Here is a 214,586-nt window from a genome sequence, read left to right on the forward strand (position 1 = left end):
ACCATTTTGACAATGCCCAAGCTGGTTCCAGTTTTACTGTTCATGCCAAAGCGTTTGTTTGTGATCTGAATTCCTGGTTTTTGACTCCCGTCTGACTTTTTGACTCTGATTATTGCTGCCCGCCTTGAACCTCTTGCCTGATTCTCGACTAGGTCTCCTCTTTATCCTTGCCGGTACCTCGTTTACGGACTTGTTGTCACGCACTCTTCCTTGTGTTTTCCGCAGCAGAAAGCCTGGGGCCCCTAAAGGGCATCGGTAAACACCAGAATCCGCAGGGTTACCCTGTGCATTGAGAGTGTACCCACCGCCAAGCAAGGTTCACGATAACAAGATCATTATAGAAGGGCAAAGAAATAAAAACCAAAGGAAAGGAGATTGATTAGATAATATGATTGTATTAGGCACTTGCCAGCTGTGATGATCTCAGACCACCTAGAACCTAAGAGGGGAACAACGTCTTTGTCCAAGGGAAAAACAATAAATATTTTTATGTGATTAAATATTTTTATGTGATTGATGTGAGCGATAGGGATACACCGAACCCAGGATTCGGTTTGGGATTCGGCCTTTTTAAGCAGGATTCTGATTCGGACGAATCCTTCTTACAGGCCGAACCAAATCTGAATCCTAATTTGCATATGCAAATTAGAGGGGAAGGGAAATTGTGTGACTTTTTGTCACAAAACAAGAAAGTAAAAAATGTTACCCCCTCCAATTTGCATATGCAAATTAGGGCTCGGATTCGGTTCGGTATTCGGCCGAATCTTTCAAGTAGGATTCGAGGATTCGGCCGAATCCAAAATAGTGGATTCGGTGCATCCCTAGTGAGTGATGACCAAAACAATTTAATGCCTACAAAATTAGGACTTTTTCATTTAGTCAATATGCCACCACGATATAATCTACAAAAATAATCTACGAAAACAGACCTCTAACTAGACTACTAGCTAGACTAATACTAAACTAATAAAAAGTAGTCCTGTAAGGAAAGTGTGTCATTTCGTTATTTCACTCTTTTAAAAGGGGACACTTGTTGAATACACATTTCTGTAGGCTAAATGCACAGATCACGGAGCTGTGTGCAGTCCTGCATTCAAATTGCAGCATGTATCTGCAATAAGTGTCCTCTTTTAAAGGGGTGATATGGTGACCCTATTCAAGATTATACCTTTAATGCAAGATGACCAGTATATAAAATGAAGTAGTTATGGTTAAATATGAATCAGGGTTAGAATGGGCTGGCGGGACACTGGGAAAAAACCCGGTGGGCCCTGACAGCCCAGAACTGCTCCCCACAGCTGGCAGCTGCTGCTCTATTGCCTGGCCTCCCTGCCCAATCGCAAAAAGAAATGCTTCCCAAGAAGCTATGTGCTGAGGGGGCTGCCATATTTGTGTAGCACTAGTCCATTAGCATTAGAGATGCACCGAATCCTAATTTGCATTTTTGTCACAAAAGAAGGAACTAAAAAATGTTTCCCTTCCTGCCCCTAATTTACATATGCAAATTAGGATTCAGTATTCTGTTCGGTATGCGACCGAATCTTTTGTGAAGGATTCGGGGGTTCAGCCGAATCCAGAATAGTGGATTTGGTGCATCCCTAGTTAGCATTAGAAACTCTAACTGACAGACTGAGATGGAACAGTCAAATTGGCAAAAGTTTAGGAACTTCAACTAACAATAACTTAGATAAACAAACCTTAATGTACATTCATATTTTAAAATGAACTTTTTTTAGTGTCAGTATCACTTTAAGGGGGACTGAGGGGGATTTGCTGGGGCAGGAGGCTGGTGAGGATTTTCAGCTGGGGGGAACATGGGGGGTGGTGAGGACCCAGTTGTCCCAGACCCCCCCAATCTGAAGTTGTGCCTACCTCATCCTTATGAGCACCGCTGCATATCAAACCCATAAACCCAAGACTGATTAATGATCAGTTGGAATGTGTGCTACATACATGTTTTGGTCATTATGAAATGCATGAAGCCAAATACATTGCAAGATACTCATGCCCAAAGCGTAGCAAAGAACATATCAATGGGTGCTGCATGGCTACACAGATATTATCCCGGTCTGCAGCAGGCTTCTAAATGAAATTGGCTCAGATCGGTCACGGATAGGAAAACAACTCATTATGGCTGACAGGGGTTCTTTGAGAGCAGATACAGAGGATTGTGTGGCCTTTTGTCTCTTTGCCTTGTACCCAATGAAAAACAGGAAAGACTTTACTAAAACAAACCTAGAAAAATGGAGCAGAAATTAAATGTCAGATTATCTCATGCAGGTGTCCCATAAGTAGCTATAGACAAATACAAGAGTCCTCTGCGCTCAACCATTATCAATATAATTAAGACATTTTGTGCATACTGCTACTAACTGCCTTACCCTTTAAACAAAACAGGGATTGTTTGTCCATATATATTGCAATATATTTAAGCTGGCCAACTACGTCAAAGTCATCCCATATCTGGCCAGTCCTATGCTCAATTTTCATCTGATTCATTAAGAATTCTATTGTTTCATTATACATTTTACAAAGGGACTAAGTTTTACCTGCAACTTACTTGCTGCTTTCAAAGTAAAACTCCCAAACTTGGCTGCCCTTTTATTAGACACCAGTGGGATCACCTGACTATAGCTGGGAGGGGTGGGAGCTACAACATGGAGCTGGTCACTACTCCTGTATAACTATAACAAACAAGGGAAAGTTGTGCTCACCACTAATTTTTAAAACCATTAGATGGGGTGAAATGAGGCTGTGACCACAAAATACATCCCAGCTATAGTGTGGTACAGAATGAAAGCATAATGTTACACTCTCATGTAAAAGCAAATCAAATCAAACACAAAAATGCAAACAAATATAGAAAACGGGCAGCTGGAATGTTTGAAATCCTCTTGTAAACGTTTTTCTTTGCATTATTTAAAAGGGACACTAGATGGTGACAAAGTCATTCAAATACATTTTTATAAAACAATTCAGTTGCAAAACAAAGTAACACATCATAACATTTGCTCTCCAAATAATTGTGAACTATAACAGACAACAACTTAATGAAAACCAATATCTGATTTTCAGATACTTGGAGTTGTGAATACATAGTTTATCTCACAATGTTAATCTTATGTCTTTTTTTTTTTTAAACATACACATACTCTTAGAATCTTTGGTGTGGACACAGAAGTGCTAACATGCTTTCACTGTAGATCCTAGTTTTAGGGTTTCACATAACCTTAAAAAAACACATAGTTTAGTTATGCATTGTGCTAATCTTACCCTACTCCTACTATACCTGCTATCCCACAGTCACACTCCCTTCCCATAAACTATTATTCCACTGTTACTATAGGCACCATCTTTCCCTACTATACCTGCTATCCCACAGTCACACTCCCTTCCCAGAGACTATTATCCACTGTTACTATAGGCACCATCTCTCCCTACTATACCTGCTATCCCACAGTCACACTCCCTTCCCAGAGACTATTACCCCACTGTTACTATAGGCACCATCTCTCCCTACTATACCTGCTATCCCACAGTCACTCTCCCTTCCCAGAGACTATTATCCCACTGTTACTATAGGCACCATCTCTCCCTACTATACCTGCTATCCCACAGTCACACTCCCTTCCCAGAGACTATTATCCCACTGTTACTATAGGCACCATCTCTCCCTACTTTACCTGCTATCCCACAGTCACACTCCCTTCCCAGAGACTATTATCCACTGTTACTATAGGCACCACCTGTCCTTACTATACCTGCTATCCCACAGTCACACTCCCTTCCCAGAGACTATTATCCACTGTTACTATAGGCACCATCTCTCCCTACTATACCTGCTATCCCAAAGTCACACTCCCTTCCCAGAGACTATTATCCCACTGTTACTATAGGCACCATCTCTCCCTACTATACCTGCTATCCCACAGTCACTCTCCCTTCCCAGAGACTATTATCCCACTGTTACTATAGGCACCATCTCTCCCTACTATACCTGCTATCCCACAGTCACAGTCCCTTCCCAGAGACTATTATCCCACTGTTACTATAGACACCATCTCTCCCTACTATACCTGCTATCCCACAGTCACTCTCCCTTCCCAGAGACTATTATTCCACTGTTACTATAGGCACCATCTCTCCCTACTATACCTGCTATCCCACAGTCACACTCCCTTCCCAGAGACTATTATCCCACTGTTACTATAGGCACCATCTCTCCCTACTATACCTGCTATCCCACAGTCACACTCCCTTCCCAGAGACTATTATCCCACTGTTACTATAGGCACCATCTCTCCCTACTTTACCTGCTATCCCACAGTCACACTCCCTTCCCAGAGACTATTATCCACTGTTACTATAGGCACCACCTGTCCTTACTATACCTGCTATCCCACAGTCACACTCCCTTCCCAGAGACTATTATCCACTGTTACTATAGGCACCATCTCTCCCTACTATACCTGCTATCCCAAAGTCACACTCCCTTCCCAGAGACTATTATCCCACTGTTACTATAGGCACCATCTCTCCCTACTATACCTGCTATCCCACAGTCACACTCCCTTCCCAGAGACTATTATCCACTGTTACTATAGACACCATCTCTCCCTACTATACCTGCTATCCCACAGTCACACTCCCTTCCCAGAGACTATTATCCACTGTTAATATAGGCACCACCTGTCCTTACTATACCTGCTATCCCACAGTCACACTCCCTTCCCAGAGACTATTATCCCACTGTTACTATAGGCACCATCTTTCCCTACTATACCTGCTATCCCACAGTCACACTCCCTTCCCAGAGACTATTATCCCACTGTTACTATAGGCACCATCTTTCCCTACTATACCTGCTATCCCACAGTCACTCTCCCTTCCCAGAGACTATTATCCCACTGTTACTATAGGCACCATCTCTCCCTACTATACCTGCTATCCCACAGTCACACTCCCTTCCCAGAGACTATTATCCACTGTTACTATAGGCACCATCTCTCCCTACTATACCTGCTATCCCACAGTCACACTCCCTTCCCAGAGACTATTATCCACTGTTACTATAGGCACCATCTCTCCCTACTATACCTGCTATCCCACAGTCACACTCCCTTCCCAGAGACTATTATCCCACTGTTACTATAGGCACCATCTCTCCCTACTATACCTGCTATCCCACAGTCACACTCCCTTCCCAGAGACTATTATCCACTGTTACTATAGGCACCATCTCTCCCTACTATACCTGCTATCCCACAGTCACACTCCCTTCCCAGAGACTATTATCCACTGTTACTATAGGCACCATCTCTCCCTACTATACCTATGCATCATAAATAATGTTACTGTGCATAATACATTTAATATCTTACCATATTATGCTCACTAGAGAGTTATGTATAATATATTAATAGTAAGATGCTCAATAATAAGTTTATTGATGAATGTTTTGCATTATTGAGGACAATGAGTCTGGAATGCTAGATAGAAATCACTGAAAATCCTTTGCTATGAATCCGCACAATATCTCAGTGTAATACTCGTGTACCCTATCCGACAGGAACACAGCACATAAATTAGTCAATTGCCAGAAGTCTCTTTCAATGTACAGCAGATACAAGCCAGCTTATCCACTTCTATATCTTTTTAGTGCCACAGACAGATCTACTGTAGCTGCAGCGGAACCTCTTGCCTCTTCTTTCTTCTATGTGACCTGTAACCTTTTAGCAGAAACCAATCAATCAAGCTGCTATCTGCCAATAGATGTCACATGGGGAATTCTTTCATATCTTCCATGGAGACATAAAGTATGGAAAAGAAGTTTGGATTATTCCTTTTACCAAATTTGCAGCTAGAAAGGAACACTTATATCATGGTTATTAACATTTAACTTTCTATTTTATGTGTTGCATCATTTACAGAATATTATAGTTCTAGAGAAACTCTGTAGCTGCAAAAGTCTCTCCACATGAATGAAATCAGCCTCTCCCCTTTTTTTTTTTCTACAAGGGTTCTGCCTAAAAGGCGTTTAAGGGTTTGGTTATCCCAAGGATTTAGTTAGAGGTAATGATTCAAATACGTAGAACAGTACTCAAATGACAAAGTGCAAATAAGTCTGAAAGTCTGAAACAGTCAGAAGAAGAAGGCAAATAAATAAAAAACTATAAAAAATTGAAGGCCAATTGAAATTTGCTTAGAATTAGCCATTTTATAACATCCTAAAAGTTAACTGTTCTGCCTTCATACACGTTCTCACAGTGTGCAATCCAACATTCAGCTTAACCATCCCTGTCTTCCAAATAAGCAGACTGTCTTGTAATCTAACTTGTTTATTGATAACAGGTTGTTTGACTGTAAGTGGTCAGTTGCAATTAGTAAACAGGAGCATCGACGTAGGTGTGCCGATGTATGTTCATGTGGTAAAACTATAAAGATACAAATGGTTTGTATAAGTATATAGCAAAAACATATGAATAACATATACAGCAGCATTCATTCTAAATCAGCATGTCTGAACATATTACATAGCACAAGCACATGTTGAAGATGGCTGACAACCTATAAGGCCGCATGACTGGCTATCTACTAGAGTAACAACTACTAAGTGCAGATTAGAACTATAAAAACATCACTAAAGAACAGACTATCCTGAGACTTGTATAATTCTTACCAGATATGCTGGCTGTGGGGTAGTGGAGATTTAAGAAGCAGGAATGCTAGGAGAGCTATGCAAATGTGCTGTAAACAGTATGGTGGCTCCCTTCTCCTTCCCAGAATGCACTAGCCACCCACAATGCACTGTAGTTGCATAATTAAGAACTTTATTTATACAAATGTAAGAAACATAGGTTGCAGTGGATTTCTACTGCCGCTAGATGGCGCTGTTACGTAACTAGCTATACAGATTCTAGCTTGTTGAAGTAGTAATGATTCTTCAACCCTTGATGTGGGGCAGAACACTCCCCGTCTGGCGTCAACGGACGTCACTACTTGTCTTCTCAGGTGAAAACAACAACACGAGTGGCTGTTGGTCTGAGGAATAGTTTGCACTCGCCAAGCTTCCAGATTTTGACCTCGGCCTTACGTACATTCCCATCCTTGCTTGGAAACGTGTTGGTGATGAGGCCCAGTGGCCACTCGTTCCGATGTGATTGGTGGTTTTTCATGAGCACGACATCCCCAGGTCTGATGTTCGGCTTGTTAGTTTGCCACTTAATTCTTGACTGCAAGGTAGAGACATACTCTTTTCTCCATTTGTCCCAGAAGACATTAGAAAGACTTTGTACCTGCCTCCATTGACGTCTATACAGGTCTTTTTCAGTAAATTCTCCAGATGGAGCACTCAGGGTGCTGGTCCTCTGTGTGAGTAACATGGCGTTCTTGCAGTGATGCCAACCTTTACAAGGTTTCTGACTCACAGGTAATGTAGATGTGTAGGACTTAGCTATATGAATCAAGATGGCTATCGCACGGACCAGAGACATCCAGGTGGAGAACCTGCTGAAACGATGGGATTCGAGTTGACGATCAGAAGTCACTGTGTTAAGAACAGACACTTCGGGTCGGATCTCCTCATCTGCGTCTGGGTCTATCAATTCAAATGTGTCACATCCGATGTTGCAAGCCGTTGAACGGTACAGGAACGCAGGACCTGTGAACCATGTTGTGGCTTTCAGGTGGCAGGCTGCGACGGATCTGGTTGCGTAGTCTGCGGGATTATGTTGTGTAGGCACATAGTGCCACTGTTGAGGACTAGTGGATCTCCTGATCCTCAGCACTCGATTGGAGACATAGACATAAAAGCGTCTAATTTCGTTGCAGATATATCCTAGGACTACCTTGCTGTCCGTGTGGAATTCGACTTCTTCGATTTCTAGGCCCATTCCTGAAGTTATAAGTTCAGCCAACTCTACCGCAAGCACAGCAGCGCAGAGCTCCAGTCTGGGTATCGTGTGTTCACGGAGAGGTGTCAGTTTGGCCCGACTCATGACGAACCCTACATGGCATTGTTCTTTGGCATCAATGGTCTTCAGGTATGCTACAGCAGCAATTGCCTTGATTGAAGCATCGCAGAAGATATGTAGCTTTTGCATCTTGACTTCTGTAGATGGTATGGAAGCATAGGGTCGTGTCACATGAAGGCTGGTCAAAGCTTCAAGAGACTTTTTCCAACTTGTCCACAGGTCCTTTTTCTCTGTGGGAAGCGGATCATCCCAATCGGACATCTCTGTGGTGAGGTCTCTTAACATAATTTTGCCTTGGATGGTGACAGGTGTTACAAATCCCAGAGGATCGTACAAGCTGTTTATTGTAGATAGAACTCCTCTGCGTGTGAAGGGCTTTTCTTCTTTGTTGATCTGGAAGGTAAAGGTGTCTGCCTTCAAATCCCAGAGCAAACCGAGACTCCGTTGCATGGGAAGGGAATCGGTGTCAAGATCCAAGTCCTTAAGGTCGCTTGCATGGTCTTGGTTTGAGAAGGCTTCCATTAACTCACGGCTGTTGGAGGCAATTTTGTGTAACCTCAGATTAGACAAAGCTAGCATCTCTTGAGTCCTTTTTAAGAGACTGATTGCCGACTCATTCGTGGGTGTGGATTTCAAGCAGTCGTCCACATAGAAATCTTTCTCTACAAAGGATCTGGCATCTGACCCATACTTCGCTTCACCCTCTTGAGCTGAAAGTCTGAGACCATAGATAGCGACTGCAGGTGAAGGGCTGTTTCCGAAGATGTGCACCCTCATTCGGTACTCTACGATGTCTTCGTTAGGGTCATTGTTGCGGTACCAGAAGAACCTCAAGTAATTTCTGTGTTCCTCCTTGACAAGGAAGCAGTGGAACATCTGTTGTATGTCGGCCATGAATGCTATGGAATCTTTACGGAAACGCAGAAGTACCTCTAGAAGTCGGTTGTTGAGGTCTGGACCAGACAGTAAGACATCGTTTAGTGATAAGCCTTTGCACCTGGCACTTGAGTCGAACACTACTCGTATCTGGCCTGGCTTTTTAGGATGATATACGCCGAATGTGGGTAAGTACCAACGCTCCTCTGAGTCTCGGAGCGCGGGTGCCATTTCTGCGTGGTTGTTCTGGAATATTCTTTCCATGAAGGTAAAGAAATGTTCTTTCATCTCTGGTGTCTTCTGAAGTTTGTGCTTGAGGGAGATAAATCTGTTATAGACAAGTTCTTTGTTGTCAGGTAAGCGTTGTCTCTGGGGTCTAAATGGTAAAGGCGCGACCCAGCTTTTTGAATTGTCCTTTGTCATTCCTTGATCCATGATCTCCAAGAACAGTCTGTCTTCTATGGACATTGCGACCTTGTTGTCTTCTCTTGACCTATGGAAAACTGTACACCCTAAGTGATCTCGTTCACCATCGCAGGCGTGGTCTTCGCTGGACGGATCCATGAAGGGACAAGGGACAGGATCTCTATGTGGCATTTCTTTTATCAGGAAACTGTTCTGACATGGTTGGAATAAGGAAGGACGTCTAGTTTCAAGTGTGTTGGTGAGCATGCTGTTGACAGAGATCGGCTTGTGTGCTCCTCCTAGACAGACGTCTCCTACGATGACCCACCCTAGGTCAAGTCTCTGGGCGTATGGAGCGTTTTGGGAACCGTTAATCTGTCCTCTAGCCTTGTGAACACGTAGTATGTCTCTTCCTAGGAGTAAGGCTATTGGTGCTTCTGGATCCAGTTCTGGTATCTGGTGAGCTATACGCTTCAGGTGGGGGTGGTATGCTGCTACTTCTGGTGTAGGTATCTCAGAACGGTTGTCAGGAATTTGGTTGCACTCCAGTATGGTTGGCAGTGACAAGCAGGTCTGCCCATCTATGGACTCTACCTTGTATCCCGTTGCCTTCCTCCCCGCCGTCTCCACTGTACCTGCACATGTCCTTAAGGAGTAGGGAGAACCGGGTCCTGTGATGTTGAAGGTGTCAAAAAAGGTGGATTTTGCTAAAGACCGGTTGCTTTGATCGTCTAAGATTGCGTATGCCTTGATCGCCTTATCTCTGTGACTGGCCGGGTAAACTCTGACAAGGCAGATTTTCGAGCAGGACTTTCCTCCTACCACTCCTTTACAGATCTCGGTACACTGAGAAGTGACTACTGTGTTGGTTTTGTCAGTGTCTATCTGCTTCTTTTCATGATCCTCTGTTTGGTGTACTGCCTGAGAGGGTGGCCCAGGGTGTAAAGCCATATTGTGTTCTGTACTACCACATTCTGAGCATGACACACTGACCTCACAGTTCCTGGCAAAGTGCGATGTTGTAGTGCAGCACCTGAAGCAGATGTTGTTGTCTTTGAGGAACTGTTTGCGGTCTTCTAAAGTCTTTTCTCTGAAGGCTCTGCATTTTAGTAAAGAATGTGGTTTCTTGTGCAGGGGGCATTCTTTGTTAAGATCTCTGTGTCCGTTCCCTTCTTGAGAAGACTTAGACGGCTTGTATGGAGAACCTGTGGAGGCAATGTTAGTTTTATGGACTGCCACTGGTGTTTTATGAGGTCTGACATCAGGGGTAGTGGGGCATGACATTGTGAGATCAAAACTGGGATCATTTCTGATTCTTGCCTGTTCACTGACAAAGTTTACAAACACCTTGAAGGGGGGAAATGGTACATTATGAACCCGTTTATAAGTAGAACCATGTGTGACCCACTTCTCTTGTAGGTTATAAGGGAGTTTTTGAACAATAGGATTGACCCCTCTGGCAGTGTCTAGGAAAGCTAGCCCTGGTAGATCTCCTTCTTCTTGAGCAACCTGTACCTCTCTTAACAAGTCACTGAGCTCTCTGAGCTTCTGGTAACCCCTACCCACTATTCTGGGAAAGTTATCAATCCTTTTGAACAAAGCATTTTCAATGGCTTCTATGGACCCGTAACACTCATCAAGTCTTTCCCACACCATCTTTAGGCCTCTGTCAGGATAGTTTATGTTAATGTCTCTGATTCTTTTGGCGTGTTCAACGGACTCGCTTCCAAGCCACTTTACCAGGAGGTCTAACTCTTCCTGATGGGAAAGGTCTAAGTCTCTTATGGCGTTTTGGAAGGAGGCTCGCCATGACCTGTAGTTCTCGGCCTGATCGGTGAACTTTGCAAGTCCCTTGGTAACCAGCTCCCGTTTAGCAAAGAACTTAGCAAAGTCCATGATGGCCCAGTTAGCATTAGTACAATCCGGTGTGCTGTTATGCTGCACGTGTGGTGTATTACCATGCCTTTTAAGAGCTTCTGGCTTAGAGCAGTCAGTATAATGCCGTTCTGATGCAAAAGGTGTCCCTTTAATTTTGGGCAAAGGTTGTAGTCTCTGCTCCATAGGGCGGTAGTTGTCAGCATCGTTTGGTCGCATATCGTCCTGCCTAAGGTACTGTGGTTCAAGGTAAGATCTTTGGCACTCTTTATAAGCTGGCTGATGTCCTGGCTCATAGTTGCCCTCTGTCTTGGGGTGTTGGTGGACGTATTCTGAGACACGCTGGGCTGGTTCTTGTTCGTCTAGGTCTGGCCCAAGTACTCGGCTGTGTTTCTCAGATCCGGAAAACTCCAGGGCTTCCAGGTATTCTGCTTTGGCTATTGCGGCTGCCGCTTCCTTCTCTGCGGCTAGTCTTTCTAGCGACGCTTGCAGATCTACTTGTTCCTTTTCTAATGATGCCCTCTCTTTCTTTAGTTGCATCTCTTGTGCAGCGAAGGAAGACTTTACTTTTGCAGCTTCAGCTTCTGCACGTGCGAGAGCAGCCATTTCTTTTATGGAGGATTTGCTAGAGCAGCTTGCTCGTGATCTGGTTTTGTATGATGATGCTCGGCTAACAGACATTGTGCCTGTTCTGCCGGCCGCTTAATGTCTCTTTGTGGACTCGATCTATATAGGACCGGGCTTCGGCGTGGTCTGGATCGTGTGGAGCTGCACTCTCACTTCTTATCACTGACCGTGTGGTAGATGCTGCAATCGTATACGCAGAACCGCGTGTGTGATGGCAGCTCCGTTTGGTCACATCCACTATCGTTGCTGACCAGCATCTGTTTTACTGTTCTGCCTTCATACACGTTCTCACAGTGTGCAATCCAACATTCAGCTTAACCATCCCTGTCTTCCAAATAAGCAGACTGTCTTGTAATCTAACTTGTTTATTGATAACAGGTTGTTTGACTGTAAGTGGTCAGTTGCAATTAGTAAACAGGAGCATCGACGTAGGTGTGCCGATGTATGTTCATGTGGTAAAACTATAAAGATACAAATGGTTTGTATAAGTATATAGCAAAAACATATGAATAACATATACAGCAGCATTCATTCTAAATCAGCATGTCTGAACATATTACATAGCACAAGCACATGTTGAAGATGGCTGACAACCTATAAGGCCGCATGACTGGCTATCTACTAGAGTAACAACTACTAAGTGCAGATTAGAACTATAAAAACATCACTAAAGAACAGACTATCCTGAGACTTGTATAATTCTTACCAGATATGCTGGCTGTGGGGTAGTGGAGATTTAAGAAGCAGGAATGCTAGGAGAGCTATGCAAATGTGCTGTAAACAGTATGGTGGCTCCCTTCTCCTTCCCAGAATGCACTAGCCACCCACAATGCACTGTAGTTGCATAATTAAGAACTTTATTTATACAAATGTAAGAAACATAGGTTGCAGTGGATTTCTACTGCCGCTAGATGGCGCTGTTACGTAACTAGCTATACAGATTCTAGCTTGTTGAAGTAGTAATGATTCTTCAACCCTTGATGTGGGGCAGAACATTAACTCAAACGGGTTGTTCACTAAGGGGCCCATCCACTAAGTTCAAGTGAAGGAATAGAGGAAAAATAGTTCAATTTTCGAATGTTTTTTTTGGCTACTTCGACCATCGAATTGGCTACTTCGACCTTCGACTACGACCTTCAACTTCGAATCGGACGATTCTAACTAAAAATCGTTCGACTATTCGACCATTCGATAGTCGAAGTACTGTCTCTTTAAGGAAAAAGGTTGACCCCCTAGTTCGCCACCTAAAAGCTACCGAAGTCAATGTTAGCCTATGGGGAAGGTTCCCATAGGCTTTCCAAGTTTTTTCTGATCGAAGGATAATCCTTCGATCGATGGATTAATAATCGAACGATTATTCCTTCGATCGTTTGATCGAACGCATATCGCTAAATCCATTCGATATTCGAAGTCGAAGGATTTTAATTTGCCAGTCGAGTATCGAGGGTTAATTAACCCTCCATATTCGACCCATCTGCCCCTAAGCGTTTACATATGAAGTAGAGAGTGATATTGTGCAACAACTTGCAATTCTATAACCCATTAAAAGTTAACGTAAAGGTGAAGCACCCTTGTAACAAAACTCTGAATGAGAAGATGGAAAAGACAGACAATAAGTTGTGTTATTGCATAATTGAAGAGAAATGTACAGTTATGCTGAATATACATTTACACTGAGCACAAACACAGCTAAAGGGTTATCATTTCTGCACAGGGCAACAACTCAACAACTGTTTGTGTGCACTCATGTCTTGACTTTTGTATAGACACAAATCACTGTTTAAAATGAACATTGGGGCAAATTCACTAAAGGGTGAATGTTCACCTGAGAAGACTTCACCACACTTCGTGCAATTTTGTCAGATGCAAATTCGCTACCACTACTATAATTCACTAAAATTCAACGTTGCGTCTCGGCACCTGAATACCGGCAAGGTTTGGCTAGCGTAAATTCGTCAGCATTTCATAGCAAACTTTCACTTACGTTCATTTCTGCCTATTGAAACTTCGTTAGTACTCTTAAGCTTAGGTCAATTTGAATAGGCGGGTACATATAGGTCATATATACTGTACGTCTTTATTAGTGTTTGTGCAAATGCTTGAAGTGGCCACTTATTATTACAAATGTCCAAGGAAGCAAAATAAAGACAAAAGAGATCCTCTAATGTCCTAGACATGAGCCCAGCCTAAAACAAATGTGGCATGCCAATAGTTAAAAAAATGTTAAAAAAATTTTTGTAACAGTTACCGTACAACTTTTAAACACAATCCCTCTTTAAAATATGAAAGAATGCCAGCATTTTTTTTTTTTACTTTTATGACTTTTTTATGACTTTTAGGCATACAGGATATGATGTCACTGGCATAAGATTGAGGAGGATGTAGCTTCATTTTATCAGTTCGTCAAGGTCTAAGGTGGTGAAGGAAACGCTGGCTAAAGGGGTAATGTAATGGAAATTTCACACTTTTTTGTGGGATTTAAAGGGATTTAATGTTACAGTCTGATGATAACAGTGGCAGAAAATCCTGGTTATTTTTTTCTAATTCAACATTTTTTATTAAGTTTTCCAAGGCACAAAAGATTTTCAATCTAACAGATCATGTTAAATATCGGAATTTAGTGAATTTGCTTAATGATCATTTGCCTTTGCAAAAATTCACCTGCCAGAAGGGCGCATAACTTAAGTAGCGAATTGTCCTCTACGCCTGTTCGTAAATTGGCGATGTGCCTGCGGATGGGATTTCTGGTGAATTTTCGCTAGCGACGGCCACTTCGCCCTTTAGTAAATCTGCCCCATAGTTTCTGCCTGGCACTGAAAACAGCTCTGTCACCAGTGAAATTATTATTCCAAAAGTATGAGGTGGTTATAACTGTGGTGTGCACTAGAATAAGGCCCTGAATATCTGATGCACGACGGGGTAAACTGATGTTTCTTTTGTGAGATGCGTCCTGCCGGAGGGTGTTGAAAGGAGCAATCCCAAATGAATGAATCGGTTAGCAAGTTTATTTTACAAATTGTACCTTTGTGTGGGTAAATAAGCATAACAGAAGCAAGTTGTCAGGGAAGGCATTGTGAGCGGATAACATTAGGGAACAGGCTGTGTTCACCCTGACTCCTCTGTGCTGCAATGAGACATGATTGACAGCATGAAATGTGCTTATAGTTGCCTGATTTCCATGCTCTGCTCATTCTCAGACAAGCTGCATGCACTATATGTCCGTTTCTCAACATCAGTTATTATATATTGCACTATAGCACAGCTATAAGACTATTATTAAGTTGTGCCAAACATTATTTTCTTCACCATCAGGGGAATGTAATAAAAGTCGGTAACGGAAAAACGATTCGAAATGCGAAAAGTTATGCCATTGTGCGAACTAATTTTGCTTTGCTCAAATTTAATATAGCTTTTGCGAACATGGAAACTGTTTAGCGACCACTTCCGACAGTGGAAGACCATTTGCGAATTTTATAGTTTGCGCCAATGCGCAGTCAATGTAATAAAACTTCTTACTGAAAAAGTCGATATGTTTGCTCCAAAAGATTACGACACCTTCAAACACTTCTTAAGAGTGCGCAATTACAATCCCAATGCGCAATTGCAATTCGCAATTCAATAACAGTTTAAGGAACAATATTACATTGTGAAATGTGGATTTTTATTCTTAGGGGCCGATTCACTAACTTCGAGTGAAGGATTCGAAGTTAAAAAACTTCGAATTTCGAAGTTTTTTTTGGGCTACCTCGACCATCGAATGGGCTACTTCGACCTTCGACTACGACTATCGAAGTATCCGAAGTAAAAATCGTTCGACTATTCGAGCATTCGATAGTCGAAGTACTGTCTCTTTAAAAAAAACTTTGACCCCCTAGTTCGGCCATCTAAAAGCTACCGAAGTCAATGTTAGACTATGGGGAAGGTCCCCATAGGCTTGGCTAACTTTTTTTGATCGAAGGATATTCCTTCGATCGTTGGATTTAAATCCTTCGAATCGTTCGATTCGAAGGATTTAATCGTTTGATCGAAGGAATTATCGTTCAATCGAACTATCGGCGCTAAATCCTTCGACTTCGATATTCAAAGTCGAAGGATTTTAATTCCTAGTCGAATTAAACCCTCGATATTAGATCCTTAGTGGATCGGCCCCTTATTGTTTTTTTTCTTCTGCTCTTTGCGACTTTAATTACATTCCCCTGAATATTTATAATCATGATTATAGTTTCTATTGCTGTATTCGTTTTGATTTCTCGTTTATTTTCCAGTGTCTGTTATTTAAGCAACTGCCTGGTCCGTATGCCACATGGGATCATAGCAACCATAGTTTCAGTTTCACCCTGGAGAGCTGCAGAATAAAAACAAAACACAATTGCAGGAATGTTAATTGTTTCGTTAGCACAAAAAACACTTTTGCAAAAATCTTTACCGATCAAGATTTTCACTGTATGCAATAAAATTTCACAATCGCAAAGGTTTTTTAGCGACAAAATATTTAACGAAACGGCAGAGCAGGTGTTACGCTAACCTTTGCTTAGTGATAGCAATGTAATATTTGCCAGAGATTTTACATTGCCAGCAGCACTAAATATTAGAAAAAACGCTTGTGATTTTAATTACTGTACATTCCCCCTAAAATATACAACATAACAAATAACAGCTCTTTTCCTACAAACCCATTGAATGGTACTAAAAGGTACATTTTAAGGTCAATGTGCCTTTTGAAAAAAATAAGGAAAATGAGTTACTGTCGCTGCAAAATTAAACTTTCAATTTTTCTTGCAAGAGAACAATTTTGTCATTTTCTTCACATATATACACAGTATATTGATAAACGAGCCGCTGTCGAGGCTCAGCATACACACTTGACTGTAGTTTGGGTATAATGAAAGGGATAAACTTAACTTTGCCTCCACTCGCAGTGAAAACTCTCGAAGTGTCACACTGGTTTAACAAAATAAAACAGATGCAGTTTTGGTTTTGTGATGGGCTTGCTGCCAGGCCACATCCTTCCTCAGCAGGAGAGATGGAAAAGCCCAGTTTGGTGAGACATCCTTTGTGTAACCTCACAAGACTACACTGCCTTGGTGTGCTGGAGGTCTGTGATTCCTGTACTGGCTCATTATATGCCTCCTATTGTTTCCTCTTTCATCACTATTACTGCTTTTACTTAAACTTTGTTTGGTTCCTTCCCAAAACCTGATGGTAAACACTGTGAAACTGGCCCTAGTGTGTGTGAAAGTGGTAGGAACGTTAGATTTTAAGTAGGGATGCACCGAATCCACTATTTTGGATTCAACCAAATCTTTCACAAAGGATTCAGTGGTTCGGCCGAATCCTTCTGCTCAGCCAAACCAAATCCGGATCCTAATTTGCATATGTAAATTAGGGGTGGGAAGGGGAAACATTTTTTCTTCCTTGTTGCATAAGCAAATTAGGAGTCGAATTTGGTCCGGCCAAGCACGAGGATTTGGCCAAATCTGAATCCCGGCCAAATCCCAAAGTGAATCCTGGATTCGGTGCATCCCTAATTATTAGCTCCACTGGAGCAGAGACTCCTACTTGACACATAGGGGCACATTTACAAAGGGTCGAATTTCGAAGTGAAAAAAACTTGGAAAGTCGAGCATTGAATTGCAGTAATATGATTTTCAAAGTCGAAGTGAAAGTGTTTTTTTGATCGAATATGGCCATATGCGATCGAAGTAAAATCGTTCGATCGATTGAATCCAACGATTTAATCGATCGAACGAGCGATTTTCCGTAAAAAAAACTTTGCCTTCTAAAAACTTAGCCAAATGTTGGCTATAGGTTCTAGGAGGTCCCCATAGGCTTACATAGCAATACGGCAGGTTTAAGGTGGCAAAGTCAAAGTTTTTTTAAAGAGACAGTACTTCAATTTTCGAATGGTCGAATATTCGAAGTTTTTCAATTTGAATCGAAGTCGAATTTGGCCTATTCGATGGTCGAAGTACCCAAAAAATTGCTTCGAAATTCAAAGTTTTTGAATTCAAAAACTCACTTTGAATTCACTTCAACCCTTAGTAAATGGGCCCCATTAACTCTGTAGTGCTGCAGAATATAGACACACTATTTGAATAAAGAATAATAATGATAATATGACAAACAGGGGAAAGCTGTGCTCACCAATAACTTTTAAAACCATTAGGCGGGGGTGCAATGAGGTTGTGACCACTAAATACATATAGACAAATACAAGAGTCCTCTGCACTCAACCCATTATCAATATATTTAATACAGAGACATTTTGTGCATACTGCTACTGAAAAATGCCTTACCCTTAAACTAAACAGGGATTGTTTGTCCATATATTGCAATATATTTAAGCTGGCCAACTACGTCAAAGTCATCCCATATCTGGCCAGTCCTACGCTCAATTTTCATCTGATTCATTAAGAATTCTATTGCTTCATTATACATTTTACACAGGGACTAGGTTTTACCTGCAACTTACTTGCTGCTTTCAAAGTAAAACTCCCAAACTTGGTTGCCCTTTTATTAGACACCAGTGGGATCATCTGACTATAGTTGTGAAGGGTGGGAGCTACAACATGGAGTCTTGCACATCTTTGCAAGACTAAGACTGTGCACATGCTCAGTGTGGTCTGGGCTGCTTAGGGATCGTCATAAACAAAGCTGCTTGAGTTCTGCATGGCTGGGAAGTAAGACGGGGGCTCCCCCTGCTGTTCATAAGTATGATTGTTTCCCTGCTCAGCAGTTAGGGACCGTCTGACAATTCCTATCCACAGCAGTAAATGAAGGGAGAATTTCACTGCATACAGTCAGGTTTCTTATAAAAACAATACACATTTTTTAATCAAAGTATATTGGAGATAGGTTTCTTTTTCATTAAAGAAAGTAAAAATGGGATTTTTGCCTTTACAATTCTTTTAAGAAGGAGCGACTGCAGAAGGAAGGCCCATTAGGAGCCCTGTACTTACTGTCTGCTCAGTTACATAGAGGTCTTCCTTGCACCATTAAGAACTGAACTTTGTACCATGCCTCAATTTTTCATGCAGCCTCAGGGAACAGCTTGCACTGCACTTTAAGCAGTGGCAGGTACTAAATGTATGGAACTTTAGGGGGCACTTATATGCACACCAGCCCTTGCAATGGGTTGGAGGGCCTAGCCTCAGTATCACTTAGGTTATATACAAATTTTCTGTTTTAGATTATTTTTAGCATTGTTGTGATAAAAGGGGGGGAGTAAAAAATAAAGGGTTTCTTGAATTAGTTTAAATCAGAAAATACACCCTTAATATTGACGCTTCCAGCATCAATTTTATTTCTCAATGCCATGAGCAGCAACTCATAAAAATTATTTCATAATTCAATATATGCTTAGTATCTCTCTGTCTCTTGACTAGCCAGGCTAATGGGTCAGTTATTGGGAAAACAGGAAGAGTGCTACTGTCATATCACATGTATTATTTCTCCTGTATTCTAGGCGTTTTTATATAAAGGATCCTATGAACAAGCAATATATTGTGCCCTGCAGGACCATGCAAGCTCCGAAGTGCAGACCGACCGTCTCCAGGTAGCATTTGTTCCTATAAATCATGGTTTAGGTTTGGCTCTGGAAAACAAAGAAAAGTTATGTGAGTTAGTGTTTGTCCATTCATTTGGGGGTCACATTGTCAGTTTTTTCTTTGGGAGACATAAACACATGTCATACAGTTGCCGCTGCTGTGAAGTTGGATCCATCAGCAGCAATTAAAACCAATAAATGTGTTCATCAAATTTACTCTCTGCATCCATCATGTCATCCATCATCCTTACCAATAACAAAAGGCTCCAACAGCAAAACGAATCCAAGAACGTGCCTTCCCTTGGGGCACAACTGTACTGTAGGTGTCTCTGTTTGGGGACAGTGGCTTTGAAATGCTACACCAGAAGCAATAACTGCACTAAACCGACCCACGGAAATATATCAGACTTTTTTTTTACAGGCAGTCTTTTAATAAAAGCAAGCTTGTGCTGCAGGAAACCTAGGTCAACAGAAAATCCAAACTTAGAACCTCTTCATCAGCCGCACTTTAAAGTGTCAGTAGGAGCATTACATTTAGTTTGTACATGTATTAATTGTGACATTTCTACTCTAACCTAAGAACTATAAATCAGGTGTAAACGACCACAGGATTAAGCTGAGCGGGTCATTCCACAAAAGGCATATTCATTTGTATAAGCTTTATTTGCACTAAAGACTGTTGTCATGGGTCATATGTCTCCCTCGGTGGTATATTCCGGCAAAGCTCTTAGAAAGTTTGGGTACATAATATAAGCTGTACTGTATTTAAGCAGTATCTATGAATACACATGTTTTTAGTAGGCATTTAATGAACCACATTAGAATCCAGTGCACCAAGATCAGGACAGGAGAACTGTCTTTTATTCCTCCTCTCTGCACACTATCTAGCAACATCAAGCAGAGTAAGGAATCAAATGACCCATAGAGCATGATCATATGGAAGCCACTTGTCTTTTTGGTTTTTTTTATTGCTGTTGCCGACACATACATGGATTTCCTTGGCTGAAGTTTATTTTATCCTATGATAAGGCTGAACCCAAAAATGAATTTTAACCAAAACTTTTCTGGTGTCCAGTAACCAATGGAAAAAGACACACTGGTGACATCGAGGGCCGCTCTGGCCATGAGGCAAGGTGAGAATCTTGCCTCAGGCGGCACGGAGCGGCCAGTTACCAAGGGCGGCAAAAAGCCACCTCTGGTAACTTTAAGAGACAAATTTCCGTTTTTTAAAATGGAAATGTGGCTCTTCTAGTGCAGCAAGCGCAATAGCGCTCCTTCGATTTGAAGGATTTTAACAATTTTCCTTCGATCAAAAAATGCTTCAAAAGCATTTTTTCATTGGTGCTCGGTAGGTTTTAGGTGGCGAAGTAGGTGGTCGAACTTTTTTTAAAGAGACAGTACTTCGACTATCGAATGGTCGAATAGTTGAACGATTTTTAGTTAGAATCGTTCGATAGTCGTAGTCGAAGGTCGAAGTAGCCAAAAAAATACTTCGAAATTCGAAGTATTTTTTATTCTAATCCTTCACTCGAGCTTAGTAAATGTGCCCCTTAATGTCATGTTTGCACAAGAGGAAGATGATGTTGAAGTTCTTTGCCTCCAAACAAGAACATAAGTCTGACCTGTACACGCAGAAGAAATATAATACTCTAAAGGTAACTATTATAAATGTATACTTTCTGACAGTCTTCTTATTCTGGTTTTGGCCTGCTGCTCCCAGTTTAATGATATTTAGTTAAAATCAATGTAGTGTAACATAATGTATGAAATGCTTGTTAAGATCTCTAACATACTGTTAGCTTTTGATGGGACTGGATCCATGTCTAGTAACAAAAACAACGTTCATCTCAATATCTGGATAGGTGCACAACTGTGAGTTAGAGAGTCCCAGAATTCCTCGGACTTACAGATTTCTGTCAGACATTCAAGCTGTACATAGGAAAGGCTAAACATGATGAAGAGCCAATTGTTGCAGGAGAGTTCAATGTATGTGACAATTCACATCTTTATAAGATTAATATACACCATTATTATTACAATATTCAAAAATAATATTGTTTTTCTGTTTATATCAGGGTAACTGTTTCTGTGTTTATTTTGTCCCCATTATAGTCTGATCATTATTCTAAGTCTATTATATTCTAATTTGCATCATTCCTTTAATGCTTCAGAAAAAGAACATGAATCTTTTGGACCAGTACATGAACATGTTGCTCTACAGGCCCTTCATGATCAGGGGCTAGCTCCAGGACACATTGAGACAAGGACATTATAACATCCTGCCTGGAGTTGATCTAGGGACCTGCTGTTTCTGGGCTGTCTGACTTACCATTGCTCTATGTGTGTAGACAGCTCAGGCCCTGGTCCACTCCCATTGCAAATAGGCATGGCTTTGTTTACCTGTTCCCAATCGGACCCCTTGACTATACGTCGTTCCCTTGCCTGCCCAGAACTCTCCCCCAGGTCCTCTCACTTAGACCTGGCGGCACCCGAGTAGCAGAGGGCTCCTCCCGAAGGCAAAGGTTTGGCTGAAGACTAAGCCGTAACCGGGACCTTGGGTTTTGTTCTTGGTTTGGGATACCAATCGTAACAGACATTGTACAGCACACGCCAACCCAACATTCCACAAGTAAGTACATTGTATAATCCTAAATTCTTCTGTTAAAGCTTTTGCCCCTTTGCTCTAAAGATTTGCCATATTGCTGTGTTTTATAACTTTTTTTGTTTTATTGCATAGGGAAAAGTCTCCGGGACCAGCTGTCGATATTGCTACTCACAAACCTAATTGGCAAGTCCACAAAGACTGGATCTTAATATTAATGATGTGTTGTTATATAGTAGTAGCCAACGGTTCTACCTGTAGTATTGACTGGGGGTGGGGGTTGATCATTTTTGTGCTTTATTACTAAAGTTCCATTTGTTTCTTTTGTTTGTGTGTGTGCAGTAGCGATCCTAGAGGGGGGCGGGCTCTGGTGCGTGGCGCGCAGTCAGGCCCGCCCCCCTCCGTAAGGCTGCATTTGGCCGCATTTGTCAGTGGCCCCTGAGGGGGTGCGGGCCCAGTCCAACCATAAGGGCTTAAAAGATTCATGTAAAGTCGCTGTTATGATATAGATTTTCAGGACAAACCTGCTAATTTAATCTGATAATATTTTCATAGTAGAACGGTCTGTTTATGGATCATATAAAATCCTAATCTGTGCATATTACTTTCAGGTGGCTTCTTGGCCATGAAGAAGATAAACAGAGAACAGATGTACATTACAGAGCTCTGGATGGAGAAGGCAACTTTAACTGGTGGTTTGTCTTCTCATTTGATCACCTCCCAGCTGAACAACAGGGCATCATTTCTAAAAAAAGAATAACCTCATCACTTTATATTATCCTTTGAAACAGACCATCTTTTTTTTGGTGACAATCCCACAAAACGTTTTGTAGTTTCCTGCTCCACCCCATGATTTCTGTAATGACTACTCTGTTATACAATTCACTAGAGTAAAATCATAAAGAGTGTTTACACTTTTGGTATCAAAGAGAACCATAAGGGTCAGGGCACACGCTCAGATTCGGGGAGAATGTAAATCGCCGACGGGATGGCATTCGGAACACTTTCCGAAGTAGCCCAAAGTTGCCTCACTTCTAGCAACTTCGGAAAACTAAGCGCCCCGAGTGCCATCCCATCGGCGATTTATAGGCAGTTTGGGGAGATTAGTTGCCCTGAAGAAGAGGAGATTTGTCGCCGGGCGACTAATCTCCCCGAATCTGAGCGTGTGCCCTGACCCTAATTCATGGTTGTGCCAGGTTAACAATATCTTCTAGCTTTGATATATGCATTTTTACCACTTTATCGATTTCAGGACCAGGTATGGAGATTTGATGCAACAGAAACAAAGCTGCCACCTAAGCTTGTTCTTCAGATATGGGATAATGACAAGTTCTCCAGGGATGACTACTTAGTTATGGAGTTTTAGAGTTGAATACTAATCTTGCTCTCTCATTTGAGTGAATCCGCCCATCAGAGGACACAAAGGGAATTCTTAACCAGTACTGTATAGGGTTTCTGAGTGTTTTTACTCCTTTTAGTGTTCGTTACTGTATATTTGTTTATATATCCTTTTTATAATATTTCATTTTGTACATATGCACTGAAGAAACGTAGAATCAGAGAATTGTTATTGTTTACTATATAGTTGCACATAATTCATAAAGATCCAGGATGAAAAGCTGACCCTCGCTGAGAAAGTTCACGTTGCATTAAAGGGTTAAGTATTTGCCTGAAAGTAGCGGCAAGGACCCCTTCCCATCCATCTGCTGCTCATGAAAACATGAGGAATAACCACAAACATTCAGCGCCTCAATACCGGGGGCCACTGCCTGGATTCTTTATTAAATAGACTGACTTACGGCTTCCTGTTTGGGTTTATTAGTATTAGAAATTAAATGCATAATATATATATATTTGGTGAAATATAGATTACTGCTGCAAGTGGACAGAAAATCAGTTCAGATGCTTTTGGCTGAAAAGAGCAGACCTGACGCTTACATAATTCACTTGTAACCACACATCCCCCTGTTTGAAGGGGCTCCTTAATAGAAGCAAATGATATGTAGTTGTGTAAAGGTCTCACGGGAAGGCTATTAAGCAACTTTAGAAAAGGATATTGAGTGAATTTTCCATTTAGCTCTATGATCCGTGGATGAAGAAAAGCATTTATTCAGAAATGCAGTCACATTAATGGAAATTCCCACTCGCCTACGAACACACATTTCTATACCCAGGGGTGTAATTAAACAGGGCACTGGGACTGCACAATGGCCCCCAGACTGGAGTCTTAATGTAAATGCTTGGATTATAAAGATGGAATTAGGAAACGAGTCAGTCCTGGGGCATTAGGAGGCCACATTTTGGGTTTGGGCCTCTGGTTATACTTCAGTGTGTTTTACAGGTGTCTGCAAATATAACATTCACAAAATATAAATACCGGTAAGCACAATTTTAAACTTGAAGATGTTTCATGTATTTCAACGTCGTTTAAAAAGCCTTTTATAAATACGCTCCTTTTTCTAGTGATGCCCATCAGGTCATGTGCTGCCTTCCAATGGATTCTTACCTGCCACTCTTCTCCCCAACAGCTGTAATAACTGTGTGTGACATCATAATTGTATTATAGTCCAGGCCCTGGAGTGACAGTCTGAAGAAACTTGGAACGGTGCTAGTCCACATGATCATACTAAAAGTAATAGTCAGGTGTTCTTCCACTTAAAGGAGAACTACCCCCCCCCAAATGAACGAGCTAAACTTTCTGGCGTTGCCTCCCCACCCCCTGTGATATGCATTCATTTAAAAAACTTTTAAAAAATCCAGTGCCGGATTTCGTTGCTGGCCGCCCCTAGGCCGCGCGGTCCGACCAGGCGGCCGCGCGGTCCTAGCGCCCGCCTACACTTCCCCTTCTCAGCGCGCCGGCGAAAAAAACGCCGGCGCAGCTGGTGTAATTGAATGGGGACGCACATGTCCCCATAATGCGGCTGGGCGGCATGCCGCCCCTATTTTTTGCCACCCTAGGCCCGGGCCTATGCGGCCTTGCCGCAAATCCGGGTCTGAAAAAATCTGACCCTTAAATGCAGAGAAGCTCAATGGAGGGCCCAATCGGCATCGGCCGGAGCATGCGCAGTTGGGAATAGGCTTCAACTGCATATGCGCAAATCGATGTTGAGACCCGAAGACAATACGAAGAGCCAGAAGATGTCGACCGGGAACTCCGCTGAGCTTCTCTGCATTTAAAGGTCACCCAAAAAAATTATTCAAAATCCTATTTTATCACATTATTCAAGCAAAATAAACTTTAATTACACTATATAAATTATTTGAATCTTGTTTCCTTCAGTCTTTCAGGACACTGTTATTAAGACAAGCCTTGTATCATCTCAGAATCTTGTTTGTGCACCAGAATGGGGGATCTGATGTCCATCCCCATGTACTGGCTACACAATTAAATATTGAAGAGAACAGGGGAATTTGTGGAGAGCAGTGACATCTAGGAAGTGCTGAATGGAAAGTGAAAGTAATTGTCGGCCCCTTAGGCATAGAGGAGGGGAAGACAATATTTGATTGACAGCTGAGATGTTTAAATGAGTTTACAACAGCTATGAATGCTTTGATAAAAAATAAAAATTGGATTTCATGTTTAATTTGAAAAGGTCTTTTATTATACAGATTTTTGTGTCTGGGTGACAGGTCCACTTTAAGGGGTAGATTTTTCAAAGGTCGAAAAAAATTCAAAATTAAATTTGAATTAAAAAAAATTTGAATTTCAAGCTATTTTTTTTGTGTGCTTCAACTAGGGAATAGTACAAATTTGATGCGAATTTGAAAAAAATTACCGTCTCTTTAAAAATTCGACTTCGACCATTCGCCATCTAAAACCTGCCGAATTTCTGTTTTAGCCTATGGGGGACCTCCTAGAATTTGGAGTCAATTGGTGGACTTTGAAAAATCGATCGAATACGATGTTACTTCAATTCGTAACAAAAACTGCCTATTCACTGGAGATAAAAAACTTCGATTTTTTTATTACATTTTGGTTGGTCTTTTTTTATTCGAATTTCGAAGTTTTTATTATTTGAAGTTCGACCCTTGATAAATCTGCCCCTAAGGGTCAGATATTTTTAAAGGGTTTTTTGTAAACGAATGCACATTGCGGGAAGGGAGAGGGGGGCAATGTCAGTAAGTTTATTGGGGGCTTTTGGTAGGGGGGTTTAGTTCTTCTTTCAAAGGCCAATTTGACTCTAGTTTAATAACAATTATAGAAAAGGATTTTTTGTAACTATTTTTTTTTTTAAACAATTGTTTTTGTCCAGACTGACACTAGAGGGCCCCAAAAAGCTTCATCCAGCCTAAAGCAATGCAGTAGCACGTGGAAATATTTAGGGGCAGATTTATCAAAGGTCAAGGTGAATTTTCGAATGAAAAAAATTTAAATTTATCATGTACTGTCTATTTAAAAATTCAACCTCAACCATTCGCCATCTAAAACCTGCCGAATTGTTGTTTTAGCCTATGGGGGACCTCCTACAACCTATTTGGAGTCAATTGGTGGTAAAATTGAAGTTTTTTGGGGGAAAACGTTCTAATTGAATTCAATCGAATGCCATATTCCTTCGATTCGTAGGATTTAAATTCGGCAGAAAACTGACCATTCGACCAAAAAAAACTTTGACTTAATTTCGTTTGGTCTTTTTGAATTAGAATTTAGAAGTTTTTTCAATTCAAAATTCGACCCTTGATAAATATGCCCCCTACTGTTTGAATTATGGGAGATGATCATCACACACACACACACTCGTATGTCATTCTGAGATTAGCAAGGCACAGCTAGAAGCACAATGGGGAAGGTCAGTTTCTGGTTTCATGGAATGGAGAAATGGAAATACTGGTATAGGAAGAAGCACCTTTTTGCACAGTTTGCATAAGAAAATGCCCTGTAGCGCTGAATTAAATGAGAAACATAAAGTTGGCACCGTGTCCTGTGCCTGCTCTTTTGTGGTTGACTACACACAAGTCAGTGGGAAAAACTGTAGAAAAAGACTAAAACGCTGGCTCCTTCCGTGAGACAAGAATCCTGTATAAGTGCTGTAGTCAGGGATAGTTGTAGGACATATGCAACAGGGATGCTCAGCCTCAGAAGGGGTTGGATTAATGCAGAGTCTAACCTGGGCTACAGGCTAGGGGCACATTGTAATCAGGGGCCAATCTAGCTTTTTTTTCTATATATATTTTTCTATATTATTTTTTTTATTTGCACTGCTGGTTCTGGAGCACCTGCGGGGTGAATAAGGCAAATCCTGGGATTTACATGCACCCGGACCCAGCAGAAGCCTAGAAGGGAGGCCTGTGTAAATGTTGACTAGAGGCCCCACATGTCATTAAAGGGGTGGTTCACCTTTAAGTTAACTTTTAGTATGTTACAGAACGGCCAATTCTAGGCAACTTTTCAGTTAGTCTTCGTTATTTATTTATTTTTAGAGTTTTTGAGTTATTTGCCTTTTTCTTCTGACTCTTTTCAGCTTTCAAATGAGGGTCACTGACCCCATCTAAAAAACAAATGTTCTGTAAGGCTACAAATGTATTGTCGCTTTTTATTACTCATCTTTCTGTTCAGTCCCTCTCCTATTCATATTCCAGTCTCTCATGCAAATCATTGCATAGTTGCTAGGGTAATTTGGACCCTGGCAACCAGATTGCTGAAATTGCGAAGTGGAGAGCTGCTAATTAAAAATCTAATTAACTCAAAAACCACATATAATAAACAATAAAAACCAATTGCATATGTTCTCAGAATATCACTCTCTACATACTACTATCATTGTGTTATATTATATATTATTATACCATTATATTATATATTATTATATCATTATATTATATTATTATACCATTATGTTATATTATATATTATTATAGCATTTTATTATATATTATTATAGCATTATATTATATATTATTATAGCATTATATTATATATTATTATAGCATTATATTATATATTATTATATATGTTGGCATCTCTATTACCTGAGCTTTTAAGCACGTGATATTGTTGCAGTGGCTCATTCTGTTCAACCGACTGTATAAGCGACTGAATTATTTTTTGCTACTCAGACAAAATGCCAAATCATAGAAAAATATGAATTTCTTACTCCATAACATCAGCTGTTGGACTTAGCTGCCCAGCAACTATAAATCAGCATGTCACAAATGTTTAGCTAATTATGTACTAAACGCTTTCTATACAGACAAAACAAAATGCCTGCTGTCCAAAAGGCCTTTCAAATCGTTTCACTTTTAGTGAAGTAAAGGAGATGGTCAGTGAAATTGTGTATTTGTGCAAAGGGCAAAAGGAAAGAAAAGGGCTTTCTATCGCTGAAAAGCCCTAGTAAGTGTTACTATGCCGTCACACTATCAATAGGGAGCAGGAGCCACGATGTGCAATTATTCCGAGGCTACAGGCAAGGGGATGTATGTAGCAAGGCTGGGGGGATGCAGGCTTTTCAGGCTTTATTCAAAAGGTTCAAATAGAAGGCGTTTCCCGTGTATTCGCTCAGCTGTGACTTCTGATAGTTATTGAAGTATTGAAGGCTGAGCCTGAGACAATGGCTGCCGTTCCCCCAGCTAAAGTCAATGCGTCCCATCACTATTTATAAAATCACTCAAGAAAGCAGCAGAAGCAAAGAGAGAGAGAGACCACGGCATTCATGATGTTTTGTTTTGTTTCTTTAGCTCTCCTGGCCATGGGTTGAAAAGCAAAAAATGAATTAAAGTGAACAATAGGAGAAAGAATAAAAGAATACAAAGGAGAAGCAATGCAAAATAATTGTATGTGACCAGTCGGAGGGCTCCCACATTGGGGCAGCTTGTTAGATCATTCATGGAGATGTGTTGGAGGAACTCAGCTTCAATATGAGAGCACAATCTCACTCATTCTGAATTACTGGGCCATTCTGCAACTTCTCTTCATATATATATATAATTGAACTATAGGGGTCTTAGATAAACAGAATACTGTATGTGCTACTGACATTTTGAGGAGGCAAGAGCTTTCATAATTTAACATGCTTGACAAAGGGGTTACGCCCCGAAACGTTGCATCCGCAAATAAACGAGCAAGGGTTTCCCTGCTAGAAATATCCTGTTGTGCCGGTGATTCTCTCTTCTCTTTCATAATTTAAACCAGTGGCGTAACTAGATGTTGCTGGGCCCCACAGCAAATTAATTTTAGGGCCCCCAACATATCCAGTGTTTGTCCTGTTTTACCAATATATCTTCAAATTGCTCATCAATGAGAGCCTCATGGGGCCCCCTGTACCTCCTGGGCCCCCTGCAGCCGCAGGGTCTGCTTCCTCTGTAGTTACGCCCCTGATTTAAACCTTAAAGTGGACCTGTCACCCAGACACGAAAATCTGTACAATAAAGGTCCTTTTCAAATTAAACATGAAATCCAATTTCTATTTTTTGTTAAAGCATTCATAGCTGTTTTAAGCTCATTTAAAAATCTCAACTGTCAATCAAATATTGTCTGCCCCTCCTCTATGCCTAACAGACCGACAATTACTTTCACTTTCCATTCAGCACTAGATGTCACTGCTCTCCCCACATTCCCCTGTTCTCTTCACCATTTAATTGTGTAACCAGGGCATGGGGATGGACATCAGGTCCCCCGGTTCTGGTTCACAAACAAGATTCTGAGATGATACAAGGCTTGTCTTAATAACAGTGTCCACAAAATGGCTCCTGCCTGCTTGCTATAATTATGAATTCCCAGACTGAAGGAAACACGATTCAAATAATTTATATAGTGTAGTTAAAGTTCATTTTGCTTGACTAATGTGATAAAATAGGATTTTGAATATTTTTTTTGGGAGACGGGTCCCCTTTAATTTTAAAGGTCCACCTGAACTTTAGAGTCTAGAACATGGCTGTGTAACTGGAAACCCATAGACCAAAAGGGGCCTTTTAAAGGGATTTTTGTTGCCCACAGTCTGCTCAAGGGCTTCATAGACTTCATTAAATGACATAATTTAAACATATTTTGGCTTTCTAATGAGTATTATGAGAATCAGTCCCTTCACTGTGTGTAAACACTTATCTAGAATATGGCAAATACAAAGTCCAGTGAAATATATACGGTAAGTAAAGATCTAGAGAGCTTTATTGTTAAACCATATAAGCTGTCATGTATAACTCAGGCTAATAACACACTTTGTTGGTTTTCCGCTGATGTTGGAAGGATGTTTAAGTAGTTGTTAATGTAGCAATGGTTGTTTTTATGTTCAGAGGTGCAAAATGTTAGGAAAATGCCATTATTTCTTATTACTGGTATAGGATCTGTTATCCAGAAACCCATTATTCAGAAAGCTCTGAATCACGGAAAGGCCGTCTCCCATAGACTCCATTATAATTAAATAATCCAAATTTTGAAAAATGGTTTCCTTTTTCTCTGTAATAATAAAAACACAGTAGCTTGTACTTGATCCCAACTATAATTAATCCTTATTGGAAGCAAAACCAACCTATTGGGTTTATTTAATATTTACATGATTTTATAGTAGACTTTAGGTATGAAGATCCAAATTACGGAAAGATCTGTTAACTGGAAAACCCCAGGTCCCAAGCATTCTGTATAACAGGTCCCATAGCTGTATTCCTCCACCACTGGAAATACTGCCACGTATCTTGACAGCGCTATATAAATAAATGATGATGATTTTGGTCCTAGCTGGTGAATTCATTCCAGGAATGTTTCGATAGAAGAAGAATAAAATATACATTTTATCAAAGCATAAACATCAAGCCTTCAGTGATGTAGGAGGCAGGAGTTCCTTTGTCCATATGGCTTTCAATGTAAATGATCCAAAAAATTGTGCAGGGATGTAGCCAATGAACAAGTGCTGAGGGAGTAACGGTGTCACTTATTGTGATAACGTTCCCTGGGGCTGAAATAGTTTGTTGAATTTTGGATTCTCCTGTGTCCATGAATGTGTAGACACACTGGTACATAAGAGTAGGGCTAGTAGGCAGTTGGAAGGTTTTTGGAATTCCATTCTTAAAGGAGGAAGGAATGAAGTAGAGCAGCTGGTATAGTGATGCCCAATAGGGCCAAGTCTCTGTGGGTCAATTTAAATGTATAAGTCTCCTTCAGAACTCTGTGTGACTCTGTAGGGTGCAAGGGAACTCTCAAATTAAGTCTTGCCTCAAAAAGGTTTTACTTCCAGGGTTTCACTTGGGACTAATTATAGATGTATAGAGGTGAGACTATGGGGCTCACATCGCAACACTTCTCCAGGCAAAAATTCACCAGGACAATGCTAATTCGGCATCCAGGGCGCCGAACGATGGCGAATTTTTATTAAATTGTTTTAATTAAATCTTCAACAAAGATGTTTAACAAAGTTACAAGATGGTGACCCCCTGTAGCCAACTTTGAAAGCATAAATCATTTGTTTGATTAGGCTTGTGGTGCAGTAAGTTCATGTTTATATTTACTATACAAAATACAGCATTTCTAATTTCTTATTCTATTTTAGACTTTACATGCCCTTCCTTTTAAAAAAAAAAACTTACATCACAAAGACATTATCACCTTTATCATTATGGGGCCTCTGTGTTTTTTAAATCATATTCTCGGCAGCCACTTTCATACAGGCAGCTGCCCGTCCTCCAGATGCTGTAGGGAGTTGTAGTTCTACAACAACCCTTGATAGATCAGTGCCCATTAGGCCAATATTCAAGCGCTGTCTATGCATTGTAATGTGGAAACTAATTTATATGTATACACAGTTATTATACAGCAGCTGAATAATCGGTGCCCTCCTGTGCAGATGGAGGTGTGTTTCTGTCGCTCTCTATTTATTGGAACATTCCACGGTGCTTGATAGTTACAACTAGGTTTGTTACATTAAATTGAACTGGGATGGAAGTGAGCTCTATTTCATTCAACACTAAGAAGAGTTGTTCACCTTTAAATTAACTTTTAGGGGCATATCTATCAAGGGTCGAATTTCAAATTGAAAAAAACGTAGAAATTCGAATTCAAAAAGACCAACCGAAATTAAGTCGAAGGCTTTTTTTGGTCGAATAGGTCCATTTCTGAAATTAAGTCGAAAGCTTTTTTTGGTCGAATAAGTCAATTTTCAATCGAATAGGTCCATATTTGGCCGAATTCGAATCGAAGGAATAGAGCATTCGTTTGAATACGATTCGAAGTTTTTCCCCAAAAAAACTTTGATTGTTCAAAGTCCACCAATTGACTCCATATAGGTTCTTGGAGGTCCCCCATAGGCTAAAACAGCAATGGCGAATGGCTGAAGTTGAATTTTTAAAGAAACAGTACATAATAAATTTCGATATTCGAATTTTTGAATTTTTTGCAAATTCAAATAGAATTCCCTAGTCGAAGTACACAAATATAGCTTGAAATTTGAATTTTTTTCAATTCGAAAATTCACCTCGACCTTTGATAAATCTGCCCCTTAGTGTGATGTAGGGAGTGATTTAGCTTTCTATTCAGCTGTGCCAGTTTGCAATATTAGCACTTTGGTTGCTAGGGTCTAAATTACCATAGCAACCATGAATTGATTTGAATAAGAGACTGGAATATGAATAGGAGAGGCCTGAATAGAAAGATGAGCAATAAAGAATAACAATACATGTGTAGCCTTGCAAAGCATTTATTCTTAAATAGGATCAGTGGCCCCTATCTGAAAGCTGGAAGGAGTCAGAAGAAGAAGAAGAAGGCAAAAAAAAAAATTCGAATTCGCTTAGTGTGAGTCATTCAATAACATCCTAGAAGTTAAGTTTATGATGAACCTCCCTGTTAAAGAGGGGCCCAAATATTTCTTACCCTGGGGCCCACCAATATCCAGTTCCATGCAGGAGAATTAGACCCAGACTGCAGTTTATATTCAGGGCTGATTTTTGATTGGTACTTCCACTAAAATATACATATAATACACAAAAGCCATGAATAGCTTGTAAATTATATGCGGTGAGTTCTGATGTCATCAGTTATAAACGGTGAGTTCTGATGTCATTTCTGTCACCTCGGAGTTCCATTACCTTTACAAAAACACTCGGCCTTGTGGTTTTATATGGTCATGAAACTCCTCAGTAACTTATAATATCCTTATATTTTACAAGAGGGGGTACTTTATTCACTATATAAACCTATACATAATAATTTTTTGGCTGCCAGAGGATCCCACATACCCTAGCAACCAGGCAGTGGTTTAAATGAAAGATATTAGGGTGAATAGGAGAGGCCTGAATAGAAAGATAAATAATAAAAAGTAAAGTAAAAACAATAAAATTGTAGCCTTGTTGAGCAATTGTTTAGTCAGGGGCGTAACTACAAAGGAAGCAGACCCTGCGGCTGCAGGGGGGCCCAAGAGGCATAGGGGGCCCCGTAAGGCTCTAATTAATTAGGAATTTTAACATATATTGTTAATACTGGGCAACCACTGGATATTTTGGGAGACATAAAATTATTTTGCTGTGGGGCACAGTAACATCTAGTTACGCCACTGGGTTTAGTGGCTGCTGGGGTCAGTGACCCCCTTAAGAAAGCTGGAAAGAGGCAGAAGAAAATGACAAATAATTTAAAAAAAACAAAAATGAAGACCCACTGACAAATGGCTGAGAACAGGACATTCAATAACATACTGAAATTTAACAGGTGAACTTATTATTTGCTGGAAAGTAACATTTCAACACAATTATCTATCAATGACACAGAGAAACTCATGCAGTCAGTGTAGGGCAGACACTGTTCTACTCCTGGTTTAATGTTAATAAGTCAGCTAAATAGAGGATAAAGTAGGGGAAAGCATAAATATTAAAAGCGAGGGGCTAAGTGCTGGAGGCAAATGTTATTGTTGTAATATATACTGTATACACAGTGCAGCACTATTAATATAACAGCTTTTTGACAGAGGAAGTGATTAAATAAAGTGGACAAATCCAGCCCTGGGAGAAACATGTCAGCAGTCGGATCTTGCATTTCCATTCTCACTGCACTTCATAAGCGCTGTCATTACCCTCTCGCCGTTACAGGAAACAATGGCGTTCCTCTGGCTCCATAGAGAACAATGTCATTTCCACGTGTTAGACAAAGTCTCAGCACTACTGCCCTAGTCCTTCACAGATGTGCAATGTACCCCTTGGCTTCAAAATGGAATTGCAAGTCCCTGTAGCCCAAATGTTGCACTTCAGTGACCTGATCCTCTTGAGCAGACGTATAGGGGTTGTTCACCTTTAAATTACATTTTAATGTAGAGAGATATTCTGAGACAATTCGGAATTGGTTTCTGAGTTATGCAGATTTGAAGTCAGCAGTTTCAGTAATTGGGTTGCTAGGGTCCAAATTACCTTAGCATCCATGCATTGATTTAAATAAGAGACTGGAACAGAAAGAACAGAAAGATGAGCTAGAAAAAGCAGCAATAACAATGCAATTTAGATGGGGTCAGTGACCCCCATTTGAAAGCTGGAAAAAGAAGACAAATAATTATAAAACTAAGAAACAGGTAAAAATGAAGGCCAACTGAAAAATTGCTTAGAATTAGGCATGCTATAACGTACTTGGGGGCAGATATACTAAAGGGAGAAGTGACTAACGCTGGTGAAACTTCGCCAGCGTTACGTCTTTTAGGCACTTCACCGATTTACTAATGGGCCTAGGCGTAACTTCGCTCTGGCAAATGGATGTTACTCGGCAAATTCACTGCCGAGTAACATCCATTTGCCAGAGCTGATTTTACTGAACGTTACCTCTTTCGCCAGACTTGCCTTGTCCAGCTCAGACCTGGTGAAGTGCACTGGAGTGCATAGATCTTCCTCAATCTTCTGTTACTTACATCATATTTTTAGTGGAAAAATTTTCTAAGTCCCAAAAAATGCTGGCGTCTTTTCCTTTTTTTAGTGATAGCCTGCAAAAGTCCTTACATTTTTTGGGGGTAACCGGGTTCCCCCATACATTTTGTAACATATGGAACATTAACTATACACTGGGCTCATGTGTAGGGCATTATAACAACTCTATTTCCTTTTCAAATTAAAGTCCTTTTCAAATTAAACATGAAATCCAATTTCTATTTTTTATTAAAGCATTCATAGCTGCTGTAAGCTCATTTTAACATCTCAGCTGTCAATCAAATATTATCTGCCCCTCCTCTATGCCCTGGGCATAGAGGCGGGGCAGACAGTTACTTTCACTTTCCATTCAGCACTTCCTAGATGTCACTGCTCTCCCCACATTCCCCCGTTGTCTTTACCATTTAATTGTGTAACCAGGGCATGGGGATGGACATCAGGTCCCCCATTCTGGTGCACAAACAAGATTCTGAGATGATACAAGGCTTGTCTTAATAACAGTGTCCACAAAATGGCTCCTGCCTGCTTGCTATAATTATGAATTCCCAGACTGAAGGAAACAAGATTCAAATAATTTATATAGTGTAATTAAAGTTCATGTTGCTTGACTAATGTGATAAAATAGGATTATGAATATTTTTTTTGGGTGACGGGTCCCCTTTACGGTTCCCTGGACTTGTGTAATGTAATGTATTTGCGTCAACATATACGTCCTTTCAACTTTATCATTTCCCGCGGATGCAAATTAGCCACCGCGCTCGCGCATCTTCGGTTTGATTTCTAAAGTAACACTAGCGAAACTTTGCCAGCGTTCGGCGCCCTGGACACAACTTTGAATTTTAGTAAATACCACAGTCCTAGCGAGTTTAGTCCTGACAGAGTGTTGCGATGGCTGCAAAGCCATCGCTGGCTAATTTGTGCTGGTTAGTAAATTTGCCCCTAAAAGTTAACTTAAAGGTGAACCACCCCTTTACCTGGGTGCCCAAATCCAGCAGAGGTTAGCTTGTTTGGTCCTATTGATTCTATAAGGGGATGGGACCATTTTTCATGTTCCATGAGATTCCAGCTACATGTATTGTATTCTGCCTAGTGGAAATATCTCATCCTTCACACTGATGGATACAATCATAGCGTTGACTCATAGCAGTCTTCATCAGATGGAAATGGCAGTGGTTTTACTATGGATATAACAAACAAGGGAAAGTTGTGCTCACCACTAATTTTTAAAACCATTAGGCGGGGGGTGCAATGAGGCTGTGACCACAAAATACATATAGTCAACTACAAGAGTCCTCTGCACTCAACCCATTATCAATATATTTAAGACAGCGACATTTTGTGCATACTGCTACTAAAAAATGCCTTACCCTTTAAACAAAACAGGGATCGTTTGTCCATATATTGCAATATATTTAAGCTGGCCAACTACGTCAAAGTCATCCCATATCTGGCCAGTCCTATGCTCAATTTTATCTGATTCATTAAGAATTCTATTATATATCATATATTGAGATAATGTGTATCTGCACTTGGGAAGAACGCAGGAGAGATACATGTTTAATCTGCTCTGTATTGCTGTCATTCCCAGCTCATTTGTAATGATTTATGAACCTCTCTTCAAAAAGAAGTCAGAGTTAAGCAACTTTAGGAAAGGGCGAGATCTGGGCAGAAGGGCGGGAGCTGGACATTGTTTCTCATATGACAGGAGGCTGCAGGGATGCTGAAACCTCAGCTCTGATGGGAATGGACCCAACACACGTGTGCTCAAAGGAATTCCATCATTGCTGACATCTGTATTGACTTATGTATTTATAAAAGGTTTCTCATTTTCCCATTCAATGTTTTTTTGAAATCTGCCAGAACTTCAAACTTGTCACAGGGGGTCACCATCTTGGAAAGTGTCTGTGACACTCACATGCTCAGTGGGCTCTGAGCAGCTGTTGAGAAGCTAAGCTTAGGGCTCGTCACTAATTATCCAGCAGAAAATGAGGTGCCCCTGTAATATAAGCTGATGCTACAGGGCTGATTATTAAATTCTGATGCTAATTGCACTGGTTTCTGTGCTGCCATGTAGTAATTATCTGTATTAATTACTAATCAGCCTTATATTGTGACATTTCTATTCTATGTGTACTGTATATTGTGAGTGGGTCCCTAAGCTCAGTAAGTGACAGCAGCACAGAGCATGTGCAGTGAATCAGCAGAAAAGAAGATGGGGAGCTACTGGGGCATCTTTGGAGACACAGATCTTTACTGCTAAAGGGCTGTGGTTGCCTTGGGCTGGTACAGAAGCACAAAAAATAATCTACAACAATTCTAACTACTTCTTTAGTTAGGCTTTAGTTCTCCTTTAAACAGGCAGTAGATTATGAGATTTCTGTGCAGGTTTGCATGTGACCTATGCGGAGGCATTTCCATCTGTCCTCAGTATCAGTGGGGTTAATTCTCTAACACAGGCTTAAGGGCTAAGTTATACCAGTGCAATTACCAGTAGTAACCAGTAAGAATTGAATTGTGATCAGTCATTCCCCAGTGAAATCCCAACTATGCCACATGCCATAAAGTCCTTGGAAAATTTATTTTCTAATTAGTAGCTTCTTTTTAAGGGGCATGATGATGGGAAAGTAGGAGCTGCCATTGAAGGATGGCCAAGGAATTTCATTTACGTTTCCTGTGTGGTTTCTGGACTTGTTTAGTCTTATTCTTTGACTGGGCCCCGTTACACCTCAACCCGACTCTGCCCAGTGTTTACATCAGGGAGATTCCCAGAAACTATTGGGGGATTTCTGAACTAGGAGCAATGTCAATGTACTTTTACAAAACAGACCGGGAGTGGAGGTCCCTACAAATATTTTAATATGTTAAAGGATTTATGGAAGGGCATATAGAAGTTTATATAGATGTATATATATATAGAAAGAGATATGGAAGGGTATCTGGAAGATGATATAGAAGAATATATGGACAGGTATATAGAAGGGTATATAGAAGTTTGGGATTCAGTTCGGGACATATGGATGGATAGGTATATGGTACGTTATATGTAAGGGTATATGGATGGGTATATAGTAGGGTATATGGAAGGGTATATTGTAGGGTATATGGATGGGTATATGGGAGAGTATATAGTAGGGTATATGGAAGGGTATATTGTAGGGTATATGGATGGGTATATGGGAGAGTATATAGTAGGGTACATGGTAGGGTATATTGTAGTGTATATGGATGGGTATATGGGAGAGAATATAGTAGGGTATATGGAAGGGTATATTGTAGGGTATATGGATGGGTATATGGGAGAGTATATAGTAGGGTATATGGAAGGGTATATTGTAGTGTATATGGATGGGTATATGGGAGAGTATATAGTAGGGTATATGGAAGGGTATATTGTAGGGTATATGGATGGGTATATGGGAGAGTATATAGTAGGGTATATGGAAGGGTATATTGCAGGCTGTATGGATGGGTATATGGGAGAGTATATAGTAGGGTATATGGAAGGATATATTGTAGTGTATATGGATGGGTATATAAAAGGATATGGCAATTTCTTTTAATGCAATTATTTGTTTTGTTTCCAAACATTTTTATGTTAAACAATAAAAGTTAACACATTTCTTGTTGTTTGCCATTGAAACATGAAAGACAAAACAATAAGATAGTTGGGCTCATGGCGAGTTACCTACAGCCTCCAGCTCATGTGGGAGGAGAGGCCAGAGAAAATGTGACATTTGTTCCCATGCGCTTTGTGACCTATTCTCTGCCGGCAGGATAATAGCGAGCCACTTAGTAGAAGGAATGGCTCATTAGTAGGGCTGCTTACAAAGGCTACACTCATTCTTACATGCATGGGAAAACTGATTTGAAATAACATACAAAATAATAATAGTTAACCTTTCACTGCACTCAGGGCCTGGAGTGTCCTTCAGAGAGCTTAGCGATGTCAGAAGTCAGAAAGCTTGCTCAGTGGGCTCATTCCTAAGCAATTCCAAGAAGCGGAATGAAACATTCATTGGTCGAAAAGAGTCCTTTGTAAGGGTGCCTTTATTTCATTACCATGAATGCAGCTAATATTGGCTGGGGAAGAAGCATAGATGCCATTACTTGGAACACTGGGGCCACCAGCTGATTCAATAAACAGGGCGCTGCCTAGTGATCAGCTTTATTTGAAGGGTCTACAATGCTGGAATGGTACAATGCATGAATGCAAAGGTCTTGTTGCTTCTGGGCCCTAATGTTCAAGCAGCAGACAACTGTTTTTGACCACTTTGTGAGTAACTGCATTTTAGCTGTTAAGTGAGATGGGTCCCATGCCTCAAGAGCCAACGCTGTAGGAGCAGGAGGTACCCAGAAGACATAAGCAGGAAGTTGGTTTTCCCCACTATAGGATGGTGAGGAGACATCTTCACTGTCTTGATCTTCCTCAGCAGAGGGTCAGTCCAAGCAGCTAAATAGTGAGGGAATGCGGAGCAGCCAGAATTGGGCCACATCTCCCCTGGCTATGAATTGAAGTTCAAAATGTTTGGAGGGCTGTAGATACCCTTGCATAATATATGGTCTTTGTTTGAGAAGTGACTAGGTGCAGAACCGTCCTTATTTAAAGCCTTCCAATTGTTGTGGATGTTGTACTTTAACAGTTGTCTGGTCACAGGCATGAGACATGTGCTCCTGATAAATATCCCTGCACTCCTTTTAACCCCAGCACCTTAGACAGGAACATGTATAATGTTGAACAAATCCCCATCCAGTTCTGGACTAGAAGTCAATATAGGACCTGGCATTCCAAGTACCTAGAGGCCCAAACAGCCTCCACCAGACCATTAAATAGTGACTGTCTTTGGCACCTTTATAGCAGCCCTTCTGCCATTTGCCAGAAACCACAGATTGCCAGTCCGGGCCTGTCCCCATCCCTCCTAAATCATTTGCAATAATGTCTTCTGGTCGCACCGCACAACACACCACAATTCTGTTGCTTGGAGTCTGAGCTCTTTAAAGATCCATTTTTACCCATTCTCCAAACTGTGCTTACTACAGGGGTCTACATAGAATTCTGGTCTCTATTTGCAGATTATGAGAAAACCTACCATGGAGGGTGTCATGTACAGTCCCATTAAGTTGGTTACACCCCCAAATGATATCATGACACACCCCTGAATGACAAGGCCTGGCCATGCCCTTTTCTAGGAGGTGCTAAGAAAATTGGAATCTGCCAGTAAGGTAATGGCTGCTTAGACTAGGCTAAAATGTCAAGCTGAACCAGTAACATATGTAAGTATGGTGTAGTGTAATAGTTTATAGTGTAGTGTAATAGTGTATAGTGTAGAACAGGGGTCCCCGTCCTTTTAATACTGTGAGCCACATTCAAAAATAAAGAGAGTTGGGGAGCAACACAGGCATGCAAAAACTTTCCTCCAAGCCTTGAATTCAAAAATAAGCACCTGCTTTGAGTCCACTAGGAGTAACATCCAAGGGTTTGGAGAGCGACATGTTTATCGCGAGCTACTTGTTGGGGATCTTGGCGTAGAAGGATTACCCTTGAGATTGAGTGGTAAGAAGTGTAATCTGTGATCTGCCTTCTCATAGCACATAATCAGATTATTTGGCATGAATCATCCTTGTAAAAATCTGCATTGTGTCTATAATTTTTCAAAAATTGAGAACTTAGAACTCTAGAGTCTTCTGGTGTAGATACCACATTGCCTTTATACCAGTCTTCTGGCTCCAAGCCTGATAAATAGAAATCCATACATGTTTAGAAATATCAGCATTTGTGGGTGTATTCCCTGGGGCCATGGGTTTTATCAGTTGTAGAAGCACCACTTTCTGGCATTTGTACAACTGGAGCACATTCCAGGGTGTTCATTGTTGGAATTGCTTTTGCCACTCCCTTCCATTCCATATTTCTCAGAGAAAATATATTCCAGTTGACAATTAACTTTCCCGTAACCTACCTAAGCTGCTAAAAGGTATAGAAAATCTTAGCTATGAGGAAAGACTGGACAAGTGGGGGTTGTTCACCCTCCTGTTTAATTCTTTTCATTAAGATATTTATTACAGTTTATTTATTAAGATTGTTTGTTAAATACAGCAATTTACATTTGCTCATTAATCAATATTTAAGTAATATTTTCCATGGAACAGAATGCCAGCAATGTTTTTATGACTGTAGATCATAATGGGACAACATCACATAGAATAGACCCCACACTAGTAAAGTATGGGCACTGCTGGACTTGGACAAAATTTGCACTTTCTGTGACATTTTCCTTTGAGTCCATAATGTTACACCAGCCGACATAATGCTGCCAGTTATAGGGATACGAATAAAATGCAAATAACACGGCGTGACCACGTTTCCCAGCTGAATATTTGATATTGACTTATGCTCAGCTGGGCAGACAGAAAGCACACGCCGTACTGCTGGCTTCAAGGCACCTCTTGTGCGCTGGGAATGTCACTGAGCTTCCTGTAGCATGGAATATTGTAGGAATATTGTGGAAATTTTGTAGGAATATTGTAAGAATATTGTAGGAATATTGTAGGTATATTGTAGGAATATTGTCAGAATATTGTAGGAATGTTGTAGGAATATTGTAGGTATATTGTACGAATATTGTCAGAATAATGTAGGAATGTTGTAGGAATATTGACGTTATAATGTAGGAATATTGTAGGAATGTTGTAGGAATATTGACGGTATATTGTAGTAATATTGTAGGAATATTGACGGTATATTGTAGTAATATTGTAGGAATATTGACGGTATATTGTAGGAATATTGTCAGAATATTGTAGGAATATTGTAGGAATATTGACGGTATATTGTAGGAATGTTGTAGGAATATTGACGGTATATTGTAGGAATGTTGTAGCAATATTGACGGTATATTGTAGGAATATTGTAGGTATATTGTAGGAATATTGTAGGCATATTGTAGGAATATTGTAGGAATATTGTCAGAATATTGCAGGAATATTGCAGGAATATTGCAGGAATATTGTAGGGAATTTATTGCCTCTATTCCAAACGGGCGATTTGCAATGCAAAAGGGCTCATTTATTACAAGGACAATGGCCGCTTGATCATCATGATAATGACCTCCGTCTCCCCCATGAATTCAGCTCAGATAAATTGGTCCAGTTCTGGCAGTTGCCCAGCAGCAGCAGCAAATGTGGGTGCAAACTGACTGTTTCCTAATGGCTGAGGGGGGGATATATGGATTGAAAAGCATAAAATCCAACCTGGCAGGCCCCCCGCTGCTAATCTGACATCAGGTGGTCACTCAAACTTTAATTCCGAGGGGGACATGAATTATTTAGGCCCCGACATCACCTCGCTGCTTCGTTTAAGAGGGTGCATAATAGATGCATTGGGGGGATTAGCTAAACATTCATAGCAGGGGGCTTGGCTGACATCACTAACCAATTGTGATGAGTGCAAGGCCAGAAATAGATACAGAAATGCCTGTGAAACCGTATGGATGAATAAGCCTGGCGCTGCTGCAGCAGCAAAATCCACTGCCAATTAGCCTGCATTTAAAAATAAATTGTGCCTAATGAGAGGGGGCCGTGTGTCTGATTCCCTTGTGTGACTGCTCCCTGGGGAAACTCTGAGCGCTCTCTGTGCCGCTGACAATGGAGAGAGTGAGTGACAGGGGGCTCCTCTCATTAGTTGCCTTGTGACCCCGGGGGCTGCGAGTGACAGCCGCAGGCTCTAGTAAGGGACAGGGACAAGCCAAGACCACCAGAGGCACATGGGGCCTAAAACTCCCCTAGAGGGCTGAGAACAAAACGACCGTGCTATGCCATATACCACTGAGAGTCTCAGCACTGCTGCAATCATGCGCTGTAGTTCTGACATCTAGTCTTCTATCAGTATCAGACCCTGCTGAATTACAACTCCCAGCCTTTCTTTGCCAGGGGCACTGGGAGTTGTAGCTTAGTAGCCACAGTTGAAGGAGAATACTCCAAATCAGCCAGTAAGGACTAATATATGGCCCCAAAATACATTTGTATATCCCATAGCCAGTCCATGGGCTCTGCAGTTCTCTTATATAAAATATAAGTCCAGGACGTGGTACATACTGTCTGTAGAGTCAGCGTGTTTGTCTAGTAGGGCTTATACAGGTGTAAGTGACTGCCCAACGCCCTACAGAACACAAGCACAAATTCTTTTTTCCCCCCAGGAAGGACTGGACCCTCTTCTCACCCCCCCCCCCAATGGCTGAGGCAAAATAAAGCTCCCCAATGATTGACAGGGAGAACCCCAACAGCTATTTATTTATTTGTACAGGAATTTTAGGGGGACATTTTTTAATAATAAAAGGTTGATCTGTTTGCAGGCTAATAGTAATGGCGAATTAATTCAACAGGCACGAATTTGCTGCAAATTTCCGCGTTTTGCCGCCAGGTAATAAATTTGTAAAACTGTAGCTAAAAATCTGCTGCGAAAATTCTGTAGCGCGTCAGAATAGTCGTGCGCATACAATTGTGCACGTCAAAATTATATGGACGCCTATTGACTTTAATGCATTTGGACAAAATAATCGCGCATATAAAAACTGTCTGCGTCAAAATTGCTGTGTGTCAGAATTCATTAACGTAAAGGTCCCTACCCCCCCATCCCCCTCCACGCTGATTTTCTTTGCGACTACAGCTGACTGCAGAGGGGTGTGATCTGCTGGGGGGCCCTGCGGGGGTGCGGACCCTGGTCCAATTGCACCCCCTGCTCCCCCGGTAGTTACGCCACTGTCAGAATTATTTTGACGCCCCTTGACTTCAATGCGTTTTGCAAATTTTTCACTGTTCCACAAATTTTTCAGTAACTGCGCAAAACGACACAGATGTGCCCATCACTACAGGCTAATAAATCAACCCCAGTGGGCGCATTACATGGAGCGAGCTGGACAGCGCCTATAGATATCACTGACTACTGTGTCCCTCCAGCTGCAACTAGGGTTGCCACCCGACCGGTATTTTACCGGCCTAGCCGGTAAAACACCTGCCAAGGCCGGTATTACAAATTTACCGGCAATGCAGTTGCCGGTAATTTGTAATATCCTTTAAAAAAAAGCCCTCGGCCTGCCCCCATTTGCGCAGAACTTACCTTTTTTGTAGTGTTCTTCACATCGCAATGATTTTGCTCCGCCCCTTTTGCGGCACACTGTGTAGCCCCGCCCCTTTTCACGCCATGGACCGCTTCCTTTTTGTACCCGCCCCCCACCGGCCGGTTATTTTTTTCACTAAAGGTGGCAACCCTAGCTGCAACTGAAACATGACTCGAAGCAGAAGCTCAGGTTAATCCAGAGCATGTCTGTCCTTAGGGTTGCCACCTGCCTGGTATTTTACTGGCCAGGCAGGTAAAAATGATGGTTGATCCCATTGTTATTAATAGGGAAAATTTATAAATATATAGGAAGGCCGGTATCAGGCCCAGACTGGCAATCTGTAGGTTCTGGCGAATGCCAGAGGGGCTGCTGTACGATTCCATAGAAAGTTACCATATAGTGGGCTGGTAGCAGTGTCGGACTGGCCCCGCGGGACAACGGGAAAAAACCCAGTGGGCCCCGACCCTCATGGGCCCCTGCCGTGCCAGACCCCTTCTCCTGAAGAGAATCGCGCAGCGCCACCATCGCATACGCGTGGTGCCGTTTACGCATGAGCGCCTTCATGCATGCGCGCCGAGAGGAGTAGGGGGCAGGGGGGCGGAGGGGGGTCCTGGACAGCAGTCCTGGTGGGCCCCTTACCCCGCAGTCTGACCCTGGCTGGTAGTAGGGTTGGCAAAAAAATACAGACCTTCCTATATTCTTGCCATTTTTTCCTATCAATACCATTGGCATCAAGCATCATTTTTACAGGCCAGACCAATAAAATAATGGCCAGGTGGCAACCCTGGTAGTGGTCTGTTTGGGCCTCTGAGTACTTGGAATGACAGGGCCTATTTCGACTCCCAGTCTAGAACTGGCTGATATTTGTTTTCCGGAAAAGGTGGCAACCCTAGTCCTGCCCATGTGCAACATTAACGGCCAGTTTGCGCCTGTGTATCAGGCAGGACTTGAGTCGCTGATCAGAGGCTGGAGCAGCAGGACTGGAACAAGCTGAGATCACCCCACTGAGAGACTGAAGTGAACACAAGGGGGCGCTACAGGGCAGTGTCTGTCGCACTCACATAAAGAGCAGCCCCTGAGGCAGCAGCAGCAGCGCGTTATTATCAGCTCTCAGTCAGGAAGCGCAGCAAGTCAGTGTCAGACTCCAGGCTGAATGGGGAGGAACGTGGCGCTACTCGCAGGGGTCGGCGGCCAGTAATACAGAGGCAGCAGAGTATTAGAGTATCTCAGAGTATCACAGAGTATCTCAGAATTAGAGGATGGGGCGGCCTCTCGCACTAGCCCAGTAGGCAACTGGTGCAGCTGAATGGATGCTCCTGTCAGACGCGCTATGGGAGGCACATTGGGATCACTAAGGACATAACCTGCTGCGACAGACGCAACCCAGGGAAGCGACAATGAGGCTCCTGGGCTGTTTCTTCCTGATCTTTCTGACATGGGGCAGCGCCAGGGCGCAGGGGGAATATTGTCACGGCTGGCTGGACTCTGCAGGGAACTACCAAGCCGGATTCCAGTGCCCGGAGGACTTTGACACAGCGGACGCCAATATCTGCTGCGGCTCTTGCGCGTTGCGCTATTGTTGCGCCGCCGCCGACGCTCGTCTGGAACAAGGAAGTTGCACCAACCACCGAGAACTGGAGAAATCGGGAGTCAGCGCTCGTGAGTCTCATTCCGGGGCAGTGAATGTGGGGGGGGGGGGGTCTCTTGATTTCACCAGAAATAAACGCTTTTTTCAATTGCTTTCCTCTATTGTTTTTAGTTTTCCCAAAATATCAGTTTAAAGGGGAACTATCGCCAAAATAAAAATGTAATATCAGCTTCAGCATTCTGAAATAAGAAACTTTCTAAATACAATCAATTAAATATTCTGCATTGTTTCTGAAATAATCAAGTTTACTTTACTATTCCTCTCTCAGCATCTGTTTCTCTTCATTGTGTCTTCATGCAGCAGTTGGGTGTCAGATAATCATTGACAGTTAAATCCAATATATCTTATAAGGGGGCTCCTTTTGCCTAGAAGATGTATTAGAGCTCACTCTATTAAAATCACCAGACATCATGTCTCTCTACATGCAGGATTTGTGCAAAAGGCAGTTATTTTGTTAGAATTTGTTTGTACTGGAATCAGTTATTTGAGTGAGATCTAATATATCTGCTAGGAAAGGAGCCCCCCTATAAGATATATTGGATCTAACTGTCAGATTATCTGACACCCAACTGCTGCATGAAGACAGAATAAAGAGAAACAGATGCTGAGAGAGGGAAAGTGAACATAAACTTGATTATTTCAGAAACAATGCAGAATTTACAATTGATTGTATTTACAAAGTTTCTTACTTCAGTATGAGCAAGTTTATATATTAAGGGGCATATTTATTATGGGTCGAATTTGAAAAACTTCGAAATTCGAATTCAAAAAGCCCAACCGATATTAAGGCAAAGCTTTTTTTTTTGGCCGAATAGGTCTGTTTTCGATCGAATAGGTCCGTATTTGATTAAATTTGATTCGTACGATTTGAAGTAATAGCGCATTCGATTGAATTCAAATCAAAGTTTTTCCCAAAAAAACGTAGATTTTTCAAAGTCCACCAATTGACTCCAAATATGTTCTAGGAGGTCCCCCGTAGGCTAAAACAGCAATTCGGCAGGTTTTAGATGGTGAATGGTCGAAGTCGAATTTTTAAAGAGACAGTACATGATAAATTTTGCTCGAAATTAGATTTTTTTTTCATTCGAAAATTCACCTTGACCTTTGATAAATCTGCCCCTAAATGTTCATTTTCGCGATAGTTCCCCTTTAATGTTCATGTCTCTGGTGTCTCACTCTGGCAGCTCAGTGATCCAGGTGCAGATTCTGAACTGTTACAATTTGCTACACCATGGGGCAGATTTATCAAGGGTCGAATTTCAAAGTGCAAAAAACTTCGAAATTCGACCATCGAATAGGGTAGTTCGACATTTGAACTCGAAGTTGAAGGATTTTAAAATCGTACGATCGTATGATGAAATCCTTCGAATCGAACGATTTTACCAAAAAGCCTTCGATTTCTCAAAACTTGCTCAAACACTCAAGATAGGTTATAGGAGGTCCCCCAAAGGCTAAACAGCAATTCGGCAGGTTTAAGATGTCAAACTTTTTTAAAGAGACAGTACTTCGATTTTTGAAGTCGAAGTTTTTCACTTCGAAACGATGTCAAATTTGGCCTATTCGATGGTCGAAGTATCCAAAAATTACTTCGAAATTTGAAGTTTTTGAAATTCGAAAATTCACTTCGACCCTTAGTAAATGTGCCCCTTAGTTGATACAATTAGTTGAAACATTTCTCAGCAGCATCTCTGGAGTATTAGCAACTATTGTATCAATTCTAACAGCTGCCTGTAATGAAACCCAGAGATTCTGCTCAGCAGGGACAAAGGTAAATGTATCAACAAAATGAATCAATTTAGAACAGTTACAGAGTCGGCGACCCCCCTCCCAGAGCTGCTTCAGAAGGGCGAAATATTTAATATTAGAAAACGACTTCAATATTAGAAAAAACAGTCACAAAGAGAAGGCAGTTGAAAAAAGTCTTTCTTTCTGGTGAGTAATCTGAAATCAACTGAACGAAGAAAAGTCGTTGGAAGGAGAATAATTTCTATAAGAAGCACTTGGACCTGCTGTTTTACAATTGCCTTCCATACAATGTGCCACTGAGAATGACGTTTGTAGTCTTGTCACCCATAGAGTAACTAAGAGAGAAAAAAGACCCAGGTCTCAGCCGATCTTTCCTTCCTGACTGATAGTCACTAGTCAATCCAGAGGGACATAGAGAAGCCTGGGGCCAGTGTCACCCATACGTGCGCCATTTCCACATTTGTTTTAAAGGGGAACTATTGCAAAAATTATATAAGCTTCAGCATACTGAAATAAGAAACTTTCTAAATTCAATCAACTAAAAATTCTGCATTGTTTCTGAAATAATCAAGTTTATGTTCACTATTCCTCTCTCAGCATCTGTTTCTCTTCATTCTGTCTTCATGCAGCAGTTGGGTGTCAGATAATGATTGACAGTAAAGGTGGCCACACACGGGCAGATTAGACCAATTCGGCATCTTATCTGTCCATATGGGTCTTTCCAATCGATATCTGGCCACGATATCGTTTGGGAAGGTTTAATTTTTCAGGAGATTGACCCATTGCTCCTCATTGTAATATAGCCCTGCCATTGGTGGGCATATCGTGGAAAGATCCACTTGTTTGGTGATGTCCAAACGAGCGGATCTTATAGTATATGGCCAGCTTTAGATCCAATATATCTTATAGGGGGGCTTCCTTTCCTAGCAGATGTTTTAGAGCTCACTCAAATAACTGATTCCAGTACAAACAAAATCTAATAAAATAACTGCCTTTTGCACAAATCCTGCATGTAGAGAGACATGATGTCTGGTGATTTTAATAGAGTGAGCTCTAATACAGGGGTCCCCAACCTTTTTAACCCGTGAGCCACATTCAAATGTAAAAAGAGTTGGGGAGCAACACAAACACGAAAAAGTCCCTTGCGGTGCCAAATAAGGGCTGTGATTGGCCACATTTGATAGCCCCTATGTGGACTGACAGTCTACAGGAGACTGTACTTGTCAGTATACTTTGTTTTTATGCAATTAAAACTTTCTTCCAAGCATGGAATTTAAAAATAAGCACCTGCTTTGAAGCCAGTAAGAGCTACATCCAAGGGGTTGGGGAGCAACTTGTTGCTCACAAGCTACTGGTTGGGGATCACTGCTCTAATACATCTTCTAAGTAAAAGGAGCCCCCCTATAAGATATATTGGATCATCCATCTGACACCCAACTGCTGCATGAAGACAGAATAAAGAGAAACAGATGCTGAGAGAGGAATAGTGAAGATGAACTTGATTATTTCACAAACAGTACAGGATATTTAATTGATTGTACTTATAATTCTTTTTTATTTCATTATGCTAAAGCTTATATTCATTTTTTATTTTCGCGATAGTTCCCCTTTAAGTAACAGCAACTTTGTTGTTAAATGGGAATGCAAATAAGCAATGCTAGGTCGGTAATTAATGTATATATTCTTTGTGCCGAAACACAGGTTGGTACAGTCAGCACATTTTATGGCTACATTTATACATAGACATTGTGCTTGTTGTACGGACACAAGCTGGAATCATTCTGTGCCATACGGTACTAGATAGGTTCTACATCTAAAGGGGCTCATGTACTAACGTAGGCATTCAATTGGACCGGTACAGTAACCAATCAGGGGTTTTTACACTGGAAACGACTGCTCAAAGGGAATTGCTGATGGTAAGCAGTACAGCCAGAGAATCCTAATGGGCATATTTTGTATGATTTATACATATATTGTACAAGGCAACTCTGAGACCAACCAAGCAGAATATAATGGAATCAATTAGCTGTGGTGTTTAGGTGGCCTCCGACCTGAGTCTCAAATGTGCATAAAACACATAAAAATGCCCACGTGTAAGATTCTTTCAGTCAATCATTTCAATTAGCTAGTGCTGAGCTCAGATGGCATTGTCTTCATTCACACTATTAGCCCAAATCTGCAGCTCACTGGCCTTGAGCCTCAAAATGTGATCCATTAGTCATAAGCTAAGAGATGTACTGTCCTCCTGCTCAAGGCCTCCGCTGAGTGCTCGGATGTTCAGAGGGGCAGCGGGGGACCATAGCACAGCTGTATATAGGTGCACTGCCCCTTTAATAACAGATGTCCCATGGGTAGAATAGTAGGAAGCTGTGCTGGCCCAGGCTGCTGGGAATCTGAGGCTCCATTAGGGCAACACCAGGAGATTAATTGCCAGTGATAAATCTCTGCTTCTGCTGGCGACTAATCTGTAAAAGCTTTCTCACCCACAATAATCTGAATCGCTGGTGTAAAACCCAAGTGCTGCTTAAGTCTCCCAAAATCGCTTGAAGTTGCCTCAAAAGGAAATTTCAAACAATTTTGGAAGACTGAAGCGACGCACGGGTTTTACCTGCAGAAGCAGAGATTTATCGCTGGCAATTAATCTCCTGGCGTGCCATTGCCTTAAATCTTACTTTCACTAAGACATAATGGATGTTATGTAGTAAAAGGCACTAAGTTTGCCCAGGAGCAGTAACCCATAACAACCAATAGGAGGTTTGCTCTTAAACAGGTGACCAGTAAATGCTACCTTCTGATTGGTTGCTATTAGTGATGGGTGAATCTGTGCTGTTCGCAAAACGCATTGAAGTCAATGGGCATCAATTTTGACGCAGCTGATTTTTTGCGGGCGAAGTGTCGCAAATTAATCTCCTATGCTGAAACGTGTAAATTTGCCTCAAATTCGTGTCTGGTGAATTTATTCGCCCATCACTAGTTGCCATGGGTTACTTCTTCTGGGCAAACTTAGTGCCTTTTTTAACATGACCCCCAATGAATGACACAATGAATTCTTTGTGGTTTTTGGATAATCAAACATTTAGTCCTGCTGCCCTCCAGCCAGAAATATAAATTGATGAGCATTAGATTTGCCCTTACCTTGGTGAGCTGCCACTGGTGGACCTGGCAGACTGGAGGATATTCTTTATATATCCCAGAATATCAATAAACATAAACGGCTCATGGCCTGCGGTAGATAAATGCACTGACTTGAGTGACTGCCATTGGCAGGTTTGTGCAGGTTTAGATAGGGAAGCAGTGAGTGGGTCCATGTGACTAATCTAGAGAGGATGGTTCCCCCTATAAACCAGTGCTCTGGAGAGTGGCACATTAAGAATGGAACAAGGAACAGCAGGCGGGTAATACCAGTAAACCAAAAGAGGGGTGTCATAAATGCTTTCCAATGACTCACAACTCTCGTGAATTGTGACCCTCGTCCTGCAGCTTTAAGCAGTAGAACTATGGTGCTCAGGGGGCTGGAGATACTGTTCTCTGAATATTGCAGAATATTGATATATATATATATATATGAATATAAAATCCCCTGCCGCCAACTTCCAATTATGTTTGCACTGGCCCCACACAAGTCACAGATTTGAACCCAACGTTTGTCAAATTTTTAACTTTGGAGAAGACTGATGATATCTTCTGAATCCATTAAATTGAATTGCCCTGGTGGTACTGATGGAAGGGAACTGGGCATGGCTGGGAAAATAAATCCCCGAATAGTGAAGCTTCAATACTGAGAAGGTGCAATTTCTCTAGTTAAAGCAGCACTGACAATGGCACAAATAGCGCCCTGCGCCTACATTAAGGGGCATATTTATCAAGGGTCGAATTTTGAATTGAAAAAACTTCGAAATTCGAATTCAAAAAGACCAACCGAAATGATGTCGAAGTTTTTTTTGGTCGAACAGGGCAGTTTTTGATCGAATAGGTACGTATTCGGCCGAATTCTAACTGCACGAATCAAATTAACAGCGTGTTTTCCCCCCACAAAACTTAGATTTTTCAAAGTCCACCAATTGACTCCAGATGGGTTCTAGGAGGTCCCCCATAGGCTAAAACAGCAATTCGGCAGGTTTTATATGGCGAATTCAAATTTTTAAAGAGACAGTACATGATAAATTCCGACATTTTTGCAAATTGAAATCCACGTTGGACTATTCCCTAGTTGAGGTACACAAAAATAACTGTAATTTCGAATTTTTTTCATTCGAAAATTCACCTCGACCTTTGATGAATCTGCCCCCAAATGTCAGACTAGAAGGCTGCAGAACAATAAGACTGAAGCTGTGTATAGTGGGAGGAACTGGGCTGGAGTAAAAGAAAATTGCATGCAAGTTGTAGCTCAGGTTTGCAGGTGCTCACTATTATGCTGGAATTCTGGGGGAAATGCTAAACTGATGTTTCCATCCAAATTTTGAACATTGCACCTTTTAGTAAATGAGCATTGTGCACAGTGCTGGGAGGTTGTGGCTCTCTGTGTTTGATGTACAACTGCCAGCACCCCCTTGCCCTTTCAGCTGCAAGGGATCTGGGAGGCTGGGGCACCATGAAATGAATAGAGAATATATCTAACACTTGTTACATATCATTTGTACGTCTGTAAAAGGCTGTGCTCTGGCCAAATGGGCGCTTGAGGCAGGAGCTGGGCACAGCAGATGCCCAAGATGTTCTGTTCTCACGGCAGACCAGGTGCAGCCTGAGCCTGAGCTACAGAATGGAATCAATGGAGAATGAATAAAGTGTTATTATATATAAATGGTGGTCTTGAGCTGTGAGGGGGGGGATGCTGGGAATAGTGCAGCGCCAGATGTAGGTTGGATATGAAACATGAGGTTTCTCTCGCTCTCTTGAGATAACATTTATATGAAACTTCATCATCACAAAGAGCGTTTATCAGCAAGTGAATGACCCTGTGTTACAGACCTGGAGCCTCACAAGAGAATGGAGGGGAGGGGAGATATAAGAGAACACTTGGTTCCTGTGTGGGTCACTCAGATTTTGTCCCCCCTCTATCCGTGCCATCCCCCCCTTCCCCGCTCGCTCGCCTTGTAGTGTGTTGACGTTGGAAAGCGTCGCAGCCTCATTATTTATGGTGTGAAAGCGTTTGCTTCCTGCTCACAGGCTCAGCCAGATTAGCAACTTGCACTCAGTGTATGGGACGAGTGAGTCAGGCTCCCTGAAGGGTGCAGCCCAGAGAGAGAGAGAGAGAGAGAGAGAGAGAGAGAGAGAGAGAGAGAGAGAGAGAGAGAGAGAGAGAGAGAGAGAGAGAGAGAGAGAGGATGGGGTTCCACAATCTGTTCCACAGCTCAATACATCTGCACTAGAATTCTGCAGTGTTCTATTGAGCTTCCCATTCAGTGTATGTGCAGTGGAACCTTTCTGCAAAGAGCGGTGCTACGAGATGCACTCACACTGTAACCTATCCCAGATGACTCCATAGACATAGTGCTGCTCTCTCACTAAGCAAAGGGGGTTATGTGCAATATACACATGTGCACATAGAAATACTGATTGATAGGTATTGAAGGTCTTGTTTAGAACTTAGAATCTAAAAGATGAAATGTGTGAGTCACAACGAGCTATTGCATTCTCTATCTTAGACCAGCAGCAACGGCGCCATTCTCTCATGGAGTTTAAAATCAACATGAGAAATGAGGAAAGTTCATAAAGAATAAGTAAACCTTTTTTTTCTGTCTCTAACATTACTATTAATAGCCCTCAGAATAACATACCTTTTTCCCTGCTTTCAGATTAATTTCTATTCTCTATTACAGTCAGTCCAACTGCAGCTCTTTTAGCTACTTCCTTGTCTAGCATGAAGCTCTGCCCCTTTTTGCTTTCTCTCTCTGTCTATGAAGACCACAAAGAGGTGACTACTGCACATCCAAATCTTTGAGGTCTTCCTAATAAATGAGAGAAGGTGTGGTCAGTAAGGAAAAGGGACAGAGCTTCACGCTAGACAAGGAAGTAACTAAAAGAGCTGCCAGTGAGCTGGATGTAATAGAGAAACAAAATAAATTTGAATGCAAGGAGAAAGATTATGATATTCTGGGGTTTTTCCGAGTAATTTTAGGGGATTTTAAAATAAAAGGCATACTATCCTTTAAGCTGGCCATACATGCCCCATACTGCCTAAACATCTGGACATATATGATTAGTTTTGGGGTTGGTTAGACCAGTAATGCTACAATTCTGTTGGATCAAGGATTGTTGGTCCAGACAGAATTACTCAAGAGGCTTCCTCAAGCCCCTTATATGCTAAATGTCTATGGTTTCTGTTCTGCCATCTGTCACCAGTTTGTGTGATTGCAGGTTACTTGGGCCTTGTGCAGTATTTTAAGTAGGGATGCACTGAATCCAGGATTTGGTTTGGGATTCAGCCTTTTTCAGCAGGATTTGGCTGAATCTTTCTGCCCGGCCGAACCGAATCCAAATCCTTATTTGCATATGCAAGGGCAGGGAGCGAAATCGCATGATTTTTTGTCACAAAACAAAGAAGTAAAAAAATGTTTTCCCCTTCCCACCCCTAATTTGCAAATGCAAATTAGGATTTGGTTCGGCCAAATCTTTTGTGAAGGATTCGGGGGTTCGGCCGAATCCAAAGTAGAGGATTTGGTGCATCCCTAAGTTAAAGCAACTTATTTGCTGCTTTTACACTTTGTACGAATGTCTTTTCTGATTATTAGAACTTGGAGCTTGTCCCCAACAACCCTCATTCATCACAGGTGAATGCTTTTCTACATTGCCACTCAAGGTCATCACTGGACATAGGACTATGTGTGAGATCAATGTTTTTTGTTCAGCCAATCATGTTGAAGCTCTGTAGAATGTCAGTAGTGATGTCAGTAGCCTCTAGTCCCCTTCCCTCTGAGGTCACTGCAATGTCTCTAACAGCATTTGCTCCTCATCAGAACAAGTTTCCATGGCTTCCTGATTAGCAGCTTGCAAAGTCTAAACAACAATACAATCCTTATGTCACTGCCTGGTCTGATGCCGAGGAACATATGGCTAACTTGAGCAGCACGATGGGTTCAATATGAGCATTAATAAATTGCAGCATGACTTACTGTATATTGACAGGTGTCAAGGTGAGAGCTGCAGGTGGACTCAGTACAGAGCAGCAGAAGTATGAGATGGATGGAGGTTGAGATAGGTGATTGTGTTTTTGGAACAGATGCTGATTTGTACATTCTCTTCCCACAGAGCCTGTTTACGTTCCATTTCTCATTGTTGGCTCCATATTTATTGCATTCATCATTGTGGGATCGTTGGTGGCTGTCTACTGTTGCACGTGCCTCAGGCCTAAGCAGACTTCTCAGCAACCAATGCGCTTCACCTTGCGCAGTTATCCCCCAGAGACTCTACCTATGATTCTGACCAGTGGTAACCTGCGAACTCCATCCAGGCAATCCAGCACAGCTACCAGCTCCACCTCGACTGGCGGCTCTGTACGGAGACTGTCTTCTTCCAGAGCTGACCCAGGCTACTTGGTTTCCTCCCCACCTCCTCCTTACTCCTCAGCGCACTCCATCCATTTAAACCCATCCTCCACATTCCTGGTGTCAAACCAATACTTCCCTTACCCATTGCAGCCAGAAGCCATTGCAAATAAGAGCTGCCCGGATTTCAGACAGAGCTAACAGATTCCTGTTGGGTAAAAAAAAAAAAATACATCAGAAGACACTGACTTCTATTCTGCCAGCACATGTAACTTACCTACAGCCCATGCAGAACTATGAAATATTGTGAATTCATTTCAAAGAGAACTGATTCAATGGGCAGATGATAAAAACTGTTATTTGTGATGACTCCTATTTACTATCAATGGTTATAATTTCTCACTCCTAGTATGTAATTTATATTAATAAAAAAACATCACTACTTTACCTGATGACTATGGTGAGACAATACTTGATAGAAATTATATCCTGGGAGAGGAACTGAGTGGGATCTGTCAGATAACTTCAATATATCTTTCGATCTTCCTGATGGTTTTGGAAACCCCAAGGTCCATATGACATGTGCATTTTGAAGTGCTGGAGCTGGCAGGTCACCAGGAAAAAAACCTGGTGGGCCCGACCTTCAGGGGCCCCTCTGACCCAGGTCAGCTCCACTACCTGGACTCAAGCCTGTTCCCGTGCCTGGACCATCCCCTCTCCCTGATGACAGCTGGAACGTTCAGGAGATAAAAGGGAGGTAAAAGGTTTTGGGCATGGGGGGGGGGGTGGACTCCAGGTGGAGGTCCCTTGAAGTCAGCCCTGGACACCCCAGTCTGACCCTGCACCTAGCAGAAAGCAATGACTGTCCAAAGGTCCCATGAAAGTCACATCTAATGTAGAGGCACCACTTCTGAAGCACATGAAGCAATGATCGTTCCAATCTAACATAGAGTGCTCCACCTGGCATATCTACTGTAGGTTGGACACTAGAATACATTTTTAAAGACTTATGTTTAGCCAGTTTTTGAAAGGGATAGGATAAGAAGGATTTCATTATTTCCTGAAATGTTTATGGTTACCATGATAATGATAAAATAAATATGTACAGTAGATACTGGCCTTCCAAAATGATATCCAAAATATGTGACAATTTTTTTTCCTTACTCCAAATTCATTAAAGTCAATGGGCATTTTTTCTTATCGCAACTTTTTTGTCTTGGCGACATTTTTGCCTTGGCAACTTTTTTGGCACAGCAAATTTTTGCTGCAGTTTCGCAAAGAAAATCACCACTAATCGAAAAAATTAGCTCAGCACTACTTACTACCTAAATTCATCCTAATTTTATATGTTACATTGTTAAAATTTAAATTTTTTTTCATAAGAAATGAATCTGGTTTAGGGTCATTAAAGAAAAAGCAGTCATGACAAAAGGAATATGTATAGGCTTCACAATGAATTTGCTATTTTGATATTTGGGCAAATAAGTACCAAAATCGTAACACAAACCTGCATAGTTTGATCCCTGTCCGACAGGGTATGGTGGGTTTTTATACTATAGTCTGATTAGTATTATTAAATTAATCACATCTTTTCAGACCAAATATTATTTAATTAATCAGGTTTCAGCCTTAGATTTAAGAAAATCCCATGACAGCCTAGTGGATTTAAATGTACATGTGTACAATGCAGTTGATCCTTTTATGGATTCAATGATAAAACCTAAACTTCTTAAAAACAAAGACATTGGTGCTGAGCCCGTAGCGGGAGGGAATGGAAATACAACTAGGCATGTGCTGCTTATCAAAAGGCTTCAGCTCTCCTATTACATTCATGTGCAAGAAAAGTTTGGATTTGATCCAATTATTATGTATCTCTGAGTGAAGCTCCGTAATACAACCTCCTGGGAGCTGCAAGTTGCCTTTAAGGACTCAGTATTAACTATAGGTGCAAAGTTTTTCCAGGAACTGGTCCAATTACCAGGGTGGAGTGATTAATTATGGAGATGGCTTCGGGTGTATATTTTTCACCTTCCTCTGGATCAGCTAGATCAGGCAGGTTTCTGTTTGGACAATGGGTTGAACTCAATGGACATCTGTCTTTTTTCCAACATACTTGACAACTTCCACAACTGTGTGAGGCACTGACTCTGAACAATGGCTGTAGCAGTTTCAACATGTGTTCCACCTGTCCCTATAGCACTTTGATCTGGCAACACTATCCAATAGCTTATCTGTATCTTTGAACATATTTCAGAAGCAGATACACTTAAACGAATTAGCCATTGAAGCCTTTCTCTATGCAGTAAGCATAGAATGGAAACACAGCTTGCACGTAGTACTCTATACCCTTCATGTGGGCATTGATTGGCCTGATCCAGGTTCATCCAGGCATCTCTGTTGCAGCCAGGTTAGAGCGGGTGCATTTAGGTGAAATGAAGGTAGTGGAGCATTGGGCAGCTAATTTGCCCCATTTGTTGCTATGTCATAGCTCCATACTACACTAGGGATGATCGGGACAATGGCAAGATCAGTGGTGACCTGCGCAGTAACCACCGTACCAGCTACTGCTCCACTTGCACAATTTACAGCACTGACCAGGACAACTGAGCCTTTCCCCAGCGACAAGATTCTAACTCAGGGCAGTACAAAGGTTTCAGCCAGAGCAGTGTCTGAAGGAAATATCTATGTTCTCCCCACGCTTGTGTGGATTTTCTCTGGGTACTTTGGCTTCCTCCCACCCTTCAAAAACATCTGCCCCTCCCTACATCTCTGAACTCATCTCATCTCTGGATACTAAACCAATCGCTTACTACGCTCCTCTACTGACCTGCTCCTCAACTCTTGTCTCATTACCTTCTCACATGCTCGTATTGAAGACTTTGCAAGGGCTGCACCCCTCCTCTGGAATTCTCTCCCTCAGTCTGTCCGACTTTCTCTCAACCTTTCTGCTTTCAAAAGAGCTCTTAAAACACACTTACCTTACCAGCCTACCCTCACTCTGCCAATAATGTGTCCTGCCAAACATTCCCTTCTATTAACTTAATTATAGAGATAGAAGGCAAAGGAAGGGACCGCTACTGCTCACCGCTGCTCCTAGCCAGGTGCTCTGTCGAACAGTGTCCCAACTGCATACATCCAATGAACTCAGTACAAGCAGACGGCACTTCTGGAGTAGGATTTATTGGGGTTACTGCAGTAACCCCAATAAATCCTACTCCAGAAGTGCCGTCTGCTTGTACTGAGTTCATTTAATTATAGCTGGTACAATCAGGCAGTAAGTTAGTTACCCCTACCAAAAAGATGAAGGCAAACACAAACTATTACTTTTATTTGTTTTAAACAGAGACAAAACATTGAAAAATTCTAGTGTAATCCATGCGCATTCACCAAATATAAACAAGACAAAACACTGCTTTAAAACCTTAAGTATAAATAAAAAACCTATAACCATAAAAAATTTGCAATAGCCTTCAAGTGGAATCCTTCATTGCTGGATACGCTATCAAAGAAGGCCAAATATCGACATAAAAAAAAAAAGAACGTTTTGGGAGGTGGATACCACAACACATTATCATTCATGCATCTTCACTAATCCACCTTACAGCAGTGAGAGGCCTCAGTGCACATGAGGGATTCAGAGGCCTCTTATCTCTACCGACAACAAGAAAGAAAAACATAGGAAACACATATATTCCCGTATGGCTTCTAAGTGTCAGAACAACATAAACAGTTACATTCTACTCACAACAACACAGGGGGAATCTAATGTTGGAAATGTGCAACGGTAAAGAATGAAGTATTTAACATGGTCGCATTCAAAATAAAGGCAGTATTTAAACTGTATGTCCCAACAGGGGTCCAATGTAATAAGACGTTGAATGAGACCAAAGCACTGGAACATAGTGCAAGTTTGTACATCAAGAGAAAACCTAAGAGATGAGATGTTAGTCGAATAGAATCCAAAAAAGCTCAGACTTCGTTAATATTAAACTCATGCAGACGGATCAGGAACACTCACCATGAGCACAAGGGTTTGTTACGTTCAGTTAATTAGTGTTCAAATGAGGAGGACAGACAGACCCTCACCCATAAGCTGGAAACAATGTAAAAGCAGCCCAGTCATAGGTGGTGTTTACTTATTGAAATGAGAGTCAATTGGGCAAATATGTGACGCAGAGTTCAGGGAGTGTGTAACATTCCTTACTGTGATATTCAGCAAGACTTCCATCACCTTCACTGAACTCCATTAGAAACACATCTACAAACACACCCCCTGAAACCATAGAAAGAATTGGTCACTTGAAGATGTACAGATGTGATTCCCTAGTTGCAGTTTTGGGGACAAACTTTCCACACTAATCATATATAGGCAAAATGCTCTTCTAAGAGATTTTCCAACATGGTGCAAGCGATATTTAACTTTCAGGGTGCTAATTTATGGGGCCAAAGTTATCCAGTGCTTATCTGGATATGCCAATAGCTGAAGGGATTGTGCGGCTTCTGTCTGGCCCAACAGTTTCACAAAAAAACAATGCAATGAATGTGTCTGGAGCAGGGCCGCCATCAGAAATCGCAGGGCCCCATATGAAAAAATTTCCTGGGCCCCCTGGACTGCGCCCACCACAAGCCCCACCTACAGGTCCGCCCTCCCCACCCCACAGGTCCACCCCCCACTATACACACTAAAAAAAACAAACATTGGTGGCTATGGTTCCCACATGTTAATAAAAAAAAATTGGTGGCCAGGGCCCCCCATTGAAAAAACATTTGTGGTCAGGGCCCCCCATTAAAAAATATTGGTGGCTAGGACCCCACATGGGGAAAAAAATTGGTGGCCAGGGCCCCCCAACCACGTTATAAGAAAATGGGTGGCCAGGGCCCCCCTTAAACATCCATGTAAAAAAACTTGCCCTGTCCCCAGAAGTTGAAAAAAAAAATTGGTGCAAAGGGCCCCACCACACAACAGGGACTGCAAAGGGTTACCTTTAGGGGGGCTCTGCCATGTTACACCTGCTGTCAGTGAGCTGCCAACTACAGAAGGGAGGAGGGGAGCAAAGGTGGCTGCATCTTCTTCCAGTGATAGCATTTTCTTTCCTTATTGGTCACAGAATTTCAAGTCCTGGTAAAGCTGCATGGTAATTGGATGAGAAGTTCAAACTTCAGCTATCCAATCCCTGGGCAGCTCAACCGGGACTTAAACTCAGTGACCAATAAGGGGAAGTAATGGACAGAAGATACCTCTCCTTGTGCTCCCGCCCCACCTTCCCGAAGTCAGCAGCTCTCAGAAAGCAGGGGGGCCCGGCTAATCAAGAAAGTGCGGCATGGCCGGGCCCCCCTTACCCTCGGGGCCCCCTACAACTCTCCCCCCTGATGGCTGCCCTGGTCTGGAGTGTTGGAAGCCTTTCCTGGATGGAAGTGGGTTTCTCCCCATTTAGATCTTGGCCAGATCAAGCCCAGCCCAGCTCTCCAAGGTGCTCTATCCACCCCGTATTGGATCGTGACTCTCACATCATATAGATGTCATACAGTATGGCAGAAAATACTGAAAAATGTCCTAGAAAAGGTATCACTTCCCTCTGCATTGTCTTAAAACACCTTCAGACTCTGCACTCCATAAGCATTTTCCCCATTGGAGATGCCACCTACAGTATATGGTTGTACTTGCTGCAGGTAAAGCAGCATTCAAATCAGTGCCTGTATGAGGAAGCAGCACCAGAAAGTTTAATATAGTAAAAAAACAAAAAAAACAAATGGACATAATATTCAAAAGAGCATTGGGCTCATTCACTTCAATTTATGTTGAGGTTCTAAGTCACCCGTAACATTGAAAAGGGAGCTTTCTGCTTCGGAAACACTTATTACCACGAATGAGAAGTCCAGTTACAAAGGGGCAAAGTTCTACACTTGCTCAACAGAAATTCTTCCTTGTCTCTAGGCCATTGGTACTGAATCAACAAGGCTATACTGAAAAAAAGATAGATTTCAGGGAAAAAATGCTGCCGCATAGACATGGTACTATTTATTGAAATGGCAATTAAATGTGTTCAAATCGAGGAGATTCCATTCAAATTCACTAATAATACACAAACGGAAATGTACTTCAGCTTCCCGGCTATCGCATAAAACTGGAACCACAATATGGCTCCCATCTCCAACTTTCCTATGGGAAACACCCCAGTATGACCATTCTGAATTGTGAAGTACATTGGAAAAATAATACACGTTTTAGCAAACAGTCTTATAAAAAAAGAGGCAAATAGGAAAAACAAAATACCGGTGCTGATATATTTACAGACGATAATATCAATGTGAATGTTGACTTCTCTAATGTTAGGGTTGATTGGAAATGGTCAACGGTGGCCAATCAGATTAGCTGAAGCTTCTGGACATAAATGGTTAATTCATCCATCCACACGTAGACTCTACAACGAAGGAGTGGAATATATACGGACGACTGGATGGGGTCAGATGCTTTGCATCTGTTAACAGGCACTTCATGGCATCCAGTAAAATCCAAATAAAACTAACTACAGGTATTCCTTCAACCATCTCTGACACAGCCTTTGGAATGTGGAATAAAGGCTTTATTCCCTTTAGTAGCGGTTTTACAAATAGGTTTGTCATGTGTTTTTGTAAGCGACGAGCAGTGGGGTTAGACTGTCATTAATCATTTTATACACAGTTCCATTTACATAAAAATATAGCAACATTCTATCAGTGGGTAAGGATATCCATTCCTATCCTCATTTTATAGCAAATATGTTTGCTACTTATAAAATCTCTATCTATATATCAGTTAACATTCTCTCCTCTTTTCACTACTCAATGGTAGCAGTGCCAATGAATGGCCCTCCTCAAATATCCTCCAAACTGGGAGTAACTACAAAAGGTCAATGGGCTTGTCCGGCCTACATCAGCTTTCAGCTTGTAGTGTCTCCCACCTGGATTATTATTCACGAGTTGTGTGATGGAAAAGTTGTAGTTGAAGGGCTTAAGAAGAAGCTGATCTTTTTAAATTTTACTTTTTTTTTAATGCACAAATTAAATTGTGCCTTCAAAGGGATTCTGTCACAAGAAAATGCATCAGTTAACAGTGCTCTTTCAGCAGAATCCTGCATTGAAATCTGTTTTTCAATAGAGCAAACAGGATTTATTTTTATATGTAATGTTGTAATTTGATGTGGGGCTAGACATCTTGTTACTTTGTCAGGTGCCCTCAGCCATGTGCTCTGATCAACTTCAGTCACTACTGCTGCGCTGCAAGTGGGAGTGATATCACCCCTCTTTTCCCTCCCAGCAGTCCATCAGCAGAGCAATGGGAAGATAAGATAACAGCTCCCTAAGATTGCATTGATAAATATTATCCCAAAGATATGAGATCACTCAATAGTAAAACAAACCCCATCACAACTTCTCCTGTTACATTAAGTAGGTGAAACAATGGCTTATCTGAAAGCAGTTCCATTGTGAAGTGCTGGCTCTTTCTGAGATGGCTCTTTCCTGAGATGGCTGCCTACACACCAATATTTCAGGTAAAAATAAAAATACATTTATCGGTTAAATAATAAAATTTTAAATGCTAGCATTAATTATTAGCAAATGTACACACTGTAATATAGTAATAAAAAAAGACACCATAACAATCATTACAGAATCCCTTTAAATGCTAATGATATGTTGAAAGGGTCTCGATGTATGGATTGGAGCAAAAACAAAAAACCACACAAGCAACATACTATGGATGCAACTGTAATAAATAATATCATTAAAGGGCATGTAAAGTCTAAAATAGAATAAGGCTAGAAATGCTGTATTTTGTATACTAAACATAAACATGAACTTACTGCACCACAAGCCTAATCAAACAAATGATTTATGCTTTCAAAGTTGGCTACAGGGGGTCACCATCTTGTAACTTTGTTAAACATCTTTGCAAGACTAAGACACATGCTCAGTGTGGTCTGGGCTGCTTAGGGATCGTCAAAAACAAAGCTGCTTGAGTTCTGCATGGCTGGGAAGTAATGCGGGGGCTCCCCCTGCTGTTCATAAGTATGATTGTTTCCCTGCAGAGCAGTTAGGGACCATCTGACAATTCCTATCCACAGCAGTAAATGAAGGGAGAATTTCACTGCATACAGTCAGGTTTCTTATAAAAACAGTACACATTTTTTAATTAAAGTATATTGGAGATAGGTTTCTTTTTCATTAAAGAAAGTAAAAATGGGATTTTATTTTTTGCCTTTACATGCCCTTTAAGGCCGTTAACAAACTCAGGTTAAAAATCCAAGAAAGACTTTCTAGTAACACAGATGGAGCAAACCTTACTGAAAAATTGATCATGCTGCATGCCAATAAAAATGTGCCATTGTCTCCAGGATTAGTACATAGATCAGAATACAGCCATGCACAAGTTGTTTTTACTACTCCGCCTCATTAAAATAATATCAGCTTTAAAAATGTGAACTTATGGAGAATGGTAGTCAAGAATCATCTCAACCACCTCAAAGTTTCAACCACATAATGGACGGTATCTGTTACAAAGTTAGTGACTACATAACATTCCAGTTCTCCAAAAAATCATCCTCCACAAGACGAACAAGGCCATTCTTCACTGCAAGCAAGTGCTTCTGTGCAGGAAACAACACTTGAAAATTGTACAAATGAAGGTTCAAATGGATTTAAGGAAAAATTGGAGTAAAGGGCATACTTTTATATCTATATAAATACAAACCTGTGCTAAAAGTTTTCCATTAAAAAGAATTAAAACAAAAAGAGAATTCCGTTTCCTTCTCGTCAACATATACCAAGGCCAAGAAAAACAGCCCGAGACACTGGAGAATTAGTGGCGTTCCTTAGCGACACCAACACTCTCATCTCTTTAGACACACACACAAGCATATTAATGCATTCACATGTTTTACTCTACAAGATTAACACGGTAGCATGAATAAGGCGCAAGGTGTAAAATGTCACAGATAATAAAAACAAGTGTCGTTAACAAGGATACAAGCTCGAGTCTTGTGAGCTCGCCCTTATAAGAACTGGAGAATCGAGGAGACGTTTGCAGGAAATATCTCCCCATCAACTGAAAGATCTTCCAAAAAGACACCCAGCAGGGAATAACCAGAACAGGATATGTTTCTTTGGCAAGCATTTATAGTAAAATAGTTTGATACTCGACTCTCTCTGAGGATACGGGTAGCGGATCCCACGCTGGTTTTTGCAGCTCTAGTGTCACGGGTCATCGTTCCGTGTTATAAACATAAGGGTCTGCTCAGAAAAACGTTGTCCTTCATTTCAGAAGCTTCCAGATTACCCCACATTTTTCCCTTAAACCGTAATACTGAAATGCTTTATTGTTACACTATCTGTCTATCGGGTTGTTAGACTCTACACTTTCAGGAGAAACGTGCAACATTTGTTATACGTTAATAGTGTCTTGCTGAATGCTACTTTTTTTTTTTAAATAAAAAATAATAAATTACAAGTCCATTTTTGGACACAGATCTTTTTGAAATCACCAACCACAAGATTTCATATCTGATTTCAGACCAGATCTACTGAATTGACAAGTAAGGAACAAATGTGTTTCTGTTCATATCTGCTCCTGTTCACCATTCTTCTGCTCTTTGCTTGGTGGTGTCGTAGGCTCTGACCACATCAGACTGAGAAACAATTCCATTTTCGTCTTGGGAAAAGGCATACCCGTCTGAAAAATAGATATCCAGATGTATTAACTATGGCGGCAGTTTTTTGCTTAATTTTATGGTAAAACCACATACCCAAACCAGTGACTTTATCATTGGAATGAAATGAAAGAAGCGCAAAAGAAAAAATGAAGGATTGTATTTGTTAGTAGCATTTTTCAAAACAAAATGGAGTATTTCAACCAAAGTTATTTTGAGCAAAAGTAACCAAAGGCTTAACTAAAGAGGAAGGTATAGGGGGCCCCATGAAGCCCTCATTATTGAGCAATTTCAACATAACCTCTGAATATGTTGGGGCCCTAAAATGAATTTGCAGTGGGGTCCAGTAAAGACTAGTTACGCCTCTGAAAGTAAGACTTTCTTTGCACATGGACTGTTATAATGGAGAAGGTGTGTTTGTAGATCACACACTTGGCTGTAGCAAGCAATGCCAGTCAGCAGCAACAAAAGCAAACAAGGTTGTGAGTTGTATTAAACGATTTGCAAAGAAAGATGGTCATTCTTCGCATTTAAAAAATATTTGGTAAGGACTAACAATGGGCGAATCTGACCCGTTTCTCTTCACCAAAAATTCTCGAAATGGCAAAAATTAGACAAAATGTTTTAAACTGTAAGGGGGGGGGAATGTAATTAAAGTCACATAGAGAAAAACAATTTGCACCAATTAGAATAAAAATCCACATCTCGCAATGTAATATTGTTCCTTAAACTGTTGCATTGCGCATTTTAATTGTGTACTCTTAAGTGCTTGAAGGTGTCGTAATCTTTAGGAGCAAACAGAACGACTTTTTCAGTAAGAAGTTTTATTACATTGACTGCGCATTGGCGCAGACTATAACATTTCGCAAACGGTCTTCCGCTGGCAGAAGTGGTCGGTAAACAGTTTCTGGATTCGCAAAAGCTATATTAAATTTGCGGAAAGCATAATTTGTTCGCACAAAGGCATAATTTTTCGCATTGTGAATAGTTTTTCCGTTACCGACCTTTATTACATTCCCCCATTAGGGTGTCAATTTTTTTTTTCACCCAGTCTATGGGCTGAGGCAAATGCGACAAAATTTCTCTCATCACTAGTAAGGACATCAAGAGTATGCCATGAAGTTTTATTCTCCAGTGATGAAATAAGATATCATTGAATGAAAGAGTCCAAAGAAGGGCAACTAAGCTGGTAAAGGATGGAAAGTCTCACTTATAATTAAAGATTGGCCAAATTGTGGGGAAGAAGAGGTGCTTAGGGTAAGATGTGATAACTATGTATAAATATATAAGGGGACCATACAATAAACTTTCTGACGCTCAATTCACGAGTAAAGCTGGCCATAGACGCACAGATCCTATCATATGAATCGAGGATTCGCACAATTTTCGGATCGTGTGTGGAGAGTGCCGACATCTTTCGTCCGGCCGAGATCGGTTGTTTGGTCGATCGGACAGGTTTGATTTTGACCCGACCGATCCCGCCGGAGCCCATTGCGCATCGTAATCTGATCATTCGGCCATACGGCAGAACGTTCGGAGTACCCCCGATATAGCCATGCTCGTTAATGGAATATCGGGGAAAGATCCACTCGTTTGGCGACATGCGTCTATGGCCACCATTAGTCCATCCAGCAGATGAGGCCATTCATAGAGATAAGAAGACTTTTTTTACAGCAAGATCTGTGTTTTTGTGTTTTGTGTTTTTTTTTTTCAGAAATTAGAAAATACAGGGTCATTTCAGCTTTTAGCACAAAGTTGATACAGGGACCGATTGTGGTCTTAGGGTCAGGAAGGAGTTTTATTTCCCAGTTAGCCAGGTATGTCCAATGCCACTGTTCACTACTTTGCATGTCAAATGATGTTCTTATGCTCATTAAATCTATACATTTGCCCAAAGAAGCGGACATATTAGTTTTGAAAAAAAACTCAAACATTTTGAATATGCGATTATTAAGAATTTTTTTTTGGAAACTGTAAAACGTAATTGCTTGCACAAACAACCTGAACACAGTGAAGTCACATTTTGCCATCATTTGCTGCCAAATTTCAAATTATTATTGAAAATGAGTGAAATCTTGTGAAATTAAAAATATAACTCTCAATGACATAAACTAGCCAGCTAGCCAAGTTTTGAATCTATGTTTTTTTGTGCTTAGTAGATTTCAAAAATTTTAATTTGCAATTTATAAAAAGACTTGAATTATGATAAAAACAAATTTGAATGTTAATTAATCAGCTTTTTTTCTGAGCATTTGCAACATACATCAATTTTTAGCAGTTTCTGAGATATTTGCCACCTGGCCCACCCTCAACCTGCTTCAAGCTGGGGCTTATTCCTCATACTCGTCAAGTCCCTGGTCCAACCCTTTTGCATCACTGCTCCTTCCCCTATATAATTGCCCCACCCCCTTCACGGACCTGCCCCAGGCAGTCTCCCCTTGGGCCATAATTTTTCTAAAAGAAAGGCAGCCAGGGCCGGATTTATAAACTGTGCGTACAAAGGCCACCCAACCAGCTCCGCCCCCCGCTCCACTCGCATCCGACCCTCTCCTCCCCTGCATCCGACCCGCTGTCGACCTGCTCCCCCATCCTGACTCGCTAATCTCGTGCAGCCCCACTACTCAACTCCATCACTAGTTCTGTGTTTGCCAGTGCTGGGGACTAGATGGGGGCGGGAGATTCAAACTGCCAAATCTCCCGTGCTTAGTTCCAAGTTCAAATGCGGCCAGCGGGCAGCATGCCGCCCCCAACTCTCTGCCGCCCTCGGCCTGGGCCTTTGTGGCCTGCCTACAAATCTGTGCCGCAGCAACCCAAGACTAAACTTTGAGTCACTGAACTCAGTCACTGAGTTAACTAAATCCAGGAAGTGCATAGAACATGCACATACATTAAGGGGCCCATTTACTTAGCTTGAGTGAAGGAATAGAGGAAAAAAACTTTGAATTTCGAATGTTTTTTTTGTCTACTTCGACCATCGAATGGGCTATTTCGACCTTCGATTCGAACGATTCGCACTAAAAATTATTCGACTATTCAACCATTCGATAGCCGAAGTACTGTCTCTTTAAAAAATACTTCGACCCCCTAGTTCGCCCCCTAAAACCTACCGAGGTCAATGTTAGCCTATGGGGAAGGTCCCCATAGGCTTCCTAACAATTTTCTGATCAAAGGAATAATCCTTCGATCGATGGATTAAAATCCTTCGAATCGTAGGAATAGCGAAGTCGAAGGATTTCAATTCGGCAGTCGAATATCGAGGGTTAATTAACCATAAGTAAATTTGCCCCTAAGTGTGGCTGATACTCTTGGTCTTTAAAGAGCACTGCTGAGCTAAAGCCTGCCTAGAAGTATAAAACTAAATCCAAAACTGTTAAAATCTCAGAAAATGCTCAAATGAATGTAAACTGTAAAAGTGCTCAACCTACATTTACATCACTTTTTTTGAGTTTAGATTGCCAATAAATGTCAATTTAAAGGGTAAACAGATTAAAAAAAATAAGCAAGACTTCTAAATGGGTCATATTTTTTTCTTTAGCTTATTTACAAAGCTTTAAAGGCTTAACTGTCTGAGGTTGTGCTCTATTGCAATGAAATTTAGTTTACTTTCTAAAGCCCACCTAATCTTACAGTTCCCAGATCGCTCATATCTCAAAAGACATATATACATAATATTTGCGGTGCCACAGGAGAGATGGATACAATAAATCCATACATTCTTGCTTTCACCTTCCCCCATAAACAACACCACAGAACAATTGATCTAGCTATAGCTAAAGCCTTTTATAGTAATAGTAATGTAAGAAAATCCATCCGAGACTTAAAATGAAACATAAATGTTTATCTACACTTTGACTCGCTTTAATTCAATTACATATCATATTACAGACATTTTTAGAGGCTCTAGTCTCTAAAACCTCCTGCTTAATAATCACAATATCTGTATTAGTTTGTGATCAGTCACTCAGAGCAAGCAATTCAGCCGCATATACCTTCAAGGAATTAATAATGCCCGATACTTACGAAGAAGGTTCTGCTGTACGGATTCAGAACGGTACAAATTAGCAGTATTCTTTTTAAAGACGTTCTTCAGCAACTGTGCTCTCTCAGTTAAGCTAAAACAAAACACAAAGACAGTTTTATCCATGTTTACCTATTATAAAAGAAGGAAACCATAAAGAAAACAAAAAAAAAACCATGACAGAAACAATACAAGACATAACAGAAAATAGGGAAAGGGTACGTGATTAAACAATTTACTAAAATTCTGTGTTGATCAACCACCAATCAAAACACCAATGCCTCTTAATGAACCACAGTAGGACATACTAAATATGAATTAGAATATGTGCAAATAATTCAATAGACCATTCTGATATTCACCGATAGGCTGTTCCTCTCATATTTCTACAAACGCAGATACTGAACTTCTAAATTTTATTTTTAATAATTTTTGTTACCTCTAATTTGGTCTTTGTGGAATGGTCGATTCCCTAAATGTCCCCTGGTTTCTTGCTGTTGGTTATCCACTGAGTTGTGGGTCTGGGGCTTGTGCAAGAGGACCACCCTTTCTACATGGTGAATGTATTTTATAGAGCAGTGGTCTCCCGGTAAGCAGCAGGTTGCTCAACAAAACCCCTTGGATGTTGCTCCCAGTGGCCTCAAAGCAGGTGCCTATTTTTGAATTCCTGCCCTGAAGGCAAGTTTAGTTGCATAAAAACCACGTGTACTGCAATACAGAACCTCCTGTAGGCTGCCAGTCTGCATAGGGGCTACCAAATAGCCAATCACAGTCCTTACTTAGCATCTCCAGGGACTTTTTCATACTGGTGTTGCTCCCCAACTTATTTTTTACATTACAATGTAGCTCATGGGTAAAAAAGGTTGGGGATCCCTGTTATAGTGGTTTTCTGAGACCCTCTCCTTTTTGATTCACTTCTGCTATCAACCAATCAGAAATATTTTTTTATTAGTCCACTACAAGTTGTGTCTATTTTTGGCTTCTGTTATTTTTTAGCTCCTGGACACCATCTTCTGCCACTTCGTATTCTTTTGGGGTTCAATGCTGACACAAAGTTTGCAGAAGCATGCACAATTGGGCCAAGTCAGGAAACAGCTTCAACTTTGCATGTTCAAATCTTTGTTGTGCCCCGAAAGAATACGTATTGGTGGAAGATGGTGCCTGGGAGCTCTGCTGCGCTGCATTTTAGGGTCAGATTTTTTCTAGGGGTTGTTTTTTGACTAATGCACAGTGCAGGGAGGGGTGAAAGCAGTTTAGGCGTGCTTTCCGTATGGGTGAGGTTTAGTTCTCCTTTAAAAACAAAAATACATACTGTAACTTTATTGATGGTGATATACAATAATTAGGCAGAGTTTAAATGGTTCAGTTCTATTCAATAGTTTCTTACTGTACTCATTCAAATTTAGAAACATTTTTTAAAAAAAATTCCCTGTATTTTGTTACCTAAACCTGCAGAGAAGTATTATTCTGAAATCTAAATGGTACAGTCACTGATTTGGGATTTATTTTACCAAAGGTCCTTTGGAATGACAACATCCAAGAAATTTCTAGCAAATCATTTACTAGGACGCAAAAATAGTTCAGCACTGGTTATATAAATTAAATACAATAAACATGTTCTATTTGTTCTTCATATAGCAAAGTGATAGGCTATATCACTTAGCTTTAATGGAAGAATAACATAAATGACTTTAAATTAACCCAATTGAAAATAAGGTGCTTCCAAAAAACATAGGACTTCTAAATAATATTTAAATCATCACTAACCGCTAATATTATGATTATTGGAAAATTAGAACAGCGGAAGCATTTCAATTGAAGAGCACCTTTATGAATGTGTTTAGTGTTACAGACATCAGTATTCTGCCATACCTCACTGAAAATAATAAATACAAATAAAAAATAAATTATATATATATATATATATATATATATATATAATATATATATATATATATATATATATATATATATTATATAATATATATATATATATATATATATATATATATATATATATAAACCAATCTTAAAGAACCGCACGACACAGGGCTTATTTGATGCGAAAAAGTGGTAAAAAGTTTATTCCGACGTTTCGGTTCAAATACAAGAACCTTCCTCAGGTGGGGTACCCACGGTTCTTTAAGATTGGTTTGTATGCAGGAAACTTAACCAGCACCCAGGCAGCTGTTCATTATGAATGGTGTGCTCCAGTCCAGGATTCACTATATATATATATATCTCTATCTATCTATCTATCTATCTATCTCTATCCTTACCTTTTCCCATGGACAACAGCACCAGGATCCTGTGATTTGGCTTCAAGTTCATGAACTTCATCAACCAAGGTTTTAAAACATGTTCTTTTGACACTAAAATTTAATTAAAAATATAAAAAAATGTATGTACACACAACAATCCTTCATTCAGTTTATTAAAGTAGTATTTACATGGCATTTTAAAAAAAAAAAAATATTACTGCACTGAGGATTACAGGATACCAAACAGAAATATATTGTAATAGCTACTTTGGTTTTTTTTTTTTTTTTTTAGAGTATGCATCTTCACTAGCAATTTAAATAATAGATTGAAAAGTAGATCTGTTAGTCTTCGTACTTACGCTTTATACAAAATGTCCAACAGCAAAGATGTGATAGGGATAAAGAAAAGACCCATCCAGAAAACTCCAGAGCTGAACATCATATCCGCCTAAAAAAAAAAAAAAGGTACACGACAGTTCTATTAGTCATTCAGTTTTATTCTGCAGTAACTACAGATTAAATAGAAAGTGATTTTGTCAAACCTTCGACATTTAAAAAAACAAATCCACAAGGTATAAGTAAAAATATATGAAATGCCGTCAGAGAGTTTGCCTCTGTATTGTTGGCTGGAATATAAATCCCTATTTTCATACTAATCAGCGCTAAGAATTTACATTTGAAGACTCGGCTGGAATACACGGATTCTGTTATTTGACAGTTTTTAGCTTAGTTGCAGTATTAGAAAGAACATTCATGTTTTTGAGGGAAAGAGAATGGAAGAATACACAACATGTACCCTGGCTAGGGCCCTATTTTATTTTATCTACTCCAAGCCACCCAAGTCCTAAACATACTAAATTGACAATAAATAACGGGTAAAGCTACCTTGTACCCCCATGAAGTTTGTGAAGTGAAGTTTGATTGCACCTTGTGAAATTTTGTAATATTGTGACATTTTATTGCATAACTATTTCCACAATTCTGCTTGTTTTTGTTTCCCATTTTGTTTTCTATTCTGTTCTGACTATTATTTGTGAATAAATAATAAAACAATGAAATAAAGAGTTAAGAAAAAGAAAGAACATTAACATAGTATATAGGGACCTTTATTACCTTTTCTGCTTTATTTATGTTTTTTCTTTTAGTTTCATTAGTTTTATACTTGGGGGCTAGTATTGAAAAACATTCTTTAATTTAAAAAAAAAAAAAAAAAAAAAAAAAAAAATGGAGTTGATAAACTTCTTATTTGGAAACCAGACAAATTCAGCGTAATGAACATCTGAATTCATATTTGAATATGTTTAAAATAGAAAAAAAATTTAATTAAAAAGCAAATGAAAGATAATTAAAAAATAAATAAAAAATACATGATAAAATAAAGGAAATACAATTGCTCTAATGGTACAGAAATAATATTTTGTATAAGAGAAGCATTATAATAAATACAGAATCAATGAAGATTTAACAGTAATTGTGCTAAACACCAGTCAAGCTAAAATTAGGATTTTTCGTCATGTTAAATTACCTTTGCCATTTGCAGAATAGTGTTTTCAAGCTTAAGGCTTTTCCTTAGGCACCTTTGCTTCTAATTCCTGCCAGTATAATGGAGCAGCAGCAATAATGTAGGCCTTAGGATGTTAATGCTAACCATTGTAATGCTAACTATGAATGGAGGGACAACTGGAGCAACCATTCAATCCATCTAGTCTTTGGCTTTGCAAATGAACACGAGTTGGGAGTGGGGAGGATGGAATTTTTTTTTTTCTGCGTCATATCTGAAAGCCTGTCAGATTTCTTTTTTCAATTGCTGAGTTAATCCAAACCTAAAAGATTTAAAGCTGACATTCGCATCTAGGACAGAAGGCCTCTTTGTATATTTTGGATCACGGAGGGGAAAAAGTAAAATCCCACAGAAGCATTTCCTTCCTTTTTTTGTTCAAAAAAGCCATCCCCTCGCTCTGTAGAAACCATTTTGGTTACTAACTTTTCACATTTTTTTTTTCTACAGAGAAGCTGGTCAGCTGGGAAATGGCACACCAATCCCTCTCAGACAATGGCAGAAACAGGAGCAGCCTGTTCTAAAGATGGACGCTGTCTGCCGATGACTGTGGTTTACAAATTGTTCCTAATGTGTGAGATTTGCAGTCCATGCCAAGTTTGCTCTTTCTTATGAAACCAAATGGAATCTGCCACAAAAGTGGACCTCATGGGAATTCATAAGGGCTCAGAAATTAGACTTGAAAAGCCTGGGATAATGAAAGGCTAACAGCCTCTAAGCAGGGGTAGAGGGGGGAAAGAACTAAGCCATTACACTTGGTCCAATGGCTTTTTGTATAAAATAAGATGTGACCAGTAGTGGGGCTGCAGAGCAGTACAACTCTCAATCCAACATGAATGGACTGCGGAGCACAGCTATATCTAGCGACAAGGCATGCTGGAATTCCACATACGTGCTGCTAAATGGTCTGCAACACCTTAGAATAATAAGACTTTACATTTATAGATGAGCTCTAGCCAGTGCACAAAATGTTGTAGATTGCTTTAAAATGTTATCGATCCGTATCCTTGGAAAATCATAAAAAAATGTTTATTTACAGATCATTTCAACCCTTATGGGGGGCCTGTCAACTTTTGCATTGATCATTAAAGGGGAACTATGGCGAAAATGAAACTTTAATATAAGTTCAGCATTCTGAAAAAAGATACTTTCTAAATAAAATCAAATAAAAATTCTGTACCGTTTCTGAAATCAAGTTTATCTTTACCATTCTTCTCTAAGCATCTGTCTCTCTTCATGCAGCAGTTGGGTGTCAGATATTCAATATATCTTACATTTTGCCTAGAAGATGTATTAGAGCTCACTCTATTAAAGTCACCAGGCATCATGTCTCTCTACATGCAGGATTTGTGCAAAAGGCAGTTATTTTGTTAGATTTTTTTGTACTGGAATCAGTTAGTTGAGTGAGCTGAAATACATCTGCTAGGAAAGGAAGACCCCTATAAGATATTTTGGATGCTTATATTAATTTTTCAATTTTGCGATAGTTCCCCTTTAAGATTTTTATTATGTGTTATCACCAGGTCATGCATGTGTGTCTTGTATGTAGTGAATACTTTTTAATTACTCAAACCCAGTGAAGATGCACACACATCTAACTACAATTGCTTATGTCTTTTATAATTTATGGGTATTTACTCGGCTCTGAAGCTCACTATCATAGTCCAGGATTGTTTAAAACATATGCTCATTGCTTAGCTTCAATTTGCCTCTGTTTTATGCATCCCTTAGGAGAGATAGCAGAAAACAGACGGAGCTTTATAAACCTTGATGGCAGGCCTCATTTACTACAATACTAAGCTCCCCGTAGTAACATGTTGAAACATTTTAAAGCGTTATAAATAACTTTTATTCAGTAAAGCAAAAGAAAATAAAATCGCATCGATTACAGAAAAGGAGCAGTGAAAATATGCATGCAACTGGATTCTGATGCTTGATAGCATTGAAGATATCACTTCTGTGTTTCAGGAGGTGAGAGAATGAACAACTCTTCCCTTGCTCACTCTCTGTACCCAGTGCCATGCTATGAAGGCTACAGCATAGAAAGCAAACTTAAAGGGGAACTTTCGTGAAAATGAAAATATAAAAAAAAATATGAAAAATATAAGCTTCAGCATACTGAAATGAGAAACTTTGTAAATACAATTAAAAATTGTGTACCATTTCTGAAATAATCAAGTTCATCTTCACTATTCCTCTCTCTGCATTTGTTTCTCTTCATTCTGCCTTCTTGCAGGAGTTGTGTGTCAGTTAGATCCAATATATCTTATAGGGGGGGCTCCTTTTACCTAGAAGATGTATTAGAGTTCAGTCTATTAAAATCACCAGAAATCCTGTCTCTCTACATGCAGAATTTGTGCAACAGGCAGTGATTTTGTTTGTACTGGAATCAGTTATTTGAGTGAGCTCTAATTCCCCTGCTAGTAAAGGGAGCCCCCCCCCACAAGATATATTGGATCTAACTGGAAATGAATATCCAACTGCTGCAAGAAGACAGAATGAAGAGAAACAGATGCTGAGAGAAGGATAGTGAATTTAAACTTGATTATTTCAGAACGATACAGAATATTTAATTGATTGTATTTAGAAAGTTTCTTACTTCAGTATGAGTAAGCAAATATTACATTTCCATTTTTGCGATGGTTCCCCTTTAATGATAGGTTGAATCAAAAGAAGCCCGTGCATCACAGGAATATTCCTGCCTCCAGCTTTGTTGAGCCCTAGATGGCAACATTTTGGATAGGAAAATTGTCATCTAGGAAACCTTACCAGTATCCTAAAGTTATGCACCCTTACAAACGGTTGAAATCCAGGTACCAAACTAGAGGATTCAGCTCTGTTGATAACACACAAGGTGAACCTGGACAGATATTTGACAAGCTGTAGGCAGGGGGCAGCTTCCGACTGGGCATCTGATTCCTGGGTCTTTACTGACCAGAGCTTGTGCAAAGATATACCCCCTCATTTTTGTTACCTGTCCCGCATGATTACAGACAAAGCTAAAGTGAAACATTTGGGTTTAAAATAAGAGCTGAACATTCAAATATCCATGAAACACATACAATTAAACACTTGTGGTCTCAGTGACAAATGCATTGAAATGTCAAATATTTGGACCTCCTAATTAAATTTATTTTTTAGATGAGCAATAAGAGGTTGTGTAGTAATTCTGGCAAAAATGATGTCCTGGTCCTAATTTGGGGCAAGAGCGTGCCTAAACATTGTAAGGATTATTTCATACAGCATCCAATATACTTAAAGGAGGAACGATCCGAAAATGAAAAATTGAATATAAGCTTCATCATACTGAAATAAGAACCTTTCTAAATACAATCAATTAAATATTCTGCATAGTTTCTGAAATAATCAAGTTTATCTTCACTATCATACAAGGAGGCTCCATTTTTTCAGTGGCCTTTGCACAAATCCTGCATGTAGAGAGACATGATGCTGATTTTAATAGAGTGAGCTCTAATACATCTTCTAGGCAAAAGGAGTCCCCCCCTATGAGATATATTGGATCTAACTGTCAATGAATATCTGACACCCAACTCCTGCATGGAGAGAGAATAAAAAAAATGCTGATAGAGGGATTAAACTGTATTATTTCAGAAACAGCATTGAATTTGTAATTAATTATATTTACAAAACTTCTTAGTTCAGTATGGCAAAGCTTATATTACATTATAATTTTTGCAATTGTTCCCCTTAAAGCGTGTCATACATATGAAGGACATACTTGTCTCTGTATTTATCTAAAAAAGCTCAAAATACATTTATAAAAGGATCTGCACGGACAAGAATGAATTGCTTGTTACAGAAATTTCATTTTTATTCAATTTCACACTTCCCCATTGACTTTAATGCAGTTCTTAAGGGGCAAACAAAGCTATATTTATTGAAGAGCAAACATGGCTATTATTGGTTACATTTGGCTCTCTCTGCATTGAGATTTAACTTCTTTCATTGCTGTGAAAAACTGCAGGTAAACGCCTGCTCAATTATGGTTTCAGCACAGCAATTAACTTTTGCAAAGCAGAAAGCCACTGGCAGAAAGGAAATATGTCAACCTTAAGTAGCTCTGCCATGTTATAATTTATGAGGGAAAAACATAACTGGTTAAGAAACCGTAAATCATGTTTTAAAAGGTCTGTCAAGGTAAGAAGGTAATTAAATGTGTCAAGCAACATTCAGCAGAAACCTGTGTAGAGATAACTTAAAAGGGATCTCCCCCCCCAATAACTGTTTTTTGCATAAAGACAAGAGATAGATTTCTAAACAACTTTTCAGTATAACATTAGTTAAACTTTATGGGGCAGATATATTAAGGGTCGAATGGTAAATTCGAATTAGAAATTTCACTTTTATTTTTTGGTAAAAACTCTCAAATTCCAATGGTCAATTATCCAAACTCAATTCGAATTGTAATTCAAATTTTGATATTTATCAAACCTAGACCCTGGGAATAATTTGAATTCAACTATTCGCCACCTAAAATCTGCCGAGTTCATGTATAAGTCAATGGGAAAGGTCCAGTGACCCATTTGAAGATGTTAATAGCCTTCCTGAAATGCGAGTTTTTTTTCGGAGAAAAAAACTCTATTCAATTTTTTTCCGGGTAGGTAATATTCGTTCCAGTTTTAGACATTGATTTTTTTCTCAAATAACCTCCCAATTGAATTTGGAGTATATTTGAATTTATAAGTGGTGATGGGCGAATGTATTCAGCAGGTGCGGCAAATTTCCACATTTCACCACCGGCGAATAAACTTGCGAAATTTTCACAGACGTCATAAATTTTTATGCTGGCTACAATTATAATGCCGGCGACAATTTCGACGCCTGCTACAATTAAAGCACCCCCATTGACTTTAATGCAGTTGGACATAATAGGAGCTTGTGAAATTGTCGCCTGTGAATTGACGTTGGCATCAAAATTTGCATTTTGCGAAATTTGGGCCGTTTTGCGGGAAATTCACAAATTTTCTGGTGAAGAGAAATGGGACAAATTCGGCCATCACATAGGGTCGAATATCGAGGGTTAAATAACCCTCGATATTCGACTGCCGAATGTAAATCCTTCGACTTCGAATATCAAAGTCGAAGGATTTAGCGCTATTCCTACGATCGAAGGAATAATCGTTCGATCGAATGATTAAATCCTTCGAATCGAACAATTCGAAGGGTTTTAATCCATCGATTGAAGGATTTTCCTTCGATCAGAAAATGCTTAGGAAGCCTATGGGGACCTTCCCCATAGGCTAACATTGGCCTCGGTAGGTTTTAGGTGGCGAACTAGGGTGTCGAAGTATTTCGAAGAGACAGTACTTCGACTATCGAATGGTCGAATAGTCAAACGATTTTTAGTTCGAATCGTTCGATCCAAAGTCGTAGTCGAAGGTCGAAGAAGCCATATTCGACCATTCGAAATTCAAAGTATTTTTTCTTCTATTCCTTCACTCGAGCTTAGTAAATGGGCCCCAAAGTTATTTTTGTTTAATAAAAAATGTTTTCTGCACTCTTACTCTCATTCTGCTACAGTGTTCCAAGAGTGAAAACCACAGAACAGAAACTGATATTGGTTTCCATTGAAATAATCTTAACAAATAACTTTAAAATCATTTAAAAGTATTCTAAATGAAAAATGGAATCAGTTGCTTACTCTCTTTGATTATAAAAACAAACAAACATAAAACACCCCATGACATATACGACGTATATCAAAATCTGCATGGCCAGTCATTGTGTGAGAAAGGAGCACACTTAGGACTTGCCAGAATTCTGCCAAAGATACATTTATTAATATTTAGAAAAATCCATACCTCTCCTGACATGTCAGGTGCCAAGGGAATTGCAGGCCACAATGAAGAATAGACTCCAAAGAAAACAATCCACAGAAGAATGCTTCCCCAGATAGCTATATGGCTGAACTGTTGGCACAGAAACGGGCAATTAGGGCAAATAAAACTCTGCTCAGAAAATGAATTACAGGTTACAGGTATAGCATTTAGGAATTAAAACAAATTCAACAATTCAGCTGTTATACTATGGCAAAATCCATTATTCTTCCTTATAAAGAAAATGCATAGCATTCTTCACAAAGTTCTATTACAGTAGCTTAAGAGCAAGTTAGTTGTCTCTCTCGCAGTATTACTTATTTATACAATTAGTGGCAACAATATTTAAAGGGGTTTTTAACCTTCCAACACCTTTTTCAGTTCAGTTGGTTTCAGATAGATCACCAGAAATAAATACTTTTTCCAATTACTTTATATTTTCTATGTGTGATCATTTTTTCTAATATTCAAGCGTAAGTCATATTTTTCACCTTCTAAAGCAGCTTTGGGAAAGGGGGTCGCCGACCCTCTAAACGGTTCTAAATTGAAACATTTAGTTGATACATTTCCGAGCTCTGTCCCTGCAGAGCTGAATCCCTGAGCTTCATTACAGGCAGCTGTTAGAATTGATACAATAGTTGCTAATGCTCCAGATATGCTGCTGAGAAATGTATCAACTAATTGTATCAACTAAATGCTACAAAATTGTAACTGGATCACTGAGCTGCCAGACTCAAACACCAGAGACACAAACCTTAAAATTTAAACTTCGGTTTTGGAAAAACAGTAAAAAAATAAAAAGCAATTGGAAAAAGTCTTTATTTCTGGTGAACAATCTAAAAACAACTCAATTGAAAAAGTATTTGAAAGGTGAACAAGCCCTTATTTAGAGCTTGATGGGGTACTTTATGGCTAAAAATAAAACCACTAAGCATACTTTACTAGGCTCCAAATGCTGCAGCAACCAAAGTAAAGGTCTTCCCTAAAAGCCATCGGCTACTGTGCATCAGACAGGGCCACTTTGGGCTACACAGTCATATGTTAAGCCATGACATCAGTCCACATACCCCAGGGTAGTGCATATATGCTGTCTTTTGGGAAGTCCTAAACCTTCCTATGTATTTAATAAGCCTCAAAACACATTGCATCTTGGTTACAAGCCTAGTTTGAAGGACAAATTAGCTTTAGAATGATGAGGAGGATCCAGAAACCACTGTGTTAAAGGAGAACTAAAGCTTAACTAAAGAAGTAGGCTAGAAATGTTGTACATTATGTTTTGTGCTTCTGTACTAGCCCAAGGCAACCACAGCCCTTTAGCAGTAAAGATCTGTGTATCCAAAGATGCCCCAGTAGCTCCCCATCTTCTTTTCTGCTGATTCACTGCACATGCTCTGTGCTGCTGTCACTTACTGAGTTTAGGGATCCACTCACAATATTCAGTACACATAGAATAGAAATGTCACAATATAAGGCTGATTAGTAATTAATACAGATAATTACTACATGGCAGCACAGAAACCAGTGCAATTAGCATCAGCATTCAATAATCAGCCCTGTAGCATCAGCTTATATTACAGACAAACCTCATTTCTGCTTGATAATTTTCCTACAACCCCTAAGCTTAGCTTCTCAACAGCTGCTCAGAGCCCACTGAGCATGTGAGTGTCACAGACACTTTCCAAGATGGTGACCCCCTGTGACAAGTTTGAAGTCCTGGATCATTGCTGCTATTGACAAGCGGAAACTTTAGGCTGGTGCAATAAATCCACTATATAAAATATGGCATTTTTAACCATATTAATTTTTAGGGCTTAGTTCTCCTTTAATACATGCTTTGGAGAGGCATAAATCTGCTACAGTGTTGCACGCTCACCCTCTCCAGTTCACCACAGATTGTAAGGAATGTGTATACAGCCTCATAGATTTTCTTGAAAACATGGGAAACATCTGACCCTCTGTCACTTAAATGGTGCCACATACTCAAAAGCCAATTTATTATATGAAAGGGATAATATAAACGGACTGCAAATTGTATTGTTTAGGATAGTGGATGATTGCAGCTTCAACAAACTCCCCAATTTATAAATTCCTCCATAAAGCAGTAACAGGACACACGCAAAAGGTCAAGAAAGGCACCAGGTTCAAATTCCTGATGTTGGGAAGAAATACCGAGAGCATTTTAAAAGTCATTATTAAATGACACCGGGCTTGATCCTGTATGGAAATAACTAAACTGCCTATTAAAAAGGCCCCACATTCCTGAAAATGATGTGGCAGTGGGATGTTCAGTGGCATACAGACTACTTTATAATGACGATACTGCAGATTTTATTAATGGCTGATAAAGGAAGAACAGCCAGTATCCCACTTCAAATAGGTTCATTTTTTTGTGGAACTGTGGATTGCAACTTATAGTTAGGATTCTAGAGCTTAAAGGGGTTGTTCATCTTTGAGTTCACTTTTAGTATGATATGAGACATCTGAGACAATCTGCAATTGGTTTTCATTTTTTTATTATTTGTGGTTTTTGAATTATTTAGCTTTTTCCAAATTACCCTACCAACCATGCACTCATTTGAATTTGAAAGTTGTATAGTCAGATGAAGGCGGCAAATAAACGATAAAAAAATAATGATGACCAATTGAAACGTTGCTTGGAATTGGCTGATGAAAAGTGAACCACCACTTTAAGGGGCAGATATATCAAGGGTCGAATTGAAAAGAAGTCGAATTTTTGTTATGGTCAAAACTGTCAAATTCGACTAGAGAGTTATTCAAATTTGATTTGAGTTTTTAAAAAATTCGGATTCGAATTTCGAGATTTATCATACCTTTAAGAATTCAAATTCGACTATTTGCCACATAAAATCTGCAGACTTGCTGTATAAAGGTGGCCATACACAGAGAGGCATATTTATCAAGGGTCGAATTTTGAATTGAAAAAACGTCGAAATTCGAATTCAAAAAGAGCAACCAAAATTAAGTCGAAGTTTTTTTTTGGATCGAATAGGTCTGCTTTTGATCGAATAGGTCCGTATTCGGCCAAATTCGAATTGCACAAATCAAATTAATAGCGCACTCGATCAAATTCAATTTGACTTTTTTCCCAAAAAAAATTAGATTTTTTTCAAAGTCCACCAATTGACTCCAAATAGGTTCTAGGAGGTCCCCCATAGGCAAAAACAGCAATTAGGCAGGTTTTGGATGGCAAATGGTCAAAGTCGAATTTTTAAAGAGACAGTACATGATAAATTTTGATTTTCGAATTTGTCAAATTCAAATCGAATTTGGAATATTCCCTAGTCGAAATACACCAAAAATAGCTCTAAATTTAAAATTTTTTCATTCAAAAATTCACCTCGACCCTTGATAAAACTGCCCTATAGAGATCCGTTCATTTGGCAAACCGCCAAACGAGTGGATCTTTCGCCCTTCCCATAATGAAGGGTAAACAGACGGTCGGATTGCGGGACCGCATGAACGAACAGATGCGGTCTGTGATCAGACGGGATTTTTAGTCCCTCTGATCGACATCTGCCCGACTTTCAGCCAGATATCGATCGGGGTAGCTCATCAGAGGGCCAATAAGCTGTTGACTCGCTCTGTCGGAAGCTTTTATCAGCCCATGTATGGCCACCTTAAGTCAATGGGAAACATCCAGGGATCAATTTGGAGTTGTTTGCAGCCTTCCTGACATTCACGTTTTTTTCTGAGAAAAAAAACTTGAATCGAGTTTTTTAAATTGGAATCTAATTCGATTCGAATTTTCAGGTCGATTTAATTCACTTGAGTTTTTAAATTAAATTTCGATTGGTCGAATTTGAATTTATAGGAGTTTAGGGTAGTTTTTAAAAACTCACATGAATTCGAAATTCAACTTTGCCTTATAAAAAGGTTACTCTCCCATCTTATGAAAAAGTCTTCAAATATGATGGACAAATCAAATGCTAAGTTCTACTTACCATTGTCCAGTGTGATGTTTCCAATCCAGCTTTCAAACACACAGTTATCACCACAAACTAGAAAATAAATGAAAATGCCGTTACTGACTGAAGAGTAGGCATAATTGTGTTTATGTGTTTCTAGGTAATTAACGTTTAATATAATTAAAAAAAAAAACCTGGTTATTGTAGTAACAGGGGAAGAATAAGACACATTACGAATACATATACACATCATTGCCGAGGACAAAGTGATATTTTTAACAGCATTTAATTAATTTGCGTCTACGGAGTATGCAAGCCGCTAGTACAACAGATTTTAGATTGAGGATAAAAGGGAAATATTGTGACAAGTGAGGGGCAGCTGAAAAAAAACAGGACACCGCCAAAGGCATTAAGGTTAAACTTTGTCTAACCAGCCTTTTAACCTTTGCCTAAATGGCACATAATGATAGGTGGAGACGATGCTTTGCTGAGTGTAGAACTTTAACTACTTGCATAACGGACTTCCAGCACGCTCGATTAATCCCCCCCCTCTAATTGTGTTGAAGGGGTCGTTAAGCAGTTATGCATTTAGAACATTTAGCAACAACTTAACGGAAAACTCCAATCAAGCTCCGATATTTCTTTTTTTTCCCCCCTGCTCTCATTATGTTGCGATTCAAAGTGAATAAATTGAAACCACATTCCAGCAGGTTCCTTACTCAACAGACTGTGTGGGAAAATAATCGATGAAACTTCATGCACAATACTTGAAAAACAAAACATCTCAAAATCCTATTTCCTCTACATTTAATTTCCATTGCAGATATTGTATACAATTAGCTTTCTTAGAGACGGAGCTACACGGGATTAAACTAGTAAATGCCTTGTCTAAAAATCGTACAACTCTAAAGAGAAGATATGACTGTCTGATTTCAAAATTTATTGTGCAACAAAGTATTCATTGGACGGAATTTATTTATGAGTGTTTAGTATCATCTCGACCTTGATACAAAGTTCCTCTAATCAACATATTGGCTAAATTAACTTTGTGGGAGGAAAAACAAATGATTGTTTTTTGTTTTTTTGCCAAACCTCTGAACGTCCTGCTGTACATTTTCTTTTCATCTGGCCGCTTCTTAATTATTAACAAAAAAGGTAACACCCCTTATTTATAATTCTCTTTGAATACATCCTGTATATTACTACACATCACATGGTATAGGTAAAAAAAAGTGTAAGTAAAATACATACCTAGATATAGGTCAATTCATAAAGTGGCTCAGGGGTGTCTTAAATTTAATTACAGCCAGTCACTTACTGCAAGGAGTTTGTTCTCCCTGTGTTTGTTTGGGTTTCCTGGGGGTACTCTGCTTTCCTCCCACACTCCAAAAAACATACAGGCAGGTTAATTGTACGGAGACCCTACTGTGTGTAAATGTGATATAGACCTTAGATTGTAAGCTCCACGGAAGCAGGGACTATGTAAAATACCATCAAGTTCAACCCCTCCAAATGAAACCCAGTGTCCATACATACACTGACCCCTCAATACCTTGACTTAAATTATATATACTCATACACTAACCATAGAGTTTACTATCACAATAGCCTTGGATATTATGCTTGTCCAAGAAATCTCCACGCTTAAAGGCATTAACTGAATCAGCCATCACAACATCAGCCGGCAGTGCATTCCACAACCTCACTACCACCTACGTTGCTTCCAATGAAAGTTCTTTTCTTCTAGTCTAAAGGGGTGGCCTCTGGTACGGTGATCCACTTTATGGGTAAAAAGGTCCCCTGCTATTTGTCTATAATGTCCTCTAATGTACTTGTAAAGTGTAATCATGTCCCCTCGCAAGCGCCTTTTTTCCAGAGAAAACAACCCCAACCTTGACAGTCTACCCTCATAATTTAAATCTTCCATCCCTCTAACCAATTTAGTTGCACTTAGTCTCTGCACTCTCTCCAGCTCATTTATATCCCTCTTAAGGACTGGAGTCCAAAACTGCACTGCATACTCCAGATGAGGCCTCACCAGGGACCTATAAAGAGGCATAATTATGTTTTCATCCCTTGAGTGAATGCCCTTTTTTATGTAACTTAATTTGGTTTAGTGGCCACAGAATGACACTGCCCAGAATTAGACAACTTGTTATCCACAAAAACACTAGGTCCTTCTCATTTAAGGAAACTCCAAACACACTGCCATTTAGTCTATAACTTGCAATTTCTATTATTTTTTATTAAAAGGTGCATAAAGTGCATAACCTGCATTTAGCAACATTGAATCTCATTTTCCAGTTTGCTGCCCAGTTTTCCAATTTAGTCAAATCACTCTGCAACGTGGCAGCATCCAGCATGGAACCTATAGTTCTGCACAATTTCTTATCATCAGCAAAAATATAAACAGTACTTTCAATGCCCACTTTCAGGTCTTTAATAAAGAAGTTGAAAAGCAAAGGACCTAGTACAGAGCCCTGCGGTACTCCACTAACAACACTGATCCAATTAGAAAATGTTCCATTTACCACCACTCTTTGAATTATCTTTTAGCCAGTTCTCTATCCAGGTACAAATACTATGTTCCAGACCAACATTCCTTAATTTAACCAGTAACCTTCTGTGTGGCACTGTATAAAATGCTTTAGCAAAGTCTAAGTAGATCACATCCACTGCCATCCAGAATTGAGGTCCCTGCTCACCTTCTCATAAAAAGAAATTAGTTTAGTCTGGCAAGATCTATTATGCATAAAATCATGCTGGCACGAACTCACAGTATTATTATTTGCTATAAAGTCAAGTATTTTATCACTTAATAATGAGGAAGCCCATTTGGTGAAAAGCGCATTGGGGTTAGACGAGAATCCTTGCAACATGTGTGTGCCTTGAGATCCCCCTTTTAGATTATTCAATTGTTGTTATGATGTACTATTGTGTATCATTAGTGTTTTATAAATAAGAACTGATTTTTGGATAAGTTACATATGGGGTTTTTCCACCATTTATTAGCTGATACGTATTGGACACACTGTATTATCAGTGTGTGTGGGGGGGAAACTACGTTTTCCTCAGTAGCCGAGTTCTTAGGCTAACCCAATTGTTTAGGATTCATGTGTCACAGAGCTTTTTTTGTACACGTTTTTTAAAGTGTATGTATGTATGTATGTATGTATGTCATTTGGACTATTATGAAGGAAACCTTTACTAACTTGTGTGGACATTTATGTAGATAGATGAAAAATAACAGTTCAAAATCTCTGCTTTTTCTCTGTTCTCATCAACCAGCTGACCCCCCCCACTGATATAAAGGGTCCCACCCCTTCCTGCTTCATTTTTTTTTACTATTTAACATATGTCATTTACTCAACAAAACATACTATCCACTGCTCATCACCCCCATAATTCTCCCTGTACACTCTCACACCCCACTTGTTTTTATTGTTAGGTCCCTAGATCTCAAATATAATTTCTCTTAATGTGACAAGCCAATACTAGCGAATACAATGCACATTGTTTTTAAATAACTTACTGTGTAAACAATGTTACCCAGCAAAAGATAGTCTGAAGTTTTCCCATTGCCAAATACGGTATCTGTAAAGAAGAACAGAAGTAATGAATACATCTGCCATGCAATTGGGGGGTGCACTCCCGAAAAGCCAGGGCTCAGAACAGGCACATTAAGTTATTAGAAGTAAAAACAACACATTTATGATAGTTATAGCAATAATTATAGCAACATTATAAGTAAAGATGGAAATCAATGATGCAATGCACAGCATTGGATTGATATAGGTGTAAAGCTATCACTTTAAAATCATATACTGACAAAGTAGCAGTTACACAGCTGGTTCGAGACAAAGCAAAAGACAACCAACCATGCCTCACGAGGAAACTTCAGACGACTTCGGAAAACAAAGCACTCCGAGTGCCGTGTCGCTGGCGATTTCCATTCTAGCCGGCAGGAAGGCAGTTTGGGGAGATTAGTCGCCCAAAGAAGAGGAGATTTGTCACCGGGGCGACTAATCTCCCCGAATTGCAGCATGTGTCTCTCCCCTAAAACATGCAGAGCAGCTTTTAAATTTCAAAGCTGCTGCTTTATACGCAAACAATTGAGGAGAAAAACAGCAACTAAATTGCTCGGCAGGACACAACCAATCACAGGTATGGGATCTATTATCTAGAATGCTTGTGATCTGGGGCTTTCTGGGTAATGGGCTTTTCCGTGATTTGGATCACCCTGCCTCAATGCTAAAAACTATTTAACATTATATAAACTCAACAGAATTGTTCTCTATAAATCACCTATAGAGAATAAATGTTGAATGGCTCATAGTGTACTGAATATATTGCTAGATGCAGCCTTAAAAGTGGTTCATTTCTAGTATGTTATACCACGTCCTATTCCATGTTCTAGTCTTAACAAATAATACATTGTCTTTATTCCTTTTATTCATCTTTTGTTTTAATTATTTTCCCGCCTCTTCTGCCTCTTTCCATCTTTCAAATGTGGGTCACTAATTCTGGGAGCTAAAAATGAACAGCTCTGTGAGGTTACAATTTTGTTACTTTTTATGACTTCTATTTCTATTCAGGCCCTCACCTAATCATATTCCAATCTCTTATTCACACCACTGCTTGGTTGATAGAGTACGTTGTACCATAGCAACCAGAAAGCTCCTGAATAAAGTACAAAGCACCAGTCCATAAGGAAATGTAACCCTGGGTGCTATAAGTAGGAATAATATATTTCTATACATGGCAAGCTACAGTACTGTTATGCTACATATTTGGATTTTATTCTTATTTAAAGCCAAATGAAACATTTTCTACTTTTTAAACTTCTTGTGGTATTAAAAGATTTAAAATTCAGAAAATGGTCTCTTACCGTGCTGGAGAGCTTTTAATGGAAACCAGAACAGGATAACACTGTGGAAAAGGCCATTCAAACAATGAACCCAGAAGACCTGAGATAATAAAGAACTGAAAGTGAATGGCAAATAAGGTGCTTGGCCATTGACCCATGTCCACTCTTTATCCCTGATCATGAGGCACAGCCAATCACAATATCCGTGGAAACTTGCAAAACACATTAGGAAAATAATGAATATATTTAGCAATCTAAATCATCAAAAGATAATGTATATGCTGCTGCGACGCATATGGGGGAATGACTTTCTCCTTGTTCTTGTGAGACAGACACAGCCTGAACAGAGCAAAAAAAGGCTCATTCTCTTAACTTAACTACATTATTTTCAAGGATAGAAGTAGTGATGGGCGAAACTCGAAAACTGGCGTCCGCGTCAATTTTGGACGCACATCCGAGCAGTGTCTTGCATCAATTCTGACGCCGACATTAAACTCAATGGCTGTCCGAATAGTGTTGACGCGGTTCGATTTTGATGCGACTTTTTGGATCAAATTTTTTGACACCGGCGAATTTTCACGAATTTATTCGCTGCCGGCGAAGCATGGGAATTTACAGCGAATTCGCGCCAGCCAAATTTATTTGCCCATCACTAGTTAGAAGCCCTTCTGGAATATTACTTTTTGAACTATGGGCACAAAGCAAAAATAAATTAATAAAACAAAAATTTAACATATCTGGTAGCTCTAAAATATTAGTTTTTAAAATTGTTCCCAACAGTGGTATAATTAATTGTTCCCAATAGTGGTATAATTTTAGGCACAGAGACCCCAGCACAAAATCTGTTAAAAAAAAAAACCCATGACCACGATTATCTTATTCCAATTATATCTACTGATATACCACAACTTCAGCATTTAGAACTGAACACCAGCACATAGAACTTTACATTTAAAAAAAAAAAAAGGAAAATGTTTTTATTATACCAACTGGGTCCACTCAGGCCCATGTAACATATCTCACCATTTTATGGTGGCTTCACCAATAAATAATGCATATCCCTGATTTTACATTTTATGAATTTTACATCATTTTTTTATGGTCCCCTGAAAGCCATAAATGGGGGAGTTCGACTAAATATTTAATGCAACATCTACTTACAGTATATAGTAATAATTCAGATTCACAGGGGCTCATTTATAAATTTAAAACAGTGCCGAATGATTTGCACAGAGAACATATTTGCTTTACGCATGTTTAGATTTATAAAGCTAGACAGGGCTGGTGTATTTAGAGGCACATTTATCAAAGGTCGAATTTAGAATTCATGCAAGTTTTTAAAAACTACCCATAACTCCCATAAATTGGAAACTCAACCAATCTAAGTTTATTAATAAAATCAAATTTTTAAATGAATGAATTGACTCTACCCGAAAACTCAAATCGAATTTGATTCAAATTTAAAAAACTCAATTCGAGTTTTTTCAACTGAAAAAAAAAAACTTGAATATCAGGAAGTCTGCAAATAGCTCCAAATTGATCCCTCTCCTATTGACTCAAACAGCAATTTGTCAGGTTTTAGGTGGCGAATAGTCGAATTTGGATTCTTAAAGGGCCAGAGTATGATGATTCCCTAGTCGAATTTGACAGTTTTGACCATATAAAAAAAAAGCATTTTCAATTCTACCCTTGATTATTCACGCTGCGAATATCCATAAGATCTTTTTAAAAGGTGTAATCACAAACTGCATATATTCACGCGCACACTCTGCGTACGAGTCAAGCCACGTCTTTGATGGCAAAAAAACAAGCATCTCCTTTGCGAATATTTTTGAGCAATGCAATTTTGCAAAAAAAAAAAAAAAAAAAAAAAAAATAGGCTCAGTCGTGGAATATTTAAGCATTTACAGATTTTAACATTTAACAAAATGCCTTTTATGATTTTCTGTTGCCTTTTAGCCCAAGAAGAAGAAGCCATAGCAAAGATGTTATGAGCTGCAAGAGCAGCCGACTTTGCTTAAATACTCAAAATGATCTGTACAATAATTTTTCTTAGATTATATAGCATTCTGTCCAATTCATGCTGAGAAAACACATTGATGTTGTAATAACCTCCCTGTTGTCCCCAAGCACGTTATTGGTGCTTCATTGGCCAGAGTCTGTGTGTGCTGAATGGAGTGTGGGCTGAGCGGTTAACCATTATTAACCTCTTATAGAACAGATCTAGCTTGTAGAATTGTAAGCCCCATCGTTTACAGCAAATGCACAGGTGGGTGCAAGATAAATTCGATCTGCTTCTCACTATTCCTCAGCAATATTCATCACACCCTAATCCTATAACCCCTGTGGGGCCCGTTTAACCTTTCACCCTTCTTACCATAACAAGCATCTCAAATACCTCACACCGTAAATGAAATGCAAATATTCCCTAACCAATTCGTTTCACGTTAAAAATGAAACACAAATTATGATCCTGAAAAAAGGAGGGCACATATGAAATTTCAAAACTTAATCCAGAAAAAACAACTTGAACATCGCCGAGTGGTTTGCCGGAGTTTTGATTAATTGCAGGTTCTCCCACCGGTCGGATTGTCTGACTTGAATCACGTGGACGTTAACTTCTTTTTTTTTTCTTCATTTCTATAACAAGTGTTATTCCCTGGAAAATTTTTATGGCACGAATGCCAAAGTAAACACTATAATGCCTTAATTTTTTCATCACTACATTCACATGCAGAATTCAACGTACAAGAAAACTGCTTTCTTTTGCAATTTGGGAGATTTTGTTTTATGGCACAATGAAACTGCGGCACGGCATCGCTGAGAAATGTGCATTTTCTGGTATATGGACCAGAAAGTGCGATTCCTTTAATAGTTATTATTTAATCGGCAATTCAGGAATGAAATTATTTATGTTCAGATAACGAGAGGCAGGAAATTACAAGCTAACATTCTCCCTTCTTGCCTCCTTTCTAAAAAGTCTTAGAGAGGATTTGTGTTCACGCTAATTGTAATGCAGAGCTTCTGCGGCTGCTAAAAGAGCGAGCATGAAATTATAATAAAATGCAATTCATTTAGCATTAGGCTAAAGTATTTTCCCTTGTGTTGGCGATGATATGCATTTCAGAGGAGAAAAATTAAGGCTTCTTTAAGGACATGCTTTTTGACAACTACTTTTAGTTCTTTCACGGAATTCTTTAAAAGGGCCAGTAATCCATTTCCCCACAAAATGGCAAAAACAGAAGGCATGACATCCAAAAAGACAAATAACTTTATCGAAGATGGCTTTATTTAAAAAAAATAAAATAAATAAAAACATCCCCAGAGGCCAGTGTAAAATAATGGAAATTGTGAGTGACAAAATTAAATCAGTTAAATATAAATTGCACTGTTGCTCTATTTAAACAAATGTTATATATTTTTTTTCTTAAAAGGGACATCACATATCCAGCCCTCCTTCCCACGCTCTTTCTTTATTTTTACTCCATAGCTGTTAAAGGGACCCATAGCCCAGAGACACCTAGGGGCAGATTTATCAAGGGTCAAATAGTAAACTTAAATTTTTGAGTGTCAAAATTCACACATTCGAATTTTAATCCCCCTATTCGAATGTAAATTCGAATGTGAGATTAATGACATCTCAACCATGGAAACTGTCCTAATTCGAATATTCGCCACCTAAAACCTGCTGAGTTCATGTACAAATCAATGGCAGAGGTTTGCCGAGCCATTTGAAGATGTTAAATGTCAGATTCCTGACATTCCAGGTTTTTTTTTTCGGGAGAAAAACTCAATTTGTACGAATCGAATACAAATCGAATACAATTCAAATTTTCGGGTCGGAAACCATTAGATAGAATATTAGCCATTTTAATTTTTCCCAGTCAAATTGTGAGTATATTCAAATAAAAAAAGAAATTTTTTCACTTCTGAATGTAAGAGATTCCCAAAAGGTACAGCAATGCTATTTGTCTTCCAGTTTGGGGACATTATTAGAATTTACACCAACCTATTTCAACAGTTAAATATTATTGCAGGTGGAAGAGAATCTGTGACTAATAGGATAATTGATGGCTCTTCTACAGTATTTATCTCATATATTACTATGAACTCCTAAGAATACATTAGCATTGTAAAAAAAGTAAAATATTAAAATATATATTTATTCTGAAATAAAAGAAGCGCTTCCCTAAACCTGAAAGAAAGATGTTTTGATACATTTAAGAGCAGCTACCTACCTTAGTATTAAAATCAAGCGCTTTCTGGGATGTCTTGTACAACTCTGGGTACTTCAGCATGTTTTCTTTGCGACACGATTGTTCAAATATTCCAAGAGTTAAAGGGGGCAGCGCCGTAAACATCTGAAAGACAAACACATTCTTAGTCGAAAATAAACATTCTGAATTTTTGCAGAATGAAGCAAATACATTAGTGTACCTACCACATTGTAAAGGCCGATGCACCATCTTTCAAAGAGAATTTGCCCAGAGAAACCATTCATAAATGCAAACCAGATCTGTAAAATAAATGATCAGAATTAAGTCAAATATCAATTCCAAAAAGTTCAAGGTCTATACATGTAACTTTCTTCCCTCCCAAAAAATAACTGATGAAATTCATTTTTTGTGTAAAGATCATTCAGTGAAAAGTGCTTATACCTATAGGAGTGCATGTGCTCACATAGTAGTTACAACAGTGCAGCTAAATCCTCCAGTAGCCTGGAAGGTGGGCCATTCAGAATCAGAGCTATAGAGACTTGGGGACAACCTTAGAAATAATCACTTGCCTAAAATGTTTTATTGCCGTCAGTGCTTATGCCTGTAATGAATTGTGTTTTATTGTGGTCATGTTTCCTTGCAGGTGGTACATGTTGCATTGCTTTGTGCTTGATGTGTGTTCAAAAAACAACAGGATAGAGGATTGCGTTTGGAACTCACAAAATTGCACTTAGAAACAGGAATGGGACCTGTGAGAATGCTCGGGAACTGGGGTTTTCCGGATAACAGATCTTTCTGTAATTTGGATCTTTATCCATGTATCATGTAAATATGAATTAAACCCAATAGGCTGGTCCTGCTTCCAATAAGGATTAATTATATCTAAGTTGGGATCAAGTACAAGCTTCTGTTTTATTATTACAGAGAAAAAGGAAAAAAATCATTTTTAAAAATCTGAATTATTTGATTATAATAGAGTCTATGAGAGACGGCCTTTCCGTAATTCAGAAGTTTCTGGACAATGGGTTTCCGGACAACAAATCCCACACCTGTATATTTAAAATAACAACAATTTAAATAACACAGAAAAAATGCAGACAAATTGCAGTAACAAGCATAAGACGCAAGCAACCAATGCTAATCAGGTTTTTTTGGGGGATTTCTGTAACCATATCCATCTGACATCACCTGTTGCCCCATCCCACATATATCATGCCAGCACCATGACATTCTGGTGAACATTAGTGGGGTTATTTATCAAAGTCCAAATTTATCTCAATATAAACTATGATCAATAGCCAATTACATCCCATATTTGGCACCCCCAGGAACTTTTTTCATGCTTATGTTGCTCTCCAACTTTTTTTATATTTGAATGTGGCTCATGAGTAAAAAAGGTTGCGGACCCCTGCCCTAAAGTGTAATCTATATACTCCTGGGATTCCTGTTGTGCAGTATTTTTTGCTGAGGTGAACAATATAGACTATTTAAGCACCTATGCAGTTGGTACTCATTAAAGGAAAACTATACACCCCAAGCAATGTAGGTCTCTATAAAAAAGATATTGCATAAAACAACCCAAGTCTAAAACTCTGCTTCATGTAAAATAAACCATTTTCATAACAATATACTTTTTTAGTAGTATGTGCCATTGGGTAATCCTCAATATAAAATTGCCATTTTTGAAAATACGGACAGCCCCCTGGGATCGTATGATTCACGGGGCACACAAACGTAGCAAACAAACTATACATGTAAGGTCACATGAGCCAATTAACAGACAGAGTTGTGTCTTTTGCTTCCTTACTTCTTCCTGTTACAGTTAAAGTTGTAGGGGCAAATTCACTAAGATTCGTAGTTGCGCCAGGCGTAACTTCGCCGCACTTCGCAAATTCACTAAAATCCGAAGTTGCGCTCAGGGGTAGTGTAAGGTTGCGAAGTTGCGCTAGCTTTGATTTGCTAAGTAAAGCGAAGTTACACTAGCGAAGGCTAATTTGCATACGGCGCCAAATTCAAATTTCAATGGAGGAATACGTATCAGCACTACAAATGCCTAGAAAACCTTCAAAACATCAAATAAAAATTTTATTTTGCCCTACACATGTGCCCACTGTCTAGGTAAGTTGCCATGAGTCAGGAAATGTAGGGGGGTAGAGGGGAGCCCCAAAAAATGTTTCGATCTTTTTCAGCCTATCACCCATAATGTAGAAAACACGCCAGCGTTTTTTGGGACTAAGAAAAAATTTTGACTTTTTTTGAAGCAATCCCTATCTACTCTATTGCGCTTCGCCTGGTCTGAGGTGGTGAAGGAAGTCTAGCGTAAAAGGTAGCGTTCAGTACACTGCGCGCGTTAGTGAATTTGCGTAGTTACGTCGCTAGCGAAACTTCGCCAGGCGTAAGGGTGCGAAGTTACACTAGCGAAACTACGCCAGCGTTCGTTAGTGAATTTGCGCAGTAACCAAAATGCCAAACGCTAGCGAAGTAATGCTAGCGTTCGGCGCTTAGTGACTTTGCCCCTTAGTATTTCTGGTCAGGTGATCTCTGAGGCAGCACACAGACCATCATGAAATGGTGGTTCAAGGCAAGAGATGTAAAAGGACAATATTTACTTTAATATATATACCAGTTTGGTAAGATTCTTTAATATGTCACTTACATACATAGTAACATAGTAACATTGCAAGTAAGGTTGACAAAAGACACATGTCCATCAAGTTCAACCTTTTAATTTTTTTTTAATCTGCCTAACTGCTAGTTACTTAATTTGATATAAACTATTAGTTGGTTAAGTATTCATTTTGGGGGTATAGTTTTCCTTTAAAGCACCGAGCAATTCATGCTGGTCTTATCTTGTACGGCTGCAGCACTGCATCACATGATTTAACTACATTCCAACTAAGCACTGACCATCCCTATTTCCATTAGGAATCTTTTGGATCAAAAAGAAAATCAGTATTCAATAAGAGTAGCACCATGGAAAATATTGAATATTACCTACAACAGGGATATAGTTAAATTACTGTATATTCTTACACGTGTAATACACAATGCTTACTTGATCTACCAAAAACACAGGGTCAGTTTGGCATTATTAGGGTGATATTTAAAATCCACATCCACCAAAAAAAACTTACCTTCGTAAACAAGGATGGTGGTACAAGGGGGGTAAATTCCTTATGATAATCACCATTAAACTGTACAACTTACCACAATGTATATTTACCCTTTAAAGCAGTAAAAAATAATACAGCAGGCTTGCCAATTTTTTAGAATACAGGGAAATGCAGCCAAAACAGGTGGAGGGTCACAAGTTTAGCATCCCTATGTCTGGAAGACTTGTAAACGAGCACTATCCAACGTGGATTGAACCAGGTGTTTGAAGTATAGACATGAAAAATTCATTTTACATACAGCACTTGCTAGTCTTTGTAATAAAGCTGTTTAAACCAAACCCATTTCTTCAAATTCCAACTTTTATTGAATCTGGCCATCTACTATGACAGATTTATAGCACACCAACTGACTATTCCGTGTAGCTCTCCAAAAACCAATCAGAGTAAATATACAAGTGATTCCAGAAACTTTGATCACATTTAAGACTAGACTTAAAGGTTTTCTCTGATTAGTTTTTAAGATAACTTCTGCCTTTTATTATTTTCTTTACAAATGTTTTTATTGAGGAACATCAAGAACACGGTTCCAGTATCATCAGACATGCAATATTTCAACTAGGGGGAAAATTTTTTTAAAAAAAACAAAACAGGGGTCATAAGACTATTGAGAGATGAAAGAATTAAAGAGAATTGTAAAAAAAATCTTCCCCCCCTTTAAAGTGCATGACACGCAGTACAAATGAATTTTAGAAACAATGTCCCAAGCATTGTGGCCACTAGATGCTTCATTTAACCACATTACCGAGACATGAACTGCTACAAATTCCCCATTTATCAATATGTACCCAACTCCTAGGGAAAACACTGGTGTTTCAATAGGGAACAAGGAAAGGAATAAAAAAAACGGCATGCTGTTTAATCTACAGATTATACGCTGCTGTGTGCTGATTCTCTTCTATTTCAATATTGCGGAAATAAAAAAAAAAAAAGGCAGCAAGTTTTCAAATGTAATGGGAAAAGACAAATTAAAGGGCCAGTAACCTCAAACATGACCTAAATCATGGGCCAATGTGGTTGATTGAGTTTTTAGCTGCCCTGGTAAATGTCTAAATCAACACAGGAGCAGAAGGCACACACACACACATATATATGTTATATATATAACAACAAGTGACAGCACTCCAAGGAGTATAATAGCAACAACAAAAAGTAGGATAAACTAATTCAGGTTTATTGAATCGACATTTCAGGGCAATCCCTGATCAAGGTTCCAACATAGAACCAAAACGTCAGATTCAATTAACCTGAATTAGTTTATTCTACTTTTTGTTGTTGCTGTTATACTCCTTGGAGTGCTGTCAGTTGTTGTTATATATGCTGCTTAAATACGGACTGGTACCCAGAGTTTTTTTTGGACTTCTGGTTGTTTCTAAAATGTATGTATGTATGTATGTATGTATGTATGTATGTATGTATGTATGTATGTATGTATATATATATATATATATATGTGTATGTATATGTACACATAGATATATATACAGTCATATGAAAAAGTTTGTGAACCCCTCTCAGCCTGCATAATAATTTACTCCACTTTCAAGAAAAAAGATAACAGTGGTATGTCTTTCATTTCCCAGGAACATCTGAGTACTGGGGTGTTTTCCGCTGAACAAAGTTTTGGTGAAGCAGTATTCAGTTGTATAAAATTAAATCAAATGTGAAAAACTGGCTGTGCAAATATTTGGGTACCCTTGTAATTTTGCTAATTTGAATGCATGTAACTGCTCAATACTGATTACTGGCAACACCAAATTGGTTGGAGTAGCTCGTTAAGCCTTGAACTTCATAGGCAGATGTGTCTAATCATGAGAAAAGGTATTTAAGGTGGCCAATTGCAAGTTGTGCTTCTGTTTGACTAGCCTCTGAAGAGCAACTCTCAAAAGATCTGAAAAAAAAAAAGATTGTTCAGTATCAATAACCCCCTTAGCATAAAGTAAATATTTTAGTGTTTAGTGTCAGTAATGAAGTGTTTACTCTTTAAATGTAAGTCTCGTTTGTTCTTTGTGCTGCTCTATAGTAAGAGTGGAATTCTTTTTAGGCCTAGCTGACCATTTTGGGGATGTGTGTCTAGATTTTGTCCCAAAGTGAGAAAGGCTAGAGTGCTAGCTGAATCGTTAGTTGTTTTTTGATCCAATAAACACTTGAAAACCTTTTGTAAGACCTGCGAGTGCCAGCTTCATCCTTCGTTCTACCTCTTTGGGCTTTCTCTCTCCCCAACGAGGGCCGAAACGTTGGAATACACGAGTGATGTGTCAATAAATCTGTTTGACTAAACTGCTGGAGTGCTGGTCCATTTTGAACTGTATATATATATATATATATATATATACACACACACACGTTTTTTTTATGTGAATGTAGTTGTAGTTTTTTACTTTAGCTACTGGATAGAAGGTGTTTAGCCATCAGAATGCACTAAAGACTGCAAAAATTTTTTTCTGTGCAAGCTTTACATGCTATATAAAATACCACAGAAAAATACATATTACTTGTACACTGATCAGCTATTGGTCTGGTATCTGTGCAGGGAAAAAATGCAATCCCAGCCTACAAGGCAACCCTAGTTATACATTGCTTTCCACTTCTAAAGCACCAGGGAGGCGTGGTAGTAAAAGCCTCAAAGCTACTTGCCTGGTGCAGCATTTCTGCATATTAAATAGCAGCTTACAAATAGTCAATAACTCCCTGGCCCTTGCTCCCACGCCTGATCAGGAGAAAAAGTGAAAAGAGATTCCAAATGGGCAGTTGTCTTTGCTGGACGCATTCCTTGATGCTCTCTCTGCCTTTTTACTTATAGGAATGGTGTTTTGAAACATCTGCAAAACTTGTTTTCCTTGGCAAAAAAAGGGCCTATCTGGGAAGTCATCAAAATGCCACAGAATTACACTAAATCTGTTTTCTCTGCTGCTTTAAAGAAGACAGTGAAGAATAGTTCACAACTGACAGGCAAAGAGGATAATTTGTTAAATGCCTGTAAATTTGAACTCTAATGAAATACAGGCTGGTGGAAAGTGAATCGCCTGCAGAATATTAATTACCCGTTGAAATTAGTGCATTTCCAACTGGAAAAAAAACAAGGTTGAATTATTAGAACAAAAGAATGTTAACGCTTAACATATTCTGGGTTAATCTATGTGCAAGATCTCTTTCACCTGGATCATTTTTTAAGCAAATGTATCAGTTAAGAACAGAAAGATTGTCACCCAAAGAATTAATCTGGAATAAAAAAACAAAAAACCTCTAGCTATGTTTATTTTATTCATGTAAAGACATCTTTGGCCTGGATTGCTACAACAGGTACAATGACAAACAAGGAAATAGAAGAAAAGCACATGCTAATGTACTGAATTACTGTGTCCATGTGTATGTTTAAAGGGACAATTAAAGTACGGATGCACCGAATCCAGGATTCGTTTCGGGATTTGGCCTTTTTCAGCAGGATTTGGCCGAATCTTTCTGCCCAGCCGAACCGAATCCGAATTTGGATATGCAAATTAGGGGTGGGGAGGGAAATCGCGTGACTTTTTGTCACAAAACAAGAAAGTACATTTTTTCCCCTTCCCACCCTTAATTTGCATATGCAAATTAGTGTTCAGATTCGGTTAAGTATTCGGCCGAATCTTTCGCAAAGGATTTGGGGTTTGGCCGGATGCAAAATAATGGATTCGGTGCATCCCTAAATTAAAGCTCAACAAAGAATCAGGATAGAAACTATCCACCTTAGTTTATAAGTTTCTTTACTAAGGTCTGCATCTACAAATATTCCCCCATAACTCCCCATCATTGTTGTGCTGATTTCCACCACATCCTCTGTGTTGTGGTCAGTTCCCGAGCTTAGTGACCAACTCACAAAATACTGTACAGGTATGGGATCCGTTATACGGAAACCCAGAAAGTTCTGAATTACAGAAAGGCGGTCTCCCATAGACTTCCTTTGTATCCAAATAATGCAAACTTTTTCTCTGTAATATTAAAACATTACCATGTACATGCTAAAACTAAGATATAATTAACCGCCATTCGGGGTTTACCTTGACGTGGTATGGTGGCTTATCAATTTTATGATCATAACTTTGTAACAAAATAACCCCTGTTTTGGGTACATATGCAATAGCATTTATTATACTTATATATATATATACCTTAAAGCCTTTAGAGTGCTCCCACAACCCCCGTTTTGATATTGTATATATATATATATATATATATATATATATATATATATATATATATATATATATATATATATATATATATATATATATATATATACATACATACATACACACACATAAACAGTATATATCCATACCCAGTACTACAGGAAAATGTAGGGATAGACCTGCCCTGTGGCTTGTAATGCAGATCTAGACCTGAATATTTTCCTAATGCCTGGCAAATATTGAGACAATGTGACTATAATCATACGATAATCAACTATTCAAATAATGCAGAAATGAAAATGCACATTTTAATAGTACTAAAACCGACCACTTACCTCAATAATATAGAGGACAATATTCTTATAAAAACAGTACAATATGCACTTTGCTACTCGGTTATAATTCCAAGCACCATGGACCAGCAGTAAGTTCTTTAAATATTTAAACTGCAAAAAAGCAAACACAATAGATAACGCAAGCAAATACAAACATACAATACTCAATAGCAGGATAAATACAGTAGATGCAGTTTGCCATATGTACCTGTGCTATAGAGTAGTCAGATGAGTTGGCAGCTTGTAGCCCTTCATTTCCACTTATACCAACACCCACATGAGCAGTCTGAATCATACTGACATCATTTGCTCCATCGCCAATAGCAAGGGTAATAACTTTGACTTGTTTTTTCACCATCTCAACCACTTCAGATTTCTGAAGAGGGGATACCCTATATTTTGGTAAGCAGAGGGGAGAAAAGGGCACCGTTATGGAATATGTTCAGTGAAATTCATAGTTAATATCACATTTGCATTTTGTTCTCTTAAAGCAAATAAAGTACAGGTGATTTACAAACATTCACAAAAACTAATATGCCGTTATAAAACTTTGGAGAAGGTCACAGAGAACCATGTTTTGTGCCTGTAGGGAGTTGGGCTGTCTCAGCATTATTTCTAGCTTTTAGCTTTATTTATAATGTATTTATAATACACTTAAAGGAGAAGGAAAGGTTAAAAGTAAGTAAGCCTTATCAGAAAGGTCCATCTAAATACACCAGTAAACCTCCAAAGTAATGTTGCTCTGACTCCCCTGTCAAAAGAAACACTGCATTTCTTTCCTTCTATTGTGTACATATGGACTTCTGTTTCAGACTTCCTGCTATCAGCTTAAACCTCATTGCCCTGGGCAAGAGCATGCTCAGTTTGCTCCTCTTCCCCCACCCACCCACCTCCCTCCCTTCTCTACTGTAATCTGAGCCCAGAGCAGGGAGAGACTCAGGCAGGAAGTGATGTCACACCACATTAATACTGCAGCTGCTATCCTAAACAAACAGAGAGTTTCTAGAGCTTTTTACTCAGGTATGGTAAAACATTCTACAGAATAAATATAGCATTCTAGCTTGCACTATTGCAGCTAATCTATTGGCAATAAAATGCCTCCGTAGCTTTCCTTCTCCTTTAAAGGGGACCCGTCGCCACAAACAATATTCAAAATCCTATTTTATCACATTAGTCAAGCAAAATGAACTTTAATTATACAATATAAATCTGGGAACTCATAATTATAGCAAACAGGGCGTGGGTATATAAATAGGAGCTCAATGGGTTAGGGTTGGGTTCTCCAGGGTCGGGTTTGGGGTCCTGTTTTTCACTACTTCACTACTTCATCTTTCGATGAATGAAAATATATTATTCAATCACATACATACAGTGAGGCCCATTTATGAATGCAAGAATAAAACTGAAAGCAAAAATAATGAGCATATATATGTGTGTTTAACAAATATATTCATACCTATACACCTTGTGCATAGTGCTACAGCACCGGAGACAAGGGCGGTGTAAGGTGCCCCCTGAAATTACAAGGTTCCCTCTGTACCACTTATGTTTTTATATAACGCTACTCGTGCACACTTGATCATACAGGGCTTAAAGGAACAGTAACGCGAAAAAATAAAAGTGTTTTAAAGTAATGAAAATATAATGCAACGTTGCCCTGCACTGGTAAAACTGCTGTTTGCTTCAGAAACACCACTATGGTTTATATAAATCAGCGGCTGTGTAGCAATGGGGGCAACCATTCAAAGGAGAAAAGGCAAAGGTTACACAACAGATAGCAGATAAGCTCTGTCTGTCTAATGGTGTTATCTGTTATCCATTAGTTAACCTGTGCCATTTAGCCGTTTTTCAATTTCCGCCATTGCTGCTCAGCAGCTTGTTTATATGAACTATAGTAGTGTTTCTGAAGCAAACACATCAGTTTTACCAGTGCAGGGCAACACTGCATGATATTTTCATTACTTTAAAAGACTTACATTTTTTGGTGTTACTGTAACTGAATATAAATACATTCTGAGAAGTATCTCGAGTTTTCAGATGAAGAGACAAATCCACAAGGCTAAAGCACAGTTCTGACATTAATTACTTTGGCAAAACATCTGCCTCACATTCATCAACTGAATCTGTTAATTTTGGAAACAGCATTTCTTTTGGGATTTTCATTTCCAAATGCGGTTTCATACTTCGCTGGAGGTGAGTTTAAGTTATATGCACTACTCCAGCTTTACCCTTAATTAAACATTTGGGGAAAATGAAACATTTGTAAAGCATAAAGCAGTAAACTTAGAAGCACTGTACTTACTGTATTAGGCATTACTGCCAAAAGCAGGCTGTAAGTTACTATTTGAGATATACAACTATATACCCTGATGAATTTGTTCCTAGACTGACCAAGAGAGCACTGGGGTTAGTTGCCAGAATTATAGATGCAAAAAAATATGTATTTGCTGGCACAGATCCATCACTTTCACGATGGGGGCCACTAACATTAACATGCTCACTCCAGTAACCTTATCACATTCAAACTCATCCCCTCACTTACATTCTTATATCCGCCTCCACTGCTAACGAAACACAGGGAACCACACACACACTTATACATGTATTCATATTAACACAAACTCACACCAATATGCACAGGCGTATACAATCCCACATTCACATAACAGCAAGAACATGTCACTGAAACAAAAAGTACACCCCAGTTGTACAAAAAAAAAAAGAAGAGCTTTATGCTAGCTCACTCTCGCCATATGCATTCATACACACTCTCTCACTCAGACGATGACACATAAAGGTACACTTACTCCCATAGACAATGTTCAGTGAGTTTGCAATTGATCCTCAGCATTCAGCTCAGATTCAAAAGCAACAGTCACCCCCAAGTCACTGATAGGTTACTGCCTGGTAACCAATCAGTGGAAACCAAGAGAGCTGAAAAGCAGGAAGTAGAGTTCTGGCTATTATGTTACACATCCAGTCACTCCAGCCTTTATACATTAAATTTTTGGCAAACTAACTACTGTATATTAGAAACATTTTTTATTTTGCACAGCCTTTTTATCCAATTTTTATTTTTATATTGAACAATTTATTTAAGTCTGATGTATAACCAGTAATCATAAAGGGAGATAAATTCTAAAGTAAAGCAATATTGCAGGGGCAACCTGTATAAGCAAAAAAATAAAAATAGTGTCTACTAGCTTGTATGGACACAGTATCCGTGTATCAACAAATGAAAAATATTAATGATTATGCACATGGGGTCTGTGCAAGCTCCATGAACATTCTGTTACTGCTAGCCATATGTAATAGCTCCCCAATAATGCACAGCAGATTCATAAGGCACAGAAGGTAAATGGAAGAGTGCACAGACGCTAAACTACATTATACAGATAGAAACAATTATCTAAGCAGAACAGAGACAACAGAATGGTAAGGAGATGTGCTCATGCATGGTAGTTACCTGCAACAAATTACAGCTTTACATGAAAGAGCGAGGTCTAAGAAATACTGTCTCACTCCAAATGTCAAGGCATACTTCAGGGACTTGCCATCAATTATCAGAGCAAAGTCGTTCTCCTTTCTCAAGGCATCGCCAAGATTGCTGCAATGATGACTTAAAACTTCTCGTGTTGTCTGTAGAAAAACGAAAATGTCTCAGAACAAATGAATTCAAGGAATGTTTTTTTTCTTTTTGAAACAAAATTCTTTCTCTCTGTACACAAGTGACACAAAAATAACATCTAAGGCCCTAGGAAATCATGAAAACTGCAATGTTGAAAGAAGTACAATCCTTTTCTAGCTAGTTATAGGATTGTTCTAACAGCAGCTTGTTCTTATACATTCATACAGCATCTGAGGCTGCTTATTTGGTTACAGCTGCTGACTGGCTTTACAGTTGAAATTTATATATATATATATATATATATATATATATATATATATATATATATATATATATATATATATATATATATATATATATATATATATATATATATATATATATATATATATATATATGCATTGTGGCACAATAGAGACACACCTCTTGCTGGCCCCCAGCAGCTAATGTCCAAAGACAGTTAGACATTTGTGTTGCCCAGGCTTAACAATTTCTGGCTTAAACAAAATACTCACATCAAGAGAGTCTTCATTAATAACAATTAGTCCCATATTCTTTGTGAGAAGTTTACAAGAATGGCCTGTATGTTAAAAAAAAAAATTTAGTACAATGCAAAGGGAAATAGACAAGTCACTGAATAGATTTATTAATGACATTATTATAATTGTACATTTTGTTTTACTTGCCTATTAAACTAATGGCAGGTATACACAGAAACTCTGCAGAGGTACCTAAAAACTGCTAGTTCCAATAAATAGTAAAATCTGCTCAACCACAATACAGCAGGAGAGAGGAGAAGAGGTAAACAAGGGTTTTTGAGTTGCCTACCTTCATGGACTATACATTATTATCTACACACTTTACAAATCAGGGGCAGATTAACTAAGGATCGAATGATAAATTCGAATTTCCAAATTTTTTTTCTTGGTCAAAAACCCACAAAATCCAAATTTAAAAGCACTCGAATTTGAATGTGAGATTTATCACACCTCGACCCTGGAAACAGTTCTAATTCAACTTTTATCCACCTTAAACTTGCCGAGTTCATGTAGAAGTCATAAATAATATACCATTTAAAAAAAATTCACATTACTCTAAAATTCGATCTTTGATAAATAACTAGGGATGCACTGAATCCAGGATTCGGTTCAGGATTCGGCCTTTTTCGTCAGGATTCGGCTGAATTCTTCTGCCTGGCCGAACCGAATCCTAATTTGCAAATGCAAATTAGGAGTGGGGAGGGAAATTGCGTGACTTTTTGTCACAAGAGAAGGAAGTAAAACATTTTTCCCCTTCCCACCCCTAATTTGCATATACAAATTAGGATTCAAATTCCGTTCGGTATTCGACCGAATCTTTCGCGAAGGATTCGGGAGTTCGACAGAATCCAAAATAGTGGATTAGGTGCATCCCTATAAATAACCCTCCTAAAGTGTTCAAGTTCCTGTACTATTCTGGCCTATACACCAGGAGAATGGAAGATTTCCTATAGAGAATTTACATGCAACAAGAGCTTTGCATTATTGCTTTCAGTTACATTCTGTTGCAGAGGAGCTGTATATTATAAACAAGCCCCTGCTAGAATAGATGATGAATGCAAAGCTTTTTAGATGACCCTCTTATAGTCTGAAGAGCAAAAGCATAACAATTATCCTTTTGCAACATATGATCTACGATTCTGTATACTTTTGCAACATATTAATGTGAATTTGCATGTTTTTGTCTGTTTGGCAAGGAAAAATGGGGCCGATAAAAAATTTTTTTTAACCTGGCCGACAGATGTCGGACGATAAATCGTAAGATGTACGATCGTTTAATTCCCACTAACTTCACGATAATTTGACTGATTGGTCGGTTTTCGCGAAAATCGTTCGTTCACCAAAGAAAAATCTTTGTGTCTATGGGGACCTTAATTGTCCTTTCTATTGTACTGACGGGGTGCTGATCCCCCAACCAAGAATGGGGCTGAACAATAAGTATATGGACAGGCTGTGCAGATCCAGTGAATCTTTTTTTCAGATTTGTCTGTGTAGCAGCAGCTGACTGTACATATATGGGGGACTTCTATAGTGACTGGTAAAAACCATTGGAAACTGAAGCATTGACGGGATACGGACACACCTTGGAATTGGAACAAAGTGCTGCTCTATTTCAGCATGAGGTAAAGAGGTTGAGTTCACCCCCAAACAGCTGGAGACACCAATATGCCTTTAACTTAAGCCTCTGCTGTAAGTTGCTATGGGAAAGTTCATCATCGCTCAGTTCTGGGCTTGGTGCCACACAGTATACATTTCCTCAACAGTTTGAACAGCTGTGGGTGACATTTTGAGGGCTATGTATCAAGAGGTGCGAAGGCAAATTTAGTGCTTTTCCACTGGTGCTAGTAGTATGCACATGCTGGGTACATTCTGTTTACGTTTCTTTCAACAAATATGACCATACATGTGCTGCTGCAAAGCATCACAAGGTTCAATGTGATTTTGGAAGAGTGACCTGATTTTCAGCGTACTTGCCGTCCCTCTCTACTCTGAAGATTTATTTTGCTTCTTGCTGTGTTCTAAAGTTCCTTTTTATCTGCATTGGAATGAAAGTGTTACACTACATAACATTTAATGGTGTTCCAAAAGTGTAAAAAAAAACATCAAATCATTTCTCAAGTTTCACAAGCCATATTTCTATGCCTTTAAAGATAAAGTTGGGAAGGAAAGAAAAAAGTAACCATCTTAAAGGTAATACCAGTTGAAAGGAAAAAAAAGAAAATTCCCTTCAAAGCTATAAAAATACTCCTATGAGGAAAGCCAACACAGTACAAGGAATCACATTACAAACAGTAGTAACCTATCAATATTTGTTAGAGTTGTACCCGTCTATGGTACAGTTATATACACGTGTAATGCAACATTTGAGTGGGTAATTTGTTTTATGCATCAGCAAAGAAATAGATCATACATCTTACAATTTTTTGTCGAAAATTGATTGGCCAGGTTAAAGGTGTGTTTGCTACAGAAGTTGTACTATAGTTTATATAAACAAGCTGCTGTGTAGACATGGGGGCAGCCATTCAAAGCTGAAAAAGGAGAAAATGCACAGGATACACAGCAGATAACAGATAAGCTCTGTAGTATACAATGGGATTCTTCAGAACTTCTGTTATCTACTGTGTATCCTGTTCTTGAATGGCTGCCCCATGAATACATAGCAGCTTGTTTGTATAAACTATAGCAGAACTTCTGTAGCAAGTATACCAGTTTTACAAGTACAGGACAACAGCACATTGCATTTTCATTACTTTAAAAATTTTAATGTTTCTGTCTTACTGTTCCTTTAAAACATTTTTAATGTTCACAGTGAAATCTATCCATTGTGGAATTGTTTGCAGGGCCAAGAAAGCAGCTACCAGCTTCAATTAGATGATATCACTTGAAATGGTCTTTTTAGTTGATGGACAAATCATACATTTAAAACATCATTTCAAGCTTGGTCTTCTGATAATGAAAAGATCTTTTAAAAATCCTAACATCTATGGCCACTTTTAAAAGAATAGGACCCAAAGAAAAAAAAATGGATATGACCAGATCTGCCTGACCCATTATGCCCCAGGCACCAACATATTTACTTAGTCTTAGACTTACCCTAGATTGATACTCTAAGGGACCCATCTAATAAGGGTCAAAGTGAATTTTTGAATTCAAAAACTTCGAATTTCAACGTAATTTTTGGGTACTTAGATCAAAATTCGATTTGAAAAAACTTCGACTTAAGGTGGCCATAGACACACAGATCCTATCGTACGAATCAAGGATTCGTACGATTTTCGGATCGTGTGTGGCGTGTGCAGACATCTTTCGTCCGGCGGAGATAGGTCGTTTGGTCGATTGGTCAGGTTTGATTTTGACTCGACCGATCCAGCCGGAGCCCACGGCACATCGTAATCGGATCGTTCAGCCATACGGCCGAACAATCAGATTACCCCCCGATATAGCCATGTTTGTTAATGGCATATCGGGGAAAGATCCGCTCGTTTGGTGATGTTGCCAAACGAGCGGATCTTTGCGTCTATGGCCACCTTTAATCGAAGTACTGTCTCTTTAAAAAACTTGGACTTCGACACCTTAAACCTGCCAAATTGCTGTTTAGCCGATGGGGGACCTCCTGTTTGGCTAAGTTTTGAGTAGTCAAAGTATTTTTTTGTAAAATCGTTTGAAAGATCTTTACTTCGAAAACGGCCGTTTTTGATCGAAAAAAACCCAAGACTATAGAAGTATCAAATTCGATGGTCGCATTTCGAAGTTTTTTAACTTCGAAATTCGACCCTTAGTAAATGTGCCCCTAGGTATCACCCAGGTGAAATAATTCTTCGATAAACACTAAGTGTATTATTTGATTTGCAGCACAACTCTTTTTAAATGATCTCTAAATGGATATTTAAAGGAAACCTAAAACTTAAAGAAACTGTCACACCAAAAAGTTAAAATGTTTTAAAGTAATGACAATATAATTTACTGGTGCTGTGCACTGGTAAAATGGTGTGCTTGCTTCAGCGACACATCTATAGTTTACATAAACAAGCTGCTGTGTAGCCATGGGGGCAGCCATTCATTTACAGGTTACAAGCCCTGTAGTTCAGAAACCAGTGCACTTTGCATATGAATTAAAAATCAGCTCTGTAGCATCAGCTTCTGTTAGGGCTAGTCCACACGGGGAGATAGCGACGAGGCGATGCGCTTTTCAACAGTCGCCTGAAAAAGCCTGGCGAGGCATTTTCAGGCGACTGTTGAAAAGCGCATCGCCTCGTGTGGTTAGCACAGGCGTTTTTACATAGGCGCCCATACAAAACTGTCGCCTGCGCCGGTCGCGGCGACTGGCGCGGCGCTTTGTCGCCGCGACCGCAAACGCGTCGCTATCTCCCCGTGTGGAATAGCCCTTATGGGTTGACTTTTCTTGTCTGGAAGATTTATGACAAACCTTGAAGGGGAACTCCACACAAATATAACTTAAGCTTTTTTAAAAAAGTAAACATAATTTCAAGCAACTTTGCAATATATATCAATTAAAAAATATGCAGACTTTTCATGATTTTTGGTGAATGGTTTGGAACCGTTCCCTAAGCCTAGGCCCCTGCTCTCCTGCTGATCTCTCTGACTACTTTGCTGAGCTGGCTGACTACTGTTACTTTGTAACAACAGCCACCTGTCCCCAGCCTGCATCCTCCAAACCCCACAATTATCTGCACACGTGATTTCAATAAGGAAAGGAACATCATAGTGCAATGCATTGTGGGTTATGTAGTTCCTGCATGCTGTCTGTAAGCTGTGGAGAAGTTGTTACAATTTGTAACATCAGTGTTTAGTCCCTCCTTCCCTGCCAGGATCTCAAATGTTGCAGAAAGCGAAAAAATTGTTAAAAAGATGGATTTCAGCATAGAAAATGGCATTTATTCATACTTTTTAAAGAAACAGTTAACTGTGATGCTTATATTAGGGGTTTCTGTGTTATGTGGGCGTTTTTATAAAATTTTGGTTTTTTTATTAAAAAAAACGTGTTTTTTTTAAGACTCCATTTTTTTTGATTCCAGTAGAAATATTTATTCACAATTTGATAAACTAAAATAAAGACGTACATGATTCATGTGCATGTAATAAAAAGAGATTATATGCTGCTTCTAAAAGGGGAAAAAACTGAAAGCTAAACAGTTTTTTCCTACACCTTCTAAAATAAATAATGGCAAAGGATTCTCGTTAGTTTTTTGAATATTCAAGTTAAAATACGTACTTTTTACAGAAGCATCATCACAGGTTAAATTGTAAGAGCACAAAGCAACACTGCCACCTACTGGCTATTTTTTCTATAACTGTTGTGTAAAAGGAAAGCGATAAAATGTATATCGTATAGGTTCAACTAGGACGCAAACTTTATTACTCATTAAGTAGCCCCTCTATCTTCTATATTTTATTTGCAATCATCTACAAAAAGAAAATCTTTCAGAGTTGTGATTTAGTGTAGAAAATAAGGATTTTAGCGCTTCAGACTGGGTTTGTATGCACAAATAACAGCTAATACTGTGTATGGGGAACAATCTTTGCTGGATTTGCGAGGGGTTTTAAATGGATCATGGACCAATCACTGTAACCTTTATACAAAGGTGGACTAGAAATTCATGGAAATACATAATTATACCTATATTAATAGCAGTTTCCTGCTTATCTCCTGTTAGAACCCAGATCCTGATATCCGCCTTGACTAATGTCTCTATCGTTTCTGGCACATTGTCTTGTAGCTTGTCTTCAATGGCCGTGGCTCCAAGTAAATGTAGATTCTATAAAAGAATAAATACAAAATTAAGACAAATAAAAAAAAAAAATGCAGGTATGGGAACCCGTGATCCGGAAACCCGTTATCCAGAGAGTTCCGAATTACAGAAAGGCCGTCTCCCACAGGCTCCATTATAATAAATGAATCCAAATTTTTTAAAATGATTTCCTTTTTCTTTGTAGCAATAAAACAGTACCTTGTATTTGATCCAAAATAAGATATAATTAATCCTTATTGGAAGCAAAACCAGCCTATTGGGCTTTTTTAATGATTTTTTAGTAGACTTGAGACATGAAGATCCAAATTATGGAAGGACCCCTTATCCGGAAACCCCCAGGTCCCAAGAATTCTGGATAACAGATCCCATACCTGTACAAGATAACCTCACCTCAGTTCAGATAATACAGGTACTTCATTCAGGAGTTGTGGCTTATTGCCACAAATACCTTTACACCATTAGTGTCACCCCAAAAATGTTTAGAATATGGCCTGACCTAGTGATGAGACAAAACCTACCTAACCCTTATATCTCATTTCTCCAAATTACGGGAAGGCCATCTCCCATAGACTCCATTTTATCCAAATAATGCAAATTTTTAAAAACAATTTCCTTTTTCTCTGTAATAATAAAACTAAACTAAGATATCATCACTAGGTCAGGCCATATTCTTAACATATTTGGGGTGACACTAATGGTGTAAAGGTATTTGTGGCAAAAAGTCACAACTCATGAATGAAGTACCTGTATTATCTGAACTGGGGTGAGGTTATCTTGTACAGGTATGGGATCTGTTATCCAGAATTCTAGGGACCTGGGGGTTTCCAGATAAGGGGTGTTTCCATAATTTGGATCTTCATGTCTCAAGTCTACTAAAAAATCGTTAAAAAAGCCCAATAGGCTGGTTTTGCTTCCAATAAGGATTAATTATATCTTATTTTAGATCAAATACAAGGTACTGTTTTATTTTTACAAAGAATAAGCCTATTGGGTTTATTTAATGTTTAAATGATTTTCTGGTAGACTTAAGGTATGAAGGTCCAAATCATGTGCACATCAGTTATCCGGAAATCCCCAGGTCCCGAGAATTCTGGATAACAGGTCCTATACGTGTATATGGTAGGCTCTCTGATCAACAAATGAAAAGTATACCTTGTACAAGCCGTGGTACATTGATCTGTTTAAGCTATAAAAGTCCTTGCAATGTGTATATAGGCTTTCAACAATCGCCAAGACTTTCTTCGTGCAATCCATAAAAATCATGTAGAAGAGATTTTCTTTATTTTTACTGGCATTGACGACTCAGATTAAAGCTCTGAGGAAAAGCCCTTTTCCATTTCAGAAATGCAGCTCTTAGCACCTTTTCTGCCGATGATATTGTTACATAGTACAGGGTACTGAGCAAATGTTTAAAATAACACTCACTGTGCCATGGGATACAGAACCAGCTTCAGCATTACCTAAACCTTACATCAAACATGGCATTAAGTCTGCCCTTAGTAAAGAAAAACACACACTAAACAGCACATTAAGATTTACAAGCACCAGGTTTATTTTCAATGCCAGCTGCAGCCAGGAGATGGACTGTGAGGTTTGGTTGTCATTTGCAGGGAAGTCTTGATAATAATATTTATATTTATAAATAGCAGAAGGCAGAGTTTAGAGAGCAGCATGTCCACAAGGTGATCCCTTCCTATATTAACAGGTACCTCCTCCATTATGCATATCTCTACTCGATGCCACTTGGGTCTACTCGAGGCCACTTCGGGTCTTTTCGCCGCTTCGGGAGTTCAGCTTCGGCTGTTTTCGTAGCTTAGGGTCTTTTTGCCGCTTCAGGAGTTTGGCTTTTGCTGTTTTCGTGACTTTGGGTCTTTTCGCCGCTTCAGGACTTCAATTTCGTCTGTTTTTGGGTCGGACTTTTGTTGCTTCGGGAGTTTGGCTTTGGCTTTTTCTGTGGCTTCGGTTCTTTGCGCAGCTTCGGGAGTTTGGCTTCGGCTGTTATCGTAGCTTCAGGTCTTTTCGCCGCTTCAGGAGTTCAGCTTCGGCTGTTTTCGTGACTTCGGGTATTTTTGCGGCTTCAGGACTTCAATTCCAGCTGTTTTCATGACTTTGTGGTCGGACTTTTTGCGGCTTCAGGAGTTCAGCTTCTACTATTCTTCGGGAGTTTGGCTATTTTCGTATCTTCGGGTCTTTTCGCTGCTTCGAGAGTTCGGCTTCGGCTGTTTTCGTGACTTCGGGTCGGACATTTTGCTGCTTCGGGAGTTCGGCTTCGGTTATTTTGGTGGCTACGGGTCTTTGCGCCGTTTCGGGAGTTCGGCTTCGGATGTTTTCGTAGCGGTGGGTCTTTTCACCGCTTCGGGAGTTCGGCTTCGGCTGTTTTAGTGGCTTCTGGGTCTTTTCACTGCTTCGGGAGTTCGGCTCTTTGGCACTTCCGCATTTCAGCTGTTCGGGACCTCGGAAATGCCCGCACGGCTTCGGCGATGTCAAGGGTGGCCCGGCTTTTTCGAAAGTGCAGCACTGCCAGGCCCCCTTTCAGGCCCGGGACACTTGTACCCCCTGTACCCCCCTGATTATTATTATTATTATTATTAACATGTATTTATATAGCGCCAACATATTGCGTAGCACTGTAAAGTAAATGTGATTATACAACTACATCACATGAATTACATACATAGAATATATGGAGTAACAAACATCACAATCAATACAGGTACAAAAAGGTGAGGAAGGCCCTATGCATAGGCATACAGTCTAAAGGGAAGGGAGTAATACACAAGGTGTGGGAGTGGGCAAGATCGAATTGAGTGGGTGAGAAATGTGGTATTGCGTTTGGTAGTTAAGCAGAGTGAGGGTAGGCTTCTCGAAAGAAGTGCGTTTTCAGAGATTTCTTGAAAGTAGAAAGGTTGGGAGAAAGTCGGACAGACCGTGGGAGAGCGTTCCAGAGGAGGGGTGCAGCCCTTGCAAAGTCTTGAATGCGAGCATGTGAGGAGGTAATGAGAGAAGAGTTGAGTAGCAGGTCAGTAGAGGAGCGTAGTAAGCGAGTGGGTGAGTATATAGAGATGAGTTCAGAGATGTAGGGTGGGGCAGAATTATGAAGTGCTTTGAAAGTCAGTGTCATTAATTTGAATTTGATTCTGAAAGGTAACGGAAGCCAGTGCAGGGATTGACAGAATGGCGAGGCAGAGGAGGAGCGGTTGCTGAGGTGTATGAGCCTCGCAGCAGTGTTCATTATGGACTGGAGAGGTGACAGTCTCTGGAGGGGGAGGCCAATTAAAAGAGAGTTACAGTAGTCTAGACGCGATATGATGAGAGAGTGAATAAGAATTTTGGCAGCGTCTTGGGTGATAAATGATCGTATTTTGGATATGTTCTTTAGGTATATCCCCTGATGGCGACCTGTCTCTACTACACTGGCTCAGACTGTACATGGACATGTGTGTGTGTTGTTGCTGTGTGTGCAATCTGTATGCTATCCCAAGTCAGTATAATGGAAAGTACACACAGGCACAACAGTGTAAAGTAGAATTAAAGCTCAATATAGGACATGGCTAGAAATGATAGAAATGCTTTATCTAGGGTTGCCACCTTTATGTCTTTATTCTTTGTTGTGCTTTAGTGTACGTGGTCTAACGGTGGTTTAAAGGAATGGTTACTGGGTAAATAGATAGGCTGTGCAAAATAAAATAAAAAATAAAAAATGTTTCTGATATAGTTAGTTAGGCAAAAATGTAATGTATAAAGGCTGTTGCTTTTGAATCTGAGCTGAATGCTGAGGATCAATTGCAAACTCACTGAACAGTTATGTCCCATGTGGCCCCCCTTCAAGTCGCTGACTAACTCAGAGTTAGAGAGCTGAAAAGCAGGAAGTTGGATTCTGGCTATTATGTTAGACATCCAGTCACTCCAGTCTTTATTCATTACATTTTTGGCTAACTAACTATATTAGAACCATTTTTTATTTTGCACAGCCTATCTATTTACCCAGTTTTTATTTTCACATTGAACTGTTCCTTTAAGCTATTCCACTAGAACACTGTTGGTGTAAGTCCCCTGGCTGGTACATTTTTTGAAAAAAAATAACCAGCCCAGTAAGGGAGGTAAGCAACTAGAAATACCGGGGGGGCGCTAAAATTTTGGCATCCCCCAGTTAATACGTAAGTGATACATATATAAAAGGAGGCATTTTGTGTTAAAAACAATTTACTTTTTTAAATATAGAAGAATTGCACTTAAAAAAGTAGAGTTTCAGGCAGATTTATTGAATATTTATGCAAAAACCCTAATAATCCCTCCTTTCTCTTTTACTCCCTGCTCCCTGAATTCCCAGGCTGTGCAGGGGAGCCGGCGGCTCTCAGCTCACTATACTGCAGGACAGGAACCAATCAGCAGCTAGCAGGACCTGATAGGGAACTTTAGTCTTTGCTTGTGCGACTGCAGATCTGTGATTGGCTGTCCCTCTCCTACTGTGCTTGTGGTAGGGACAGTTAGGACACGCCCACCCCTCATTTGAAACAGGGACCAGGAAACATCTATAGGGAGCTCCAATAAAGGAGTTATTTTTACAGTTAATATTGATTTTTAGACAATGTGAAACCAACACCATATATTATTTACAATTGCCTACAAAACTAGGGTTTTTTTTTTTCAATTATCCTATGTCTCCTTCAAATTATAAACATGCAAATGTTCCTCACAAGTAAGGCAGGACATACAATCAGTCACTGGTAAAACAAATGGTTCTGGCACAGAGTGAAAGTGCTGTGCAGTCACCATACTGGAAATGTGGGTCCATATAACCAGTTCCCACACTCCTTTATTTTTTACCAATTTGCTTTTTCTATAATATAAGTGCTTCATTCTTAGTTTAATTAGGTGATTGAGTAGAGATTATTTTTTTTAAAAGAGCAAAAAAAAATTATGTATATTAAATCTTTTAGCAATTTTTCACAAATATGCACAACATTACAAAATACTGCTAAATATGGCCCACAGGGTCAGAGCCACAACTATTATTTTCTAGCTGTATGCTTCTCGACTAGACTTTTTCTAGCATGCCAGTACGGGTTTTATGGCACGGAGATAATGCAGGGATAATCCTTGAGCCACGCAACACCATCTTGCCGCTGTTTGCATTGGCCAGAAAGCAATGGAGAAATAAACGACTTTAATCCAAAAAAGCACACAATCACAAAAACTCCACACAAGTGCCAAGTGCTCTGAGCAGTTCTGTAAAGGATTTTCCTTTTCATCGGGTGCTGCGTGTGAATAATACATACAACAGAGATATGGCAATGACTTCATTTCATACACTTGTAGAATCTGGTATTAGCTACTGCTTTGCTTTTGGAACTGAAATGCCAGGCAGAGTCAGAGTGAGAATGAAGCCTGTGCTATAATAATGATTCAAAGCCTGCCAGAAATACAGCTGCAGAACACCTGATAAATCAAAGTGTTATTAGGTGTAAAGATGAGAGTACATCACTGCCACCAATGGAGACTGAAAAACAAGGGGGGGGGGGAACAGAGAGTGAGAGAGAAAGAAAGAGAGCGAGATATCTAGAGAGAGAGATATATAGAGAGAGACACAGAGAGGGAGAGAGTGAGTGAGAAAGAAAAAGAGAAGGAGAGAAAGAAAGAGAGCGAGATATATATAATACACAAAAGCTGTGAATATCTTGTAAATTATATCCTTATAAACGGTGAGTAGTGATGTCATCAGTTATAAACGGTGAGTAGGTATGTAATTTCTGTCACATGACTCACTAAAATTTGTGTATTATAATTAATAAAGTACCCCCAGTTGTAAAATATGAGGGTACTGAAATGGTCATGAAACTCCTCGGTAACTTATAATATCCTTATATTTTACAAGAGGGGGTACTTTATTCACTATAGAGAGAGAGAGAGAGAGAGAGAGAGAGAGAGTGTGAGAGAGAGAGAGAGAGAGAGAGAGAGAGAGAGACAGAGAGACAGAGACACTAATGCTAGCTACAAAGAATTAAAGGTAGACTTTGTACAAATGCATGTAAATACCATGCCAGTGCACTGGAGAAGTACTCAGGCCCTGTTTTGAATTTGCCAATTTACTGTAGAAGCATTGTAATTATGCCATATAAATCTAGAGCTGGTTGTGAACTACAAGTCTCTGCTTCGAATGATCTTTCTTCTATGGGTTCTACAGGAAGTACACAAACAAATGGAATAAGAAAGGAAGTCTCTACTGAATGGGGTGGTTCACCTTTAAGTTCATTTTTAGTATGTTCTAGAATGGATCACTTTAGTCAACTTTTCAATTGGCCTTTATTTTTTTATAGTTTCTGAATTATTTGCCTTCTTCTTGTGGATCTTTCCAGATTTCAAATAGGTCACTGGCTGCATCTAAAACACAAATGGCCTGTAAGGCTATACATGTATTATTATTTTTAGTTTTTGTTACCCCTCCTTCTATTCAGGCCCTCTTCTATTCATATATCAGCCTCTCATTCAAACCAGTGCATAGTTGCTAGGTTAATTATGGCCCTAGCAACCAGATTGCTGACATTACAAACTGGGCAGCTGCTGAATAAAAAGCTAAATAAGTAAAAGCTGAACAATCCCTTTAAGTTCAGGCCCTGACACGGCAGCTTCTGATTTGGATCTCACCCTGCTACAAAGAGATTCATTTGTTTTTTCCATTTACCCCTAGGTGAGTTTCTCCCAGTGGAGAACCACACACCTTTCCCTCCTCTACATATATCTCTATGAATTCTTTCCCTAACGATATATTACAAAGACCCAGTTTAAACACAAAAAGCTATACACACAGGCTGAGATGATGACAACAAGGGATTCCTTACTTTTTCTATGAGTTCATAGCATTCCTCAAGTTTCAGTGCTCTGTTCTGTACAGAAGTGGAAGCTCTATGATACACATCCAACCATTCTTCATAAGTGCTGTCTGGGATACTGGCAACAGCAAAGCACAAAGTCCGTAAACCTAAATGGAAATACACAGGCATAGAAATAACTATGGGTTATAGGTGGAGATTTGCTCCTTTCAGTCTCAAGCTTGCATTATATTACTAATAGTTATGAAAGGTAGAAGTACATAACACCCAACTACCCTGATATTATCATATATATGATAAACAGGGGCAATTTAAAGGTACGAAAAAACAGAAGGCCCCAAGCATGGCAGCATATTATATTGATTATCAATAGTTAAAATATTTTTATTATATATGTCAGAGATGTCCACCCTTACACTCTCCGGTTGTGGTTAAACTACAACTCTAAGCATTCCCCTAGCATCAGTTATGGGCAACTTCCAGCCCACTAGATCTTAAACTACATCTTCCTTCATTCCAGTCATTGGGAATCTAGGAGCTACAGATTAGCAGCACTTGCTGCCCTCATTGTTGTCCTTACCTTTACGTGATAGACAGAAGATTTCCTCTTTCACACAGATTGGGTTTTATTTGCTGTATTTATGTTTTTTCTATGCCTTCAAAAGCGCAACATATATATTATATAAATACTATACAGTATATAAATATCCAGCATGATTTGAACTTTTCTGACCTCTGCTGGCTGGTTTTTAGACTGCACTTTTAGTCATTCACCAATGTTACAATGATGACAGTCAATAACACTGCAAGTTATAGAGGGCTTAAGTATATTTGAAAAGGAGACTTACAAAAAACTTTGAAGATGCCTTGAGAAGTGTGGACTAATTCTTATTTATTTGTAAGAATGTTTTAAGAGCACTAGGATGTACCCCAGGGCCCTCCCCATTATTAACCAGCCTTGATTAGCTATACACTTTTCCCCGCATTGTCTCATGAGTTGGGTCAAGCATAGGTGGGTGAGGCAAAAACCAATACGTGGGGACATGGTTTATATTTGTTATCCAGCCTAATGGTCCCCATAGATGCAAAGATTTTTCTTTGGTGAACGACCGACTTCAGTGCAATCCAACCAATCCGTCAAATTATTGCGAGGTTAGTGGGAATCGAACTATCGTGCATCTAACGATTTTTTCGGCCGACATCTGTCAGAACATGCCTGCCAAGCAGGCAGCTACCCTCTGTTTTCTTGGCTTCAACTAGACAACATCGCTTGAAATTGTCTTTTTAGTTGATGGACAAATTGTACATTTAAACGATCGTTTCAAGATAAGCTTGGTCTCACGATAACGAAAAGATGTTTTAAAAATCTTCTATGGCCAGCTTAAGTCTCTCAAAAATGTTGTGAGATTGCACTGGAAGAAGCTGTGCTACTGACTGACACTGCTGGTTTGGCTAATTATTGTGGTGTGACTGGGGAAAGAAGGGGGTTAGTTTTAGAATGTCAAATTAGCAGTGGGGAATTCTGTAAAGTCACACTGAAGCACTTCTGTTAAATTCACTTATGTGAAATTAGCTCCCAGTAGGGTTTTTTTATGCAACAGCACAGATTCCTGCTTAAATCTGGAATATGTCAGTATAACTTTAAAAAAACAAAAGTACATAAATACTAAATATAGTTGGGGCAACTTTGGCAGGGCCCCCAGATTTAAAGAGCCAGTTACATTTTCTAGTAGACTTAATGTATGATATATTTTACATAAAGGAAAGTAGGGATAGCAGGTATAGTAGGGAGAGATGGTGCCCATAGAAAGAAACAGTGGGATAATAGTCTCTGGGAAGGGAGTGTGACTGTGGGATAGCAGGTATAGTAGGGAGAGATGGTGCCTATAGTAACAGTGGGATAATAGTCTCTGGGAAGGGAGTGTGACTGTGGGATAGCAGGTATAGTAGGGAGAGATGGTGCCTATAGTAACAGTGGATAAAAGTCTCTGGGAAAGGAGTGTGACTGTGGGATAGCAGGTATAGTAGGAAGACATGGTGCCTATAGTAACAGTGGGATAATAGTCTCTGGGAAGGGAGTGTGGCTGTGGAATAGCAGGTATAGTAGGGAGAGATGGTGCCTATCGTAACAGTGGGATAATAGTCTCTGGGAAGGGAGTGTGACTGTGGGATAGCAGGTATAGTAGGGAGAGATGGTGTCTATAGTAACAGTGGATAATAGTCTCTGGGAAGGGAGTGTGACTGTGGGATAGCAGGTATAGTAGGGAGAGATGGTGCCTATAGTAACAGTGGGATAATAGTCTCTGGGAAGGGACTGTGACTGTGGGATAGCAGGTATAGTAGGGAGAGATGGTGTCTATAGTAACAGTGGATAATAGTCTCTGGGAAGTGAGTGTGACTGTGGGATAGCAGGTATAGTAGGGAGAGATGATGCCTATAGTAACAGTGGGATAATAGTCTCTGGGAAGGGAGTGTGACTGTGGGATAGCAGGTATAGTAGGGAGAGATGGTGCCTATAGTAACAGTGGGATAATAGTCTCTGGGAAGTGAGTGTGACTGTGGGATAGCAGGTATAGTAGGAAGACATGGTGCCTATAGTAACAGTGGGATAATAGTCTCTGGGAAGGGAGTGTGGCTGTGGAATAGCAGGTATAGTAGGGAGAGATGGTGCCTATCGTAACAGTGGGATAATAGTCTCTGGGAAGGGAGTGTGGCTGTGGGATAGCAGGTATAGTATGGAGAGATGGTGCCTATAGTAACAGTGGGATAATAGTCTCTGGGAAGGGACTGTGACTGTGGGATAGCAGGTATAGTAGGGAGAGATGGTGCCTTTAGTAACAGTGGGATAATAGTCTCTGGGAAGGGAGTGTGACTGTGGGATAGCAGGTATAGTAGGGAGAGATGGTGCCTATAGTAACAGTGGGATAATAGTCTCTGGCAATGATACTACTAACCTTATATTTTTAACCCATGCTCTGCTTTTCTTTCACTTTTATTTTTTTTATACATCTATTTCTTGTACCTCCACTATCTGTCTTCATTCTTTATTGCAGCATTTCTTTACTTCATACATATTGCTTTATCTCCTCCTGTTCTTCAGCTAGCAGCGCCCCTCTTTTCTTTGTATCTCTCACTTTCCCCTGTCATAGAGGGTTTTTACTATTAGGCTTAACCTGTTCTTCTCTCCTTTTGCATTATCCTGTTTAAACAATTACATAAAACCATAAAATATATATGTATCCTTTTCTGTCATAATTGTCCATGAAAACAAAAATCTTTGGACATAGCAGCAATGCTTCCTAATTTGAATACATGTATCTGTAAATGGAGTGTTAATTTGTGTACTGACAGATGCGTATCATTGATTGTATTTACCCATGGAAACAAAACTCTTTTCACATAGTAGCAATGTGATTTCTCCTGCCTCAGCTCTGTGTAAAAGCTCTTGCCATAGCTCCCTGAAACTTCTTTAAATGGCAGCAGGTAAGAGTGCACACTTCTCCCAATACATCGCATACGTGAGACAAGAACTAAAGGAGCTCATGCAGGCCAGTCCATAGTGAAAAATAATGGGGGTGTTGGTTAACGTTCGCTCATGGAGGGTTCCTTCCAGCCAGAGTGAGGGCACCCATTGGTGCGGGGCCCAATCGGCCTGTCTGCCTGCCTACATTTTCAAGCTGATATAAAGACTGAAAATGCACAAAAACAAGCAAAAGCTGTATCAAACCCACCTTCCGTCGCAAACTGTTCCAAATGTTTTAATGTAATTTCTTTGTACTTTGATGTTTCAGCCAAACGGTCATAAATGACTGTATCCTAGATCAGATGAGAAAAAACTGGCATGTCATATTTTGTAGCTTGAATATCCAGGGAGCACGTTCATTATACTGTGATACATTTCCCATTTCAGACCCGGAAGATGGCTGCCACAAACTGCATTCCCTGAATCTGCACCGAGGAGTAATTAAAAAGTTAGGGGCATTTCCCCAGGTTAGCAGCTAAGATGGGGGAGGAGGGAGGTCTACGTAGGGTTGAACTCTCCTTTGAGTTATGTTTTTGTGGAGTTCCCCTTTAAATACAAATAACTGTTAGCTTAATGTACGTTAAAGTCTTGTGACAAGAAATTACCTAAGCATAAGCAAGTGCAGTTCTGCGTCCAAGATTTGGCTCTAGCCATCTTCAGGCAGGCTAGTAAATGACCCCTTATTTGTTCTCCTCATTCTTGTGTGGTCATTCTTAAGGTACACAGGTTAATTTCCTCTTAATAAAACTGACCTGCAATCCTGCATTATGATGCTCTCAGATCTACCCATTTGGTCCAGCACTCAAATTGGGCAGAGACTGTCAGGTTTGGTGACCTAGCTGAATACTTGGAGCTCCATGTACAGACTTGGAGCTCCATGTACAGCTAGCTTAAATTATTTTTTGTTGACACTAATAATTCATGTTAGATCAATTAGATTCCTTCTGGCTTTTCACTGGCTTAAATAATAGATAGGGTGGCAAATGTATTAAAGAATGAATTGAAGTATCATTAAGGATGCCTAGTAATTCAATGTTGTTGTAAACATTTTTTTATCTATTAGTATTATTTATTTATTTAGCATTAATGGGAAAATATACCCCCCTTTTTATGACATGAGCACATTCAGCTAGTCAAAAAGGTGCATAAATACTAAGCGAGCTTCCCAATCGATACATTTTTTTTTTAGAGAGGTATACATTATTTTATTGATTTATAGTAAACCAAAAGTCTGTATCTGTGCTTGTCAATATCCATAGTGTAATGCAACCCCCTTCCTTAGCTGGTTTCGTGAAAATTAAATTATGGATTCTGAGAATTGAAGTCCCTCAGCTTTCTACAGTGGGTGTTGCACAAAAGGCAAAGGAGCTTCAAGTCTCAGAATTCAACAAAGGTATAGCGAACACTTTTGAATGAATGATGAATGTCTTATTGTGTGACAAAAATAATGCCTAATATAACTTATTTTGTTTAAGTTACCTGAAGTAGAAAATAATACAGTCATATGAAAAAGTTTGGGGACCCCTCTCAGCCTGCATAATGATTTACTCCACTTTCAACAAAAAAGATAACAGTGGTATGTCTTTCATTTACCAGGAACATCTGAGTACTGGGGTGTTTTCTAAACAAAGATTTTTAGTGAAGCAGTATTCAGTTGTATGAAATTAAATCAAATGTGAAAAACTGGCAGTGCAAAAATTTGGGTACCCTTGTAATTTTGCTAATTTGAATGCATATAACTATGCAGAGGATTGTGAGAATGGTTACAAACAACACACAGATCACCTCCAAAGACCTGCAAGAACATCTTGCTGCAGATGGTGTATCTGTACATCGTTCTACAATTCAGCGCAATTTGCACAAAGAACATGTGTATGGCAGGGTGATGAGAAAGAAGCCCTTTCTGCACTCACAAACAGTCGCTTGTTGTATGCAAAAGCTCATTTAGACAAGCCACAGTCATTTTGGAACAAAGTGCTTTGGACTGATGAGACAAAAATGTAGTTATTTTGTCATAACAAAAAGCGCTTTGCATGGCGGAAGAAGAACACCACATTCCAAGAAAAACTACTGCTACCTACTGTCAAATTTGGTGGAGGTCCCATCATGCTGTGGGGCTGTGTGGCTAGTTCAGGGACTGGGGCCCTTGTTAAAGTCAAGGGTCGGGTGAATTCAACCCAATATCAACAAATTCTTCAGGATAATGTTCAAGCATCAATCACAGAGTTGAAGTTATGCAGGGGTTGGATATTCCAACAAGACAATGACCCCAAACACACTTCAAAATCTACAAAGACATTTATGCAGAGGGAGAAGCAGGGCCGGACTGGGAGTAAAAAGCAGCCCTGGCAAAAAAATCAAAGCAGCCCACACATAAATGCGTGCTGGTCTTTTACTTACACACACGCATATTTCATATGCATATATATATATATATTTATACATATATATTATATAGTGGATAATGTACCCCCTACTGTAATTTATAAAGATATTATAAGTCACCGAGGAGTTATGTGACCATATAAAAGCACCGCATAACTCCGAGGTGATCACTTATCTTTATAAATTAGGGGGTACATTATGAATTATAATTTATAGTTTGTAGGTGCCTTAAAATGTAAAGAATGGCTTTGCTTACATATTACTAAACGACACTTATTAATATGCTATGCCTTTGCCAAGACCACCCCCCTCCCCTGATTTCAGCTTTCTGCTTATGTTTCCCTCTTTTTTGGGGGGCTGATTACTTATTTGAATTTCTTTGCTGTGTTCTGCCCTTGCCTTCTTGCTTGCCATGGTTTATGTCATCAGTTGCAGCAGGTAAAGGAGATAGATCGGAGGAGGGGGAGTAGGACAGAGAACAAGACTCGGGATTGAAAGTAGGAGGGGGGAGCGAGAGAATGTGTTACAGGGAGGGGGGCCTGAGAGCAGAGAGGGACCCTGCAAGCAGGGAGGGAGATTGGAGAAGCACCGTGAAAGGAGGAAGCTGGACAGAGCTGACATGAGGAGCTGTGAAACTTGAGACAGTGGGTGACTGTGAGGGGGGGGGGCAAGACTGGAGAGGGACTGTCCGAAATCAAACAGACAACTGGAGGCAGCTTGTGAGGGAGACCCTAAACGGAGCAGTCAGAGGCAGGGAAAGAGATGTGCAACATACGGAACGCATTTTAGGACATCATGCGCCTAATTACCTTTGCTGCATGCGTTGTCCTATGCCTTCTCCATAGCGCATTGTTTGCCTTTGTAGTCACGCATGCTCCAAACGCATGATATCCTAAAATGCGTTCCGTAGCAACACTCTTATCAGTAAAGCTAAATAAAGTATTACCTCCTCCACGCTCACTCGCTCTCTCTCCCCCTCCCTCTGGAAATAGCTTCGGCGTGCGCACTTCAACTATGTGAACTGTGCGCTCCTTGCTCGTAAAATATATTTTCCTTCTAATAGCAGATAAGTGCAGCGCCCGGCCCACTTCATCACAGGATAGAGCGGCCGTTCGGGCAAATTCCCGAACGGACAGATTACCAGTCCGGGCCTGGGGAGAAGTACAATATTCTGGAATGGCTGTCACAGTCCCCCGACTTGGATATCATGGAAAATCTATGGGATGATTTGAAGCAGGCTGTCCATGCTCGGCAGCCATCAAATTTATTTGAATTGGAGAGATTTTGCTGGACGGTCAAAAATAACACCACCCAGAATCCAGACACTCAAAGGCTATAGGAGGTGTCTAAAGGCTGTTACATTTGCCAAAGGAGGCTCAACTAAGTATTGATGTAATATCTTATCTTAATAAAATTTATGTCACTGCTGAAATACTACTGTTTCCATAAGGCATGTTATATATTAAAAGGAAGTTGCTACTTTGAAAGCTCAGCCAATGAACTAACAGGGGTTACCAAACTTTTTCATATGACTGGATATTCCGGTCAGTTGGAAACATTACAACAAATCCACACAAATGCTTAAACAAGACTGTAGAAATGAATACTGCAGAAAAGCAAGAATACTTAATATTACTCACTGCCCCTTTGCAGTACAGTCTCAGTTTTCCTGCTGAGTTTCGAACGATTACAGACATTCGCTTCCGATTACTGCATACAAAAGAGAAAATGGAGGCAATACTGATGTTGAATAACCTTGTTTAAAAAAATTACAATACTAAGGAAATTTACTGTACATCAGGGCCCCTTAACTAGTAGCTTGGCAGCAGGGCGTCTAAACCCTAAAATCTAGTTGCAGCATGTTATTTTTCAAGATATGAGGTAGTTAAGCTAGAATGTATGAATTTTGCAATTTAATTTTGGGTGCTCGTTTTCTCGCACCCAACGAAAAAATTATATTGGGTTAACTGGTTTGTATTTACATTTATACTTTCTCTGCCCAGAAAGATGTGAAGGTTTAATCACAGGCCATAAAGGTGGAATGGCCTCGTTTTGGGTGGATCATGGGTGATTTCAGGGCATAATTGGGTTGTGGCTGAGGCATGCTGGGTGGTACTAAGTTCCCCTTTTTTATACAATTTAGGCAACATTCCACTTAATTGGAAGGGCCCCTTGGGGAAAGAGCCCTTCTAACTAAGTAGCATTGGGCCCCTTTATTCCACATAGCTGCCCTGGTCTATAGTATACATGTTAAGCAGAAGCATACAGCTTTGCGTATCTGGTTTCACTGCATCTAAGGCCATAAATGCCTTTCAGAAATGATATGCTTGTGGCTCCACAGTTTTTATTACTGTATTGCGCTTTATAAATATACATTAACTTGAATCAATGCATTAGGGTATAGTAGAGCAAAGTATATGACGAAAAAGTATAAAAACATACAATCTTTCAAATCTCTTAAAAGTAGTTATAATTATATTTGCCTTTAAAGGAGAAGGAAAGCTACGGAGGCATTTTATTGCCAATAGATTAGCTGCAATAGTGCAAGTTAGAATGCTATATTTATTCTGTAGAATGTTTTACCATACCTGCGTAAAAAGCTCTAGAAACTCTCTGTTTGTTTAGGATAGGAGCTGCAGTATTAACATGGTGTGACATCACTTCCTGCCAGAGTCTCTCCCTGCTATGGGCTCAGATTACAGTAGAGAAGGGAGGGGGAGGAGCAAACTGAGCATGCTCTTGCCCAGGGCAATGAGGTTTAAGCTGAAAACAGGAAGTCTGATACAGAAGCCCATGAGTACACAATAGAAGGAAAGAAATGCAGTGTTTCTTTTGACAGGGGACTCAGAGCAGCACTACTTTGGGGGTTTACTGGTATATTTAGATGGACCTTTCTGATAAGGCTTACTTAGTTTTAACCTTTCCTTCTCCTTTAATTATTGTTTATTTGTTTTAATTAAAAATTGTATTATATACATTGACTTACCTTGTAAATTCCAGAACATTCAGCATCTCAAAACGCTCTTCTTGGCCAAGCTATAAAATACAATTCATTTAATTACATTTATGCCAAAAACATGAAGAACATGAAAATCATTTCAGATGTTTTAAGAATCGAGCTACAGAAATTGATAGGTTCAATCTGTTACAGCATAGTCTTCTAATCTGCTCAAAATGTCAGCAGAAGAAGCAGAATCTTATTAGCATGTGGAAATCCCATTCTCAATGTAAAATTCTATAGCAGAATGGTGCATTTACTGGGATCCTGTCAATGGCAAATCATAAGAAGCTGCTATTCATACTGACTTGTATTAAAGGACAATGAAAGCAATATTCACTGGGGATGGCAATTTGTTAGCCATCCTCCCCTGTTCATATAGTGACCTTAGATGGTGGACTTTTGCTCTTGTTCCTGAAAAATGCTCTGGTCCAGGGAAGCTTCTATGACTACTGTATCTCCATTTTGGTTTAATCTGACATGAATTCTTTGAAATATTCCAGGACCAGTGCATGAGTAGTAAGTTTAAAGTCACACAATTTACTCTTACTATTCATTCAACCTTTACTGCAGTCGTTCAAGCTAACAGACATTCTGAAATAGGAAATTCCCTAGCAAGTTCACATCTGAAGTTATTGCCATCAAAAACAGGATTCAGATACTAGAACAAGGTTGTATCTCTATATAGTACAGCCATTATAAAGACGTCCAGCTGCAACTTATCGGTGCAAGGACCTAAAACAAATCCAGAAGGAATAATCTTGGACTCAGACATTCCTAAAGGGGTTCAATGAATATATGTTTCACCGTGAGCCATCTGCATACCTACTACATGATACTTTTGGTGGAAAAATGACCTCAGTGATGCAGGCAGAGAGCCAGAAACACTCTTCACCTTAGAAAAATTAAAGGGGAACCCCACACAAACATAACTTAAGCTTTTTGAAAACTAAACAATTTTCTAGCAACTTTGCAATATACATCAATTAAAAAATATGCAGACTTGTCATGATTTATAATGGTTTGGAACAGTTCCCTAAGCCTAGCCCCCTGCTCTCCTGCTGATCTGTCGGACTACTTTACTGAGCTGGCTGACTACTGTTACTTTGAATCAGCAGCCATCTGTCCTCATCCCACATCCTCCAAACCCCACAATTCCCTGCTCACGTGATTTCAATAAGGAAAGGAACATCACAGAGCAATGCATTGTGGGTTATGTAGTTCCTGCATGCTGTCTGTAAGCTGTGGAGAAGTTGTTACAATTTGTAACATCAGTGTTTAGTCCCTTCTTCCCTGCCAGAGTTTCAAATGATGCAGAAAGAGAAGAACTGTTAAACAGCTGGATTTCAGCATAGAAAATGGCATTTATTCATACTTTTTGAAGAAACAGGTAACTGTGATGGGTATATTAGACGTTTCTGTGTTACGTGGGTCTCTTTATCAAAATGACAATACAATGTAAATATACAATGCAAATATATTGAATAAACCTTGGACATAGAAATTATTCTATAGTGGACTTTTGAACACTGGCAATCAAGAGAGTCCTTCCCCCCAGGGTATTACACGCATTCCCCTGGATGGCACAACCTTATTACAAATTTTGAGACTATTTCTACCCTGATGAGCATCAATCGCCCATTGCCCAACCTGTTTTGTTATAGTGAAGACCCAGTAAAGTATGAAAGAGGATAGGAACACAGCCAATGTTAGTAATTGTCTTCTCTGAGGAAGCAAATACTTCTGGCAAGTCTTAATACTGATAACAGACACATCATTTACAAGTCTCTTTTATGATTACTACTCGAGAGATTGTCAATATATCTGTGCTATTTGATGTAATGTAGCCTGCACAGAAAACACCTGAAGCCATAGAGTAATTCAGTAAACGCCGAGCATAACTGTACTGTTATATTTGCAGTTCTGTTGATATGTGAATTTAACCAATATATGGAAATGTGACAAACACAGAGAAATACACTATCACAAATGTGCATAATTACACAATACTTACTGATTCTATTATGACAGAATTCGGCGTCCGAGCGGTAAATACAAAGCGCAATTGCTTTGCTGCTCTGACCAGAGCACCCTCATCTGTAACAGAATGAACAGCAATACACATTCGTCTTAAATATATATTTGTCAAAATGAAATAAACAAAAAATAGGGAGATTTTTTAAACACTGATAAATTGCAGCATTCTTGTGTACAAATCAATGGAAAAATCACAGCATGTATAAAGTAGCAGGGCTTGTGGGATCGATAAGAGTAGTAAAAAAAATTGTTATAACTCCCATTGAAAGAAATCAAACTGGCCCACAAACACTGTGTATCCGATGGCTGTCCCTCTTGAATGAAAAGGCTTGATAGAAATGTAAAATAACATTAGGAACATACAGTGTAAGTATTTCATTTAAATGTCCATCATTTCTTACATACTATTTTAAATAAACGTGATGGTTATCATCTATAGAACAGCAAGCAGGACCACAGAGCATAGTCGCCTGTGTTTTAGTGAGGCCGAATGCTATATTGCGTCACTCAAATTCTGTTAACTGTTCCAATAGGTTGAGCAGGACAGTAACACAAAGGCTAAGAAGTTCTTGCTAACTCGGAGACCATCTCATCCAATCTATAATATTTTAGAAAGCAATTCGCTCCTCATCCCTGTCCTTACAGCAAACACAGGGAATGCATTTCAGTCTGTGGGGCCATCCATGTACAAAGCACTATAAGATTTTAACAGTATAAACTAGGGATGCACTGAATCCAGGATTCGGTTCGGGATTCGGCCTTTTTCAGCAGGATTCGGCCGAATCCTTATGCCCGGCCGAACCCTAATTTGCATATGCAAATTAGGGGCGGGAGGGAAATTGTGTCACTTTTTGTCACAAAACAAGGAAGTAAATTTTTTTCCCCCTTTCCACCCCTAATTTGCATATGGAAATTAGGGTTCGGATTCGGCTCGGTATTCAGCCGAATCTTTTGTGAAGGATTCGGGGGTTCAGCCGAATACAAAATAGTGGATTCGGTGCATCCCTAGTATAAACAAAGGAACTTTCATAAACTAAAGCTCCCCATAGACGCGACGATTCTTCTTGCCGAACGACCGATTTTAGGGAAGTCCGACCAATCCTTCGAAATTATCGTGCGGTTAGTGGATTCGAATGATCTTACATCTTATGATTTTTCGGCCAACATCTGTCAGAAAATTGATCGGCCAGGTCAAAAAATCTTTGTCGACCCCAGTGCAATCTATCTATGTTTGCAGGGCCAAGCAGGCAGCTCCCCTTTGTTTTCCTAGCAAATTAGTCTTTTTAGTTGATGGTCAATTCGTACGATCGTACAATCGTTCCGAGAAGATCGTGGTCTCACAATGAGGATCGGATCTTTTAAAAATCTCAACATCTATGGCCAGCTTAAGACATTCTGTACAAACAAGAATTTGATATTTCCCCTGAAGCTGTACAAAAACCAAGTTTTAGTTTTATGAATTTGATAATCAAACAAAAAAGGTAAATTATGATGGCACATGTATGGGATCCGTTATCTGGAAACCCGTTATCCAGAAAGTTCCGAATTATGGAAAGGCAGTCTCCCATAGACGCCATTATAATCAAAGAATCCAATTTTCTCTGTAATAATAAAACAGTAGCTTGTACTTGATCCAAACTAAGATATAATTTATCCGTATTGGAAGCAAAACCAGCCTATTGGGTTTATTTAATGTTTACATGATTTTCTAGTAGTCTTAAAATATGAAGATCCAAATAGGTCCCATATCTGTAAGCTCTAATTTTCACGTTAGAATGTGTAGTATTCAGCACATATTCTTTATTAAAAAACAGCTGCACTGGTATTTAAATTAAAGTAGTAGTTAATCTTAAAATTAACTTTTAGTAGATGTAGACATTGATACTCAATTGGCCTTAATTTACTTTTTAGTGTTTTTTTAAAGCGTTATTTAGAGTCTTGCTCAGCAGCTCTCCAGTTTGGTATTTTAGAAGCTATCTGGTCACTGTGGTTTTATTTACTCTAGCAACCGGTCAATGGTTTGAATGAGAAATGGGTATATGAATAGGAGAGGGCCTGCACAGAAAAATAAGCAATAAAAACAATAAAATCGTAATCTCACAGATCAATAGTTTTTGGTTGCCAGGGCCAGTGACTCCCATTTGAAAGACGGAAACAAAGGGTAGGCAAAGCTATCAAAATAAATAAATAATGACCCAATGCAAGACTGTTAGGAATAGGGAATTCTACAACAAACTAAAAGTTAACTTAAATGAGAACTAAACCCCCCTAATATGAAAAGCCCCTTCCAGTACCCTCCATAGTGCCCCCTGCCTGCTTCCTCCCCGCATAGTGCATTAGTGAAACATGCCCTAATTGTGTAACTCGCATATCTGTACAGAGTAGCGCAGCAGAGAACCATATTTATCAGTTTTCTTCTAATCACCTTTCTTCTCTTCAGCCATTTATGGAGTTTCCGGCACATGCACAGTTGACACTCACACCAGACTGACTAACTGCACATGCACCGTGTCTGTGTTCCCTGCCGGAAGAAAACCAAAGATGTGGAAGATAGTGGCCTTGAGCTCTGTTGCACAGATACTCTGCACAGATACACAAGTTACACAATTAGGGGCACATTACTTAATAATGCACTGTGAAGGGAGGAAGCAGGGAGGGGGCACTATGGAGGGTAGTAGAAGGGGCTTTTCACATTAGGGGGGTTTAATTCTCCTTTAAATGTAATCCCTCTTTAACCAATAAGTGGTACATCCCACAAGCCAAAAAAAGGTAAGCCCTCGGTTTAAAAATAATAGATGAAGTATATTCAATACATTCATTTAATTCAGAAAATAATTGTCCCAGCAGACACAATTAAGCACATGTGTCACTATCATGTAGAACACTGGAAACTAAGTCAACCAGACTTCGAATATATTTGGTGGAATCGAGTCTGATTTGCTATGAAGTTCAAGTGCAATTATGCTAATTTTGATCTATGAACCACTATTGTGCCAGGTGCAACTTCCTTGTGAAAAAAATGCAGCAGAACACAAACATGTCGATTGGGCTTGAAATTGCACTATGCTTGTGGAAATAAATGAGCCATATTTGATTTTTAAGGAATCAACACGTAATTTCTATATTACTACTTTATTAAAAGCCCCCTAAAACCAATAGGTCTACAAAAATGTAATTTAATCTTAAGAAAAACCAAACATTAGAAAATAATTTTGCAAAGAGGAATTTAAAATCAGCAAAGTCTTACCAGGTGAAGATGCCTGATAAATGATCTGATCTCCATCACGCTCGGGCACAGCAGTATGACATATCGCCATCATGGTAAGAAACTCACATATCACAGGTGCAGTCGGCTGAAAAGAAAATGCAAATATTTGAAATTGAAATTTTAACACAGAGAAGTACAATCAATAGCTCACTGAAAGGCACAGTATGATCATGAACGGAGAGTATATGGACTTATGGGTGTATCGTGAGCTGGGTCTCCTACAGAGAACAGCCTTAAGAAATTGTTGTTACAATGTGATTTTATTTATGTAAAAATAGTTTGCAAAAGGCAATGCTAGCTATTTTTTAAATTTTCTCAATTTATTTGTTTTAAATATATGATTGGTAGTTATGAGGCACCAGGCTTCATGCAACACATCGTTTTAAATAACAACCACAGAGACATTTTGCATCAATCTCACTTTGTTTACGATTTCTTTTTAGTTTCTATTTAGACTTAACCCCGTTACTATTCTGTCACCTGTTTACTTATTGATTAAATGGTACTTGTTATTATATAGCTTATTTGCTAGCTGCAGATGAAAGTCCTCAGAAGCATTTCTTCTGGCCCAGAGGTCTGTATGATTACAATTAATTATATTGTTATTGCAAAACATCAGATGCCATGTCCCTGTGTGCCCAATTTAATTTGTACCAGCCACATAGTCGTATGTTGTCTTATTATGTTTTGAGTAACAACTATATTCTTCTGTAGCCCAAGACATCCTTAGGGCATTTTATATTTACAGATGTCACATGGAAGCCATGAAGTAGATCCTAAACACTCAAAAGACAAAAAGCAGATATTTAGAAATATTATGTTTTCTTAGTGTATCTGTATTTTGCTAAATTTTACTAAAAGGCCATCAATTCCAAAAACATCCTTTAAAACATGATATAATGCAAACAGGTTTACTATTGAAGTTCTTTATTACAGTCACACAAACACATTAATGTTGATTGTATTGTAGGAGCCAATGAACCTACCTGCATAAATACATGCCATCACCTACAGTTTGTTGTACTGTTAATCTATAATCGTCTTTTAAATGTTAAAAGACACAATAATCTGGATGACAGTTTTGATTTGAAAAAACCCTAATGTCTTGCTACCCTGTTATCTCCAATAAACAAAACTAAAGGTGAGAGCCATCAAAAATGGAAACTTTAGTGAAAATAGTTTAAAAATGAAAAGTAATTTATTAGAACAAGGGTCCCCAACCTTTTTCACCCGTCAGCAACATTCAGATGTAAAAAGAGTTGGGGAGCAACAAAAGCATGAAAAATGTTCCTGGGTGGTGCCAAATAAGTGCTGTGATTGGCTATTGGTAGCCCCTTTGTGGACTGACAGTCTACAGAAAGCTCTATTTGGCAGTCTGGCTTTATGAAACTAAAACTTGCCTCCAAGCCTGGAATTCAAAAATAAACACCTGCATTGGGGCCACTGAGAGCAACATCCAAGGAGTTGGAGAGCAACATGTTGCTCACAAGCTACTGGTTGGGGATCACTGCATTAGAACATTAACAGCTTAATTGAGAACTAAACCCTACAAATGTATGTGGCTAAAATTGACATATTTTATATACTGAACTTATTGCACCATTTTAAGGTGTCAGCTTAGCAACGATCCAAGACTTCAAACTTGTCACAGGGGATCACCATCTTGTAAAGTGTCTCAGTGGGCTCACATGCTCAGTGGGCTCTGAGTTGCTGTTGAGAAGCTAAGCTTAGGGCTCGTCACTAATTATCAAGCAGAAAATGAGGTTTGTCTGTAATATAAACTGATGCTACAGGGCTGATTATTAAATTCTGATGCAAGTTGCACTTGTTTTTGTGCTGCCATGTAGTAATTGTCTGTATTAATTACTAATCAGCCTTATATTGTGACATTTCTATTCTATGTGTACTGTATATTGTGAGTGGGTCCCTAAGCTCAGTAAGTGACAGCAGCACAGAGCATGTGCAGTGAATCAGCAGAAAAGATGGGGAGCTAATGAGCATCTTTGGAGACACAAATCTTTACTGCTAAAGGGCTGTGGTTTTATTGGGCTGGTACAGAAGCACAAAACTAGGGATGCACCGAATCCAGGATTCAGTTCAGGATTCGGCCTTTTTCAGCAGGATTCGGCCGAATCCTTCTGCCTGGCCGAACCAAATCAGAATTTGAATATGCAAATTAAGGTCAGGTAAGGAAATCGCAAGACTTTTCGTCACAAAACAAGGAAGTAAACAATGTTTTCCCCTTCCCACCCCTAATTTGCATATGCAAATTAGGATTCCGTTCGGTATTCTGCCTAATCTTTTACAAAGGATTCGGTGGTTCGACCGAATCCAAAATAGTGGATTTGGTGCAATCCTACACAAAACATAATGTAAAACATTTCTGGCTACTTCTTTAGTTAGGCTTTAGTTCTCCTTTAAAGCGTTTCATGCCTACCGGGATACTTACTAATAAAGCAAGTGCCCTGTTAGGCATAAAAGACTTTAGGTGGTAAACTATGGACTGGGGTTCATGTAGTAAAAACCATTTGCTATTTAGACATCAAGGCTTTATTCGCTAAACATTTTTAATTAGAACTTTTCTCTATATTTTTGAAGCAGAGCCTATACACACTGTTAATTGTTATCACCCTATTAATTCCCCTTAAAAATCTATGGTTTGCAGTGCATTGTCAGAAAAATAGCTGTCTATATAACAACAAAAAAAGTGTAAGTCAACTGTGTTTCTAACTGGAAGATTTTAGTAACTTTGGTGAATTCCTTAAAAGCAAAAAAAAAAAAACAGATAGCAATATAAATAAAATAAGTGAAATATCCATCAATATTATGTAGGGATAAGTGGAATGTCTACACATCATTTCAAAGTATAAAAATATTTTGTTTCATTCAACATGAATAATAAAAGGTAAATTACATGATTGTTTTCCAGATTTTCGAGCAAAGATGGATCATGGAAGTCACGGCCTTCTTCACTATGTGAATAATGCCTAACAAAAAAAAAAAAAAGGAGGAGGGGTTAATGCTAACAGAAACCATTACACCAACATTTGCACAGCATAGTGATTCACTGGTGACTTGAATAAAGCAAAATGTTTGGGGCAGGTAACAAGAAAGGCTTTTCGCTGCTCCTAGCTACTTTACTTTCTGTGTTAAGAAGGACCAAAATGAACCCATTTTACAGAGAGATAGACAGAAAGACGTAGACAAAAAAACAGCATTCCTATTTGCTCCAAATGATAGTTTCACTCAAAACTTTGGGTAGGCCTGATATTCCTTACGTTTTATGTTATGTAATGCTGGTATCCAGGGATTTTGTAGCTCACTGAGTGGTCTCATATTCAGTCTGAGGGCCTGTCTAGTAACAGGTGCAACATTTTGAAAGGAAGACATTTCTATAATTTTGCAAACTGCTAGAAATTGCCCAGTGAGCTAATGCTCTTATAAAGAGTAAAAATTATGACCAATCCTCAAATACCAATATAGCGCCTTTTAAAAAGTATTCACTACGTTTGTCGTCATATGGAATCATAGTGGATTTAATTTATTTTATTTTTTCTAGACTTATCAACTGAAATCGATTATTTCATGCATTTTAGGTTGTCAGCTCTTTTGGGCAAGGCACTCTCTACCCAATGTACAAGTTCTTGCTGCTTTATCAATGTAATCTGTATATTTAATGCATATGCCCATTTATTGAACAGCTCTGTGGAATATGTTGGCGGAATATGTTGGCAATTTGCATTACAAAATGTAAATACATCAAAGTGAGAACAAATGTACAGTAAAACAGAACTGAAGTAAAATTTTAATTTTTTTTTTAAAAAAAAGATAAAAAAATTCAAAAAATTCAAAGGCATAAATGAAATCCTCTTTTATTTAGTGATCTTTACAATTAAAACATGAACAATCCAAGGCTGTGAATACTTCTAATAGGCCCAGAATTTCATTTAAAACTGGGTAACTGCAGGACTAGTCTAACAATGAGGGTGATAAACTGCTTGCTTCAGCATTTCTCTGTTGGGGGGCTGTCTCTCACCACTATATCTGCTTTAGGCAACACATTTACAGTCTATCACTGGAATGTTGTTATGACAATAAGAGGCATTCTGACTGCTGTGGTTTTTGAGTTGATAAGATGACGGTCAAGATCCCCCTTGTGCTAATGCATAACCTCCCACAATACTCTGTTTTACAGCCTCATTTGCTATATAAGCATTCTTAGAACTTCTGAATCGAATGCAGAACATTTTAAGAACTAAGTCACCAGTGCATTATTAACAAAGGGTTGTCAGCACAGGAAATGAAGGAACTTGATATGTATTTCCATGTAATGATCACTTAGTCTGCACATTAGCTTTGCAGAGGTATTGAAGGTGGGTCAAGAATATGCGATATTTAAGGCTCCAATGAGAACAATTAACTGAAGGGGCTTTGTTTAGACAAAAGATAAAAAGTGTGATCAGTGAGAAGCAAACTTTAAACTTAAGGATAATGACACATAGGGTGCTTTGGAGTGCCTTTAAGTAGCCTAAGGGCAGTGGCTCAAAGGGAGATTTGTCACCGTGATAAAAATGCATCTCCCTGGAAAATAATGGGAATTGCTAGCAGTAAAACCAACGCATTGTTCTTCTGAAGTTGCCTCAGGAAGAAACTTTGGACGCTTTACGTTATGTAGGTTTTACCACCGGCAATTTCAGTTCAGCCAATGGAAACGTATTTTTGGGAGATTTGTCGGCCGCAATACCACACACCAATCTGCTCTCAAAAGTTTAAATAAATTATGTGCAAAATAGAAAGTAATATATATTTTTGAAAAGATTAAATGAAAGGTGAAAAATGTGTTACTTACCGAGGTGATGAATATCTAAACCAGTCGGTATAATAAAATAAATATTTGTACAAACTAAAGAGCCCCAGGCTGCCCCCATTGACTGGCAATTCAATAGAAGTACTTATCAAGCAAAAGTGGCCTGTGAAAGATGACTGCGGTGTGTCCAGGCAACTGTCATTTGACAAACAACAGTGTTTGCAGCCTGTTCCTGTCCAAGTCTAGATTTGAGAAGTTAAGAGGCATATTTTAGGTAGGAAGCAGAGAAGGGTTGCTGCATGAAATAAAAAGAAAACTACAAAAAACACTTAGAACCCCCACAGTGTTTTAGGGCAATGAGCTGTTGCAGGCGACAAATCTTATGAAAATGCTTTCCAACTGGCAATAATGTAAATCGCTGGTGGGAAAACATGCAAGTAGTTCAGGCATTCCAACACCTGAAGTCAATGTGCAGAAAGTGAGGAGGAGCTGTGGCTGCTCTTCACTGGCTTTTGGCTATCCAGTTTAAATATTCAGTCAGGACAGAAAATCCTCAAAAAAGTATTATTTGTAAAAATGTAAAGCCAGCTTAACTGCTATGAATACAAATGGTGGTTGAACACAGATAGTAAGGACTAGTGATGTGCAGTCCACTGAATCACGGAAGTCATGCTTGTTCTGGGCAAAGCACATCTTTAACGGGTGGCCTAACTTTGCCAGCACTATACCCCACCCGAGATGTTACGTTTCACCAATTACCCCAGTGAATTCCCACCATCCACCTTATATACTTGTGCCTGGCCACTCTGACCCTCTGGTGATGTCAGTGGGAAGTTACACGCAGGTATATAAATAATGAGGGCTCACAGGGTGTGGTGTGCTTCAGGAAAGGGTGGATTAGCCCTCCTCAATAGTAAGGACAAAAAAACCCCAGTATGATCAGTGCAGAGTTTACAGAGCTAAGAGCATAATATTTTTCACAGATAACTATAATAGTCATCATACTAGAGACTCGCAAGAGAGCCATATCCTCCAAAGCAGTAATTAAAACCAGAGTCAGCACAAGGAAAGAATAGCTCTGCCCTAAGCACATGGTTTTATTCATCTAGCACTCATAGTTGATTTTGGACTTGGGGGGTTTGCCTGTGATAAACATAGATCATAAACCTGAGAATGAGTGATGTGCTACTGCATAGTTGGTTTTACTAGTATCCATGAAAACAGGAACTGGAGGCTACAGACAAATAAAAACCTTTCTAAACTGGCACAAAAGGTGCTTACCAACCATCATCTGAATACCTGTCCTCTTCTGGCTCTGGGCAATGGCTACAAGCAAAGCAAGGGGAAAGCAGAAAATTGCAAAATACTGTGAGCAAGAAAAAGAAAACTTAAGAAAGCAGAAATAAGACAGTGTAAGGCATAACTGAAAACTACCAACTATGTTTAGATGCCTTGGGGAGAATCTTATTATAATGCTTCAGAGAGGTGGGGTCAGATAAAAGCAGAGGGAAATATAAAAATGAGGAGGAGCAGAGGAACACAGAGAAGTAAGGACTGCATTGTGGCACAAGTCTCTCACATTTGTGCTATTGGGACAAATTCATTAGCAGCAACATGAAGCAATCAGGTCAGTACATGTGTGTGTGTGTATATATATATATATATATATATATATATATATATATATATATATATATATATATATATATATATAGATATATATATATAGATATATAGATATATATAGATATATATATAGATATATATATAGATATATATATATAGATATATATATATATAGATATATATATATATATATATATATATATATAGATATATATATATATATATATAGATATATATATATATAGATATATATATAGATATATATATATATAGATATATATATAGATATATATATAGATATATATATATATAGATATATATATAGATATATATATAGATATATATATATATAGATATATATATATATAGATATATATATATATAGATATATATATATATAGATATATATATATAGATATATATATATATAGATATATATATATATAGATATATATATATATATATATATATATATATATATATATATATATATATATATATATAGATATATATACATAGATATATATATATATATATACACCTGTATATATAAGTAAACATAGGAGCAGCAATTATAGAGGGGTCCTATGAAGCAATTAATAAAGTAAATTGTAAAAGCAGCCTTACTTGAGGATTATGCTATTAAAAAATTGACCATCAGAAGTGGCACAATGAGCAATTGCAGAAGTCAATTTTATTCAGTCATATATTGGTGTATAAATACACTATGGGGCAGATTTATCAAGGGTCGAATTTCAAATTCATATGAGTTTTTTAAACTCTAATAAATTCGATTTTACTCTAAATTCTGTGCTCATTCGCCCCAGGGCCAAACAGTCGGATTCACCCGATATTGCCCAGCCATAGCGGGCATATCGGGTTAAGATCTGCTCGTCTGCTCGTCAAAAAATTAAAATCGAGTTTGGATAATTCACTAGTTGAATTTGAGTTTTGACCATAAAATTTTTTTTGAATTTTCAATTCGACCCTTAATAAATCTGCCCCTACATGTGCAAAAGTATATGTATAACCATTGTTACTCTTTAAGGCACATTCATTATTGCCGACTCAGTAACAACTACATCACACAATGATCATCATGACAACAGTTAAGGGAAGGTCCTTTCCTGTATCTGTGGGATAATTACCCTGTACCCTGTGCAAGTATTGGTTTGCAAGAACTGACTGGCCTGCACAGGCCCTGACCTCAACTCAATTGAATACCCATAAACCCCCAATAATCCGTGCCCAAACTCTTTTGAATGAAGGCAAATCCTATCAACAGTGTTCTCACATCTAGTTTTCCCAGAAGAGTAGAGGATAAAACAATATCTCATATTAATATAAGAATGCGATGTTGGGCAGCTAGGTGTCCACATACACTCTTTATGGCCCAATACAAGGCAATGACTTACTGAGGGGGTTTCCAGTAAATCACTAGCTAGGGCGCACTGAGTCAATAACTTTTAGGGGCAGACTAAAAAATGAAAATTCAAATTTTTTTTTGCTCAAAACTCTCAAATTCTAATTGTGAATTATCCAAACTCGATTCGAGTATTAATTCGAATTCAAATTTCGTACATCAATTTTCGCCATCATACTCTGGCCCTTTAAAAACTTAAATTTGACTATTGCCACCTTAAACCTGCCGAAATTGCTGCATAAATCAATGGGAGAGGTCCATCAATCAATTTGGTGATGTTTGTAGCCTTCCTGACATTTGAGGTTTTTTTCAGAGAAAAAAAACTCCAATTGTGTTTTTCTAATTCAATTTGAGTTTTTCTAATTTGAATTGAATGCAATAAGAGTTTTCGGGTCGATAAATTCATTCGAGCTGAGAAAATTTTATTTTATTAAAACATTTCCATTGGTCGAATTTTGAGTTTATGGGCGTTTTAAATAACTCAAATGAGTTAGAAATTTGACCCTTGATAAATGTGCCCCTTAGACGCCTGCTCTTCGCACCTTCACCTCTTCACCCTGATAATTCCCAACCCTAGTTTGACCATTCCCAACCCCTGTAATGTCTTTCCTCCACCTGATGATGGAGGATTATCCATAGCACAGTACAAAACAACAATATTTGAAATCAAATCAATACTCCTATTTTCTTAACAAGGACTGCTATAAGGGTCAAAAAGACAACTTTATTAGAGTGTTTAAATGGACTGAAAACACTGTACAGGGTCATTGCTGCCAGTCTGTAGGGGGTTGCCCCAGTACGTTTTACCAGAAACATGGTTCTGTATGAAGAATTAAAAATAGAGGTTGCTTTTAATGCTAGAACGATCTGACAGTACTATTTCCTTAATACATCAAAGGAACCAGTGATCCAAATAACCCAAGGGACAAGACTTATAAGGAACAAAAAATACAGGGCCTGCAAATTAGTTTAACTTCGTAGTTTGGTAGTTTACCTTTGTAGTAATTTTTGATGCAGAAACTGATAAAGACAATTTGCAATTGGTCTTCATGTTTGTTTTGTTTTTTATTTAATTTTGAAGTACAGGTTGTTGTTCACACGCTCGAGGAGTGGGGTTTTCCCTATGAGGGATATTTCTGTAATTTGGATTTGCATACCTGAAGTTTGCTAAACAATCATTTAAACCTTAAAGGGGAACTCCACACAAATATAACTTAAGCCAGGGGTATCACTGATTTTAATCAAACCATTAATATAGGTGTATATAGACTTAGATGAATGCCTGGGAAAGCATATTTTCATTTATACCATTAGGAGAGATTGTATTTAATTTAAAAATCCAGTAACTTTCCCTTCTGAGAAGTGCTTATTATTGAAATCTTACATTTTTAAACTTTAATCGAATCTCGGATATAGAGAAATTTAATGGAATTTTAGCGCTATTAGCGCAGCATTCATTCCTATTATTCTCTTTTATCTCTAAGGCACTGAGGATTTGTTGGTTTTATAGCAGTTAGCTCTCCTTACAAGACAGTTAAACGTAGTAACGAGACCACAGTCCTCAGTGTTCTGCTTTCCTCCCACGTGTGGTGTCCCAGTGCTTAGAACAACGCAGCTAGTTTCTTCGGAACAACTCCACCTCTATACTATTCTCTAATTTCTAACTTTTATTCATGAATCGCTGACGCTTTATTTTTAATTGTTTGATACCATGAACTCACTTTAAAATTATAACTACAGCACTAGCACCTTATTTAATTACTTAAGAACCATGAACTTTTCGATTATTCATCAATTGTGTGTAGATAAATTTTATTGCGGGTCACATCATCTGATTTATAGCACTTGAGCACCTTAATCTTTTTAATTATTTATATATAACACAATCGATTGAAATACCATTAATTGTAAGTTGGTGCTAAATTGATTGAGAACTAAGCATATGTTTATAATAGCACTAAGCACTTATATAATTAGATCTCAATTAATTTTAGTAAGGTAGTGTGGGGTATTACAGCTTTTTCTTGTTTTTAGTAAAATATTCAGACTTGTCATGATTTTTAATGGTTTGGAACAGTTCCCTAAGCCTAGCTCCATGCTCTCCTGCTGATCTGTCTGACTACTTTGCTGAGCTGGCTGACTACTGTTACTTTGCCACCTGTCCTCAGCCTGCATCCTCCAAACCCCACAATTCCCTGCACACGTGATTTCAATAAGGAATAGAACATCACAGTGCAATGCATTGTGGGTTATGCAGTTCCTGCATGCTGTCTGTAAGCTGTGGAGAAGTTGTTACAATTTGTAACATCAGTGTTTAGTCCCTCCTTCCCTGCCAGGATTTCAAATGATGCAGAAAGAGAAGAACTGTTACACAGCTGGTTTCAGCATAGAAAATGGCATTTATTCATACTTTTTGAAGAAACAGGTAACTGTGATGGGTACATTAGGGGTTTCTGTGTTATGTGGGCCTCTTTATAAAATTTTGGTTTGGAAGCCGGAGTTCCCATTTAAATAGAATTGTTCTGCATATCTGTAGAAATAAGTAAAATCAACTGGTCTTGCTGTGTTTTTTTTCCCTTGAAGACGTTTCACCAGTCATCCAACTGGCTTTCTCAATTCAGAATAACTTGTACATAGGATCACAGAATGTACAAGTTATTCTGAATTTTTTTTTATAACTCTTTATTTATTTGAAGTTTTAACAAAGCATTGCATATCATCACATTGCAGACTCATTTACTCACAACAGAGTCAGTGGCCTAACAACAAGGCATACACAATCGCATGAGAAAATTCCATTCAATAACGCCCATGGGCGCACACTTTGTGGCATGGAGACAGAAGCATTAGGAATGGATATGAGCCTAGCATCGTGGACTAGGACAGTAATCAAAAATTAAGAAAGGAACATGAAAAAAAAAAAAAAAATAATAAAAAAAAAATATAACCAAACCGTAAACCATTTGAGCCCGGGGGAATCAGGGGAGAGGACCATCTGCTTACACAAAAGGAGGAGGGTATATAGACTCAAGAGCGATAGTATCCCTGAGGGAATGGGCAGCTGCAGGTGGGATGGAAGTCAGGTAGAAATAGTATGGATCAAGTCCCAGTGCGACCATACTTTATCAAAGAGCATCAACTGGGATCTGTGTAGGGCAGCCAAGTATTCCATCCGCCTCACATCCTGGATGGCTGTTTTGAGTTCGTTGGCCGAAGGAGCTCTCTGAGACTTCCAGTGTCGTGCTAAAAGACGTTTGGCTGCAGTTAAGATAAGGTTGGCCAGTTTCTGAACAGGGTTCTTTAATCTGGGAAATGGTTTCCCTAAAAGGAATGTTTGCGGGTCTAAGTGTAAGGAACGGCCCAGCAGAGGCTCAAGCAATGCTAAAACTCCCTTCCAATACTCCACCAAGAGAGGACATGTCCAGAATATGTGATACAATGTCCCTTCCTCACCACAGTGTCGCCAACATGCCGCCGAGGCAGTGGGATATATAGAGTGCAATCTGGCAGGTGTCATATACCAGTGCGTGAGGATCTTATAATTCACCTCTTTATGTGTCACACATGCCGAGGCCTTCCGGAGGTTTTCCCAAATTGTAGACCAGGTATGTAAGGAGAGCTCTACTCCTAAGGTCTGTTCCCATAACCGCATATATCTATGTTTCACAAAAGAGAGTTCAGTGTCAGTCGTGAGGATTCCATAAATATCCGAAATTAAACCCCTTCTGTGGGATCTAGTGGCCATAATAACGTCCAGCGGGGACTGGTTAGGAGGCAATTGGGGACCAAACATCTTCAAGACATAGTGCCGGATCTGCAGGTATTGATAAAAATTGCATTGGGTAAGTCACCATGTTTAGCTCGTAACTCTTGGAAGGTGAGAAGTTTACGAGTCAAGGAGTTATAGAAATCCTTCACCTGCGTCAGATCATTCCCCAACCAGGGTTGGGCAAAAGAGGCAGAGGCCCGGGACAAAGTCCGGATTACCAAAATCGGGGTCAGTCTGTGAGGGCCTTTAACAATATTGTAACGTGATCTGGAATAGTTCCACATGGCCAAAGTCAGTTTCACAGAGTTTAGCTTAATGTCCTTCAAGGGAATCAGTTTGTTAACATCCCACAATAAAAAGGCAACTGTATACGGAAACATTACATCATTTTCAATCGTGACCCATTTACCACAATGTGATTTGGCAGACCAAGCTACTGCTTGCCGCAGTTGTGCTGCTAGGAAATATTTAAGAATATCAGGTGCACCCAGGCCTCCCCACTTAATTGGGGTCACTAATACCTTACGGGCAAGCCTATGGGACTTGGAAGCCCAAATTAATCTAATAAGTCTAGCCTGTAGAACCTTCATGACCTTGTTAGGTATACGAATAGGGAGTGTTTCGAAGTGGTAGAGCAGTCTAGGGAGGGAAACCATCTTGATAGTGGTCATCCTGCCAAACCAAGAAAGCGTGTGGGAGGTCCACTTTTCCAAGTCACTGTAGATCTGGGAGAGAAGAGGGGCGTAATTTGCCTTGTACAGCGTTGCATAAGTGGGAGTGATCCTGACACCTAGGTACTTAATATAGTCAGATTTCCATTTATAGTTAAAATTTAATTGTAGGAGTTTGGCTTGGGAATGAGGTATATTTATGGGGAGGGCCTCAGATTTATCCTGATTAATCTTGTGATTGGAGAGCTTACTAAAGGTGTCTAATAGAGCGTGCAAATTTGGCAGAGACGTCAAAGGGCGTGTGATATTGAGTAGGACATCATCAGCGAATAAGGAGATTTTGTAATTTTTTCCCTGGTGAGCGATGCCATGTATATTCGGGGAATTCCTAACAGCTGTAGCCAGGGGCTCAATAGAGAGTGCATAGATAAGGGGAGAGAGAGGGCATCCTTGACGTGTGCCATTAGAAATCGGAATGAGAGAGGAGAGGTGGCCCTCTATTTTAACTGCAGCAGTGGGTTTAGAGTAAAGAGCTGAAATTGCATTCCGGAAGGGACCCCCAAAACCCATCAGATCTAATACCTTGTTCATGTAAGCCCAATCAAGGCGGTCAAAGGCCTTCTCCGCATCTAGACTCAGGACCAGGAGAGGGGTTTGAGTAGTGTTTGCAAGGTCGATGAGATTAATTACTTTCCTAGTGTTGTCACCAGCCTGTCTGTTGGAGATGAAGCCCACCTGGTCCTTGTCTATTAGCGAGGGCATAAGCGCGGTCAGGCGATTGGCCATAATTTTACTAAAGACTTTGAGGTCTGCATTTAGTAAAGCAATTGGGCGATAGCTAGCACAGTTCTGGGGGTCCTTTCCTTCCTTCAAAATCAGGGAGATATGGGAATATAGCATAGAAGGAGGCGGAGTGGAGCCCTCTAGGATTTTATTGAAAATAATGAGCAATTGCGGACCCAGTACCTTATAGAAGGTCTTATAGTAGAGATAAGTAAGACCATCTGGTCCGGGGGCTTTTTTCACTGGCGAAAATTTAAGGGTGTCCTGAAGTTCCACCTCAGTAATAGGAGCATTAAGAGTGGAATTAGCTTCCTCAGTTAAAGTAGGTAGGTGGGATGGGGAGAGCATGTCCTGGATATGTCGTTCTAAGTCTCTAGCGATTTTTGGGGGGGGGGGATGGCAAATTGTAAAGGGAACTGTAATAGGCCTGGAACGTGCGAAGAATCTGGTCCCTAGTGTGAGTAAGGTTACCATGTTTGTCTCGGATTGATAAGATAGCTCTTTGAGCCTTTTGATCCTTCAATTTGCGGGCCAGGAGTGTGTGAGCTTTATTGCCAAATTCGTAATATCGTTGTCTCGTGTATGTGATTGCCTTCTCCACCTGTGAAATGGCTAAGTCTCGTAACAATCCCCGAAGAGAGGTAATGCGAGCTAACACAGGAATACTTGGGTGTCGGGCATATTTGATCTCTAAATTTTTAAGTTGACGAGACAACAGTAATCTACGTTGTGCCGACGAGTGTTTCAGGTTAGTTGCAACTGCTATGAGTTCCCCTCGCACCCAAGCCTTATGAGCTTCCCAGGTCACAAAAGGCGAGGAAACTGACCCCTGATTCCTCTCAAAGAAATCCTTCAGCCCAGTCGCTAGTTGTGTTTTAGTGGCCTCACAGGTCAATAGAGTCTCATTGAGTCTCCAGCAGAAAGGTTTACGCTGTAGGGGCGAGATCCTAAGTGTCATCTCGACCGGGGCATGATCAGACCAGGTGATCTGGTGTATGTCAGCAGAGGTTAAGGCTACCAGGGAATCGTGGTTGATCAAAAAGTAGTCTAAGCGCTGTTGGGAACCATGGGGATTGGAGGAGAAAGTAAATGTTTTTTCCGTTGGGTGACATACTCGCCAGGCATCATACAAAGTGTTCGCTCGGATAAATTGTCTAAAATGTTTAGAGTTTCTCTCTCTATCACTATGGACTGGTTTACCCACTCTGTCTAAGGTGGTTGAATGAAGCAGATTAAGATCTCCCCCTAATACAAACAAAGAATTCAGAGGAACATCGATTTTTTTCATTACCCTTTTCAGAAAGGATATTTGCTTTTCGTTAGGGGCGTATACGCATGCAATGATTATCTCCCTGTCGTACAAGTGACCTTGGAGTATGATGTATCTCCCTTTAGGGTCGATCTGGGACTTCGTAACCTGTAAAGGACAATTTTTGTGGATCAGAATCGCTACTCCCGCCTTCTTAACAGGAGCCGAGGATAGAAAAGAGGTGGGGTAATGTTTGGAGAACAATTTAGGAGAATCGGAATAACGGAAATGCGTCTCCTGAACCATAAGCACCTCCGCTTGTAACCTGTGAGCCTCCTTGAAAAGCAAATATCGTTTCAGGGTACTGTTCAAACCCTTCACATTCAATGAAACAAACTTAGCCATAATCACATTGCACGAAAATCTGCGGTCTTACCTCTCCTAATAGAAAGTGGGTGGGGGAATCCCCCGGGCTCAAATAATAAAACAAAACAACGGTAGGATCAAAACATTGAACATAATAATCAGACATAAGTGTGAAAGCTTCCGATGGTAATGCTTTCAATTGGTGGTGTAGATGCGGGGCAAGGTCATGCCGACCACCTTGCTCCAGGTGAAGGGGGAACTCCCCCCTCGATGAGGGTAACATGGGTTAGCAACCAATAGACCAGAGAAATCTCCATGTCGGTCTCCATGAATAAGGAAGTAGCAGTCCAAAAAGGACCTCGGTAGCCAAAAGGCAAAACGTGGCAAAACTCTCAAACTGCGTACTCAGCGCTGGCGCTGTGGTTTTGGGGATGCCGGATGATCTGGCGAAGCCTCCGAAGGCCCAGGGGACCGCTGGTACGGTGGTGCGCTGCGAGGGCGCTCAGATGGACGAGGCGGAGAGGGCGAGGTCTGTCGTCGGGTGGAAGGTCCGGCCTTGAGGCCTAGTCTTTTTAGCAAAGTGGGGCCCTCATCAGGGTCCCGGATCTCGTAGTGAGTGCCATTGCGGGTAGCCACAAGTCGGAAGGGGAATCCCCAGCGATAGGGAATACATTGTTCCCGAAGTGTTGCGGTGACAGGTTTAAGGGCCCTTCTCTTCGCCAGGGTGGCAGGGGAGAGATCGTTGAAGATCTGGAGGGTGTCCCCGGTATACACAATGTCCCGCTTGTTACGTGTCGCCATTATGATTTTCTCCTTAGAGGAGAAGAAATGCAGCCGCAGAATAACATCTCGGGGTTGTTTAGATTGTGGGGGCCTCCCAGTCAGTGCCCGATGGGCCCGATCCAAGCGCCACTCACCCTCAGGGAGGTCGGGCACTAAGTGTTGGAACAGGGCTAAGAGGTAAGCATTGAGTTCAATGTGGCCTACCTCCTCTGGAATTCCCCGAATCCTGAGGTTCTGTCTGCGATCTCGATTTTCAGTGTCCTCCTGTTGGTACTGGAGTTGCTGAAGCTCCTGTCGGAGGGCTTTGTTTTCGTCCTCGAGGTGGGACACCTGCTGCGTAATCTCCTCTGCCGCAAACTCCAAGTGCTCCGTCCGATCATCAATATTTTGCACCCGGTCCCAAAGCTCTTTAGTCGCTTCAGCAATAGAAGTGCGAATCGTGGATTTGAGCTTCTCATGTAGCTGCGACAGTTGGGTTTCGAGTATTTCTTCGGTGACGGGGCTCAACCGACCTGCGGCTTGAGACGGGGATATCGCTTCCGGCTCCTGCTCGTCAGGGGTTCTTGGCGGGCCTGCCGCCACGCGGGCGGGAGTAGCTTTGACCGTGTATCTTTCCATAGAAGCTTTTTGTGGCAAATTACCACGTTTGCCCATGCTCACTGTGGCTTCAGGAGATAGTAGGGATCCCCGGTGCTCAGCAAATAAAGCTCTGGATCGCTAATAACAGGGAATTTAGGAGACGTGTCACGGAGCTACTCTATTCTGCGGCCATCTTGGTTGCGTGCGCGCATGCGCCCTCAGTTATTCTGAATTTAGAAAGCCAGTTGGATGACTGGTGAAACGACTTCAAGGAAATAAAACACAGCAAGTCCAGTTGATTTGACTTATTTCTACAGATATAACATGACCTGGATGAATGAGAATCTTCACAAAAACTATTGTTCTGCCTGCAGTAAGCATTAATTATATTTTGGTTTGGATCAAATACAAAGTACTGCTTTGTTATTACAGAGAAAAAGCATTATTTTATTATAATGCATCTATGGGAGATGGTCATCCTGCTTTCTGGATAATAGATTTCCAGATAACAGATCCCACACCTGTATTTAACTTTTTATTCAGCAGTTTACTAGTTTGGAAGCGGGGAGGAAGAAAGTATATGCGTCATGCTGGTTAACATCTGTGAAGACTCATGATGAGAATAATTACATGAGAATGCATTATACAGGCCCACACATAACCTGCATATTTAATTAACCTCTGTCCTATTTAGCACTATAAAAACAGCTTTTTAAACAGGTAGATTCAGTTTTAGTGTAGATTTTTCATTCACAAACTCAAACTTAATGATAGGGGGCTCAGTTGGACCTCATAGCTCAATATACTGTTTGAAAAACAGAGCCTACTGAATACATTAAACTTACCCATAGGCATTTCCTGCTATAGTGCACTTCTTAAATTGCATATCGTTGCAAGTCAGGGTCCCAGTTTTGTCAGAAAATATGTATTTTACCTAATAAAAATATAAAAGTAAATTTTAAGATTAATCACTGCATTTCCCTTTAAAGAATGCTACTCCTCCAAATGTTGGGGGCTAGTCTACATAGATTGGCTCAAGGCAGAGGGTGGAGGCTCTGGTGAGGTACATGCTTATTTATCGTAGTATATACTCTTAAATGACATTTGTACCACAAATGGTCTGAAGACATCACGGTGCTCCACACTACAAAAAAACTTCTTAAAGGGATTCTGTCATGATTTTTATGATGTCGTTTTTATTTCTAAATGACCTGGTTTACACTGCAAATAATTCACTCTACAATACAACATTTCATTCCTGAACCAACAAGTGTATTTTTTTGTTGTTGTAATATTGGTGTGTAGGCAGCCATCTTAGGTCATGTGCTTTCAGAAAGAGCCAGCACTTTAGGATGGAACTGCTTTCTGGCAGGCTATTGTTTCTTCTACTCAATGTAACAATGTGTAGCAGTGGGACCTGGATTTTACTATTGAATGCTGTTCTTAGTTCTACCAAGCAGCTGTTATCTTGTGTTAGGGAGCTGCTATCTGGTGACCTTCCCATTGTTCTGTTGTTAGACTGCTGGGGGGAAAGGGAGGGGGTGATATCACTCCAACTTGCAGTACAGCAGTAAAGAGTGACTGAAGTTTATCAGAGCACAAGTCACATGATCAGGGGCAGCTGGAAACTGACAATATGTCTAGCCCCATGATAGATTTCAAAATTAAATATAAAAAATCTGTTTGCTCTTTTGAGAAATGGATTTTAGTGCAGAATTCTGCTGGAGAAGCACTATTAACTGATGCATTTTGATGAAAAAATTATTTTTTTACCATGACAGTATTCCTTTAACTAGAAACCCCCAGATGCCATTCATTTCAGATAATATCTCATCTTAACTTGGTAACCTGATAGGGCATTTGGGGCAGTCCATCGATATGCATGATCTCAGTCTACACTAGATGGGGCTTGGTTCACAAGACAAATTGATTCTTTAAAAGCAAGGTTGGGTGCCACTACTTGCTACAGTACAATTACAACTATATAAGGCAACACCAGCCAGCTTGAGGGATGTTGGGAAATGTAATTACAAAAGCCTGAGTGACACTGGTTATATACATTGGTATGTCTACTCCCATACACCATTTTATATGAGGGTCCAATGCTCTGATTTTTGGCTTTAAGTAATGCTGTGTGTGTGTAGCAAGGGAAATGTGCTATAAAAATGCTTTTACTGCATTAACTGCATAGCGGAAGGGCTCCTTTTAGTTGAACTCACCCTAACCTCTTAGTTTCCTCTATTATATAAATCAGGGGTCCCCAACCTTTTTTGGCCCTGGGAGCGGTGGACTGGGGAAGGGGGTTGGCTTCCAATTCTGGAGCACCGGCGTCCAATTCGGTGGCCCAGTTGAAGACTGTCCGCGGCCTGGTACTGGGCCGCAGCCCGGCAGTTGGGGACCCCGGATATAAATGATAAAAACACAAGGATATACAATAGGAAATGTAGTTCTGTAACAATGTAATTGCCAAAAGTTGCCTCTCATGTCACTGGATCAGAACAACACATACCTGCCCTAGCTCTTCGTTCAGATTTGAAGTTCGGGCCATAGCTCCTGTATCTGTAGGCTCATAGATCATATCGACATCCTGAGCGGGAAAAAGCATGACACAATCTTAGTTCAAGTCCTCTGCAAAATATCATATAGGCAAGAGGTTGTGTACAAGTCTACGCTATTGTAGTTGTCTCAAATTTTACAAAGTGTTGCTAAACACTCTAGCATGTATTTAAAAAACACAAAACAAATTACAATGCAGATGTGCTTACCCAGTTAATGAAATATGCTTGGATAAATTTCACCACCTCCAAAGTAACCAGCAAACTGATGGGTATAAGGTTGTTGAAGAGAATGATAAATGTTAAAAGATTTAGTCCAAAGTTGCCAGCTCCCGCATCTGTCAAGAGGTTAGAAATAAAGGAGAGAGTCAGACTTGCCTCCTATGACAGAAGAATGATTTGCTTCTCATTGAAAAATTACACAATAGGTCGTATCATGAATTCAATGAACACAGTTGAACAGTTAGGTCACATAAAATATGCTTTAACAATATGTACCTTCCACAAAGCTTCACCTCTTAATACTTTCTAACCAGACATATTTTTAAAAGTAACACATGGGGACAGATATACCAGAAATCAAGTTTGTGGGGGTTTATAATAAAAAGATCAAATTTATTAGAGACTATTCATATTGACTGCTATACAACCTTGCCAGCTTTTACTTGCAACGAAAAGTTTTTCTCAAATAGTCATGAGAACATAATACAATTAAAGGGGTGGTTCTAGGGTTGCCACCTTTATGTCTGGCTGAGACCGGGCGGGGGGTGGATATGTGATGTCAGTGGGCGTGTCTGTGCGTCAGTGGGCGGGCTATGACGTCAGTGGGCTGACCCATGGCATCAGTGGGCGGGGCTATGACGAGACGATTGGCCCATTGCCATGTCAATCAAGGGAATCCTTATTTGGAAAACCAGGCAGGAAGTATAGACCCGGGCAGCCAATCAAATAACCGGGCTGTCTGGGTCAAAACCGGACAGGTGGCAACCCTAGGTGGTTCACCTTTAAAGTTAACTTTTACTATGTTATAGAATGGCTAATTCTAAGCAATATGTATGCCATCCCGCCGGCGATTCGTATTCTTGCCGGCGGGAAGGCATTTTGGGGAGATTAGTCGCCCACAGTAGAGAAGATTTGTCACTTGGCTACTATTCTCCCTGTCTGCCACTAGTTTTTGAATTATTTGCTTTTTTCTTCTTTGCTGATTCTTTCCAGACTGGTCTTTTTTTGTGTGGCCCTTATGTATCCCAAAAGTCTAATCAATACCTGCTCAGAAACAAATAAATAGATATAAATAAATATATATATACATGACATCATTCTCATTGTCACAGTAATGGCAATACTGTAATTAGGTATTGCGGTTACTATGGCAAAAATCACTGGATGCAGAACACTGCCTTTGTCTGGATGCATTGTAAGGGCCCAGGGCAGCAGTCCAGGCTAATCAACCCCAAAATAATGGCTCCAGCAGCAGGGAGGGGTGGGAAAAGTAAATTATTACTAGAGAGGGGCTGGCATGCAAAAACGGAATTAGCCCAAACCAAGCATTCTCGATTAACCCCATGATGTTTCTTAGCATTGATGTTAGCCTGTCACTTCAGACACAGGGCAGATTGCAGCTAAAAAAATAACAGAAATGTGTTCAGGCCAAAATCTGCTCCATGTGCCGTGACAGACCTGCTATTCCAGTTCATGCCAACAGGCTGAGGATGGCATTAGTTCTTTCTGGGAGAGAAAAAGCTTGTCCTGACATTAGCCATAGGAAATGCAGTGAATAGTAATGGGCTAATATGCGAATTCACATCGAATTTCCACATTTCCCCAACGGCGATTACATTTGCGAAACTGCCACAAAAATTATCTGCCACCAAGAATCTGCCGCGTCTAAAAAATTTGGGCGTGCGTCAGAAAAGCCATGCGCAGAAACATTGTCATGCATCAAAATTATGCGGACACCCATTGACTTTAATGCATTTGGCAAAAATAGGCATGCGTATAACAATTATCTGGGGGTCTAAATTGACGTGTGTCAAAATAATTTTGACACCCATTGACTTCAATGCGTTTCGTGAATTTTTTGCTTTTTCGCGAATTTCATGGGAAATTCACTAATTTTTCGGCGAAGCAAAATGGGACAAATTCGGCCATCACTAGCAGTATACTGAAGCTATAGCAGGGATGGTAAGAAAAGACGAAGAAGGTGATAGTGCTCGTTTGTAAGGCTGTGGATAAAAGAAAATAGGAAAGGTAGGGAAGTCAAAAGGGGGAGGGAGTTTGGTGAAAAGGAAAAAGCAGAAATGAAAGCAGCAGGAGAGCACAACAACTAGGAAGGTATGAATTATATTTACTTTTTGAAAACAATCTGGATAGTTACACAGTGCACATGTTCAAACACATTAATAGAATTAAAGTCGTGCAGACTTCAAATTCTTTCATACCATCTGAAAATCCAGATTCTTAAAGGGATACTGTCATGGGAAAAAAATTTTTTTTCAAAAAGAATCAGTTAATAGTGCTGCTCCAGCAGAATTCTGCACTGAAATCCATTTCTCAAAAGAGCAAACAGATTTTTTTATATTCAATTTTGAAATCTGACATGGGGCTAGACATTTTGTCAATTTCCCAGCTGCCCCTGGTCATGTGACTTGTGCCTGCACTTTAGGAGAGAAATGCTTTCTGCCTGGCTGCTGTTTTTCCTTCTCAATGTAACTGAATGTGTCTCAGTGGGACATGGGTTTTTACTATTGAGTGTTGTTCTTAGATCTACCAGGCAGCTGTTATCTTGTGTTAGGGAACTGTTATCTGGTTACCTTCCCATTGTTCTTTTGTTTGGCTGCTGGGGGGAAAAAGGGAGGGTGATATCACTCCAACTTGCAGTACAGCAGTAAAGAGTGATTGAAGTTTATCAGAGCACAAGTCACATGACTTGGGGCAGCTGGGAAATTGACAATATGTCTAGCCCCATGTCAGATTTCAAAATTGAATATAAAAAAATCTGTTTGCTCTTTTGAGAAATGGATTTCAGTGCAGAATTCTGCTGGAGCAGCACTATTAACTGATGCATTTTGATTTTTTTTTTTTTCCCCATGACAGTATCCCTTTAAACATACCTATTTCAATATCAATACTACAAGGAACATATTTTAAACACCTGCTGCAACACTCCAGAAGTCCAATTCAACAGAAAAAAAACAAGAAAAATCAAGTTACTGTACTCTTAATTAATATTATTTCAAACTAAAACTAGCAGTCACATTTCAAAGTCTATTACTTGTTTAGTTTTGGGCTGATCCACCAGCAAATAATAAACTGCAACTGGCAGCATTTCAAACTTGAGGAAGAGACAAAAATTGCCCATCCTGCTCTAAATCTGCCACACATTATAGATGATAAAAAAGAAGAAAGCTTTCTTACAGTTCAAATTTAGGTACCAGTCCTTATCACCGTGCCTGGAATTCCATATAGAGGAGCCAATGGAGCAGACAAAAGATATTGTGATTAGTGTGCCAAACAGAAGCAGTATCTGGATGTTGGTTATGCGTTCCACATTGGACAGTTTCAGAGGGGGCCTTGTGGAATTCTGAAGAAGTCAGAGAATTAATTTACTATTTCATATTAATTCCAAATATGGATAGAATAACTTTTACCAGTGCCACAATGAAATACATAAGGGAACATGTATCAGCGTTTCAGTTCTTTATGTAAGAATGTGTGCTGCAACCATATTCATCACAACTAGACATTATAAAGGGGAACAATCACGAAAATTTAATATAAGCTTTCTCATACTGAACTTGTGAAGTACCACGTAAATTTAATAAGCTTCCTCATATTGAAGCAAAGAAGTTTCTAAATACAATCAATTAAGAATTCTGCATTGTTTCTGAAAGTTTATCTTCACTATTCCTCTCTCAGCATCTGTCTCTCTTCATTCTGTCTTCATGCAGCAATTGGGTGTCAGATATTCATTGACAGTTAGATCCAATATATCTTATAGGGGGCTCCTTTCCTAGCAGATGAATTAGAGCTCACTCAAATAACGGATTCCTGAATTAAATAGAGTGAGCTCTAATACATCTTCTAAGCAAAACAAGCTCCCCTATAAGAGATATATTAGATCATTCATCTGACACCCAACTCCTGAATGAAGACAGAATGAGGAGAAACAGATGCTGAGAAAGGAATAGTGAAGATAAACTTGATTATTTCAGACGGTACAGAATTTTTTTTGTATTTAGAAAGTTTATTATTTCACTATGATGAAGCTTATATTAAATTTTCATTTTCATGATAGTTCCCCTTTCATTTTTTTCATATTGCCAGAAGGGACTCAAGGAACTCGTAGTTTAAAGTGGACCTTTCACCCAGACATAAAATGCTGTATACTAAAAGTCATTTTCAAATTAAACATCAAATACAAATTCTTTTTTTTATTAAAGTCTTCATAGGTGTTGTAAACTCATTTAAAAATTTCAGCTGTCAATCAAATATTGCCTTAGGATCTCTCTAGTAGAGATAGGTACATACCATACACACAATGTTTCTCAACTGCGTATACCTGACACCTCACAGACTGGCCCAGATCTATCCTGGTTGCCCTGATGTATGCCCCAAGTGTAACTGTGATCAAGATACTTACAGACGTATTCTGGGACTGTCCTGAAATACAGAGATTCTGGGCAGTAATAATGCACTATGCGGAGAATAAGCTTGGACTCCAACGTATGTTCCCTGAACTTTGCTTACTGGGAATAACTGAAGGTCTAGCTTTGAACACCAGCGAACGGTTATGCCTTTTGCAACTATTACATTATACCAAAAAAGCCATCCTGACTTGGAAGGCGACGGCACCTCCGACCTTAAAATTCTGGAAAAAACGAATCAACAGCGTTCTTCCCAGTCAAAAGTTAACTTATATGGCAAGAGGCTGCCCAGTGAAATTTGTGAAAATATGGAATGCCTGGTTGGAGGTGGGCCAGAATGTTTGAAAGACTTCTACCTTTTCTCTGCAGAAGGCAACATGGGAAACTGTATTTATAAACTGACCAATGCATCTTTGTCCACGTTAGGCTGCCCAATTAGACATACCCACGTCGACAATACTTTGAGCCGCCTAAAGGAGACCCATCCCTTCTTTACTCTCTCTTTCTTCCTTGGAATATTCCAAAGCACTATCTCTGATATTTTCTCTTTTTCTTTCTATATAAATGGATGTTAAAACTGCAATATAGAAAATCTGTTACAAATATTGCCTTAGGCATAGAGGCGGGGCAAGCAATTACTTTCACTTTCCATTCAGCACTAGATGTCACTGCTCTCCCCACATTCCCCCTCTCTCTTTACCATTTAATTGTGTAACCAGGGCATGGGGATGGACACCAGGTCCCCCATTCTGGTGCACAAACAAGATTCTGAGATGATACAAGGCTTGCCTTAATAACAGTGTCCACAAAATGGCTCCTGTCTGCTTGCTATAATTATGAATTTACAGACGGATGGAAACAAGATTCATATAATTTATACAGTGTTAAAGTTATTTTTGCTTGACTAACATGATAAAATAGGATTTGGAATAATTTCTTTGGGTGATGGATCCCCTTTAAATACATAATCAAAACAGGTTGCTCCAAGCCACAATACTGTAATTTCACAACAGGGTAGATCTTTCTTTATAATTTAAAAATACACTGGAATAAAATCTATATGTTTAGGTGAAAAGTTTAACAAAGACATTCAAATGTCAGAAAATAATCATTGAAGGTAGTTGGAATATACATTAAAGAAACACTTATACCCTTGTGAGCAGGTCCGGACTGAGAATTAAAATAGGTCCTGGCATTTCAGGTACCTGAAGGCCCAATCAGCCCACATAGAGGCCCAAACAGCCCCACCAGCCCATTAAATACTGACTTTCTATGGGACCTTATAGCAGTCCCTCTGGCATTTGCCAGAACCCACAGATTGCCAGTCCGGGTCTGCTTGTGAGGGTCAGTGAGCACATCACTCTTGGGCTCAAATTTAAGATACAGGATAATCTATAATCTAAAACTCAGAACTGACTTGAAGATGTGGGAGAATAGGTAAATGAAGGCGGCATTTTCCCTAAACAAAACATGATTCAATAATACAACAGAAATATTTTTTTTATTTAAATCAAACAAATAAATAAAATACAATACATATGACTGTACCTGCATGAGCTTAGTATCATGGCCAGTATAGACAACAATTCCATGCACCCACTGTGTGTTTCTCAACTGAGCCCCTCGCAACAGAATCTGATCGGGACCCAGAGGGACAAGCCTGCATAAACAAGAATTATGAAGAGCCATTTTTAATATTTATTAAATGAATACTTGAATCTGAAATTAAATTCAGTGTTGTTCCTGGATATTTTCCTCTTAACAACCATAATATTAAGCAATGCATTTATTTTGCTAGTACATTCTGCTACTGAATACATGTATAACCAAACATCAATTAAGATTTAGGAGTAACTAATGTCCATATCTACCCTCTATTCATAATACGGTTACCTTTTCTTATTATCTTGGATATGCAGATACAACAACCACAATTATGTTTACAGAATGCCTTAAAGGAAAACTATACCCCTCAAACAATGTAGGTCTCTATAAAAATATATTGCATAAAAAAGCTCATGTGGAAAACCCTGCTTCATGTAAATAAACCATTTCATAATAATATACTCTTTTAGTTGTATGTGCCATTGGGTAATCATAATAGAAAACTGCAGTTTCAAAAAAATAAGGGCCGCCCCCTGGGATTGTAAGATTCACGGTGCACACACATAAACCATACATGTAAGGTCACATGAACCAATTAACAGACAGAGTTCGGTCTTTTGCTTCCTCACTTCTTCCTGTTACAGTTAGAGCTGCAGTATTTCTGGTCAGGTGATCTCTGAGGCAGCGCACAGACCATTACGAAATGGTGATTCAAGGCAAGAGATGTAAAAGGGTAATATTTACTTAAATATATATTCCAGTTTGATAAAATTATTTAATATGCCACTTAATATATAAACTATCTGTTGCTCAAGTATTCATTTTGGGGGTATAGTTTTCCTTTAATATCCTTTCTTGTTCACTTTGGTTTCAATTGCTATATCAAGAGGGGTAAATTGAAAGCTAACACTGTCTAGTGATTTTAACAATTTAGCCTAGATTTGCTTTCTTTGCCCTGTATTCCCATTTTTAGTAGATCACTGGCTTTTGGCACTATGCCAAAAAGGTTTATTTGACTTCTCCAATGGGTTCATTAACACAATTATGGTTTGTCTGTCAACCCTGCTATAAACAGGACTGTATATAGGTGCAGTGCCCTAGGCACCAGACTTCAGCCTGCTCCCTAACATGGGCAATTGTTGCATGAGAGAACAGTCTTATTGTACTGTGCTTGCACTAACTACAGAGGAGCAAGGGGGTATATTTATCAAAGAGTGAAGTTAATAGTGAAGTTCCGCCACTAGAGTGAAATTCCGCCACTCTCCATTCATTTCTATGGGATTTTTATAGGCTTATTAATCAAAGTATGAACTTTCACTTCACCCATTGATAAATACGCCTTTCAAAATCCCATAGAAATGAATTGAGAGCTGCGGAATTTCACTCTAGTGGCGGAACTTCACTCTTTGATAAATTTACCCCCCAGTACATTTCACTACCCCTCAGCTGCATGGCCAGATTTACAGGCTGGATTTTTTTTTCTTGAACTTTACAATTTTTACACCAAAAATTGAATTATCCTAAGGGCCTAAAGCATATACCTCTCTTTCTTCAGGTGAATAGGAACACACCTCTTCTAATTGCTAGACACCAAGTAGAAAATCAGGGTAAGACAAGCAATTATCTCTCTGGGTATTAGAAAGTACACAGTGGTCTCAAATTAATAGTTTCCTGAAAACAATGCTTCTTCCCATGGCAAAATTAGCAATGACCAAGCGTTTTTTTTAATTGTTACTGAAAGCAACTGTCTTTTAGATGCTGATATGCAAAACAGGTAATACCAAGATCATCTTCTGTTCATGGTTTCAATGGAGATGGAGAGGAAAACTCTTCAGTTATTTATGTTTGCCCTACATTTGTATGGCCTGCCAAGTATCATTGTGACACAAGGAATAAAACAAAACACACAAAGCAGAGTTCTTGACAGTAGGTCAAATCAAGTGAATGTTTTTATCTGATCAGGGCAAAACCACTATACCTATTCTAAGAACAAATATTTCAACTCACATAATGTAGATGCTAAAATACAAGAAAGTAGAAAAATCAAAGACATTTAGGGGCCAATTCACCAAGCTCGAGTGAAGGATTCGAAGTAAAAAAACTTCAAATTTCGAAGTGTTTTTTGGGCTACTTCAGCCTTTGACTACGACTTCGAATCGAAGGATTCAAACTAAAAATCGTTCGACTATTCAATATAGTCGAAGTACTGTCTCTTTAAGAAAAAACTTTGACCCCCTAGTTCGCCATCTAAAACCTACCGAACCCAATGTTAGCCTATGGGGAAGGTCCATAGGCTTGCCTAAGTTTTTTTGGTCGAAGGATAATCCTTCGATCGTTGGATTAAAAGCCTTCGAATCGTTCGATTCGAAGGATTTAATCGTTCGATCGAAGGATTATTCCTTCGATCGAACTATTTGCGCTAACATACTTCGACTTCGATATTCGAAGTATTTTAATTCCCAGTCGAATATCGAGGGTTAATTAACCCTCGATATTCGACCCTTGGTGAATTTGCCCATAAGTAATATATTACGTGACTATTGTTGTTTGTTTTAAATAAGTCATTTTTAAACATATTGTGCAAATGTACCTGTCCTAGACAGGCTAAATACATAACCCTCCAACAAGCAAAATAACCTCTCTGTTATTATCCTTTGCATAGTTTGTTGCGCTGCCTGATTAAGGATGACCTAGTTTATTTAGTAAAGTTTACTCTAAATCACTTCAGGAAAAATTCAAATGGCAGAATGGAGAAGCTCACATATGAATCAGTGATCTGGTTTCTTGGTGTATTTCCATAATTGTAAAGAGATGTACAGTGAAAAATGCAGTGAAAAGTAGTTAAACCGAGTGACTCTTTTCTGTACTGCTAATAGCATTTTTCTGCATTATGGTATCATCTTAAATATGCAAGAGCACAAGAATTCCATTCTCTCACTTTCGAAATCCCCTTTTGTTCATCATCACAAAGTGTGGTTTGTACTGACGAGGCCATGTTACTAAGGAATGCAGTGTAAAAATTCTAATCATTTACAGTATTGCAGATGATTCTCTGTGGGAATGTGTTCATGTTAGTTGACACCATCTTATCCTGCTTTGGACAGCTTTAAAACACCTGTTGTAGCTTTACATTTTTACTAAAGAACAGTGCAAGTACTGATACGTAATGTATATGTTCTCATCCACTTTCCTTGCAAGCAACTCGATACAGGCACAAGTATACATGACTAAACCCTTTATTCACTTTTCCTGTTAAAGGGAGATGCCATTATACTCAAATTTAGTTGAATTTTCCTAGGCAAAAAATGCTTAAGAAAACAGGCATATGAAAGACTTGTCACGTGTTTCCCCTTTGGTATATGAGCACAGGGAACCTACAAGTTTTCTAGCAGATTCAAAAAAATTGGAAGATGACCCTTATCTGCCTAGGCCACAAATAAATACATACAGTATATAATTGTCTGAACTGACCCTACTCTTTGGTAATCTCCATCCTTCTGGAAGCACAATTTGAAAAGATGTCTTCTTGACAGGTAAACAAACACGGTAGCAGTTTTGATAGAAATGAGTGTGTGTGTAAGCATGTGAATGTGTTTATAGGACTATATATATATATATATATGCAAAAGAATGCCAGCACTCAGAAGCACTGCCCCTGGGTGCAGTTCACATAACAACAGATGTCAATGACTTGGTCAAAAAGATTAATGCAAAGCCAACATTTACACCAGCCTTCCTCAAGGAGAACGGTTGTATAATGTATAATATAATTTTGTGTATGAATGAATGTATTTACAAAGAAAAGGCAAAAGTCTGCAAATCTTTTCTAAATGTGAGCTGTTGATGTTTGGTGGATCATGTACATGGGCTGTGTTGCATGCTCATTTTTAAACCCAAGTTTTACAAGAACACTGGTTGCATTAAAAATATAAGCTATTATTTTATAACTGTTAAACAGATATTTTTGGATATACCGGTAGTGAAAAGTGACCATACCTATGCTATAAAAAAAGTCTATGCTATACCACCTAGAGGGTGTGTCAGAGTGGTAGATGCTGACACATACATTATTGGAATTTTAGAATGTTTACAAACCCATGGCCATCCAGTCTAATGTTTCCATTGAAATCATATAAATGCCTGTTAGGACCTTCACATTCAATTTTGCCGGACAGACTCAACAGTGTATCTATGTCCTTCTTTTCTGCAGTCACCGACAACCCCTGCAACAAATTAAAAATACACAATGAATATTATTCATGGAGGGGCATTAATAATGGCTATTTATTTAAACAGAGATAAATAAATACCCTGCTGTGTTTTGAAGCAACCTTACAATAAAAGATAAAGAACAGCTTCCAGTTCTACAGAGCAGGAAGTGAAGAGCAGAAGGGCATTATTCATCTGTGTAGTACATAGAGCTTCATGAAGTCCATAACCTACTTCTGGAGTGTTGCTCTTTGCAGCCTGAGCTCTGGTGTTGTACTTTATATAAGGCACATGGACAAGAATTTGGCCCAATGGCCAACTCATAGGAACAGCAATTTGATTCATGGATCCACACACACACACTATTCTCTGCAGTCGGGATGTGGCCCCTCTTTTTATTGTTATATCACCAGGATCCTGATGAAGGGAGGTTAAATCCCCGTCAAAACGTTGATGTTGTTGGTGATATAACAATAAAAATAGGGGCCACGTCCCCGACTGCAGAGAAAAGTGTTTGTGACCCAAATGCTAAGGGGCCTTGCCGGGTCAACAGAGGACCAGCACCACCATTGTAGTAGGAGTGGATTTGCGGGTGTGTGGTAGATATAAAATATAACACAACTCATAGGAACGCCCCTGGAGATCTTTTGAGTGTTGTGCTACTTGCAGCTGGCCTGGTAGTTTATGTAAGGCACATGAGTAAGTATCAACCCAGTGGGCACTCAATCCAGATATGTGGTGTGCCAAACAAGTTGTAAAGATTACATAGGCTCTAGGGAACTGGTATGCTAGATTAAAGACTGTAGCCTTTTCAAAGAAACAAAATACATTGTTCATAAATATAGTTCTCGTCAACATTTTTAGCATAATAACAGAAAATTTGCAACAAGCAAAAAATCTTTCTGACAAATACATTGCATGTGCTTACCTGTCGTATTTTTAGATTTGTTTCTCCATCTAGATTTGAGGTTTCAATGTAGCACATTGCTTGAGGTTCACTAACGTATGAGAGAAAAGTATTATTTTCTTACAAGCATGGTAGGGTCAAAAAACAGTATAGCATTGTTCATGAGACAAGAACCACTGATCAATCAAAACATTTACACGCAAATTAGACGTGACTGGTAACCACTGAGCAGTATTTGCAGAATAGAGAAAGTTCTAATTCTATTGTTAGCTTCAGAGAGTAAGTTTGGAATGTCCTTTAAATGTTATTTTGCAGCAGCTTTGGCTGTGTTGCAGAGATGCTGGCTACGGACATATTGCTCTGCATCTTAGCAATATAGCGGCAGATATCCAACAAGAATATTTGAAGAGCAATTTAAGGCTTAGTAATTAACTGGAGAAGAAAGTTGAATAAAAAGTGATACTTGATCACTAACAACAATAACAGCTTACTATCTGAATTTGAAAGTGAAAACTGAGAAAATGTTTTAGCAAAGCTTCTAACAGGCACTAACAGATCCATGGTACGTGGACTGCATTTCTGATCTGCACAATCCATGCACCAAGGTAAGGCTCTGTGCATGCAAGAACATAATTCTTCAATCAGCTCAGAAAGAAAGTGATATTCAAGGCAATGTGTAAATAGAACACTTTCCTTTTACTCAGACAGTTTGCAAAGAGACAAGGACATAACAAGCAGAGTGCAAAAAAAAGATGATGGAAAACCTTAAAAAATCTTAAAAGTGATTCTAGTGGAGGTTAGCAGACAGCAAGTGAATTCAGCCCAGCAGCAGCTCTATAGTGCAAATGCCAAACATGCAGTTACTAGTGCAAGAAAGTGGGATTACAACATCCGTGGGCATGCTAAAGATTGCGGGATCAGTTTCTGGGCTTGTGCAAGGGATCCTCTTTAAGGCAAATACATTTCTTATGGTGTTTTAAGTGGAGAGTTCTTGCTTGAATACCGATATAATCTTTATCTGATTGGTAATGTTCAGCTATTTTAGCTGTAACATATATATGGTTATACCGTATTTGACATTTAATAAATGCTAGAATGCTTGATAATTGTATTGCTTGTAGCATTAATATATTCAGGGTGTCCAGATATAGATTGATCTATGGATAACAATTTAATTTATACTACAGAGAACTAGTCTGGCCAAATATATCTTTTTATTATCATTAAATGTTAAGGAACAGTGGGTTAAATACAGAAATAAACATATAAAACAATGATGCATAAGATATTGTTGGTCAGCTCAGAAACGCTGAAGACCTCTTAAATGTCTGCATAACATTAGTTGTGTTTATGTACTTTCTAAATAAGGGTTAAAACTGCTATTCATCAAAAGATCAACAAAAAAATTCGGCAAGTAACAGCTGCAGAGGTTGTATAGAAGTCAATTGGAATATTTTCTAACAATTGTTTATTAAAAAGAGTCGAGATTTTCAGCCTCATTGAAAATGAATAGGACAATGAGATTTTCGCTGGCATGCAACTTTTTTTTCCCCGCAAAAAAACATGGGGGGGGATATTTTATCGCATTTTTTTTTCTTACATAAGCTAGCATTCCATGAAAAAAGTCGCAAAAGTTTAGTCGCCGTTTTTTTTCCTCCGTCCATGTTTTTTCCCCTCGAACTCGAATTTAGCTAAAACTGGTCGTATATATGCATGTTTTTAGGTTATGTATGCCATGTATATGTATTTATGCTGTATATATAATAGGTACTGCCATTCCAATCTGCCTCCCTATATTGGTGGTTAAGCTACAACACCCAGGAGCCCCTAAAAGCCAAAGAAAGTAGATGAAGAGCAGATGAAGAGAAGCAGTCTGTATAGTCCTTTAGTACAATTATTTCCTATAAGAGGATAGTAAAACTTTTGCTCATTAGTATTCCTTAAGTCAAGACTTTATTCCCCATTGCAGACAGGATTTAAACATCTATTTTTTTAATAAGAGGATCCCACTTGCACATGTCCTTCACAACCAGTTTTCTGACCTTGATGACAGACTGATGAGATCAGCTGGGAGATGCTCCCCATTGGTCACTTTCACTATTTCCCCTACAGACACCTATATATCCCAATGTGACAATGATCAGGAAAAAAAAAACATGACACATAAGAGAAACAGAAATGGACAGACATAAATGTAGAGATTAAGTACAAAGGTAAAAAACAGATTCATAATGCATTAACTGCAATTTTCAAGATCTATTTTTAATCAGGCCATAAGAATGTGACTATATGATGTTGGACATACTAAGGATTCTATCAGATTTAGTTGAGGCATATAAATATATAATGAGCAAATGAGGAGTATGGCTTGCCTCGCTTGCTGTTCACAAATGATAAAAAATAAATCTTTAATGGTCAGGTAATATGTTCCAATAAAACTGCTGAAAATAATGGTGTGGGTTTTTAAAGCACGTAAGCTAAATGTATTGTTGATATGTAACTTTAATTGGTATCCATTCTCTTTAAAATGATGCTGACAAGGCCAGTAGAAACCTGATGCTAAAATAGATAGTGAAAATGTGCATTACCATGTGGGTGGAGTTAATATCTTTCAAGGAAATAGTGATGAACTTTGGTTTTCAATGTAATAACAGCTGGAAGAGCAGATATGAGCTACCTTCTGTTGTCCAAATGATATCTAGTACCCCCTGATCTCTAGATGTTATCTACTACTCCTAGTCCCCCATTACTTTTGTCTCTCTGTGGGATTCTTGGAGTAAACAGCATCAAGAAGGATGCAGGTGCCCTTATGAGGAATATCTAAACAAATTGTGAAATTATTTATTGTGCTGCAAATATGACACAGCATTGTGTTCGTGTTAAATGTTAACTTGAAGTTTTGGCTTCAAATTATATACCAATCAGCTCCACCCTTATTTCCTTGGGACAAATAATATTACAGTATGGGTCTCCAAACGTCATTCTTCCAGCTGCTGTTGAACATCTAGCATCCTGTGAGTTCACCAACAGATGGAGAGTGGCAGGATGGAGGCCTCTGCATTGCAGGGTAGAGAAACCAGACTTTAAACAGCTTGCAGCAATAGGCATCTCTACCTTGATGAGAGAAGTATAATGTCAGCAGGTATATATTCTGTGCCACTTATTTTAACTATATCTCCAACCTCTGTCTGCAAGAAAACTGGGAACTGGTTAATAATCTGTAAATACAAACCTTTAAATATGTATACATTCCAACATTCATCACTATAATGCTGCAGTTTATGCTGCCTTTCTGCTAAATAAGAGTGTTACATTTCATGGCAAACATATAGTGCGCCAATTGCTAAAACATATGGTAACCTTTGGGTTTCATTCTGGAGGATGATGGAGGCAAAAAAATGTTCTCATTACTTTCACAATGGCACAAAGATTCTTTACTTTTCTCCAGAAAAACCCTGCTTTCTCATTCTGATTACTAACATTATGGGGGTTATTTATCAAAGTACGAATTTACATCAATATTTTCTGCTACAAACTCCGATCAAATTCGCTTTGGTATTTTTATTTATTATTACATTTTGCCGAAAATTTGCTTTGTGGGAAAAAATCAGATTTTCACGATTTTTTTGGAAGTAGTGTTCTGGCTATTATGTTAGACATCCAGTCACTCCAGCCTTTATTCATTACATGTTTGGCTAACTAACTCTTTTAGAAACATTTTTTATTTTGCACAGCCTGTCTATTTAGCCAGTTTTTATTTTTACACTGAACTGTTCCTTTAAGGCAAGGTTTCAAGGGTTCTTCTAGCCTTCATCTCCTAATTAACTTCTTCCATAAGGACCCAAAAAGGCAGGGGTTTCTTGGTGTAGTAAAACATCTGGAGCAGATGTGTTTAGTTGGTTTAAATCCACTCATCCTACTCAGTAGAAAAAGTGGTCCTAAAGATGATAGGCAACTGTAAATAGGTGATTGATGATATTAGCCTTAAACCACTGCCAAGTTTTGCCTCTGATAGGGTTGAGTCAGACTGTGTTGTGTGTTACATAAGCCCAATAATATAGCTCATGCAGCACACAATACTAGAAACACTATTAAACAGTACAGATGAAGCAGTTCTTACATTGCCTTGTTCTGTGAGGTCACCATAGGGAAAAAAAAAGATTTAATATTAAACCAGCAGAAAGAATACAAGGGAGTGGAGCACAGAAAATCACACAAAGATGACCTCTCCATTAGAAATAGGATGATTTTTTTTTATAAACATGCCAATTAAGAAAATAGTGTTAGGTCCTGCTATATGGAAACAGTGTCTGACAGCCTGAAGTAGAAACCACAAAGGGAGCCATACAGAACTGTGCTGCTACTTTTTATTACAAGACATTTTTCGGATCACATGGACCCTTTCTCAAGTGTCTGGCAGCCTGTATGCATATCTTATGTATCAGTGGCAGAGGACTTTTTTATTTATTTATTTTTTAAATCACTTAACTACATTGTCAGTGTTGTTATGGTTTTACAGGTATGGGACCTGTTATCCAGAATGCTCGGGAACCTGGGGTTTTCCGGATAACGGATCTTTCTGTATTTGGATCTTCATACCAAGGGGCAAATTTACTAAAGGGCAAAGTGACTAACGCTGGTGAAAATTCGCCAGCGTGACGTCATTTCGGCACTTCACCGATTTACTAATGGTCGCTGGTGTAATTTTACTAGCGAAGGAGATAGACTCTAGCGAAACTTCGCACTCCTAACGCCAGGTGTATTTTCGCTCTATCGCCAGACTTGCCTTCACCACCTCAGGCGAAGTGCAATAGAGTAGATAGGACTTGGTCCAAAAGAATTTGCAATTTTTTCTACGTCCTTTTTACAGGGTGATAGGTCGTACATTTTTTTGGGTACTTTCCTTCCCCCCTACATTTGATAACATATGGCACGTAAACTATACTGTGGGCACATGTGTAGGGCATTATAACAACTCTTTATAATTTTATTAAGGTTCCCTGGCCTTGTGTAGTGTAATGTATACGGCCATTGTACTTTAACTGCACGCCGTATGGAAATTGGCCAACGCTAGCGTAACTTCTAACTGCAGACCGTATTTTCTCTAGCGCAACTTCGCAAGTTTTCAGTACCCTGTGCGCAACTTCTGATCTTTGTTAATTAGCGTTGTCCAGGCGAGTTTATGCCCGGCGAAATGTTGCGATGTGCGCGAAACCAGCACTGGCGAATTTTCACGGGTAAGTAAATTTGCCCCCTAAGTCTACTAGAAAATCATGTGAACTTTAAATAAACTCAATAATCTTATTCTACTTCCAATACGGATTAGTTATATCTTAGTTTGGATCAAACACAAGGCACTGTTTTATTATTACAGAAAATCATTTTTATCAATTTGGATTATTTAATTAAAACGGAGTCTATGGGACACAACCTTTCTCTAATTCGGAGCTTTCTGGATAACAGGTTTCCGGATAACAGATCCTATACCTGTACAAGCATATAAAGTGAGTGGCACGACTAAACAAATTCATGTTATGCAAGTCGTATCTGTATATGGGAGGAAAGCCTTGGCAGATTACCAGAATTACTAAATGCAACATCCCCTATGAACTTAAATAACTTGCTGCATAGAAATCATTGTTGAAACTGTTGCCCTCGTGACAGGAATTCAGTTATTGACTACATGTAATTCCTTTTATTGTTTTTTTTACTTTCCCTCTGAACCAGTAAAACCTGTAAATATGAAACCCGATAGGAGTACAGGATTGTCTGCTTCTATTGCCCCACTGTGCTGTGCTCCAGTAATTTTGCTCCCTTTCTACTGCAGCAAAAGGCAATAGTATAAAGAATATCTTGGTCCAATTCCTTAATTTTGACTTTGGTTTAGCAGCTGCCATCATACTTCAGTTGTCTGATAAAACACCAGTCTAACCATGCATTTCATTCAATATGTTTTTGATTATCATAGCGGTGAGAAAATCTCGTCCGACACATTGCATGCAGATTCACATTTTGATTCATGTGACAATGGTGAATATTTGTCCACTAGGGTCAAAGTTCTACTAACACATGTAGCCCAAAACAATAAATTAGTGCCACAATCCCATTAATCACACTGATTCTTAGGAGGTGATTTATGATTGATTGAGCCTTTTGTCATTAAAGGAGAAGGAAAGGCAAAAGTTAATACCTATTTCCCTGTAATCTACTCCCCAAGACCTACTAGATTGCTATGTTTATAACTCACATATGTTAATCCTATCATGTAGAATCCATTTGCTTCTTCTGCTCGTAAAATGAGACACGCAGGCGCCATGTTTCCTATTCTTCTTTCACCTTACTGCCGCATGCGCGGAAAAAAAAGCGATGTAATAATCATGGCATATGTGCCTCACCTTTCCTTAACCTGCCGCATATAAATGTATTCCCCACTCGCTGCGCACCGCAAGCGCTTGCTTGTTGCCGACTATTTGCAGTCCCAAATGTAATTAAAAATAGTTCCCGTGTCTCTCCTTAGCTCCCTGACGCTGAGAATCTGATTGACTGGGGGGCGTGGGCAGAAGGGTCAATGATGACATGCGCAAATATTGATTTGCATGCGCGTCATCGTAGGCAGCTCCCCAGTACATGCGCATAAGAACTGAATTATACGCAATGCGCCTCAAGGCTGCCTCGGGCAGCAGGGAGCAAGAGCCTGAAAAAAGAGTGACGTCACCCAACTCACAGCCTGCAGTGTTCAGACAGCGTAACTGCTTCTACATGATACCACAGAGAGATATTTAAAAACGGTCAGTGATTTCTTTGTCCACGAGACTTTGTTTAGAAGGCTATTTCTTTTTTGACTTTCCTTCTCCTTTAAGGAAACCCTGCATGTGTTAACAAACTAAAGAACTCACAAAAGGAAAGGGGAAAATTACAACTCACTTTCCTTGCTGGGTTCCCTCACCCCTGTTCAAATTAGCCTTTTTGTGGCAAGAGGTGTGAAATGTATTTATAAGTGAAAATCTCATCAATATGTTATATGCGCCCAGATCCCCTTTAAAAGTTGGAAGTGATCTGTGATCATAGCTGTCACTTTACGCCTATCCAGTACCATATTCTTTAGCTAAATTCATGGCCGAGACTTGCCTGTGCTCTATAATTGGTGAAGTTGGTTCTACATTGCTCGCTGAAAAGTACCCTGGACCAGTGCAGTTTTCATTATATCAGGTAAATGATTATAATTACGGGGGGTGACCAAGACCCCCCCCGGGTGATTTAACCTTTTCTTCTCCTTTAAACACCACCACGGCCACCTTTTTTCATAACTGAGCCCTTGCATACCATTTGCAGAGGTGGCCAACTTGTGGGAATCATAAGGTTAAATGATGGCTCACATGTATTTATGTATATTATGGTCAATAAATTAGGTCAGTTTACAGAACCAGACACATTCCATGGTAACACTTTCCTCAAGATATGTCTATATTCTTCCATAAACAAGATAAAGTCAAATATCTTGCATGGCCTATACAATCACCAGATCTGACATTATTGAACTATGGACATTATTATTCTATGGAGACCACAGAATACAAAGACAGTTTCCATCATCTAAACAGATATTTACTCATAATAAAGTTCAGTTCAGCAGGGAAATGCTGCTGCTCAAGGATAAACAAGAAAGAGTCACGCAGACGACTGCTTAGTTTCAATGTGGCTGTAACCTGCAATTAAAAGGGTGGGCTGAGCCTTTGCAATTTGCCAGCTGAGTCCTAGGCAAGTCCTCTTAAAGGAGAAGGAAAGCTACGGAGGCATTTTATTGCCAATAGATTAGCTGCAATAGTGCAGGCTAGAATGCTATATTTATTTTGTAGAATGTTTTACCATACCTGAGTAAAAAGCTCTAGAAACTCTCTGTTTGTTTAGAATAGGAGCTGCAGTATTAATGTGGTGTGACATCACTTCCTGCCTGAGTCTCTCCCTGCTCTGGGCTCAGATTACAGTAGAGAAGGGAGGAGGGGGGAGGGAGAGGAGCAAACTGAGCATGCTCTTGCCCAGGGCAATGAGGTTTAAGCTGAAGGCAGGAAGTCTGATACAGAAGCCCATGTGTACACAATAGAAGGAAAGAAATGCAGTGTTTCTTTTGACAGGGGACTCAGAGCAACATTACTTTGGGGGTTTACTGGTATATTTAGATGGACCTTTCTGATAAGGCTTACTTAGTTTTAACCTTTCCTTCTCCTTTAACTTTTTATAAGTGTTTATAGGAAAAGATTATTACATGGCTGGAAGAGATTGTTGAGGGTAGTGCTGACCAATTTCCTAGAAAAGAGGAGAGGGCATATTTTGGCCAGAGGGCCAAGTTTCAGCTAAAGAACCACTCCACTTTTTGTAGCCACAAATGGTTTTTAATTACATCCTCATCCATAGCAAGCACTCTTTGTATTTATTCAGCAAGAAGACAGATAGAAGTGGTTTTCCTGTGTCTTTCTTTGTTGCTGCCCTCATCTGACCCCCATTTGTTTTCATTGCTTACTAGTTTTGTAATCTCAACTTCTTTTCTATTACTTCTACTCATTTTTCCCTTTTCAGTTTCTTCACTATTAACATTCTAGCTATTTTCTTTATTTTCTCTTACTCCAACATTCATAATTTATTTACTTTTGCTGCCACAAAAATGTATTTGCTACTGCTAGACAGAAATAGCTTTTTAATGTGAATAAAATATTTTTACTTTTTGGTTTTAAAGATCCTTTAGTAGCAATATGAATGGCATACATATATGCATAACATTTTATAGCATTTGATGCCCTTTATATATTGCCTTTCCTTGTTTAAAAATATAATAAATTAGGCAATTTTGTGTGGGGGAAAGTGCAGTGTAGAAGATAAGCAGTGGCGTAACTAGTTGTTACTGGGCCCAATAGCAAATTCAATTTAGGGCCCCAAAATATTTATAAATTGGCCTATTTTACCAAGATATATTAAAATTGCCAATTAATTAGGGTCTCACTGGGCCCCCTACATTCCTGGGCCCCCCTGCAACCGCAGGGTCTGCTTCCTCTATAGTTACGCCCTTGAAGATAAGAATGATAAACTAAGATACATTTGTTGGCTGTTCTTTAAATGAAGAGAACAGAAAAGGAATCCAACCATGCAAAGAAAAGGGATTATATAGTTATTTGTCATTACGATCAATTACTTCCACTTAGTGAACACATTAAAGATTTAGAACATTCTACCATTAACATAACTGCATTACTATTAGTTTCCCTTTCTCAGTTCGTCTCCTAACACTCTCATCTTCAGAAATAAACACTAAGGAATGCAAGAACACCACTGAAAGAAACACGTGCGCCTTAAAATTCCAGGAAATAAAACAAACATTATTGATTATAAAATTAAGAAATAAACTTCCATTAATGGATATTTGTCAATAATGATATTAATAACTTCCTCTTATTTACAGTATATAGCTTGAAACGACATCGCAGAGATTATGTGTCTTTAGTCACTGTCCCAATGGAGTTTACAGTCACATTCTAACACTATGATCCCATTTTATCATTAACCTCCCTGTGTTTTTGGGCAGTGGGCAGAAATCCACATAGACCGGGTGAGAATATAAAGAAGGCATTATAATCCCACTTTGGTTCTACTCGGTCAACATACACATTTAAAAACAAAAGGCATAAGATGTGCAACAGTTTGATATTCTCTTGAATCAGTCACCCTAGTTATGGTATGTATCACTATAAAAAGCTAATCTCAGCACCTTGATTCAATTATTAATTATTATTATTATAATTTAAATTATATTACTAGCTCTACGTAGTACCATGCTGTTATAAAACATATATTTAACTTAACAGTTGTTAAACATAGACACTGCATTTTTGCCAGCGAAAAACTATAAAAATGCCTGTTTTACTCAGTTATGTATTGGAAAAAAAATCAATATTTTCATACAGCAGCCAGAGATGCTTGAAAATTGTCAGCTCTGACAATGAATCCCATTATACAATCATGTTCACTTTATCAAATGGTTTCATAAGCACTACAGGAGTTTGATGCCAAATAAGTACTTGCAGTTCACAATGCTGCTTATTTTATGGTATTTACAGATTAATAGCTATAGGGCTCCAGCGAAGAAAAAAACACACAAAGCTATTTTCAAATGTAAAAGAACCTTATAATTTTGATTTATATTTCCTTGTTCTTCATCAATGCAGAATCCTTATTTGGTGAAAAATAATATAATAATAAAACAAATTTCATAGTCAACCTGTTTTTATATAGCATTTTGTTCAGTTACAGGTTGGAAATTGGTAGAATGAGAATAGTAATAATATGCAGGGAAAGAGATTTTTATTTAATAATTTCTTTCTAATGAACACCTCCCTAATTTTCAATCCAATTTGTACTATCAAGCATCAGGTTTATATTGACTCAGTCTCGCTTTACCTTCCAGCTGGGAAAATATAAACTCAGTAACTACAAAAGAAAACAAAACTAAACCCCAATAAACTTTTTATTACAAAAGTGTTTTTAAATAAAACATGCACAAAATGTACCTTTTCCCAGTGCACAATCTCCCAAGCACCATTTCGCAATACTGAAAGAAAAAGAATACTGTTAAAAATTGTTCCATCTTTAACAAGTGGACAGTCAGATATTGTATCATGCTAACCAAATTGCAACAGGGACATTCACCAGAAGTATCCACAAGCAAGTGGCTCAGCTACTCTTCATAACTGTATGGGGGAGAAACACTACCAACCTATGCCTATATGTTAAACAGTATGCTTAAATGAAAATAAGGTCAAAGTCATGACTTCATAGGATGAACTAAAGCCCAAGTTAAAATTTAGAATTTTTTTTTTTTAAATGTTTTTATTTGCACCACAATACAATACCTAAACAACAAAGCAAGAATGTTATTGCAATTATAAATAAAGCTTTGCATAGTCAGGTAGAATGTTTTTTTTAAGGCACAGAGCTGTTGTATGATATTAGAGACTAGGAGCCCTATGTTTGGTAAGTTACAATTACACCAATAGTCCTCTTATCTCTATGCTCACATAAGTGAATTGAACCTCTCCAAAAACGACAGAAGCAGGAAGGCCATCTTGGTGGAACCCAGATGAAAACCCTTCCAGGAGGACATCTGTATCTTACCATGCACAGAGCTGTTGACTGTACCTTTAACAATCTTTTACAACTTAATTTTAAACAGGGCAAAAACAGCAATCTTCTGTTGTAGCTATAACATTAATTGCTAGGTAGAAACAGCTTATTTTGTAGAGTCACTCTCCAGAGTACATGTCTTTGCCCTGAGCGCCTAATGTGAGCTGCCAGCCATTCCTTTCTTGAAACAGACACCTATTAAAAGTGATACACATAATCCTGCAATGGAAACAAGCGAGAGGAAGCTTACCTTGAGTTTTCTTCTTGTTTACAAAATTATCAGCTTGATGTCTTTTCTGTCAAAACAAAAATGGAAGAGCGGATGTAAATTCTGACAGTAAATGCAAAGCACACACAAGAGACCAACCCCCTGTTGATGTATAGCACATATATTTTCTGAAGTTCTACACAGATACAAAATCATATGCAAAACTGCCATGTTCTCTATTGTTCTCTATTGTTCTCTCTTGCTAATAAGAAAAATAATTGTATTCGTTCAATTAAAAAGTGAGGTGGCCAAGCTACTATTTAGTCAACAGCAATAAATATAAAAAAAACTGTAAATATGCAATACTGTAAATATAAAGCATTAAAAAAATATATACATGAAGTCTGGCAATTGCAAATAAAGTACTTAATAAAGTAGATACATTTAAGATAAAAATTAATTTTCCTGGTACGCATATGATGTATTTGTTGGTAGAGAAGGGTCTAGGAATAAGGTGATATATTTGTGTTTTTATCCTTAATCTTGAGGACTAAAACATTGGTCTTCTGTACAATGAGTAAATAAAAAAAAAATTATATAGGGTATAAGGGTGCATGCACTCTGGACACTGTGTATGTATGTGTGTGTGTATATATATATATATATATATATATATATATATATATATATATATATATATATATATATATATATATATATATATATATATATACATACATATATATATATATATATATATATATACACACACACACACACACATACACACAAAGCCATGAATATCCTGTAAATTATATCTTTATAAATGGTGAGTTCTGATGTCATCAGTTATAAACGGTGAGTTCTGTTGTCATTTGTAGCACATGGCTCATTGAAATGTGTGTATTATAATAAATAAAGTACCCCCAGTTGCAAAATATGAGGATATTAGAAGTTACCTCCGAGTTCCATGACCTGTATAAAAACATGGTCATGAAACTCCTCGGTAACTTATAATATCCTTATATTTTACAAGAGGGGGTACTTTATTCACTATATATATATATATATATATATATATATATATATATATCAAACAAAAAAGTCCAGACCACTTGCTTAATGAAATAAAAAAGATTTTTACCAAGCAAGAAATTGCAACGTTTCGAAGCTCCCGCTTCTTTATCAAGCATAAATGATTACAATGACATCACATCCTATATAGGGTCATAGGCATAAGTTACGCCCACACACATATGTAGAATAATTAAACATAACCCCCTGGTATCACATAACATCACCCAGAATGAGCATAATTAAGCATTGCTGGCATAATTCTTATAAACATCAGGTTATGCATCAAGTAAATAGTAACAATTAAGTAACAATATCATATATTGGTTTTCACTCAGATTATCAAAACAATGTAACAAATAGGATATGTATTATCAATCAGTCCCAAAGTTACCCCATCTCATTCAATGGTTGTAACATACTCATATAAACGCATATAAATCATATTCTCTATTGAGTCCCTTTGGATGTAGTGTTTGTAGTGTATGGATCCAAAATTTCTCCCTTTTCTGGAGTTGCTGGAGTCTGTTGCCCCCCCGGCGTGGGGGGGCAACAGACTCCAGCACAAGAAACCTCAAGGTTGCTACCGAATGCCGTGCTGCATGAAAGTGCGCCGGAACAGGTAATTTCAATACCTCCTTTCTAATAGTTGATTTGTGCTGGCTTATCCTGTCACGTATAGGTTGAATGGTCTCCCCTATGTAGGCCAGCCCGCAGGGACATTTCAGCATGTAAACCACATACTCAGTGTCACAAGTGTAATGATCTTGTATTTCGAATTTCCGCCCTGTGTGGGGATGGGTAAAGGCATTTGTACGTATGACGCTAGAACACTGATTGCATCTACCACAAGGGTACATGCCATTTCTCAGGGGTGCTAAAGTCCTCTGCGGGTTGGTCCGAGTGGTACCTAAATCTGCCTTAACAAGTCTGTCCCTCAGATTCCTTGGGCGCTTATATGACAGGAGGGGGGGTGTTTTAAATTCCAAAATATCAGGATAGGCTTTTTGCAGTAATGGCCAGTGTTTGTAGATAATATGATGTATCTTACGTGCACTTGGGTGATAAGTATGCACAAACGGTATACGTCTTTTTTGTGACACCTCTGGCACCTTTTCCTGTATAATGGAATCTCGATGAAGCTCTCTAACCCTTGCTACTTCCTGGTTAAGCATTGCATTCGGGTACCCCCTCTGTGTAAATTTAGTTGTCATCTCAGTCAGGCGTTCAGTGAGATTTTCCTCCTCTGAAACTATTCGTTTGACGCGTAATAGTTGTGACCTGGGGAGAGAGGAAATGTTAGCCCTCGGATGTGAGCTATCAAACCGTAATAAATTGTTCTTGTCAGTAGACTTGACATACAAATCGGTATGTAACTGTCTGCCTTTACGGTACACTGTAGTGTCGAGAAATGTAACCCTTTCCTCACTGTGCGTGTATGTGAATTTTATGGTTGGGATGCATGTATTCAAGTATGATTTAAATTCCAATAGGGATCCAGCGTCACCCCTCCATACTACCAACAAATCGTCGATATAGCGCCACCATTTCAGGCAATGTCTCTCGAATGATTCATGCGTGTAAACATATGTATCTTCAAAATGGTTCATGAAGATGTTGGCGTAGGTAGGGGCGACGTTGGATCCCATTGCGGTCCCCTGTAGCTGGAGATAAAACTTATCCTGGAACAAGAAATAATTCTTATGTAAGACAACAGATAGAAGCTCCATAAAAAAGTTAACTTGTATAGCATCATACTCTGAGTTCTCCAACACAGAATGGACCGCCGCCATGCCCAACTCGTGGGGGATGGAGGTGTACAGGCTACTTACATCTAAGGCTGCCAATATTATTCTCTCTTCTCCTAGATCTAAGTTCTGTATTGATCTCAAGAAATGGGAAGTGTCCTTTACATATGACTGCCCCAAGGACACAAAGGGTGCCAGTACTTTATCCAAGAATATCGATAAAGGGGATAATATGGAGTTAACCCCTGCTACTATGGGCCGCCCTGGGGGAGATTGCAAATTTTTATGCACTTTAGGTAAAGTGTAGAACACCGGAATACAGGGGAATTCCTGTGTAAGAAAATCCCTAAGACCTTCATTGATAATGCCTAGATCTTGGTAACGTGACAGTATCTCTGATATCAAACCTGTTATCTCTGCAGTCGGATCCCTTTCTAGACATACATAGGTATTACCATCACTTAATTGACCCAGGATTTCCTGTACATAATATTCCTTGTCTAAAATTACTAGGGCTTCCCCCTTGTCAGCAGGTTTGTATATTACTGTATCATCCCCCATGAGTGAAGACAAAGAGTCCCGTTCAGTTACTGACAAATTGTTGTTAAATCGCATAGACCTTAGTCCCTTCGAGTCTTGTATTAAATGGTTAATGTCACGAGCTATAAAGCTGATAACAGTCTCAACCGGATGGTTAGAAGTGGGTGGAAGATATTTGCTCTTCTTATATAGATTAAAGCGTTGCATAGTAAGTGACTCTGTGTGGACCTGAGTCTCTCCACCACCCCTGTCCTTAAACTGTACTTTAAGTCGTAGTAGTCTATAGAACCGCTGCAGGTCTACGTCCAGGGAGAATGTGTCTAATCTAGCAGAGGGACAGAATGATAAACCCTTCTGTAGAACACAAAGTTCCGATTGTGACAGTACCTTCTTAGAGATATTTATCACCAGCGATGTCACTTCCTCTGCGTTGTCCTGTTGGTGGTCCGTGCCTGTCGTGTTTTGCCTGCGGCTGCGGCGTTTGCCTCTGGAATGGCCCCTGCGTGCTCCCCGCTGCTGGAGGGAGCGCTGTCCTCCCCTAAAAAAGAACGAGAGGAGCCGGACGAATCTGTTGTACGCTGGGCAATAGATTCACCTGAACTGCTGTGCCCAATTTCCTGGCGTCTATCCTGGCGTGGTGCACGTACTGCGCGTGCTTGCGTCCTCTGATTGCGGAAGAAAGATGGAGCAACGTAAGGACGTCCTGGTATCCACCGGTACACGCGTCCGTTCGTGTAATCCTCCGCGTCCCTCAGGAATTTGCCTCTCTTGCGGGCCTCAGTTTCCTGTCGGTACTTCCGCACCGATTCGTCCAGCTGGGATTTAATCACAGAGAACTCCTCCTGTCCCGCAGTCTGTGTTAGCTGTGTCTCAAGTGCATTCACTTGCTCCGATACGGTAATCAATTCCTTCTGTATATATTCAATAGTAAGTGTAATAATGTCCAGTGAGCACTTATTCAGTATACCTTCAAATTTCCTGCAAAACTCCAGGTTTTCGGAGAACAGAGTAGGTCGAAGGTGCACTCTCAAACCCCTTGGAATCCGTTTCAGGCGATGGTATTCTGCCAAAGTGCAGCCATGTAGTTCCAAAGTTATGGATTTTTTGGTTAACCGCTCCAAATCTCGGCTTCGTGCCTCAGGGTGAGACGTGTGCAGAAACTCCCTCGAGCCCCTCGCTAGAGTTGCTATACTCGCCGCCTCCAACTCTGTGAAGGCAAATACATCCGCCTGGGTACTCGATAAGGGGGTAGTTTGGGACATCGGTCACAACTCAACACTCAAAATATAATATATTTGTACAAAATGGAGTGGAGTGCAGACCCGTCCGTGACTTAGTCCAAATAGGACAAATTATATATCAAACAAAAAAGTCCAGACCACTTGCTTAATGAAATAAAAAAGATTTTTACCAAGCAAGAAATTGCAACGTTTCGAAGCTCCCGCTTCTTTATCAAGCATAAATGATTACAATGACATCACATCCTATATAGGGTCATAGGCATAAGTTCCGCCCACACACATATGTAGAATAATTAAACATAACCCCCTGGTATCACATAACATCACCCAGAATGAGCATAATTAAGCATTGCTGGCATAATTCTTATAAACATCAGGTTATGCATCAAGTAAATAGTAACAATTAAGTAACAATATCATATATTGGTTTTCACTCAGATTATCGAAACAATGTAACAAATAGGATATGTATTATCAATCAGTCCCAAAGTTACCCCATCTCATTCAATGGTTGTAACATACTCATATAAACGCATATAAATCATATTCTCTATTGAGTCCCTTTGGATGTAGTGTTTGTAGTGTATGGATCCAAAATTTCTCCCTTTTCTGGAGTTGCTGGAGTCTGTTGCCCCCCCGGCGTGGGGGGGCAACAGACTGCGGGATTGCGGGACAGGAGGAGTTCTCTGTGATTAAATCCCAGCTGGACGAATCGGTGCGGAAGTACCGACAGGAAACTGAGGCCCGCGAGGGAGGCAAATTCCTGAGGGACGCGGAGGATTACACGAACGGACGCGTGTACCGGTGGATACCGGGACGTCCTTACGTTGCTCCATCTTTCTTCCGCAATCAGAGGACGCAAGCACGCGCAGTACGTGCACCACGCCAGGATAGACGCCAGGAAATTGGCCGCAGCAGTTCAGGTGAATCTATTGCCCAGCGTACAACAGATTCGTCTGGCTCCTCTCGTTCTTTTTTAGGGGAGGACAGCGCTCCCTCCAGCAGCGGGGAGCACGCAGGGGCCATTCCAGAGGCAAACGCCGCAGCCGCAGGCAAAACACGACAGGCACGGACCACCAACAGGACAACGCAGAGGAAGTGACATCGCTGGTGATAAATATCTCTAAGAAGGTACTGTCACAATCGGAACTTTGTGTTCTACAGAAGGGTTTATCATTCTGTCCCTCTGCTAGATTAGACACATTCTCCCTGGACGTAGACCTGCAGCGGTTCTATAGACTACTACGACTTAAAGTACAGTTTAAGGACAGGGGTGGTGGAGAGACTCAGGTCCACACAGAGTCACTTACTATGCAACGCTTTAATCTATATAAGAAGAGCAAATATCTTCCACCCACTTCTAACCATCCGGTTGAGACTGTTATCAGCTTTATAGCTCGTGACATTAACCATTTAATACAAGACTCGAAGGGACTAAGGTCTATGCGATTTAACAACAATTTGTCAGTAACTGAACGGGACTCTTTGTCTTCACTCATGGGGGATGATACAGTAATATACAAACCTGCTGACAAGGGGGGAGCCCTAGTAATTTTAGACAAGGAATATTATGTACAGGAAATCCTGGGTCAATTAAGTGATGGTAATACCTATGTATGTCTAGAAAGGGATCCGACTGCAGAGATAACAGGTTTGATATCAGAGATACTGTCACGTTACCAAGATCTAGGCATTATCAATGAAGGTCTTAGGGATTTTCTTACACAGGAATTCCCCTGTATTCCGGTGTTCTACACTTTACCTAAAGTGCATAAAAATTTGCAATCTCCCCCAGGGCGGCCCATAGTAGCAGGGGTTAACTCCATATTATCCCCTTTATCGATATTCTTGGATAAAGTACTGGCACCCTTTGTGTCCTTGGGGCAGTCATATGTAAAGGACACTTCCCATTTCTTGAGATCAATACAGAACTTAGATCTAGGAGAAGAGAGAATAATATTGGCAGCCTTAGATGTAAGTAGCCTGTACACCTCCATCCCCCACGAGTTGGGCATGGCGGCGGTCCATTCTGTGTTGGAGAACTCAGAGTATGATGCTATACAAGTTAACTTTTTTATGGAGCTTCTATCTGTTGTCTTACATAAGAATTATTTCTTGTTCCAGGATAAGTTTTATCTCCAGCTACAGGGGACCGCAATGGGATCCAACGTCGCCCCTACCTACGCCAACATCTTCATGAACCATTTTGAAGATACATATGTTTACACGCATGAATCATTCGAGAGACATTGCCTGAAATGGTGGCGCTATATCGACGATTTGTTGGTAGTATGGAGGGGTGACGCTGGATCCCTATTGGAATTTAAATCATAATTGAATACATGCATCCCAACCATAAAATTCACATACACGCACAGTGAGGAAAGGGTTACATTTCTCGACACTACAGTGTACCGTAAAGGCAGACAGTTACATACCGATTTGTATGTCAAGTCTACTGACAAGAACAATTTATTACGGTTTGATAGCTCACATCCGAGGGCTAACATTTCCTCTCTCCCCAGGTCACAACTATTACGCGTCAAACGAATAGTTTCAGAGGAGGAAAATCTCACTGAACGCCTGACTGAGATGACAACTAAATTTACACAGAGGGGGTACCCGAATGCAATGCTTAACCAGGAAGTAGCAAGGGTTAGAGAGCTTCATCGAGATTCCATTATACAGGAAAAGGTGCCAGAGGTGTCACAAAAAAAGACGTATACCGTTTGTGCATACTTATCACCCAAGTGCACGTAAGATACATCATATTATCTACAAACACTGGCCATTACTGCAAAAAGCCTATCCTGATATTTTGGAATTTAAAACACCCCCCCCTCCTGTCGTATAAGCGCCCAAGGAATCTGAGGGACAGACTTGTTAAGGCAGATTTAGGTACCACTCGGACCAACCCGCAGAGGACTTTAGCACCCCTGAGAAATGGCATGTACCCTTGTGGTAGATGCAATCAGTGTTCTAGCGTCATACGTACAAATGCCTTTACCCATCCCCACACAGGGCGGAAATTCGAAATACAAGATCATTACACTTGTGACACTGAGTATGTGGTTTACATGCTGAAATGTCCCTGCGGGCTGGCCTACATAGGGGAGACCATTCAACCTATACGTGACAGGATAAGCCAGCACAAATCAACTATTAGAAAGGAGGTATTGAAATTACCTGTTCCGGCGCACTTTCATGCAGCACGGCATTCGGTAGCAACCTTGAGGTTTCTTGTGCTGGAGTCTGTTGCCCCCCCACGCCGGGGGGGCAACAGACTCCAGCAACTCCAGAAAAGGGAGAAATTTTGGATCCATACACTACAAACACTACATCCAAAGGGACTCAATAGAGAATATGATTTATATGCGTTTATATGAGTATGTTACAACCATTGAATGAGATGGGGTAACTTTGGGACTGATTGATAATACATATCCTATTTGTTACATTGTTTCGATAATCTGAGTGAAAACCAATATATGATATTGTTACTTAATTGTTACTATTTACTTGATGCATAACCTGATGTTTATAAGAATTATGCCAGCAATGCTTAATTATGCTCATTCTGGGTGATGTTATGTGATACCAGGGGGTTATGTTTAATTATTCTACATATGTGTGTGGGCGGAACTTATGCCTATGACCCTATATAGGATGTGATGTCATTGTAATCATTTATGCTTGATAAAGAAGCGGGAGCTTCGAAACGTTGCAATTTCTTGCTTGGTAAAAATCTTTTTTATTTCATTAAGCAAGTGGTCTGGACTTTTTTGTTTGATATATAATTTGTCCTATTTGGACTAAGTCACGGACGGGTCTGCACTCCACTCCATTTTGTACAAATATATATATATATATAAATATATATATATATATATATATATATATACACATACACACACATACATACACACACACAGGTATAGGACCTGTTTTGCAGAATGATTAGGACTTGGGGTTTTCTGGATAACAGGTCTTTCCGTAATGAGGATCTTCATACTTAAAGTACACTAGAAAATCATGTAAACATTAAATAAACACAATAAGCTGATAAGATGATTCTGCTTCTAATAAGGATTAATTATATCTTAGTTTGGATCAGGTACAAGGTACGGTTTTATTATTACAGAGGAAAAAAGGAAACCATGTATAAAGGAGAACTAAACCCTAAAAATGAACATGGCTAAAAATGCCATATTTTATATACTGAACTTATTGCACCAACCTAAAGTTTCAGCTTGTCAATAGTAGATATCCAGGATTTTAAACTTTCCACAGGTGGTCCCTCCTCAATTTTCGGCGCATGCGCAGTTGTTGGCTAATTGCTCCAACTGCGTATGCGCCGACATGCCAATCTCCCAGTCAGCTTACCGAGGACCTGGAAGATGGATGCTGTGAAGGCCACTGTCAGAATCTGCGACGAGGGGTAAGTATAAACTATGGGGCATTTCCCGGGGGAGCGACAGTTAGCCTGGGGGGAGGAGGGAGGGAAGTTTACGTGGGGTGGGGGGTACAGGCTTTTTTCTACAGGGTTTCCTTCTCCTTTAATATACGCCGATACTACAGGGCTGATTAATTAATTCTGATGCTAGTTGCACTGGTTTCTGTGCTGCTATGTAGTAATTATCTGTATTGATTAGTAATCAGCCTTATATTATGACATTTATATTCTATATGTACTGTATATTGTGAGTGGGTCCCTAAGCTCAGTAAGTGACAGCAGCACAGAGCATGTGCAGTGAATCAGCAGAAGATGGGGGGCTGCTAAGGCAACTTTGGAGGTACATATCTTCACTTTGGTTGCCCTGAGCTGGTACAGAAACCCAATACATAATGTACAGCATTTCAAGCCTACTTCTAAAAATTTGGATTATTTGGATAAAATGAGTCTCTGGGACTAATTAGGAGATTTCCAGATAACAGATCCCATACCTGTACACGTTTCAAAAATGTTTTAGATTATGGTTAGCCGTACAATAAAGTGTTTGAATATGAGTGCGTGGCTCCTCCAATTTTTTTTAGTATTTGAAGTTCAACTTGGTTTAACACCCACATGTTCCAGGCAACACATGTTGAGGAGAACGCGGGCATTCAATATGGGCCTATGTAGAAATGTACTTACATGTCTGGCGGATCCCCAGCCTCTAAAGTATGCTGTTTTTTTGGCTACTATATACCTTTGGTAAGCTGCCAACTTGGTCTGGAATGAGTCAGCAAAAAATGTCCGCCAGTCTTATACTGAGGAGGGAGCAGCAGCCTTAACCGAGGAATTTTCCACAGGCAGCCAAAGAGCAGCATGACCCGAGTCCTCTCCCATCCATATGTATAAACTCAAATAAAGTATATTTTGTGAACTTAATAAGCTACAATGTCCTATTAATATATGTTCAACAAGACCTCATAATTTATAGTCAGTTTAAAGTAGAGGAATTCATGCAAGATGAACCGTCTATATAAATAATGTATATTTTCAAGGTAGTTCACTTATAAGTAATGCAAAAAAAAAAAAAAAAAAAACCTGGCTTTTTCATGCACAAACCAAATATTGTGTTTATTCATGAAAAACCTTAATTCTGATTGCCAGTCTCTCTAATGGCTTTAGAGGCTGTGGAACCAAAAATATTCAGATGCCAAGGGACATTACTAAGTAAGTAACTGAAAGCAGGGCAGAAAGATGCAACAGTCAACTTAATTGAAAATCAACTGCTAAATCAGAATGTAAATGTAGTATAGTTGTAGTACAATATTTAGGAAGCAGGAGCCGTTATTTTCAATAATGGTATAGATTGAGGGTAACTACATATTTGCTAATAAAACAGGAATAGCTTGAATAAAAGAGTACAGATTAATATTATTAATTATATAGCGGTAAAGGGATACAAGTACTACACAGTTTACATATTCAGTGAAGCATTTCACCAGAATTGATTCATAGTTACAATTAGAGATGGTTTGGAGACAGAAGGGGGAGGACCCTGCTCACTAGAGCTTACAATCTATGGTTAAAGAAGGTCAGAAAAGTAAGTAAAAATTAGCAAAAATTTACAGTTTGGGTGAATCAGGTGTTGAAGGATTAGAATGAAAAAAGAAAAGAAAAAGAACAAGTACAGGTTGGTGAGCCTATAACTTAGATCTGTGATCCCCAAACTGTGTGGCTGCCTCCCCCCCAAGGAGGATCCTAAACAGTAGAAAGTGCCCAAAATGCAGGTGGACCAAACCATCTATTTTGGCATTCACTCAAACCTCATGAAGGATTCTGCTGAATCCCAAACCAAAATTAGGCTAAGGAAGGGTTAATATGAAGCTCACTAGCATTAGGAGGAAATACAATGGCAATTTTCATGATTGTGTGACAAAAAGTCAAGTTATTTTAAAGGAACAGTCAAACCAAATAATGTAAGTGTTTAAAAGTAATGAAAATATCATGTACTGTTGCCCAGCACTGGTAAAACTGTTGTCTTTGCTTCAGAAACACTACTATAGTTCATATAAACAAGCTGCTGTGTAGCAATGGTGGAAATTGAAAAAAAGGCTATTTGGCACAGGTTAAATAGTGGATAGCAGATAACACCATTGTGTTCTACAGAGTTTATCTGCTGTGTAACCTGAGCCTGAGCTTTGAATGGCTGCCCCCATTGCTACACAGCAGCTTATTTATATAAACAATAGTGGTGTTTCTGAAGCAAATACAGTAGTTTTATCAGTGCAGGGCAACACTGCTTTATATTTTTATTACTTTAAAACACAGGTACTGTTCCTTTAAGGATTTGGTAAGGCATGAACTTGGATTCAGCAAAAGTGAAACTTGGATTCAGTGTATCACTATTTTTAACCTACCAGTTTTCACATCCTCAATATATAATTTTATGTAACATACTGCACATATCACACCTAGTTTTCTGTTGAGTATGGGTTTGTAGATGCCTGTAGGACGGTGTGTAAGATCTGTTTTTATTAAACGTTTGAATACAAATGCACAACAATGTACGTAAAACAGAACAATGATCAAGCAGGTAAATTAAATGTATTTAAATGCCACGCAATGGAAATCCAGTTTCTGTGAAGGCATTGCTTTTATACTGCCAGGCACCTCTTCTCCCATTTTTGTTTAACCAGAAGGTCATTACAAAGCTAATAACACTTTGTTTTGCCAAGTTTTAATCTTATACAAACACTTGTATTTATAAACTCTGATTTTATTTGGAATTCTTTCCATTCTGTACCTTGGGCACTTTTACACTGGAGCACATTTAACTCTTTCTACAAAGATGACAGGAAAAGGTAACACGAGCAATACATCTAGGTCCTGTAATTAAAAGAAAGGATGCGTGTAATCATAATATATCTTCTACTCACAAGCACACTTACATAAAAATGGCCTAGCTAAAAAAAGCCTCTAACTATGTATTATATCTATTAAGCCATTTTAGAAACTATTTAGGTTCTCCTCTACTAATATTCCGGTCTCTTTCAAATCACGATAGGTGGAATGTGAGTTATCCATTTAAGACAAAATGTTTTAAAACTGTTTGATGAAACCTGTACAATGAGGAACTGCAGCAAGCGCTTATGTTGCATGGCCCCAAGAATAGAAGTGTGCCACAGGCATTCTCTCTTTTCCCCACTCTGACAAATCTCAATCAAACAGCTAAGAATGGTGCAAACCCGCGCCCATAGGGTAGGAAATATTACTAATATTTGGTAATTTATCATTAGAGTGGCAGGTGCAAGACAAGGAATTTCAGGGTTCTATCCCAACTATTCCTTTTGGATATGGCTATGCTGATTTTTAGCTTTATATTTTCAGACAGCCCGAAGTTGTCAAATCAAAAACTGGATGAAAGATCTTGCATGATTTTAAAATACTGAAGTTACTGTATTATTATCTTGCATGATTTAAACAAAATCTCAAGGTTACTGTATAATTGTTTTGAGATGCATTCTCGCATTTCAAAGGTCTCTAGCAATATTATTGGCCCAAAGAGTTGCTAAATTGCAAAATTTACATTAAATATCTGCCTTTCACGGATAGTGACATGGATATCATGAAACTCAATGACAGGCCAAAGGGGTCCAATCTGATACTTATCTGCAAGCTGAAAAACACCAGCAGAGGTTATGCCTAGTGAGCCATAGGCCTTAGTAAAAGCAGGGGTGATGACTAAACCCCACGTGCCATAGCTCTGTCACCAGTCACAACTAAAAACAATGGAAACAATCTACAGCAAACACTGTTGTTCCTAAGCAGTGCTGTCTGTATCCTCTGATGTCTTTCAAACAGAATGGTTATATCCAACAGGACCATGGTGGTCAAAATGCTACATTATTTGTTATTTCCAGCTATTACGAGGCACCCCACAGGTCTCGCTACTCTTACTTATTTCCTCTCTTCATAAAAAAAATAAAAAGTAAATAAAAAATAAATAAAAAAAGCACTGGCCCAGGGTACTTCTCCTGTGCACAGCAGTACACTGTTCTTCTGAACCTTCTGAACAACCCATTTTACTAAGATTTTCAGAGAGAAATGTACTATAATCAGCATGTACATTTGCTGCCTTCCTTCCTTGTAAATAAGGGCTGTAATTGACACCTGTTTTTTCACAGAATGAACGACCTCACTAATAATGATTTAATGACACAGAATCAGCAGTATGCATGTCATGACTTGTAGGTCTGTTTGTTTTCTATTACTTTACTACACCTACTAGTAAATTATTTGTCATGTAGAAATACAATTTCTTCCAAAAACATTGATTAATTAGGTTAGTGATGTCAGACTGCTATTATTTTGAACACAACTGTACATTTAAATTTTTAAATTACATTTTTGAATTAAAGGAACAGTAACACCAAAAAATGAAAGTGTTTTAAAGTAATGAAAATATCATGTAGTGGTGCCCTGCACTGGTAAAACTGATCTGTTTGCTTCAGAAACACTACTATAGTTCATATAAACAAGCTGCTGTGGAGCAATGACGGAAATTGAAAAACGGCTATATGGCACAGGTCAACTAATGGATAACAGAAAACACCATTAGACAGACAGAGCTTATTTGCTGTCTTCTGTGTAACCTGAGCCTTTTCTCCTTTGAATGGCTGCCCCCATTACTACACAGCAGCTTATTTATATAAACAATACTAGTGTTTCTGAAGCAAACACAGCAGTTTTACCAGTGCAGGGCAACACTGCATTATATTTTCATTACTTTAAAATACTTTTTATTTTTTGACGTTACTGTTCCTTTAAGCACACAAAATTGACAGCCCAATCAGCTGGCAGCAGTATATGTACTTATATACAATTTTACCCTCCATAAGGATTCAAAACATAAAATAAAATGCAGAACAGAGATGTAATTTGGTTTAAAAAAAATAAAATAAAAAGTCAACATACTCTTCCCTTAGGTTTATGGCATCTGTAACTTCCATCAAAAAGCTTGAGTATAACAAAGATATTTGCTGGTATTACTAGAGAACATGAGTAGAAGCATTTTCAGTCGATACATGTCTACCAGCAGAAGTGTCTAAAATAGATATCCTTGTCAGTGTAGACAAGCATTTTGACTGGCCTAGTTCTACAATCTACAAGTGGAGCTGGCAAGATGGTAATACATGTATGAGAGGATTGTGTATAATGATTGACTATATGGACCTTTTCTGCCACTAGGAGTGTTTAATGCATAAAATAAACAACATATTAGCAAGGGGTCCAAGGAGAAAGAAAAAATCCTGAAAATTCCAAATATCTATAAAGCAGGAATATTCTTGGCACCAACAGCAAAGCAAAATATAAGTGCAAGTGCAGTGTGTTTACAAGTCAGCATGAGGTCAAAACACTACCGTTATTAGTCACAATTCAATTTAGCCAGTCCCAATGAAAGATAGTTAGGGGTTAAGGAAGTTATAAATGACTGCTTCTATGGGAGTCTGTTAAAGGAAAACTATACCCCCCAAACAATGTAGGTCTCTATTAAAAGATACTGAGTAAAACAGCTCATGCGTAAAACCCTGCTTCATGTAAATGAACCATTATCATAATAATATACTTTTTTAGTAGTATGTGCCATTGGGTAATCATAAATAGAAAATTGCCATTTTAAAAAATAAGGGCCGCCCCCTGAGATCGTAAGATTCACTGTGCACACATACAAACCACATGTAAGGTCACATGAGCCAATTAAAAGACAGAGTTCTGCCTTTTGCTTCAACACTTCTTCCTGTTACAGTTAGTGTTGTAGTATTTCTGGTCAGGTGATCTCTGAGGCAGCACAGATAGAGTCACGAAATGCTGGTTCAAGGCAAGAGATGTAAAAGGGCAATATTTATGTAAATATATATTCCAGTTTGGTAAGATTCTTTAATATGTCATTCAATTTGATATAAACTATCTGTTGCTTAAGTATTCATTTTGGGGGTATAGTTTTCCTTTAACACATTAAAGGAAAACTATACCCCCCAAACAATGTTGGTCTATATTAAAAGATACTGAGTAAAACAGCTCATGTGTAAAACCCTGCTTCGTGTAAATGAACCATTATCATAATAATGTACTTTTTTTGTAGTATGTGCCATTGGGTAATAATAAATAGAAAATTGCCATTTTAAAAAATAAGGGCCGCCCCCTGAGATTTTAAGATTCACTGTGCACACATACAAACCACATGTAAGGTCACATGAGCCAATTAACAGACAGAGTTCTGCCTTTTGCTTCCTCACTTCTTCCTGTTACAGTTAGTGTTGTAGTATTTCTGGTCAGGTGATCTCTGAGGCAGCACAGATGGAGTCACGAAATGGTGGTTCAAGGCAAGAGATGTAAAAGGGCAATATTTATGTAAATATATATTCCAGTTTGGTAAGATTCTTTAATATGTCATTCAATTTGATATAAACTATCTGTTGCCTAAGTATTCATTTTGGGGGTATAGTTTTCCTTTAAGGCAGTTAACATGCTGTTTTAGTGGAATGTAGCAACCAATAGGAAGACTAGAGAGGATCCAGATTATAGAACAAACATGGTTAAACGAAAGAACTCAAATTAAAAATACAATAAGAAAAAGTCAAACTGCTTTAGAATTAAACACCACACACAATGTAATCATGAATTCCATGCTGACTTGCTGCATATTGCCACCATATACAATAGCTGCTTGCAATGAAGTGAACAGCCCTTCATCAGAGCTCACGGAGGGCACACTTGTTGCTTGGCAACACTTTCATTTTGTCAGTCACCAAGCAAGCCCACGAAGAGCTGCTTAACAAAGCAGTGGAAATTGTGTTACGGTGATGAAGCATGCCTTTTGCTGGAATATACTTACAATATCTTCTATAATTTCTTTGATTGCTGCCACAGTTAAAATAAACAAGAGAGGAACCAGTGTTGTATAGCGACCTGTAGGCGACACATCTGGAATTTGCTGTGAATGAGAAACCGAAAACAGAATTACAATGGCTTTACAAAGCCTACGAAGGAACTATCAACAACGAAGGATAAACAGCTATGTTGCATGTTAGGAACTAAAACAAAGTGTTGAAAAGGGGGAAGTTTATTTATGTAAAAAGTGGTGCATCCCAATGAAGTCACTCTCGAGCTTTAATCACATGGTGGAAGCACCAATATTGCATGAAAGAATTCTTGGGAAAAAACAACCTCTTATTGATATATGGGTCAAGGCTGGTTACGGTTTTGTTGGTAACAAAGAACACATTCTTACTTTACATTGTATCTAGCACTCTTGTTAATAATGCCTGGCTCAGTGCCTTATAGTTTCCCTTCACTCTCCCATGCTCTCCGTTCCAGTCATTGCTGAACAGAAGTTACCGATTACTCTAACTGAAGAGCATACTTTCCTACAACAGACACTCATTACGATATTTTTTTAACAAACGCTAATTATATAGTATGTCCATGCTAAACTGGCAGGGATTCTTCAGCTGAGTGCCTTTACCTACGTTCAAACCGTAGTCCATGGGACAGTGGAACATGGACTCTATTATAAAAGTTTACCCTGTGTTTTGACAGCAAGACACACGAAGCTCCATAGGACACAGGCACCAATGCTCACGTTCATCATTATATATATATATATATATATATATATATATATATATATATATATATATATATATATATATATATATATATATATATATATATATATATATATATATATATAAATAAATAAATAAAACAACTTAAAGAAAGACTAAAGCTTAACTAAAGAAGTAGCTAGAAATGTTGTACATTATGTGTTGGGCTTCTGTACCAGCCCAAGGCAACTACAGCCCTTTAGCAGGGAAGATCTGTGTCTTTAAAGATGTCTCAGTAGCTCCCCATCTTCTTTTCTGCTGATTCAATGCACATGCTCTGTGCTGCTGTCACTTACTGAGCTTAGGGACCCACTCACAATATACAGTACACATAGAATAGAAATGTCACAATATAAGGCTGATTAGTATTAAATACAGATAATTACTTCATGGCAGCACAGAAACCAGTGCAATTAGCATCAGCATTCAATAATCAGCCCTGTAGCATCATCTTATATTACAGACAAACCTAATTTCTGCTTGATAATTTGCAACGACCCCTAAGCTTAGCTTCTCAACAGCTGCTCAGAGCCCACTGAGCATGTGAGTGTCACAGACACTTTCCAAGATGGTGACCCCCTGTGACAAGTTTGAAACCCTAGATCATTGCTGCTATTGAGAAGCTGAAACTTTAGGCTGGTGCAATAAATTCAGTATATAAAATATGCCATTCTATAAATACACTGGAAAATGTACACAAATGGAAAGCATTACAGGTCATAAAGAACCTGAGGTTTGTGAGCAGAATTACTCTTCAGCGTTTTTGTAGTGTTGATTGTGGGTGTAACCCATCGTGCTTTCCATTTCAAATGAAAGGTTATTGGTGCAGATTGCAGCAAACATAAATGCTTTGCGTGTGTCATAGCCCTTATACAGAATTGCAAAAGAGAAGGCACTAATTGTGAAAGAGGAAGAGTTGAACATATGTAACAAGCACTTACGGAAAAATAATATTAAACCATTTAAATGGTTTAGTAACACTTATTGCCCATTTGCTTTGATTGCTAATGATGGTATACATGTCACTTCTTTTGAGAAGCCATTTAGTAACCAGCAGGCATTCGAAAGCTTCAGGATTTTAACATTCTTCCATTCTGGGGAAAAAGCAATTGTATTTATATGTAACTGAATACTGAAACAATGCAAATAAACTGCAGATTGCAAAGAAAGACTATTCTAAGGAGTACATGGCAGGATTATGTTTAGCGGGGCTTGCGGTTGTTGCCCATCCCAGAGCACATTAGCGGCAAATGACTGAGAATATCCCAGCCAAGGGAGCTTCAGCTCTAAATTGCTTTTAAAGAAAATTCACTCTATTGGTTAACTAAAAATATATGAGAGGGTTGGGATCCACTATATATCCATTTTAAAAGTATTACATCATTGGATATCAGATTCTAAGGAAAGTAAAAAAGGCCGATCTACATCATTGTACAAACCCTGTGTGTGCTTCTCACCCCCTGTAAATAGCATCTATCCTCATTTTCCAACCATCTGCATGAACATTAAATTACTTGGATCACATTCTTTAAAGAAACTGAATTTTAGAAGCTAAATGTGCTGTGCCGGCTGGTATTCTATGGGCAGACTTTATCACACTAAGGGGCAGATTTATCAAAGGTCGAATTTCAAGTTTGTGAGGTTTATTTTAAAATAGTTTTTATAAATTCGAATATACTCACAACTCAAATGGGAGGTTATTTAAGAAAAAATTCGAACGTCTAAAACTCGAACTAATATCACCGATTGGAAAACAAGAATTGAATTCGAATCAAACTTGACTCCAAAAAAAAAAAAAAAACTCGAAAGCAGGAAGGCTATTAACATCATCAAATTGGTCACTGGACCTCTGCCATTGACTTCTACATGAACTCGGCAGGTTTTAGGTGGTGAATAGTCGAATTTGAGTTGCTCCGAGGGTCTAGGTATGATAAATCTGAAATTCGAGTATGGATTATTCCAAAAAACCAACTCAAATTCAAAGTTAAAATTTGACCCTTAATAAATCTGCCCCTAAATGGAATGGGGAATTATGTACTTTGTAAACAGAATTATGGGCAAGCTTTTAAAAGTATAGAGTTATAAAATCTGATTCAAAGGCATTTTTGAAAGTGAATCATTTCATAGATTGCTAAGGAAGTCGTATTTTTTTTATATTTATGGAGCAATCATTCTGCCCCAGCACTACTCACTTTGTAATAGCCTTAAACCAGATGTGTCAAATATTAAATAAGGTGGGTGTCTTGACACAAGTGGGTGCACATCAGTTTGTGCAGCTCTATTAATAAATTGCTCACTAAGGAGGAGGAAAATCTATATTATTATTAATGTAAATATTTGTTTTGATTACTTTGAGCAAAATTGAATTTGCATATACTTAATAATGCTAAATGGCTCACATATAAGTCAGAGCTTTTGAGAAGGAGCAGCAAGCAGGGAAAGAGTTCAGCAACTGGACAGCTCCCAGTCAGAGCAAACAGCTGAGCATTGTAAGGTCTGTGAAATGATTAAAGCTATAATGCTCCCTTACACGGCCAGACTTTATACAGAAGTAAAATTAAAATCTGTGGCTCAGTTGATGAACTGCCACTCTAATAAGCCTCAACAGACTGCATGCACCAAAACACATAGGGGCAGATTTACTAAAGGAAGAAGTGACTAACGCTGGCGAGGATTCACCAGCGTTACCGGTTTTAGGCACTCATCACCAGGTGAATTTTCGCTCTGGACGTTACTCCGCAAATTCACTAAGATGAGGATTTTACCAAACGTTACCTCTTTCGCCAGACTTGCCTTCGCCAGCTCAGACCAGGCGAAGTGTATTGGAGGGCATAGATCTTCCTCAATCTTTTAGTGGAAAAAGTCCCAAAAAACTCTGGCGTCTTGATAGTCATAGAGTGATAGCCTGCAAAAGTCCTTAAATTTTTTTGGGGTAACTGGGTTCCCCCATACATTTTCTAACCTATGGAACACAAACTATACAGTGGGCTCATGTGTAGGGCATTATAACAACTCTATTGCCTTTATTAAGGTTCCCTGGACTTGTGTAATGTAATGTATTTGCTGCAACCTATACGTCCATTCAACTTTATAATTTCCCGCCATATGCAAATTAGCCTGAGCAAAGACCTCTAACGAATTTGTCATAAGCATAATTGAACGCTAGCGCATCTTCACTTTGATTGCGACGTACCACTAGCGAAAATTCGTCAGCATTCGGTGCCCTGGACGCAACTTCACATTCTAGTAAATTAGCATTGTCTGGGCAAATTTTCCCTGGTGAAGCGTACCAATGTGTGCGAAGCCGTCGCTGGCAAATTTTCGCAGTTTTGGGAATTTGCCCCATAGTATGTGCGTTTTTCTACTGTATATGCAGCCATCTTCTTCTCTTAATCTTCATCTTCTTCTCTTCGTGAAGTGCAGTATAAGCACATGCCGAGTTGGAGCAATTTTCTGTCTTGCGACAACTGCGCATGCGCCGAAAGCCATGGAAATTGCTGAATCGCTGGAAAAAGACCCAAAGAAGATGCCGCCCGTTAACTCCACTGGACAGAATCTCCCCCGAGGGGTAAGTAAAGAGTTAGGGGCATTTAGCAAAGTAACCACCTAGGTTGGGGGAGCAAGGAGGGGGGTCTATGTAGGTTAGGGGATTTTAGTAGCAAGGGTTTGTTTCTCCTTTAAGATGGTCATACACCTAATGATCCACATCGATGTCGCCAAATGAGTGAATCTTTGCTCCACTGGAGTCTTATATCAGCCAGATATTTGTAGCCTGCTGAACTGCTGCTCAGTCAGCAGCTTTTATTGGCCCATGCAAGGCCAGCTTTAACTAGAGGGGAGCTGATCACTGTTATACTGTTTAAAATAACAAACACATCACAAAAACATATTTTTTTCCAGAATGAACACCCTATTACTTGGTCAGATAGATAGGTTATTTAGTTGAGCAGCTCAAGGCTCCGACAAGGAGATTGAGAGGGATGAAGATCCCAGGTACTAATTGTCCAGAAGTAGAGACTAAGTGCATAGACTTAGCGAAGTAGAGATTCCCCTGGGTTCCACTTAGGGCACAGGCTGACAGCTGGGTGTACCTTCTAAATTGCTGTTTAACTACTGCTGAATTGTTGCCTTGCCTGCAGGGATCCAGCTGTTCTCTGGTGCTGTGAGTATACGTACTATCCTTTTTGCTATATGTCCTATGTACTCATTTGTGGATTATTCTGTAAATAAACTCAGTTTAAGCATAAAAGAGCCACTGGTGCCCAATTCTTGTGCATAAGCACTTTGTTACAGTGCACTACACCCTGCCTCCACACCGTTGTGAGGGCTTGCACCTGAGAGAAAGGTCTCGTCCGTGGCACAAATATATATAAAAGAAAGCTCATAGTAGAGACGGTGCCATGCTAGTTACTATAGCGCTACAATTGTAAGGACAGGACTTCGACCTTGTGACAGAATTTGAAATGCTGTGCTTACAAAAAACCCCCACAAGAAAAAATTCTTACAGCCGATGTCAGAGATTGGTATATAATAATAACAAACACCTACTTGAGGTTGGTTTTGACAAGAGGGCTATACCAGGAAAACAAATTATTGGTTTATGGCTTTTCTCACAGATATTGATATATCTTCTGATTTTTTTTATTGAATAATTGATTGCAATTATATTTCTTTTTGTTCAATCCCATTACTGTTTAAATAAATATCAAATACTGATATGTCCACATATGTTCAAAATGTTACATGCACTCACTGAAGCTGTAAGAGAAAACTGAGTTACCACAGTCCAGGCATCAAGTTGTTGTACAGATGAAAAAAGAAACTGAAAAATCACTTTGAGGTTTACAGTGTGCAGACAGCCTACATATTTCAATGATCGACCCTGCAGCTAGCAAACTGGTAAAGAGCAAGCACACCGGGACATAGGCTAGTGCATCTGAGCGTAAAGGCTATTTCAAACAAATACGTGCAATCAATACTTAACAAGGAACTTAGCGGGTAGTAAACCAGTACTCTATGCTTGCACTCAGATTCAGCCACTGTAAAGTATAAAATGCTAACTATAAAGGAGAACGAAACCCTAAATATGACTATGGCTAAAACTGCCATGTTTTATATACCGCACGTATTGCACCAGCTTCTCAATAATAGCAGCAATGATCCAGGACTTCAAACTTGTCACAGGGGGTCACCATTTTGGAAAGTGTCTGTGACACTCACATGCTCAGTGGGCTCTGAGCAGCTGTTGAGAAGCTAAGCTTAGGGGTTGTCACAAATTATCAAGCAGAAAATGAGGTTGGCCTGTACTATAAGCTGATGCTACAGGGCTGATTATTAAATTCTGATGCTAATTGCACTGGTTCCTGTGTTGCCATGTAGTAATGATGTGTATTAATTACTAATCAGCCTTATATTGTGACATTTATATTCTATGTGTACTGTATATTGTGAGTGGGTCCCTAAGCTCAGTAAGTGACAGCAGCACAGAGCATGTGCAGTGAATCAGCAGAAAAGAAGATGGGGAGCTACTGGGACATTTTTGAAGACACTGATCTTTACTGCTAAAGGGCTGTGGTTGCCTTGGGCTGGTACAGAAGCACAAAACATAATGTACAACATTTCTAACTACTTCTTTAGTTTAACTTTCCTTGTCCTATGAGGAATAGAGTAAATAACATGACATCTGCCTAAACAAAATATGAAGAGCCAATTTAATCAACAGGCAGAGAGATCTGATAAGAAAGTTTGATAAGAAATTAAGAGCTCACCTGAAGTAGCGCTATAAACAGGAAAAAAGCATTGGCAGCTCTTCTGAACTGAGAATAGAGAAATCTTGGCAGAAATGTGATGGCATTGTACTTTGCAGTGCTTGAAAATACAAAAGGGCAGCAGGATTTTAATGCCAATATAGAAGTTTTATTTGCAACATCAACATATTTTAGCCACTGATTATGTTAATACAAATAAACCTTACTGTGTGAACTTGGCAGCTACAATAACATGAAATATATACAGTTTGCCTAATCGTTCTTCTAGCACATCTCCACTCATCTCTACAGAGTAAAGTGGAAAACAGTATTTTCTTTTACACCCACTTATTGCTATACTAGACCTATAGACTCTCGCTTATAACATTGCTATAGCTGAATAACACCAAATAATTGACATCATTTACCTAACATGGTTGTTACAAAACTTCATCAGCTGAGGCTGGTTGAGAAAAATGATTCGCATCTCTTCTTGATCTGCAAGTGAGGTCTTTTCAGACACATCATCTGTCTTCTCATAACCTAAAGAGAAAAAGATACATCTGATATTTAATAAAAAGGATACATCGGATATTTAATAAAAAGGATACATCTGATATTTAATGAAAAGGGTACATCTGATATTTAATAAAAAGGATACATCTGATATTTAATGAAAAGGGTACATCTGATATTTAATGAAAAGGGTACATCTGATATTTAATGAAAAGGGTACATCTGATATTTAATGAAAAGGATACATCTGATATTTAATGAAAAGGATACATCTGATATTTAATAAATGGCAGATATTTTCACCAGCCTGTCCAAAGAAAAAAATACTTGAAAAACGCACGCACACTAACGGAATGTAATAATGTTTAACACACAACAGTGGCCAGCAGCAGTATCACACTTATAGGTTGGTGTGTGTGCTGCGTACCTTATGACCCCTTAACCACATTAAGACAGTTTTAAGAAGCCAGCAACCTGTCTTCAACCTGAGGTGCATATCTCCAATATAGCATCTGTATTGCTTTAGGCATTTAAAGGGATACTGTCATGGGAAAAAAAAAATCTGCAAAATTCTGCACTGAAATTCAACAGATTTTTTTATATTTAATTTTGAAATCTGACATGGGGCTCGACATATTGTCAGTTTCCCAGCTGCCCCCAGTCATGTGACTTGTACTCTGATAAACTTCAGTCACTCTTTACTGCTGTACTGCAAGTTGGAGTGGTATCACCCCCTCCCTCTCCCCTCAGCAGCCTAACAACAGAACAATGGGAAGGTAACCAGATAACAGCTCCCTAACACAAGATAACAGCTGCCTGGTAGAAATAAGAACAGCACTCAATAGTAAAATTCAGGTCCCACTGCTACACATTGTTACATTAAGTAGGAGAAACAATAGCCTGCCGGAAAGCAGTTCCATCCTAAAGTGCTGGCTCTTTCTGAAAGCACATGACCAGGCAAAATGACCTAAGATGGCTGCCTACACACCAATATTAAATTCTAATGTTTGTGCCCAAAAGAAGGACCTGAGGTGCATGTTCAAGCATAGGTTTCTCAGTTATACAGTAGGCAGTGAGGGGGCATGTGAGGAGGTCACCGGGAGTGCAGAAACGAAAGGAATTTCTATGCCTCAGGCATAGAGGGCTGGGAAAACAATATTTTACTGACGACTTAAATTCATTTTAAAAAACAAACAAGCAAACAAAAAAACTGAATTTGGGCTTCATGACTGATTTGAAATACAGGTATAGGATCTGCTATCCAGTAAGCTCCAAATTATGTAAAGACCATCTCCCATAGAGTTCACTTTGTCCAAATAATCCAAATTGTCAAAAATAATTTTTTTTCATAAAATGCTGGAATAGTTCATTATATTTTTAGAATTTTTTTTTTAGCAAAGTTTACAAAAGCTTTACCCTACTTTTTCCCCAAAAATGTATGGTTTCTTTGAGCAAACGTAGCACCATTTTTTTTGCCTTGAAAATACTATGGAAAGGGGGTAGTAAAGAAGGCCAGAAAGCTCCAAATTGCAGAAAAGCAATCTCCCATAGACTCCATTTTATCCCAAAAAAAATTAAATTATTTATTTTTCTCTGTAATAATAAAACAGTACCTTGTACTTGATCCCATGAGGAAGTGCTCCAATAGGCAAAAAATGCATTAGGCCTCCTTTCACTATGTCCTAATAAACATTTTTGTATTTTTATAAAGTTCTAATTGATTTTTTGGAGGGACTCGCATTTATTGGTTTTCTTATGGATATGCATCCATGGACTGGGATGAACGGTGAGTATATCCTCCTCTCCATATTTCATTTTGTTTATACATATTATTGATATCCTATCTACTGTGCTTATACTGGCTCCAGGCAACTATTTTTTTTTCTATAAGATATAATTGATCCTTATTGAAGGCAAAACCAACCTATTGGGTTTATTTATTGCTTATATGATTTTCTAGTAGACTTAAGGTATGATGATCCAAATTACAGAAAGATAAATTCTCCGGAAAACCTCAGGCCCCAAGCATTCTGGATAATAGGTCCCATACCTTTACATAGCTTTTTATGTTTGTGTGACAGGTCCCATTTAACCATAGGCAAAGACTGAACATTTAGAAAGGCCTCCCCAAAAATCAGCCAACCACCAATTTTACTGTCTGCCCCTGCCCTTAAAAAAGTAGCAACTTAGATAGATGATGTCGGCAAAAGAAACATGGCACCCATGACCAAGCGGTTACAGAGAAACCTAAACAAAGGCACCACAAGTGAAAAATATGTTTTGTTTCTTTATACTTAGTAATCTGCTACAGCAAGGGGGGCTTGATTAAATATTAACATCTTGAGCTGAAGGGTTTCCTTGTCTTTTAATTATATTGTAGGATCAAGTACAAGATGCGGTTTTATTATTACAGGAGAAAAAATTAAAAAAAAATTCTAAAAATGATAATTATTTTAGGAATATGGACTGAAGATGGTCTTATTTTTGTAGATAATGGGTTTCAAGATATTGAATCGCATACATGTGCTACATTATAAATCTAGCCACAAAATATACTTGGCTAAAATAAACTACATCCTTATTTTAGTTTAGGCTTCCTCTCATTTTTACATAAAAGAATACTCAATACAGAATAGCGATGGGCGAATAAATTCGCCTGGCACGAATTTGCGGCGAATTTCCACCTTTCACTGCCGGCGAATCCCCCGCGAAAATTCACTATTTTTTTGTGACCTTTCTGATTTCAGGCTTTTTCACAAAATTTACGACGTTTCGCGAATTTTGCATGAAAATCGTAAATTTTTCACCAAAGTGAAACGGGAGAAATTCGCCCATTACTGTCATCAAGGAGAACACTAATAGGTGTAGTAGGGATGTTCAGACACGCTATTTAAGTCATATAACTGCAATAATTGTATCAAAAAGCACACGGTACCGGATACTTTTTTATATAAACGGAATAGTAATACAAGACAGATGCATGTACTGACAATTGCTCAAAATGAAACATAACTGAATCCGGGGCTGGCTTTCTGCTTTTTTTGTACATTGATCTTCTTTGAATACAACTCACACCTGTCTTTGTTTGAAGAGGAGGAGCAATGTAATCTACAATGGATTTGTTGGCTTTCCTATGCATGAATTGTATTCGCACACACCTTTTATTTGCATTGGCAACTAATTAATCCGACACAAACTGTAATGTAAACATTTAAAACCTTATTGTGTTGACAAAAAAAATCCATGCTATGCGTCTTAGCCAACAGAAACCTTCCGTTAGCTACACACATGTATAAAGATCAATGCCAGGGAACATATCACAATGATTCTTTTTTTAGCACCAAAAATACCTTTTGTTGCCCCACTACTCTCCTAAATTGTACCACTTGCATTTTAAGGAGAAGAAAAGCTACCAAGGCAGTTTATTGCCAATAGATTATCCACAACTGTGCAAACTAGAACACCATTTTGATTCTTTAGAATGCTTTTCCATACCTGAGTAAACAGCTCACACGTCTCTGTTTGTTTAGGATAGCAGCTGCCATATTAGCTTGCTGTGACCACTTCCTGCCCGATTCTCTCACTCCTCACTCATAGCTCTGAGCTCAGATTACAGCAGGGAGGGGAGGAAGGAGGGGCAGTGGAGGAAACTGAGCATGCTCAAGCCCTAGCCCTGGAGGTTTAAGCTGAAAACAGGAAGTCCGATAAAGAAGTCCATGTGTACACAATAGAAGGAAATAAATGCTGTGTTTCTTTTGACAGAGGACTCTGAACTTTGAGGGGTTACTAGTGTATTCATATAGACCTTTCTGATAAAGCTTACTTAGTTTTAACCTTTCTTTCTCCTTTAAACCAATAAAATGATAGATTACCAAATTAAAAATAAGGGGGCTATGTTCCCTAAGCCTTATTTCACATGAGACACTTTCTAGTCCAGAGTATTTCAGAAGGTGCCCCAGATCACCGCCTGTGGATCCCATTCATTTGACTGCTAACGCCTAAAAGTGCAGGTGTGAGTACTTTATATCCTTAAAAACTATTTTAAGGTTGCAAAATATTTCAGTACACATTGCCACAGTTGTTTTTACCTCCACACTTGCATGTACCTGTAAATGAGAGAAAAGTTGCATGACAAATGTGCAACAAATAAACAGATCTCCTTCTTGGTTTGTGTCTAAAAGCTTTATGTAATGCCAAAGATGCAGTGCTATAAAAAAAAAAAATTATATTTTTGCTTACATGGACAAGACCAAAGATATTTTTAAACTTGTACACAGAGTACAATACATCCGTGATTACAAAAGTCTGTTCAGGGAAGAAAAGTGCTTATTGAAGGAACAGTAACACCAAAAAATTAAAATGGTTTAAAGTAATAAAAATATCATGTACTGTTGCCCTGCCCTGGTAAAATTGTTCTTAACATTTTAATTGTTTGATGTTACTGTTCCTTTAAAATATCAACCCACATACTTGTCGAAAAAGGCGACAGCTCAGGGTTAGAACGGATACTGTACTTTGCATAAGCTAAGAGCAATACGACAATAAGGCTAACCTGGAATGAACCTAGGGAATGCGGATATATATGTGTGCGCTCACATTCATTAAAGGACCAGTAACTGCAAAAAATTTTTTTTAAAAATTCCTAAGTATGCTACAAAAAAAACCAAAAAACAAAAAAAACACCAAAACATATTAAACTGAAAGCGCTAAGTCTTTATTAAAAAACAACTTACCGAAACTCCGCTTGCGCTCCTCTATAGAAGAGGTGACAGGGCGACGATCCATCGTGCAGCGCTCCATTTCTCCTCCTTGCCTTCCCTATAGGAAATAGCCAGGGAGAAGAAATCGTTCACCACACAATGGATCGTCGCCCTGTCGCTGTTTCTGAAGAGGAGCGCAAGCAGAGTTTCAGTAAGTTATTTCTTAATAAAGACTTGGGGGCATATTTATCAAGGGTCGAATTTCGAATTTAAAAACGAAATTCAAATTCAAAAACACCAACCGAAAATTAAGTCGAAGTTTTTTTTTGTTCGAATAGGTCAGTTTTAGATCAAGTAGATCCGTATTCGGCCGAATTCGAATCATACGAATCAAAGTATAATAGCGCATTCCATTTGAAATTTTTCCCCCAAAAAAGTTCACCAATTGACTCCAAATAGGTTCTAGAAGGTCCCCCATAGGCTAAAACAGCAATTTGGCAGGTTTTAGATGGCGAATGGTCGAAGTCAAATTTTTAAAGAGACAGTACATAATAAATTTTGATTTATTTTTTTCAAATTCGAATCGAATTTGGACTATTGCCTAGTCGAACTACACAAAAAATAGTTCGAAATTAGAATTTTTTTCATTTGAAAAATCAACTTGACCTTTGATAAATCTGCCCCTTAGCGATTTCAAAGTTTAAAGGGATACTGTCATGGGAAAAAACATTTTTTTCAAAGTAAATCGGTTAATAGTGTTGCTCCAGCAGAATTCTGCACTGAAATCCATTTCTCAAAAGAGCAAACAGATTTTTTTATATTCAATTTTGAAATCTGACATGGGGCTAGACATTTTGTCAATTTCCCAGCTGCCCCTGGTCATGTGACTTGTGCCTGCACTTTAGGAGAGAAATGCTTTCTGGCAGGCTGCTGTTTTTCCTTCTCAATGTAACTGAATGTGTCTCAGTGGGACATGGGTTTTTACTATTGAGTGTTGTTCTTAGATCTACCAGGCAGCTGTTATCTTGTGTTAGGGAGCTGTTATCTGGTTACCTTCCCATTGTTCTTTTGTTTGGCTGCTGGAGGGGGGAAAGGGAGGGGGTGATATCACTCCAACTTGCAGTACAGCAGTAAAGAGTGATTGAAGTTTATCAGAGCACAAGTCACATGACTTGGGGCAGCTGGGAAATTGACAAAATGTCTAGCCCCATGTCAGATTTCAAAATTCAATATAAAAAAATCCGTTTGCTCTTTTGAGAAATGGATTTCAGTGCAGAATTCTGCTGGAGCAGCACTATTAACTGATTCATTTTGAAAAAATGTTTTTTTCTCATGACAGTATCCCTTTAATATGTGTTGGTGTCTTTTTTTCGTAGCATGCTAACGAATTTTTTTTTTTTTAGAAAATTTTTGCTGTTACTTTTTATCCAGCAGACTAGTCCATAAACAAGGTTGGGTATTGCCCTTGGTTGGAAATCATCCTGCTGCTGCATGCTTACCACTGTTGCAACACAAAGCTTGGATCCTAGATTCTCAACAAGTCACTATCAATCAGTATTGCTAACTCTTCCTGTATGTGTGTATAGCCCAGTTTCTTTCTACGCTCCAAAAACAGGTATGTTAATTGGCTCCTGATGAAATGGACGATTGTGGAAATGAGATAGGAATCTTAAACTGTAAGGTGGTTATTTATTAAACTCTGAATGCCAAAAACCTGAGAATTGTGATTTTTTTACTATAAAATCAGAATTTCTAGTGGGAAAAAAAAAAAAGCACCAATTTTTTGGGATTATACACCCGAGGATGGAAAAACTCAAAATCCGAAAATCCGGCATCTCAGAACTTCCAAGGTTGCATATAAGTCAGTGGGAGAAGTCCCGAAGATATCTTGATCTGCACTGGGTTTTGTGCAATAATCCGAAAGATTTTGTGCTTTATGGGCAAAAATCTGAAGAAATCCGAGTTTTTGGGTGGAAAAATCAGAAAAATTTGTACGATTCATTTTTTGTAATGATTTTGTTCGGGGCTTTTTCCATGCACAGAAAATTTTTGGAAAAGCATGTTATAAATCTTATAAACATCTTAAAAATAAATAAAGGGGAAAAAAAACAGTGCGGATTTAGTCAGAGTATTTTTTCGAACATAATGAGATAAATTCGACTGTGATCCAATGCAATTGCAGGACATTCTGGCAAAACTTCATTCCTAAGGGCACAGGTGTTGCAGCTTTAAAGGACCAGTAACAATTATTTTTATTTTTTGTTTAAATTCGTTCATATAGAACGAAAAAAAAAACACAAAGACAAATGAAACTTTTAAATTGCTTAGTCTTTATTAAGAAATCACTTACCGAAACTCCGCTTGCCCTCCTCTTCAGAAAAGGCGATCTGGCAATTCATCATGCAGCGCTCGATTTCTCCTCCCTGCCTTCCTTATAGGAGATAGCCAGGGAGGAGAAATCGAGCGACACATGATGGATTGTTGCATTTTCTGAAGAGGAGCGCAAGCGGAGTTTCGGTAAGTTATTTCTTAATAAAGACTTAGCGATTTAAAAGTTAATTTGTCTTTGTGGTTTTTTTTTTTCATTCTATACTAATTTTTTTTTTAAAAAAAAAATTATGGTACTGGTCCTTTAAGGTATAATATCAGAGAGAATGCCTGTATTGCCAGGTTTAGATAACCTTTATTATCAATCCAGCTCTGTTACTTAACATAAAGCCCTTTGTATTTGAACTGCAATTGAGAAAGCTTTTACAGATACTATAGTCACGCCTCTACTAATACTAAAGGTTTTTCTCTGAATGGTTTGTTTGATTTATTTATGCAATAACCCTGCTGGGATTGGCACCCTGGAAGGATAGATTGCTAAACTGTAAAGCCTCCTTCTTCCATCAAATGCAATAGACTTGCTGGCAGACACATCACAAAGAAAACCTCTTCACCTAGCAGTAAGAAATATCTGGAAGGAGCACTCATAAGCATTCACTAGAGCCAAAAAATTAAAAAGAGCACAAAGTGCCGTGCCAGCTTAGAGCAAAGATATGCAAGAGTCATATATCGTATTTGTTGAAAGTGCTGCAACAGAAATAAATTATTAATTAATTCTGCTGTAACAGAAAATGCAGTAACGATTAATTAGGACTAATGTAGACATATGTGTACATATAGGGGACTTTGTTTACAAAAATAAAAGGGAAACAAAAAAAAAAAAATGGCAGAGATTTTTTTTCTGCCTTGATAATTATGTGCCGCTAAACAGATCATAAAGTTTTTCTGTCCTGCGCGGAACCTGTACCCGACCTGTACCCGCAACCCGCATTCTTACCCGCTTGAACCCGCAAGTACCTTATCTGCAACCCGGGCCCGCTGACCATCAAGAATCAGGAAGTGCTGTCATTGTAAACTGGAAGCGACATCGGAAGTTTGTCGCCGGGCGACTAATCTCCCCGAATCTACCTGTGTGTCTCTGCCCTTAAAGGAAAATGAAATGAAAATCCTGCCAGTGAAGATGAAACCCATTGCAAAAAAAAAAAAATCGAAAAATCGTAGAACTTCTTATAGACAAAGTAAGGAGAAAAAAATGTTAAAATAAACTAGATAGAATTATGTGGGTGAGTGGAGGGATGTATTTTCAATACACTGTTTTCACTAATGGTAAAACTTTTGTCCAATACACTGAACCAAGATGACTAGTTTATTTTCACAAGTAGCCTGAAAAAAAGGTTATTAGTTATTTAAAGGACCAGTAACATAAAAAAATGTTTTTAAAAAAATGAGTTTCTTTTTAATGAAAAAATAACACCAAGACCGTTTTCACTTTTAATTCGCAAATCTTTTATTAAGAAATGACCGATTCTCTGCATGCGCTCCTCTTCAGAAACGGCGACAGGTAGACGATCCATCGTGCGGTGCTCGATTTCTCCTCCCTGGCTATCTCCTATCGAAGGCAGGGAGGAGCTATCGAGCGCGCACAATGGATAGTCGCCTTATCGCCGTTTCTGAAGAGGAGCGCAAGCTGAGAATCAGTAAGTAATTTCTTAATAAAAGCGAATTAAAGGTGAAAACTGTCGTTTTTTTTGTTCAAAAGAAACTAATTTTTTAAAAAGAAAATTTTATGTTACTGGTCTTTTAAGTTTTTGTCTCTGGAAAAAATCACCCAATTACCCCCAGTGCCTCCTGCCAATCATATGAATGGAGAGGCCTGTTATTAGCAGCTGGTTTCCATTCATATCAATGATACTGTAGCGTCGCAGACGGCACACACTGTTGTGTTACAGACTTAACTAGAAAAGATTAAAAATAAGAATACAGTAGAACCCCCCCATTTTACGTTTTTCAGGGGACCAGAAAAAAATTATTTAAATCCGGAAAAAATGTAAAATCAGGGAAATGTATTAAAGTACTGAAAGGATATAAGCACAGGAGTCTGTTTTACTTTGAGATACAATATTTCCTGTGTTAATAACAGTGTTAATGTATGGTAACATTGCAGTGTTAATGTAACACTATGGGGGACATGTGCAAGACTCTCAGACTACTGTTTTTGGGTACATCAGTATAAAAGTTTAATGTAAAATCCGGGAAAACATTACAAAATCAGGGAAATGCACCCACTGAAATGCAGTATAAATTGGTAGAACCACAAATAAAAAATTGTAAAATTTGGTCTCTGTTGGGATTGCTGGGTGACTCTGACCCAGGCAACCAGATAACATGTTAAAACCAAGCTAGATAGAGGAAGATTAGAAAGGCAAATAATCTTAAACGCAAAAATAGAAAATCAACTGCAAGAATAAACACTAGACTTGAGCCAGAAGAACTGCATTCAGCATTCTTCATGTCACTGAACAGAAAGAGGCTGTCCGACTAAAGTTACAAAGCAAGTCATGTACTGTTGTATTATCTCAAACAAGACAACTTTTCTGGAATCCTTAGGGTCAGGACACACAGGCAGATTTGGGGAGATTAGTCGCTATAGAGTTTAGTATCACTATAGCCTTTGATATTATGTCTGTCCAAAAAATCATCAAAGCCACTCTTAAAGGCATTAACTGAATCAGCATCACAACATCACCCGGCAGTGCATTCCACAACCTCACTGTCCTGACTGTGAAGAACCCCCTACGTTGCTTCAAATGAAAGTTCTTTTCTTCTAGTCTAAAGGGGGTGGCCTCTGGTACGGTGATCCACTTTTTGGGTAAAAAGGTCCCCTGGTATTTGTCTATAATGTCCTCTAATGTACTTGTAAAGTGTAATCATATTCCCTCGCAAGCGCCTTTTTTCCAGAGAAAACAACCCCAACCTTGACAGTCTACCCTCATAATTTATGTCTTCCATCCTTCTAACCAATTTAGTTGCACTTAGTCTCTGCACTCTCTCCAGCTCATTTATATCCCTCTTAAGGACTGGAGTCCAAAACTGCACTGCATACTCCAGATGAGGCCTCACCAGGGACCTATAGAGAGGCATAATTATGTTTTCATCTCTTGAGTTAATGCCCTTTTTTATGCAAGACAGAACTTTATTTGCTTTAGTAGCCACAGAATGACACTGCCCAGAATTAGACAACTTGTTATCTACAAAAACCCCTAGATCCTTCTCATTTAAGGAAACTCCCAACACATTGCCATTTAGTGTATAACTTGCATTTATATTATTTTTGCCAAAGTGCATAACCTTGCATTTATCAACATTGAAACTCATTTTCCAGTTTGCTGCCCAGTTTCTGGGACTAATATCCATGAACTGCCTCCCCGCCAGTTATAATGTAAATCACTGGCGGAATAATTTGTTTACTGAAGTCGCCCAAGTTTGCCTCACAAGGAGACTTCTGGCGACTGCAGAAAACAAATCGCTCCTAGTGCCATCCCGCCAGCTATTAACATTTTAGCCGGCGGGAAGGCAGGGGAGGCAGTTCGGGCGCTGGGAAACTAATCTCCCCGAATCTGCATGTGTGCCCTGACCCTTAAGGTGAGAGCTACTAGTAGCAACTACAAAATAGACAATAGTGATAATTTGCTTTGTCAAGACCCTACGTGTATTTTAGCAGAGCCAATTCTCAGTACTGTCTATGGCAGGGTATTTTTTTGCCATTCTGCAGCCATGATAAGTAACTGCTACAAATAGCTCCTGTGTCTTCACCCTTTTTGTTTGCCTAACAAAAGAAAATATAATTTTAAGCAACCTTTCAATATGCATTTATTAAAAATTTGCAATGGTTTTTAAGTCATTTGTATACGTGTTGCTATTGAAAACAGTGTTTGTCCATTTCTATTCTCTGCCCGATGGCTCAGCCTTTTCAAACAATAGACGGAGAAGCCAGCTGATTAAGACACCTGTCTTTGCTGGGAACTCAGGCTTTTATAACATTGTTAAAAAGTAACAGCTGCTCTCAATAACAACTGTGTTTAAAAAGAACTTTAAAAGCACTGACATTTTTTAATAAATGTATATTGAGAAGGGGCTTATGTTTTCTTTTATTAGGCAGATGTTTATTTTGTGGTTGACTTGCCGTTTAATCTCTCCAAACTGTCACTGTATGGCAGTGATCCACAACCAGTGGCTCGTGAGCAACATGTTACTCACCAACCCCTTGAATTCTGCTCCCAGTGGCCTCAAAGCAGGTGCTTATTTTTGAATTTCTGTCTTGGAGGCAAGTTTTGGTTGTATAAAACCTAGGTGTAGGCTGCCAGTCCACATAGGGCCTACCTATAGTCAATCACAGCCCATAATTGGCACCCCAGGAACTTTTTACATGCTTGGGTTTCTCTTTACCTTTTTAACAATTTGAATGTGGCTTACTGGTAATAAAAAGGTTAGAGATGCCCTGCTGTATAGTATAAACAACCCTATACTAGGCAAGATAGAGCACCAGTCAGTTGAAATAATATCTTGTAATAATAATGTAATTGATAAGAGCTTGCAACTTCCCAACAGTAATTCAATCACTGGAAAGTTTGAGATGCAATTCAATTCAGAAATACGTATCTCACGGTTTATCACGTAAAGACTTGATTAAAGTCTATGGGGGAAAAAACAGGACCTGAATTTGGAGAAAAGTCTTTCTTCCTTGAATTGAATCTCATCCATGAGTTTTCCCGTGATAAACCATGAGATAACTTTTTCTCACTGAATTGAATCTGGGCCAAAGGGTGAACAATTCAATGTCAATGTCCTGATTTGTAAGTGGACAGGATTGCAGAGCAATATTATATACTAGTCTGTATGACATGCTCAAAAGAGAAGCCCTTAACCAAGTTTATAAATGCCCCCTGTATAACATGACTGTTCCAAACACCAACTGATGCTTTAAATAGTCTGCTTACTTCCGCAACAGCTATTAATATCTGTCGGTGCAATGACAAAAGCAAAGGGACAGATTTAACAAGCCATATAAACTGGGTGTAAAACAATTTGCATACATGAGAAAATCTTTATAAAATGTATACCTTATAGGAAATCTACAGAGAAAGGTTTTCTGACATCTGAACAGGTTTAGATATTAATAAAACCCAATTCTGTCTCAAACTTGCTCATCTTCCTTTTCAGTCTTTGCATTTATTTATTGGTCTGGAGTTTGTGGGCACAGGTCTGTAAACACTACTCAGACCTCTGCGGTGCTTTTCAAAGCTACTCAGTCCTAGAAAAATACATACCATATATGTATGTTGTTTTGTTTGTAATACTTAGATTGTATTTTTCACATAAAAAGAAAGCTCCGAATTACTCCATTATAATGAAATAATCTAAATGTTTAAAAAAAGATTTCCATTTTCTCTGTACAGGTATGGGACCTGGTATCCAGAATTCTCGGGACTTGGGGTTTTCTGGATAACGGATCTTTCCATAATTTGGCTCTTCATATCTGAATTCTACTAGAAAATCATAAAAACCTAAAACAAACCCAATAGTCTGGTTTTGCTTCCAATAAGAATTAATCATATATTCGTTTGAATCCAAACTATGCTATACTATAACAGAGAAAAAGGAAATCAATTCAAGGAAAAATTTGGATTATTTGGATGAAATGGAGTCTATGGGCGACAACCATTCCGAAATTAGCAGCTTTCTGTATAATGGGTTTCCGGATAATGGATCCCATACCTGTAATAATAAAACGGTACCTTGTACTTGATCCATACTAAGATCTAATGAATCCTTATTGGAAGCAAAACCAGTTTTTTAGGTTTATTCCAGATTTCCTAGTAGACTTAAGGTATAAAGATCTGAAGATCTTAAAGGTGAACCACCCCTTTTATATCCATATGCATTCTGGCTATGAGTTATGGTGCAGAGTAACACAACTGTAATAGTCTAGCAACACAACCAAGTCTTTAGTGCTTTATTTGATCTTAAAAGGAGAACTAAAACCTAAAAATGCATATGGATAAAAATGCTTTATTTTAAATGCTGAACTTAATAAACCAGAAGAGGTATTAAGGGCTCCGGTGAAATTCTCTTTAAGGTCTTCTGTTTTTTCATAGAGCGAAAAATAAAATAAAAACAAACACAAACTAACAATATTTACAGTATATGTCGCCTTGCCACTTCCTTGTTCTTTACAGCGAGTTCCAGATTTCGTAGTGTGCCGTGAATGTGTTAATTAACACCTAGTGGTACGCAACACTTTTCTCATCCTCTATCAGAGTTTCTAATTATACATGTTATGTGTGATGCACGATTCCCACAGTGTCAAAAAGCATGACATCTTTGAATTATTTCAAGATCATACGAGTATATTAAGAATACATAAAGCATAAAGTATAAGCGAGGAAGATGTTTTTGATCTGTACTAAGCTCTTAACAGGTGTCTATCTTATCTGTTTGTATATGAATGTACCATTTGTCTTAAATCAATAAAAATTGTTGGATAATAAAGAATACATAAAGCAATAAAGCACACGGTTATTCAAACCATCTCTACCCAATTGTTATTTTACAAGAATGAGAAACTTGAAGACTGAACAGCTCTTGCAAACGGCGAAGCCCGGAATCTCCACAACTGCTGCATAAACTATGATGCCAGGAATGAACTGGATAACAGCAAGTCTGCCAGCTCGGATCTGAAGTAAAGGAATACCTTTTATCCAATATTCATAATGTCTAAAGCTATCCACCACTACCTTGCAGAAATTAAGAATGCATAAGCAGTATTCAGGTGCTTGAAGTCTCTCCAGCAAATATGGTGTTAATTCAATCCCCAAACTCCCCAAAAACAGTTACATAATTATACATTATATCTACTGCAACCTGATTTTTAAGGGTCTCTATGTGCAGCTGTTCCTGCACTGCGACAAACAATAGGACATAAATTAACACATTATGTGATCTCTGCCACCTAAGAAAGTCCCTTCAGTTGACCATACACACAAATATATGCCAATGTAATTACACACGAGGGATGTCAATCACAATAGCAATCTTTGTTTTATTGCACAACAGCAGCTCACCTAAATATCACACAGTTAGGGTTAAAAACTGCATTTGTTTTGCCAACATTGTATCAAAACTAGACACCCAGTTATCCTACATACTGTTTCATACAAATAAACAAACTATGACAGCCCGGAAGATTGCTCAGACATCTTAAATAAACAAGTACTACATATCAACAGAAAACTTGTTGTTATATACAGAATGTTTGAAAGCATAACTTTCTCTGAAGTAGGTAGAAGGCAAAGTAGAATGCTAAAAAGAGTTGCACACTTATAACTGCAAATTTAAAGCTCAAGGGTAGAAAAGATATAAGATTGGCAAGGACCAGCCTCTCCTACTCTCCTTTGTACTTTAAAGTGTTTTTCAGGTGATGTAGAGAGGTACAGGTATGGGATCTATTATCCAGAATGCTCGGGACCTGGGGTTTTTCAGATAATGGATCTCTCCCTAATTTGGATCTTCATGCATTGAGTCCACTAGGAAATCATTTAAACATTAAAGGAGAATTAAAGCCTAACTAAAGAAGTAGGTAGAAATGTTGTACATTATGTTTTTGGGCTTCTGTACCAGCCCAAGGCAACCACAGCCATTTAGCAGTAAAGATCTGCGTCTCCAAAGATGCCCCATTAGCTCCTCATCTTCTTTCCTGCTGATTCACTGCACATGCTCTGTGCTGCGGTCACTTACTGAGCTTAGGGACCCACTCACAATATACAGTACACATAGAATAGAAATGTCACAATATAAGGCTGATTAGTAATTAATACAGATAATTACTACATGGCAGCACAGAAACCAGTGCAATTAGCATCAGAATTTAATAATCAGCCCTGTAGCATCAGCTAATTTTACAGACCAACCTCATTTTCTGCTTGATAATTTATGAGGACCCCTAAGCTTAGCATCTCAACAGCTGCTCAGAGCCCACGGAGCATGTGACAGACACTTTCCAAGATGGTGACCCCCTGTGACAAGTTTGAAGTCCTGGATCATTGTTGCTATTGACAAGCTGAAACTTTAGGCTGGTGCAATAAGTTTACTATATAAAATATGGTATTTTTAGACATATTTATTTTTAGGCTTTAAACTGGCAATAGATGTAAAGATTTTTAAAAGAGAGAAAGAAGCGAGACCACAATTATCTCGAAACGACTGTTTAAATGTACGATTTGTCCATCAACTAAAAAGACCATTTCAAGCGATAATGCCAGGAAAACTGAAGGGTAGCTGCCTGCTTGGCCCTGCAAACATAGATAGATTGAAATAGGACCGATACATTTTTTTTTTAACATGGTCCATCAATTTTCTGACAGATGTAGGACGAAAAAACTAAGATGCACGATCGTTAGATTCCCACTAACTTCATGATAATTTGACAGCTTGGTCAGATTGCACTGTTACTATGTTACTAGCCTTCCTGACATTCAACATTCAAGTTTTTTTCTGAGAAAAAACTTGAATCGAGTTTAGTCTAATTCGATCCGAGTTTTCAAGTCATTAAAATTAGATTAGATTTTTTTTTTAATAACCTCCCCGTCGAATTTCGAGTAAATTCGAATGTAATAGAGTTAAAAAAAAAAAACTCACATGAATTTGAAATTCGGCCTTTAATAAACGTGCCTCCCCATAAACCCAAAAGGCTGGTTTTGTTGCCAACAAGGATTAAATGATATCTTAGTTTGGATCAAGTACAAGGTACTGTTATTTTTAGACAAAAAGAAAATCATTTTCAAAAATGTGGATTATTTGGATAAATTCGTGTCTATGGGAGACAGCATTTCTGTAATTTAGAGCTTTCTGGATAACTGGTTTCAGGATAATGGGTCCCATACCTGTATAACTACAACATTTTTAGCCATACCACTAATTATACTTCACACTCAAGTGTAGTGCTAATTAGCTGAGATAGGATGGCCCGTAACTTTGGGAAAAACCTGGCTACATCTGTATGAGCAAAAAGTGCATTTTAAAGACGCCATTTGTAGACACAATTTAACACAACACTCACCTTCAGCTCTGGTGCGCATGTCTGACACTGTGGTTTGCACTGTTGCCATGTTGCGTGAAGTGGTCCCTTTCCTCTTCTTTTAGTAGAACTTCTGAAAGGTCAGATCCCGAAAAAAAATCCATCAGAAACAAAATCCGTGTAGCTGACAATGAAAAAGCCTACAGGTAGCATTCTATTGTTTCTTTCTGTATATCTGACGATTCAGCTCTACACGTGTGTATTGAAACAAATGATCTTTCTTGGAAAGATCTCTTCCAAGATAGATAGAATTGTTACGTCTATGGCCACCTTAGTGCTGAATGGTCAGATACAGGTAGAATTCTATTGTTTCTACCTTTATATATGACGATTCAGCTCTACACGTGTCTATTGAATGAACGATCTTTCGTGGAAAGATCTTTTCCAAGAAAGATAGTAATTGTTACATCTATGGCCACCTTTAAGGTGGCCATAGATGTAACAATTACGAACTTTCTTGGAAAAGATCTTTCCAAAAAAGATCGTTCATTCAATACACATGTGTACAGCTGAATTGTCAGATATACAGAAAGAAACAATAGAATTCTACCTGTATCTGACTATTCAGCACCAACAATTGCCAATGTTCAGAAGCCTTCAAAGAAGCCCAATCTAAATTTTCCGTCCAGCCCGATTGACGAGCCGACCAATATCCAAGTCTTCTGCCAATGTCAGCCAGCTCTTTTCCTACCATACATGCACAGAATATTATATCAAAATTTTGTACCATATTATCTGTGCGTCTATGGTCACCTTTACAATGCCCAATGTTTGGGTGCCTTCATAGGCACCCGATCAAAACTTTCCGTCCAGCCCAATCGACGAACCAACCGATATCCAAGTCTTCTGCCGATATCGGTCTTCTCCCACCATACACACACCAAATATCGTATGAAAATTAGTTTTGTACGCTATTATCTGTGCGTCTATGGCCACCTTAAGCAACTATACTATCTGAAAAAACATGACTAAATATATTACCACAGATATAAGTGAGGAGCAAGTATATCAAACTTGTGGCCCACAAGTAGTTGTTGAAGTATAACTCAATGCACCCTCTAAAAGGTCACAGGTACGGTCCTACCATAAAATGTATTCCAGTATCTATGCTAAAAGGCTGGCTACAATGTGCAAAGGCTACACAATATTTGCATTTACTGTAATAAATATAATGTGCCAGTGCAAGGATAAGGTTGGGATAGGCCCTCTTGTGTCCAGTGCCACAGGCTACAGACTCCAATGCCCCCAATAAAGAATGGGGTTTGTTTCCTCTGGTTAAAACAACTAGTGTTAATCCACCTTCTCAGCAAAGCGAGAAAAGACTTTCGTGGTCCATGAGCATTTTGTATGAAATCCGTTTTCGTCAACGGTTCACGAGAACATCAAGTGGAGACTCCAGACAGGAGATATATTCACTGGCAGGCTCTTGCTGAGAAATGTAGAAGTGAATGAGGTAATAGTGTAGAGCAGATGGGATGCAAGTCATATCAACCGCAGAATAGCTATTAAACAGATCGGCTCTCCAGAATGCTTTGTAACGTTGACAAAAGTAAAATGAGGTTGAATTATAATTTTAGTGTGGGTGGATGTGAGATTTTTTTTCCCCATTCCAAATGCAAGAGAAATTATATTATAATTGTTTACAGGCAATGAGAGGGAAAGGGTAAACCGGGTAAGGCAATGGCTGAACAGATCCCTACGTCTCCCGAGGGCCAAAGGGTGCGGGGAGTTGTACTTTAAAAGCAAAGAGAAGGCAACAGGTTGCGCTCCCCTGTGTTGAGACCAATGACCTGCAATTAGGGCAGAGGGGGCAGTGCCTAAATGACAGCTGGGAGGGACCGGGAAAAAGAGCCACAGGGTTTGGAGAAATGCAATTGCCACAATTTGGACTATAGGGGCTGCACTGCGAATGGCAATCTGGGTAAATACAAGGGGGAAATATGATGCCAAAATATCGCGGTCACCGATGACAGAAAGTTGCAGCTTTTGAGCCCCACGATGTGTTTTCCTTTTTACAGTTAATGTAAGTGTAATTGTGGTTGCAGCAAATCCTTAAAGGGGCAGAAGGCATAAAAGTAGCAAAATGAGGACAACCGACTATTTGGCTATTGCTTAAGCTTCTCTCGACTATGAATGACCCCCCCCCCCCCAGCGTCTGGACAAGGGGCTTATGGGAGTTGTAGTTTTAATAGCAGCAGCAGAAGATGAATGAAAACAATAAAAAGAGTGGCTTATGCTCTTAGGCTGTGGCTGATAATAGAAGAAAGTGGATCTACTTACAGGGAACTGACGGAGATGCACGAGCGAAGATCTACGAGGCAGTGTCTCAGGTCAGCCCAAAGTCCATCAGACGCCTCCTTCCCACGACTGATATTTTGTAATTCCCTCTTTAAACAGGTGCATGTCGTGAGGAATGTAATCCAGAAAAGCGACCCCGACCCTTATCCACTCACTCTCCGCATTGAAACCCTCCAACACACACACACCTCTTCCCAGCGCCCTTCCCTCTGCAAATGTGAAGCACAGGCAGCCCGGCCCGCTCGCACTCTACCAGGAACCTACCACTCACCCTGGAGGAGGCACTGTAATCATTGTATCCAAATACTGCCCAAGCACCAAGTGCCAGACTACCACAATAAATGGCTTTACGTCCCTTAATACCATTGTCACTTACCCTTACCAGCTAAACCAGCCAAAATGAAATTAAAACGGAGCAGCTTTCATGTCCCCCCCCCAGGTTGTTTGTGCTAGTTGGAACCGCCCACAGTCGAGTTCCTTGCAGCTGCGGCGGCTGAGTGAATGACGGGTTGAGGGAAGCCCCTCGCGTCAATCTCATTATTCTATTTATTGGCTTTTGCATATAATCATATATTATATATGCTATAAAATTTTTATTTATTACAAGCCGGTTAGAACTCCCTTGGTCTGTGTTGCCGTTACAAATCACTGGGCCCTGTACAACATTTTAGGGGCCCCCTGGGCTCCGCCCATCCTGGCCCCAAGCCCCACCCCAGAACCCGCCCACTCCACATCACAGTTAAAAGACCACACAGACATCTGCAATAAAAAAGGTAACCCCCCCCACACACATACACACAAGTTATAAAAGCTATGGAGGACCAGGACCCCCCATAAAAAAAACATTGGTACTAGGGCCCCCCATAAAAGTTGTTTTTAAAAAGCATTGGTGCCTGGGTCCCCCCCCCCTTGCAAGTAAAATAAAAAATTTGGGGCCCCAAAGAACATTTAAAAAAAAAGAAATTGGTGCCATGGTCTCCCTTACAAGTTAAAAAAAAATTGGGGCCCGAAGAATATTTTTTAAAAAACATTGGTGGCAGGGCCCCCTTTACAAGTTAAATAAAAATTGGGGCATCGAAGAATATTTTTTTAAAAACATTAGTGGCAGGGCCCCCTTTACAAGTTAAAAAAAATTGGGGCCCGAAGAATATATATTTTTTTTTCACAAATGTTTTTATTTGTTTTTCAATATGCATATAAGAAAAAAAAAAGAAACAAAAACGAAAATAAAATAAGGTAAACAGTCAAGTACAGATTCGAGTGTCATAAAGCAAGATAGACAATATTAATCCAAAATCTAGTCAAGTGATTAGGAAAAGGGGGAAATGGATAGGTATACCCCTAATTGTAGATATTGAAAGTTACTCACGATGGTATTACCTGTAGACAATAAGACAGAGCATTAAGGTTTATGATCAAGATAGGGCGGTGGAAAATAGTTGGTTAAGATGATGACTCCTGGGGGGTCCCATAACAGCTGATTGTTGCGGATTTCCCACGGAGATGCCGAAGAATATTTTTAAAAAAAACATTGGTGCCAGGGCCCCCCTTACAAGTTAAAAAAAATTGGGGCCCCAAAGAATATTTTTTAAAAAACATTGGTGGCAGGGGCCTATAGAGTATTAAAAAAAATTGGTGGCCGGGGGATTTTAAAAAAAAAACCACACACACACATTGGTGTTCAGTAGAATTGAACTTGTGGCTTCAGGACTTAAACTTCGTCTCCTCTCGTGACTTTGGGTCTTTTCTCCGCTTCAGGTCTTCAATTTCGGCACTTTAGCTTAGGCTGTTTTTGTGACTTCGGGATCTTTTCACTTCGGAACTTTCGGCACTTCCGCATCTCGGCTGTCGGGACTTCGGAAGGAGGCGGCACGGCTTTGGTGCTCTCAAGGGGGGCCGGCTCTTTCAAAAAGTTCAGCACTGCCGGACTCCCTTAAGGCCCGGTACACTTGTACCCGCTGTCCTCCCCTGATGGCGGCCCTTCCTTAAGGGCAGAGACACACGTTGAGATTTGGGGAGATCTAGTTGCCCCGGCGACAAATCGCCTCTTCTTCGGGCGACTAATCTCCCCGA

The 214,586-nt window shown here is 39.2% G+C and overlaps 3 protein-coding genes across 9 annotated transcripts; 1 reads left to right on the forward strand and 2 right to left on the reverse strand.

The window, feature by feature from the left end:
* Positions 1-6,322: 6,322 nt before the first annotated feature.
* LOC121399276 lies at positions 6,323-12,745 on the reverse strand. Of its 2 annotated transcripts, none has more exons than XR_005964871.1 (2): positions 6,680-12,745; positions 6,323-6,434 (listed from the first exon to the last, which is right to left on the reverse strand). XR_005964871.1 is itself a non-coding variant. In XM_041579448.1 (2 exons), the coding sequence occupies exon 2, from the start codon at positions 11,808-11,810 to the stop codon at positions 7,008-7,010; it is 4,803 nt and encodes a 1,600-aa protein (XP_041435382.1). In that variant the 5' UTR covers positions 11,811-12,217; positions 12,463-12,745; the 3' UTR covers positions 6,323-7,007. The 2 variants fall into 2 exon arrangements, 1 of the variants encoding a protein (XP_041435382.1); XM_041579448.1 differs by having other exon boundaries at positions 6,323-12,217; positions 12,463-12,745.
* Positions 12,746-45,165: 32,420 nt separating this feature from the next.
* On the forward strand, positions 45,166-54,941 carry shisa3.S (shisa family member 3 S homeolog). The gene is made up of 2 exons (NM_001086364.1): positions 45,166-45,492; positions 54,476-54,941. Exons 1-2 carry the CDS (start codon positions 45,231-45,233, stop codon positions 54,910-54,912), a joined length of 699 nt encoding a protein of 232 aa, NP_001079833.1. The 5' UTR covers positions 45,166-45,230; the 3' UTR covers positions 54,913-54,941.
* An 8,191-nt stretch (positions 54,942-63,132) lies between these two features.
* atp8a1.S (ATPase, aminophospholipid transporter (APLT), class I, type 8A, member 1 S homeolog) lies at positions 63,133-213,046 on the reverse strand. 6 transcript variants are annotated; one of them, XM_018243125.2, is made up of 38 exons: positions 212,890-213,046; positions 210,198-210,288; positions 193,967-194,081; positions 193,560-193,659; positions 187,020-187,118; positions 171,132-171,177; positions 170,269-170,309; positions 161,755-161,828; positions 159,734-159,803; positions 158,692-158,819; positions 154,540-154,651; positions 151,763-151,928; positions 148,556-148,683; positions 148,300-148,377; positions 146,636-146,724; positions 135,823-135,867; positions 132,649-132,721; positions 129,714-129,819; positions 126,444-126,526; positions 124,418-124,467; positions 123,072-123,141; positions 119,255-119,339; positions 115,533-115,672; positions 108,561-108,699; positions 102,899-102,963; positions 102,222-102,394; positions 98,964-99,147; positions 98,756-98,866; positions 91,306-91,380; positions 91,103-91,225; positions 86,886-86,964; positions 85,530-85,591; positions 82,034-82,090; positions 78,057-78,164; positions 71,036-71,124; positions 70,695-70,787; positions 68,418-68,509; positions 63,133-64,420 (listed from the first exon to the last, which is right to left on the reverse strand). In XM_018243125.2, the coding sequence occupies exons 2-38, from the start codon at positions 210,244-210,246 to the stop codon at positions 64,323-64,325; spliced, it is 3,495 nt and encodes a 1,164-aa protein (XP_018098614.1). In that variant the 5' UTR covers positions 210,247-210,288; positions 212,890-213,046; the 3' UTR covers positions 63,133-64,322. The 6 variants fall into 6 exon arrangements, with proteins under 6 accessions (XP_018098614.1, XP_041435384.1, XP_018098613.1 ...); XM_041579450.1 differs by lacking the exon at positions 212,890-213,046 and adding an exon at positions 212,785-212,805; XM_018243124.2 differs by lacking the exon at positions 212,890-213,046 and adding an exon at positions 212,498-212,748 and having other exon boundaries at positions 210,198-210,291.
* Positions 213,047-214,586: the final 1,540 nt, after the last annotated feature.

Source organism: Xenopus laevis, chromosome 1S (genome assembly GCF_017654675.1).
Source record: "Xenopus laevis strain J_2021 chromosome 1S, Xenopus_laevis_v10.1, whole genome shotgun sequence".
NCBI lineage: Eukaryota > Metazoa > Chordata > Amphibia > Anura > Pipidae > Xenopus > Xenopus laevis.

Bases quoted from the DNA above. Each gene is read 5' to 3' on its own strand.
- LOC121399276 (XM_041579448.1), bottom strand. From the start codon at position 11,810: ATGTCTGTTAGCCGAGCATCATCATACAAAACCAGATCACGAGCAAGC.
- shisa3.S (NM_001086364.1), top strand. From the start codon at position 45,231: ATGAGGCTCCTGGGCTGTTTCTTCCTGATCTTTCTGACATGGGGCAGC. The intron at 45,493-54,475 runs GTGAGTCTCATT...CTCTTCCCACAG, and splicing joins GAAATCGGGAGTCAGCGCTC to AGCCTGTTTACGTTCCATTT.
- atp8a1.S (XM_018243125.2), bottom strand. From the start codon at position 210,246: ATGGCAACAGTGCAAACCACAGTGTCAGACATGCGCACCAGAGCTGAA. The intron at 193,660-193,966 runs GTAAATGATGTC...TGTATTTTCAAG, and splicing joins TTTTGTAACAACCATGTTAG to CACTGCAAAGTACAATGCCA. The intron at 119,340-123,071 runs GTGAGTAATATT...CATCTGATCTAG, and splicing joins GACTGTACTGCAAAGGGGCA to GATACAGTCATTTATGACCG.